Raw genomic sequence first — 267,108 nt, forward strand, 5'->3', positions numbered from 1 at the left:
AGAAAAATAAATCACAGATAGTATCACAAAATTCATTCTCATTTATTCAATTTCGTAGCCATGTTGGTGAAGAAAATCATAATGTTCTACAGTTTATACACTGGAAAAAAAAGTGGGGCAGGGGTTGAATCATTTGTAAGTACTTCTCAAATCCTACTTGTTATAAACGTTCGGACTTACTAAAATTAACTTTGCACAAGAGGACATGCTGATTTTCTACATATGACATACTCTATTAATTCAACCTGACTATATCCTCTTCTCATAGATGTGTAGCAAATATTCAGACACAATGTCAGTGACCAGGGACATCTGCTGATCACCATCTACCTCCACGCAAGGGTTTCAAGTGCAATGGGGCTAACAGCCTCATCAGGCTCTGGGCATGATGGGTGGGGGTTCCGTCATGCACTCCTGGAAGGAGCAGGAACTCTGGAGGAAGTGGTGGGGCTGAGGGTAAACATCCTTCAGCACCATCCAGATTGAGGTATGGGCCCATCCAACCAGTCCTCAGCACAGCCCAGAGCATGCTGTGTAACGCTCCAGCAGCAATTTAAGAATACATGGAGCTCCAGATGCTTTCGCTGCTGCGGTAGCAGCGACTGGGAGCTCCAGTCCGCACCCCCCCACCCCGCCCTTCTCCTGCACCAATCAGCAGGCCTGCCTAGAGGGACCCTTTGGGATTGTTTATTCCACACTCAGGCAACACAATAAAGGGAGAATCAGAGACTTCTGCGTCAGGAGACCCCAAAAACATTTGGGTTAATTTGAGAGTTGTTGCTTATGTAACGAGTGGCCTCTGGGAAGCCATTCTGTGGTTCTACTGCCTCCTTGCACAGAAATCACATTCTATCACAGTTCTGCAACCAGTAACTAAAGTCAGATGGGCAGACTCTGGTCCTTTCTTTCCAAGTGCTTTACACCACTTTAGCCATGCAAAAACAGTTGTACAGCTCTCTGTGGCTTCTGGACCCCCACCTTCCTGTTGTACTTAAAAGAATGATGCAGGCATCTTTTGCAGGGGGATTAGGCAAAATACCACATTTATTGGTAATACGTATATCAATCAACATGGTATTATATACAGGTGATATATTACACTCATGCACGCGCGCGCACACACACACACACACACACACACACACTCCATTCTGTTACCACCAGCTAGTTGCCCCCCTTAACTTCACTGGCCAGGTGAGTTAGATGGGAGGAGGGGGAAGCGCTAGGCTTCTGCCAATGCAGACTGATGCTCTGATGTTGACGAGGCATCCCCTGCAAGGCCCCTTAGATTTATAGTAGCTTCCTTCTTATGTAACTATTAGTCATCCTATGCAAATCCACACGCTTTTGCTGTGTCAGTCATTTGTTGTGCGGCCTTCTGGGTGTTGTCCTCAGTGCTGCCACATTCATCTGCAAAGAGGGTTTGAGTTCACTTCTGAAGATGCCAGCGATCCCTGAAAGCCAAAAGGTGGCTGGGTGGGCATAAGCGGAAGATCTGCCCCATGGCTTCTCTCATTCATGCCAACAACCAGCCTCTTCCTGGCCAGCACCACCATGAGCAAGAGAGAAAAAGTGAACTTTATAGCTCGTGTTGCCAGCTCATCCCTTATGAGCAAATCCAGCCCAGTGACTATTTATTTCTTCTAAATCAATGGGTTTATTTGGTCCAGCAGCTATTTGTTCTGCAATTTATTTTTCATCTGTTTTGTCACATTGAATTGCATAGACACATTACTTATCCGTTTATATATAGCAATACATAGATCAGTAATTATAGCATTATGCTGCATTCAGTTATATGCTAGGACATCTATAATGCATGAAAACAGTTGAGATGGTCTCAGCATATCTCCTGGTGAATGGAGTCTCAACTTCAACCACTCAGCAGGAAAACAAATGAAAATACCAAGAACAAAATAGGGAAGTGTCATGTGATGCACTTGGCACCAATGGCAACTATGACTCATCACAGCACTTCAGCTCAGTTGTATTGTGTTTGTTTTGAGGTCAGATAGAAAAGCATCATGCAATAACAGTTTGGGTCAGTGTCTCTCTACATTTTTCAATAAAGTACCCCCTTTTTGAAAAAATAAAGTTAAAAGTACCCCAGTACCTACTGCTTTCAGACATACAATTTTTTCTACCATTGCAACACATTTGTTTAAACAACTTAATCGTAGCTGCGTAGGTGATGAAATTTTGGGGTATAAAAAAAGTACAAAAATAATAAAGCACTGCAAAACTTACAACAAAAATTCAGTGTTCTCCCGATTTTACTTTTGTTGACGTACCCGCCCCCCCCCGGCCAGATTTCCCTCAAGTACCCTTAAGGGTACTCATAGTACTGGTTGAGAAATAAAGGTTTGGGTCATGCCAGGATCTGACTCGATCCAACACATGGGAGCTCGGAGGCAAAATGCCATCTTTATAATAATTTTCTGGCCAGAGACAACTAATGTGGGGATTCCGGGGGCAGGGAGAGAGAGGTACTAACACATTCTTCTGTCCCACCTGTGCTCTACCCACTCCAAAATGCTGATGGGGGGGCAATGCTGGAGGGGTTCATGTGACACTCCCCCACCTTGTTGCATCTCCATGAGCCACCTCTGCTTCAGCAAAGGTTAATCAGCTCAGGAGCTTTTCAGAGATGGGGCCTGGGTTCACAGCCAGAAAGAACAGCACTCTGGCATTCTCCTCTAAAATCTACAGACGTACATCTGCAACTGAGTAAACAAACCCAACCCTTGTACAATTTTGCACAGGACCTTGGCAAATTGGCTGTACCTTTTTTTCCAGGAGTGGATTAGCAGTAGTGTTACAAGTAGGAGACAGATGCAGTGTCAGAAATACATGGGAAACTAGAAAACTGCTTAGCTGAACTTTAGGCCTCCCATCTAAAGCCTTTAAAGGCAACAAGCTTTCGTGGGCAAAGACCCACTTCGTCAGATGTATGAGTCATGGGTACTGTCCTCAATGCATGCATCTTACGAAGCGGGTCTTTTCCCACGAAAGCTTATGCTCCAAAACATCTGTTCATCTATAAGGTGCCACAGGATTTCTCATTGTTTTAGAAAATACAGACTAACTCAGCTACCCCTCTGATCTAAAGTCTGAGAGACAGAGCCAAGCTTACGAGGGTGCGGGGCAACCTCCCCACGGCAGGCCCCGACCCTGCCCCATCCTGACCCTCTGGCTCCTCTTCCCCAAGTCCCACCCCATCTTGACCCTCCTCCACCCCCTCTCCATGCCCCATCCCATTCCACCCCTTCTCAGCCCTGCTCCACCCCCTTGCCCGAAGCCTCCACTCCTTCACAACACAAGCAGGAGAATTACCTGGGGAGTAGGGGCAGGATGAGTCTGGCACAAGGCTGCAGCAGGAGTTAGTCCCACCTCCCACGCTCACCACGGCAGCAGGAGATGGAGCAACCTACCAGACAACCTCCCAGACTGCTCCACTCCACTGCCCTCTCCCAGCCCACTGAGCTCCACTTCACCACAGCAGGTCACTCACCGCCCCCCCACCTCCTGCGACCCCAGGCCAGGCACACCCCCAGGTAATCCCTCAGGGGGTCCAGCAATACGATGGTTGAGGCAGGGCCCCCCCAAAGCATGTGAGAATTGAGGTGGACATGACAAACTGTCCTATGAACAGGGTGGCTCTGCTGAGAGGAATAAATGAATACAAGGGGAAAGTAGTATCTCTGGGAGCAATAAAGGCAGCTGAGTTTACACATTACACCTCTGTTTTGGCAGATCTCTGTGGATCTGTCTTTGGGCAGGATTTCTAGATCGGTCAACAATGGTTCGTGTTCCTCCTACATCTGTGCCCCCACACATCTACATTTATGCATTGCTCGCTACCACCCATCCAAAGTCAATTTTCTTCTGCGCCAAATACCAAATTAGTACTATGGCTAAAATCGTAGTCCCACTGGCATCAGAAACAAAACTCCCATTGACTCCATTAAGACTGGGACGTGTGTGTGAAAAATACAGAATCTTTGAGGCGAGTGGCAGACTCCAGCTGTTACAAAGATGTCACCTATATGGGCAGAAAATTCCCAGAGCTGGCCTCTCCCTTTTTCATATTCTATTGGGCTCTGCTCATATACATGGCAATTAGGAGTGCAGGCAGCACTCCCAGGCTCCGGACCTAGTGTCTGAGACCCCCAGGTGCTACCCTACATGCCAGGGTCTCAGCTGCTGGCCCCATGGGTTGGGTGTTCTGGCTTGAGTCCCCCATGCTGGGGCTTTGATCCCACCCTCTGCTAGGGATGGTGGTGATCAGGGGAAAGTGGGATTGGCATCCCCACTTTTAAAAATGTTCCTGCACCATTGGCATTGCTGCAGTCCCAATACATGGTATAATATTGTGCTACGCACACTTGAATATAATAAGCACTACCATTTGGCAGGCAGGGCTGCAGCATTCTGTTGTACGTGGCACACCTCCCTGATGAAGTTAAAGGCGTTTCAGCAGCTGGGTGGTTTTGGCTGTCATGCATCACATCAACTAGCAGGCCTCACTGGACAAACCAGAGTGATGGGTTTTTCGATTCATTGAGCGCCAGGTCACATCACAAAATACAGACATCCCTTTTTGTATTTCTATAAGAGATTTCCAGTGTGTGCCCTTTTACATAGAGGGGTCAGATTTTCATCTGATACCAGCTGACTTCATGGGACCCATTAGCCTTTATACCAGTTGAAGATCTGTCCCTATCCATCATTTTATACTGACCTAATGCCCAATTGGCAGCATAAGACTTAACTGCACCATTTAGAACACTGTATTATTAGTCACCCAAAGTCTGAGTGGCTCCATTTCTGGGGATTACTGATAATTCCAGAAAGAAGCCCAGGGAACTTTAGTTAAATGGCTTCTATCATACATGTAAGCAGAACCCAATTCGCATAAGCAAGCGTTTCCAAGTAGATTTCACTAGGACTGTCTCAAGTGAATAGCATGCGCTAAAAGTCTAAAGCAGAGGGCTTCCCTGGCTTCATTATTTCACTTATTATGAATTATTCCACTTCCCTGACTGGGGAGCAGCATGGGGAGATAGAAAAGGCAAACCCCAAAATGGACTTATCTGTCTGTACTAAAGAATTCCGAGTATACATTAGAAGCTGGAATCTTCCAAGCATCTAAGTCATTTCACTGAAAATACAATTAAGCTCCCAGCCCTCCACTTTGTAACGTTCTTCCACTCCCATTTTTGCATCTTCTGTGCTTCTTCCCCTTGTACTTAGAATCCCCTTACTCTCCCATCATTCAAATTCTCTTGTAAGAAACACTTCTTCCGTGCAGATGTCCCCAGATGTCCTTCCCATGTGAATATGTATGGCATTATCTGAGTGGGCATCCCAGCCACAGGCTGACTGTGGCTGAACTGCAGTTCACCCCACACAGTGGAGGGCTTATTCAAAGCCCCACACATGAGCACACCCATGCTGGGTCAGGCAAATAATTCATCTAGTTCAGCATTTTGTTTTCCAACAGTGACCAGTGCCAGATGCTTCAGAAGGAATGTACAGAACAGATAATCATTAAATGATCCATCCCTGTCATCCATGCACATTATAAGTACTGTGTTAGGCCTTACATAGATAGCATGCTGGGTCTTGCACAGGTTGTTTGCTGCACAGAGGTAAGTTTCATTCCTAGGTGAATAAGTTGTCCCAACGCACCTCCCATAAACAACAGGAGTTGCACAACTGACTTTCTGGGCATTGCACAAAAATTATGTCCATAATGTATTCAGAATATAAAATGAATACCATTAGCTGTAACCACTCAGCATAGTTCACTTCACCCAATCAGCTTCTTTGTTAGGCTACAAACTGGGAAACAAGATAAGACTCAGAGTCGATGGTTTATTTCCATTGGACTACATTTTGGAATGTGTAGTTATAAAAAAGATATGTCTGTTCTGTACATTAACGTGTTTATGCCACATTAAACATTTTTCAAATGTATGGTGTGGGTCAGAAAAAACGTAAGAGATGGCAAGGGGGATCTGTTTATAATGAAAATCTAAAACAAAATAAGCTGCATCCAAATAAAAGCAAGTATTCCTTTGTTGTTCATCAGCTGCTAAAGTGATTTGCATGTTATTTCAGGTGTGATCTTTCCACTGTACGTACCCAAAGAATAACTCTGTAAATAGTCTCATCCTCCTGTTGCTATGGCAACAGGGGCATATATGAAGTGGAGCAAAATAAGAGGTTTATAAGAGAAACAACAATTGAACTAATATTGGCACGCAGGGAAAAAAGTATCAATCAAAATAATAGTCCAAGAGAGCATAAACTAGCTCTTGCTAGCTAAATTTACAGCCAACATTTCACATTATAATGGAAACAGGAGACCTGCTCCCATGAAAGTCAACAGGATCGTTACAAGCTCATTCTTGTAGTAGCAGCAGTGTCTAACACCTGCGTTTTTACAGATGGAAAATGAGAAAGGTGAAAGGCCACATGAAGCACACTCCTCATTGCACTAAAGGCCATAGGAGTTTTGCCTTTGAATTCATGAGGAAGAAAGTCAGACCTGTAATTTGTAGATGGTACAGGTTGAACCTCTCCAGTCTGGCACACTCTCGTCCGGCAACATCTGTAATCCGGCATGATTTTAATTAACCGGATGACCACTGATCATGGGAGTGGCCAAGTTTCCTGTGGTCCCATAAAGTCTTTTTCCAGCCAGTAGTCCTGGCTCTCATTGTTCTGTGCTGGTTAGCTGTAATTTACCCCTAAATGTCTTTGAAGAGCCCAGTAAGCAGTGGAACTGTTGGTAATGTTGCTAGACTATACTGGATTCCCATCATCTGGCAAATTCTCTCATTCAGCACTGGTCAGGTCCTGAGTGTGTGTCAGACTAAAGAGGTTCAACCTGTAGATAAGTTTACAGGCTTGATTTCCAAGTTTTGCTCACCTTATACATGTAAAACACCCATTGACTTTAATGAGGATATGACATGAGTACAGAGGACAAGATTTGGCTGTTGGTGTTTTATTTGATCCTCATTGTGATTGACCAATGGTGATTTGACATTAGATTTGCATTGTAACAGGCCTGTAGCATTTATTTCCCCCAGCCAGCACACACTGCCTTCACATGCTCACTTCATGTGAAATCACACAGATTTCTACTTTGCACAAATAGCTTTAGGAGCTTATTGCAGCACTCAGCTCATGGGCGCAAGGCTGGAGGGCTGGAAGTGACTTGAAAGTGGGTAGGGCGACCATCCATCCCACTCTTGGTGGGACAGCCCCGTATTTAGGGCACCAGAAAGGCATCCCGACTTATTTTAACAAAGGGGCTAATTGCCTGGTATTTGGATCCCCTGCTGGTGCACAGGCTCAGCTGGTGGCCAGTGAGCACATACTCATGTGCTCTCTGGCCGCACCAGAGGGAGCCAGTATGGGGGCCTGCAGAGTGGTAGCTGCTTCCTCCTTCCTGGCTCCCTGAGGGGCAGGGAAGCTGGGAGCCCACTTACTTGGCTCTGGCAGGAGAGGCAGAAGGGCCCAGGCACTGCACAGCACTGGCCTGCAGGGACAGGGCACCCTGGCCCCTTTCTGTGGCTCTGCACTGCCCAGCAGCCCTGCAAACTGCTCAGGGATTGGAAAAACCAGTGCCCAGCCCACTGTTGAGCAAGGGCCACATGCTGCCTGAGGGTCCCTGAAACCATGGCCCGGGGCCCCTCACATGCACCCTGCTGGGACAAGGCCTTTCCCGCAGGGCAGCTGCGACGTGCCCAGCTCATCCAGCCCAACATGTGGGCAGCCCCCAGCCCTGCCCTGGGCTCAGTGCCTCACGAGCTGCCAGGCTCCTGGAGGCCGGCGGGGGTGCCTGGACCCCCAAAGCCCACAGAGACTGTGCAGTAGGTGGCACAGGCAGAAGCACCAGAGCTCCAGGCAGGATCAAGGGGGCTGAGGTGGAGCACAGGGCTCTCCTCCGGGCTCTGTCGGGCCTGCAGAGGTACCGACACCACCCCCTCCTCGAGGCACCCCACCATGGGAACGCTCCTCCCGGGCAGAGCGGTGCTGCCGTGAGCTTCCCGGGAGCAGTGACACCCCTCCACCCTGCCAGGCACCCTGCGGGATCCAGCGCCTGGAGCATGCAGCGAGCACCCCTCACCTGGCTGAAGTTCCTTGCCTTCTCCCAGCCCCCCCCAGGAGCAGCTGCCCACAGCCCCGCACCCCCTGCTGCTTTCAGGCCACCCTGCACAGCAAACCCCAAGCTGCCCACCCACCTGCCCTCCCCACCCCTGCCGCATATCTGCATGTCCATGGCTCAGGCTGGTGGAACAGAAGGGGAGCCACCACCCCCATATCCCTCTGCCCCATCTGGGATCGGGAGATATGGTCAGCCTAAAAGTGGGAGACTCACAGATGCTCAAAAAGAGGGCGCTATCTGTCCATGCAATGCCACCTCGTGCTTCCTCATCCTCCTGAGGCCCTGCCCTTGCATTGTCCCTTCCGCCGAGGCCTTGCTCGTTACTCCCCCTCTCCCACTCACTCAACCTTACAGCCTATAAAAAGGGGCAGGGGGAGGAGTCATGGTGAGCTTAGAGCGCTGTTCCCATTCTATCACTCCTGGTTAGTGGTTATTAGCTCCCTTGTTGTCTAACTCCCCCTCTGCCTGGGCTAGGGACTAGTTATTTGGTGCCAGTGGTTATGGCACATTTCAGTCCCAGAAATGGGATGCAGCTGGAAGATAGTTACTTGTGGAACGGAGGTTGGCATGTTATCAGATCTTTCAAGGCACAATGCTTCACATCAAAGGGTACAAAAATAAGACCAACAAGAAAAAAAAAAATCAATAAATAATAAACTGGCACGATGCTCGGTAGCTTGTGTAAGGTTTTCCATTAGCACAGTGACAGTTATACTGTAATCCAACCACAGAGTTCTCCACAAACAAGAGCAGACTGACTTTAATGGCACAGCCTGCAGCATGGGTGGTGTGGAAACCTTATGGTGAAAGCAGCACAATGCTCCCCAGCTCCTGGAGAAGGGCAGACACCATACAGTCTTCCATGTGCTCTCCCACATCACCTCCCCATACACAGTGGCTCAGCAGAATGGACCCCAAGAGTCTAACTTTAGCCACTGCTTTGAACTTTCATTGTCCTTGTACTCAGAGGGCTTCTGTGCTAAGAGCTGTAACTGCGCCTGGCTCCTCCACAGGAACTCAGAAGAGCAGCTCCCAGAACCCCCACATGGTGGATGAGGAGTGTGTGGCTTCTACAGCTGACATAGGTGTCATTTCCAAAAGCACCCAGGACAGGCTTAGTTCCTTCCATTGAAGTCAATGGCAAAATTTACTGCATGGATGGCAGCAGAGTCAAGCCAATGAGGTCACAGGGAGGGTGTCAATGGATGATGTTTACCAGTTTCCATTAGGGCCAAATTTCTTTTATCACTTTTTGCTTTAATGTGTTTGCACAGTTTATTGGGTTAAGAATCAGCTCTTCATTGTGAATACAACTTGGTTGTGCAGGCAGGCAACTTACCTGCTAGGATTTAGACAGCATGCTAACGCCTTCTGTAACCCAGGCCAAAGCTGCTGTTATCCTTTCACTTTGCTCACTCTGCAGTATTTTCTGGACTGAGAAGGGGGGTTGACTGAAGATTTAGCTGGAATGCAGGGTTTCCACCTCTGGTAATTCTACAAATAGTAATGGTGGCCTTCACTGGAAACAGAGGAGGAGGAGGAGTAGTAGTGGTGTGACTTGTTCCCTCTTCCCTGTTGGGCTGTATGTAAACTATTTCTGACCAGGGTGGTCCAGCATTGTTTTAAAGTGCAGTCCTCCTCTGTAAATCTCTCATACAGTTTCGTTTTTATTGTGCCTCTGTGATGTCATATCAAGCACAAGCAGTTTGCGATTAAAGAGCACTTTTCCTCCCACCACAGAGGCCCAGGGTCTGGTCTATGTCCCAGCCTGGGAATGACCGCTTCATGTGTTGAGCTCCAAGGACTTGCAGGGTTCGGCAGAGGCAAGCCGATGGGCTCAGAGGCTCTGAGACCAGGCCTTGGGCTCCAGCAAACCCTCTCTCACCCCCATGGCTCCCTGCAGAGAATCCACCCGAGACAGACACCTGCAGGAGGCTTGTACTGTAGACCTCCTTGATCTCAATGAGGACATGCAGTGACATAGGCAGGGTGACCACCCGTCCCATATTAGGCAGAATGGTCCTGTATCTGGGATGCCAAAAAGGTGTCTACTTATTTTTAAAAAGGGACTAATTGTCTTGTATTTGGACCCTCCCCCCACTGACCTGTTCCATCAGCAGCTGCACAGGCACAGCTGCTGACGGGAGTCACTTCCCCAAGCATCAGGGAAGCTGGGGGGGGGGGCGGGGGGAACATGGGCGGATGCTGCGTCACTGGCGCTTCCGGGAGCGCCGGCGGCTGCCACTTCCTCAGGGACTGCTGGGAGCTGCTGCTTCCCCAGGGCTCAGGGAAGGCCAGCAGCAGCTGCCGGCCCTCTCCACAAGGGAGATATAAGATATGGGACAGGGAGATATGGTCACCCTAGACAGCGGCAGCCTTTGCAAAACCAGTTAACCTTTTATTGGCCACCTGATGCCCAAAATCTGAAAACCCTGTGCTTTGCAGACACAGGCAGAAGTTAAGCCATAGTCTATCCTGGCCGAGCCAGTGCCCGGACGTGCCAACCAAGCTGTGACGGACTCCACCTGCAGCCCTCTTCCCTATCCCACTTTTGTCTCCCTAAATCCAGATTCATCTGCCCTTCCAAAAAGGCAACTCTTCCCCCATTCGTTTGACACATCTTCTCCAGCTCAGCTCCCGTCCACTGGGGTCTCCTGCTCTTAGATGTTGATTCTGCAGTAGCTGGGGAGTCCATTGGTCTTTCTGGACCCTGTTGATCAAGATCAGTTTGGGCCAATTCTTTAATAACTCCAGTCATTCCACACAGGCCACAAAGTCACACACATTCCTTAAACTGCAGCAGAGGCTCCTGCCATGTTCCAGGAGCAGCATTACCCTTTTGCACCCCCTGGATAGCAGTGCAACATACAGAGGAAAACTGAAGCACATCTGGGAAATTCAAAATTCCCACCTCCCCATCCAACAGATCTGAGGTTAGGATTAGAGATTCAGAAGAGGTTAATTGATGCCAGTGCAGTCCCCATAGGGATGTTCGTGGGAGGAATAGCTCAGTGGTTTGAGCATGGGCTTGCTAAACCCAGAGTTGTGAGCTCAGCCCTAGAGGGTGCCATTTAGGGATCTTGGGCAAATACATTCAAGAAAAAAAATTGTCAAGGATGTTGATAGGTCCTGCTGTGAGTTCAGGGGACTGGGCTTCATGACCTCTGAAGGTCCCTTGCAGTTCTAGGAGAAAGGTAAATCTCCACATGATCACCAACCCATACTGAGAATAATTCCAAAGCCAACAGCAATACACCACTGCAAGACTAGTTTTGTTTACAGGAGAATAGAGCCTCATGATTGCAAGTTATGTCCTCCAGGACACTTGCACAGGTGAAATGGATGTGGATTAGAACCTAGTAAGCAACTATTGGGGTGATTCACAGGAAGGAACAGAAGGCATCTGTCTCTTGTCTGTGTTGACACAGTAAGAAAACAACATACTTGGCACAATGCTGGGACTCTGAATAGACACAGGAAGCTGATCTCTGGGGTAGGAATAGGACATTTTAGAACAGTAATTCTGCAGATTTGTGCTCCATTTAAATATACACTCAATGTTGATAGCAATTCAGTCTGTTCTAATATTCAGCTGCTAGACCACAACAATTGCATCTCCCCCGCCACAACATGCCTCACCCTGGAGATCAGATACCAAGCTGTGTTATGTATGCTGATGTGGAAGGAGCAGGAGGGGTAAAAGACCATTACCAGACACAAAATGGTTCTAGCAGAAAGATGCACACCAGCCATACCCCCACTATTTATGTAACATGTATTGCTGCCATATGCGATTGGTTATTATTCCTAATCTCAGTAATCTCCTCTAAATGGGTTATTAAAGTGTCATTGCAGAGTCTATTTACAGTTAACAACCCTTTTGTAATGATTGCTATTTAACTAACATCTGTTTTTGGAGCGGAGGTGGCGGGTGGGGTGGGGTGGGGTGGGGGGGGTGTACATTATTATATACCTAGCAAATGTGGCTTAATTTTCTTTCCTTATGGTTCAGATACTTGCCTTGGAAATAATCTGCAGAACAAACATGGGCATAAAAATCTGCTGAAACTGTGGCTTCAAGTATTCTCATCTGTTCAGTCCTTAACCAGAAATTTAAGTCCAAATAAATTCTCTGATAAACTGACCTGTTTCCTTGTAAACATAAGCCACTTCTTATCGGAGCCCAAAGGGAAAATAAAGCCGGATTCCCAACCCTGGCTCTGCCCATGCCCCGACTGCTCCTTGATTCTGGGCAAGTCATTTAGTATCTGTCTGCACCTCCATTTTCCCACTTGTAAAAACATGAGGGAAGGGCGCTTTTGGGAAATGCTTGGAAAAGCTTAGATGGGGGGAAAAAAATTGTTTAAGTGCTCAGTTGTATAATGTTGCTGGTTTTTTTCCTTCCTTTCTTCCATCTGTTCCTTGTAATAAAATCCAGAAATAATCTCAAAGATATTTGACTGAAAAGTTCACTTAGTGCATCAATTAAAGCTGGTGCTGGCTTCCTGCCATTTTAGTCCATGTGATCCGATTAATAATCTACTGGTTACAACATGGAAATTGGAGCATGAATTCTCTACTGACTTTGCTCCTGACCTACTGTTGTTTTTTTTTAAATGTAAATAATAGCACTCTGGCCTTAATATGACGACAATGCCTATAAAATATTACGCCCATCTGGTAGATCTGAGATAAGGATATTTTGGTCGGACACCTTTTGGGTATCTTTAAAATGGAACAAGTAAGTGGAAAAGAAAAAAATTTACTCAGTCCCACAAGGTGCTGGGAGTTGCATATGGATATTGAAGTCAGTGGGATGGAGGTCGCTCGGCATGTCGTGGGATCAGGCCCTTCTTTTGAAAGGAAGGTTACCTCACGAGAAAATAATTACTTCCTAAGTAGAGATGAATGACGTCTCCCTCACAGGTCTACATTAAGCAAAATAGCAATTCAACCATTAGACAGAATCTACCTGTAGATAAGGTTCCATAGCCTTTGTTCGTTACTATTCTGATTCACCAAGTCCTTATTAACTGTATTTGTCAAATGTATTTGTCTTCCCAAGCTGTTTCTTAACTGTTACAGTTAGACTATGCTTAATGCCCTTTTACAGAAGCATCCTGGCTCACCAAGCAACTTTCCCCTCACAGTCTCGTACAAGGAAGCCAAATAGCAATGGCCTGGTGGTAATTTGGAGCATCAGTTAACTGACAGGGTTTGTTCTGCTTTGTTTTTAAATTAAGTATTTCTCTTTCTTACTTCAGGCTGTAGCTAAACCCAACTTCCAAACCAATGTTCTTCTGATAGATTTCATGTGAGTGACCTGAGGCTAGAGGTTAATTTGTCCAGCTGTCAGCTGGACAGTTGACTCAGGTTTAGCACGCTACAGCAGCTCTGAACATATGCTGCTTTTGTCTTAAGCTACACTTCTAATGCTAAAGCTTGGAAATCACATTAAATTAACAAAGAAAAAATTTGGGGAACTAAATTGTCTATGAATGTCTTTTGTAGAAATCCCCAAATGAGCGTCGCTTGCTTTAACATCTTGGATTGGATTCGTTTTATATATTTGTGCCATTGCCTCATGCTGCTCTTTAGGGTCACAAGTAATTAAATAAGTGAGATTTAGAAGCGGCATTGGGTGCCTTCATAATTCTCTTTTCAGTCAGTTGAACACCACCACCATTGCTGATCTGCTTCACAGCTAACACACTAGCTAATGATACAGATATACTTACAAAGATAAACACAAAGGCTTGTGTAAGAACAACCAAGTTCCAAAACTTACCTATTCCAAAAGAAGAAAATAGGCCTGATCTGTTGTACAAATGTTTAAGAGTAAGTTAAACATCCCTCAGCTTTGTAGGATCTACTAAATCTATTAAACATTATTCCTCCTGTGATCCAACAATATCAAGAAATCTAATCATTAGTTTCCATATTCTATGTCATTTGTTACAGCCTTCTAGTTTCGTTTACCAAAGAGACATCACAGCTACTGTAATTATAAATTATAAGAGCCATTCCACCCAAAGCCTTAAAGCTCACCGCCTTTTCTCTATCATTCTTATTTTGGGCCGACAAGCAGATTTCACCTAAAGTGGGTATTTCTTTTTTCTAAGTTTCAAAATATTTGAGTCACTTTGAAAGTGGTGAAGCCAGAACCTTTTATAGATCGCATAAAGAGTTTATTATATTCAGCCAGTTCAAAATGACTGGCTTTTACATTTCAAACTTGCGTTGAATTTATATCATCATCAACATGCTTAAGAAACTAATGAATTTACCAAGTCAGTAATACACAGAATTTACATCCAAATCTTAGTTTCCAGAAGTTCAGGGCCATTCTGATATCAAGATTTTAGTTTTGTCTACCCCAGAAAATGGGAAATAAAACTGTCAAGGGGCCATACAGTTACTCATGAGGAAAAGAAAGTGGTAGAATGTCACCAAAGGGGTCAGCCTGCTAGTCTGTAGCTTCACAAAAAGCAAGCAGTCCTGTAGCACCTTAAAAAGACTAACAAATTTACTAGGTAATGAGCTTTTATGGATAAGACCTATGCTACAGGACTGCTTGTTTTTAGAATGATAGAAAACAGAAATGGTTCTAGCTGTGGAATTCTCACAAGAGCTCACATCCCCCCGTCTGACCTGACTTGTTTTTCCCTCTTTTGATAAGTGCTGTTGATACTGGACCATTTCCACCTTGCTGAATAGACCTTGTCAGCTCTGGCCCTCCCTCTTCCTGGAACCCTACTCTTTAAATACCCCTCTGAAACCACGCCCCCCCCACCCCCCACTCATGCATCTGATGAAGCAGGTCTTTGCCCACGAAAGCTTATGCTCCAAAATATGTTAGTCCATAAGGTGCCACAAGACTTTTTGTCATTCAGTACCTGTACTTTGCCCTGCCAAGCCCAGCCTTTGAAGAAATTGTGAGGACCCTTTACCCACACAGAAAGCTAAGAGTGTCACATCTAAACTAGCCAACAAATATTTGACAAGTTGCAGTAACCCACCCACATGGTGTGACTTTGAAGTATTCATTCTCCGAGTCAGGGAAATGGTAGTGATGCTATCCAAAGCGAAGAGGTTTGGGGGCATGGTTTGTTTGTTTGCTTTTAAATCAATGTTATTCTGTGGCTTGTTCTATGGAGGCATTGCCTGTGGCATTTTAAAAAGATTCATTTCCCAGGATTTTGCACAGCACTCTGAGGAATACCATTTACATGGTATTTTACAGGGAGGTTGTATTAGTCTGGTTTTAATTTGGCCTTTTTATTGGTCCTTCCACAACTGATTTCACAGCCCTGCCTTTGTTGCCCTTGTCAGGATGAGGGAAAAGGCCTGTTTCTAAATATAACAGCTCAGCAATGCTGGTGATAAGATAAGAGTCATTGAGGCATAGCGGGAAAGTCATTCATTCAGGAGACTCTCTCCCAGGACCACCCATGATGAGAGCCCCCATAGTTTCAAAGCCATGTCTTGTTTCACTCTGCCTAAGCTCCATTCACTATAGAGCAAAAGTCATCAGCAAGAGGGGAGAGGTTCTTCTCTGAAGAAGAGAAGGATGGCATCTTAACATGAAAACAGCCAGGAGCAACACTGACTCTACTCCTCCATTGTACTCTACAGCCTCTACCACAGGGGATGCTCAGCGGGGTTTAAAATAAGTATCATTTTCACAGTTTTGTGGAGGAAGTAAAGGTTCCTCCTTCACTGTTCACAAGCTGCCCGATAGGGCATCAGCCCTGTGCAGTTATCGCTATTAACTTGCTAGTAAGAAATTTTGCAAAGGTGCAAGCATTGCAAAAAAATATTTCCAGTTTTCTATGCAAAGATTGCAGTATGTTTCTAATACTTCTAAATAAATAATTGGCTCTGGCCATGTACAGTACTTCCTACAGCATTGTGAGATCACTTCTCATGCTATCACAAATGATAACGTCAGGCATTAAGGCACTGAGAAAACTACTGTTCTTAGAGAAGTAGATACAATGTCATGTAGCTATTCAATGCAACAAGACAGACTGAGTTTACTACCATAGAACTGTTCACATGTCCGTAAGTGTTACAAACAGAATATTGATGTGGTGGACATGGGCTATAAAGTAGCTAATATAATTGGATGCTTTTTCCCCCAAGGGTTGAGCTACTTAAATGATTTAATGGTCAAAACACATGCTTCTTTCTGGCCAAGAAATGAGAGTAGCAAAAGCTATGTAGCATATGTTATTATATAAAGTTGTCTCGTATTGTGCATATTTATTTCGTAAAAATTAGCAGACATCAACGTCTATCAGCCCACTAACCCTTTTACAGGATTAAGGAGTAAGATGATCCAGTGGTTAGGACATTGATCTAGGACATTAGAACACCACATTCAGGTCTCCGTTTCCTATGTGAGTTGCTCTGATACTACAGGGATGGGTGCCACATGAGTAGAAGAAAGAGAGTTATAGATAAATGTGAATCAGGATTTTGTTCTCTACGTATTTGAGATGAAAAAACTCCCCAGCAAGCTTCGACACTCCCCTACAGCCTCTGCTGCCAACTTCCTCCCAGTTTGGGCACCATTTAAAGACCTAATGATTCCATACCTTTTACTCATGCTGAGTAATGCTTGCTCATACAAGTCTCGGGCCAGACCGTGGCCCACAACAGACATGATAGGCTGGAGATGTAGTGCCCGTCCTCCCCTATGCCTATGACCCTTACCATGGATCACTGCACAGGGGGGTGAGCAGTCTCCACAGGACTACAGCTTTCCCCACTAAACATGTGGGTGGGAATGGGAAGAAAATGGGCACAGAATGGCCTGGGCACCTGCCACAATCTTCTTCCCAGGCTGCTCATCAGCAGCACAATCATGAGTCCATCAGCAGCACTCAAAATAACATTACAGAATCAGGGCCTGCACTGCACCCCTCTAGCCTTGCCAAACTCCAAAAGTGAGATTCACCTTGTGCCAAAGACCCCCAAATGTACACACACAAATAATCATGCAGGAAAGTTACAATGATTTGCAGTTCACTCGTTTAGTATAAAGAGCAACTCTGCTTCCTTATCATAGCAAGACCCAGCAAAGACAGGAGCCTCTGTTCTGGTAGAGTCTGTGCAAACACATACTGAGAACACTTTGACTTAAAAAGTTTATATGATTTTTATTTGAGGTAAATGTTCAGAAGTAAAAGTGTGGGGCTTTCAGACAAACAAACAGCAGAGCTGAAAATGGGCTGTTCTTACCATAGGTAGGCCCCCCAAGTATTGGTAGCATTACTTTGAGGTGTGCAGCCATCTAATCCAGGCTTTCAATATACGTACATCTGAATGAAGAAGTTTCATTACAGTGATAATGAGAAATTACCACCATTACTGAAATGCTCGCCATAAGCCAGTTATAAAACCAAAGGAGGCTACCTTAGAAAGACTAAAGCAATAATGCAATTCTTCAGGGTTCGGCAACATTCTGCCTTAATCTGCAGCACAGTTCATGAAGCTATTCAGTCAGTTCTGTTCTTGTTAAGGAGCGGTTCCCATTGAGGAAATAGTACTATAAGTAATACAGGCAGAATTTTGAGACCCTCTTTTTAAAATTGTTTTACTGAGAACAAATGGACGCCAATTTTTTTTTAATGAAAATACCAATAGCTGCTAAAAATTAGTAGTGTTGACAAGCTAACCGTGATTTCTTAGCAGTAGGGGTTCCATCACTCTACACTGTATCTATAAGAAGCACATGTTTGCATTAGGATTTTGTTTTTAGGCCATACAGCTCCATATGGTGTTATAATCTGGCCAGTAGTCATCCCAACAACCGTCACTACATTTTAGTTTAGTATTCCTTTTTTTGCTACAGGGCCAGACGCTGCAAACGCTGCATGGTTCATACTGCAGGAATCAGGAGAAGTTACAAAGATCACTAAGAGATGCCATGTCCAGTACGTTCCATGGAGCAATCAGCTGCTGTCTGCAGACCCATGGTGTGAAAGGTTTAGTGCTGGTGTGAGCTCAAGGTACAGCATCAACAGCATGCCCCCAAAAGGGTCTGCAAACCAGTGCTTAATTTTTGCCAGGATGTCCCATGGCTGAGCCCTAGCACGTTTAGGTTTGGCAGTTCATTGCCCCAGCACCTCTGGGCTTGCTTCATCCATTATTAATATTAACACAAAAAGTTTTTTTGCTTGGGCTCCAAACACCTAATTATTTGAACCCCAGCACCTCTCATTACAAATTGAGCACTTCTGCAAATTGCACAGATCCATCGGTTAAAGCCCTTCGTTAAACATGGCCATTAGCACAATTCATCGGTTGAAGTAGTGGGAGGCCCACCAACTGGGGAATGGAGGGGGAGCACAGGGGAATGCTGACCCCAGGCCCAGTGTTTCAAAGGGGTCTGGAGCTCCAGACCCCTTTGAAGTGCCACAGCAGTGCTGCTCCAGCTGTATGCAGTCCTGAGGGAGTTGATGGGGGTGGGGAGCCACTGCCACAGCTGGGGTGTTGCTGAGACCTGACTGTCTTTGGCCCAGCCTCTACTGCTCTTGGTCCCATGCCTTCTGGCCTGTGGAGCTGGGCTCCCTCCTGCTTGCCCTGGGGCCTGTAGAAGCTGTCTGCACTGCTGAGTAGTGGTCATGAAGCAACCAGACAGTTGTTCAAAGTCCTGCCTCCTTGGAGGCAGCCCACCAAAACTCAAAGTTAAAATAATCTTTGCAAATTCTCTCCTGTTTAATCATAAGCTGATTTCAGTTTTAAAAAGTTAAATGGAAAAGTGATATTTCAGCCTAAAAATGCCTTGGACAGCTGCTGTTCCAGGTGGCATGTGGTGAACTTCCCCAGCAGGCCTCAGAACTAATTAATATTTAAAAGTCTTATATTTCACTAACTTCAGATAAGTGCACAGAGCTTCCTAGCGTGAGTCTGAAGGAAGGGGGAGCCCTAGAAATTACAGAGAACAAACTGGAGAAAGGCTTTGATTTGGTTAGAGACAGTTCTCTTTATCCATTTCTTAATCTCTCATTCACAGGCTGCTCCTAGGGATGCAGTGCTAGCCAGCCTTTCAAAGCCAGCTCCTGTTCTTAGGCAGCTGAGACATAACATGTCAAGCTATCACAAACTTTTGCCAGAATTGTGATTTGTCCGGACCTTGGTCACTCAAATATGTTGACTGCTAAACACCACGAGAAATGTGCAACAAATGAAGTGTCTAAGATACTTCATTTCTGTCTCTAGGGACTCAGCCCATGTTCGGCCAGACTGTCAGATTTTAATGTTTGCCTTCATTCTCTCAGATTTGATATCTCCATCAACACCACACTTATCTCTATCAGAATGTTGGGTTTTACATTCATCAGCAACTCCTTCAGCTTGAGTGCAAGACTTTCAGAATCCATTCCTTTCCTACACACGGCGTTTTAAATATGAAAATTGCCTCGACTCCATTAAGTTAATGTGAGTGCAACCATTAAGCCAAGGATTAACCTCTTAAAATGAAAAATATCAGACTTATCAAAAATCTGATGAAGTCCTCAATTTAAAATGGACCCTGAATATTCTCAGATCGTTCAATGTTCCATTACTAACTGTGCAATTAAACAGAACCTCAATCCTTCCTCAAAGCTCTCATTCAAAAGTACCCTTAATCTCAATATTTGAACTCTTCTATAGTCAAGAATAATCAGAAACGCAAAATCCAAGCCTGTGTCTCTTTCTATTTTATTTATGTATTTGGGGTGGGAGTGGGGGCAGGGAGAGAAGACACATCCTGGTCACAATTTTTATTCTTTGGCACACTTATCTGCTACAGTCATGAATCCCAATGTGAGAACCTAGCGAGAGATAGTTTTAATTGTTTCCATTTGATCTAATCTAATACAACTGAGAATAAAGAGCTAATACAAATAGATGTCCTCATTTTACAAGAAAAGCAATATCTTGGCTACAACAGAGCCAAATTAAGAAATAAGTGATTTTTCCCATGATCTAGTTTAACAGAAAAATTAGCTTCCAAAGTTCCAGCCTCTGCTCTTTAATTGACTTACTACGTGGCCTTTGGCAAATCATTTCTTCACCCTGCTCCCAATACAGTAGCTGCGGAGCAGTTTTTATGATGGAGGTGCTGAAAGACATTGAACAAAGCTGTGTAAGCCCTATATATGATGGAAGCCAATTAAGCCAGGGGGTGCTGTCACACTACCACCAAGCTTAATTCCAGCACCCCAAGCTTATTTCCAGTCTGCAAAATGGAGCTTTTATTAGTTTCTCTCTCAAGAATGAAGACAGCTCAATATTAGGGGCTTATTCTTTCATAGGCACCTATTACATTCCCTCCACCCTCAAGTTCTCTGTCCCTAGAAACAGAAAGCATTGTGATTTTTCACATCTGTTATCTGGTCATCCTATCCAAGGATGTGGCAAAACAAACAGAAAAAATGTTTTGTAAACACTATTACCATTCCAAATTAATATTACCAAGCTACCAAGGGGTCAGAAATTTTGCTGTGGAAAAACAGTTCCATTAAAAATGTTATTTTGATAGGGGGGGGGGAAAAAAAAAAATCGAATGTGTGTTGTGGGAACATGTTGATTTCAATTAAAATTTGATAGAAAAATATTCAAAGTTATTAAAAGTGAAATGGACTATTCTGTTGAGATTCTCTCATTTTGTTTCAGCTTTTCTATTGCATGTGCTAATATAAACTATGTAACATTTATCACAAAATACGAAAGCTTTGACATTAAAACTAAATTTTTCAATAAGGTTGCTTTAGTGTTTTTAAAATCAAAAACATTTCAGAATTTTTGTTTCACTGAAAATTCAGTTTTCATCTGAAGACAAAAAACAAGATTTGTAATATCAGAATTTCCTGTGGGATGCAAATTCTATTTTCTGACCAGCTATAATTGTATATATTGGTGTTCATATCATCCACTCCCACAGTGTGAGAAATCGGGAGATACAAAAACCTGTTACAATATTAGGGTGTGGTATGGAATAAGAAATAATTGGAATAAATTTGGAGTGACAGAGTTCCTAGCAAGTGATGACATTGCTAATCAGCTCTGAAGTGAGTCCCAAACAAAACTACACAATGTCTGACTCATGCAAGTATTTGCCACATTTTACAGTAAAGCTATTTTAAAGAAGGTTTGTAGAATGGTTTGGTACGATTTCTTATATGCTTTCACTGATAATGCCTCTATTGAGAATTGCCATCTCTTGTAATGTTTAAGTAAAGTATCTCAATATTTGGTGTTTTTCTAAAAACCCTAGCTTCCGGAGTCATGCAAGTCTCATTTTCTATACATACAGGGAGATATATGTATCTTGTAGAACTGGAAGTAACCTTGAGAGGTGATCACATCCAGTCCCCTACCCCCACAGCAGAACCAACCACCATCATGGACAGATTTTTTTTTTTTTTTTTAATCTAGTTGTATCAATTCTGAGGGGGACAGTTCAGGATTTATGTAATGCCTGGGACTGGCAATACTGGTACTGAACTTAGTAGAGGAGAGGAGGAAAAAACAAACAGACACACATACATTTAAAAATGCCACTGAAATGGCCTAAAATAGCTTTTCTATACAGAAAAACGCCATGAAATTAAAAACCGATCTTTCAAGACCTGAGAGAGCTACATCAAGTGTGGTTTCAAGTGCTACGCCTTTCCACTTCTATGCAGCGCCTGTGTCTGGCTCACAAGACCTGACAAATAGACTGTTTTACATCCTGTACCTCAGTGTAATTTAGTAACTGGATGAAATGAAGAAACGCCTTTGTGGGAAGCCAATTTTTAAAAATGTAACAGATACTGGAAGCTGCTCAGAGGTCTGGACCATGAGTTAAGCCAGAGAAGACGTGCACGTCAATGGGTCATAAGTATAGGACAAAATACAGTTATCACTTAACTCTGCAATTTATCACATGGCTATTATCAGCACAGTGTGCAATAGACTCAATAATGCAGCTTGTGATGTATTGAGGATATTTTGGAATCGCAAAGTCTCACTTTCAGGGCTGAGAAGAGCTTCCCTTCATCATGCTTGCTGACTAAGGCTTGGTCTACACAAGACCTTACAGTCAACTGCAGATACACAATTCTAGCTATGCAATTGGTATACAATGGGGTCAACTGAGGACATCAGAGAAACCAGACATACCCCAAGGGACCCTGTAGCAAAGTATGCAAACCTGAGTCAGACAGCAAGAGTAAGATGAGGCGAGCTGCAATTCTGGGATTTTAAAAAATAAACAAGAGAGCGTAAAGATAAAATGGCTACATATGGCAATGTTCTCCCCTGCCCTCTTCTTCTCTCAACCCCTTCTCTTCAGGGTCTACTCTTCTTTTCCCTTTTCTTTCCATTTAGTTAGGAATGGAGAAGCTAATGTCCCCTATATCACATTGTTGATAATGTGTGTGTGTTAACCCTCTTCCCCCAGCCTGTGTCTGTCTAGTCTATTTCAATTGTAAACTCTCCAGGAGCAAGACCCTCTACTAATCTGTCATTGTACAGTGCCTTGCACAATGCAGCTCCAGTCTTGGTTGGCCTTTATGAACTACTGCAGTAAACATGGTTTAAAATAGTAAACCCCTTTCTAATTATATGCAATACAAGGGATAGAGTCACCCGTATGCTCAAACTGTTTTATAATTACACCATTTTAAAAGAGAGGTAGCGAGCTGATGTACACACACAAAATACACACCTGGCATATCAGATTTCTATTGGATTGATCTTACCTCCATGCCACGTAAAAAAAAGAAATGAAACTAAGAATAAAGGGGAAAGTATGGATCTATATTATCTTATGAAAATATGCTGGTTCTGCAGTCTGAGCAGACCTACCTCATCAGGAGAGGCAACTACTAATATCCAAAAATTAAATAAGAACTTTCCCAGCATACAGGTATTTTGTCAATAAATCCTCCTGCCCCATCCACCCAATTGTGGTGACTCTACTCATTGGGGCTGCTAACCCAACTCCTATAAGGAATATTTTCAATGACTTCTATGGGACTTGAAGGGAACCCACAACCTACAGAGATTTTATGAGCAGTCTTTACATGTTATAGGGTGATCAGAACATTACATTCCAAATTGAATACAAAATGCATGAAAAGCCTTTTAATTATTTCTATCTTTATAGCCTAATGTTGCCATTGGCATAGTAACACAATCAGATCTAAGTTAGCTTTTAAAAAAATGCTAGGAGGGTCGCCAACTCTCCAAAATTGTTCTAAAGTCTTGGGAAATTAAATATTAATCTTTAATTACAGATTATGTCATGTGATGCAACCTCGAGGAAGCCATCCAACTGAAATTGGCAATGTCACATATGAAATGCAAATACCCACAAGTCAATATGAATGTCACTAATGTTTCTGGTACTCTACACAGCTCCAAACCAAACAAAAGAGGGAGTTAAAAAATGGAGTTATGGTGATACAGCTAGCCACCAAATTCTACTCCATCCTTTGGATGAGATGGTTGTATGACATGCGATTCATAACTTGAGTTAAATATTTTTATGACAGAGGAGCAATGTTGCCTCTAATTTTTTCCCATCCAGGGGTGGAATAATTGTGTTATGTGCACTTAAGCATGTGTTATCTTTACCAGCAGAAACACAGGCTGCCCACTATGGGTGACTGACAGAGCTCTGTTAATCAGCTACGTGACGTCTAACTCTCTCCTACGTGGCCACCCAAGTACTCAGCTTACAGGGAACACTGTTCAGGAAGAAGCTAATTATGAAATGCCTCTCCAAAGCCAAAACACTTATCAGAAGTAGTTAAGATCAGAAATTAATTTGGCCTTCCACTTCTAATAAGTAGAGCAGTACTTATATGCCAGAATGTTTTGTATATCTTTCTTCAGTTTCCTTACCATAAATATTTCCCAGTTTCTTCTCTTTGATTCTTGAAAATGATCCTCCCTTTCCAACTTTATCAGCAACAAAGATTGGAAGTTAACCCCTCTTAAACACAGGCTACAAAAGCCTGAGTGCTTTTGTTTACAGGAGATCATGTTTATCAACAACATTTTCAGTCTGAGCATAGGACACGTAGCGGGTGCGGAGGAGGTTACATGCGCCCCCCAGCATCCTCCTCCCCCTCGCCCACACACACACGATCATCAGTGCCACTTCTGATGAGAGCAGGGGAGGTCCTGCCCCTCCCATGGGGTGGCCTGGCCTGAGAGCAGCAAGAGCTTCCTAGTTCACACTAATGTCGGGCCATGCCACCCCAGGGAACATGGGAGACTGCTCTGCTCTGGCTGGAATCAGCACTTGCTTCCACAGAAGAGGTGTGCAGGGGCTGAGGAAGGGCTCACAACTGGTGCTCCCCTGAAATCCCCACACTGGTCTTCACTGAGTCTGAGCAGGCTTCCAACCACCCCTCCAGTCTGGGCTTGAGATTGCAACAAAACCTAAATCACAGCAAAACTTAGATCTGACAGTTGCGTTTCCCCTGGTTTGGCACTGGCATTACAAGAAGTGTTTGACTATGTGCGGTTTCACCTAGACAAAGGCCTACCCAACCCCTTGGATCAGGCTGAAATGTGGGCACGTTCCGATCCCAGGGATGCCAGCCAGCAGAGGTGGGAGGGGAGGTGTGCAAAGAGGGCAGCTGCCCCAGGCATGGGGATTTAAAAGGGAAAAGGGCTCCCAGCCACTGCCATGGCAGCTGCATTGGCCAGAAGCTCAGGCTCCTTAAATTGCCATTGGAGACCCCAGTAATATGTACCCTGCCAGCACTCCTTCAGGCCCAGCGAAGTCTCTCATCAGCCCTGTCTGATCCATACCTCAACTTTCACTGTTCCATCACTCGCTAAACTGACTGATCCAACCCCTGTATCTCAAACACTCCCTGAACTCAAGGTTAGCACCGACCAACTTTGGTCAATACCAGATTCAAACTCGGGGCCCAGCTCTAGTAGACCAGAACCCTAAGGCAGCCCTGGTTGTGTTAGCAATGATTTGGCCATACAGCTCTACCTTTATGAGCAAACAAATGGTGTTACTTGCTCTTAGAGCATACCTGTTACTGCCAGAGCTTAGTCAGAGCATAAATTACATGCAGTGATGGTCATGTGCAAGGAAACCATATATAAAAGACACAAAGTTTAGGAATAGACATGCTGGTGAAAAGTTAGCCTACATACCAGGTATTAGACAAAAACTTGACATTGCAATGGTCACACTCTAGAACCTATCCTTCCTGTTCCTTCTCCATTTTTTTGGAACAGCTTTTCAAAATATATTTAGATCTAGATTCAAATTATAACAAGAAGAACTTATCTACTCCCTACACATAATAAAACTTTACAGTAGTGTCGGCCTGGAATCCATAGAGTCAGGTGGCCTTCAAGGGAACCAATTTAAGCCTAATGACTAATCTAAGTATTTATACCATGCTCTTCACCATTGTATGCAAGAGCTCTTTCAAAGAATAGAGAAAGGTCCATGTACCAGAGTCTAGCTTGGGTCAATTAGTTTACATATAAATGCATCTACCCTCCCCCCGATGTTTATCATCTTAATTATGTGAAAACTCAGCTTGGGAGCCTCCCCTGAATTTTCACTCAGGATACATAAAAATAGATTCATACATTTGTGAAAAGTGTCAACAACTTTGCCCTCAGCAAGCACCAGGATAAGTAAATATTTAAGGTTGCATTCTATATAGCATTTCAAACAAATTAGAGAAATTGCACCAGCCTGTGATTTCCACATGGGCCTTTTCCATAAACAAGTTTTTCAGACAACCAACTGCCTCCTGTCATTTGCCTAAAGGAGGTATTCCAGACCAATATGCTGCTGTTTTTGGCAGCTCCCATCTAGAGACAGGCTGACCCTCTGTTGCTTGTGTCTGATCTGTGCACAGTGAGTGGAAACATGCCAACCACTAGGCTTCCATTTGTGCCAGAGTGTGTCAGCCAGAAGGCGTCTTTGCAAGCTAAGTGGTTTTTCTCAGCTGGAAATAGTTTTATTTATAACATACAGATTTAAAAATAAATATATGCAGCAATAAATGGGGCTCAGACTAAATCACTGGTACCAAGAGATGTGCGAGCTGACAAGTGGTGTCACAGCTCACTTTATATGGATGAATCCAGCTAGACCACAGTTCAGCTCAGTCTCAGAGTTAAGAAGCAGTGTGATCCATCTAGTCACATCTTCATATATTCGCTGAAAAACAGCACATCAGAGAAATCCCAGTGAAATCGCTCTTTTCTCTGAGGCAGGTATACTTTCGGTGCACGTTGCACTTCTCAAATCCAGTACATTCATCTGGAAACATCAGCAGCCCAGCAGGACCATGGATGTCCCAGGATGAAGGAGGACAGGGGTGATGCAGGAGCCTCAGTGGGGCTGGGAATGAAGTCCCCACCTGCCCTGTGGCAGTGAGGGCTGGAGCCAGAACCTTCTCTGCCTTGTGGCAACATGGGGGCCAGACCCCCTGGCAGCTAGGTGGCAGCCCTTGGGAACCTCAGACTGGGACCAGAGTCCCAGGGGAGGGAGGGGGGCTGGGGCTACAGCACCCCCAACCACAGGGCAATCCAGGGCTCCACTCCCAGCCCCATTGGGACTCCTGCACCAGCCTGTGTTCTATCATCCTGGAACTTCCGTGGTTCTCCTGGACCTCCTCTCATCCAGCAAATCCTCTTGTTCAGGACCTGTCAGGTCCCAAGTATGCCTGATAAGGGAGGTAAAACCTGTATTCCTAGAGAACGCACATTAAGTGGCTACTACTGGCTCGCTCTGAGAGGCAAATTTGCTTTGTGCTGAATTGATTTCTCCCAGTTCCCAATGAGGGCACTAATTTAGACAAACTAATGCTGGGCACATTACTTGAAACTGATACTTTACAAATGAGAACTGGTTTGTTTCCAAAGCAAAAAACAAAACAGAAAAGATGGCAGTAAGAGATGGGTGAAAATAAGACGCTTTTGCCATTATACATGTTGCCAGTAACATTGTAAAAAGATAAAAAAACAAACAGAAGCAGCACCATAGTTCCCTCTTAATTATGATATTTCTTTATTGAAAATTATAGGTTTTATTTTGAAACACACACGTACATGTGCGCGCGCACACAGAAAATCAAAACAAAAAGCAGTCAAGTAGCACTTTAAAGACTAACAAAATAATTTATTAGGTGAGCTTTAGGCGAGCTTTATTTTGTTAGTCTTTAAAGTGCCACTTGACTGCTTTTTTGTTTTGATAGTATATAGACTAGCACAGCTTTCTCTCTGTTACTATACACAGAAAATGGTTTGCTTTGGGTGCAGGCTCCTCCCCCCCTCTGGGAAGTGTGATGTATTGCCACTGTCTCACTGTTTACCTGTTTTATTCCAGCCTTGTTTATAGAACCCTACATTGCTGAGCCAAAGGAGCTCTGCAGCTTGCCAACATCTGCTGTTATTAGTACTAACACCTATGGCAGAAAGGCAAAATAAGTTACCTGGAAGAGTCAGATTTATGGTGCAGTTTAGTTAATGTTCTTCTTGATGCTAGGTTAACACATTAGCAAGTGGGAGGGGAAAGAAAACTAATTGCAGCACAACTGGTAAAGTGCTACATGAGTTTGCAGTGGGGGTTGTTTACTTGTAAATGAACTGCCAGCATGATGCAGAGGTGCTAAACTTCAGAGGACACATATTAACACACCATGATTTATGTTGGCCTTAATGAATAGTCCTGATGATTTAAACATTGGTTGGAAACAACTTCTTAAGGATAGTAACAGAGAGGGAGCCGTGCTAGTCTAGATCCTATCAAAAACAAAAAAGCAGTCAAGTAGCACTTTAAAGACTAGCAAAAATTATTTATTTATATAAAGTGCTACTTGACTGCTTCTTTTTCCCCCCTTAAGGACAGTAACAGAGAGGTAGCCCTGTTAGTCTGTATTCCAACAAAACAAAGCAGCAGAAATGTAGCACTTTAAAGACTAGCAAAATGATTTATTCGGTGATGAGCTTTCGTTGGACAGACCCACTTCATCCCACAAAAGCTCATCACCAAATAAATCATTTTGCTATTCTTGAAAGTGCTACATTTCCGCTGCTTTGTTTTCTTAAGGATGGGTGTGCCAAAATTCAGACCCTTCTTTACACTGGAATTCCAGGTCTCTCAACTCACCGTGGCAAGAGGTGGATTTCAGCGATCTCAAAATTACGATTCACTTCTGAAAGAAGACTATACAAATTACATTTTGGGGTCTTGTGTTTGTTACCTTTTAATTACTTCCCATTGCATTAATATAAATTCCTCCGCTAGCACACCTCCATTGGATCAACATGATTCTTGTTGTTAACATGCAAGCATGAGACCACACAGCTTGACTGTCAGATCCAAGGCTGAACCTGAAGCACAGCTCAAAAGCTAAGGTGGCCATCTGTCCCATATGGGGCAGGACAGTCCCGTTTTTGAGATGCCAAAAGAGCATCCATACTTTTTACTTTTAAAAAAAAAAAGGGGATTCATTGTCCTGTATTTTCCCTTTCCCCAGCCTCAGGGAAGCATGGGGACCGTGGGCAGCTGCTGCTTCCCTGGGGCTCCCGGGGAACGCCAGTGGCTGCTGCCTCCTTCCAGGCTCTCCAGGGCTTGGAGGAGCCGCCTCTCCCCCACGTATCTCCCTGTCCCAAATGGACAGGGAGGTAACGGTCACCCTACCACAATCGAGTCATTCAACTTCTACATTATGCAAATTTGAGATGGACGTCAGAAAGACAGAAAAACATGGAGCCTCACAGCAACATTTTTACAGCTTCTCAGCGGCACGTGCACTTTAAACTGCAGCATACACAGAAAGTAGCCTGATCATCCTAGCCTAGTCCCCATTAATGCATAGCCCACAACCACCAGACTACTTATGACTCTTGGCAAGCTTGAATGACCGCATAGAGTTTTATACCCATTTAAGAATTAATTTAGTTCAACCAGTGACATTTTGGTTATAGGTAAGGCCTCAGAGGAAGGTGCTGTCAAAAACAGGACTAAAGGTTGAACTTCTCTAACCCAGCACCCTCCGGACCTGACTGGTGCCAAATGAGAGAATTTACTGGACCACAGGAGGTCAATATTGTCTAGCACATTACCAACACCTCCACTGCTCACTGGGCTCTTAGAAGACATTTAGAGGTAAATTACAGCTAAATAACTGCACAGAATACCGAGAGCCAGGACAGGTGGGTGTCAAACTTTATGGGATCATGGGAAACCTGGTCACACCCATGATAAATAACTAAAATCATGCCAGATTATGGATGTTGCCAAATGAGAGTATGCCAGGTTACACAGGTTCATCCCGAAGAACTCAAGATCCCTTGTTTCCAACTCCTGCATCTTAAAAATCCCATGGCCACACTTCCTCTCAATGAGGCTTCTATTAGGCAAGGACAGGTATCCCTAAGTGACTGACATATCTGCTAGAGGATGTAATTTAATGCACTGAGCTAAGTGACAATTTGCAGATTGCAGCTCTGCATCAAGGGAGTACATTGCACTTTGGCAGCCTGTCTTGAAACGCCTTAAAAGGAGGCACCTTCTGAGAATCCGATCCCCTTTAAAGGCGTCTCAAGTTGGGCACACCCAAAAAAAAAAAAAAAAAAAAAAAAGAGAAACCAAAAAATCACTGGTCCCTTTTAAAACTGTGGGATTCTTTATGCCAGCACTTGACACAAAAGCACATTACCTCAAAGATTAGCAAATGTATTTAAGATGCTACAGAACTGCATGTTATTTGTGATCTAGAAGTGTTAATGCTTGTCAACAAGGCCCATGCAATTATTCTGTGGCAGGATAGTGCAGATTAGAGTCACACTACAGTTTGCTGAGATCTAGCTGTTCAGGGCAATTAGACTTGGACAACCAAAGGGAGTTAAGATTTTTTTTTTTTTTATTGGCAGGGTGGGGATGAACAGCAAGGGTCTAATTCTCCATGTATTCTTTTGCAGCCTGGTTTCTAAACCTACTACTTTATTATGTTTCTTGGGTCTTTTTAGTTTTTTCTGGGCTTGAGTCTGAGAACTGTGTTATAGTCTTTATTACATCAGTGAAACCCCTCAGAGGTTGTAATGGAGTAAAAGTGCAGAACTGATACCCCCCGCCCCAAGATAATGTTGACACACAGAACTGTGTTTGGAGATTAAGCTAATCTACCATTAATTCATAAATATTTAGAGAAACACAAAATGAAATTCTGCAACAAGTGTTAAATAAAAGTTAGACACTATAAACATATTTTTTCCAAATTTTCTAAAAAATTAAATTGGAGTATCTTAATTATATGGTCTGGTTATTTGTTCTGTCTGATATTTGTGAATAAATCTATAAGATATTTATTAAAAAAAGAAGAAACTTTAGCAGGTTGTTACCCATTCCTCAAGATAATGAAATCCATCTTCCTAAAGCACTTCCCACTAACTTATCAGATCACTATTGACTGAACACTTGTAAGTCAGATTTTGCAAAGCGAGGCCCTAGGGCAGTAGAGTATAGCGTTTCAGAGAATGACTAGCATCAGCCTGAGTGGAGAGAAAACGTTGTAACACTTAACAAAATCAGATTCATTCTGTTCTTTTCTTCTCTGGTTTCACTAGTGGCAGAGATGAAAAATATATTAGGTGCCCAAAAGGGGAACACCACAGCGTTTTGTGCCTGTGCACTAAGAGTTATGACTGTTTGTTAGCCCCTTATTTTTATATTTCACACCAATAATTATGCTAGAGCACAGGAATAAAATTAGTGTGCCCTATTTATCCCTCGGTAACTGCACTGGTGTTAATACAGCTAAACCAGGAATGAATCTGCACTAACATACTTAAAATTAAAACAAAAAAAGCAGTCCAGTAGTACTTTAAAGACTAACAAAATAATTTATTTGGTGATGAGCTTTTGTGGGACAGACCCACTTCTTCAGATCCACGAAAGCTCATCACCTAATAAATTATTTTGTTAGTCTTTAAAGTGCTCCTGGACTGCTTTTTTGTTTTGATAGTATATGGACTAGCACGGCTCTCTCTCTGTTACTATTCAATACTTAAAATTAATTTCATATGCATTCTGTAAATTCCTGCTTAGTCAGAACTAGCCTGCGTATATCTCCTCAAGGTTAATAATTACATCTCTTGTTCCAAGTCCAGACAAACCCCGAGCCCTGGTCTACAGTACGAATGTGTGTCAGTATAAGTATGTTGCTCTACACCCCACAGGCAATGAATGCAGTTATAGCAGCAAAACTCCCAGTGCAGACAGCAACATGTTGACTGGAGAGTTTTTCCCATCAACGTAGCTACCACTGCTCAAGGAGGCAGTGTATGTGTTTAACCAGGGCAGCTCTTTCACCAGCGTAAGCGTCTTCACTGCCTACAGACAATCCCTTAATTTCTGGGCTTCAGTCCCCCACCTGCAAAATGGAGCTGATGCTTTTTATTTATTTTTTTTGCCCATTCACAGTCTGTTTTATCTGTTTGGATTGTATTCTCTCTGCCCCAGCACTCATAGAATGACTAGTACAAAGAGTTTCTGATCTTGGTTTGGGTCTCTACTGCATGTAACAAACTACCACCATGTTACAGCATGGGTACACTCCATGTTCTCTACAACACCAAAACAATATGTTGCATTTTCCAGACGTGTTTTATTTCCTGTCTTAATCACATAGTCCAAAACATCTCATCTCAGAACTGCATGATCAGTAAGCACAGAGGTGATAGGCAGCAACAACAGATGTAGCACAGCATGCTTATTTCTGCCACCGCAGCTCTTGGATGTGTTAAGTAAATGAATTCAAGTCCACTGAGTCTTAAGGAAAGGTCAGAGCAGATCACAGTGGAAGGTATTGTGGTCACTAAAACTCTACATCTGCAGAGTCAATTAAAACTACTGAATTAAACATCCCTTGACCTTCCATCTTTTTGTCAATTTGCTTGCCATTTAAACACTGGTCTTCATCTAAAATATGCATTTATTAGTCTTTAAAGTGCTACAGCACAGCTTGGGTTTTGTTCTGATCTAGAAGTGTTAATGCAAGGCCCGCACAATTATTCTGTGGAAAGATCGTGCAAATTAGAGTCACACTACAGCTTGCTGAGATCTAATCGTTCAGGTAGACTAGACCTTGAACATCCAAAGGGAGTTTTGAGAGGGCAATAATCTATTTTATGGAGATATAGTTAAAAGCCCCATGCCATGGATTTATAGGCACAACCCAAAGACAAACAAAAATAAAGTTTTCACTGTCATGTTAGATTATTTATCGGACATTCTAACAGGACAACGCCATACGCATTGCACAGGGAAAGGACAGCATGCAGGTCACTACAGAAGAGCAGTCCTCCTGGCAACAAACACCATGGCAACTGGAACAGTCACCCCTTAAATCAGCGGCCTGGGAGAGGGCTGGAAGAAACGGATCAGTGTGATTATCCACCCCTCCCCACTGATTATGGCCCTCGTACGTAGAGAGCGCCAAAAAGCCCCACATGCAGTGGTAACTGGTAACTTGGCTTCCAGGGGGAACCGAGGCCATGTGTCCTCCCTGGCCATACCCCTCCATCTTCCCATGCTTCACCCCAGCCCACCTCTCTGTCCACTGCTTTCTGGATGCACCACTCTGGTGGAATAGTTGAACCACCCCCACACTCACCAGAAGTGGTGCAGCACTGGTGATGACTGTGGAGGGTGGAGGCACACAATCTACTGTGCATCTCCTGTGCATCGCCCCTGCCTCTGTATATTTCCAAGAACTGTCTGGTCCAGGCCGGAAAGAACAGTAGAAGGAGGTTTCTTCCTTGACAACTCCCCAGCATCTGATCTGCACCAAGGACCAGTTTGGAGGTGAAGTGTCCTTAGTGGAGAAGCGGGACTGAGGTAAATTGTTCTTCGTGTAGAGGTGAAAGTAAGGCAGTGGGCTCTGGCAAGAACCAGCTGGGGCACTCTGTGTCAGGTAGAGGCACAGGGTACCACTTGCAGGGCATTCTCCCACTGGCTTTGGGGCTCCTCTGTTACAGGCTGGCACTCTTGGCCCCACACCCCATGGCAGCCAGAAGAAGCAGGCAGCTGTGAAAGGGGTCAGCAGAGGACCAGCTATAAGGGAGGCATGTGCACTCTCAGCCAGGCTCCTGGCGCATCTATGCCTGTCCTGCTGCCCCTCTCTTATTGGACGTGGGGCAGCACACATGCAGTCCCTGGCATGGGCCACTGCTGGTGTCCCCTGGGAAGAAGCTTGGGAAAGGGACCAGCAGGCCTGGTCCATTGCTGCCACCACTCCTTTGCCTGTAGCAAGAACCTAATCAGTTGGCTCACAGCTCCCTTGGCAGCGAACAGAAGCAGTGGGGCAGGGAACCATCCACCAGCATCTAAGGTAACCCAGCCCCAGCTCCCACACATAGTACCCTGCTCTGACCCCTACATCCCCCACAGTCCCAGCCCTCAGGCCCCACACACCTCCCCAGTCATCTGCCCTGACCCACCCCTCATGTCCCATCCCCCTGCCCTGAGCCTCCTCACACATACCCCAGCCCCCTGCCCTGACTACTGCACCCTACACACCCTGCAGCCCCCTGCCCCATGGCCATCTGGGCTAGGTCGACACAACAGCCTAAACTCAAAAACTTATTTCAAGTCAATTTTGAAATCAGCTATTTCCGCACGTGGCTCTGTCTAAACGGCACCAGCCCAATTTGGAGGCATCCCTTAACTCCTCCTGCAATGAGAGCCACAGGGATGCTGACCTAGCACACCCATTATTTCAGAAAAAATGACAGGCACCTTGCATAGCCATGGAGAAGCCATTTCAGGATGCAACAGTATCCCAAAAAAGCTCCTGTCCTGTAGACATAGTGCCCCCCCCCCCAGCCCAAAGCCTCCCCCTCACACTAAAAATTTCTTACAGGTACTTTTGTATCAGAACCCCCAACACACACACACACACACACACACCGTACCCTGAACTCCCACACAAAGAGGAGTTGCAATATGACAGTGCCTGTAAGAAATTTGTGTTACTTCCACTCCTGGTAGCAACCCAAAGGTGACCCACCTCCAGTTTTTGCCTCAGATCAGGAGCAAATCATGGCATGTAGCCTATTCCAAGTGCCATATAAGCTTCAGAAAAGTACAAGTGATTTTGTGAATCAAATACCTCTAACTATTCAAAGACACAGTGGGACCATCTTGCTCCTTCTGAATTCAGGGACAGTGGCTTTAAAGACAAGCCATGGAACATGATTTTCCAATCTGATGCTCCAGTACACAGGGCCAATGCAATCCTTATGTATAAGCAGGGGAGTAGCAAGTAAGAGTAAGGAGGAGATTTTACCTTTGTGCCCAAAACAGGAGAGATGGTACTGGAACACCGCAGCCAGTTCTGGTGTCCATGCACTTAATACAGATGTTGAAAAATTGGAGAGGTGCCACGAGAATCACAAAAATGGTTTGAGAAGTAAAGGGTGCGGAAAGAAAAAAAAAAGAGGAATGGTTGAAAGATGATTTGATTACACATGTAAGGACCTTCAAAAGGAGAAGATACAGGAACGTACTCTTTAGAACAAGATATAACACAAACCAATAGGTGGAAGCTGAAGCCAGAAAATTCAGATTAGAAGTCAAGCGCAGGTTTTAAGGCTTTATCTACAATGCTGAGTTTAAAGCACTGAGTGCGCTGTCCCAGCGGCAGTGCTGTTTTTGTGCCAGTCCTTGCTGGTACTGAGTACTGGTACTTGGCGGCCCCAGGTGCAGGATTGGCTTGAATAGGAGAGTGGTGGGGAGCCAGCTGAGTATGCTCCTCCGCCCCCTGGTTTTTTTGTTTTTAAACAAAAAGCAGCACTGCCCAGTGCTGTAGGTAAACAATTTCCACAAGGGAAGTAGTTAACAGCAGGGTTCTCAGCGCTAGGAGCCCGTTGGCACTGGCACTTTACAGGTCTGTAATTTGCTGGGTTGGCGGGGGGGGCGGGGAGAGGATTCTCATTGTGCAAAAGGAGCTCCAAGAGTGAGAGGAATTAACAATCGCAACAAACTACAACAGGAGATGGTGAATTCTCCAGCTGCTGCTGTCTTCAGGTCAAGCCTGGATGCCTGTTCTGGAGATATGCTTTAGTCACACACAAATTACTAGGCTTCAGATGGGGGTAACTGGGTGAAATGTAATGGCCTGTGGTATAAAGGAGGTCAGACTCGATGATGTAATGTTCTTTTCTGGACTGAAAGTCCAGGACTCAATGAATCCCATTGACCAAAGCAGAAGCAGGATCAGGTCCAATAAGTACATTAACTTAATGAAAACAGATCTAATGAATGAACAGCTCCACAGACGCCCTGCACAATAGTTTCTATTTGAATGTGCCGATGCTCCTGACTCCAGCTGCTTGTCACATGGCCAAAACCCTTTTCTCCTATGGAGAACCCCCTTCTTTTGTTCTGATGGAGAACTCTTCAAGAGCCTTGAGAGGGGGAGAGAGTTTTCAGCTCAAAACAAAGGGAATGATGCTTCTGCCAGCAGGAGACTAACAAGTAAATGCCAATTTCCATCCCCCATGGCTGGAGAACAATCACTCCAGGCAGTGTCAAGACCTAGGTCAGTCCAGTGCCCTGCCGAACTTCCACACAATAGATCAGGATGTCTGCCTTCCAAGAACAAAAGCCTCCTGAAGGGAGTCATCTCACCCAGCTCCAAGGCGGAACATTCAATAGCAAGGGCTATTCAGCCAGGCTGACCCCTTAAAGCCACTGAAAGTGACTAATGGCCTAAATGACTGGGAATTACCACCATGTTGAAATGGCCAAGTACTGATAATCCTCCTATCAGGACATTACAGCATGCCCTTGAGAAAAGCATTTATCATTTAGTGGTATATATTAATAGCCATTACTCTAACACACACACAAACTTGGGATTTGTTCCAGGTTTTTTAAAATGTGGCTTGAAGTTTTGTGCCATATTGTGGGCCCACGGGAGGTTGCAGAATTTGGCTTTCTGCACTCAGCCAGGTGATTTAGCATCATAAATTGAGCCAAGCTACAGAGTAATCTTTCTTGCTGTAGCTCAAACAGACAGAGAGGCAAAAAATCACATTTCCACAAGCCAGGTCTGTTGAATCAGTACAGTAGAGCTTTGCAACATCTCACCCTGGGATTCCCACTTAAATTTTAGAGAAGCATGGAGATAATTCTGCCTAAAGCTGGATGACATCATCAGAACCAAAGGGTTATCTCAGCAAGAGCCTTTCCATGTCCAGTGGACAAGCAGCAGAGGCTAGTGTATTAGGAGAAAACCTGGACAAAATTTGACTCAAAACTTATCAAGACCTTTTCACAGTAACAGAGAGCGACCATGCTGTACGTGATTCAGTGTCCATAACACCAGGCCACATTCTTCCCAAGAAGCAGTCCCCTGGATCTGGACTTTCCAGTTTCTATTGCTGCTAATACTCATTTTGTTTTTGGTTTGGTTTTTTTTTTTGGGAGGGGGGTAGTGTTTTTTTGTTTTTTTTTTTTTTAAATGATTGTTGCCTAGAATCATTTCAACTCCCAGGAAACCTGAGTTGCAATGAAAGCCAATAGCTCTGGAGTGTATCCATTTGCCTCCTATTAAACCACATTATCTAGTATGGGGTGGTTCTGTGAATGCTTCCTGGGTTTATGGAGCAAATTCATCCCCAGTATAACTCAGCTGACATCAAGAGAGGTCTCAATGTAGCCAAATTTATATCCTTGTGAACTTTTAGCTCCCATTAACCCCAACAAAGGCTACATGCTTTCATCCCAGCTCCTCAGAAGAGGTGAAACTTCCCTGAGTCATCAAAACACTCTCCAATTACCCTGATGTTGCATCAGAAGGAAACAGCCTGTAAGCATGCCAATAAATCTACTTTTTATTTCTAAATAGTCTTTTAAAGGACTCCTCTGCAATCAATCAGTTTCTTTGATATGAACATCTTCCCTTGGCCTCAGTGGGGAAATAAAAAAAGATCTCACAAACCAGGCACCAGGCTAAGAGCAGCCAGAAAGCCAAGTGGTTTTTTGGTTTTTTTTGTTTTTTTTTTTAAATGGATCTGGCACTTTAATGAGTAAAAACTCAAAAAAATCATTTATTGCACATGATCTTTTGCCAGCAACCCTTGTGCAAGTCACCAGTTTCAAAAGCTTTATATATTCCCTTTTCAGACGTGCTTTGTACTGTTTCCCCACGCATTAGAAGATGGAAGTGCTATTGTCAATAGCTCTTCCAACATCAATATTAAATGAAGAAAGGAACATCAAAAAACAGGGTACGGTCGGAGGTAAACTGCAGTGGGTCTGTCCCACGATAGCTCACCTAATAAACTATTTTGCTAGTCTTTAAAGTGCTAGTTGACTGCTTTTTGTTTTGAGACAAGCCAAGAAATTCAAAAAAAAAGTTAGAACTGCCACTCTATCACTTGCCCAATACCTTTAGCTATGCAGACTGCAAACCTTTCCGCCATCTCTGGAAAGACTATAACATTATAATTAAAGATTCTGACAAAGAAGTTGCTGTAGTCCTCATTAATACATCAGATTACGAACTGGAGGCTGCCAGATAGCCCTCCAACACCACATTCTACAGGGCGCTATCCTCTCATCCCACTGGAAAGTGCCAAAAGAAAATACACCCTCCACTCAGGAAGCTACCTGAAAACAGCACAAGAGCAAAACTGAGGTCGTTTAATCTGGAAATCCTGAATGGCCCATCAACTCAGACACTCTCACTTCAATAGCAGGACTGCATGGCGATACAGTCTCTCGCCTCTGGCCCTATGCCAGGAGAACCTTTTTCCGGTCAGGGTCACTCACCCATACGCCAATCAGCCGGGGTCCACACAATCAAGAAGCAAAAAACCTTAAATCAGAATGCATTGCTGCTTTCCTCTTCCTTTTACACCAGCACAACTGCGCCAGTGTCCTAAAATCAGGGCTAATCCCCAGCGTACCTAACACTTCAGTCGTGCAACAGACCACTGTAGAAGAGGACATGTTGGGCACAGAGCAAGTAGTTCCCTACTTACTTTAAATTAAGAAGAAAGGCATGGAGCAGTTACAGCACTGCCAGGAAAAGTGCGTTTACCTCTCAGCTCATTCAGGGGCAGCTATTGGACCCTGAGAGCTTTGATCAGTTGCTCTCCAGGGCAGCCCTGGGGGAAAAACTCTCCCCAGACCCTAGAACATGACTGTCTTACCCCCAAACACTGTCACAAACATAACTTATTTCTCTCAACGGTCAGCTCCTTTCTACAAAAGAGGCATGTTATTCCACCCCACTGGATACATCTATGGCAGGGGCGTCCAACAGGCAGCCCACAGGCCAGAATCCAGCCTTTTTTATCCAGCCCACAGGGCTGACTGTCTCAGAGCCCTGGCAACTGGGGAGTGGAGCTTCCACTGATTCTGGGGGCAGAGACCTGGCTGGGGCACAGGGCCTGCAGCAAAGCCCCAGCAGCTGGAGCACCAAGCCACCACCAGCCCCAAGGGCAGAGACCCGGCTGGACACAGTGTGGGCAGCAGAGCAGTTTGGAGCTGTGCGGGTGGGTTAAGCCTGGGGGTGGGCAAGGGACAGTTTGAGGCTGAAGGGGATTCAAGGCTGGGGGGTGGTTTGGGGCTGCAGGGGGCACCGTTTGGCACTGCAAGGGCTTTAAGACTGGGAGGCTGGTTTGGGGCTAATTTTGTTTGCCCCCCACCACAAAAGAAAAAAAAAAACAAACCCACACACACACAAAAAGTTACCACATGGCCCCCAACAAAGAAAAATTGGACACCCCTGGTCCAAGGGTACAGGGTTTTTCCCTAAGGCAGTTTTTAAACACTTTTAGAAACCATCTAGACAGAGGGATCTTTGTAGCTTTCCTGTGATAATCCTGGGGCCAGTCCCTGTCCCTACTTCAATAGCTGCACAGGAACCTAGCCAAGTGGAACCAATGGAGTTTCACACTCAAGAGCTTCACGATTTGTGGTAAGGCTGGCTCATACTGAAAGTACACACGGAAGCAGGAGCACAGAAGGAAGGATGAGAGGCACATTTGTTTTTGTCCCAAGTAAGAATGTGGTTTTCCCACAAAATGAAAAGCAATTTGTTTGGAAATATTGAAACATCTGGTTTTGTTGAACCAAAATGAAGTGATTTGTTTCAGGTCAGATTGACATTAATCTTCATCAGAGTTATAGTTCAGATACCCCATGGCTTCATTTTCTTGCACAGGATGGGCCCCTGGACCAGACTTCATATTCCATGATGCACTGTGGCCATGTGACTCCCACAACGGTTGGCAGCGAAGGCTGCCGAGTACCATAGGAAATGTAGTCCAGATAGGTCGCCTTCACTGAAATGCTTAGGTTTCATTCAGTTACACAATCCAGACTTGAAACAAAAAACTCTCATTTCAAATTTCTTCAGGAAGATAAAACCCCAAAGACTTTTAGCAAAATAGCAAGTTAACATCTGGAGCACAGACCTCCTATCATGCAGTGCTTCCCTGGTCCCAGAGTTCAGTGCAGTTCTTGCCTTGGAACCTCTTCTCCATTCTGTATGCTAAAATGAGACAAAGGCTGTCGCCACACTTGGCCAACGTTTCAAAATGGCCACATAATGGCCAAATGAGAAGATACTAATGAGGCACTGAAATAAATATTCGGCACCTCATTAGCATGCTGCTGGCCACAGCAGTTTGAAAGTGTCGCTTTCAATCACGCGCAGCTTGGCTACACGGGGATCCTTTTGAAAGGGGCCCCCATAGACTTCAAAATCTCCTTATTCCTATTAGCCGCAGCCGGCAGCATGCTAATGAGGCACTGAATAGTCATTTCATTGCCTCATTAGTATCCTCCGATTTGGCCATTAGCACGGCTATTTTGAAATTTTGGCCAAGTGTGGCCACAGCCTTAGTCTTAGCCACAGCCTAAGAGTTTCCTTAAGCCTGCCACCTTAGGTGGAAGGGTTTAGGTGTGCCTTCCCCACCCTTTGGTAAGTCTTTCATCTGATGGGCTGTGGTTCAAGCAGAGAGTGAGTGGACAGGCTGGATGCTGAATCCTGCTTCCCCAAACACACAAAGCTGGTGGGTAACAAGCTCTGAACCAAGAGGGTAGCAGACTGTCCTTTGCTTCACAAATTGGCCATAAGTGAGAGGTAAAATTATTTCAGCCAAGGGCAGCGATGCAAAGACCTTTTCTAGCAAAAGATAACATAGGATATTTAGTAGACATACTCAGCTGACGGGATTTTGGTTTCTAAGGCATTATCCACACACGTTGCACTAAATTTAATTAAAAGTTTAAAATGAGTTAAACTAGTGCAAAGAAGTCTAATTTCAATATAAAGAGAAAAGGGGGTGGTGTTTTTTCCCATTTTGAGGGAAAAGGAGCTGTTTATCCTAACTTTCTTCCCAATTAACTTAAAGGCCGTGTCTACACGTGCCTCAAACTTCGAAATGGCCACGCAAATGGCCATTTCGAAGTTTACTAATGAAGCACTGAAATGCATATTCAGCGCTTCATTAGCATGCGGGTGGCAGCGGCGCTTCAAAATTGACGCGGATTGCCACCGCGCAGTGCGTCCAGACGGGGCTCCTTTTCGAAAGGACGCCGCCTACTTCGAAGTCCCCTTATTCCCATGGCTCCTTTCGAAAAGGAGCCCCGTCTGGATGCGCTGCGCGGCGGCAAGGAGCGTCAATTTCGAAGCGCCGCTGCCGCTCGCATGCTAATGAAGCACTGAATATGCATTTCAGCGCTTAATTAGTAAACTTTGAAATGGCCATTTGCATGGCCATTTCGAAGTTTGGGGTACGTATAGACGTAGCCAAAATGAGTTAAACTGAAATAAATGTTCACACAGGCTTTTGCACTGGTTTAACTAAATCACTTTAAAAATATTATTTAATTAAAAGAGCAATTTTTATTAAGACAAGCCCTAAGCGCTCATCCAAAAAGTTTCACTATTAGTTAAACTGTATGGTATTTATCTACTTCTAGAGGATGAGGAAAGTGCGGAGAAGTCAACTGTGCTGGGAAGTCGGTTTTGTTATTCCCCAGCCTTGAGTATAGAATTGGGGGTTAAATTGTTTGTATCCATTCCTACTTAAAATGATCACATCTTGTAAACAGCATAAAAAATAAATACAAGATCATTTAAACTCATTTTATTCTGAAAGTGAAATTATTTAGACTGATGGTGCTATCTGCACCATTTACAACAGAAAACACACTTCTTGTTTACTCAAGGCCAGCAAGCAGTTTGGTGCTTCAAAACCAGAGGTCGCTGCACGAAGAGACTTACAGTTTAATGTAGCATCCAAAACATACAACAACATCCAATCAAAACAAAAAAGCAGTCATGTAGCACTTTTTTTGTTTTGATAGAATACAGACCAACACGGCCATCTCTCTGTTACTATACAACATCCAAGTTAACCAGTACAGGATTATTTAATGTATATTTCTTAACTTGTCAAGATGCCATTGGAAGGACTCAAGTCAATATTCACAGAGAGGTAGCCATGTTAGTCTGTATCTTCACAAAACAAAAAAGCAGTCCTGTAAGCACTTGAAAGACTAACAAAATAATTTAAGTAATGAGCTTTTGTGGTTCGAAGTTCGAAATTTTCCAGATATGAGGTGATGTGCTTTTGTGGGACAGACCTATTGCCTCAGAAATTATTTTGTTAGTCTTTAAAGTGCTACAGGACTGCTTTTTCGCTTGGTCAAATCAATTTAGTCGCACATGTACCCAGTGCTCAAGACCAAAAAAAAATATCAAGGTGAAAAATCCAACCAAACACAAAATCAAATATGGCTTGGTTTTATTTTAAAATTGCCTTAAAAATTCCCAACACAATGAAGTTCCCGTGTACTAAGTTTTAGCACGGAGCAAATTGGTTCAGCGGAGTTAGGAACCCCTGAAAATTAAGCTTTAAAATGGAAGCTGCTGATACAGCAAATAGCTGTCCCATATAGCAAAGTGACTTTGGAACAGCCTGTTCACCAGATCATTTGAGAAGAGGCGTTTTCCCTTTGTAAGCTTGTCTTTTGTATTGCTCACACTCCTACATGCTACTTTGCACCAAACTATTTGCTATTCTATGGAGGCTTCTGCAGTTTCCTTCATCAGATGGAATTTACCTTCATGTAATTATTTGTTCTGGAAACCCTTTGATCTCTACTTCCCTTGTAACTGCCGAGTAGGTCTGCTTTGAACTACAAAAAGGTACCAATTTAAGGCTCTTACAAACATCATCATGGTTAATCCTAACAACAAGGTGTTAATTGGTCTCCTGGAAATTTAAGCTACAGCCACAATAGGCTCTTATTTCTATTTACAGCTGTTATTGTGGTGAGGAAGAAATGTAAGAGAATATTGGGTCAGATAATCCAGTTATGAAGAATTCTAGTTTTTCAATTGTTACTGTTTGGCCTGAAAAATAGACAAACATAATAGATCTGTCTCAATTAGGAAAAACTAAACTCATAGTGAATGATTTGAGGCTGTGTATTTATGGATCAGAACAGGTGAAAAATTCAGCTCACACCAAAACTCCTTCTGGGCACAAGAATCCACCGTTAAATGAAAGCTATTTCTTAGCATGACAGATTCATCCAATCCTTTGGCCCTGGCAAATATATTACCCAGAAATATTCATGATAGGCTTTTTTTAAAACAAAAAAAAAATTTCAGGAAAGTCAAGCTTTAAATATTCACTGAACATGTTAAAATGAAAAGCATGCAACAGGCAAGGCTCCAGTGTGTATTTGACAGGAAGAACATTTTCTGCTCCTACTGGAATGCAAGGCTTACCCTACACACCCTTTCTTGAAAGAATCACGCCTTCTTTTGTCATCGGTATTCCAACTCCTGGACCCCCATGACTGTAGGGGTGTTAACAAGCCACATCAATTTGAATGGGCCCTTGAAATATGCATTAACTACAATCTTTTCTACCTTGTATTTTGCTGACACTGTGCACGTTTCCCAGAGTTCTGTGAAAAGCTTGAAAGCTTGTCTGTCTCACCAACAGAAACTGGCACAATAAGCAGTATTACCTCACCCATCTTCTCCCTCTCTAATCTCCTGGGAGGCAGTTTGCTGTGGCACTTGGCATTACAGTCATATGTTAGGGTGTATCTTTAAATCTTGCAATACAGCCAGAACACAAGGAAATGGGCTAAACACACACACACACACACACACACACACACACACACAAAATTGTAGCCAGCATGGTTGCTGGCAGTATCAGCCAGCTGTTGTGTAGACAAAGAATGAACGCCATCCTTCCCACAGCTGAACCTGGGGGCGGGTGGGGGGGTTGCAAAACTGCAGCTATGTCATCCTTGCTCTTTGATGAAACACAAACACTACAATATCTTTCACAAGACTTTTTAAAGTCAAGCTCAGCCAGTGTTTGAGTGAACACAGCTCGTGCAACTGGACAGTAAACAGGGTCAGAACTGCACCTACAACATGATCATTTCAGGCCCAGGAGTTTCTGGGAGGGGGTGGGTGGGGTTTGGGGTAAATATGGACCACCTCTATCTACAGCAGGCCCTGTCCTTCTTCCCCCCACCCCTAGCTCTTCAGTTGGCCCTGGCCCCCACCCCTCCCTTCAGCCACTCCCAGTTTGGTCCCCCAGCCCCACCCCTGGAGCAGTCCCCTCACCACCCACACTAGGCCCCAAGAGCTCCCATCTCCCTCTTGGCCCAAGGACCCCACCCCACCCCTGCTCAGACTGAATCCCCACTCCCGCTAAGGTTCCCACACCCCATCCCTGCCCAACCTTAAAAACCCCTTGCTCGGCCTGACCCACCCCCTCTCCCCCTGCCCCACACACACACTCCACCTCATTCCAAAGATTCCCCATCTCCTGCTCAGCCTGGGAGGGAGAGGATTACCGGGGCAGGGGCCAGATGGCAGCAACAAGGGATTGCCTCTCCATGGCCTCTCCCCACCACATGAAGCTGCTCCCCACTTCTCTGTGGATGTCTGGGAGGCCTCCAGACACCTAGTGGGGCTCAGCAGGGCCTGAGGATGCAGCAGAACATTGCAGGATGAGGGCGGGAGAGTGAGGAAGGCTGTGGGGAGGTGATCAGCGGCCACAGGGGATCACCTCCCCATGGCCTTGCTGCCGCCACCCTCCTGTCCCGGTAATCCCTGGCCAGGTTGGTCGAGAAAGGAGTCAGAGTGCGGGCGCACCCCCGTGTATAGGCCTGCACTTTCAAGGAACATCTGACAGGAGCTGGAGCCATTGTCTGGGAGAAGAAGAGACATGAGCTAAACTGCCTTCTCCCAAACTTTTGGATCGAGTGATCCCCTTCCAGACTTCCTTGTCTTCATGCACAGCAGTACTCCAGTGTGGTTGTGCCACTCTTGCACTTCAGACACTTCTCTGCCAAAAGGAGAATGCAGTTGATCCACACTCCTGAGACCTATGTTGATGGGATCACTGCTCCCCACGACAGCACAGTCTACATGGGGGTTAGATGTATAACTGCATAATTCCGGGGGGCGGGGGGGCGTGATTTCCCACCCAGAGCAGCACAGTTCTACCAGGACAGGGCAGGTTTACATTATAGACCTAAGAAATCTTTCCCCACTGCCTCCACCAAAATACATCTATCCAACTGCAGGCAAAATCCTGTAACTTTAAGCACAGCAGAAACCTCCTCGTGAATTATGACGTTTCAAAAAGTGAATGTTAGTTATAAAAGAGGGGCCCACAGACCAGACTCCTGTGTCTTGCTGGCTTGATGCAAGACCCATAGGGGAATAGGGAAGAAATGTGGCTCTAAGCCACGCTCCTTTCCCCCTGCTCCCGCTCCCAGGCTAGAGTGGATTGAGGCCTAAACCAGCTTGTACTGTAAATCCAGGCAGAGGTAGGTTCTATTTTATTAGCAGATGTCATAGCATCCTGTTGCACATGCATTCACATACCCCCTGAATTTGTCTACAAGTTATTATTCTAGGGTTGTAAAGGGAGAACCCTTTACAGGGGCCTATGGTGCAGTTTTTTGGCATGTTCTCCCTCACCCTGGACTTGTGCACCCCACAGTCTGCGAAACCCTGATACACATCCATTCAGTGTATCACAATGCTTGTTGTGAATGAAGGGATGGGCTAAGAGTTCCGCTCAGTTCTCCCAAGCGTTGGTAAGGTCTATAGGTCAGGAAGCTCTCATCTCGAGAAGCTAGAAGTCACACTGAAAACTTTTAGTTCTCACCATAAAAATCTTGAACTAGACCCTTTTTTTTTTTGGCCCTACACCCTGTCTTGTACTCTGATTTCTTCCCTTTTTGCTCTACTGCCAATAGATAAGTAAACACTGAGTGGGATCAACCGTTATTTAAGCGTTTCTGTTTTAATTCTCTGTGAAAAAAAGAAAGCTGTTCAAACAAACAATTCATCCCTCCCCATGGCAAATACAGCCACGCCTTCCCAGGAGAACAATAGGTTTTATAAGTGCAACATAATACAATAAATCTAAAAGTACTTTATCACCCTAAATCGTGCTTAAATACCATGCTTCAGGACTGTGATGTTTTGCAGTACGGTATCAAACAAGGAGCAGAAAGAATTGACATGACAGAAGACTGCAGCTGTTTGAACTTCTTCTGGGTTTTCAATTAAGAAGTTCATCTCTTACTCTGCAGAATGGTGCCCCCTCCCCCGTCACTATGTATTCATCTCACACAACAAGTTCCTACGATGGAACAGCCAAAGAATTTATGTTTCTCCATTTTAGCTTTTAAAGATTAAATAATTGCAGCGCACCACTGATATTCAAAGTTGATCAGGCAGGCAGGACACTGAAACAGCTACCTGAACAGAATGAAGAAGACAGAGATAAATCTTTTGCAAGTATAATGCTACTGAAATTATGCCAGCAAATTATTTGGTCCAACAAGTATACACCCCCACATCCATAATCACTGCAGAATTATCTCTGGAGATTGCAGATGCTGAAGAGCTGGAAATCTGGTAGTGTTGTAACCTCGATTTGGGAAAGCCCAGTTTTCATATGTAAGTCGTCCAAGAGACTGATATTTCCTGTTTTACAGAAAGCTTCCTTTACATGTAGCCTCATAATCTCCGAGGTACTCACCCTCACATCACACCTGTGACATTTGGAGGTATGGTTATCCTCATTTTGCAGATGGGAAATTGAGATAAATGCTAAGCAACTTGTCCAGAGAAACATAGGAAGCCTATGAAAGAGCAAGGAGTTGAACCAAGGTCTTCCCCACTGTTAAGCTAGCACCCCCCAGCCCTTACTCCTTCATTTCTTCCTTCAGCCTAGGTCTATCCACCATAACAGTACTGAAGTTTCTTCCTAGAAAAGCCTTCCCGCCCCAATCCTGCTTGGGGTCACTGATGCTAAATGAGTGCACTTGGGAAGCCATAACTCTGTATCTAGTGTTTCTGGGTGTAAACAGCAGTAAAATAGGAGTACAACCCACATGGAGGCAGAGTTACCTTGTTAGAGGTTTAAAATGAACACTAATTTAATATTATTTAGATCATGATGCTCTGATGATGGTACTTGCAGTTACCTAGCAGTGGTGGAATTTGATCTGTTTTATCCTGAAGTGGAAAAAAATTAAGTATTTCCTTGTGCATTATCCTCTCTCACAGAAGCACATGAATAAAATCTACTAAGCCACTCAAAATACTATGGCATCTGTGTGCTTCAGGTTGTCATTGCTAGTCTCAATATCAGCATAGGGGTGGGAAGAACCGATCTGTATGTGCCTTTGTTAAGCCATAGGAAGTCTTGAGAGAGCAGGTACTCAAGGGCTTTTGGCCCCCACTTGGATTGGCTAGACTCAAACCAGACTCCTCTGTGATAACCTGGCTCTCCTGTTTCCAACTCTAGCTGAGACAAGAGAGAATTAAAGATGTGACAATGGAGGGAATTATTTGCCCCCCCCCCTTTTTTTTTTGGGCGAAGCTCAGAAAAGCTTTGTTTTGAATATTGAATGAAAATTCCAGTTGGTTCTTTCTCCTGTGGTAAGTATGAAGGTTTTGCTGTACCTGCCGAGCTGTGTAGTCTATGGGGTCTTGCTTCAAACAGTCAAAAGGGCTTCTATTCTACTGCAAAGGCAGCTGCCATTGTGTGTTCAGCTATACCCTCATATGGAAGATATGCAAACGCACGCTCTGTCACGTGGACATCAGGAATCCCTCCGAAGCAGCTGGCATTGACCACTTTCAGGTGACAGGATATGGGATAGAGGGACCTTTGATACGAACAAGTATGGCCATTCTTATGTGTGCATTGTCCTCCCAGCTGACACCAGTGCAGCTCCATTGATTACCATAGAGTTACTTTTCATTTACACTGAAGTAACAAGAGGACAAAGTCTCCATTCTGTACTATGTTTTGTCACCCAATATAAACAACATGAAGTCCTGTGGTACCTTATAGACCAGATATTTTGGAGCATAAGCTTTCGTGGGCAAAGACCAAAGTCTTCAAAGAGGGTCTTTGCCCATGAAAGCTTATGCTCCAAAATATTTGTCAGTCTATAAGGTGCCACAGGACGTCTTGTTGCTTTCGAAGTTACAGACTAACATAGCTACCTCTCCAATATACAGTAAAAGTCACTACGTGAAAGCACAGTGATGCTCTTTGTGAATGGAAAGTTACAATCATTCCTTTCTCTTGTCCTCCTCAAACTCAGTTATTTCATAACACTGCAGTTGCCTGGACTCTACAGACTTGAGCTGGCTCCTGCTTCTCTTAGTAGAAGTTCTACCCTCCCTTGAGTGGGAACAGGATCCCACCCTAGCAATATACAAAAAGCTTTGGAGGTCACCTGGCAAGTAACGAGTTCTCTTGGGCGTGCTTGCAAACCAGAATAGGAAGTATGTCCCCTTCACACCCTCCACCTTTAACCTGCAGCAGATTTCAGATTGGTTATTGTAACAAAATCAGAGACACTTTTGCTGACAGACAAAAACAGAGGGTCAGAATTCAGCACTGAAACACATAAGTTTTGAGCTGAGGTTTAGCTAAAGACCCACAATTTACACTGAAAGTAAAAAACAAGCCCTCACCATCCTGGAGGCAAGCATGTGCTGGAGCAGCCAAAGTGAGATAGGAAGTTTTAGAAGAGTTAGGACTGTTCTGTACATTTGTAAATCCATTTCTGGGGCAAAGCAGTGTGTACAGGCACATTCCAAAGAGGATAGTGTATATTTTAGTGACAGCTCAATCCTAGTGAACTGGTTTCCATGGTCACTATCTATAAAGTCTTCTGCTTGTGTTTGGGGGTGGACAAAGAGTGCCTCTTTCCTATAAACCCCTGCTGAGAACAAGATAGGGAAACAAACCCTGTTTTCCAGTGAGCTTCATAAATAGTTTTGCTTTCCTGGAACAGGGAACAACAAATACATACACTTCAGATGAGCATTCCTGACTCATTAATGGGCCTCTAGAAATGTGCCAGCTAGATCTAAAAATAGGTCAGGTACCCATGAGAAAATTTTACCTGCCAGACTATGAGCAAACAGAGAGGCTATTGCCCAATACACCCGAAAGCAAGTGAGCCTCAAGCATTCCCTGATGAGTACTCAGAAGCTACCTGATCTGGGCCTGGTTTCTCACTGTGCTCTTCAGGGCAGCAATTCTCTCTTTGTTCATGTTGGTACAGCAGCGTGCACAAGGGGGACCTAGTCTATATTTACCAAAGGGGCCTCACTCCACCAGTAATCCAGGCCTCAGCATACTCTTTTTCATTTCCTTTTTCCACGCCAGCGAGGTTCTGCTACCACTTCATCGCCACAGTATCGGACCACTTTCCAGGAGGGCTTATGACTAACATCTGTCACGTGGTCCAGAAGAGAACCACTTGTGCTGGAACATTTGTTTTGGGGAATAGATTTGTGTAAATATCTACATGGACATTGCCGTGTGTTCATTCGAGGAGGTCAGGGCAAAGAAATGCACCTTTCACTTGGAATAGGAGGTGGTGAGGTTTGTCATGGCCCTTTGTTCCTCAGAGATTCCCCTTCAGAAGCATGAACCAGCTCCCATCTCCAAGTCTTTGTCCTTAGCCTCACTTTTTGCATGGAAATGCACCACTAGCCTCAGGACAGTAGGTCCCTATACTTTCTCCTTCACCAGACTTCTTCTCAAGACTCAGTTTTTCCATGAAGCCAATAAATACTAATCCAGGCTAGTCAAATAAGTAATTATTCCATGCTCTTCATCAAGCTCTCTATTTTTTTTTTTTAAATTCACCACTGCATTATGCTTCCCCTCCCCTACGGCTAGCTTGTAAAGTGCCAGCAAGATCTATATGTCTGTGCCTTGTACAGAATGAGACACATTAATACCTACCTCAGAACTGGCGTATGAGCCAGCAGAATTACACAAACTTGTAATTGAAAGAGATAAGAGATACAGTTGTGTGCGCAATTACTAATTTCATCTGAGGCCACTACACCTTGTATCATCCATTGGGACCACTGGTTCCCCACCAGAACTACAGCTGCCTCCAAACTACCATTGTCAGGCCCGAGAGCTCTAATAATCTGCTGTGTCTGACACTGGCACAGTAAGGGCTCCCTGTGCTACCTCTCTGAGCCCTGATCTGTGTAAAAAAGTTGCAGCAATTTGATTAAGCCAGTTTTTAAAAATCAGCTCAGCCACGGACATCCTGTGCTTAATTTAAGAGTGGTTAAGACAGGCCTGTCCTTAAGCATATGCAGCACCTGGCGTTCCTAAATTTGGTGGTGCCCTATGCTACATATACCTAGGGAAGGAACTGCAGGCACCACAGGCTTCAGCGGTCCCTGTCTGCATCCCCTTGCCTCTCCTCCTCCCCCCATGGGCTCAGCTCTGGCTCCAGCAGCCCCCAGCTCCCCTCATGCTGCTGGCTGGGCCCAGCCCCTGCTCACCAGGTGTTGGCAAGGAGCATGGTCCAGAGGACTCAGATGGACCATGCAGCAGCCACACAGGTAGTGGATGGAGAGAAGTAGCGGGTTTCCCTTCAAAGCACTGGTTTTCAGCCAGTTTCCTGCAGCATGACCATGCATCTCTCCTCCAGCCCATGTTTGCACCACTCACCTGCTCCCATGAGGTCGCAAGTGGGCCTCCCTCTCCTGCTCCAGAGTTGCCAACACTCCCACATTGGATGACACTGCAATAAATGGTGTCCAGTCCATACGGTCTAAACACATAGGCAACCGCCTTCTCCCCAGCTTCTGTCCCCTGCAGGTCTCCCCTTCAGAGTGGCAGCTCCCCCAGGGCGGGATGGCTGTGCCAGCGATCAGTACTAATAGTGACAGCCCTGAGCTAAGCATGATCTATTATCAACGTAGAAGCGAAATCGATTTTCAACCCTCCTGTGGACACTTACACTGGCACAACACCCTTATGCAACTATATCAGTTTGCCTATCCCAATCACAGAGCTTTTCAGCTGTCTCCATGTTGAGTGTTTTTCTGGGATCATCTAAAAGTGAAATATCCCTGTTTGACTAGTGGGGAAACCAGCACACAAGAACACAACCACTAGTAGCTACAGATCAGCCATACATCATAACTGCATTTAGGGGAAAGCAAAACAAAACAGATAACAGAGTTGCCATATGAAAAAGAGGACACCCCTCCGAGGCAGTGCATCTGTGTCAGTATGTACCAACTCACATTGAATTCATATATTGTAGTGTAGCTAGTACACTAATACATAATAAGCTGGCAAATACTGAGACGCTCCCTCTCAAGGGTGTCCTTTTTTTGAACGTTCAAATATGATAACCCTACAACAGAATGAACACACAAATATCCCCAGTTGCTAATTTAGCTTTGCCACCACTGTTAAATACAATAAACATGATTAAAATACATTGGGTGAAATCTTGGCACTGCTGGATACCATGCTTTAATTTCCATCCATTTCAGTGAAGCCAAGATTGGACCCATTATTTAAAATCCTGCCCAGTTTAGGTATCACCAGGCTCTGATTTGGGCTAAAGCTATGTGTCACTGTGGGCAAAGAGCCAGGCCAAAGATGGGAAATTATTTCATTTCAGGAGCTCAGAGTAATACATGCACATGACTGGGCCTTCCTATAGTTTAAAAAAAATCCCATTGACACAGAGGTAGAGGACATTCCTCTATCAAATCTTTGAAGTTGGAAGGGGCTCAGATAGCATAGTGCTGAGTGTAGTATTAATGCCAGAGGAGAATGGATAGAATGAACACAAATTAAAAAAAATATTATGGATTGATACATGAATTGTGATATCTGTTTGCCTCAGATACAGCATCACAGGAAGGAAGAAAAAACAACAGGATAGGGTTTCATGATAGCAATAGATGTTCACCAGATCATCCCGAGAGAGAAAGGCACTGGTGTTTTTAATCATGTTTCCTGGAATTTGGTTGACAATCTAGATAGTCTGAGTCTTCCCAGGCAAGTTTCAGGAAAGCAATCAGTAGGGAGGAGAGGGGGTGTAAAGCAAACATTAGAAAAAGCAACCTCCCAGCCTATGGACAGAGGTGATAAAGCCAAAGGAGAATCAAAAAAGTGTGGAGAATCCATGCTTTTAGCTAGTCCGTGCTCAGAAAGGAGGACAATATTACTGCCAAGAGACCTTAAAGTAACCAAGTATTGCACTAAAAAATAAATATCAGCGTAATACTTAACAAAAGAGAAGCCTGGTTACAGCAGATAGTTGTCAGGAAAAATTTTAAAACCTCCGGATCACAGACAACAGTTTTTGAGTGTTTCCATGAAACAAGAATTCTTAATATGCCATAGAAAGATAAGGCACGGGGGCAAAAATGTCAGGTTCTTGATCCTCCTCCTCTTTCAGCCATTCAGGATGGTTTAAAGTAACATCAGAGACAAATGCTAACAAAAGTAAAAACCATGAGGATTCCTGGGGCCCCTTAAATGCTAACCAATTTATCTGGGCCTAAGATTTTACTGCCTGGAGCCCACTATGTCAGGTTCATGCATCTGATAAAGTGGGCTACGGCGTGTGAACGTTTATGCCCAATTGACATCATGGGACATCTCATTGTTTTTGCTGCAACAGATTAACATGGCTACCCCTCTGAAACAAGTAAAGATCAGTAATACAAATATGATAAATAAGTCACCAAAATGAGGGCTATGCTGTAAAATTATATCAACCTAACTTACTTACATCAGCATAAAGTCATGACAGTTATTAAATGACTTGTGTGCACACCAGGCTCCTTGTGTTTGCAGTGTGCACGTATCCTCACCAGGAGCACTGTGTTGATTGTATCATGAGTTGGGAGCATTGTGGGATGGCTCCAGAAAGACAGCAAACAGCGGACATAAGCAAACACTGACAGTGCATCAGCCTAATTACATCGACCATGAATCTCCACCACTTGGGAAGGTGGGATTTCTAAAATTGACCCAAGCGCATTTATGTCAGTGAGAGCCAAATTCAAAACCCTCCCACAGCTAGGTCATCACAAAGCAGCTTAGGTCAACCTAGCCCTGGAGTATAGGCCAGGAACAAGTCTTCAGTGTTTTTTCTCAGCTTGTAAAAAGGCTTGTGAACCCATTTGTCAGCAACTCCCGACAACTGGATTACAAACCACTAAGTGAAGGACGCCAAGTGCATTCCGACTGGAGAAGACCAGAGAGCAGACCTCAAGCAGGGGTCCTGCACTTTCACGAGCTCCTTCATCAGTCTGTTCCACCGTCACTCCCTTGGGCTGCTTGCTGTAACATTGGCTCTAGACAGGAAGAAAGCCGTCTCTCCCGTGTCCTTCCTTGGCATTGTTGTATGTCTATTAGCAACGCCAGATGTTCCTCCCTCTCCCAACGCAGCTGAGAAAGGAGAGACTAGCCAGTCATGGGGCTTCCTTTACAGCCTTGCTGAGAAGGAAGGGAGCTCAGCCTGGATCATAAGGGACTACAAGACAAACAGAGCAATCTGTGTGGATCCTGGCCCGTCATAGGAATAAGCAGGTAAACTGCACTGAGTAAAGTGTCCACCTTCCCCTTGTTAATATGCCCCATTTAGACCTCCTGCCATTCCCTGCAGCTGCCTATTGCTCCCTCCCACTCCTCCATTAGGTTTTGCTCCCCTTCCCATAGGTACCAGGAACAAACCAGCAGTCATGTAGCACTTTAAAGACTAACAAAATGATTTAGTCAGTGATGAGCTTTCCTGGGATCCGAAGAAGTGGGTCTGTCCCACAAAAGCTCATCACCGAATAAATCATTGTGTTAGTCTTCAAAGTACTATGTGACTGCTGGTTTGTTTTGTTAGAATACAGACTAACACAGCTACTCTCCATTACTATTCAACATACTTAGGGGCAATACACTCTGTACACAGAGATCCCTCTGTCCATTTCAAAATGGAAAGTTGGATAGGGTCTAAGTGCAATCAGTGCCTTAACTTTTTATTTTGGACTCTCTCTCAGGAGATAAGGATTTTTCCCTTACAAGCTGCCAGTCTGGATTCTCCAAAATGACTGATTTATTGCTGCTACAAAGTAGCCCTCTAACAAGAAAGAAGGAGATAGATATGAAGCTTCTTAGAAAAGGGAGCACTGCCAAATATGAATTTGTGTTTTTGCTTTCAAGGGAGCAAGTTCAAAAGAGAGAGACCGACCATCTGGTAATCTGCAGGACAAATTCCTCCAAACACCACTTCATCGTTCTCTGAGCTGGAAGGTTGTTTTCAATACAGTGACTTGATTCCTTAAAAAAATGTATGTCACAGATTTCACAGCAACAGACCATGTCAGTTGTAGATCAAAAAGAAAAAACAAAACAGTTTCACCAGGAAAACCAGTTTATCGCCATTTAAGAGCATCCTGTGTGTTTTGTTTTGTTGATCATTATGACAAGGTGGGTTATTTTATCCCATGTTTGGTTCATGTGTCTGACTGAAAAATGTGCTTTGTACTTGTTATGTTCTTAGGCCTTTAGTGAAGAGATGTGGGATGATAGGTATGCTGGTGGTGGGGAAAGTCATATTACAACTTAAAACATAACAGATTTCACTTGGTACTATTCAGTGGGAAATTGAAATCAAATACAGTGGCAGAGCAATCTGTCAAGAAAACTTGTTCCATTGTGCAGCAGAACCCACTTAAAAACACATAAGTCACCAGTGTAAGAAACAAATGACATTTTCATTTCTGTCATTCATCGTGTCTTACAGATACGGTATTGAATGTACAAAATCCCCAATTATAAGTCAGAAAAACTCTGAGACAAAGTCTTTAAGGCTTTTCTATGCATTGAGCATCATTCCTTTCCATCTTTCCTTCCTTCCCTCCAGGCTTATCACTCAACTACATCTAGCTTAGTAAGAATGACATAATGGGAAATTAGAAAGCCGTGCTAGTTACTAGTCTCTCTGTTACTATTCAGCATGCAAGGCACTACATTTAGCCATAATGGGAAATAGTTACTGGTTTGAACAATTTGCACTGGAAGCACTGACTGAATGATTAAGCCTTGTGCTTCCTGCGTTTCATAACTAGTGAAAAAACATGACCTGTACAATAGAAAATAAATTCATTATTAATTCATAGGGGGAAGGAGTGCCAAGAGAATTTTGTGGGGTGTTTGTTTTGGGGGGGTAGTTGTGCAAAAGTGTATATATCAAAATACATTTCAATATTTTTGGTGATCTTATTGTCTACAGTAGGAAGACTGCTATAGCAGCAAAAGTACTTTATAATAAACACCTGTTTTCAGGCACTCTATTTTCCTTTTTTCAGCAGAAATTTGTCACTCTTAATTTTTCAGAGCAATTCAGCTAGGTAAAAGTGAATAGCTTATTCATAAAAATCCACTGGGCTGGTTTTGAGATGACAAAACCTGCAAGAAAGGGAAAATGTTCACCAGTTGAGGTTGTCAGGAAGTTTTTGACCAAAATCTTTGTCAAAAAGATGCTGTTCAGTTGAACTAAAAAACCGTTCTATAGAAACACACTAGCTTCTTTTTACAAGCCTTCGTCAGGAACATTTCTCGTGTTCCAAATGGAATTCTGGCCAAAACACAAGAGACACACGCAGATACCAACCGGCATAGCCTTCACAGTTAGGGTCAAGCAAGAGGGACTTGAACCTTCTCCATTGACGTCCCGAATGAATCCACAGCCACTGGGCTATAAGCTGTTCTAAGATGGGGTGCGTCTCTCTCACCGTCTCTCTGAGGAATTCCGAAAGGTCTTGTGAACAAAACCCAATTCCTTGACTTTTTTCAAAATGGAATTGCCTAGTTTATTTAGAAAACTGGAAGTTTTAGTCACCAAATAAACCAGTGTGTGGCTAACTTTCTCTCCTTCCCTACTCCCACTCATTTATATACAAGATCCCTCATAAGAGATATGGAGGAGCTGTCTTCCTAAGGCTGCGTGTCTCAGGGGGTTTTCTATTTTGAGTTGATATTTCCCTAGGACACCAAGCTGGTCATGTTTTAGTTGCACCTGTGAATTCGGTTTCTGAAGCTAGAGCAAAATCTCTGGCATAGAAAGCAATATTTGATACGTAAGGAAGGCTGAGGGAGAGCTGAGCAGGTAATATAATATGGACATCTGGTTCTCAACAGGTAACATTTATCTTTTGTATTATCAAGAATTTTATCAGAAAAAATGCATTTGGAAACTATAAATCATTAACTAAATGCAAGTCCACTGCTAACATATGGCGAGATGCCATTGTAAAGGCAACTCCAATTTAAAGACATAGCTCCTTAAATCAAATCACCCTACAGGATTAGGAAACCATCAATTTTCAGTTTTGCCCATCAAACAATTGATTTTTGTTGAATATGGCTGACTCTGTTGCAAGTTAGCAAAACAAATAGTAGAACAGCTCTTCAGGGGAAGAGAGGATAATGGTTTTCTTGAAATCTTATAAACATCCTTCAAAGTATATAAAATGTATCACAAGACACGCTAGCATTGGACATGCACAAGCAGATTTTATGATTGCAATGTTATAATGAAGTGACAACCCCATTACTTAACGTAGTTCCTTACATTTCTAACTGGAACTTTTTTGGAATGATTTCCTGTCAGATTTTTTTTTTTGTTTGTTTTTGTTTTTTTAAACACACTACAGGTTGAGCCTCTCTAATCCGCAACTCTTTCGTCCAGCAACATCCGTAATCCAACCTGATTTTAGTTAGATGGAAGGTGAGCAAAGTGGGGAACAGGGGCATGAAGTGTCATAAAGGGGGTGCAGCACAATTGGCAGCTGGATCTCAGGCTCATCCATCTCATTACACTTTTCAAATAGGTTACTGGTTTCTTCTGTGTATTCACTTTTATATACCCAATAATGAAGTTTTTATATTCTACATTCTTGTTTACTTACACAGCCCAAAAGGGTCTTTTTCCCCCCATGAACATAAACAAAATTTCCATTGTTTGAATTACATTAGACAGGTGTGGGGGTTGGGGTCAGCTAATTGCAGGGATGAAAAGCGGGGCCCGATGTAAAAAGTTTGCTCATCCCTGAGCTGGGCAACCATTTATCATGGGTACAGCCAAGTTCTCAGTAACCCCATAGTTTGTTCAGAGCCACCAATCCCGGCTCTCAGTGTTCTGTGCGGTTGTTTAGCTGTAGTGTACCCCTAAATGTCTGAGCCCAGTAAGCAGTGGAAGTGTTGGTAATGAGTTAGACAATATTGACCTCCGGTAGTCCAGCAAATTCTCTTGTTCAGCACTGGTCAGGTCCTGAGAGTGCCGGACAAGAGAGATTCAATCTGTACCTGAAGAAAATGTCTGCTAATGTCTGTTGATCTATATTACAGTGTGAGCTGTTAAACTCCTTATTCTTCCATTTTCTTATATGCACAAAGCTGGCGGAGGCTCAGACCAAGACAAAATGGAGGGCCAGTCATCCAGAACCACTGGAGGACACTCCGCATAGACCCTGGAATAGGACCCAGAACTTGAGTCTCAGTATTCCTTAGCTATCAGCAAATAGATGCAACATCCACTAGCACAGCATGCGTTACACAGAATAAAAATACGGGGCTGGGAGAGACCTCGAGAAGTCATCAAGTCCAGCCTCCTACGCTGAGGTAGGATCAAATAAAGCTAACCATCTCTGATGGGTGGATGGTCCAACCTATTCCTAATCTTCAGTTATGGCAGTTGCACAGCAGTGTGTAATTACAAGGGGCTCTCAACACTCAAACTACTGAAAGGGATATTGGAGAGAGTTTAAAAGACATGTCATAGGAGGTTTCCACACACAAAAATCTGTTACTCTTTGGTGCTGCATCAGTGTTGGTTCACACACACCACTGCCACATTGCAGCACATCCTATTGCCCCAAAGGAGAGGATGCTCTGCTTTGTACTACCAGCACCAATGTGGGATGAGGACAACTGAGCCTGATGCAGGGAGGAAAACAGAAGAGAAATGGCCTCATAGGTCAGAAATGGATACATCTGACAAAATGGGCACAGGATATCATCGAGTGTGAGACTCTTCCCAACAGGGCAGACACTCCAAGAGATCCCTGAATGCTCAGCTTTAGCAATGCACTTTTATTGCTAGTCATGCCAATTTCACACTTACAAAATGGCAAGTGACTCCCTATGATGGAGCACTGCAGAAAGGGGTCACACAAGATGAGTGAGAGTCAGTGTGACGCTGTTGTAAAAAAGACACACGACTTTGGGACGCATTATCAAAAGCATTGTGAGCAAGACGCAAGAAGTAATTTCTCTGTTCTACGCTGATGAGGTCTCAGTTGGAATGCTGTATCCAGTTTTGGGCACCACATTTTAGAAAAGATGTGGGGAAGTTTAAGAGGGTCCAGAGAAGAGCAACTAAAATGATTAAAGTTCTAGAACATATGACCTATGAGAGAAGATTGAAAGAATTGGGTTTGTTCGGTTTAGAAAAAGAGAAAGCTGCTATCATGTCCCCTTTCAGCCTTCAAGTACCTAAAAGGGTGTTACAAGGAGGGGGGAGGAAAAATTATTCTCCTTAACTTCTGATGATAGGACAAGAAGCGAAGGGCTTAAACTGCAGCAAGGGAGGGTTGGGTTGGTACAGTGACTGGATAATATAGTAGATTGGTGCAGAGCTAGTCTACAGAAACTAAGCCACTCTGCAATGGACAGGGAAAGATGGAAGGAAATAGTGAGAGAGGCATCAGACACCAAACAGGCACTGAGCCCATGGCTGCTGCTGCTGATGATGATGATGGAGGGAGGTTTAGGCTGGGTATCACGAAAAATTTCCTGTCAGGGTGGTTAACTACTGGAGCACACTGTCTAAGGTGGTTGTGGAATCTCCATCATTGGATATATTTAATAACAGGCTGGATAAATATCTAACAAGAATGATATAGATCGTGCTTGATCCTGTTGTGAAGGCAGCGGACTAGACTTGATGACCTCTTGAGGTCCCTTCCAGTTCTAGTATTCTATGATTCTATAAAATCTCAGTGAATTGAGTGGTGCAAGTTCCCAAGGTTAAAACCAGGGTCTTGTACACAGCAACAGAATGTTCTACGAGCCTGATCTCTGGAAAGATTTCAAATTATTCCAGTGGACTTGGCTTAAGCTATAGCTAGACTCATTGGACCAGGTCAGAAGAAATACACCTCTCTTACGAGCTATATAAATATATCTAATGAGACTAAAATGAGCTTGTAAGTAGTACAGACAGCTTCCCCCCCCACACACACACCCCACCCCAATGGTCAGGTTTTGATACCTGTGTAGATCCACAGCCCATGGGCTTGCTTTAACATTTGCTCCCAGAGTAATCTAACCCTCAGTATACACTAAACAAAACAGATTCAAACCTCAGTGGGCCATAACAGTGCTCAGTGTGCCTGAAGAGGAGGCAAAAGTGGCTTTATGCTACTTTTCCACACATACTCCATGATCACCATCCAAGCCTGGGGACCATTATCCCAGTTAGGGATTGCCAGAGTCCAGCACATTCCATCTTGAAAAAGAGAACATTCTATATCTCCTAAGAAATTAAAGCAGGGAAACTATTTTTGAATACATAAACCTGATTAGAGTCTCTAATTTCCCTGTGAGTTATTAGGGATGGAGGGAAAAATCATTGCTCCTGGAACCACTAAGCAAACAATAAAGGCCAAAACTTGAGAGGTATTATTTGAACGTTCAGAAGTGATAGAAAGATTAACTAACTTTAATTTTAGGGAAAAACCTATCAACAGCAGACTGCTTGGCCTGCTCACGTATGGAAAAAAAGGAACAATGACTTTCTAACCCAGGAAGGAAGGCTTTAGTTATAGAACTATTTGTTTACCTTTCGTACTCCATTAGGAACCAGAACCAGCTATATATAAGTGTGACCTACCATTTCAGTATGTTTTCATGATGTGGTTATTCTGATCCATTGTTGGCCAAGTTGTAGGAGTTTGCAGCAGAATAAAACCAAGTAAGGACATCCATTTATCCCCATTATGCGTAACAAAATCTATTCTCCCACTAGAGCTACTATTATTTACAATTTACATTGATGGTGAAAGAAGAACACAAGAGCAAGATCTATCATGCATCTGAAGAAGGGGGTTTTACCCACAAAAGCTCATGACCTAGTAACTGTTAGTTTTAAGGCACTCCAGGACTGATTCGTATTTATTAAATCTTCTGTCATGCCATTCTTTATATATACATGTAGATGACAGAGAAATCTCATTACACCCAACTTGGGCCATCAGCCTTCTAATGTAGCAAATGCTAGCTAAATTCAGTTCTTTAGGTAGGAGTCTTTTTAAGACACCTTTAAAAATCATGAAGCTGTCTTTTTCCCAAGACGCTTTTCTTAAGAATAGTGATTTGCCTTAGTGTTCTTGGTCAAAACATTCCAGCCCATCTTGTTGAAAAGATACGATCTTGCTTCCCTTGAAACCAGTATGAGTTTGGTGATTGGCTTCAAAAAGAGAACAAGAACTGCCCCATAAAGGTTATGAAGTACTTTGGGATTCTGCAGAATGGAAAGACAGAAAAATGAGAAATCATACTTACAACAAAATTGTACTAAAAACAGGCCATTAGACTGTATCTTTAGGGGAAAGTGGTCGGGGGTGAGAGGAGAGAACAAGAGCAGGTAGTGGGTTATATTATGGAGAACAGGACAAACTAGAGGATGGAAGAAAGCACCCCTGTGTAAGATGGACTCTTTGGACTGTTGGATTGACCAGATGAGGCAAATGATAATCCAGGTCATAACTATCTTTGCTGCTTTTCAAGGAGAATCAGCTGAGGAGTGGGGCAGACACTCCTGTGCTAAGGAAGATGCATTTATTCAGTCACTTCACTGTAGTGTCATACACTACTAGTTGCACTATGCTTGCTATCCCAAAGCTACCTTGTCCTATATATGACAGAATTGTTGTTGAATATGGAAGAGCAAAGACTCTCAGAGAGAATTAGATTCAGGAAGCTTGGTGCTTCCCAGGAATCTGAAAGAGGTGGCATTCAGGTCTTCATGGCCCACTAGAGCCAGTTAAATAGGTCAGAAATAAAAAGGTTATTGACCTGTAGATTTTCTTGAGGCATTGAGGTCACCCTGACTTCAGCCCCAGGGTTCTCCTCACAACACAGGGATCATAAAGGAGTTTGTGCAGGTCACTGACCTCAAAGCATATGAAATCAAGAAGACAACTGGTAAACTTACTCTGCATTTAATTAGATTTTAATTTACATTTAAAATAAGTTACAAGGCAATGATCACATGTAGTGACCACTTACATTACAGGGATTTAAAAATATCTATTTCCTTCCCATGCAGGAATGTCTGGGTAACATTCTATGGTCTTTAACTGATCAAAATAGTAACAGAGAGGTAGTCGTGTTAGAATACAGACTAACAAAACAAACCAGCAGCCATGTAGCACTTTAAAGACCAACAAATAATTTATTAGGTGATGAGCAGACCCCACGAAAGCTCATCACCTAAAATTATTTTGTCAGTCCTTGAAGTGCTACATGACTGCTGGTTTCTTTGGTCAAAATAGAATGACTGCATGATCCTGTCTACAGACCTGTGTTGTTTTATTTCCCAATTGAAATGCTGGAATAGGCACTCAATCTGCAGCTTTTGTTTGCCTTGTATTTTTCTATCACATCATGAAAGCATGCTCCTGAGATCTGCTCAGTCACCCCTTCCTTGCAAAAAAGGCAGTGCAGCAAGGTGAATTATCTATTTCCCTCATGACATGGTTGATTTTTGATGTGGTGCCCAGAAGTCTTGGGAACACAAGACTCTCTATCACTTTGATCGCAGAAGACAAGTGGCTTTAGTTATCTGAAATTGTATTTGACAGGATGGAAACAAGACAGGAAGTGAAACATTAAACTGACTTTTAAAAAGTGTTTTAATTAATATTTGAGCAAGATAGAAAAGTGGGTTTTCAGAAGGCAAAAACAAATACAAAAAGGGGCTGGCATCCCTTTAAAAGACCAGCTATGATGGAAGTACGCTTTTAATAATTTTGATATTCAAAGTATCTTCAGTAATCCTAGAAAAATAGCATGTGGTCATAGCAGACTGCTAGCATTTAGAAATACTAATCACCATCAAAACACTGCCATGGTCATATTAAACACATTTTAAACCAGATTCCTCACTCAGTGGTTTAACCACTTGTAAGTGAGTAGAATTACTCTTGATTTATGCAGAAGAAAGGTGAGTAGAATTCAGGGCTTTTATGCCTTATCTGAATCATCTGTGTACTGAATTGTCTTCTGCTAACAAAATAGGTAGATCCTGTGTCTGGAGAAGTAACTACCACTTTCATCAGGAATTTGAATATTTCACACACAAATTAAAGCCTTGGAGCAATGACACCAGAAGTGCATATTTGTTTTAGTTGTAGCTTTTTTGACATTACTGTAGAGCTAAGTTTTGCTTCAGGCCACAAGCCTATTATGCAGGATGAAAGACTAATAGCTTATGCAGCCAGTTTGCTGACTGTTGGGAGCTAAGCAGGACCAAGTTACTTAAATGCAGATAATATAATTAACGTTTATATCTTCTGTATACATAAAAGCTTGAAAAACTGCTTTGTGCTTTTCTCCTTGGCCCCTCACAGAACCATGGTTCCATTACTGCTGAGTGAGTACATTACACAGTAGTTTCCTTTTACTCCAGCCTGATAGGCTGCAGAGATAGCATTAGTTGCCCACCCTTCACACAAATGAAAAAAAGGAAAGTACAAACCATGGGGTGTTGTGTGCCTGGCTGCTTTGAAGGCCCAAATTTCACAGGGCTGGCAGCCCTGACAGCAGAGTCACATTCTGTGGCTATTGTTACAAAGTCTGCTTGGAAGCTATTGGCAGCCAACATGTTAATCAGACAAAAACAGCAACAACCACCTTGCTTTTCATATAAGCTGAGTGTTCACAGCACTGAAGATAGACAGCCCCTCTGTATCTAAGCACACTTGAGACATTGGCAACTTTTAGAGTCAGAAGGCAAAGCAGCCTCCCCAGCCTTAACTCCACACCTTTCTGTGGAGAGGAAGAATTATTGCCAAGGGGTTGCTATATTCTGGAACATGGACACTATCAGTCCATTAAGAATAGGACTAAGACCAGCATCTTTTAAGCCAGTTCACACAAAGAAACAGCTTGCAGTCAGCAAGGGATCTATACGCTTTACCATGAGCCATCCAGTTCCCCACAACTGATCTACACGAGAAAACCAGCGGCTTTACTGAGCAGTAAGTTAGACAGACAGACAATCTCACTTCCCTCTTCCTCCAAGGAGAGCTTAGCCCTGCTTCACTGGAAGTGGCAGAGTTTATACTGACAAATGAAGTACCAGGCCTGCAGTGAAATACTAAGATGTGGAGAACTACAGTAGAGGTCTCTGAAACCAAGTCTGTGATATGTGCCATTTTGTAGTACTTCTAAAAGTCAGAGGCTTGGTTATACAGTATTCATTCTTTGTCTTCCCCTCAGCCCCATTCTGAGCAGAGCCTGAAGAAGGTACAGGAGCATACCATCATGCCCTCCAAAGAGCAAAATAGATCTGTAGTGTAGATCAGAGGGGTAGCCATGTTAGTATGCATCTTTAAAACCAACAAGCAGTCATATGGCACCTTAGACATTATGAATATTTAATACCCAGTACAGTTTTATCAAGGTAACCCTTTCACATACAAAAGATCATAATCTAATAAATAATATTGTTGGTCTTTAAGGTGCTATGGGAAAAAAATAATATGGCTACCAAGATAACCATATGATTGCTCTGCCAACAATAGCTTATCTAGTCACCTATTCTGTATGTGGTTTCAGAGGAGGGTTCAATAAATCGTGTTAAGAACAATTATCCCTGCCAATAAAGGGATATTGGCAAGAATTAGAGCTAGGCAAATACAGAAGGGAACAGAGAAAATTAACTCTGTAGCATTTTAGTCATCACAAATTAACACAATAGCATGCTACAACATAGCTTTTTACTAGTGTTCCCGTTAGATACATATTTACACTTTCCATGGATCTTGGCTCCTCTCTATTCACCGGTATTTATCCTCTATCACTCCACATGATGTAGCTACGCTGGATGTAAAGCCTTCCCCTCAGCTCCTCCACTCACTAATTGTTTCCAAACATAACTTTGGCTAACAACATACCAGTCTAGCAGCTGCTTTCACCAGCTAAGTACTCTGAAAGAACAGTTCCTTGTCCACAGAAAGAGCCATATGATATATACGTTCCACCCTCTCCATACCTAATTCAATAAAGCTATTTTCCTGGTCAGAGCCAACCTCAGGCAGTCAATACTTATCATGAGCCTCAGTTGTGTTGGATCAACCTGTTTATTAGGAGCATTTTGGTTGTGATTGGGGCTCTGGGCATTTTGATATTGACCTTTTTAATAATTCTTTGAATAATAATAGTAGTAAAACCTACTCTAACACCAACTTCAGTCTCACACTTGGAAAAGTAACAGAGAGGAAGCCGTGCTAGTCTATACACTATCAAAACAAAAAGCAGCCAAGTAGCACTTTAAAGACTAGCAAAACAGTTTATTAGGTGAGCTTTCATGGGACAGACCCACTTCTTCAGACCATAGCCAGACCAGAACAGACTCAATATTTAAGGCACAGAGAACCAAAAACAGTAAGCAAGGAGGACAAATCAGAAAAAGATAATCAAGGTGAGCAAATCAGAGAGTGGAGGGGTGGGGGAGGTCAAGAATTAAATTAAAACAAGTATGCAGATGAGCCCCTTGACAGCTTTGTCCACGTACCTTCTCTGGAAATACCATCACTGGACCTAACCAGGTTACTCACAGAATCACGGGCACTTTCTCATGCTCCTCTACTAACATCATATATGCCATCATGTGCCAACAATGCCCAGATGCTTTGTATATTGGACAGACTTCTAACTCCCTTAGACAAAGGGTTAATGGGCACAAAACAGACATCAAAACACTCCAGATCCACAAACCAGTTAGTCAACATTTTAATGGAATGAGGCATTCTATTAATGACCTAAAGGCATGTGTGTTACTGAAAAAGAACTTTTGCACCGTTCTTCAAAGAGAAACAGCTGAGCTGGCTTTTATATTCAAATTTGGCACATTAACACATGGTTTAAACCGGGAGGGGAACTTTCTGAGTCACTATAGTGGCTCGTCTGCATACTTGGCTTAATATAATGCTTGACCTCCCGCCTCCACCCCTCCACTCTCTGATTTGCTCACCTTGATTATCTTTTTCTGGATTTGTCCTCCTTGCTACTTGACTGCTTTTTGTTTTGACACTTGGAAAAGATCAACTTTAACAAAGTTTGGAGTGGAAGTCCATCACTTAACAAAGTTAAGTGATACCAAACAAAGAGCTCAAGCTAATGTGTAAAATGGAGATATTTTACACTGGTTTTGAGTTCTTCCAGACTACTGAGGACTGGATTTACCCACATGCTGAAAGCCAGGCAAAAATCTTACAGTAATCCCCTCAACAAAACAGCACTGCTTTAGTTTACATCAAAGTTTTATCTAATTTGCACTTCCAACAGGAACACATTCCCACTAGGAAGTTCAACACCAACTGCTAATGAGTTGTGAATTCTTTATGTGCTCAGGCAAAAAGACTTGGTGTGCATCAAGCCGGTAAACAGAATTTAAAACAGATTTCGCAGGAGGGATGTTGTGTATATTGAATGATGACCAACACACAAGAGGAAATAACAACGCAGTGACAGAAATGTAGAGTTACTGGTCAGTGGCTGGTGGGCGGGGAGTGAATGGGGGAGAAACAGAACTGGTCATGATGTCTTTACCCTATTTTAATATCAAAAAATTTTTGAAACTGTTTATAAATCATACATATGGGAGCGTCCACTTAACAGGACAGTTGTACCGATTAGCTTCCAGAAAGTATGGTTGAATTGAGAGACTAATTGACAGGACAGGACAGGACCCTCAAAGGTATTGAAAGGCATCAGCTGTGATTTTTTTTTTTTAATTACACAAGACCTTACACTAGGTAAATCCCTTTTCATCTGACTTCCCCATTCAAGCAAGTGAAATAAATAAATAAATATGCAGATTTCAGAATGATTTCTTCTCCAAGCTCCACAAAGCCAGCTTCCAGTGGAACTGGGAGCTGATGGAAATTAAAGCTCTTCACAGTATTTAAACAGCACCTCTCCATCTTTAATTAGGGTCTAATTTAAAAGGGTGTTAACTGGTATTTTCAATTAAATCTGGTTCCACTAATTAGAAGGATTTTCCAATCTCATCCTTTGTATTAGGATGCTCATTTTAGTGGTTGAAGTCTGTTTCCTAAGCCTTTCTTATGCAGGAAAATTCTAAACAGAAAAGATTAGGAAGTACCACCAAAAGTATACCACAGAGCCTGAAATTATGTCAGACTCTAATTAAAAACAACAGCCTCACTTTATTGGGCATGGCTCACGCATGCATTTTGAAAAGCTCTTTCCCTTTTGTGCAGTTGAGTCAGTCTGCATATTTCACAGCTGCTTCACAAACATAACTGGGCTTACAAGTGATCCACATGCCGCAGTATGTGTGGATTTACAGCAAATGCACAAGTGTCCTCATTCGCTTCTGCTCAGAGGGTGGGGATAGTGTACAGTACAGTAGCTGGGCACAGGAAGAAAGGACATTCCTTTAGTAACCCCGTAGGAAAGTCTTATCAGATTCAGAATGTTTAGGAACACACTGTGCAGAGAGGACTGATTAGCATATGGCAGGCAGAGAGCATATTGTATGAGGGGGGGAAGAGAGAACTAATCGCTGCTACAGCATATTAGCATAGCTTCATGACTGTCAAACAGAAAGCATTCACACATCCAGTCAGATAATCAGAGTATTTCAACACAAGGCCATGAGTGCATAATGAATTACTAACATGCTTAATTTTAATCCCCAAGAAAAGTCTCATCAATGTTCCACACAGGATGGACTGCCTAGTGGTTAGTGTACTAGAGTAGCACTAAGGCTGTGGTTTCTTCTCTACTGTAGTCTATCTGAATGACCCTGAACAAGTCACTATGGCCTTTTCTACACCCAGGAAACATACTGGTATAAGGGAAGGTTAAACACTATATAGCTGCCTGTTTGGATTCATTTATACACCTGGCACTTGGAGCAGGAGATAGGGATGTTTGTGGAGGTTCTTAGTTCCTGCCAGAATTCATTGCACAGTCTCACTCTGGACTACTGAAGTCAGTGACTTGGATCAGCTCCTAAAATGTTTTTTCTAACTAGTCTATAGCTTCCAGGGACATTCTTTCTCTCCACTCCCCTCCCACTACTATGTTCCTCCAACCAACCTAAACACTACTGGCGTAAGTTTTCTCCTCTGCAGCTCCTGCCATGTAGAACAGCACCTCCATATGTTCCCTCTTGGTCCAGGCTTCTGCTGTTCCCATTTCTCATCTAAAGACATCTTTCCTCCCTTGCCTGTGCCTCTTAACCACTGTCTCCCTCAGGCTGCTTTCTATTTTCACTTAGCTGGGAAAAATATTTTGGGGCACACTTTGTAAAAAAACACCAATGCTCTACAATAGGAGGGGGAAAACCTTCTTCAGTTGGGAGCCACTGACTCTCAGAAAAATCAGTTGGGGGCCATACACAAATGAGGAGCGAAACAGAAAAAGAAAAACCCATCTCACTGACAGGGTGCCCAAGTGAGAAGCAAAACAAACAGAACACCACCTCACTGGTCCGGCCTTCAGAAAACCTTACTGGGCTGTCCTCCCCTCTGCCTAGCCAAAAGACACAGAGACCTCACTCATGGGGCATCTGGTCTCCACAGCTTTGCAGGGTGGGAGGTGTCACCAAGGTTCTGGGCTTCCCCCAGCAGCCAGTCGAGCCAGCACTAGTGCTCCAGCTCCCAAGTGTGGGAAAGACACTGAGGCTCAGCGCCTTGATGTGGGGCTGGAGTCTGAGGGCCAGCTCACCTTGCAGTGAGTGGAAGTCTCAAGTCTCTCTGTGGACTTGATCGAAGCAAGCCGGGGGCTGTGTCCAGCCTTGCAGGCTGTAAGTTCCTCACCCGGCCCTATAAAATAAAGAGATTGCACCACACTATAGCCTTCACTGGTTCTACTCCTCACCAGGTTTTAAAAAGCCCTTTTGGCACGTTCCACCTTGTTGCTGACGAGAAGGGGCAAAAGAGGGGGAAACTGCCCAGGGCCCAGTGATTCAAAAGAGCCCAGGGCTCCTAGCCCCTGCTGCTGCTATTGTGGCAGCAGTGACCTCTAGAGTCCTGGGGCCTTTAAATCACTAGCGGAGCACCAGCCATCACTCTACACATGGCACTAAGGACTGGCTGTGCAGGGCTAGGAGCAGTCTGGTCCCACCCCTGCCTCTTCCACCTGAGGTCCTGCCCCTTCTGGAAGCATGGAGCCAGTTCCCATGCTGCCTTGTCCAGGGGTCCAGCATTTGTTACCCCCTTGGGTCACGCGTCTCTGCTGGCTCACTCCAGTAACACCTGTGCTTCTTTTTCACTTGGGAAATCCAGTCTCCGTTCAGACTTTCCTTCTTCTATGGGGATGCTCAAAAATTCTGAAGCCACCAAGGGTGATTATTTTGGAAGCTGTTCATCTGCTTAGTGTTTGAGCTAGTTTAATATTAAAAACAGCCAGATAATTGATTGCACAGTAAAAAGGCACACACCATATACTCAGAGCTAAAAGCTGCACACTTATTCCATGTTTGGTTGTGCCTTGTGAGAATAGCAACATCAAGAATTGGGTTTGCTCAGAAGCCAAAAAAACTGTAATATGAATAGCAAAGTATAAGTTAGAAAGTGTGGGCAGCACTAGAAGTGGACTTGAAAGTTACAATACTATGTACATTAATGCAAAAAAGTAGATCTTTTGTAGCAAACAGGATAATGATAAATATATCAAAACATGCCTAGAGTTCTCATTTTATCTGTCACATTATCCATTGAAGAACTTTTCTTACAGAAAATATCTGGTCCTTTCACTAATTGGAAGCCCATTATCTAGCTAAAAAGTCCACTTCAGTCAAGTGGTGGTCAGCTGACACCATAACAAGTCATGGAATAGTTATTCTGCATAATTCACTTGACTGCGGTATGGCATAAGTATAGGAGACAGTGAGCAAATACTATTTGAGAAGTGTGTTTGATTTCATTATCTCAATACTTTATTTCAAGGAAAGCAGACAGCATTTCCTCTCCCCTCACCCATTCTTTCCACTTTTCTTTTTTAAAAAAAGTTTGCAATTTTCTGTCTATTCATTTTCATAAAATCCTGAATCCTCTTTCCCTTATGTTGACCCACAAGGGCAACATTATTATACGCCCCCCCCACCCACACACTATGTGACAAAGCAGAGATCCTTCTTATTTTGTAGATGAGCCTTACTGAATGAGTGAATAATGTGTGTGCCTCAGTTTTCCTGTACCTTGCACCAAATTCTAGGTGGTGGGACTAAGGATATGTGACTTTTCCAGGGGCTTCTCCAGCTGCCTGCATGTATGCTATAGCCAGCCCATCCCTGAGCCCCAGGAGAGGGCTGTGACCAGGTCACTCATCACAGAAGTGAGACAAAGGCTGGAAGAGGAGCAATGGGTGTGGCATGACCAAGCAGCTGGAAGTGGATCAATCTCAGCTGTCTGGGAGTGCAGAGGGGAGGGAGAGCACCATGGCTTTGGGCTCCTGCCTCTTCCTCCAGGCCCCCTGCCCAAGATGGTCTTGATTGAATTCTCCTGCTTTCTATGCTAACAAGGTCTGTCCAATGCTGTGTCCCTGTCAATTAATAAACCTTCTATTTTACACACTGGTCACAAGTCACTGCTGACTGTGGAGTTGGGGAGCAGGGCCTTCTGACTCCCCCAGAAATCCTACCCGGGCGGATTCATTGTGCAAAATGTACGGTGTGCACAGGAACGATGAATGGTCTGAGGCCTGACTTAGGAAGGTCAAAGTTGTGTGAGCTTCTTGCCCTGGCAACTGTGTGTTCAGAGTGAGATGGCACACAGCATGGAGACCTGACTAGCTTCATACCAGAGCATCACTCACAACTCTGTGACACCCCCAAGTTCCACTGTTCACAGCTAGTAAATGAATGGCCTACACAGTATCCCCAAGGAATGCCGTTCAACCACTACCTCTAATCTCACCCACCACAATGGGATGTTGTCTCTTGAGTAGACTGGATCTACATTTCAGGCTTCTAATACAAAAAATAAATAAGACCTTGAATATAATTTGCAAGCCACCCATTAGCCAAAGCAAGTCAGAGCCTGGGTGTATGTAACAGACTTCTAGGCAACACCTTCCACATTGCTAGTGAGGGTATGATTCCCCTGCTCATGTGCATGCACATGGACTACCTCTCCTGGAGCTAGTTCTCATAAAAAGCAGTGTAGTCATAGTAGCACAGGCAGTGTCAGGAGAGGCAAGGAAACTGGGGCATGTGTACTTATCACACCTGAGTCTTGTCTCTGCTGCTGCTACCTGTGCTATGGTGGCTGGCCTGCTACAATATCCTTGTGCTACATTGATGACAGCTAGCAAGAGTACATGCACACAAACAGGAGAAGCACACCTTTACTTCAGAGTGTAAATTTAGCCTCCTAGTGTATCGATATTTCTGTATATTCTTTGGGATAACATGCTTATGGTAAAACAATGCTGAGATTGTCAACTCAGGAGTTATAACTGTGCATCCTTAGTCAAATCAGTAAGACAAAAACTGCCTTTAATGAAGGCTAAATTCAACTACAGTGGAACCAGAAAGGGCCCAGGGCCCTATTACTAGCAGGGAGGACCCACTCCTGGAGTTCCCCTCAACAGGATGTCAGAACAGAATATATTCTACCAGAAATGCCCTGCAGAATCATTCACCAGAACAAGCTTTCATTGGCTGTTCATGATCAAACAACCTAGCAAGTTCTCAGAGCTGATTAACCTTTCTGTAGGCATTCCCTTCACCTCTGTGATCACTTTAACAAAGGAAAAGCTGAGCCCCTGAGATAATGCCCCTGTATCTCGGGTCTGTTTTAACTGGCTGTTATAGTGGTCTGACAGAACATTTGTGGAAAGTAAACATGACTGAAAAATGCAACTTTTATTTCATGTTAAGGAGTTCTTGCTGGTACCGCACTCAGTTTGGGTCAATGATTTAGCCCAAACCTAAAACACCACATACATAGCGCTTGGTCTTTTCACAGCATTATACAAACATTCAGTATAAATTAGCTCCTGTTTAACAGTCTTCAAAGTCCTAACACTTTTGTTACAAAGTACAGCAATTCTTTCAGGTGAAGGCCCTTATGCAGCCATGTTGGTTTGCTTCGGAGCACTGCAGTTACAACCTACTGTACCTGTGCTTTTGAAAGGTAAATCCTTATCCTTACATAGGAGGGTTCATCCACCCCACAGGCTGGAAATCCCAATAGCAAGGGCTATGTCCCAAGATATTATATTATTATGGCAATGAGGAGCCATTAAGGCCATGATGACTTTGCTCAGTGTGATTTGTATTTAATCTTTATCGTGGGCATCAAGGCAGGGGAAGACAATGCCTTTCCAAACTGCCTACCTGGCCCTGCCCACACTCTGTCCCCGGATCACCCCCAATTCAGCTTAGTTCCCCCAGGTTTCAGCCCTCTGCTGTCAGCCTCCCTGTGCTCCAGGACGAGGGATGCTGGGGGGGGGGGGGGGGGGGCAGGCTACCCACCTGACCTGCTTCCCTGTGCTCTGGGATGGGAGGGGCTGTGCACCATCCGCCTCCTGGTGTTTGGAGGAGAGGTCAGGGAAAGGCTGTGGCTGTGGGACACATATGCTCGAGCAGGGACCTAGGCCACCTGTGCTTGGACAGGGAGAGCCATGGGCTGCTGTGCTGAGAGCGCTCTGCCCCTACAGTGGGGGGTGGGAGAGCCTGGCTCCCTTGACAGCCATGGGTAGCAAGGGCACAGTCTCAGGCAGAAGGGCTGGAGGCAGAGGTGGAAAGAGTACCCAAAAAGTTACTTGAGTAACAGCGCAGTGGCTTTCATTTCTGGATACTTGGATAGAATCTAGATGTGATGTGTGTGTGTGTGTGTGTGTGTGTGTGTGTGTGTGTGTGTGTGTGTGTGTGTGTGTGTGTGTGTGCGTGCGCGCGCACACGCGCATGTTCATAATATTTTTCTCAAGCAGTTTTCCAGAGGGAAACCTGTAACTTGTACTTAACTACATCCTTCCCATCCCAAAGCAGCTGCACTTTTACTCAAGTAACTTTTTGGGTACTTCTCCCACCTCTGGCCGAGGGCTAGCCTCACCCACCACCCAGGATCTTTATGCATGTGCAGATAAACAAGATGCCATCTGTATGCCACAAGAAGGATGCAATCCTGTTTACATACCTGCTGTTTGTACTGCATCCTGTAGAACATGAATTGTCCTTAAGGTCTTTACAGAGCCTTTCATGTCATCATTATATAACCTATAGCAACCAGCAAATATCTCCCTGTAAGATACCAGAGCCCTGGTAACAGATTGGCATAGTTTACTTTATATACACAGTAGGCCCAATCATGTAGTAAGTTCACACCTCAGACTTCTGTGAATTTTTTTTGGAGACTTGCCTGGCACACTGACTAAGTTCCATGTTGTTTTCTTGTAGGTCTGTCTAAATCCAGCTTTTGTCTCATGGCTTGTATGTAAGTTAGGGCTATGCTACAGAGCTCACAAGCTAAGCTGTTGTCAAAGAGCTCTCCTGTCCACTCACTACTCCAGCCTACCTTGGCGGGAGGAACTTTCCAAACTAGTGCTTAAGTCAGTGTAACTTACGGCCCTCAGAGTGGCTACAGCTCCCCCACCCCCAATCCAAATGACATAACTTACATGGACCCACACTGTAATGTGTACATAGCCATAGATTATAGGCTCTTTTCTTGTGATGGAATACAACTGCTAACGCCTAATGATGAGACTTTTTTGGCTTCAAAACTACTATAATTTACTTGGCGTACCAATAAAAAAATAATCATATCTACCTTGCTCATAAAATATATAGTCCACCCATAAGACAGAGTTCTAAGTTCCTTCCCTATTGCAAAAGGAGTAATCCTGATTTTTTATTACATTCTGAAAGGCAGGGTAGTGGCTTATGTCTAAGCAGCCTTTTAAAATAGTTGAAACATTTAGGATCCCCTCTCTCAGGTGGCACAAGTTATGGTCAGAGCCCCTAGCCAGTGATGAAAACATATGGAACTCTCAAAATTAATACTGCCCATTCCACAAGGGAGTGGAAACGGAAGAGGCTATTTTAAAATATATAGTGCTATTTGAATCCTTTGAAATAAACTGGATATGGTTTCCACATATGGTGTTATAGTAGAACTGTCATAAAGGTAGAAAAGTTGTCGTAGTAATTTGAAGTTAACTCCTCTCTGCTGTAATGACATTCCAGTAAACTGTGTAAATACTTATCGTGTACATGGAGAGGTTACATAAACTCTTTTCATGCCCAGTATTTTCAAAATTGATCTGAGTAGATTGCTAAGAAGAGGATATCTGTAGTGCTATTTACATAGAAGTATTGGACATCCACTCATTCTCAGCTGATCTTCTTTCCTGGGAGAACTCTACTGTTGCAGCAATGAAATAATTCAGTAAAGGATTGCAGATGTGTGTGTATACCAGGAAAATCCAAAATGTTTATCCTAAATAGTAAGAAAATTAAAATGAGTTTTGGAAGGGAAAATTTCAGACAAGCTTTAACTGTTGGGAGTTAGGGGAGGAAATGGTCTCGGGAGACAGGTTATCCTCACCTATTTTGGGTTTCTTGCACCTATCCAGAAGCATTTAGTACTGGCCACTGTCAGTAGGCGGCCACTGAACTAGATGGGCTAATATAACAGTTTCTAGGATCCTAATCTATGGACCTGACCCTAGGGTGGCCAAATAGCCAGGTTTTATAGGGACATTCCCAGTATTCAGAGGTTTTTCTTATAGAAGCTCCTATAGTAAACTGTCCCAGGTTTACACACTTGCCATTTGGTCATGCTACCCTATCCTGAGAGGTATGCACTGAAATCAAATGTTTTTGTCAGCAATGTTACCTCTAATATTTTCCATCAGTAAGCAGAATAAATTTTGTTAAGTGCCCCAAGGCATGTGCTGATGTGCACCACCAGTAAACACACATGCTGGTGGCTGTGGGGACTCTGTTAATCAGCTGGGCAGCACCTGACTGTCCCCCAGATGACTGCCCACATGTCGTTTTAGACAAAACATTGTATGCCATCAAATGACTGCAGTTTTATAGTGTATTACTCAGGGCTACAACTGAACAAGGACAAAATTCTTCTCTGGAATCTACACAGCCACAGTCAGCTCTGGCAACCTGATCTCGCTGTATGTGTGAAGGTCCCAGAGATGTCAGTGGGGGCTTTGCACATGTAGGGAATGTATAGTACTCAAGTTAAGTGCTACCACATGGCTTTAAATAGAATTTTGTGGTCAGTGGTTTGAGGTTGATTAAGAGACTCTACCAGGTACAGACACTATTAACATTTACACAAAACACTAGAAATTTGATATATACCATTAGACAAATCCTCTCCTTGCATAAATTGGCACAACTTCACTGAAGTGATTTAAACTTATTGAGCTTTGAGTTCCACTACAAGCAAGGATGGTGTGACAATTTACACTAGAGGAAACTTGACAACATATTACCAAACAGGTGTCTTCAGCAAGGGCTGTGATTTCTGCTATAGAGGAGGAAACTGCATGATTAGAGTTGGCAGTAGGAGACCATTCTGTGACAGCTGTGGATTTAGCCAGGCAGAATAATTTGCTCAAGATTAAAGAAAACATGACTGAGAACAAAGATGGAGGAGAAGTGGTGAATTGCAGGCCTCTCAGAACCAGGCAGAAAACCCTAAGTTGGCTGTCTTTCTATTTCTGATACTGCAGAAGTGTCCAGCCTGCTCTCAGCTTGCACTAGTATGAATTTCCTTAACCCAAAGTCCTAAGAACATCAGAAGAAATTAACTTTGAAGCTTTTTCTACTTCACTTTTCATGTAGTCCAAGGCCAGAAGAGGGAGTTGCAAACATGTAGTCTGATGCTGTAAACCATAGCCCATACACCTTCCCCAGAATAATCCTCAACTATATCTTTAGGAAAACATCTAAACTTGATTTAACATTGTCAGTGAGGGAGAAGCCACCAGAAGCTCTTTTAAATTTCTCCAACGGAAAAATTACAGTCACTGTTTACAGTGTACACTTTATTTCTACCCTGAATTTGTCTAGTTTGCATTTCCCGCCTTTGGATCACGTTATACCTCTCTTTGCTAGCTAGAGGAGCTTCTTGTTAATTATTTTTTCCTGACACCAGTATTCCTACAAGCAGGCACCCCACAGATCCTGGGCTAGGCCCCAGCACTCATCCCAGACTCTGCTCCGAACTTTCCGTGTACAATAAAGTCTCAACGTTCATGAGTTTAACATTCGCAACTTTAATTATTGGCAAGCAGGGAGGTTGCCTGACCCACCGCAGTAGCAGTGGCTGGAGCTGAGGGCTCCCTTCTGTCCCTGTTAACAGGAGGATTGCCAAAATGACATGGTAGCAGCAGCAGCTGAAGGCTCTCTTCCCTTCCCCTTGACAGATGGGGAAGGGAGCCCTCAGCTCCAGCCACTGTCACAGTGGTGCAGGCAATCCCCATCAAGTTCCCTGTCTCCATAAGGGAGTAAAATGCTATTTGCAAAGTAAGAGAGGGAGCCGTGCTCGTCTATATCCTATCAAAACAAAAAAAGCAGTCAAGTAGCACTTTAAAGACTAACAAAATAATGTATTAGGTGATGAGCTTTTGTGGGACAGACCCACTTCTTCAGACCATAGCCATAGCAGAACAGACTCAATATTTAAGGCATAGAGAACCAAAAACAATTTTTTTCTGATTTAGCACCTTTGATTATTGCTTTTGGTTCTCTATGCCTTAAATATTGAGTCTGTTCTGGTCTGGCTATGGTCTGAAGAAGTGGGTCTGCCCCATGAAAGCTCACCTAATAAACTATTTTGTTAGTCTTTAAAGTGCTACTGGACAGCTTTTTTGTTTTGCTATTTGCAAAAAAGCAAGATTCCCGGAGGTTCTGAACACTGAACCCTCACAAATGTCAAGTCTCTATGTCAATCTGGTCGTAAGAGGCTCCGACCTCCAACCGAGCCCCAGAGCACCCACCCCTTTCAAGGTTTGCTATTAAACACACTGAAGTAATCACACATGAAAATTACCACAGGTAGAATAAGAAATAAGAGTTCTTGTTCCTCAGAGAACTTCTGTCCAGTAGTGTGCACAAGCAGACTCACAGGCTAGTATCAAAGGATAGACCTGCAGGTCTGGAGCTCTCTGCTTGGGCTGTCGTCACACTGTATACAGAATACTATGGCTGTGGAGAGAATAAATCCAGCAACCAAAGGCTGTGAGGAGACAGCTGTTCTTCAACTCAAAAATTAAATATTGGGGGATGTATGTGAGGGAGTGTTTTAATACTGCCACTTGCTCATTACAGCCCTTTCTTTATTTTCTGTAGTAAATTGGAATGAAGCAGGGATTGCCTCCTCATTCACCACAGCTGCAGGCACCGGGGTGGCCCAGTAGCCTGCTCTGCTCCACCCCCACCACCCTGCCCTCTCCCAGTCTGCCATGCTTGGCTTCCCCACAGCAGCAGGAAGCAGATATTTTGCTTCCTGCTGCTGCAGTAAATCCAAGCACAAGGGGCTGGAAGAGGGCGGTGGGGTAGAGCAGAGCAGAGCAGAGCAGGTTGCTGGGCCACTCCACCTCCTGCCGGCATAATGAGTGGGGAAGGATAACCCCTTCCCCACATCCTGTGCCAGGTGTCTCACCCCCAGGTAATCCTCTGGCTTAGGTTGCCTGAGGGAGGAGACTGCAACTAGGCAGGGGGGCAGGAGTAGGATGGGGCATGGTGAGGGCAAGGGGTGGGTGATAGTGGAGCAGAAGCAGGGTAGGAGCTGGGCCTGTAGTGGGGAGATTGCCATGGGCCCCCATGCCTAGGGCAGTACAGGGGGTTTGCCTCAGGCCCTGCCTCCCATTGACAGCCCTGGGTGTAGCATAGACTTCGCCTAACTTTTATACACAGAGGTCTTGCAGATTTGGATCATTGCATGGGGTAGGTGTTTCCCTCCAGTTCATTTTGAAAGATTAATTACCTCCTTGGCTGTTTAAATTAATGCATCCATTGCAGAGCCAATTCGTTATGATTTCAGTTGCATGACCCACAGCTATTGCAGGTAAGCACATCTTTTAGGCAGCCTTAGTCCATGTCTACACTAGCCTGGAAGGTTGACCCACTCAGGATCAATCTGGTAGGAACACACAAAATCAACCTCTTTGGAGTCGCAGTCAACACCCATACTCCTCAAGTCTTCTGTAAGGACAGCCAAGTGAGCCAAACACATGTCAATTCTAGCTACACAGTTACTGGAGCTAGAATTGCATCTCTCCAGTTGACTTACTTAGCCTAGTGTAGATATAGCCTCAGAGGTGCTTAGTCTATGGGATTCAGTAGCTGGAGTAAATTCCAGTGTCTGCTTAGTTGTTTTGCTGCACTGCATGTTTTATCACTACTTTTATGAACCTACTCTTTAGTGTGGTTTGGAAACCTAAAATATGATCTAATTCTAACATTGTGAAAATATTAACTAAAAAAATCCTCTGAAGTATTTATAATCTCACAGTAGCAGATGTTATGCAATTTCTGATGTAGTTAATCACAGCCATTCAAATAATACTGTTTCTTTGCTTTTCTCAAAAGTGTTGTCAAACTTTAAAAAAATAAAATTAAATAGCTTGCAGGTCCCTTGACTGAATTAAAAACAGTGTTCTGAAACAATACACTGGCAAAAAAGGCTAAAGAGTCCCAGAATTTCCCAATCTAAGCTCCACTTTTCCAAAGACATGCATGTTTAACTTTATGGACTGTAAGTAATCCTATCAAATTCAATAGGATTACTCCCTCTGCGTAAAGTTAAGGTCATACATAAATCTGTATAGGATTAGGGATTTATTAGAGATTGTAATAGGGCAAAAAAAGTTTTATTTTATTGGCCAGATCCTCAGCTGGTGTAAATTAGCATAGGTCCATGGATGTCAGAAAACTCACTTTGTCACAGTAGAGACCAACACTAAAGAATTCATTGTTCTCTCACATGAGTTAAAAAGCAGCTCCTATAGTTTTTATTTAAACGTGCTTGCTGCTACGAGTATGACTATGTAAATGGCCAATAATCCAGTATCATTCACCAAAGCACTTAAAAAGTTTATATAGGAAAGATTCCTACTGTTGGCTTTTTAAAATATAAGTGCTACCTTTTCCTTCTTAAGGTTTTGAAATGGACAGACAAGGGGAATGGGCTGAGGCACTCCATCAGACAACAGAACAAGCTGCAAAGAGTTCATGAGCAGCCTTATTTGTGTTGTCTACAGTTGACCACAGGTCTAGAGAGTCAGGATCCAGAGCCACCTATAGATTGTCTGGGGTTGTAATTGGAACTTGACTTCTGTAATCAGGAGAGCCTTGTTTGGAGAGGAAAGAGTTCCGTGAAACCAGACCTTTTGTAACCTGTGGGAAGGCCTGAATGAAAGGCCTTGTTAGAGAAAGGATTAGACTCCAGCAGGCTGAACCATTTCTGAGGGTATTTGCAAGGCATTGGACTGTCTTCCACTGAGACTACAGGCAGTCTGGAGAACTCCTTTCAGCTTTATTGGAACACACAGGCAGACTGAAATTCTCCTCAGGTACTGGGAAGAGACATTAGAGCAAACACGGCTGGACCCATCTGTCCATAACTGCTGTCTAATTACATGACCTGCTTCTTGCCATAGTCAAGATCTTACATTCCGTCTCTGGCAAATGACATTGACTGACAGTTAACATAATTATGCAAAGAATATCTGCAAAAATGTGATTTGGGAAAGACATGCATGAATGAAGAACAGGACTGGTGTGGGTTAAACAACAGGTGGGCAGAACAATGATTTGACTTCATTTAATTTCAGTCATAGGAAATCTAGCTTATTTTATTACTACAATATCTGAGCTTCCCTCTGCTTTCAATTATTGTCTGAAATTACTAAAAAAAATACACACTTCTGGACAATATACTGCATAACTACTTTAAGAATGATGTAAGGCATGCTTAAAAATTGGAGTGCCCAACAATCCTAGTTATAGAAAAACTTTTCATAAAAATATGCATTAAGTTTACTGTTCCAAAACCTTTTATTTCAAATTAAAAGAATTTCACATCAAATGAAGAGAACCTACATCAATTATGATAGCCTTTTAGAGTTAACCTCATGTTATCTAACACAACACCTCTTACTTAATGACTGTGGTATTTTCAGGGAACTGCAAATTTAACCAGCAGCCACTAGATATTGTGATGTGCCAGAGATACTGCTTAAGCTGCAAACCATTTGGCAAGGAGTGATAAAGCTGTTTAGGTAGCATGGGTCTCATTCTGGGACTGTCACATGATAGGATTCAGCTACAGGATCAAATTCAGAGGTGACGTGTAAGTTAGACTCCTTTCCACTCAAGCCTACCATCAGGGAGGGGCAAAGAGGCAGTTGCCCCCAGGTCCAGCATTTCAGAGGGGCCCAGAGCTCCAGATGCTGCTGCCAAAGAGCAGTGGTAGGAGTTCTGGGCCCCTTTGAAACACCATGGAGCACTGTGCTGCCATCCACACATGGCTTTGAGTGATCATGGGGAGGCCCTGGGCCCCCGCCCCCGCCCCACTGCCTTTAGCCCCACCCTTTCTGGGGGGCAGGGAACCAAGCCCTCCTCCCATTTTGCCCCTGGGCCAGCAGTGGGGCACCACTATTCACACTCAAAAAGCTTAATTCAATCTGGGCCTCCACAACACCTGGCACAGAGGAGCTGAGGGGACATCTTCTGCCTGCCGTATGCTGGGGCTGCCAGTATAGGCATTACAGTAATAGCTAGGTCAGAGAAATTCTCTGGCTACACCTTTCTATTCCCCCAATTTGCCCCCTCCAGAAGGCTGTGCAGAGCCAACAGAGCAAGGAGGAGGCCTTACAGCCGCTGCTATGCAACCTCTTTGTACCAGCATAGCCAGCTCAAATGACAGACCACGGGTGAATTGGACCCAGACTTCTTTAGACCTACTTATAGCCACTTAGTCATGGAAAGCATACAGGAATCTAAGCTAGAGTAATTTGCTCACAACAGAGCTGTAAGGAGGGGTGGTAATGTCAAGTGTGGCTTGATCCACTTGAATTCCCTCCCTCCCGATTTTTGCTAGTCTTGCTGCTCTACTTTTCTGGCCCCAGGATATGCACAATACAGCCATATAGAGGGTTTTGTGTCTAACAGACTCTAAGGGGAGGAGTCTGTGTAGCTGCATGTAACTGGTTCCCCCTAGCAGCAGGATGGCCTATTGGTCAAGTCACTGCACTACCTACAAACCTAAGGTGTAAGTCTTCAGCCCCACTTACCATAGTCTATACCTTTAGTTGAGGGCATGGCTCCAAGAGTCCAGTTTCTCTCATCAGGAGTGGGTTCCTCTGTGGTTCTTCCCCTGGAGGGAGGGTTTGGAGGCTGTATCCTCCTGTGGCCAACCTAGCAGAGAGCTCTAGCTCAGGTCCTGCAGACAACAGGACCAACTCCTGCCTCCTTCCTGGTCAACCCTAAACTAGACTAGCTTCCTTCCTTTTATCCTCCCTCCAGGCCTAGCACTGACTGCAGGTGAAACAGGGCAGGGCTAATTGGGTAAACAGGCCTTGTTTAACTCCTGCCCTGCCAGGCCTTCCCTTCACTCTTCCTCGCTGCGAGACATACACATGGGGAGCAGGTTGGAGGGGGGAGCTGGGTCAGAGATGAAATGTAAATTCCACAAGATGCTCTAGAGTCACCTCTGAATTTAGCCCTACTCTTTCATTTTAAAATGAGGTAATTCTATTCTTGTGACTGGGAGTAAACGTATCTCTTTGGGATGAACACTGAGGATTGTATCTTCATTTTCTGTTGCAGAGGGACACCTCTGCACTGAGATCTAAAGCTTTTAGTGTCACAAGACATCCTGCAGCTCTTGATAACTTTTCTCACATGCAAATACTGTGCTATCAGCAAGTCCCTAAATCTGTCTGTTTCCTATCAGCTGTCCTTAACTAGCTAAAGTGTAACCATCTTCCTGAAAGAGCCATTGTTCCTTTCAGGAGTCTATTAAGCAAAGTGCCAGCCAGTCTGTTTACCTTGTGGCATTTTTCTACAGGTCTGCTTCAGTCTGGGAGACATCAGTTCTGTGCACATTTTCGCTAATTCCCATGCCCATGAATGAATGAACAAAAATATAGGTTATCTCAGCCAATCGTATTGAGAAGCCCCAATTTCAGATGATATCCGTTAGGAAGAAGGAACTGTATGAATAATAGCCTTGTGGTTAAGTTAAGAAAAAAAATAAGGCCTGATCCACACTATCTGGTTAGGTCAACATAAGTTTGTCTTCCACCTATGTAAGTGCCTCTCTATGTGAACCTACTAACACCACTTCCCCAAGCAGCGCAGAGTCATGATCCCTGTGGTTAGATCACCATAGAGGTAGTATAGGTACTGTATTGCTTGTGCCCACTGTACCGGCTTTCAGGAGCTGTCACCCAATGCCCAGACAGACACTACAATCAATACAGACACTGCAGAGGTGGGGAGAACACAAGGAGCAGTGTAATATTCCAGAGAATATTACTATTTAAATATACAGTTTTATTAATATGCGCAGGGTTGTGGTAGCTGTGTCAGTCCCAGGATATTAGAAAGACAAAATGAGTGAGGTAATATCTTTTATTGGCAAGAGAGAGAAGTTTTTAAGTCTACACAGAGTTCTCCTTCAGGTCTGGGAAACTCAATCCACCATCTAAATACAGGGTGGAACAGCCTATTTAGCATAAGTAGTTTAACATATATTTCAAGGGGCCATTCAAGGTGCAGTAAACTTTGCAAAAGACATCATACAAATCATGACTGGGACCAAAACACAGCCCTTCTTGACTGGGAATGGTTCAACTGGCTCACTGTGCTCCATAACATGAGCAAACATGCTATCATGGAATTAGCCAACTATTGTGACTCTAGATTGTCCCAAGAGGGTAAACACTTGTCATCACCTATAGCCCTCAACTTAACCCCTCTTGTGCATTATTAGCAATCTACAACCTATACTCGAACATGATGCCTCACTCACACAGGCCCTAGGTGACAGGGCTGTTCTTCCTCAGACAGCCACCCAACCTCAAGAAAATACTCACTAGCAGCCACACACCATACCACAGAAATACTAACCCAGGAACCTATCCCCACAACAAACCTCATTGACAGCTCTGTCCACATATCTATATTAGAGACACCATCATTGGACTTAACCCCCTCAGCGGCTTGTACACCTGCACATCCATCATGTGCTAGCAATGCCCTACTACCATGTACAATGGACAAAGTGGACAGTCCCTATGCTAAAGGATGAATGGACACAAAGCAGACATCAGGAATCAGAATACACATAAACCTGTACGTGAATGCTTGAAATTTGCAGGATGTACTATAATGAACCTTAAGGTAACAGGATTATTACAAAGAGATTTTTAACACCAGATTGCAAAGAGAGACGTCTGGATTGGAATTCATTTACAAGTTTGACACATTTAACTTCCCTCTCAACAGGGATCTCAATTACCTTACACTTTACCAGGACAATTTCCCCATCTTTGATATTCGTAGGAATGGCATCCATCATCTCACTTTATTTTCTCTTCCCAGGGGTCCTCTTAATGATAGGTGACTTCCTCTTTCCCTTTTTTTCTTTCTCGCCCTCCTTCTTCTTCTTTCTTCCCCTGTCCCTGCTTTATATTTACTTCCAATTGCTCATTTCTATTTCAGAATCTGAAGAAATGGAATGTAAAACCAAAGTGTTAGTGTTTAAGGTGCTACAGGACTGCTTGGGGTTTGTTTGTTTGTTTGCTTGTTGTGATAGTTCCCGAAGGCTGTTTGAGGAAATGGATGAGGATAAGATGGTAAGAAAAAGTTCCAGATACTGAGGTTCTCACGTGCACAGGCATTCCAAGCATCCATACTCTGTGGATGAATTCACAGAGGAGATGGACAGGCCATGTCACCAGAATGTCAGATGAAAGACTGGCAAAGAAGATCTTTTATGCTGAGCTAAAGGAGAAAAGTGCTCAAAAGGAAGCTAGAATAATGTTTCAAAGACTCCTTCAAGTTATCATTGAGCTGTTTCAACCCTGACCTGGAGCTTTGGGAAGATCTTACATATGGTCATCCTGCTTGGTGAAGATTCCTTCGTATTGGAGTCAGTTTATGAGGGCAGGAGCACTGCGGAGGCAGAGCAGAAGCTCCAACAGCATAAATCCCACAACAGCAGCATCTCCACTGTTAGTCATAGTAGCTACTTTTGTCCAATGGGCCAGAAACAGCTTAAAGCTCAAATTGGCCTGGTCAGCCAAACCAATCTGTGATGTCATGGTCAAACATGCAGGACAAACAACACCAAAGCGAAGGGGACAGTTAACACCTCTCTGGTCATACAGAGGAGGGGGAAGGAGTTGGCTAGGGAGGAGAAGCAGCTGAGAGGTTGTTACTGTCAACACCAGCCACTAAACACTTTTCAAAATGCCTATCACAACATGTGGTGTGTGACATCCAGAGCGCTGAATGCCCCAATAGCAACCCTGTAAGTGGAATGAAACAATCACCATGCTGTCAAATGGGCTCACTCGGGAAAACAACAAAAATACCCCCAAATGGTGATATCATCTGTGGGTGAACACTTTGCACAATGCCATCATTTTGTATCTGACCTATCAGTCCTCGTCCCCAAAAGGAACCTGCACAACACTTCCAAAAGATAAACCTGACAGAATAAATTCATAACTTTGCTGATTACCAGAAACCCTGGACTGAATAGACACAGGATTTAAAATTTATTACAACAATGTATAACCTGGGTGACCATGTTGCTGCTTGCCTGACCCTTGCCTGTTCCCTGCACGAGACTGTCGCTGCTCACCCAAGCTCTGCCTGCCACCCATGAGGACCCTGCTCTTCACGTGGAGCCGGCATTGCCACTTGCCCCATCCCCTTGTGCATGTTCCTCTGCATTCCACTTTTTGACAAATGCCCACTTTGTTGGGACAGCTGGGAAAGGGCTTAAAAAAGAGACTGTCCTGGCCAGAACAGGACATGTGGTCTCCCCATACCCTATACGCCACAAACAACCTCTTGCTGCCCCCAGCTGCTTTCCCGTCACCCCCTTCTCTTCCTAACTAAGATCAGAGAGGTGCTCAAGGTCCACTTTCCTTTGAATGGTTCCTTGAAATCCATGTTAAACTACAGGTGCTAAATAATCTGCTCCACCTTGTACTCTGTGATACTCCCATTACTTTCCCAGACCTGAAGAAGAGCTCAGTGTAAGCTTGAAAACTTAAGTCTCTCACCAACAGAAGTTGGGCCAATAAAATGTTAACAGAGAGGTAGTTGTGTTAGTCTGTACTCCAACAAAACAAAACAGCAGAAATGTAGCCCTTTAAAGACTAACAAAATGATTTATTCAGTGATGAGCTTTCGTAGGACAGACACACTTCATCAGATCAATCTAATTTCAAATGCAGACTGACATTTACAAGTACAGAGAACCAAAAAAAAAATTGCAGTAAAAACTATTACCTAACCCACCATTTCTCTCTAGTTTTATAAAAATTAAATGCAGTCAGCCATAGACTTTAGCTTTGAATCAAGGGATCTGCATATAAAAGGTGCCTTAGAATTTACAAAAAAACAAACACACACCCCAGCACCATCTAGTATGCAAGTGTGAAATAACTGAACAGCAAAAATCTGATAACATAAGAAGAGGATTAGCAGGGGGTTTAGCTGAAATTCCAACAGCTTTCTCGCCTCTGCAGCTCCCCATCTCTTCAGAGATAAAGATTATGGTTGCTAGGGCAACTGGACCAAAAAAAAGGAAAAGAGGAAAACTTTGTCTAATTTGGTTTCCTGAGGTTCTCAAAACACTGCTGGGCCAGAAGCACAGCCTAAACATGATTGCGAGAGATTTGTAATTTACTTCAGTACCCTCATTTTAATTCATAGCCATGCCTTATGTATTGAGGTGGATTCTTACTCTTGGCTGTACCATCTCTAACAAATAATGGTGCTTTAAAATTGATGGACCACCACGAAAGTCACATACTGGACAGAGGGTCTTATCTATGTGCATGTTTTAGACACTGAGGGAACTTCTACCTTAAATATTTACAGCAACAAAGCCTATCAATACAATGTAAATCTGTATATGCACAGCACATTTACGTGTACATAGCCACACATAATAGGCCAGATTCTCATTTCTGCTCCAGCCCCTTTGCACCATCTGGCAAGGAAGAAGAGTTAGTAATGACAAGCCTGATGAAGAGCATGGTGACACTGGACTACATCATGTCAATCCTCCACTGGTATAAGAGCAAACAGAAACCTTATGGCAGTAGCCTAAGCTAGAGAAAACTGTACTAACTCATATTGGAGACAGGGTCAATCAACAGCAGAGCTGTCTCTAGGATACAGCCAATTGGGGCAACCACCTCTGGCAGCCTCCCTATCAAAATCTTTCCCTTGCTCCCCTGCCTCCCGCCTGTCTGTCAGCACTGCCTCCTTTCTCCCAATGCCTGCTACGAATCAGATGTTTTATGGCATGAGGAGGCCTTAATGATCAGGCAAAAAGTCCATTTAGCTGAGTATCTTGTCTTATGATTGTGGCTGATGCCAAGTGCCCCAGAGGGAAGGAACAGACCAGTGATCCATTGCTTGTTGCCATTGCCCAGTTTCTGGCAAACAGAGGCTAGGAACACCATCCCTGCCCAGCTGGGCTAATAGCCAGTGTTGGACCTATCCTCCATGAACATACCTTCTTCTCTTCTGAGCCCAGTTATAACCTTGGTCTCACCATTTATTAGCATTGGTAGGGTTCCTGGCACTGAAGTCAGATATACATGGCTGCTCTGTCCTCCCCTAAGGCTTGAAATGCTCCACAATCATCTAGGGACCGATCATGTTGCCAAGAGAGTATTTCAAGCCCTAAGTGAGGACAGAGCAGCCATGTATATCTGACTTCAGTGCCAGGAACCCTACCAATGCTAATAAATGGTGTCCCTGCAACTATTAAAGTGTTTACTATTCACTCTTATTGTGCCTACCACATTGATTCTTGACATTTGGTAATTCATATCCTCTATGTCAATCACCCAGCACTGTAATCCCTTCACCTTTCCTAGACTGAGCGGGTCAGGTCAGGCTGAGCCAGAGTTTGGATGGAAATCTACCAAGGAATGACTGCAGGAAATGATGATGGTGGCACTCAGGTCTGAGTCATCACAGCTATGCACAGTGCTGCTCATCAGATTATTGTAAATCCTGGATTCAGAATAGTGCTGAGCAAATAAGTGGTGCAGGGAATAATTTACTTCATTTTTTTTTTTGTCTCAGAAGATTGTGATTTTCTCCATTGTGTTCATTATTCAAAATTACTCCACCGACTAATTTGTTTTTATCCCTTTAGGGACTGTGAACAACTGAGCATTGGATATTCAAGCTATGTTGTTTAGTTCTGCCTAGTCCAATGTGTTGCTGAGTAGAACAGCAGAAGTCTATGAATAGACAGAGTGCTTGAGAAAGAACCATTGAATCTCTTGGGCTATGTCTACACAGCAGCATTATTCCCAAAAAAGCTAGTCTGGAAGAGATATTCTAGTTTATTCCAAAATAACACAGTGACACAGAAAATGCATTTCAAAATAGCGCTTAGCTATTTTGAAATATGGGGCCTACAGAATAGAGCCATTGGATGCTATTTTGAAATAACTTTGCTGTGTAGACATACCATCACAGAACAGCAGCAGACTTTAATGAGCGATAACACAATTAGAGGGATTTAGGAAAGGCTTTCTTTCTGATCTTGCCCAAAACACTGCCCTCTAAAGTACAACAGGTTATTCCTGGTTTCAGTATCAGTTGGGGATGGATTTTAAATGTAATTGGCCGTGTCTACACTAGCCCAAAACTTCGAAATGGCCATTTACATAAAATTACATATTCAGCGCTTCATTAGCATGTGGGCGGCCGCGGCACTTCGAAATTGACGCGGCTCGCTGCCGCGCAGCTCGTCCAGACGGGGCTCCTTTTCAAAAGGACCCTGCCTACTTCAAAGTCCCCTTATTTATGAGCAGATGGGAATAAGGGGACTTCGAAGTAGGCTGGGTCGTTTTTTTGCAGGGTCCTTTTTTTTAGACAAAAGATATCATACTTCCCCTATATAAAACTATGGTACACCCACATCTTGGGTACTGCATGCAGATGTGGTCTCCTCACCTCAAAAAAGATATATTAGCATTAGAAAAGGTTCAGAAAAGGGCGACTAATATGATTAGGGGTTTGGAACGGGTCCCATATGGGGAGAGGCTAGAGAGACTGGGACTTTTCAGTCTGGAAAAGAGGCAATTGAGGGGCGATATGATAGAGGTATATAAAATCATGAATGGTGTGGAGAAAGTGAATATAGAAAAATTATTTACCTTTTCCCATAATACATGAACTAGGGGACACCAAATGAAATTGATGGGTAGTAGGTTCAAAACTAATAAAAGGAAATATTTCTTCACACAGCGCATAGTCAACCTGTGGAACTCCTTGCCGGAGGAGGCTGTGAAGGCCAGGACTCTATTAGGGTTTAAAAAAGAGCTCGATAAATTTTTGCAGGTTAGGTCCATAAATGGCTATTAGCCCGGGGTAAAGTATGGTGCCCTAGCCTTCAGTATAAGGGCAGGAGATGGATGGCAGGAGATAAATCACTTGATCATTGTCTTCTGTTCTCCTTCTCTTGGGCACCTGGCATTGGCCACTGCCGGCAGACGGGATACTGGGCTGGATGGACCTTTGGTCTGACCCAGTATGGCCATTCTTATGTTCTTATGAATATGTATTTCAGAGCTTCATTAGTAAACTTCAAAATGGCCATTTGCATGACCATTGTGAAGTTTTGGGCTAGTGTAGACACAGCCATTATGTCATTATAGTCACACAAGTTATTGGACACAACCAACGCTTCCAAAGATGAAGCCATCTACCTACATCATGCCTGATCAAAAAGTCCCATGAAGTCAATGGAAAGAGTCCATTAACTTCAGTGGGCTTTGAATCGGTCTTTCTCCTTATGGATCAAGTTTTTTAAACAGGTCCACTTCAGAGAGATGACATGACTTGCCACCCTAAGTCACCCAGCAGACCAGAAGCAGAACCCACAGCCCCATGTTCTATCCACTAAGTCACACTGCTGTTCCTTGTTAGCATGCAAGCTAGAGGGTATTTCTGGGGACAATCCTGGTAGGGAAAGCTACAGCAGGTATACCATCTGGAGACTAGTGGGAGCCAGTGAAGCCAGGCAGCAGTCATAGGCTACATGTTGTGTCCTTGAACAGCGGAACGCTCAGTCTTTTTGTCCCTGGGTTGACACGCATAGAATTCTCTCCCCTAAAAATGGCACCCCTGGGCCCCAAACCTTGAGAGATCTGTGCATGCAGATCCCTGGGGTATGTATACAGGGGACTCACTGGGGGACTGGTGCCTAAGCTTGTAAAGTGTCTAGGAATCCTTGGTGTTATACAAGAATAAAACAGCATTAGAAATCTTATACACCATCAACATCTAAGCAAGCTTGGAAATCCATATGCTGTGGTGGTATAAATAAGACAACCGTAGCTCTGTGTGTATGTCTTCTCTAAAACATTTTAATATGTATAGACACAAACTAACAACTTTGCTCCTCAGAAATTATTCTGGAGGGATCTGCCTTGCCTAATTTTGTTCCCTTCATATTAAACCCTATACTGTATTTCAAAAAACAAAACAAATCATGAAGGCTTGCATTTCCTCATCTTAGTTTTAAAGCTCTGTTGTACTTTGAGATCTAGGTCATAGCAAAGTGGCCCAAAAGAACCAAGGGACTAGTCCATGTGTAAATGAAGCAGTTTAAAAGAAACCAGTAAATTACATGTCAAGGATGTCTATTTATGAAAAAGACACATTACAAGGATTAAAAAAATTGCCGGCAAAAAAAAAAAAATCAAAACACCATAGAACCCCAACCCTCAAAGGAACTTCACTGACGAGACAAACTAATAATTTATTGACCTTCAGTTTCACATTGTGAACAAAAATGCAGCTTTACAAAACCTTAAAATATAGTAGCAAACAGAAAAAGAACATAGCCATTTTCCTTCTGTACTTGTAGTTTTAATACATGAACTACATCTTCAAAAACCAGAGAAGGGGCATTATTCAACTCTAATCACTCTTATTAGACAGGTGTCAGGCTGAGAGAGAAGGGTCTACACAATTATACCAGAAGTGGAAGGCTGCCCTTTGTTATAAGTTTCTACAGCAACCAGCCCACAAAATGAGAGGAACCTTCCTGTCCTATGCCAAGGTTTTTGTGTGCACTCTGCTGTGAATTGCATTTGCTTCAAAGTGTGGGATGTTTTGCATGACTGGAATGGTCAAGTAGTAAGCCAGAATTCCCACATCAATTCAAAGAGTAGAAGCCCAATATTCCCTGCAGCACCCGAGACCCACCCAGACTTCAGTTTCCTTCAGCCCACACACAGAAATTAATCAAACACTTGAAAGCACACCACAACGTTGAAAACAGCTGCAGCAAATTCACCCCCCTTTCGGAAGCTACATGGTATTAGAAAACAGATTTTGGCCATAAGCTGAATGGCAATGTATGGTGCAGCTTTAAGACCAAAGCTCATCCCTTCATTCAATGAAGAAAACAGAGGGTTTGATTAGCTATCTTTAGTCAAATGAGAAATTCCATTGGACTCAACGCTTCACTTCCTTGTAACTTGTGTAGCCATGGGCATTGGTGCAACGATTTGGACTTGGGAGCATTTCACACCCACAATGCACAGGTGTGAATGACTATCCAACATATAAAAGGCAGTGGAGAATCCAGCCCATTTACTTTATGGAGGCAACTTGGCATGGTCTACTTGAAAAGCATGTCTATTATTTAAAGTCATATGGAAAAGGGGTATTGATTTTTAAATTTCTGTGTTGTTTCAATAGCTCAACCTAACCTAGTAGAACTACAACAGTAACTCATGTTGTGGAGTCCTGTTCTTGTCAAACCACAGGTCAAAAATTCTTCTCCTTGTGAGAAAAATGTAAGGGTGATCGTTGTAAGTGGTTAAAGCTTACCACCCGAAACCAGAGTACAGTGATTTCACCACCATATAGAGAAATGCAAACATCAACATTATAACTTTTGTTTTTGCATGCAGGCAACCAAGAATCTTTTGCTTATACCGCAGGAGAATACTACTACTATGTTGTTGACCACATTATAAAGCTGGGCTCAGACTTATGAAATACACAACACGCACATCACAATGAAACCTAGCAAAGAAAGCACCTATGAAACAGAAGTAAAGAAATTAAAAGACGGGGTTCCTATCAGACTCAAAATTAGAATTCTTTTTAACCCTTTGGGTGACCATGATCATATTTGACATTTCTCAATGCCCAAGTGTCCAAAGACTCAGTTGGCTGTGTGAAAATAGATGCACTAGAACTTGAGGATTATTTTTAAATTCTCATTTTGCAATTTTTTTATGCTTCACCAGTGTAACAATTGTGCCACACCTGGCCCTCATTTATCCCAGTTCTGTGCATAGAGAGGAGCCAACCCCATCAGTGAAAGCTACTGGGTTTTTTAAATTATCCACTCAGTCTATTTTATTGTTGTGAGTCATCCAGATTGCACTCAATCAGGTAAATGTGGTTATGGTAATGTCCCATCATCTAAACCCATAAATAAATAAATAAATAAGTCTTGGCCAATGCCTTTCTTTGGGCTGTGTACAGAAACTATCCCACACCACCTTCTAGGTAATTGAGAGGCAGCCCAAAGAGAAAACTAAATGGTTTTGGCTAGGTCCAGATTAGAAATTCAAAGGCATGATCAGGCCAATGAAACGTAGCTGGGACACTATCTACAGGGTACACCACTTCTAACCTGGAGAGTTGGTGGCCTGAGAAAGTGACCTCCATGGCTTCTTCCTTTAGTATGTGTGTAATTTAATATCTTTCCATTTCTGACCAAGGAAGCCATCCTCTCTCTCCCTCCCTCCCTCCCCCCTCCAACTATTACTCGACTGTTTTTTTATGCAGCAGAGCAAGTCAGAGACCACAAAATGTGCAAAACGTACAACAATTCACACAAAACCTTACAACATGAAGACAACAGCAGGCATTGTTTCAGCATGCAAGCACTGAATAATAAATAGCTACATCTACAAGGAACAAACAGGAAGGGGACAGTTTAAGTGATTTATAAATACAGGGGAGAAAGGGAAATCAAACATTTGGGGGAAAAAAAGAGTTCTTTTTAGTTCCCCACTACTGCAAAAACTTCATTATGTATTTTTAATTGTGTTGTTCCTTGTCAAATAAAAGGTCACGCTGCAGACAGAGCAACACAAAGATGGTACTCTCATGGCTTTGTCAAACACTGCCTATAAAACAAGTTCATGCCTATAGAAAGTACTCTGCAGTTATGCAGCTGAATCTTCATTCACAGCAACACCTCAGTTTCATCTCACTGGCCTGCTTTCCTGGCAGCTGGAGCTGACACTTCAAACTGTCACAGTGAGGAGGTGACAACCATTTCAAATTTCACGCACACAAGTCGACTCCATGAAAGTTGTAGGTTGCACAACTATGGAAAATTCTGTGCTCTGTTTTTCATTTTCCTTGCCCCCTCCTGTTGAAGGTCTGGTTAATGCTGACATTCATCCACAATTACCAGCACAAGAGTCAGATCCTAGGTTCATTCTTTCATATTTAAACCATGTGCCAATGCATCAAAGACAGTTTTTTCCTCTCATGCCTTCATATTCAGGTTAGGTAGTTTACAAGGTGCAGATTTTTTCTTCAAACTCAAAAGACTCAATAATTCTTCTTCATTAAAACCATTCTTCCATAGCTGAAATTCCAAGTTTCTTCTCTAAATAATGGAATGAACTGGGGGGAAAAAAAGAGGAGTGGAGAAGGAAAGAATTAGAGGAGTACTGTGAGACAACATACAATAAGGATTTCATGAGATGCAAAACAGTCTCTTTGTAATAACTAATCACCGATAGTAAATAAACCAATCACAACGTTTAGAGTCACATTCTACCTCCTTCAATTGACTGGTTTTACTTTGCAGGCAGCCTCTAGTCCAATAGAGACTACCTCCTGAGTAGAGATTTACGTCAATGTGAAAAGTAAAAAGTTAAATAGCATTTGGTTGATGCTGCTATTGTTGCTGGATTTTGCAAACCGCTTTTCCCATTCTCCAAAAAGTGTGATGGGGATACACTTCAAAAAAACCCAACATGCCTCATGCAACTTCTTTCTTTCAGAAAAACCTCGAAAATTGGCAAACGGTTTATTCTACTTATGGGCAAAGTCAAACTAGATCAGCGTGATGTAGAAGAAAGAGCTGGGAGGGTGCAAGTGGAGAAAGGGAATGTCCTCTCTTCACCATGGAGAGCTTTAAATAGAATTTATTCACCATAGAAAAACTGGACATATTAACCCCCTTATTTAAAACTTCTCTGCTGTTCATTATGGCAGAAATCTGTCTCACTTCTTTTCATATGACAATGCACCATGCTTGAACAGCTCCACACTGGAGTCCTTTCCAGGAGTTGATTATTCAGTGAAAAATACAGCTCTTGGATGCCTTTCACATTTCATAATGCAACCTACATTTAGTGCAAACTTCCCAAGCCAGACATCAGTCTCATTATTACAGTCGCTTTAGATGGCACCGCCAGAACTTACAAGACAGCTTCTGCTGTCATTTGCCAAGGTGAACATGAAGAGTAACGCTCCTGAACTCAATGCAGTTAATCTGAACAAACACATATGTGCAGGAGAGCAGAATGTAGCCTTATATCCTCAGTGCCATAATGCATAAGAACGGCAGGCTATGCTTACAGCTTTAGCCTCAAATCTCTTTGCCTTTGTGGGTTTGACACAGACTCTTTTCATTATTTCCAATGTAACTTTTTTCAGTTTCTCACTGCTGATTAGCATTGCCTAGACATTCCACAGACTAGCATGTCAATTTTTCCCTTCTTGAAAGGTATATCTCAACACGGAAGCCAAAATAATGTTTCCTGTCATGGGATGATTAACAACAAAAAGAGTAAGACACTTGCAAGGAGAATATGAAACTTAACATACTGAAAAGAGCCAGGTTTGAAGGAAGAAACAAAGCAGACTAAGATCTTCCTAAGCAGGCAGGCTGAGGCCACACAACACCATGAAAACAGAGGGTAATCAGAAGTAATTTCCTTTTCGTCCCTCCCACCCACTGACAGAGCAGCGGGAGTCAGTAAAAATCTACTCACTGGATGAGCATGCTTTCAGTTTATGGCTGCATTAATGTAGTTATCTTACCAGCTAGTGAGGCTAAAGTAATGGCCTTTAACAGGACATAGTAAAACAAAGGAAAGCCTTTAGGTGCCATCATACCTAGACTACTATTTTCCGGGGGTGGGTGCGGGGGTAGCCACCTCTCAGTTTTATGTGCTGTAAATTTTAGAACAGCAAAGTCAAGCTTAGGCAAATAAAAGTCAATATTTTTCTTGGCACAGATCCCAAGCCCAGGCATTCATTTCTACTGTTCTGATAACACTGAGCCCTGCTGAAATGCGTATTAATAGAAACTGGATGAAGAGTATGGATTTAAAGATGTGTTCCTAGCTTTCCAGCTAGCAAGGAAGTAGTCTGAAAGAAACATAGGGTTCTGTTTGCTCAGTTTTTGAGTTATCGGAAGTGTGTGATTAAGTTTCCGACACCCAGGTTATGATCAGCCTCCAGTGCTTGCAAATACTGTATGGAAGTCAAGGCTCTGTTTTTCTAAGACTAAGTTGTGGGGGAGATGGAAAAGTTACAGGTGGTTATTCATCTTAAAGACCAAAGTGTCATTGAAAACATGGCCTTGATACATCCATCCCCTACTAGATTTCAGCTTTTCAATTGCTACACAGCAGTGGCTTCTAAATGTGCTTCTTAATTAGATAAAATTCTCATTCAGCTCACTGGGAAACTAAGTTTCAAAGGGAAACACCTCAGCACATTATTGGATGGTAACTCTCCATAGTGATCCCCAAATGATCAGATTTACCCTGTCACAAGGACAATCAGGTGTCCTGGTATTTATGGGGAAAGCCAGCTAGCCATCTCCCTGTAGTCCAGTAATCAATAAAATCCTGTCAACATGAGCCTTCTGAAGAGCAAGAGTACAAGAAGTCCATAAAAGCAGACTGTTACGATCTGCCTATTTTGCTCTGGAGTTTGTACGTTACTGTACAAGTTAATGTAGAGCAGATTGAATTAATTTTAAACTGTTTTTCCTTCAATATTTTTTGCAACCTGGCTGGTTTTCTGGTTGCAGTATGCAGTATTCAAATACCTTAAGAAATTATTACTAACAGAGCATGGCAAGATGAGGGTTAAATATGCCATCAGAATGTGGCTGTAGCCATGATGCTGCATCGCAGTCTGTCAGGGAAATAATGAGCAACACATGCGAATGAGTTATTTTGCATTAAAACTTACATGTAAGAATTCTAGAAAACATCAGATGTTGAAGTAATACAAGTCAGGAAAAGATGTGGGGGAGGGGAGAGAGAATGAAAAAAAAAATCAGGTTTAGTTTGAGATAACACCTAGCAAGTTAAGTTGACTTTATGTTGTGGTGCTGATATAAACAGACGTTAATACTTCTGGCTGCTCAGATACTTTAGTGCTTTTTCAAATAAAGAAAAAAAGTAGGAAAAAAAAAAATCAATCTTCAAGAGAGCCACATAACCAGGAAAACCAGCCAAGCTGAATTTCGAGTTGCCTGTAAGAAGATACAACACTGCAGCTGCGTATGGTGTGAGTTTGGCCCTTTTATTTAACTCTACATGAGTTTGCATTTGTTTTGGAACACTACCAAATAATTATTTGAACCACAGCATTACTGGTATATCTGAGAATTTATATATAATAAGACATGTAAACACAGCTTTCCCTTGAAAAACAAGCATTTAAAAAGTATATGTAATGGGCCTAATTCAATCTTAGCATCAGCAGGTTCATATACATTGACTTCAACTGTGTTGCAAGAAGGCAGACCTTACAGATCCACTGCTAGCAATGTTGAGCTCTAGAAAAGCTGTCCACACAAAACAGAGAGCTGTCCTCTTGGACTTGTCACCACCCTGCCTCAGATCATGGTTAGAGTAGTAACAAAAGTCCTGAGGTCCTCATATTGTCTAGTTCCATGTAGTTAAGGAATCATCACTTACCCTTAGTAGATTAATGGTTTAATGGAATCTGTAATAATTAAACTTTATTTTCCCCATCCATGTCACACCTAATGGAAATAACATTCAACATCTAAACCTTGAGGCAGTGATCAATCCAATAACAAGATCATGATACTAGGAGCCAAGCAAACTGGGTTCCATTCCTGGCTCTGTCACTAATTTGATGCATGAGCTTGGACAAGTCACTTCACAACTGCATGCCTCAGTCTTCCTTACTGCAAAAACGCAAACTTTACTTACCTCCTTTGAGATCTATGGGTGAAAAGCACTGTGAGCGCAAAGCACTATTATATTTGTGTTCAGCAGTATAGCTTCTTACCTGACTAGCTGCCATGGCAACACACAGTTATGAGGGGAGGTGTTTCCACGTGCTGACAAAAGCTGTAGGAATGAGTGAATAGGGCACTGTGGTTATGCTGTTCCATACATCTAATGTGGGGTCATAGCAGTCCAATGTTTTGCATCTTTGAATGCCAAAATAACCTCCCACTACATACAGTTTGTTACCAGATGCTACTGCATGGCAGCTCATTCGCTTAGCTGTTACATCTCCCACCTTAGTCCATTGGTATGTTTCACTGTTGAATTTATAAGCTGAGCATGCAGAGAATTCAGTATCTCCACCCATAATAAAAATCTGGTTACCCAAAACAGCTGCAGCTGTGTAGCGCCAGGGCTGGGGGCAGGTGGCTGGCACTGTCCATCTGTTTTCACATTGATCATAACATTGAACTTTGGGCAGCTTGTCATGGCTAACACTGGTGCCACCAAAAGCAAACAGCTTAAGCTTTGCACTAACTACAGCTGCATTGCTTACTCCTTCTCGAAGTGGGGCAACCATTGTCCATTTGTTGGTCACAGGGTCATACTGTTCTACTTGCTTTAAGGATACCGAAGGCGAAGCTGGAAGGCAACCAGTTGCTGCAGTGTGCCCGCCTACTACATACAAACAGTGTTTGAGTTCAGCGGAACCATGCCCAAATCTAGCTACCAGCATGGGGGCAGCCTTTGACCACTCCTCATGAAGAGTGTCATACACCCAAACATCTTTGGAGACTCCGTTTTCTGATCCCCGGCCTCCAGTGATATATACTTTGCAGCCGATAGCACAAGCACTGAATTCTTTTCGTGGACTTGGGATGTCAGCCTTTGGAATGATCTCCTTTGCCTTTTGGTCCACCAGATACAGCTTGTCACACATGAAAGTTTGCCCCCCCAGAAGAAACAGTGCATGGCCAGTTTTGCGAGGCCTGGCACACAAACTGGTAACCACACCATCATTCTGTAAGATCTTTAGCTTACATCTTATTGCTTCTTCTACTATATCTTTGCTCTTTCTTTGCTTAGTGATAAGTTCTTCCATCGCAACATTCTCCATAAGGTAGATGGCTGGCAAGAGGGCCAGTCTCACAGTCTGCAATAGTTCAGGCAGATAACAGTGGCGCTTATTCAGATCATAGTTAACCCAGTTAACAGCTGACTCATATACTAATCGTTCATCTTCCGTTTCCAGTTCTTCACTGGAAAGGAGCTGCACAACCATGTCTTTTGGCAGCTGGAGAAAATCTTCACTTTTACTGATGGTTTGGAAGTTGCTAAGACACATCCTCCAAGAGAGTTCATAAAGTTTGGTGCACTGGTGAGCATCTGACAGCAGTAGCATGCCAAGGCAGTTGGTGGGATGAAGGTTCTTCTCCAGAAATTCTGCGCAAGCATCTCTGATATCCTGGAATTCTAACATGTCACCAGCCTCTAGCAGGGACTCTGCATTCTCTTCATTGATGATAACTCTAGAGGAGTATGCATAGTCCAGCAGAAGTTCTAAAACTTCTGGATGAATAGAATTATGGAAATTGACTTCACTGGCCTGACTCTCTTTAAGTCCTCCACTGAACATTGCTTCAAAGTAGCGACTACATGCAGCTAGAACAGCTCTGTGGCAAGGAAATGATCTGTTCCCAGCATGGAGAAGCACATCTGTAAAAAGCCGTTGTTGGCGTAGAAGGTTCAGGTGAGTAAGGACGCTATCAGCATAGGAGGATTTGTGGAATAAATATATGTTTATAGAGCCAGTGCTGGCTCTAGATTTGCGATTCTCATGCATGCTGACTGACATTTTCTGCCACACCTACAAATAAACAAAAATTAAATAAGATTAAGGGCTCTCATGACAAATGTTTATGACATACTTCTTTTAACAAAAAAATCATATGCATCCCTGATAATCACTGTTAGCAGAAGACTGTTCTGAGTCTATTACAGACATGAGAAGACACAGAATTATGTATGTTTCAGCGCATGGCTATTTCTCCCCCCACAATGAGTTTCTTAAATGCCTTGCCTCATTATTATTGCCCAAGAGCAAGTTTATCTCTGGCAACCTGATCTCTAATGTTCATATCAATAGTAAACAAGGAAGACAGAGGAAAAATAAAGACTGAGAGCTGATTTTCTCACCCATCCCCAGAGCAGCACAGCTGATTCATCACATAAACACATTCAAACATACTTGAAATATTCTTCCGATTTGAATCACCTAGGAAGAGCTACCACACAGAATACTTTATGGAATGCAAACAAATGCACAAGAGAACAAGAATGTACTAACCCACTTTGATGCTTTCCTTTGATATTATCTTTCCATATCCAACAGCAGGAAGTTGTAAAGGAGAAACAGATAACATTGCAAGGATATTGTTCCATGAGCAAAGTTGTATCACAATACTGTGGCTACATATCACAAAGATCTACTTCTTGTATATCTCCAATAGTAGCTTCTACTGGGTGACAGGAGATGTACTTACAGTCTTGGCAGGGTAACAGGACTGTACCATCTGCTGAAATTAATACAGAGCTGATATTCTGCAATTCCCGAGTCAGGTTCTCAGAGCCCAAGCAGTCTGCAGTTGTGGATTGGTGGAGCAAGGGGAAGCAACAGTCTACATTGCTACTCTTGCATTTTCAAAGCCATCACTGTCTTGGCTTCCATTTTTAGGCCAAGTTATTAATGACCTTGGAAAGATTCAACTGCCCTCCATGGTCCCTTCCAATGACCTGCAAGTTTATGTATTTTGTATGAGCCAATCTTCCGGATTAAGTTAAGGCAAGTGGTTGGCCCTGAATTAAGAAAAAATGAGCGAGAGGGACACGTAAGAGGAATGGGCTCTGGATTCAGGGGTACTGGAACAATTTGCATACGAGACTGCTGAGGGACACTGAACTAAACTGTAAACCTGGTATATAATGGAACCCACTTCAAGATGGGGGCAGGGGGCTGCAACACCACTCACCCCTGTAGTTCCAGCCCCTATGTCTGGATTTGCATCTATAGAGACACCACTACCTGTTTAGACGTATTTTGGTCAGTGTGAGGATTACAGGGCATCCACAGAGGTAATGGCAGACCAGGAGGCTGGAGCAGCAACTACCTTGGAACAGTTTCACAGGTGCTCTACAACATGGGTTGAGGGTTGTGGAGAAGAGGTTTGTGGAAGGAGGCTAGCTGCTGATTGTCATGAAATTCCCCTCCCCACTCCTTAACACATACAGGTTGAGCTTCTCTCATCCAGATCCCTCCGGACCTGACCAGTGGCAAAAGAGAGAGTTTGCCAGTTCACGGGAGATCAATATTGTCTACCACATTACCAATACTTCCATTGCTTTCTGGGCTCTTAGAAAACATTTGGGGTGAATTATAGCTAAATAACAGCACAGAACTCTGAGAGCCAGGACTGATGGCTGTAAGCAAATTTTACGGGACCACAGGAAATGTGGCCATGCCCACGATAATTTTGTTATCTAACTAAAAACATGCCAGGTTACGGATGTTGCCAGACAAGAAAGTGCTGGATTAGAGAGGTTCAACCTATATTAATTAGCAGCATAGTAATATACAGTTCTCTTTCCACACAGTTCATGGTTTTTTAGAGGAAGTTTTTCTCACTGCCTGCAGACCAGCACTCTGATAAAGAGAATGCAGGAGAATCTGAATAGCCTCAGAAGTCCATAGGTCAATCAAAAATTAAATTAAATAAACTTTCTGGAATATACAGTATTTCTTTCATTTAGAAATCACAGCCTAGAACTCACAACAGAATAAAATCCTGATTTTTCCAGCATTTAAAAATGTTACCTCAATGTCTGTGAAATTATAGACTTCTCTTCTCATACACCTGCTTATGGACTGCTACATACAACATTAACCTGTGCTATGTTCCAAGCAAGCAGCAGTATTGCATTGTTCTGCACAAAGGGGTTATCACAGACAACAGGAAGTTTGTGACTTGCCTTTCACTTCATGGTCATGCTCAAATATGCACCATAATGCTGCGGCCTCTTTTTCTTTTGAGTTGGAACTTCATTTCCTAATGATTGCCATCAGGACTTTAAAGAAGGAACAACATGGCAAGTACACAGTATTTGTCTTATCAGGCCTGATCCAAAGCCCACTAAAATTTATAGGTGTCTTTTCAGTTACTTCAGAAAGGTCTAGCTCAAGCCATTTTCACCGGATTCTCAGCGTGACTGAAAAACATGAACTGCACAATGCACTTTGGACCAACAGTTTAGGTTGACTGTAGTAACTATAAGCACAGCTCAGTAGAAGTCGCCAGCTATGCTATTAAAATACATGCAACTACTTTCACATGGTAAGGGCAATTGCATTACCCATTAAATATAATCTCATTACCTGACAATGAATCAGCATTCAGAGGACATTCAAGGGTCACAAAGACTAATCCAGGGCTAAATTTACCTATTTAACCTATTGCCCAAAAGGTTATACTGAATGTACCTCAATTTCAGGTATGTTGTAGCTACAGAATTACAGAAAGGTTCATGGGTTTGGGTACTGCTGCAACCAGTGTTTAGAAGCAAAAAGGGGGAAGATCAGCCTTCATCTGGCAAACATTGTGGAGCCAGATTTTATGATCTTTACAGAGATTTTATAATTTCATAAATTGTTATGATCTGCTATACAACATTCTGTCTTTTTCTGCATTGGTCTGTCTCACATTTAGGACCCAATTCTGCAAGAGACTGAGTGCCTCTTGTGGGGGTGTGGCACAAACTCAGCTCCCGGACTCTGAAGTCAATGGGAGTTGCAGACACCCAACATCCCCAGGCAGGATTAGGCCATTAGGTGCCCATCCTAACACAAGGTTTACATTGACAGATGCCTGTACTTATGTGCTTCCTCCACTGGGGGGGATGGAGGGGGCATGCAGACACATGAACCACCACCCCCACCCCCACCCCGCTCAGTGCATGATGGAGTCTTTGCAGGTTCTTTTGTTTCTGGGACCATGGATCCCTCTGTACAATAAGCACATGGACAGTATGGCATACTAACTACATATAATAAAAAAATCATAACAGAATTGATAAAGATAAGTTGAAACATTGCAAATAGGAGTGTGTGCTGATCCCCTTGGTGCTGTGAGTTCTCATGAGTTATGGCTGCACAGAACCAATACAGGATCAGGCCCTGAACACATCAGAATGAAAAAAAGAGACAAGGAACTAACATTAGCCCTATACTCAACAGGGGAGACGTATAGACCATATGCAGAGGGAGGACAGCACAGAAGCAGGAAAGTGCAGATCACTATGAGTTGCCCAAGCCCACTGCCAGCCCTAGCAAGAAATACTGTTCTCAGCCACAAAATAAATAAATAAATAAAAACCACTGTGAGACTGACAAGTAGGAAGTTCAGGGTTTCACCTCATTCCTGTTTTCCACACAGCAATATTCTAAAATTACAAGATCTGGTTTTTCAGAGACCAAAACCATTTGTGTTAATTACTTGCACCATTCATATATGTAACAAAAGTATAGCATGTGCCTGTGTCATAATAAAGTCGTCTCTTCAGAAGAATTAAGCTAACCATACTTCCTCAAACAGAAAAAAAGCTATGTATGTATACATCTTCCCCCTAACTCCAACCACCCAGGCTTCTGAGTTGTTCTACTAGTCAAGACAGAGGCAAAACACCATTTTAAAATAAGACTCCTTATAATTTATGTCTGGTTTGCAATTGATGACAATGCAATTTGTTCTGAAATGTTAACAAGTATATTTCAAAGCTATAAAAATATTCAAACAAGCATCTCTGATTTCTCCATTTTTGCTGCAAGTTATGCAAGCCTCAAATATTTCAGCAGAGATCATTCACATAGTCACTGAGCAATTCTTGAATAAACATGAGTGGTCCACCTGCCGGCAATATTTTCCTTAGAAACAGTAACATTTGATTGTAAAGAACAAATGGACAGTACATTAAAATATATATTTATTGGGAATCATTTATGAAATAAATACTGAACCAAGAGATTGAATAATTATGTATTTCAACCAGTTACTTGCCACAACAAGCTAAAATCTGGTAGTAAATTATATTCAACAACCCTCTGCCCTACTTCTTAACGGCTTTATATTTTGCAGTTCTCAGCTCAGTCAAATCAAAAATAAAAAGTGTTATCAGTTATTTACACATTTATTGTGTACAAAATACAATTTACTCTTCAACGCTATAATATCACCCTTTCTCCTGTGAGATACTTGGAAAGAAAACCCCTGTTGCTAAACTAGCCATTGCTTGAACTGACCCTTCTTTAAGTTACTAAGCCTGCAGTGATGCCATGAATATTTACAACAAACCCATTTCTAACACTCCTATATAAACCTACTGACTGCGTAGAAGTTACATAAAGCATAAATTAGGACATCACTTATTATGCATTTTTGTATTGTTCCTGGGTCCCCCCCACCATCATAACTGACTATGTGATAGTACATACCTATACACCCAGGTGCCTATATGCTCCTCTTCAGTGAAAACCTCCCGGGGAACTTCAATATAGCAACAGTGTCTTTGTTACTTCCCAACCTGCACAAGAAAGAAGGTAATCAGTTTGTACAGATTTCTGGTTTGAGCTCTGTGAAAATGAGTGCCCTATTGATGGCATGAGAAAAAGTCCAAAAAAAAACCAGGGGGGGAGTTTGCATTTGATTCTGAAAGCTAAGTCCACGGTCATTCTAATTCCAGTTACTCGGACTTAAGAAGTCAACTGACATTTCTTAGGTGTATTTGCCAAATTACTCATTTGAGAAATCTGAGACGGAAACTACAAGAAGTCAATATTTAAGCTTAGTGTCTACCACTGAGAGAAGCAACTGTTTCTATTTGCCAAAGACAGATCAAATGCCAGAACTGCCTAACCGTTACTGCAACTATCTATCCCCTGGTGGGTATTTTCCTTCAAAAGGCTGCAATGGGCACGCGGTGCACAAAGAGCAGGACCTGCTTTCGGGAGTGAACAGACTGCGTCTTAATACAGAGCATGTCTGTTGAGTGGGCTCACGCTCCCATCAAGCCCACGCAGCGGTTCAGTACTGGATTCAGACACCAAGACACAGACCCAGTCCGAAAGCTCTGCGTCTCGCACACAGCACCTGAAAGCGGGCCCCGACACTGCGGGGAACGCGTCTCCCCTCTGAACGGCCTGAGCGCAGGGGCGCTTCACGTGCGGGGCTCTGACACCCCGACCGCGGCACATGGAAGCGACGCGCCAGCTGACCTCGTCTGGAGCCAGCCGGCCCCGGGGGTTCACCGCTCCCGGCCCAGGCTCCTTCCAGCCGCCCGCTCCCACGTGCCTCCCCACTCCCGGGCGGCCCGTGGCCAGGGATCGGTCCCCGGGAGAGCCTGGGAACGGTCCCTGCGGGAGGCTGGGGCAGCCCCCTCCTCCCCGCCTTCCTCTGCCGGCGCTGGGGAAAGCAAACGCGTGTCCTGCCATGGCACCGGCAGCAGGGAGTGACCAGCCGCTCCCCGCTTGCCCAAGCCCCCGCCCGGCCAGCCCGCAACAGGACCGCGCGCGGGAACTTACCGCCCCGGCGCCGGGCTGCCCCACGGCCGCCGCGCTCCAGGCAGGCTAGAGGCTGCGGGAGCCTGTCCCACCCCTTCCCCGGCGGCCGGCTCGCTCCTCCCTCCCTGCTGCTGGCCGGCCGGGAGATGAGGCAGCAGAGCCGCGCTGGAGCCGGGCGGGCGCTTGCGCGGAGCAGAGGCTCTGCTGCTGCCGCCGCTGCTGCTGCCGCGGCTGGGCCTGTGGAGGTGCGGGGCCGCGGGTATATGGGCGGCCGGCGGGGCGGGGGGCACATATGCAAAGCGGCGGAGTGACACTTGGGGCGGGCCGGGGGCGGGGAGGATGCGGGTGAACAGACGGAGCCGCGGAGAGGCTGCGAGAAAAGCGGTCACATGGGCGGATGCCAGCCGCGGGGGAGGGGCACAGAGGGACAAGCCGCCGCGGGGTGATGGGGGGGGGGGGGTCTGCAGGTCCACGTGTGCCCCGTGCCCCAGCGAAGCAGGCCGGCTCCAGGCCCCATCGCCTCCCTCCGCACATCCCCTCCCGGGTACTTGGCAGGGGCCCGCAGCTGCCCTCTCCCTGGGACTGGCCTCCCTCGGACACGGGCTCCGGAGGTGGCTCCTCCAGCCTCTCGGACCGCGCTCTGCCCTGGCAGAGGGGCAGGGCCGCTCCACCGCCCGCCCCCCCCAGAGCGCGCGTCTGCGCCGCTGCGGGATGAAGTGGGGTCAGTCCTAGCGCAAAAGGCGACAGCCCCGCTTTGCAAGCGGCGAGGCGCCCGCCAGCCCTGCTGGGGGTGTAGCTGAAGAGACCAGCTCGGTGAGAGGGACTCCCAGGCACAGGAAGACACAACGCTGAGACAAAGCCGCCGCAGCCCCTGCCGCCCCCTAGCAGGCTTAAGCGCTGAGGCGCAGAAATGCCCCAGTGCTCAGAGCAATGCGCGGGGACGGGTGACTCGCGCACACGTGGGAAGCCGGGCACTAGGCGGCGAGGGAGGGCAGCAGGGGCTCTCCATGAGTGGCAGTGCAAAGATAACACTAATACACCGAGCCGGGAGCGGAACAAAGCGCCTGTTGGCAACTCCATCTGCACCCTGCCAGGAGCCTCCCCGCTCGGAGGAAAAGCGGCTCTGTCCTACCAGCAACTGCAGCGAACCGGCACAGTTGCCACTACCACGATGATGCTACCCGGCCGGGGACAAAAGCGAGGGGGAGCGGCCAGTTTCTGCGAGCCAGGCGCCTCCCTCCACGTGTTTCCCAACCAATCGCCGGCAGCGCAGGATTCAAAGCGAGCTGCAGTACTCATGGAAACTGCACTCGGGGGTTCCTCCCATCTGCTGAGCTGTAACTCGGCCGTGATAGCGTTTTCATTGAACTTTTCTTCGTGTTATCGCTTAACGCTTATACAGTAAAGTAATCCAGCAGCGCAAACTTCGACCTGACGTTTATTATTCCCGTTACCAAAGCGGAAAAAATAATCGGCAAGAAGGATTTAAAAAAAAAAACATGTAGGCACACAATGTTGTATAATGACACGGAGCATCTCACTACATTTTAGTGGATAAGAAATCTGACGCTACCAAGAGATGTAGATAGAGGTTTGGAGGGGTGTGTGGTTCAGGGATTTGATTGTTTGTTTTGGGTGCTTTTTAGTCTATAAGGGCTACAGGATGAAAAGGGAAATGATTTTAAGCTCCCTGGATAGAACAGTTTGAGACCTTCGCTCTTCTTTCACAATGAAAGAAATGTCATTTAAAGTTACTATGATGTAAACAAGCCAATGGCCTTAAAACCTTTTTCCCTTTTCATTTATATATCTGGATTCAAAATACTCCATAGAATACATGTAGGTGCACAATCAATTTGTAGCAGGAGCTTCCCATAAAGAATTGTAGGGAGCCGCTGGGCACATAGAGGGAAACAAAATGTTACAGTGGTGAGCAAATGAAAGGATAATTTGTTGTTCATTTTTGTTCTGGTTTTTATTTACAAAATTATATTATGAAATTGGGTACCAGAGATACAGAGATTTTAAGATATTTTATTACACACAGATGTGTAATATGTTTAAAGCCTGTTTGGGTATGTAAAATTCTCAGAACTCAGAGCAGAGTGAGCAGCATCTTATAAAAGATGCTGTAGGTTAGAAACCAAGAGCCCTAATCAGTGGCAACTGAAGTTATTAGAAAGTCTCCCCTTGTCTTTAAGAGGCTGTGGATTTTGGGGGTTAGCCACACTGTCTTAGTCTACCCTCAACTCAGGCCTGATGCACTTGCAGAAGGTGCACCATTGACTTAACAAAACACTTTTAGTGTAAATACAGTTATACTGGTTTAAAAAAAAGTTATTTTGCTAGCATAGCTTATTTCTGCCAAGCCAATGGTATAAACTACACCAGAAATTGTGTATTTTTTGCCAATATGAAGCACATCCACATTAGCAAGGTCTGCTGATAAAGCTGTACCAACAAACCTTTGAAAGTGCAAAACAGGCTTATGTGTCTGCTGCACAGACTCCACTCTCATATTTAATGCTATTAACAGCTGTGTCCTGGTCTGGTGCCTTGGTAGATTCTTAACATCATTATTTTGTTAGACTGCTAAATAAACAGCATGAGGTTAAATGTATTAGCAGCCTTCAAAGGTAATTCTTCTTCATTCCTTCCTAATTTACACTTTGACTGAATTAATTAGAATTATCTAATTAGCACTGTACAACCGCCCTACCACTGTCAGACACATCTCAGGAGGATATGGCCAGGCACACCTCTCAATGGTCCACACCTGTTTTTCTTATCAATTTATTTTTATGGGTTTCTCCATTCTGTCTCTTACATGTAATTCCCGATTGACCTAGCTTGATTTAGTACAGTATTTTCTTGTTTAAGGCCAAAGATATTTTAAGACTTTGGAAAGATGGCTTAAAATATAGTGATTCTCAGTGACAGCTGTCACCGATTGCCCATTTTATGGGTATCAGAGGGGTAGTCATGTTAGTCTGTACCTGCAAAAACAACAAGAAGTCCTGCAGCACCTTATAGGCTAACAGCTGTATTTGAGCATAAACTTCTGTGGGCAGAGACTCACTGTCTTTTATGGGAAAAAGACAAAAGGGGAAAAAAAATCAGCTTTGAAGAGGAAGGGGAAAAAGTATTTTAGATTTTCTCTCAGGAATTGTAATCTATGGCCATTAGCCCTAGATGCCCTCACTGCATGGCTTTGAAATGCAGAGCAAAATAAAGCCTGTTTCAGGCTGAAATTTGGTAGCCCTGTGGGCCAAATTCTGCTCATATACTTCGAGGCCAGAAGGGACCATCATGATCATCTGAATCTCATGCATGTTGCAGGCTACAGAATCTCAGCTACTCCTGTCATATACACCTAACCTGTGGCTGAATTACTGAAGTCCTCAAATCAGTGTAAAGATTTCAAGTTACAAAGAATCCACCATTTACATTAGTTTAATCCAGCACTTGACTCATATCCCATGCTGCAGAAGAAGACAAAAACTCTCAGGATCTCTGCCAATCCAACCTGGAGGAAAGGTCCTTCCCAATCCCAAATATAAACTAGACCCTAAGCATGTCAACAACACCCAGCAAACATCCAGGAAAGACTTCTCTGTAGTAATTTCAAGCATTCACCATCTCCAACCCTTGAGATTTTTGCAACTATCTCATCATATCAGCCTCCTCGCCATAAATGTACCCCACTTCGTCTTGAAACCACATTATGTTTTTTTTGCCCCCTCAGAAGCAGAATTTTCAAACTTTACTCTTCTGATGGTTAAAAAACCTTTGTCTAATTTCAAACCTAAATCTGTTGACAGCCAGTTTATATCCATTTGTTCTTGTTTCAACATTGGAACATTGACTGGTAATTGCTGCAAGGAAGGAGATAAAATAGCAGCCACTCTGCCATTACAGCTACAGTCAACTTCTTGGTGACTGCCAAGTGCCAAGGCAGCCTCCAGCAACACCCTCCCTCTCCTCAAGGCCAAACCCCAATCACAGCACAATGGGGAAATGGGGGGAGGCTCTGGGGGCCAAGGCAACAAAATACAAGACTACACACCCTTAATCAGCCCTGCCAGGGCTGGGCTTAAGAAAATGGTATCCAGGGGGGCAAATTTGTATGTTGGTGCTTGGTCCTGCTGCCTCCCCGAGCCCATAATCAGTTGGTCCTGGCCCCTAGTGTCTCCTCTGGACTTCCAGTCCTCCCCATTGCACCTGATCTCCCCCTCCCCCCGACCCCATTCATTGCTCCTCTGCCCCCCTTCCCCTCCCCAGGCTCTCCTCATCACTCTGGCCCGGCTACCTGCCCCAACCCTCACCCATCGCCCCAACCAGCACTGCTGACCCCATTCCCCTGCATACCCATCCCCCTGCTGCCTCCCCCAACCCACCAATGCCCCCATTCTCCCATCTCCCCATCTCTGTCTTTCCTACCCCCATGCATCCACCTGTTGCCTGCCCCAAGCACTATGCCAATCACCCCTGACTCCCACTGCCTCCCCCAGCACCATGCCCAGCCGTCTCATGGCCCTGCTGGCTGCTGCCTCCCCAGATGCCCACTGCCTCCCTTAGTATCCCCACTATCCCCTCATCCCTGCTGGCCCCTACTGCTGCCTTTCCCCACCTCCCCCCACCCATGTGCCCCCCACAACTGCCTTCTTCAATCACCCTCCCCGGCTCTTGCTGCAACATTCAGATGGCCCCTGCTGCCCCCAAACATCCACCTTTCCACCAGCTGCCACTGCCTCCTCTAGCTCCCCACCTATCCATCTCATGGCCCCGAGCCCAATGTGAACCCCTGCCGCCCACTCATCCTCACTGCCCCAGCCGCCTCCCCCAGCTCCTTTCTCCGTGGGTCCTGGTACCTCTCCCGACCCCCCTCCGACTCCCCAAGCCCCCTCGCTCACCCCAGTCAGTGGCACTCAGGCAGGCTAGCCCGGACATGTACCTGAGCAGGTAACCGCGGCTGCCAGCCAGGAAAGGGCAGAACTGCTTCCCTACACCCCTCCCGGCGCAGAGCTGGGCGGCCAGCCCCAGCTTGGCTCCCTAGCTCTAGGCGCCACCTAATGGAAATCAGTGGGATCGCCAGCTGCTGGCGCCTTTCCCAAGCAAGTCCCCGCAATACAGCTGCGCTTCCGGCTCCCAGCCTGGCAAAAATCGCGGGGACAGGACCCCTCTCCTCCCTCCCTGCCCACTTCCCCTATCCCTAGTTTTTATCCTCTGGTTTATTTATACAGCACAGTCCTAATCTCCTCCCCACATTCATTTGCTTAGACTAAACAAGCTAAGCTCCTTGAGTAACCTCTGGTGAGGTCGGTGTCCCTTCCTCTGAATATCCTAGTAACCCTTCTCTCTATGTGGTCCGGTTTGAATTCATCTTTGCAGGGGAACAGAGCTGCAGTAAGAAAGGGGCATTAAGGGCTGCAGCCCAGGGCCCTGGGCTAAAGGCAGTCGCGCAAAAAAAGATCTTCAAGCTACAAAAAATGCTGATCTTTCTCGTGGGGGGGCACCCCTGAGCCCTGCAAACAGTGTTCCCTCTATTTTTCCCATCCATGGGTGGAATACATTTTGTTAGGTGCACCAAGGCATGTGCTGATGTGCACCACCAGTAAAAACACATGCCCCTAGTTGTGGACGGCTGTGGGTGCTCTGCTAGTGAGCTGGAGAGCATGTGCTGCCATCCCCCTATAACCTCTAAGCTGGGCTGGAGCGCCAAGTGCCAGGAAGTTCCCTCCATGAGCTTCCCTTGCCCACAGGCTCTGTCCCCTCAGCTCCAACATCCTAGAAATCATGGCCACTGGGAGCTGAGGGAGGTGGAGCATTACAAATCTGACCAAGTGGGCCTTTGCCCACAAAAGCTTATGCTCCAATATATGTGTTAATCTACAAAGTGCCACAGGACTTCTTGTTTTCATGGATACAGACTAACACAGCTATCCTGTAGAACTTGGGGCTCTAATATCTAAAAAAATTAGCCTTTTGTATCTGTTCCAATCTTTAAGTTTTCAGACTTTATTTATTACACTATCTTCAACCTTTGTCCCCAACTCTTTCACTTTGTGTCTGCTCAGACAGATTAAGCCCTGATCCTGCACCCATGAAAGTCAATGGCCCAGCTCCCACTTATTTTAAGCCTTACATACTATCCCCACATACTGTGTAGCACCTTTAGAACAGTAGGTGATGCATATAAGCTGAAATGCCCTCAGCATGATGTATGTGCTCAGAACAGGGTTTCATATTTGTTTCAGGCTGGTAAGGAGGGAAGATAAATTATTTCTGTGTATGGTATAAGCAGCCAGATTGTGTGGTGGTGATATGGAGCATGAAATTATTGAGAGACAGTCTGACAGAGAATTCCATGGACTCAGGACGGACACAGAGCGTTATTTCAAAGCAGATGTGTGTGACTATATCTTTGTCCACTTTACTGCTGAGCTTTTTACCAGTTACAACTGGGGGGAAAACAAACAATTGCCATGGAGGCCATCTGAACTCTACACATCCTCTTGTGAGTTCTGGACGCATTTTGAAAGCTCCTGCCAGACTAGGAAGGTGTTACATTGGTGTCTCAATTCTCTGCTCTTTCTCTGTGAAGTTGGAGAATTACACTGGCTCTGTTCCCCTGATTCCATAGTATTTTCACAGAAATGAAATGGGTCATGTGGATACCATGTTTCTGTAGTTTAGCTCTAACTTTTGAACTTCTTGGCTAGACCAGAGCATCAGCAAGTACAGAGGTTGTTTCCTGGCAGTTCTCAGTGTGGTATCCTCTGTTGCCTATTCCTCCGCTTTCAGCTTAACTAGATTGATTTAGGGGATACTTAAGTTTTTTTGTTTTAAATAAGGTTACTTACTTCCTCATAGCTTTTATTTGAACCTTTACTCTTTATGTGCATAAAGGAAACAAGTGATTTGGATGTTTGCCATGTAGTTTGTGCATTATATACAAGGGTACAGGCTCTTTGTGAGAGTTAATCCTTCATTGATACCAGTAGCATTTTTTCAAAAAATAAGTGTAATTCTGCTACAGTCAGTATTGTTATGTATAATAAAACCTTTTCAAGGAAGAGCAGGTTGCATATGAAGAAATTCTATATAATTACAGGATAAATTAGTCTGAAACCATGAAATAGTCCCACTCAGGGAAAAATAACTAAAGCTTGTACATTAGCTTGGTTCCAAGGTTATCTTTCCTCTTTACATATATATTCATTTATCTAAATTAGTTGGGGCTAAGCCTCTGTCTGCCTTACACCTCTTCATGTTTCAGCATAGTCCTTAAGCACAGTAAAACATGTAAGGCAAGCAGGGCTTTAACTATGCTCAGTAATATCATTAGTAAGACATTTATTCCCATTGTTACTTTCTACCTGTAAAGTTCTTTTTGCTTTTAGGTTAAAATTAAATTGGAGACCTGACCACTACTGAAAGTGGTAAAAAAGAAAGACCTTCACTATTTTATTGGGGCTGTATCTTTTCTGGCCATTTTCTAAGCTTCCCGAGCATATCTGAGCACGTCCTACTTCAAGAGGGAACCATTGCAATGTGAAAACCTATGTATATTCTAGTTTAGTAAAAGGACTCTCAGTCGTCTGGAAATACAGGCAATATTTTCTCCCCATAGTAATCACCTGTGGCCCAGAATATAGGGGAGGTGAGGCTAATATTAAATTAGAAAGAATTTGAAATATACACTGGAAAAGATAGTAATACCAGTGTACTGATGACTTAGACTGCATTTATATAAGGAAATTTACCTACTACTTTTCTTCACAAAGTCTTTTCAGAATCTTCTCTTTAACTCTACCCACTAGACACTAAGGGTCACTCAGATAGAACCAAAAGGCAGGTGATTCATTTCGTTTGAATATATGGCTGAGGAAATACTAGATTTTCATAATGGAATAAGGCAGACAATGAAAGAAAGCAATAATCTAAGGGCTTGTCTACACTTACCCAAAGGTTGATGTGCTGGCGGTCAATCTGTCAGAGTTCAATTTTGCATCTGGTGAAGATGCAGCAAACTTGACCTCTCTGGGCTTGGCCATCAACCCCTGTACTGTATGCTATTGCGTGGAATAAGGGATGTTTATGCCAGACCATAGAGGTCTTTACTAGGGAAGAAAGTCAGTTCCAATATGTTGATTCTAGCTATGCAAATGCCATAGCTAGAACTGTGTATCTGAAATCAACTTATTTCCCAAGGATATAAACTTACCCAAATTCTGCTCAATGACCAGAGGGAGTTCTCCGGTGTGTTCTTCTGTAAATATAGACACATCTTTAACTTATGTTGTTAATGGCCAGAAAATACACAAGTCTCTTCACCTCATAAGTCTGAATGGAAACATTGTTTCGTGTCATTAAAATTAGCATACTGTATTTTAAAAATCTGCCTTCTGAATTTCTTGCCTGAAAAATACCATCTGATTAAATGGCTTTTAGCTGGGAAGTTCTGTAGTGCAGCCACCTGCTTGCAAATGTAGCCAGGCTGGCATCTTTAAGGGCTAATTAATACACATTGAAGCACCAAAATGCCCTTATGCTACACAAAGGAACATCCGGAAATTCACATAAACACGTTTGTTGCATTTTCTTCTAATTTGTACGGATGGCATTTGAAATACACAGATGAGATGTGGAAAAACCACCAAGCATACATATTGTATGTCAACCTTCCAGCCATGCTCTCAACAATTATGCATGCCAATTTAGTGTGTCCACATTTCACATGAACCATATGTGGGGTGCAAAAACGGCACAGTTGCACATCTAACAGCCAGACTTGCATGCAAATGGCAGCCTTCTGCATGTACAAAACAGATACACTTGACCTTCTTTGACAGGTACACTCTGGACAGCTCTTCTGTTTGTCTTTTGTCTAAATATATTTATGTATTTTGCTTTCTGTTTGGAATCAGTTAATGAGGGTCCAGTATTAACATACAAGTTGTACCTCCCTGCGTGGTCCCAAATGAGGGTATTGCTGGACTGGGGGAGGTCAGGCCTCTGGGATCGCCTGGGGAGCTGACTTTCCTGACCACCACTAGCTCCTTGCCCCTTGGCTACCTGGGGGGTTTCACCTGCCAGTGGAGGCTCCTGCCTGATCCAGGCTCCCAGTAGAGCTCCACTGCCCTGGCCCAGCTCCCACAGTGGGGCTGGCTGTGGAGCTCCCCGACCAGGGCTGGGGTCCCCCCACCTCCAGGTCTCCCCACCACCAGGGTCTGCTGCCAAGGCCCATGAAGTGGGACTGCTGGAGGGGCTTCCTGGCACTAGCAGGAGGAGCCTGCCATTCAGACTGGCTCTGGGCAGCTGGGGCTTTCTGGTGCAGCAACACTGGGACTAGAGAGTGCCAGACAAGAGAGTTTCAACCTGTATTACCAATCTGATACTGAGAAATAATTATTGCACAATAGTTACAATACTTTTGACTGCTGTGGAGCAGGGATTCAAAATGCTGTCCAGATATCAATCAGTTATGCTTCATGAAGCCCCAGTGAAGTAGATAAGTAGTAAACCTATTTTACAGATGTGGAAAATGAGGAACAAAAAAAAAATCACACAAACTCCTTAGGATCATGCAAGAAATCTGTAGCAGAGCTCAACAAAATGTAGGGTCCCTTGGCTTCTTATTCTAGATCTTAATAACTATTTCCTTACGTATTCTAGCCTACTAATAGGCAACAGTAATAAGGTGTAATCTGATGAAATATCTGATAAGATCACAAGAAGGGCTTGATTCCTCTCAGATTGATTTTACTAGCCACAACAGCAGACCAAAATAAAAGCAAAGCAAAGAAAAACTTGTCTGTAAACCATATACCACTCTCCTCTATTGTTAAGGCAGTATCTTCTATAACAAGACTGATAAAGTTGACAAAGAAAAGTTTGAAAAACTAAGTGATCTCACAATATAACTTTGAGTAAGTCTAATAGAGAGTAGTCTAGAGGGTTAGTAAGAACTGTATTGCCTGCATCAGATTTAAGCAATCTGGTGTACTGCTGAAGTCACCATTTCCTGTTTTTTTACTAAATGATGTCATTGTATGTAATTCTAAGCAAATAAAAATTTAAAAACGCAGTCCATAAATGATTCAATGTTTGTACCTGTCACCTCTATGTGTACTTTGTAGAGCATGAAAATTAAAAAACAAGAAACAAAACAAAAAAACACAATAAAGCTAAACCAAAGCAAGCAACTATATGGACTTTTATCACTAACATTCTAGAATAAATTTAAATGAGTGTTGTGAAAATTCCTCTTCAGTTAAGACAAACTTTTAAGTCATTAACAGAATGGCCCAGTCCACTAAAATGCTGGCTGACCAGTTTGTGCATTTTTGTATATTTGGATGAAACAAGAGCGCCCTCTTATGGCTTCAGGTTAAGGAATAATGTACATAAAAGCATACGCATACAAACATGCATCAGACATACACAAAGAACCAAGCCAAAATTTCCAAATAAGATAGAATATTACCAAGAGTATGATACTTGATCATAAATGGATTGTTGGGACAATTTCTGAACAGCAGTAAGAAGAAACAAAGTTATTAAAAAGAAACTGTAATCTTGGCTCCATTGAAATAAATGGGAGATTTGCAATCAAACAATACTAATTCCTAAGACACCCACGACTGTCACTGTTTTCCTACATCTTTCTTGCCCTGTGTTTTTCCATCCTTGTCTGTCTTTGTCTCTCTACCTCCAAGTATAGTCATTTTGGATATGCCATTTCTCTGAATAGCTCCTCCTCATTTTACAGTATCAGGTCTATAAAGATGAGAGAGGCTGCAGTTACTGACACTTAGGCTATATCTAAACTGGAGACCATACAGTGGCATAGCTGTACTGATGCAGCTGTGCTCCGTAATATCTTCTATGTAGCCTCTCTCTGCTGATGGGAGTCAGCACTCCTGTTGACACAATTACACCATTAAACCACCAGCAATGAGCAGCAGTAGCTACGTAGTGTTGTCCACACTGACACATTCATCAGTAAACAGAGAAGTAGCCGTGTTAGTCTGTATCCTAACAAAACAACCCAGCAGTCATGTAGCACTTTAAAGACTAGCAAAGTAATTTATTAGGTGATGAGCTTTCATGGAGCAGACCCACTTCTTCTTCAGATCTGAAGGAGAAGTGGGTCTGCCCCACCAAAGCGCAAAGGTTAATAGTGTGGAGAGGCATTCTTTTAAGTTGATTATTCATAAATGAAGCATGTGACAAGCCAGAGCTAATCACATTAAGCAACCTCTTCAGCACTTGGCACAGCTCCATTCCAGGCTGCTCCAGCACACCCCTTTGCAGCCAGGTGATGTGCTGCAGATGGTTCCTTGTTCCCTTCACCCACCATCTCAACAAGTGCAAACAGATGAGTAGGTGCTAAAAATAGTACCCCTTGGTGGGGATCTCATTTATTAACAGAAAAGCCAAAACAGAACTTTCACCCAACAGCTTAGCTGAGTAGCTACATCCTTCCTAGTCCATTTACCCACACCTGAGTCTAGGGCTCACCTCTGCCCGTGCTCTTTCCCCAAGGATTCTTTCAGTTCATCTCTGCCCCTGATTTTAGATCTCTTGCCCCTACTGGAGTCAGGGATTCAGTGATCACAAGCATCTGAAATCACTACCAGGAGTGGACAACAAAGGAGGAAGTTCTTACAATTTAGTGACATCTGTTTTTATTGCTGACATGATATTTTCACTATGTTGATCATTAGAACCACTGTCTGACACCTTCTACTAGTTCCAGTAAAACTAGCTTTATGCAAAACATCCCAAGTAATGGCAGAAGCTGGGCTGATCAAAAGACATGTGAAGTAATACAGGTTGAACCTCTGTCATCCAGCACTCTCAGGACCTGGACCAGTGCCTGATGAGAGAATTTGCAGGACCATGGAAGGTCACTATTGTCTAGCACATAACCAACACTTCCATTGCTTACTGAGCTCTTAGAAGACATTTAGGAGTAAATTACAGCTCAATAACAGCACAGAACACTGAGAGCCAGGTCTGGTGACTGTTAAACTTTATGGGACCAAGGAAAACTTGGCCACACCCATGATAAGTGGTTGTCCAGCTAACTAAAATCATAACAGATTATGAATGTTGCCAGATGAAAGAGTTCTGGATTAGAGAGGTTCGACCTGTACATTACATGGCTTTCCTTTGCTGCACGTATGGGACACAATCTTTAGACCCCAGAGAACAAAAGAGATTGTTTATAAACTTCCAGGATGGAAAGGAACATTTGTTAATGGCGTTTATTACAAAGAAAACAACAGTACCATTCAGACGCAATCAAAATCCCCATCAGCTCATGGCAATAAGGCGACTTCGAAATGGCCACGCAAATGGCCATTTCAAAGTTTACTAATGAAGTGCTGAAATGCATATTCAGCGCTTCATTAGCATGCGGGCGGCTGCGGCACTTCGAAATTGACGCGCCTTGCCGCCGCACGGATCATCCCCACGGGGTTCCTTTTCGAAAGGACCCCGCCTACTTCGAAGTCCCCTTATTGCCATGAGCTGATGGGAATAAGGGGACTTTGAGGTAGGTGGGGTCCTTTCGAAAAGGAGCCCCGTGGGGATGAGACGTGCAGCGGCAAGGCGTGTCAATTTCGAAGTGCCGCGGCTGCCTGCATGCTAATGAAGCTCTGAATATGCATTTCAGCACTTCATTAGTAAACTTCGAAATGGCCATTTGCGTGGCCATTTCGAAGTTTGGGGCTCGTGTAGATGTAGCCAAGGATAGATGTGCTATGAATACTGGAATATTGTTTTGTATGCTTACAACTCACACAAGTTCAGCCTTCTCTCACTTCATGCACTTTCCCCAGAGTCATCTATAAATCAACCACTTTGAACTTCACATGCAGTGTATTTGGTATTTGTTCTTGAGGCTGTATTGGTTTTAATCAATTACCATGTAATAAAATAGGTTCAAAAGAGAACAGACCAAAGGGATTTAGCAAACAATGAATTTGCCAAAAAATGCATTTTGCCAAGCTATGAAACTATTCACATGTATGGACAGAAAAAAAGCGAAAGCCAGTATTTTAGAAATGTCATTTTGTCAACGTTGAAACTAGCCATTTTGATATTTTGTTTAGACCAACACTTCAAATTGAGATTACATTTCAAAAAGACACCTCAAATTGGTGTTTGAAAGTTTCATTCAGCACAAGTGAAATTTTGTTGTTTCATTTTGGCAAGACAAACGGAAAACATTCAGGTTTAGTTCAAAATTAAATCCACTTTTTTGGGACGTGTAGTTTGGCTAGTGAAACCAAAAGTTCATTACTCAGCTCTAATTAGAAATTAAGATCTCAACTGAGGAATCTGAAAATTAAATAAGGGACATAGAACAAAAGAGATTTCCACAAAGAAGGAAGATAATAATAGGGATGTGTTGTATAGCTGATAGAGCAGAGTCTACGAGTTACAGAGCTGGGCACAGTCCTTATCAAAGTAATTATGAGTAGGGTTGACAATAGCAGAGATCTTAGAAGGTGAAGAGAGGCAAAGACGACTAGAAAATAAGAGTATTAAAACTATTTACTTTGAAATTCAGCTCAGGAAATATCAGCCATAAAAATAAGGTGGATGGAGTAACTGTTGTATCACACACGTTAAATTCATCCCACTGAGCCCCCAAGCAGGACTATAAAAACAGAAATTGTGCAGGTGGCTTACATGCAAAGTTATTATCTTAATGAGAAAATGTGAAAGGCTGGAGAATAAACATAAAGGAATAATTATTTCATAGAGCCATAAATTTAACAGAATACAGGCCTAGTAGGGACATAAACAACTGCAAGATCAAAGGATTTATGGATCCCATTCATTGGAATAGTTAAAGAAAATTTATTAAAAGAGGTCTCTTTTTTAAAAAGCCATCTCACAATAAGTGCATAGTTTAATGTCATCTTAAATTATATCTGCAGTTTTCTGACAGATTCACTTGCTTTTTCAGGTTTATACCTGACACATTGACAGTTTCTAATCAATGGGATACAACTCCCTTTGAGAGTTATTAAAATATACCTTGCATTTAAATGCAATAAAAAGCATGACTGAACATGCCTCTGTTCTTCATAACACATAAATACCACATCTGGTCCATAAAAAAAACCCATGCCTTATACAGCAGTTGTGTGGATGCCAGATCTGTATTATTACATAGGACTGTTTTATCCATTTAGCCTACTTTTCCATATGTTTTATTACTTGTAGACAAGACTGCTGTCAAAACTGTGGCTGAAGTTCACTTATTTCAAGGAGTAAGAGAGAGAGGGTTATGCTACATGAAATATTTCTGTGAGCCACTGACATGGGGTGGGGAAGTCTTCTTCACCCATTACACTGAAAGGGATACATTTATGTACTGCTAACTGATTACACTTCAAAGGCTGCACTTTTAGAGATGCACTTAGTATTGCCCATGTGAGCACACACATCTCCTAGAGCTGGAAGGGACCTCAGGAGGTCATCTATTCCAGTCCCCTGTCCTCTTGGCAGGACCAAGCACCATCCCTGACATCTATTTGCCCCAATCCCTAAATGGCTCCCTCAAGGAGGGAACTCACAACCCTGGGTTTAGCAGGCCAATACTCAAACTGCTGAGCTATCCCTCCTCCCACACAGGCACCAATAATGGGTGGCATTGTCTACTAAGAGCAGACCAAAGAACTAATTTAATTGAAAGTGAAAATATTAACGCACACAGTATTGCCAACCTCAAATGTTCAAAAATGCAGGAGTAAGGCCTCAGAAAGTCAAGACTCTGGCCAAAAAGTTATCACTTTTTTTTTGAACTAGTAAATATCAGCTGCTGCTTAGGCTACATCTACACTATGAGATACATTTGCATTTATTAAAACTGATTTTGTAATGCTGGGTTTTATAAATTTAAATTTGATTATCCTCGCCTCCCCAAAGTTGACATTGCTGCCACACAAGCACCAAACACTGACTGCTGCAGCAGTGCATTACGGGAACTTATCCTATATCACCCCAGTGCCATAGCATTCTGGGTATTTTCACTGGTGCAGCATGGGAAAAAATGCCCCACAAGTGGTTTTGGGTATGTAATGTCCTCCTTATTCCCCTCATGTGCAAAGCAAACCACCATTTTTCTAGGAGGAAAGAAGGAAAAGTAGGGCATCAATAAAGATTGCCAAATTACCTGAAATCTGTTGCTTCTACAAATAAATTGCTTTTCGTAACTGAATTATCAAAGATTTTACAAAAAGCAGCAGGTGTCAGCGTCTTCTCAAGTGGCTCTCCAGCCACTGTCCCCACTCCCTTGATTACATATGATCCCCCACCCCCCAAAAAAAAAAAAGACAGGAACAATGCAAAGCTTGAAGAAAGAGTAGGATAGTAAAGCTTGGAAAAAAGAGATTTTGTGAGGCAGTGTTTTGGACGTCGCAGTCCATTACACAGCTTCTGTGCCCTGGGATCACCCAGCATTCTGTGTCTTCTCAACTGGCCTTCTACCCACTCTTCCCTGTGTTAAGGGGGTTAGGAAAAAGATTTTGGGCTTTCAAAGTGGGATGGGGCTGAACTTGTTTACTTTGATAACTCGGATAAAGTTTTTTTTAAAAAGCAGCAGGTGTCTGTAAAGGGCTCACAGCACAGCAAAGTGTCTGTGTCTGTGTCTTCACTGGCTCTCCATGCACTTTTCCCTGTGTTAAGGGGACCAAAGTGTGAAGAAAGAGGACAGAAAAGGTTAGGAAAAAGATTTTTGGCTTCCAACTACACTACCTAGAGTTGTCCAACACCAGGGAAGGGGCTCACCAAATTTCAAGAAGTGGTGGTGCTCAGGTGGGGGGACCAGCACCGACTTACTGCCATGGTGCTGGACCCTCTCATCCCATTGGATGGGTTGGCTGCATTGGAGGATGATGAGCCTGTTGAAATCATTCCCTGAAAATCTTCTTTGTGATGGAGTGCAGAGACCATGTCTGCTGAGCCAGTTGAAATGGTCCCCACGGCGGCTGCAAGCCCCCAGAAATATTTGACAATATGGGTCTGTGGCTGCAGAGCCAGTTGAAATGCTCCCCACCCCAGTGGCAGCAAGCCTCCAAAAGTATTTGTGCTGGGGTGGGGGGGGGGTCAGTTAAAGCAGTCCCACCCCCCAGGCAGTAGCAAGCCCTCCAACCCCCCAGAATCTTAGCTGCCAAGGGACACCTTCCCCCAGTGGCAGCAAGCCCCCCAAAATCTTTCCCACCCTTGAAGCCTTCACTGCGTGCAAGGCAGGACATGGTGCTGCCTGGCAGAATGGTCTGCACCGAACAGCAGGTACGTCCTTTTATTGAGTATGAAGCTAGCCACATGATGAGGTTGGGTGTGGGAAAGACCCCGACTGCATGGTGTCTGTAGGAGAGGGAGGGGGGTCCTGCACAAATGTAAACCACAGAAAAGAAGTATCTCAGCCTCTCTTTCATGCAGAACCCCCCTGTCCCCCTCCAACAGCCTAGCTGCCATGTGGTGTGGTGGGGCAGGGGCTAGCACCAGCACTAAAAAAAAAAAAAAAAAAAAAAAAACCAAAAAAAACCACCCAAGTGATCAACTTGCAGAAGTAGAGACAGAACCATGAACTCCATATTGGGGCTATTTTGAATAGGTAGATGCATTCACAGTGCTGATACTAAAGGAAGAATACAAGTATAACCCCACAGCCATGGGCTTCCTGGTGCTGAATTCAAATTTGCGGGCGCACACCAGGTGAGCAGCAGAGATGGAAGTGGCCAGAGCAGAGCACTGTGGGGCACTGGGGGATACATATGGGACACCCCAGAGGCTAATGAAATTGATTTTAAAACATGGCACTTCCACACTGGCCTTTAAAATGTGAATTTGATGCTACACCCACCTGGTTTTGACAATGTTATGACACTGATATTAGCGCTCCCTAAATCAAGCTAATGGTAATTACAGTGAAGACACGCTCTCGGTACAATTGAGCTAACTGCCTTAAATTCAATGTATCTCGTAGTGTAGGTGTAGCCCTATTTTGCTTTTGAACCTGTAGGTTTGCTTTCAAGCTTTCCTCCACAACAGTGAGGGCTGGGACTTCTTTTTTCTTCCCCGTTTGTTTGTTTGTTTGTTTAGTTTTTGTTTTTGAAAAAAAGCAGAGGTTTTTATGGAATCATGCGACTTCTGATGTCGGAGCTTTAGGACACACGCCAGATATTGTAAGATCTGTAATAAATTAGTGAGATCTGGCACTATTGTCAAGTTAATGTATAGTACAATGAAATATTGGATGAAATACTGTGAGCTATACTATGTGGTGAGATGAGGGAAGGGAGGAGGTCAGACTAGAGGACCACAACGGTCCCTTCTGACATTAATATCTATTGAGGAAGAAACACTTGCAAAGCAGGGATTTAAGGAAAAAATCCTATTAAAGTCCATGAACCTCTGTTGAATAACTTTAGAATATTCATGGAGTTGCATCACATCAAACCACACCTAGTATCCCTATCTGCACAAACCCTCACAAGGGACTAGGACTCCACTTCAGACACTTTGCAGTAGTATATATATCATGTGTTATTTCAGGCACACAACCCACTTAATTTATGTCTTCCATGATCCTATTAGTGACAGGTGGCACCCTGCCTTTTTTCCTCCTCTCCTTCCTTCCCCCACCAGCTATATTATCCCTGGATTCTAATTGTTTCTCTCTCACCCAGCAGATGTTCCTCACATCTGTCATAATGGTGGCAAGCAAGTTCCTACCTGTTCTGAGCATGCACCTCGGCTAGGTAGGAAGGCTGTTGGCCTTCTCTAGTGTTGGACTGTGTGATCAGTAGGGAGATGATGTGGTCAGTTCTCCCCAAACCAATGGGCTGTCACGGAGGAAGGGGATAGTGGGGTGATAAGGATGAAGGTCTCACCAGGTCAGTGGAGTGGTGAGCCTATCCTGACTGGGAGGTAGGAAAAAGAAAAGTCTGTAGGGTCCCTTATACTGCCAGTGCCAACTGCTCAGACCAACAGCTGTTTTGTACCTCCTCCCATAAACTATACCCAATGTCTCTCCAAATGTATCAGCTCACTATGCTTAGCAAGATAATTCTTTGGCATATACCCTACATTTCACAAGTCACGGACGCATTTTACATAAGACTTGTTGGGGAGAAGGTCTCTACATCACCCCATATGCCTACTTTAGCAATGGAGCCCAGCCACGTATTTCTTAATCCATTTTTTTCCAAGGGTTCCCCAAGGCAAAAGGCTAGAAACTTAAGATAAATGCCTAGATTCTTCTGCACAAGATCCAGAGGACAGCTCTGTCAGCAAAAGGATCAGACAAGCTTGGACTTGATTTAATTGGTTTAACAGCAGCAGGAGTAATCCCACCATTAAACCAATTAAAGAGAGTCCTACTCTTTCAGTGTGGCAGGGTGCTGGGAGCTGCCACTGCCGTGCTGTACATGGGGGGAGCGGGAGGGCTGGGGGAAGCCACGCAGCTTTGATGAAGAGGAGATGGCAGATGGCAAAGGAGCAGTGGGGGGAGGCAGCACATGGCGCTCCTGGGTAAGGAAGTGAATCTTGAGCTAAGCCTGGAGGCGGTTTGAGACTGCAGGGGATTAAGCCTGGGGGTGGGGGCAGTTTGAGATCCGTTGGGGGTTCTGGCACCTTTTTTTTTTCCCTGAAAAGAAAGCAGTGCTGCAGGGCCCATAGCAGTGCTGCTGATCTGGAGGTAGAAATTGTCCCCAGATTGGAAATGGTTGTGGGTGAGGACAATGCACACAGCTCAGCCACCAGATGTGCTGGGGCAACATCTGGGATGGTGTTCCTGATGGCTTGTAGTCCATGTTCATGTGGAATATTGGTGTAAATCATGGCAAGGATGGTATTTTGGGGAAGATTTTCGATGTTCTGTAATTTTCTCAGGAAGTCATTGGTATCTCAGAGATAGTTAGGAGTGCTGGTAGCATAGGGTTTGAGGAGAGAGTCAACACAGCAGAATAGTCCACTAGTCAGGGTGCCAATACCTGAAATGATAGGGTGTCTGGGCTTTCCAGGCTTATGAATTTTGGATAACAGAATAATCCTGGCTGGGGCTCCAAAGGCACGTCTGTGTGAATTTGGTTCCGAGTAGAGGCAGGGAGTTCCTTAAGCAGATGATATAGTTTCTTTTGGTATCTGTCAGCTTAGAGGAAAGAGGTCTGTAAAATACAGTGGTGGTTGTCTAACTGCCTCCTGTTCATAGTCTGACCTGCCCACTTTGTCAGCTGGTTTGATAATGTCAAAGTTAATTTTGAGGCTTTATTTCTGAGCACAGCAATCTCTCCTCCCATTCCCTGAAACGAAAGTCTTCCTGCCACCGTTTTCACCCTGCAGAGTAGAACAGGAGAATTCCACCTTAATGATGACCTTTGTTCCCCAAATGGAGCAGCTAGCTCAGCTGTCAGATACTTCCAAAGTTATGACAGGGGAGGGGAGAATACCTTCAGACTAGCAGAGATCCAAACAGTGAGCAGAGCTGTCACAGCAGGCATTGTAGGATACTGGTGGAAGTCAGTTCTGTTGACAAAACAAACAGCAGCATTTACACTGATGCTTTGTTGCTTTAACTTTGCTGCAAAAGTTTTTTGCCTCTTATTGAGGTGGTTTTATATTGTCAGCAAAACAGCAGAGTTTTGGTGTCAAAAGCAGCTTTGTAGCATGTACACCGCTCATGTTTTATTGGCACAAGCTAACTTTTGCCAACAAAACCTTGAAATGTAGACAAGGCCTAATAGTACACCTACACTTAAAAAATACACACAGACACTCCCCAAGCTATGCAGTATACACTCTACAGACTCAGGCTTGCAGGCATTGTGCTCAAACACTAAAAATAGCCAGGAAGATATTCTAACTGAGCTCTGGAACCCACTCCCCACTCTGGGCTTCAGAGCCTGAGTTACAGCCAAGTGGGAATGTCTACATGGTTATTTTTAGCACTATAGTGTGAGCCCCAGGAGCCCAAGTCTGTAGACTTAAAGTCTGAGACTTGCTGCCACAGGACACTGTTTTCTGCCATGTAGACATACCATAAGAGACACAGCACAAAGCTTGTACCCCTGGGGATGGAACAGTTGTGGAGGTGGCTTTATGCTACATTTGTAGTCCAGGTGGTTGTGAAAGCCAAAATGGCTCCTGGTCTAACTTACAGTATCTCCCTGGACACCATATGGCTTAGTAGCACAAAGCTGGAATGGCCCGTAGAGGAAGATTACTTTAGCAGAAGCATTTGCTAGCAACAGCAGCACAGAAGCGTGGTAATGTCACCGCAGCAGAGGCTGCAGCTGGATTCACCATTCAAACCTTGCTGCAGCTCAGCCCATGTGTCCTTTTTAAAAAACTAAAACACTCTTAGTGGTGACTTGGGATTTCATAGTCTATTTGGCACACTATGACATATTCCTGCTCCATGAGCAGGGAGGGTCCCAGAGCCAAGTCCAAAGTCTACACTTCAACTGTATAACGCGGCAGGCAGAGCCCCACGAGCCCAACTCAGCTGACATGGGTCACCTTGGGGATGTTACGTTGTGGTGAAGACAGACCCAATAAGATGAAAAAGTGCTCAGCTTTGGAACTGAGGGTGCCTCGCAGCTGCTAACTAGCTGTCCTTCCCCCCATTTCTTTGGAGAAAAAGCAAAGGATTTCTCACCTTCCAGTCCTGCCTTCTTCACAGTTACTCCTCCTACTCCGGTCCTCTACTACGTTTTCCTCTGCCCCTTCCCCACCCCCCAACATCCCTCCTTTCCTCCAAGTTACTAACCCCTACAGGATTCTTCACAAAGCAAAGTTAAACAAACTCAAGAAGTTCCCACAAACCAGAACTTCTCTAAGAAGCAGAGGTTAGAATCCAATCACACAAGTCCTTCAAAATAAGGAAGTTACAAGTTCAGCAAACCTTTGATGTCCTTCCTGGGGTATTATTTGAGAAAAATGCAGGTGAGGATGGGGGCAAGTTGTGTCAGGGTATAGAACATTATGTGTTTATATTATATCCTGCAAAGTCAGAGGGGGAGAGTAGCAAAAAGTGATGCATATAAATTTATGAAATGTCATACACAACTGCCCCCTTTATCCCATAGTAAATGACACCCTGGATGTCTCACCACCCACACATCCCATTATCCACTCCCACCAACAGGCTACGCTTCCCCAAATTGGTATAAAGGGAGCGAACACATTTCTCAGCTACAATACATGCCACTAGCATGCACTACAGCACAAAACCTGAACTTCGACCTTTCCCTCAGTACACGTACATGTCACATGTGCTGGCAAAGTTGGTGGTTTCTAATACTCTGAAGGGAGTTCAGAGGATAGAATTCTCTGTTTTGAATTACTTGTGTGGGTGAGTTTTTCGTACTCATCCTTATCTAGTTTTAATGAAGCTTGCTTTGTAGGAGCTGCATTTCACAGAAGAGTCAATACAATAAAGGCAGCTGACCGTATATGTGGAATTGCCTCATAGGTCTAACTGGCCAGTTATTTATACCACACTCATCACAGTTTGACTCCTTTGAAAAGCGTTATTAAAGGAAGGCAACTTTCAACAATATGGATTTCGGATCCTTTAGAATTGTCTTGTTCTGTGTCCTCTCTCCTGACCAAGACAGGACCCTTGCAGCAAAGTCTGCCCAAAGTACACAACGCCTCACCTGCCTGCAATTTTTTATCTTCACATTCCTTTGAGCAGCCCTAGTCTGCTTTAACAACAGCTTTCTTAATGTTTAATTTAGCAGTGATATGCTCCATCATGGATCGCTGCTGAGAAGTTGACCATAAGGGATCTTGGGACCTTTTTGTTTTTTTAGTGAGTTAAATTGCTACCTTCTCATCCAATTACTTGTGTGCAGTGCTTGAAATGCCTAATGCCCCAAACCTAATTTGTTGTACAGGCAGACTGCCGTGTTGCCTGGAACTCTCACCAATATCAGTGGGTATCCAGGAGCGTCCAGCTGTCAGACCATGTGCAATATATTGTACAATGGAGGCCAAATCCATTAAGTACTCCTGAATTTCACAGTCTTCTATTTAACCTTACATGTCCTCTGTCTTAAAACCACAGCCAGCAGATGGAATATGGGATCTAGTTACATTGCAAAATTGCAAACACAAAACAGTGTGGAAAAAAAAATCCATGGAAGTCCTGACTATCTGAGGCTATTAGATATACCAACACACTTTTAGAAAGCAAGGGTGTTAATGAGGGCCTGATCATCAGCCGGAAGTAAAATCCACAGAAGACTCCTATCTACATTCCTAACCAGGATTCAGGTACAGTTGGAGACTGCCACAAAATATACTACAACCTCCAGTTTTATACTGAACTCAGTGCATTCTGGACAAGAACTTTGGGACTTTATTGAATACTTGGTACATGCCCTGCAGCTTGATGTGCTCCATACAATGGCAAGTATTTATTTTAATGATGACTCTGAGGACATGAGTCTCATGTTCTTAAGGAGTTCAGTGATCTTAAACACTACATCATTAGTTTTAATCAAGTTGACAAGTCTGTACATCAGCAATATTGGGAACTGCATTGAAACTTACCTTAGAGGCTTCAGTGCTAGCCAATTATGACCCTCTGTCAAACCTGTGCACACTCCATCAAATTGAAGCCAGCATTCCAGACCTTGCACAATCTGGATTAGGTGAGGAACTGAGCATGCTTTAGTGACAACTGATGGATGATCTCCAGCCAATAGATGCAGGGCAGACAGCTGTTCTTGTACTTCTGGGCCTTTCTTCATTGTTTGACACTGTTGATCATGAGATACTAGGATCCTGCCTGAATGGAATGGCAGGAGCTCAGGGTAACACACTAAGGGACTGTACATAAATCCTGTAGCATATATTTTGATGGCTTTCAATACCTTTGTAACACCAAAACAAGCATTCAAAATGAAGGATCCTTCCAATGCATTACAATATTTGTGGACAGCCCCAAAACAGATTGCGTCATTCTTGGACAGACACACCCACCGGGTAGTGATGGGATACTGCCCATCCAACACTAGACCTCTCACTTTCAATCCTTGTCAGTCTTCATTTCTTTTTTTTGGGTCCCTTTCAGCATCAAGCAATTAATAGGTGAACTGGTCAGATGACATGGACTCAAGTGCCAGCAACATGCAGAAGACAAACAATCCTACCTAACCTTCACTACATACAACCAAACTCCTCCAGTAAGATAGCCCAGTGCATGGGTGAAATCAGCTCATGGAGGAAGAAATGGTGGCTGAAGTTGAACTTGAGCATGGAAGGGATGTGGGTGGTGGGCAGAGGAAAGTATCCTGAGCAGTCAGCAGCTATGGTGCAGTCTCCTCTGATAGAAAGTTCACTCCAAAATTGATAAATGCATTGTCTAGAAGCACTCTTGGATTCCTTGATGAAACTGAGTTCTTATATCACAGAAGCTGCAAGAAATGCTTTCTATGACCTCCAGGTGGCTGGGATGCTGACAGATCCTGATAAGAGTAAAGGATGTTTGTCATCAGACTTCACCAGGGCCTGGGAAAGTGAGAGGCTCAGCTCTTTCCCCACCTGAAAGGATGGGACCTCAAGCCGAAGCGATTAGACTGGTGTGGCAGGCTGTTCAATCCATCTTCCTGCTAGCCCAGCTGCGCATGGCTTCTCTGCAGCAGTAGGAAGCTGAGCACCCCACCTGTTGTTGCTCTTCATCCTGCTGCCACGGAAAAGCAAGGCAGTATGGGTCAGGAGGACTGCATGGTAGGGTACAGCAAAAGAGGCTGCTATGCCATGCTGGCTCCCGCTGCCCGTGTAGTGAGCAGGGAGGGGAAGAAACCCCCACCGCTGCTGTACCAAGCTCCATAATCCCCTGGGCCATGTTGATTGGGGGAGGGGATAAAGGGGCTGGGGGTGTTGCCTGAGGCCCTGCACTTGAACTGGAGGGGGCTGCTCCAGGTTCCATACCCGCGTCAGGATGGCTCTGTTTTCATGGCTGGTAGGAGGTGGGCATGAAACATGCCGCAGAAGAAATTAGGAATTGCTGTATGGAAGGAGATGCAGAAAAGAACAGAGGAGATTTACAGAAAGAGTCAAGAGGAAGAGAAGCAGAGAAGAGGCTAGAGAAAGAAGATAAACAAATGACAGAAACAGTTGTGGGCCTAACAGAACTTATTTTTTTCCCCTGAGTGATGAAAGCAACTATTAAACGTTGAACAAAACAATTAATCTCCTTGATATCTGTGTGAATTTTCTGCTGTCACTGTGAACATTCCACTTTACATTATCTGGTATGTATGGTCCTGAATATACAATGGAATACAGAATTCCTGCCTCTTCTCCAAATGGGTTAGACACCCCTACCTTATATGGCAAGACACTGTGTAAATTCACATGCTGCAATAAACAGTTACTAGATTAAATCATACACATATGTGAAGAGCTGGGATGAGAACCCCACTCTACCAACTACACAAATGTTGGTCTCCATCTCCCCCTAGCAGCAAGTGTTGGTCTTAACACTTTTTGTGAGCCAGTCACAAACATCACACCAGATCTACCTAACTTGAGTTGAGATTCAGGCTTTTCAGAAATATGTCAAGTCCTCAGGACAGCCTCTGAAAAACTTAGGATTGTTAATAGCAGGCACCTGTGATGCAGGGACCTCTTCATGACAACTGGCAGAGGTCACAGGAACTGCACCAGATTATGAGATTCCCTCAATCAGACATAGGCAAGTGATCTCTCTTATGAGAATCAGTATATGTAATAAGATGTAAGTGCAGATAAATTATTTCCAATATAGATAAATAAACCCCATAAATATTTTCAAAGGCTTGAAGTTAAGGCAAATAAATACTAGATGTTTATCTTCTTGTCCAGTAATTGTGCATTGTCTGCTTCACAATGTAAATCTTTTCTAAACCACAGCCTAAACAAGAGTGCAAAAACCAGTAACATTGTGAAATTTCCAAGACAGGGAAAAGAGCAGTGCAATGCCCTTTTTCAAGGGAAAGGAAGGCACACAGAGGGAGTAATGAGAGGAGTTCTATCACCAGAGCACAGAACAAAAGTAACTCCAAACCAAGCAAGATCAGATGGTAGACACCAGTGCTGGAAAGGGGTTGTGATGGAGTAGGGGGAGTGCATGTGTGAGACAAGCAAAGCAGCTCCCAGCGGGTACAGATGACCCTGAGGCTATAACCTAGGCTGGCAGGTAACACCTCTGCCCTGAACAAAGAGGAGGCTGAAGCCGAGCTGGTTTTGAATCAGAGGTGGCAGTTAGAGGCTGGAGGGAGAGGGAGCTGGAAGGCAGCCAGCTTGAGGAGGGGGGAAGCTACACCCCACAGGGGCACCCCTCAGGCTCCTCTCCCCAGGACGGGTTGGAATGACTGTCTGACTGCTGTACTGACACTTTTGTGAGAAACTGGGCATCTGTTGCCTAATAAACCTCCTGTTGTACCTGCTGAGTGAGAGCAACAAAGGGTCCTGTGGCACCTTATAGACTAACAGAAAAGTTTTGAGCATGAGCTTTCGTGAGCAGACTCACTTCATCAGATGCTGTGCTCACAAAAGCTCATGCTCAAAACTTTTCTGTTTGTCTATAAGGTGCCACAGGACCCTTCGTTGCAGTTACAGATCCAGACTAACACGGCTACCCCTCCGATACTCGACTGCTGAGTGAGAGTCACTCCTGCCAGTGGATGGGGACCCCTGAACCCCATCACAGGGGTAACCAGCTCCACCAACTTCTGCATTCACTTGGGCCAGAGGATGTGGTTTTACTGAAGTTTACTGGAGCGGAGGGGTTTTTTAGCCTTTAAAGGGCAAAGAAACTGAAGAAAGCAGGAAGTCGCCATGCATTAGTCTGTACCCTCACAAAACAAAACACAGCCCTGCAGCACCTTAAAGCCTACCAATATTACTCGTTAGGTGATAAGCTTTGGTGGAACACACCCATTTCTTTAGCATTCTCCAGATCTGAGGAAGTGGGGCTGCCCACGAGAGCTCGACGCCTAACTAATAGTATTGCTACGCCTTAAAGGTGCTGCAGCACTGCTTTTGTTTTACTGGAGGTAAGGAGATCCCGGCCCCTGGAGGTCGGGCACGTCCGCGCCCAGGTGGCCCCACAGCAGCCCCGCCAGTGGGCGGCTACCAAACCCCTCACAGCGCCCAGGCTGGCGGCGGACCCCGCGGCTTAGCGCTGCGTCTGCGCAACTGGACTGGGAAGGACCCGAGCGGGCAGCGCGGCCTGGAGCTCGGCTGGCGGGGCGGGGACAGGGCGCAGGCGGCTGCAGCAGCAGCTTCACCGGGAGGCCACGCCCGCACCAGGCCGGAGCTGGACAAGGAACCAACCCCCTGGCCTGGGCCCCGGGGCGGAGCCGCCAGCGCGGCTCGCAGCCAATGCGGAGGGAGCGCGGCTCGCTCGTGACGGGTCGGAGGCGGAGCCCGAGGATGGTTTGACCCGAACGCTCCAGAGGCGGCGCAGAGCTATGGGTAGAGCGCGGCTGTTCCTGGCGCTCCTGTGCGCCTCCGCGGTGCTGGCCGCCTCCAGCCTGCACCAGCGCCCCCCGCTGCCCGAGGAGGAGGAGGAGGAGCAGCTGGAACTGGGCGAATCCCCCGCTGGCTCCCTGTGGCCTCTGCCCCGCTCGCTCCGCATTCTCCCGCGCCAGCTCCACCTGGCCCCCAGCCGCTTCCAGGTGGTGCACGGCCCAGGCTCCACGGCCGGCCCCAGCTGCGCCCTCCTGCAGGACGCCTTCCTCCGGTGAGCTGCCCGGCCGACACCCCGCGTCGCAGCTGGGGTGGCGAGGCTGGCTCTGGGCCCAGCCCGGATGTAGGGAGGGCGGTGTCTTTCCTGCACCGGGGTGAAAAAAGCAGGGCCACAGTCCTGCCGCCGACTTCCCCTTTCAGCTAGCCACAGCCTCAAGCACCAGCCCTTGGAGCCGCTCCGGACTGGTTTTATAGCGTAGCTGCGCACTGGTGGGTGGGGGCAGTGGCGGATTAACAGAAGGTTAAAGGGGCAGTTGCCCCAGGGCCCCCAGGCTTCAGTGCGTTTGGACAATTCGCTTTAATAGAAGAAATGTCATTCTCGTTTTAAATTTGCATCATTTATGCCTCATGAGTAATGAGCAGCATGAATGGATTTTAAAGCATAAATAATATTACATTTGTATTTTAATATATGGAGGGGAAGGACTTGTGACTCTTGTCCCAGGGCCCCACCTGTTCTTAATCCACCCTTGCATGGGGGTGAGCATGACAATTCGGTGCCATCGGTCCTCAAACAGAATTTTTCCATCTCCGTTTTACTGGCTGTGGTGATGAAGGGGGAGGGAAGTCATCACTACTCACTTCAGAGCTTCCCTCCCTGGCTTTGCTTCTTTGTGCAGATATTACAACTACATCTTTGGCTATTCAGAATGGCAAAATGAGCACCAAAGGCCGCTTCCTGCTGAAGCAGAGTTAGTGCAGCTTCAAGTCATAATTAGTTCCAAAGACGCTGAGTGTGACAGTTATCCCAGCATCGCCTCCAGTGAGGCCTGTGAGTATCTGACATGGTATGAATTGTGGCTAGTTGGGGAATGAAGAAAAAGTCCATTGGAATCGTGTGCTCCAGCTTGCTGGAGCTCAGCTTTTTAACATCTATAGCTCTAAGTCTAAGAGCCAGTCACAGTTTCTTCACTAGCACTAGTTTTCCAAGCACACGCGCGTTAGTGGAATGTAATAGTTAGCATTTCATTTCAAGGTTTGTTGCAAATGCTGCAGAGTAACAATAGGCTCAGCCAAGCTGTAAAAAGACCTTGAAAACCTCTCTACTTGCTGCTTTTATAGCTCTGATGAGTTTTTGACTTGTGTTATCAGATAAGTTGGTCAGTGACTTCTTCAGTTTACATTTCAGGTAAATAGGTTTCATGGTAGAACTCTATGTCTAAGCTTGACCATGATTGTGGGAGTGCATAGGTACAAATATCTGTAGGCCAGAGTGAAAGGCAAGTTGTGTGTATGGTCACTGTGAAATCCCTGATGGTAGGAGGCAGCGGGGATAAGCTCTGACAGCTGGATTCTTTTCCCAAGGCCTCTTCCTACCTGAGCTTTTTAATCACTTCTTCTGCCTTTCCCTGTGGCAGCAAAAAGGTCCCGTAGCATGGAGGCAGCAGGATGCTAGAAATAGCAGCCATAGACGGGGGGAGATAGTGCTTTGGTTCACAGAGAGCAGTGCAGAGTATATACCCTAGGGCTCAGGTGTATAGGGAACACTACTTAGCTAAGCAGTGCCTCACTGTCTACACTGCTGTTTATACCTTTGCCAGCTAGGTGTCCAGTGTATGTATTTACCGCTTAAGTGCAGACCTACCCCTAATAAGAATTCTTATAGATCCTGTAGTAACTGGTACTTCCCCATATCTAATGCTGCAGTACTAGATTTAGAAATATTTTTCAGTACTTAAATTCAAATACCAGAAGGTGTGGGGTGGGGGAAATTGTTTCTCAGTCTTATTTCCAGACCTACTTCCTTCTTGAAATCACAACATATGCAGTTGATCATAGCATAAAGACTGTAGTGTTTCAATCTCAAATACAGGAAGTATTTATTGGAACAGTTTTCCTGTTCCAACCTTATACATCTATTTTCTTCCCTTCCATTGAATGATCCTTTTCAGTAGCCTAACAAATTAAAATTTTCATTACTAATAAATATGCTAGTGCATATGCAAAAGGACAAACAAATGTAAGTAATGGTACACCATCATTGCTTTTATGCAATGGAAGTCAGAGTTAAAAGCTTTACAAGGAAAAGTTTTGTGGATATGTAGAGTCCTGTTCTCGTACTATGTCAAAGTCATTATAGTCTCTCATTTGATGTTAACTAGTCCATATTTTGTTGAGTCAATAACTTGTATTTTGTTAATTTCCGTCAAAGATCAGTTACTTGTAACAGAACCCGTGGCAGTACTGAAGGCAGAAAAGGTCTGGGGTGCATTGAGGGGTAAGTGGACATTTGATATGCTGCTCTCTAAATCTATGTGTACACAAAGGCTGTGTCTACACTAGCCCGACTTCGAAATGGCCACGCAAATGGCCATTTCGAAGTTTACTAATGATGCGCTGAAATGCATATTCAGCGCTTCATTAGCATGCGGGCGGCTGCGGCACTTCGAAATTGACGCGCCTCGCTGCCGCACGTCTCGTCCCGATGGGGCTCCTTTTCGAAAGGACCCTGCCTACTTCGAAGTCCCCTTATGAAGTAGGCGGGGTCCTTTCGAAAAGGAGCCCCGTTGGGACGAGACGTGCAGCGGCGAGGCGCGTCAATTTCGAAGTGCCGCGGCCGCCCGCATGCTAATTTCAGCGCGTCATTAGTAAACTTCGAAATGGCCATTTGCGTGGCCATTTTGAAGTTTGGGGCTAGTGTAGACGTAGCCAAAATATCCTGAAATAGCTATAGCGCATCTTTGAAAGGTGCCTGTTATTTGGAAATAGTTTTTGAAATGATGCATGCTATTTTGGCATCCCTGTACTCCTCATTGCAGAAGTAATAAGGGATGCTTTGAAATAACATATTTTTGATATTTAGTACTGTTTAGACAGTGCCAAATGCCAAAACAGCCTATTTTGAAATAAACTTGAAATAAGATCTAAAGTTTAGGGTGCCATGTAGACATAGCCTAAAGGTTTCAATATCTTAGAGGGAAGTATTTTGTTCTCGATTGTATAATTACCCCAAACTCCTAGAAGCATACTCTGAATTGTTTCTGGTGTCTTAGTGACAACTGCTATCAACATTTTATCATATTGTTTAAGGTTTGGTTGTCCTACAGCTTGTGGAGAAAGGATGTTGCCCATTCCTTCTTAAATAGAAACTGACATTGAGGGTTGACATTGAATCTGGAATGTCTCCCATTCCATAACTTTGCTCATATTTTAAAATAGAATTGGGCTTGTTAGTGTCTTTTAATTTCTTGGCTCCTAATAAGTTTCGTGAGATCCTCTGGAGGGCTGAGGGTTTCCATTCCTTTACAACATTAAATGCATTAAGACTGTGTCATTGCACCAAATTAAAGTTAATATACATGGAATAGTGGAGAGAAGTTAACTTTGTCTTCAAAATTGACAGTTTCTGCTTCCCAATTAGTATAATTCAAGTTGAGTCTTGAAGGGAACAGAGATGGAGTGTATGGTGGCAGGGAGAACATACCTCAAAGGATGCCTGAAACATGATTTTTAACTATGTAAACTAGTCTGACTGGTGATGGTCCTATGCTTGACTGTGTTTTAGTGACGGGAGTATTTCCTTGTGCTCCACAGACCTCAATCTCTTTGATTCTTTTAGGTTTGGAAACCTTCAGCCAGATGGTTTATGAAAATGAGTATGGGACTGTGAGTATAGCTATTAACTAAAAACGTGTTCTTTGTAGCAGTAGACCCACATGCTGCTTTGTTGAAGAGACATTACTACAGATCTTCTAGACTAGAGGCTGCACAGATGTCCCTCCCCATGATGCCTCTGAAGCTGGTTACAGTAGACTTCTCACTTGATGTTTGGTTAACATAAAACCTTAGAGTTATTTTCTGTTTGAGCTGCATTTCTGTATGCTGCACAGAACTTAATGGTAAATTTTGACAGTCTACTCTAAAGTAACATCTTTTTATTTCTTCAAATTCTGTTTTTAATAGTTCCTTCTCAATGAATCAGAAATCACTGACTACCCAAGATTTGCCCACAGAGGAATCTTACTTGATACATCAAGACACTTTTTACCAGTCAAAAGTATTCTGAGAAACCTGGTATGTTGACATTTTGTAATAACTAGTGGGTTTTCCTCAAAAGTCTGCCCCATTTTTGCTGCACACCTTACCTTGACAAATTTCACTAAATCTGTCCTTAGAATATAACTTCATAAAAAATCGTAGGTGATGGTTTATTAGGAAAGCAATCTAGTGTTAACATTTATTTCTAGGCAACGTAGAATTGCCACACTTGTCCCCCTTTGTAAAGCTATCTTGGTTCAATTTTCTTTTTGTCTGAACACAAAGCCTACTTTAACTTGTACATTTCAGTCTTAAAAAGAAAGCGATGCACTGGATTAACAGGTGGAAATGTAAATTTTGAGCAAAGTGATTATCAGCTGGCACAAATACATTTCATAACTTTATTTAAATGCAAGTGGCTACACTAAAGGACTAAACGGAAATGTGATTGGACGCTATAACTTGTCCAATTTCTATATGCGTACAAAGGTAAAGGCACTTTCAAAACCAGCTATTTAAAACACGAGCAGAAAATGTTCTCTTACCACATAATAGTTGTCAAACAAGTTGAATTTATCAAGTAGTAGATGATAATGTATGGCCTTCACTTATGTAAGGGGGTGGTCAAAGAGTGCTTATGAAATTTTTAATTTAAGGCTTCACTTTAGTTCTGTGGGAATAGAGCTTATATAGTGGTTTGGTGGCCCATATAAGAGGACTTGGAACAGAGAAATTTGGGTTATTATATCCTGATGTAGTGTAAGAGCCTGAACAAATCAAAATCTTTCTTCTTCCACTTCAGAGTGAAAGGGGAAATACATGCCCCACTTTGTAAAGCCATCCTGAGGTTTAGTGTGTTTCTTCTGTCAGATCTTTCCTGCTATGCTGCTCCCATCCTGGTTGTCTCCCTTATCCCTATACAGAGAAGACATTTGCCTCAGGAAGTCCTAGCCTCAGGTGTGGAGGAGTTGATTGATCACCCTTACTTTTTTGAGGAGTTGATTGGTGGTCCTTATTTCCTAATGAAACCATTAAGTGACCTCTACATGTACATTATGATCCTATAGAGAGGAAATTGGCCACGAGTTGAGGCAGGGGAAGAGATGAAAATGAAATACTTGTAATAAATTTTATAAAATATCTGAACTGGCTCACAAATGAAACAAAATTGAGGAGTAGAACCAATTTAAGTGATTTTTTTTTTTTTTTGGGTACATCTACACCTACCAGGAGGTCAGCTTGATCAGGGTAGATCTTTCATGGTTCAAATTCGCACTTCTAGCAGGAATGCACAAAAATCACACTATCAGGCATTAACAGTTGACCCCATACTCCTCATTCTCATGAGGAGTAAGAGAGGTAGATGTGAGAGTTTCTATTGTCAAGCTCCCTCAGTGAGGGCAGCAAGATAATTCGATCCCAGCTATGAAGTTGTCATAGCTGTAATTGTGTACAGTAATCCCTTCAGAGAGACACATTCAAAATGTTCATATCTCACGTTTACATGAGAGCGGGGTGGAGGAGATAGTGCTGTGGGGTGGGCTGGGGGTCCCCTGCTGTCCCATGGCTGAAAGCCGGCTGGAGCCAGCTGCGGGGTTCCCTGCAGCTGGAAGCTGGCTGGGCTCCCAGCAGCAGCTCCAGATAAGGCTGCTGCTGGGTGCCCCTCTCCTTGCTGCTTGCAGGACCCAGGAAATTGCCCACCTATGAGCCAGTCAGTTTCTTGGGTCCTGCAAGTGGCAAGGAGACAGGAACCAAGCCTCAGCCTGTTTCACACCTCCCCACCACTTGGAAGCCCAGGGGTCCCTGCAGCCTGGTTCCCCTCAATTTGCACGAAAATTTGTATTACGCAGAGAATGCAACCCCTGCATAATTCAAGGGTTTACTGTATCTAGGATAGACTTTAAGATATAGAGTAGGCCTGCCCTTCACTGCTGTCTTAAATAATGGTGACTAGTAGTGTCCCATTTGATTGTATTTTACAAAATGAAGCTTACTTCAGTGTAATTTGTTTTAACATTCAAATGGGTTTTTGTTAAAAGTTAATCTTCATACACTAATCTTTTGGATCTTTCAGGAGATCTTGTAATCTGTTTGCCAAAAACATGTTCACAGTATTCTGAGCGCACATGGTTTTTGGCCTCTTTAAGAAGGCTTTTGTTCCGTCAAGCTGTCTCTTCTGTGAGCTGTGCAACTGAGAAATGACGTGGATGCTCTTGACAACCTACCCTTCCCAAATTGGGTGGTGTGTGTCTCTTTCCAGCCTATTAAATAGAGTCTGTGAAGTTCAGACTAATGGATACAAACTGCAGCATATACTAGCCTGCTGCATTGTAATTCACTTATGTAGATGCTGTGGACAAAATTTAAAAGGTGCCTAGTTTGCATATCTTTTCAGTTTGCCCTCAGTGTCTAACAGTGGAGTTATAGCATTTTAATGCTTACTGTAGTTCACACTCCCACAGTCCAAATGGTGAAACCATGTAGATAAACTTTACTAGGTCCCCCACCACCACCACCCTGACCTAATCCAAGGTTGAGTCCACTCTAAGGGTAATTCATCTGAAGGAACAGCAGTGATGTTAGACCTGTCTATCTCAAACGTTTCAGGATCATGTCTTCAAACTGATCAGTATTATAGTGGAGAGGAGTATACACCTCCCTTTGCCCCCACTGCAACAATTTATTTGTAAGAGGAAATACATGCCTGGGAATCACGTATAGAAACCTTTGAATGCGAGACTAAAAAGCTCACTTTTTCCTGCTGTTTTAAGACTAAATTGTGTGCTTAATTCTGGAGCATGGATGGAGTAAATTTTAAAATAGGGGATCGGTAAAGTTAGGGCAAAATCTCTTTCACTGTTTACTGCAGTTTCTGTAATAACTCAGATTTATGAGCTTTCTCTGTGTACAGAGTAAGACAAATTTATCTGGGGTGTTGGTCTATTCGAGGCTGTGTTCCTGTGTGTGCTCAATGGCCTTAGAGCTAAGCCCTCCCAGAACTGAGCTGGTTCATTATTTGTGGTGTTCTGCTGGCAGCTGTTACCTAAATTCTGTGCCTTGTCTGCGGGAAGACCAGAGCCCTGGCCCAGCAGAACAGAGTCATGGGGCACCCCAGAGGGTAGATAGACCCAGTGACGTGACCCGCACACTAGGTGACTATCGCAAGGGGAACCTTGTAATGGAATCAGTCATGCAGACATAAAAAGCATGTACAATATGTATTTAGGGTCCAAGAATGTGTGGTAGGGTAGGTAGTACAGACACTTTGCAGTGCTGTGTAGGGCACTGGAGGATATTGCAGGACCAGTAGTATCATCTTTCAAAGCAGTGAAGTGCTTAACTAAAATGTTAGTCTTGCATTTTTCATTACAGGATGCCATGGCTTTTAACAAGTTTAATGTTCTCCACTGGCACATTGTAGATGACCATTCATTCCCTTACCAGAGCACCACTTTCCCTGAGTTGAGTGATAAGGTGAGTCAAACATATCAGTGGACTATTTGAATTCTTTGGCATAGAATCCTCTCTAATGTAATGTTTAGGCGCCTGTCACAGGGGCACCATTCAAGATTAAAGGGGCAATGCCAGGTGAGAGATCAGGCTGCTGGAGCACCTGAAAATTTTAAAGTTTGTTGTTGTTTTTTTTTTTCCTTCACTTAGTAGGTTAATGTTCCTGTCACCTACCTTCTATCTAAATCCTATATACAAAAATGAAAATTAAGTATTAGATCTACTCAGCTCTAATACTGTCAGTGGTTTGCCTTAAAATTTTAAAGTATATTTGTAATCTTGAATACAACAGTTTGGCATTCTAGAACAATCCAGATTACTCGCTGTCATTTAGACTACTTATTTGTTGAAGTTCACCAAGTTCAGAATAGATAATTTAACTTCTGGAAACATCCTACTAGGGCAAGAGCCCAAGAGTTTGTACTGCCCCTGCCTGGGGCTTTAGGGTACCACCCCACTACAAAAAATAGACCAGAAACTGACTTTAAACAGGAGTTTAAACAGGACTTTAAACAGTAACCTCCAAGTTACTTTCACAGCATTGCCAACCCCAAATGTTCAAAACCCATGAGATTGGCTCAAAAATCATGATATTATGTAAAAATAATTGGCTTGTTTTAGTTGCCTTCTGCTTTTGAGCCTGTAGGGTGCATTGGGATCCCATTCTGAAGTTTTCTTCACAGCCATAAAGGCTAGAAACTTTGTTTTTCTGAATGCTTCAGCAAGTAGAGACCATGAAAGTGATTACTTCAGCCTTCATTCTTAAAGAAAAATAATCATGAGACTAATGATAAAAATCAGCTGTATTGGCAACATGGCTTTCACTTCTGTCTAAAGCTAGTTACTTTCATGAAGACTTACTCAATCACTATAGTATTCTTGCAGTTCTTGTGGAAGAATGTTTAAAACCAAACACCAAGAAGATTCCACATTTTAAAGTTGAGGAGAAAGAAATTAGTCTTCTGAGGCATGTCAGGGCACTGAAAGCAGGAAAGGAACAAACAGGTACAGGTGGTCTGGGCAGCAGTTCCTCTCTCTCAAAAAAATTGGAGGGTGAAATCTTTCAGTCCTTAAGCAAGTGAAGCATCTCTTGCCATCAGCACCTCCAGGTCATAGCTATTAACATGTATTCAGTATTTATGCATTTCATACTCAGATATTTGAGCCATCTTATCCTAAGCTACACATTTGACATGCATTGGCTCAGGAAGTATGTTTTCCAGCATATTCTCAGCACACTGATGATGCCAGTGAATAAGAGTGATCAGCCTGGGCCAGACCAGTGGGCCATCTAATCCACTATTTTGGCTTCCAGCAGCGGCCAATGCCACGTGCTTCAGAGGGAATGAACAGAACAGGCAATGACCAAGTGATTCATCCCCTGTCATCCATTGCCAGCTTTTAGCAAATAGAGGCTAGGAATCCAATAATATAGTACAATGACTAATATAAACCATGATAATTATCACTGACTTTATGCACTCTGTGGATGCGATTTCTGTTCTGTGTTCTGGAATTAGCCTGAATACAGCTGAAACCCCTAAGAATTTGAGGAATAAACCCACCCAATACTCATACAAAATTTTCATTCCTTTTTTCAAACTCAGAACAAAAAAATGTCAATTAAAATATAAAATTTCACAGCAGCCTTGGCTCTGCACCCCTCATGGGTGAGAACCTGGCACCCTTTGGGGGTTAAATGATTTCTCTCTTGCTCTTTCACCTCCTTCCTGGCCTCTGTGCCATTTTCATGCTGTCAGCTAGGCCAGCCTTCCCAGCTGCCTAGTTCCATGTGCTGGATTCCCAGAGAACTGGCCTTCTTGAATTTGCTCCTATCTAGCAGAGCCCCTTCCCGCCCCTGCTTCCAGCTTGCCACAGAGAGGCTGCCTAGTAGATAGGGAACAAGTCCTCAGAGACCTGGTTTCTACTCCCCCTCCCCCCGACCACATCCTTATTTTGACCACTGCAGCTTAGCCATGAGAAATGTCTCAAGCCCTAGGACTATCAGCCAGCAAAGGCTTCAGCCTGGGGCTTAGGATTGTGCTCAGGCCTTCATAGGTCCACACCCTGGTTCTGGGCAGGGCAATAAAGAAATGATAGTCCAGTGTAGAGCCCTCAGACCCAGGCCCTGGTTCAGGGCAGGGCAACAAGCAAACAGTTCAGGGTACAGTCCTTGCAAGGCAGACCCAAGCAGGTGCCCATAATGGCAAGAGCCACAGGTTAGGGGTGGCAAGAGGGCCACAGGCCCACCCTCTCCATGGTGCCTCAGCCCAGGGCCCTGTTAGCAGCAGCACATTCTGCTGCTGGAGTCAGGAGGATCCACACCACAACATGCTGACCTTGCTGTTTCTGGGCCGCTTCCAAAACTGCCCCTCTGATCATACCTTGTGGGTCAAATTCCTCTGGGTTTGGGTAGAACTGCATCTCTGGCTGGCTGGTAGCTCCTCCTTGGTGAGATCTAGCAGTGAGCCCAGCTAATCCAGGCCAGTCATATAGGTCTTGCAGGACTGGAATGGCCACCCATCTTAGGAGCTCAGGATCAGCTGCTGGCTCCTCTGGTGGCAGGGCCCCATCTCGGCTCCTAGAAGGGGCTTTTATATAGGTAGTCTCCCCCCCCCACCCTCCCCTTTCTGGTCAGGTGGGGAGGGGCAGGGCTAGGCTAGGCTAGGCTAGGCTAGGCTCTGCCCACGAGGGTTCAGGGAAGGGATCTTCCCCAGTACTCAAACAGTGCTCAATGAGCCACGACCCCTGCTCATTACAGCCCGTTTGTTAACAACACACTGACTGCCTATCCGGGGGCACAAGCTAGAAGTAGCACATCTCCTCTCATGAGCTCATGTTTCACACTTAGGTTGTATGGTAGTTAAGAGCTGCCCCCCCCCGTGCTAAATGGTGCCACAATCCCTCACAGTTTGAGGTCCAACCCAGTCAGAGGTCGTATCTCTGGTTGACCTAGAGCCCTGTGTGCCTTAAAATGCTCTGCTGCTGTAGCTCCCTGTCCGGGCTCTTTCAGCAGCCATACAAGCATGCCCTCAGTGTTAAGCAGTCTTGGCTGAGCAACTCTGACTCCAGCAGTTGCTTATTACACCACAGCTACATTCTGGGTTCCACCAGCCTTAGTTATTACTAGCCACACCCACCTTTCCCCCCAAACCATCTGCCCTGAGATGCCCAGTCCCCTTATGGACCCTTCAGAGTAGTAATAAGGTCTGTTGCTCCTTTACAAAAACAAAAGCCCAGCAGCTTATTGTTTTTACTGCAATTAACAGTCACTAAATTCAATTGAAGCCCCAGGGTTGGATTGGATTGAACAAGGTTATTAACAGAGAGAGAGGGCTTCAGTGAGCTCAGGCATAAGGGAGAAAGTCAGAAACGGTTACAAACAAATAAGAGAGTAAATGTGCATCTTAAAGGCTGGATCTTAATCTAGCAAGATACAGTCTGTTCAAGATGGTTTTTGCTCATTCAGAGTTGTCTTCCCAGTTATTTTGCTGGGCCTGGCCAAGACTCATCATGGAGATCAAATCATTTGGTTTCTGTGTTTGAAAGTGAAAGATAGCTTAGGGGTTCATCCAGACCGTGGATGTTGATGGACCAGAGAGTGGGGGCCAGGGAGCTGCAGGTGGGAGCGGTGGGCTGGCAGCAGTGAGGGAGTCGCTGGGACTGGGGAGTGGCAGCCTGGCATTGGCCAGGCAGGCTCCGCTGGGGACAGGGAGCAGCCGAGGAGTCGTGCAGCTGGGGAGCAGTGGCTTGGCTCCCAGCCCTTCATGGGAGCCACAGCAGGGCTGAGAGCTGGGGACACTACAGCCACGGGTCGGCTGGGGCAGGGCAGAGCAGCTCAGCAGGGGCTGGAACTACTGAGGGGCCAACAGTAGGGGACCACCCCTAGTCCAGCAAATTCCCTCATTCTGGACTGGTGTGGGTCCAGGGAGGTGAAACCTGTATAAGCCTTGCCAGTTGTAACACGCATGTGAGTGGCTTCTCTGCAGTCTTCCACGATCCAACAAGTAGCACCCCAAGAGTGGGCAGAGTCTTGTACTAATAGATAAATATTACAAAATGTACTGCAGACTATTCATGGCACACTGTGAAAGTCTTAAACAACACTTGTTAATGTATATTATTAGGCCGACTAGTCACTCACTGACTGACCTTGGGTCAGTCACCAGTAGTGAGGGTCTGCTCTGCGCCTCACAACACACAAATCTGGCCAAATTCTAATGATGTTGGATTACTCTGTTACTGGAATTTCATCTTGTTGAGCCTAACAACAATTATTCATGCTTTTCTATTGAAAGTTGTTCAAAAGCTGCTGAACCACTCATCAAAAATCCAAGGGGAGTGCTTAGGGCAGAAAAAAACTGGTTAAAATCAAGGTGGGAATTCCATATGGTGCAACTGAGTCAAATTTGCTGTTGCTGGCTGTCATCTGTCCTGCCTCTTCCCAACTTGCAGGCTCTGGGAGGGGGAGCATCTTGCCTGAATGATGAGTTGCATTTTTTTCAGTGTAAGTTTCTACAGCTGAGACACTCTTTGACTAGAACCCCAAAGATCCCTTTTGATAAGCCACGAAGGGTCATGTTGTTATTGTTCACTGTCAATCACAAAGTGAATTCTCATGTGCTACACCAAGTCAATAACTAGGAGAGCCATCTGTCACTTTCAAGCTACAGCAGGGAGAGGGGACAGTGCTCACATTCAGCACCATAAGATGGACAGTGGTTCAAAATCAGGCAGCCGTCGGAAGCTGGCAAGCAGAGAGGTAGTAACTTCAAACAGACTCCACCTCTCAAATCAGCATTTTCCATTAATTTGGGCTTTCCATGTGGCCAGCAAAAGGGCCCATGAAAAGTTTCAGAACCAGCAGTGCTGGTCTGGCCTGATGGGGGTGCGGAGAAGTCTACCAAAACAATTACTTTGTTAAACCCATGATTCTCTCAGCGACTACCTTGTTCAATCTGTAACCGGAATGAGTGACCGATTTCTTTTGGTTAAGCATCATCTAGATCACACTAAATCTCTTCAAAAGCACACCATTCATTCTTGATGGATTCAGATTGCATTTCTCAGTGGGCTGGGCTGCCAGACCTATTGAGCTGTAATTATCGCTGGTGTAACTGTACATTTTATGTGTTTGTCCATCTCAACCAAAGGAATACAGTAATCCCTTGATTTTTACAGATCCCGATTTAGCAGATTTTGGGAACAACAGACATTCCCCCCATTACTCCCAAAGTCTGCTGGGGTCTGTAAAATCATCCCCTCCCTCAAAAAAAAAATAGTTAAAGGATGTACTGCTGGTGCAACCTGGAGGAGCCACCACCTCCTCTGCCGGAGCAGCCATGAGTATGTGGGGGCTTCAGCAGCAGCTCCTCTGGGCCGTGCGGTGGCCTCTCCAGCTGCACAACAGCTCCTCCAATGAGTGGCAGGGTGTTTTTCATTTTTTTGTGGTGGGGGGAGAAGGCTGGGGGAGTCTGGCAGCGGTGGGTGGGCGGGCAGGTAAACCCTTGCATGTAACAGACTTTCAGTAATAGCGGACAACTTCCCCCTCATTAGACCGTTATATCGAGGGTTTACTGTACAAAACTTCAGTACTGTTTTTGCATGTTCCTTGTATGCTTTATAAACATTCTCTTTAAATGTGAACGTTTCCCAGGGCTCTTATTCCTTTAACCATGTCTACACTCCAACTGATGTTCGTATGGTGATTGACTATGCTCGGTTAAGAGGCATTAGGGTTATCCCAGAATTTGATTCCCCAGGACATACGCAATCTTGGGGGAAAGGTAAGATCCATATCTCTCTAGTAAAGTTACAAAGACTGATGCTTTCAATGAAATGAGGCACAAAGTAATGTGACTATATGAATTACTAACCCTGCTCGAAGCACATTACGAAGCTGTTGAAAGACTTTTCAGGGAGAGGTAGAAGCCTTGAGAAGGCTTCAGTGAAGACCATCATGACCTTAATTTGACAAACAAAAGTAATAGTGCAAGCAGTTGAAATCTTACGCTAGCTACACACTGAGTTTTCATTTCCTTGCATAGTGGATATGCACCAGTGCGGGCATAAGAAATGCAGCTGTATTTATTTCATTATCTGAGGGTTTGTCTATGCTACCACCTTCCTTCGAAAGAAGGACGGTAATTAGGGTATTGGGAGTTTACTAATTAAGTTCTGTCTTGCATAGGCAGCACTTCATTTAGCAAATTCCCCCCTGCGGCAACTCCAAAGTTTTAAGCTTCTAAGTACCGGCACGCATCTAGCTGCGGCTCACCCGCCAGCACTTGGAAGTGCCAGGGCAACTTCGAAGTCCCCTTACTCCTCAAAATTTTGTAAAGTTCGAAGCTGCCGCGGCACTTCCAAGTATGGGCGGGTGCGCCACGGCTAGACACATGCCGGTACTTCGGAGTTGCTGGGGGGGTGCGGAATTTGCTAAATGAAGTGCTGCCATGCAGTAAACACCCAACACCCTAATTACCATCCTTCCTTCGTAGGAAGGTGGTAGTGTAGACAAGCCCTGAGTGAGTTAGAATTTTCAGGCCTCTTCCTGACATGTTTTGGTCCAGTTGCTGATAGAATGGTGGAGGTAGGAACCTGATTCAGCTTGTGGGATAATGCCCTTTCAGTGAGTGGAATCTCACTTCATTCTTTGTTTGAACTTCTTAAGGCAGAGTTACAATAAAATATTACTTATTAGGGATTAGGCTAATAATCAAAGAACATGACTAGAGATTCTGGTTTACTTTCTGGAGAGTCCCCCTTCTCTGACCCCATTACAAAGGGGACCATGCGTGTAACTACCTGTCCTCTTTTTGCCCCTTGTGTATGTATTTGGTGTCAAAGCTTTTCCTTTACAAGGACAGTCTTGCTTTAGATGACACTACAGTTTGAGGGGACTAACAGAAGGCCATAACCAAAATGTAGGTAACAGCGATTTGAAGATTAGTGGAAGCCTGGACAAAAATAAAAAGGTTGGTATAAAATCCTATAGATGGGGAGAAGAAATAGGGAGCGTACAAGATGGATATAATGAACTAGCCCTTGCTTTTTACCTGGCTGTCTTGATACAGAACTGACACTTCCCACATAACTTTGCATTGGTTTCTGCAAAGAAGTTGTTCTTAAGATGAATAGATTCCAAAGACTCTTGTCCGAAGTTAATGTACACTTGTAATTTTCACAACCCATATGCTAGTTTAGTGCATATACGTTGACCCTTCCTTATTTGGTAACTAAGGAGCAGAGGTGGAATGGGGGAGGAGGGAGGGAATGTGGGGTCACATTGTCACACCTCCTCCACCATTTGCTGCATGGTTTGTACTGAACAGAGTAACATTGCTGAAGCCAGCAGCCTTCACTGGGCCCTCCTTTCCCCTCAAGCAGGGGTCACCCGGGCTCAGGACACGGCTCTCCTGCAAAACTTTCTCCTTTTCTGTGGCATTCGTAGTTGCTTAGCAGGGGTGTCTTCCTGTGCTTAGTACTGGGATTGTATAGCAAAATGAATTACTTTGCGGGTGGGACAGGGGGAGCTTTTTTTTTCCCCTCTTCTGAATTTTTTAGAGCTGCGGAATAAAAGGTGGGGAGGAATCTGCAATCTGAATTGAATTTTCTGAAGATGTCATCTTGAAAACCTAGCAGTGGCTTTGCAGCCCTCCTAGACTCCCTGTGCCACTTCCATTGCAGGATGCTTATTTAGCCACTGAACTGGATGTCAGGCAGTCCTGAGTTCTAATATTGATTCAAACTCTTTGTGGCCTTGGGCAAATCATTCAACTCCCTGTTTTTTCTGATTACATAGAATAGGAAGAGCATTTGAACCAGTGTTAGAAAAGCATTTTCCTACTAAAGAACTACATGTGCTGCATATCCTCTTAATTGCTTTTTTGTTAGGTCAAAAAGACCTTCTCACACCATGTTACAATGGAGAGCACCAGAGTGGTTCTTATGGGCCTGTAAACCCTATTGTGAATACAACTTATCATTTCATGACTGACCTCTTCAAAGAAGTTAGCAGTGTATTTCCTGATGCCTACATCCACTTGGGAGGAGATGAAGTGGACTTCACTTGTTGGTATGATGTGACAGGTCAAAGCATAAATGGCTGGGCCATATAAAGTTTATGTACAGCCAGCAATTATGGCATTCATTTCATTGACACAGAAGTAATTTAGCTTTTCGTACTAAACAAAAGGGCATGGTCTTATGACCTAAGTTTCTTCTAATCATAGCTACATTACAACATTCATTATAGGGAACAGTTGGTTTGCAACTTCCAGGAAGGGACGGGACTAGAATGGGGCTAATTCTGTCTAGCCTGGGTGTCTGACAGTTTTTAAATGTTTTAATCAATATAATAAAGTAGCATTAAAATAGAAGATGCCATTATGAAGCTAATGTAGCAAAAGGGAACTACCGTATTGCAGATAAGTGGTATATGAAATAACTCTCACCTTAATAAAAAAAAAATTGGAAGTTTAAAGCATGATAAAAACTAAAATGCAGTCTCTTCTTAATTTTTTTTTTTCCTTTAAAAACCTGGCTTTCTTCCACCTGCCTCACTGGGTTTAAAAAGCCCATACTATAGATAGTGCAAACTAGTAGCATGCATCTATTTAAATCATTTTGACTACGTCTACACGGCATCCTACACTCAATAAGTATGCAATTTGCACTACGTAAATCGCATATCTTATTTGGAGTTTATTTTGAAATAGGCTACTGCAACATTTGTTGCCGTCTAAACAGTGCCAAATGTTGAAATAATGCACTATTTCGAGGTATCCCTTCCTGCAACAAGGAATACAGGGATGCCGAAATAGCATGCCCATTATTTTAAAATAACAGGCGCCTTTCAAAGACACAGAGTAGCAATTTCAGGATACTGAGGTATCCTGAAAAGCTCTGCCATGTAGACATAGCCTTTAAGTGGTGGTGAGCGCTGAATATTTCAAGGAGTCTGTTTGCAAGTAGAAGGATACAGAAATTAGGCTCTGAAACATGCCTGCAGGCATGGTTCTTATGGACCTAAGTTGAAATCAGACAGTGTCTGAAATGTTTCAAGTTTTGACATGTTGGCAAATTCTGATCAATGTTCCATTGAATGTTTTTCAACCAGCTCTACTAGAGTCTTCCTAGAATTAAGAAAATGGAGCAGGAAAAGTTTTGAAAATAAATGTTAGTTCTCCACAAGTGGACTAGTATTTTAACACTTCCTACATATTTTAAAATATCAACATGATCTACTTAGGCCTGGTCCAGAAAGGATTTAAATTTCTCTGCCTGCCTGCTGCTCCACCCTGTCCCTTGGCAGCACACCAGGCAGGCTGCCTTGGAGAAGGGGACCCCAGGGCTTCTGGACAGCCTACCAAATGAACTGCCAGAGCTGGGAATCCATCCGCTTTAGTTTTGTTTTGTTCCAGATCAGAACTCTAAGTTTTGAATTATCAAAATTCTCTGTGAAAGGGAATTGCTCATCTTTGCCTGTGCCTCTACTCTATGTTGTGACATTTAAGTCTTGCCTCATCCCAAGCATCTACAAAGAGACATCAGTAGCAGTAACACATAGCTAGCTGTCATGTGCTCAGTAAATTTTACATTACTGAAAACTGGGTTCGGGAATCTTTGTAAAGAATCAGGCTAACACTTCAAATATTTCCCCTCTTAAGGAAATCTAACCCTGATGTGAGAGAGTTTATGAAGCAGCAAAGATTTGGCACTGACTTTGCTAAACTGGAATCTTACTATATTCAGAAGTAAGTCACATTTTTCACTTTCACCAGAATATTTAGTCAAACTAATTTTTTTCTTCCCTCGTCTTTGCCCCCTCTTCAGAAAGTTGCTAGCCCTAAAAGCCACCTCACTTGTTAGAGTGTATGTGATGATATGGAGACGTACTGAATTATAACACAATTATTTTTTCTGTTCACTTCAGATGTGGAGCATGAAACTTGCAACTTTTTGTTGTGTTGCAGCCTTAACATTTAAATGCTTGGATGGTAGCTATAAGCATTCTTTAAATATGTACATAAGTGTCTGGTCATTAAATGCCTTAAAGAAGAGTTGATTGTGATGATTTAATATTTTGGTAAAAGGACCCTGACTTAACCTTTGTCTGCATCATCTTGTGGGGTTGGTTTGTTTTTAAGTAAAGCAGCACCCCCTGTTTAGCAATGAATCTCTGGCTAGAGTCACCAGTTTGTTAATGGTTGTGAATTTCCTGGCAGTATGGCCACTTCCCTTTCACAAGATTCTTAGAGATGTTGTCTTGTGTAAAGTGGATGGGTGAAGGACAAGAAATACAAAGATTTGTCTGAGGCCTTACACAACACTGCACACTGGGCTGGGAGCCTATTACGGAATAAAGGCTCAGTATTTCTACAGGTGATCTAAGAGCAGACGCTGTTGTTCTTAACTGTAATCCTATTTTATTTTAAAATTCTAGACTCTTGGGTATTGTTTCTTCCATTAATAAAGGATACATAGTCTGGCAGGAGGTGTTTGATAAAGGCGTGAAGGTAAGATGACAAATGGACAAATCACTTAACAGCACAGTGCTGCAGTATATTTGTGAAATGCCTTCATGAAGCAAGTCTCTGATCTTAAAGGTTTAGGCACATAACTAATTCACTGATACCAGTGGGACTATATAGGTGCTGAAAGGGTCCAAGTCTGTAACCTAACATGATCCATAGACTTTAAGGTCTAACGGGATCATCATGCTGATTTAGTCTGAGCTTCTGCAGATTACAGGCCAAATGAACTTTGCCCACGCACCCCAAACTCTGAGTTTCTGAAGTCCTCAAATCATGGTTTAAAGAATTCAGGTTAGAGAAGCTACTATTTACACATGTTGGCAAGACCCTTGGATTCTCTGTGTCCCCTCACCAGCCATTGGAGGGAGCTGCTGCTACCATTGTAAGCGGTGTCAGACCATCCCCTCCATACATTTATAAAGCTCAGTCAGGACTTGTGCTCCCCAAAGTAAGATTGCTAGAACAAAACTTTACCAGCACTTGATTTGGTCTAAGGATATCAGAACTTCTGGGTAGGTGTGGGAAAGTGCATAGAACAATGGATTTGTCCTGAGCTCTGTGATCTGTAATTTTGTACTCTGTAACTGCATTGGAATATGACTGATACTGAAGTTACTTATTTCATTATTTAATTCAGAGCAACTCTACAGCATTTACTTTCAAATATATGTTGTAGACTTAACTTTGTTACAACCTCTTTTTAAAAAAAAAAAATCACATTGATACACCAAATCCAACCTCTTAATTTTAGGGAATGGTCTCATTTCTTTAGATGAAAGCAAGGAATGTAAATCTGCCACTTCTTTGAAATATTGATCTCACTAAAACAAACCAAAAGACAAACCCTTTGAAACTAGACTCGGGTTTTCAATAACTGATCACAAGATCGTGCATAGCCATTTACTTAGGTCTTTTTTTTTTTCCCTAGATAAAACCTGACACAATAGTTGAAGTGTGGATTAGAAATCTGTATACTGAAGAACTACAAAATGTAACAAGAGCTGGGTTTACCACGATCCTGGCAGCTCCCTGGTACCTGGACTATATTAGTTATGGACAGGATTGGAAGAGATACTACAGCGTTGAGCCACTAAAATTCAGTGGTCTGTCACACTGATTTTAAATTACTCTTTTCTATTTGGGTAACTACTTCTAAGTGACTTTTCTGTATCCATGAAAAGCTTTCCCTTGGCTATATCAGGTACGTCTACATAGCATTTTGGAGCCTGAAGGTGCAAGCCTACCTGCCTACGGCAGTAGAGGTGGGCTACCAGGGCTGATGCCACCACTCCAAAAATAGCTGTACCAGACAGAACTCTGAAGTTGTCTCGGTCTGTAGCTTGGGCTCTGATGTTTGGGAAGCAATGGAGCAGGTGGGGACAGATGGTTCTCTGGGTTCCTAATACCGTGTAAAAATAGTTATTTGCATTATCTGCTTAAGATGTTCCCCAAATACATTTGTTTAAAATCGGCAACTGCTTTTCAGAGTTGGTGCAGTTTTCACCAAAGGTTGTACCCTTCTTATGTCATCATATTTATTGGTAGTTGAGTGCTCTTCTTGATACCTCGCATCTGAAGCCCTATTAAATCATTAACACGGAAGGTTTTATTTCGTTCATACTAAGCTTGTGATCCTTCTTCAGATGACTGTGTTAGCATCTAATGGCTTTGACATGCTTAAAACATGCATGTTAGGGGCTTTTTTTTGGCGGGGGTGGGAGGGACGACTTACATTCAGCTATCAAAGGTGAAGTTTATGGCAGCTGCCTGTCAATTGCTGGTGGAGTAAGCAGTTAATTTCTGTACAATTTTTGTGCTTTGAACACAGGGTCTGAAAAGCAGAAGAAGCTGGTGATAGGTGGAGAAGCCTGCCTTTGGGGAGAATTTGTGGATGCAACTAACCTCACACCAAGATTATGGTATGGAACTTCTTGATCACATTCAGATTTAACCAGAGTGGGATTGAATTAATCCCACAACACTTAAATTTTAATCCAGAAGGGAGCACTAGCTTCTGAAGTCTGACATATCACAGGCCATTAAACTTCACCGTTGTCCAGACTGAGCCTAGTCATTTGAGCTCAACACAGCATTTGTCCTCAGACTAAATTGTTGTCTGTCACCAGCAGAGTTGAAGAGACTGGGATTCCATTAATCCCTGGGGCTGGATTAGGTGAGATGCCCATAAAAATCTAGGCAGCAGAGTTGGTGAAAATGCTCAAGTCCCTGCCACTCTGACCTGGGAGAAAACTGGTTCTTGACTCAGAAGTGACAATTTGGGCAAGGCTCACCAGCTGTGGGTCAGAGAGAACTCACTGTACAAGCACAAGCTCTCTCTACCAGATGTCTTGGCTCCAGCTGTGGCCAGTCCCTGATACTTGAGAAGAAGGCTAAAAAAACCCAGCCTCCATCTAGCCTATTGTGCATTACAGGACAAATTGCATTGTGCTTGCTCTATGTGCAATAACTGAAACATGAGATTTGATTAACCATCATCAGAGCAGAACTGTGAGTGTTAAGAATATGTTGCAGGTACTGTAGCATTTTTTAGGGCTGTTGGCTGCTAATATAGGTTAGTGGCAAAACCTTTCTTGGGGGCTCAAGCTCCTTTATTATGTTTGTTCTGGGAAACAGAATACATTTTTAGACTGAATTGAATGTCTCTGTACAGGCCTCGAGCAAGTGCCGTCGGGGAGAGGTTGTGGAGCAGTGAAAATGTGACTAACATAAAGGATGCTTATAATAGACTAGCAAGGCATCGTTGTCGCATGGTCAGGTAAGAGAGCAGGAGTTAGAATAACCCTCAAGCTCCATGAACTGAATTTCAAACCATTCTTCCAAATTATTCTAAATTGCTTGGAAACAATCTTATTTTTTCCTGAATGTATCTTCTTGTCTTCAATTCTAAAATTTGCATGGAACAATTACTTACATAACTGTAACTCTCTCTAGTTCATGGTACCTCTGCATAGTCACACTTGCCAAAGGCACTGAGTTTCAGCTTTCTAGAAAAGCCATGTGTACTAGCTACTCCTTCATGCTCAGCCAAGGTTCCAAGCATGGAGGCCATGGTCTAAGGAGGAATGTCCCTCTTTGGAGCATTCCTGTTAGCAAAATGGTCAGAAACTTTCCTCTGGAAGAAATGCTGTAGTCCTTCACTGCTCCTCTTTCAGCAGCTCTATTGTAAACTTTATACAAACACTAAAGCTTTCTGTGATCAATTAAGACTTTGTCACCTGTCCAGGGCCAGCTAAACAGCCATTACCTGTTTCTTATGCGGCTGTCACAGCCAGCGCCTAGTATAAAGCTGCTGCAGAGCATCTAAATGGCAAGACTTGGAAATAACTGACTCCACTACAAAAGCACCGGTCCTTTCAGCAGGCCAGTCTTATTGCTGAAAGGATGCCACTGCTTGAGAAGGTGAAGTGCCCCAAACCAGTCTCTCTGAGGATGGTGATGATAAAAGCTACAGAAAGATGAGGCCCAGCCTAAGTGCACTGGTTTAACCCAAAATCAATTTATAAATGGTCAGCTTTTAGTTAAACAAGTAACTCCGTAAGCCTTTTATGAATTGTGCTTGTAGCTCAGAGCCAAGAGGTGCATCCCCGAGGTGGGATCATGCAGAGGTTACTCAGAACTCTTTCCCTATGTAAATGAGCTAAACAAACTTCAAGTCTACAACTAACAGTCCTGCTGGGATGGCATACTGCTGGAGGAAGGAGGACTTGGCATTTTCCATGAGTAAAGTTACCACTGTAAAAGCTCTTAACCAAAAAGGATTTACTTCTTAGCTACTCCTGTAGTTTGGGGGTGGAGGGAAGAGGTGCAACAGTTTGACTTTTCAGTTAAACAGCTCTAGTCCTCCTTATGCAACATGTGAGTACATGTAATGCTGAAGCCAGAACAAGCCACTATCTTGAAGGGCAGCCTGTGCCTAACCCTCTGCAACAAACACCAGAAGACTCTACCCTGGGGCCTTAGTGACTGCTGTTGCAGTGGTTACTGTTCAGAGCCACAGCTGTAACTCCCAGTGCTGGACAACAGAACCCCAGCTGCTACTGCTGCAGTCAACAGGCCTGTAGGATGGGCAGCAGACTAGCTGGAGCCCCATTCCACATGGAGTTTGGAGGCAAGAGCCAGGCCTGTTCTCTAGCATCTCTCGATGCAGAATCCATTAAACCTGCTGTCGGGGTGCTGTATTAGCTACCCCTTCCTTTCAGAGCAGCTTTGTAGCTAAACTTAGATGTCAGCATTAAATATTGCACTGTTGATCATTTTAGCAGAGATAGTCAGTACTACCACAACCCATCCTCAAACTGTCTTCAACCGCCTACTGCACATCTTATTTGCACAAGATTAATCCCCAGCTTGTACATAAAGCATTATGTTGCAGTCAAGGATCTACTGCAACATCAAGTCTGATTTCTAAGACTTCAGTCTCCCCTACAGACTGCTCCCCAAAAACCAGAATAGCCTTAAAGAATGAAGAGAAACTGAGCAGGAATGGGGTGAATCTGAAGTATTAATGCTGTACCGGGACAGGAGTCTTGTCCCCCAGGCTATTTAAACTGCACTGTAAAAACTGGCCAAAGTGAAATAAATTAAAGCTGCACAGAAAAACAAAATGTGATCTATTTGTTACCTATGCTTCTTGTTTTCAAATGGCAGGAAGGCTGTGCTAATGGTCCCACAACAGTATGGGGCATCCTGTGCTCAAGAAAGAGAAGTTATTCACCTGTGTAGTAATGATGGTTCTTCGAGATGTGTCCCCGTGGGTGCTCCACAGTAGGTGTCGGGCTTGCCCCGGCGCCAAGCTCGGAAATTCTTCAGCAGTCTCCGTGGGGTCGCGCATGCGCCGATGCGCGTCAGCTCTTCGCGCTTACGGTCCCGTGCGCGATCCGGTCCCCGCCAGTTCTTGATCAACCGCTCCGGACGTCTCTGAAAAACACACAAACAGAGCTCCGAAGTGGGGAGGAACGGGTGGGTAGTGGAGCACCCATGGGGACACATCTCGAAGAACCATCGTTACTACACAGGTGAGTAACTTCTTTCTTCTTCGAGTGGTCCCCATGGGTGCTCCACAGTAGGTGACTACCCAGCAGTAACCGCCCCCCCGCCCCCGAAAAAGGAGGTGGGTACCTGATTTATGCGTGGCTTGCCCGTGAAAGGACTGCTGTCTACACACATGTATCCTTATCAAGCATCCTGTGCATGGCGTAGTGCTTGGCGAAGGTGTCATAGGAAGACCACGTCGCCGCTCTGCAGGTATCTCTCAGCGCGATTCCTTTGAAGAAGGCCGTTGACGCCGCCATCGCCCTAGTGGAGTGGGCCCTTGGCGGAACTGGCAGAGGAGTCTTGCGAAGCTCGTAACATAGTCTTATGCATGACACGATGTGATTTGAAATCCTCTGCGAAGATAGCGCTTCCCCTTTTGACCTGGATGCAATGGACACCAGGAGTCTGTCCGTTTTCCGGAAAAGTTTAGTTCTATCGATGTAGAAGGCCAGTGCCCTTCTTACGTCCAGTAAGTGCAACCATGCCTCTTCGCTCGAGTTGTGAGGCTTAGGATAGAACGAGGGCAACACTATTGGTTCGTTAATATGAAAATCTGAAGAGACCTTTGGAACGAAGGCTGGGTGCAAACGTAAGACCACGGCCTCTTTTGAGAATATCGTGCAGGGTGGTGTGGACATTATGGCCGCGAGCTCGCTCACTCTGCAAGCTGACGTGATTGCCAGGAGGAAAACTGTTTTAATGGTAAGTAGTCGAAGGGGGACCGTAGCCAATGGTTCAAAGAGCGGTGCCGAGAGGGTGTGTAAAACTAAGTCTAAACTCCATGACGGTGGTATTGGTTTCCAAGGGGGGTACAGATTTACCAACCACTTTAGGAAACGCGAGACAACAGGATGGGCAAATATGGTTGATCCATCCTCTTCATGTCAAAACACTGATACAGCCACCAGATGAACCTTTATAGAGGATAGAAAGAGTTCCTTTTATTTGAGTTGTAGCAGATAGTCCAGAATCATAGGTATGGTGCCATCCCGGGGTGTCAGCTGCCTGGAAGAGCACCAATTGGAAAAACGCAACCATTTGTGTTGATAAGTCTTTCTGGTGGAAGTCCTCCGACTACATTCAAGGACTTGTTGTACTCCCTCTGAGCATGTAGTCTCTAGGGCGCCAAGCCATGGCTTAACCATGCTTGTAGCTGGAGTCTTTGCGGGTGCAGTATTGACCCCCGAGCCTGTGTGAGAATGTCGGATACTGTTGGTAGGGGAAATGGCCGATGCTGTGCCATGCGTAGAAGCAATGGGAACCATTGTTGCCGGTCCCAGGTTGGGACTATGAGTATTATGCGTGCTCTCTCCCTTTTGGCCTTCTCCAAGACCTTGTGTATGAGTGTCGTGGGAGGGAACGCATAAAGTAGAGGGCCCTTCCATGGAATCATGAAGGCGTCCCCCAAAGACCCCTGTCCCATGCCCGCTCTGGAGCAGTATCGGGGACATTTCTTGTTGTCGCGAGTGGCGAACAAGTCGATTTGGGGAAAACCTCATCTGCGGAACACTTGGTGAAGCAGGTCTGAATGGATCTGCCACTCGTGTGTGGGCGCAAAGTGTCTGCTGAGCTGGTCCGCCTTGACGTTGTGGACACCCGGTAAGTATGAAGCCTTTATGGTTATATTGTTGGCAATGCACCAGTTCCACAGTCGGACCGCCTCCGCACAGAGTGTATGAGACCTGGCTCCCCCCTGCCGGTTTATATAAAACGTGGTGGTGTTGTCAGTATTTACGCCGACTATTTTTCCGCGCAGATAATTCTGAAAATGCCTGCACGCATTGAACACTGCTCTGAGCTCTTATATGTTTATGTGCAGTGTCTTCTCTGCGGGGGACCATAAACCTTGAGTGGTTTTGTTGTCCATGTGTGCCCCCCATCCCATATGGGAGGCATCTGTTGTAATGAACACAGTAACTTGTGGTTGGTGGAAGGGCACCCCTGTTAGTAGATTCTTGGGGTCTACCCACCATGTTAGTGACCTTCATGCCTTTGTTGTAAGTGACACCATCTTGTGAACGGTATGGATTGATGGTTTGTATATGGTTGCCAACCAATGCTGCAGTCCTCACATGTGCAGCCTGGCATTTTGCACCACAAACGTGGTGGTCGCCATATGCCCCGGTAGTTGTAAGCACGTTAGGACTGAGACAGTGGGACTGTATACGAGAGACTCGATGGTGCAAAAACGGGCATCGGGTAAATATACCCTTGACATGACAGAGTCTATCCGAGCCCCTATAAACTCTATAGTTTGCGTGGGGTTGGTCTTTGACTTTGAGAAGTTGATGATGAGGCCCAGTGACGTAAATGTGTTTGTGGTGATGTGTATCATCCGTAATACTTCTGCCTGGGAAGCTCTCTTTAGCAGGCAATCGTCCAGGTACGGGAAGATGAAAATGCCCTGTCTGTGTAGGTATGCTAACACAACCGCTAAGGTCTTGGTGAAGACTCTGGGCGCTGAAGAGAGGCCGAATGGAAGGACTCTGTACTGAAAATGATCTGTGCCAACAATAAACCGGAGGAAGCGCCTGTGCGCAGGATGAATTGCGATATGAAAATACGCATCCTGTAAGTCGAGGGCTGCAAACCAATCTCTGTCGTCTAGTGCCGTAATTATTGAAGCCATTGTAGTCATCTTGAAGCGCTGTTTGCGTAGATATTGGTTGAGTGCCCATAGATCCAAAATGGGCCTCCACCCTCCTGTCTTCTTCTCTGTTAGGAAGTACCTGGAGTAGAAACCTTTGCTTTGAAATTGCTCTGGTACTCTCTCCACCGCCCCTATGAATAGGAGGTGGTCCACCTCCTGCCTTAATTCCGGTAGGTGAGAGGGGTCTCTGAGAAGGGGTGCGGTGGGAGGATTTGGTGGAGGTAATGATTGGAAGGGGATCGTGTATCCCGTGTTTACAATCTCCAATACCCACTTGTCCGAAGTGATGCTTTTCCATTGTGGGTAAAACGGCTTGAGTCGGTGATGGAACATGTACTGAGATTGGCACTGAGATACGGTCTTGGTTTCGTGACCCTCGACATACCCGTCAAACCTGCTGTCTTGTATTTTGCCCTGAGGAGGCGTTGCCTTGTTGAGGTCGATGTCTAGGGCCCTTGTCATGTGGTTGTTGGTGACGTCCCTGATCATACCCCCGTTGAAAATGGGTACGTTGCGGTTGGTAACCCTAACAACGTTGTTGAGGATAAAAAATGTTCCTTCTGTATGGTGGGGTGTATATCCCCAAAGTCCGAAGTGTCGCTCTGGAGTCTTTGCTCGAGTGTAAGACTGAGTCAGTTGATTCGGCAAATAATTTTATTTTGTCAAAGGGAAGGTCTGCAATTTTCACTTGTAGCTCCTTGGGAATGTCGGAGGTGTGAAGCCATGACTCCCTGCGCATTACAACTGCAGTGGCTACGGCGCGGGCCGCTGTGTCCGCTACATCTAGTGCGATCTGGACGCCTGCTCGAGAAGCCGCATAGCCTTCTTGTACAATTGCCTTAAGGATCGGTTTCTTATCCTCCGGGAGGAAGTCCATGAGGGCGGTAAGTTTGGACTAGTTGTCGAAATTGTGGTTTGACAAATGGGCAGCATAGTTAGCCATGTGAAGCAACAGGGTAGATGATCCAGCTTCTTTATCCTTGTCCAGTCCCCCGGATTTATACTGGGACGTTTTGGATCTATGTTGAGAGGATTCGTCTACTAGCGAATTTGGCTGTGGATGACTAAACAGGAATTCCATACCTTTAGCAGGAACGAAGTACTTTTTGTCTGCCCTTTTGTTGGTAGGAGGAGCGGAGGCTGGAGTTTGCCATATATTAGTGGCTGCCTCCATGATTGCATCATCTAATGGTGTAGCTATTTTAGAAGAGGACGGGGGCCTGAGGTTTTTAAGAAGCTTGTGGTGCTTCTCCTGCACTTCCGCCACCTGAATGTCCTGAGATTGAGCTACCCTTTTGAACAGCTCCTGGAATTGTTTCAGGTCATCTGGGGGGGAAATGTCCCCAGGAACCACCGCTTCGTCTGGAGAGGATGAGGAGGCACCACTGTGGTATCTCTCCTCCATTTCCTCGGGATCCTGGCTGTATTGATATGGTTGCCCTTTGGAAGCTTCGAGGTGAGGCTCAAAATCTTTCAATCCAGCCTCTGATTGGGAAACTTGCAGTGTTCCCCCAAGTGGAAGCTGTGCACTGTGGCGTTGAGAAGGAGTTGACAGAGATCTATGGTGAGATGCTGACCTCCTATGTTGATGCCCCGTATAATGGTGGCGGTCATAGCAACAAGACAGGGGCCCAGTGATGGGGACCTGGACCATGACCCAAAGATGTAAGGGTGATGCAGAGAATGCCGTGACCGTCGAGATGACACCGACGTATGGGGAGAGCCTCTGTGAGAATACTCATAGGGGTCTCCGCTAGATGATGGAGAGAAGCGTGCAACTCCATGAGATGGACTCTGAAGAAAAGGAGATGGACGTCTGTGGCAGGCTGAAAGTGTTGCTGCTCGTCAAATCTCTGGTGGTGATTGCGGCGATAATGGCAGCGCAATTACCTCAGGGGAGGGACTGCGGTGCCTGGTCTTTGCTTTAGCTTTTGCTCTTTCAGGCATCACTGGTTCTTATCGGTGCCGGCGGGCTCGGCACCGTAGCAGGTGCCGTGCTAGTTTCCGCTGCTCCCGGTGCCGTTGTCCTCGGTGCCGCTGGGAGTGCTTCGCTCGGTGCCACAGTAGCCGGTGCCGGTCTGTCCAGTGCCTGCACGGCTCTCGGTGCTGTCTCCTTAGGAACTGTAGGCCCCTGGGTGGCTACACGCGCCGCGGCTTTCCCAGCAGAAGAAGCCAGCATGCCCGGGCCCTTTGTTTCACTCGTCCCGCTCCCAGAGGTAACGGGCAGGGATCGAGCAGGAGAAGCTCTTCTCTTCTTCTGCACAGAGGAGGTCAAAGAGGCAGCCTTCCTCTTGTGCAATCCTGAAGAGCCCTCCTTATGGGGCTTCTCTGATGAGGCAGGTTGAAGTGCTTTGTCAAAGAGCAGCATTTTCAACCTCATCTCTATCTTTTCTAGCCCTATTCGTCAGTTTGGAACAATGGGAGCACTTCTGGGGAACGTGTGTCTCCCCTAGGCACCGGATGCATCTGCTGTGGCCATCTGAAGCGGGCATGGCCTCCCGGCAAGATTCACACTTCTTAAAGCCGGGGGACGACATTGTTAAATTTTAACTCTGAGTCCTTTGGTGCTAACAGCACACTTAACAGTCTATTTGCTAAACAATAGCAACCGTTGGCCTTTGGAGGCTTGACAAAACTAGCGGGCCCACCCGGAGGCAGCCACTGCAATCCTTAAAACAGTCTTTAGTTCTAAAACAAACTATAACAGGGTAAACTAAAACTATAATAACTATATAACTGCTAACTATTAATATTATAACTTAACACGAGTAAAATAGGATTTATCTGTCTCGGGCATTGGAGCCGTTGGCGGTTGAGAAGGAACTGGCAGGGACCAGATCATGCACGTGACCGTAAGCGCGCGAAGAGCCGATGCGCATCGGTGCATGCGCAACCCGACGGAGACTGCTGAAGAATTTCCGAGCTGCGGCGCCGGGGCGAGCCCAACACCTACTGTGGAGCACCCACGGGGACCATTCAAAGAAGAATTTTTATTCATTGTAATTTAAGCATTTAAGACCATTTTCTAAATATGCCAGCATTTCAAATTAGACCACACAGAGTAGCATCCTTCATAAGCAAAGTGTGACATTTAAAACTCAGAGTGGAGCCATCCTGTCATCCTCTCATTCAGTCACCCAATTTTATTGCCTTCTCAGTCAAGTTTAATTTGCTCTATAGGAAAGCACTAGCTCTGCTTATCTTATCTTACCTTACTATTTGCACTACTAGTTCCTTATCTATAAATGTGTACGATAAGGCAATTTTCTTTTTCAGACGTGGAATAGCAGCTGAGCCCCTGTTTGTTGGGTATTGCGATCATGAAATTAGAAACCTGTAACTGCTGCAGCAAGATTTTACTGAGCCACATGAAGTGCCTTTGTGGGAAGTGAATCTGCATATTCAGCACCTGAGATTTGCACTGAAAACCAAATCCTGAAATGCTGGAAGTTATGTATATTTCTGGCAGAAGCCAAATGTTTTCAAACTACAAAAATTGATATTAATGCAATAATAAATCACAATGTGTACAAAACATCAACTCATCTGCTGAAACCTCTGTAGTTACACTGGGTACATAGCAGGTTTCATTCCTACTGAATATGTATAATTCCAAATAGCAGCTCCCACCAGATACCGACCTAGATACGGCCATCACTAGGAATTCTTCGCCCTACAATCCTTGAGCATGGACAATAAGATAACTGTCAGTCAGTAGAGAACATCAGAACATGGTGCGTCAAGCCTCAGCGCTTATATAAACTTGTAACAAGAAGGAAGGGATTTGAACAGCACATTTGGTAAATCGGTCTGTTACAGCTGTATAAGCATTATATTTGCAATATAAGCTTCCTTAAAATCTACTCTGGATAGACAGGAGGGAAAGAGGAGAGTAGTTTATTATCTGTGTCTACTGAATTCTCAGTTTACTACCTCAAATAGCCTATACATTGCAAAGAGCTGGAATGAGACTAAATGTCTTCAGGCAGACATACGCTGATACAGGTTATACGATATACATTACCCTAAATCATTCATTTACTCCAGAGGATCATAGATTCATAGTGCCTGTACCCAGTCCTAGCAGTTGGAAGAATTCTTTCCTTGAGTAAGCTCACTATTACTAGGCCCAGGTCTTTTTGTAGAAAGATTCTGCACTTTGCCAATATTTTTCACTTTCCAGAAAAGGAGTGTGTCTTACGCAACATTCTTCATTCTACTTATCTAAATTGGTTCCAGTGGTTAGCCCATGATGCTGGAACTACTGTTTGCTAGAGCCATGTTGGTGCCAGGATATTAGAAGCACAAAGTAGGCAAGGCAGAACTAATTATTGGACCAACTTCTGGTGGTGAAAGACACAAACTTTCAAACTTATGCAGGCTCACTCACCTTGCATCTCTGAGCTACCCTGTTTCATTAACTAAAATTAAGGCAAATAATTCTTGTTTGCATAGTTGAAAACCCTTAAATGACAGTAGGCACTGACTAGCAGAGTGGCCATTAGTTAAATTTACTGTTTGAAATATTAACATTTTAAAAACTAGTTTTACATACTGAATCATGTCAGAAGTGTGTCACTTAGTAAGTTGCATGTGGTGTTCACTTTCACAGAAAGCTGCATCATTTCTTGTGGAGATGTGTTGACTTCCAGGAAGGTATCGGCGCTGACTGGTTGGCAGGGGGAGTGCAGCAGGGGAAGGACAGTACAGTACATAGAATATGGTGGATATTAAAACAGTCAGTTCCAGGTATCTCCCATTTTAACTCCCTTCATGCAAACAAGGAAATTCCAGGATCTCACATCACTTTTATCTTTGCCACATGCCCTGGACAGTCAAAGCAAGGCAGCTCTTACCACGCTCTACCCCACCCCTTTGGTGGGAAGAGGCTACTTAGCAAATAGTTCCCCATGTATTGTCTAGCGAGACTAAAGCAGAATCTGTTGTTCTCACATGGAATAAAGTGATCACACCAACCTACTCTTCTGAAGCAATGCATTTTGATCCTGAATAGTCATGGCTTGGTAACTGGCTAGTTCCAATGTAAAAGTTGCTGAACCTGATGTTGAAGAACGCAGAACTGTTGAGTAGCCCTAGACAAAAGAAAAGAAAATTAAATATAATTACTATAATCAGTATATGGTTGGGTGGAGATGAAGGCGCCTTTCTACCCTGGTTTAATTTACTACAGTGTGATTCAGCTGGGGAAAAAGACTATCAAGAATAACACAAAGTATATAGTTAAACTTTTTAATGTATACTTTTTTCCCCCACATTGTGTCTAAAATGAAATACCGATATTCCCAATATTAAAACAGAAACGAGTGTTGGTTCAGCATGTTTATGAGGGAGACATTTTTTCATAGCTATATGAACCACACTTCATCTTCGGGGATCTGAATCCAGACCTGCAGCAAAATTAAAAATTCCACTTCTTGGCTTCATCATGTGAAAACTACTATAAATATCAGCAAGAATCAGAAGAGAGCAGAGTACTCTTTTTTAACTTTGCTTTCACCATTAATGTGGCCACATACCATCATTTCTGCCAGTGGAACAGCTGCAATCACTACTTTGTTATCTTGACGACTTTGGATTTCCTGAATGCTGCCTCTCCTCTGTGCAAGATCACCAAGCACTGCACTGAGATGATCTTCGCTCACTGTAATTTCCAGATTCATTAAGGGTTCCAGCAGTTGTTTACTGGCTTTCTTCAAAGCCTTAAGAAATAAAAATAAAAAGTTACCCTTACTCCCTTTTATAAAATAAAATTCTTCTATGATATGGACTATATAATGTAACTAACCTCTATTTGTACTCCCTACATTCCAGGATGTACGCCCCAATGAAAAGTATTAGAGGAAAAGGGAACCTATGCCATCCCAGTAAGCGCACATGCATACACACCCTTCCTTTCTCTACAAATGAGCTAGAGATGACAGCAATTTGTTCTAAGAGGCCAGCCATGACCTCCCAAAGTTAAGAATTTCTTGATTCAAAGAGAACAGAACATGGTGACATGAAATCATGGCAATTGCAATTTCATATGTTAAAGGATATAACCAAAATGGAAGGCTTTAAAGGTTAAAAAAGCAAGATGCAAATTAGTAGTTCAGTATCTCACTTTGGAATAAAATCAGATTGACACAGAGCCTGCGACCAAGAGGGACAAAAACATTTTGATAAGGAAAAAATACAAGAGACGGGAGCTTAGTTAAGTCAGGAATGCAACTGACTTCACTGTATACAACAACCCATATATATTATATAGAAACTCCAACTCTTAAATAATTCAACACAGGTATCAGAGGGGTGGCGGTGTTAGTCTGTATCAACAAAATGAGAAGTCCTAGGGTACTTTTTAGACCAACAGATCTTTGGAGCATAAGCTTTTGTGAGCAAAGACCCACTTTGTCAGGTGCATGCATGCATCTGACGAAGTGCATCTTTGCTCACGAAAGCTTATGCTCCAAAGATCTGCTGGTCTATGAAGTGCCACAGGGCTTCTCATAGTTAATTCAACACAGAAAATACTACTTGAAAGAACCTAAGCCACAAAGGTGAGTGTATATTTGCACAGTGCAATTCACAGTAATCTAGGGGCCCCAGAAAAGGTGTTCAATTCCAAACAATTTACACTATTTTATTTTATACAGTACCTATATGCTATGTATCTAAAATAGTCTGCCCCATGCCCCAAAAAAATCCTATTACTGCTGTGACTGGAGGCAAACGTGTAGTACCCTCTAATACTCACTCAGTTTTAAGCACTAGAGCCAATTTCACCAAGAATAAATTGCAAAGCCCATAAACAAAAACTCATTTTTCAGCTGGCAGTAACTATCTAATCACTATATACAAAGCTGGGAAGTGGTACATGTCACTGTTGACAGCAAAGACGTGCACAAAACTAGTACAACATACAGAATCGATTTTTAATGTTAATAAGAAAAATTCTAATAAATGTTTAAATTAGTAATGTGCAGAGAAAGCAGAAGCTGCAGGGAATCCACTCCAGAAATCTGATGGAGAATAAAGACAAATAGCATGACACTACATACAAAGAGAGCATACATCTTAAATCTTTGCAAAATGTAATACAGAAGTATCACAAAAACTGCCAACAGAACATGTTGATAACACACTAATATTCCTGAGATAAACAAGAAAATAATGTTCTAAACTGAACAACTGAAGACCTATCCTGTACACCTTGACAAGTTTAAATATTTTGCTGGAAACTACCTGACTAGGTTGACAATCAAAATTCTGAAGGACATCAAACAAGGAACAAAGGAAGATGCAAGACATTCCTTATGTTCTGAGAGTGGTATATGTTTCTGTACAAGCTTTGTACACACCCCTGCCAAACTCATATGGACTGGATTTTTGTCTAATTCACCAACGATCATATTGTCCCATGGAGCTGCATTGTAGTTGCATTGTACCTTTTGCATACAACGAGAAACACAAGCAGAAATCATAGCCAGGGAAGTTTCAGAGTGCACAGTCATTGAATACACCGTCACTGCTACATCCTGGAGCGGGAATCCCAGGAGTGGTCCTAGACAGAGAACAATTTGTTAGCATTATATTTCATTTTGTTTTTTGCATTAAGTTATGGAAAATGTATTTTGGATTTAACTCAAAGGGTCTGTCATCTTCTCTGGCCTACTTCATAGTAGGGCAAGTCTTATTCCATGCTCCAAGAATGATCATATCACTGTCCAACTTTGCCAAAATGGGGCAGACAGACAAACCATAATGTAGAATTGTGTTTTATTATCTATTAGTCAACATTACAAGCAATGTGTGTTAGAATTAGGTCTCTGATATTCCTGGAGTGTATTAGTCCACTTTGTTTCTACACATTAATCTTACAAAATAAAATTAAAAATCATTTTCAGAATAGACTTGACTGCTAAGTGTCTTCATAGAAAGATAACATTTAATTATGATCAAAGATATAATGAATTCTTGTTAATCCAAACTAGAGGTACCACCATAGAACTTTTTTCCATAAATTGTTATAACAGCAAAGGGAAGACGGTGACTTCCTGATCCAATTGTATGTTCCAACCCTCTTTGAGTGAGGTCAGCTGCTCCCATGGCACCACTTTCTCCCCTTCTCAAATCCTGAAAAGCTTTCTTAGCAGAACAGCGACTTGTGTGGGACAGTAGGCAGGCATCCATAATAGGTGAGCATGTGGCTTGAAAAACTCCTCATCCTATTCTACCTCGCCCTAACCCCCCTACCCCCAAGACACACACACACACACACACACACACACACACACACACACACACACACACACACACACACACACACACACACACACACACACACACACTCCTCCTCCCCCCCCAGAAGAGGTATACCCAGGTCACCTTTTCATCAACTCCATTTGAGGGGACATATGCATGAGGCTGTCAGGGATCAGAACTAACATGTTACTAATATGGGTGGAGTGAGGAGTGAATCCTGTCCTCCTGACAGTATCAGAATATTATGGGGAAACCACAATGTTTTCCATCCAGGAGTTTCTCTCCCCTTACATTTTAGTACAGCAACTACTACTAATACAACCCATGGCTTTTACTACAGCAATGAGCAGTCTGGCCATGTTTTTAACTTAGACAGTAATAGCTTGTTGTTTGGTGATGTCAAGAGATAGTTAGTAACAAAACAAAACACTAATAATCAAGCTGTACAGTATGTCTGACTAGTCTGAGGCCTTATCCATATTTGGATTTCTGATGAATATCATTTGCAGGAACTCAGTTGATTGCCATCTGGGCAGTGGACTGGATTTCACTCAGTGACTCAGCCTTCATTAACCCTCTCTCACATTCTCTCCATTTGTGCTCTGCTCTCTTTCGCATTATGACTGCTGTACTCAATATCCCATTATTTCTTATTTCCCCCTCTACCTCATGCTGCTCTTTCACTCCGTTTCCTGCTTTGCATTTTCCCTGTGCTGAACCAAGTATTTTAGCAGCATAGAGAAAATGATTGGAACCTCAAAGCTTTGATGTGCTGGCCAAGGAGGTTTCTAGAGACTTGGCTTTCTGTTAACTTCAGAGAGAGAGTGAAACACCAGCCAACACCACAACCACAGAATGAAGTTATGCATCAGTTTAATACTTTTTTAAAAAAAATCTGTATTGTGCAGTTAGACAAAGCTTTTTTATACCTTTATATTTTAAAACCTAGAAAACAAGTCGCATAACACATTTTCTTGATTGCTTCCCATTGCACAGCATTCTCTGTCACACTATGAAAAATATCCATGACAAAATCTTAGCCTTTACTAATAGCACTCACACTATGTACTTTCTTTTGTGAAATTTTATTCAAATTCATACAAAAGCGTCAAGCAGTCCTGCAGCATCTTAAATGCTAACATTTATTAAGTAATAACAGAGTGATAGCCATGCTAGTCTATATACTATCAAAACAAAAAAGCAGTCCAGTAGCACTTTAAAGACTAACAAAATAATTTAGTAGGTGATGAACTTTCGTGGGACAGATCCACTTCTTCAGATCAGTAATGAGCTTTCAGATACCTACAGACTAACATGGCTACCCCCGATACAAAAAATATGGCTATCATGGTGGTGCCTTTACCTTGAAGATATGAATTATTAATTCCATTTTCTATAGCTTCCTGAATGTCTTTTTGAAGTGGTTCAATGAAATTGTTGGCATATTCAATGAGTGGTGTTACTGATGGTCTCTCTCCTACCCAGGGTCTTACGCCCAGCTCTGCGGTCACCATGTGCCGTTTATCCCCTATTGTTCTGTCCAATGTATCTGTAGTAAGATGAAGCACATACCTCAGAAACAGTTTATATGCCCCACGTGTCATTTAAAAGTTAATGTTAAATTAGTGACATCACGAGAAGACCATTTAATAATGAGTAAGTAAACAAGTTGCAAGGACAGAAAACTAATATTCCCTGTATTCCCTTTTTATTTTTTTTACCTGTAGCTTCGGCTGAGTTTAGGATGGTTTCTCTATATGCTATCTGAAGAGGTCCTAGATAGGTCTCAATGCCATATTCCCGTTTGATTCGGTCATGAATAATCTCAATGTGGAGCTCTCCCATGCCACAGAGAATAGTCTAGTTAAAGAAGTGAGAGAAAAAAAAGTGAACACTCACCCTCATACTTGTTGCAGACACAGATAGGAGCTTTTGAGGTGCACTATTTACATTAGCAACTGGCTTGTAAGTACTGTGTTGTTCACATTTTAAAAAATTAAAATTCCATAAACAGACCAGATACTACACGTGACCAAGAAAACTTTAGGTATTGGGTGATCTGGCATAAAAACAACTTAAGTGATAACTGTTGCTGATGCTATTTCAAAAAACAGGCCACCCTACGTTAGTCTTCCAATTTAAAAACTATTTGACCTGACTTTTGGGGGGAGTGGGAGGGGGGAACTGATAAGAAATAAGCTATTTACAGAGCACAAGCAAGGAAGATGAGACAATCTCACTCCCTTCGTAAATAGTGGGACCATATCTCCCCATCTCAAATACAGGGCAGGGAGATATATGAGGGGAGGGGCAGCTCCTCCAAGACCCAGGGAGCCAGGAAAGAGGTGGCAACTGCCGGCACTCCCGGGGAGCCCTAGGGAAGTGGCAGGTGCCAATGCTCCCTCAGCCAGGGGGAAGTGTGGGGGGGCGGGGGGAACAACAACTGTGAAGGTCCAAATATAGGACAATTCGTCCCTTTTAAAAATTCAGTCAGGATGCCTTTTTGGCATCCCAAGTACAGTACGGATGGTCACTCTATTCACAAGTCGTTGACAGGGTTTCATTTTTGTCTGATCTGATACACAGTATTTTTAATGTGAACAAAATGTATCCTGCTTTTCACCAAAGCAGCTCAGAGTGCTACAATAACTGGCTATAACTATAGGAATTAGAGAATTAAGGCTTCAGTAAACAATGCATTAGCAAATCTTACTTGTCCAGTGTCAGGATCTAGCTTCACTTTCAAACTTGGATCTTCACGCTGAAGGCAGTTCAAGGCATTTTCCAAGTCTGTGTACAAAATATCAAATTTTTCTCTATGTGAAAAAGATATTAGTAACTTGTGACTAGCTAGGAGTAGTGATGTGAAATGTTCACCCACAGGGTCAGGTCTGTCCTCAGTCCAAATCGGTGCTATTGTAGGGTCTTACAAAAAAAATGATTTTGGCCATAAAATCCAGACACTAGAAATCAACTCTAGCCTGAGAGAATTAGGGCCCCACCAGATTCATGGTGCATTTTGGTCACAGGATTTTAAATATAATAAATTTCATGATTTCAGTTGTTTACATCTGAAATTTTTATGGTGATGTAACTGTGGGGCTTCTGATTCAAATAGAAGTTGAGGGGCAGTCACAAAAGTTATGGTTGGGGGTTTGCAGTACAGCTACCCTTGCTTCAGTGATACTGCTGGCTGTGGCACTGCCTTCAGAGATGGGCAGTTGGCTGGGATCCCGGCTCTGAAGGCAAAGCCCCTGCCAGCAGCAGTGTAAAAGTAAAGTTGGTACAGTAGTGACAACCTTACTTCTATGTTGCTGCTGGCAGGGCTCTGCATTCAGAGCTGTGCACCCAGCTAATAGCCATTGCTCTCCAGGCACCCAGTTCTGAAGGCAAGCAAGGGTAGCAATATCACAGTCCTCCTAAAATAATCCTGCAGTGATTCTGCAACTCCCTTTTGGGCCAGGATCCCCAATTTGAGAAATGCTGGTCTCCCCCAAACAGTCTGTATTCCAGGGTAAAAAAGCACGCAAGATCAGATTTCATGATTGGGGGCGGGAAGGGATACCAGATTTCAATGTCCGTGACATGCTTTTCATGGCCATGAATTTGTTAGGGCTCTCAAGATAACTCTCAATCTCAGATTCTCTCCAGTTATTGGAGGCATTTAACACTAGATTAAGTGCTTTGGTAACTAAACAAGTTGTTTTTTTCACTTGACACACAAAGCCTAACCATATTGAGGCTGCCTTTACAAGAAAAGTATAGAACTGTAGCTTGCCTCCTTTCAAAATAATGGGTTCTTGAGCTACTCAAGGGGTAATGAAGTAACTGATGTTTGACAAAAGGCATTTTTAGACCTTTTTAAAAGAAATATTTTGCACTTCTCAGAGAATCCGAAAGCACTTTAACATAAAGGGGAAATATCCCCAATTCACAGATGGGGAACTGAAAGAATGATTTGCCTCTGGTTTCAATGAGAGTCAGCTGTGGAGTTCAATATACAAACTAGGTATGTCTCCTGACTCCCCATCCTCTGTTCTGACCACTAGAACACTGCAACTCCAAAAATAAAGTAATAAATAGTTTTGGCTTGTCGAGAGGCCATTGAGTCCAGCCCCCTGCCCCAATGGGTCTATGCACTTTACAATCTTTGGAAAAATCCTACAATCAAAGGATCACTATCCAGACAATTCACAATCCTGCATCCTTTCCCTCCAACTCCAGAAGAATCCAGACCAGCTGAATATGCTGCAAGTCCTGACAGTAAAGAAATCTAGGCTCCACTGGGCTAAGGAGAGAGAAAAGAGGGTTTTCAGAAGTACAGACCCAAAGCTGCCCATCAGGTTCTCTGAATGATGTCTATGAAAGTAAAAAGACCAGTGCAATGTTCTGTGGATGAATAGTGGTAAATGACGTCCAGACGAAGACCACAAGGAAGCAGAGCTTACTGGAGAAAGTACCCAGAGTTGGAAATGTATTTTAAATTCAAACACATCTCATGTACTACAATTCTCAGCAAGAGGCAGGATACCACAAAGATAACTGTGCAAGTGGGACTGGACAACAGAATACAGAAACGCCGCCCCTCCCCTCCATAAATGAGCTAAGAAACAGTCATCTAATTCAGTGTTTCTCAAAGTGGAGTCTGTGGAATCCTGGGGGTCCCTGATAGTATTCTAGGGGGTTCTTAAGCCCCCAGTGGAAAAACTCCTCCCCATCCCTTCCAGTGCTCCTTCACGCCAAGGAACTGCCAGCATGAAACAGGCCCTGGAAGGGACAGGGAGGAGCGGGAACCAGAAGTGGATGGCAATGTCTCTGTGGCCACTGGGGAGGGGGAGATGGGAGGAAGAGGGCATGCCAAAGAGATCTCAGCATGCCACCTCCCGCAGCTTCCATTAGCTGGGGACTGGAGCCAAATGTGAGCTGCATACAGAGCATGTGCAGAGATCCCCAGACCTCCCAGCATAGAAGCTGCTGCCAGAGGGATGAGCCAGCAAAGAGCCAAATGAGTGACGTGCTGCTCACTCCTCCAGCCCAGAACCTGCACCCAAACTGTCTCAGATCCCACACCTCCACCTGCTCCCCAACCTTTGCCCCAGCCCACAGCCCATACTGAGCAACCATTCCCACACCCAAACTCTCTCCCAAAGCCTGCAGTCTCCCACACCCTAAACTCCCTGTCCCAGCCTTGTGAAAGTGAGTAAGGGTGGAGAAGAGTGCAAAGAGGACTGACTGGGGACGGGGCGTCAGAGAAGAGGTGGAGGGCAGAGACGTAGCCTCAGGGGAGCGGACAGGGCAGAACGGGAAGACTTGGGGATCCATGTAAATTTTAAAATCAAAATGGAGGTCTCTAGTTTGCTAAAGTTTGAGAACTGCCGATCTAATGTTTAGAAGTGGCCAAAAAAATTGCAGAAGAGTCAGTAGCAAAGTACACTCACGTTATAGAACTTAGCACTCACCAAAAATTAAGCGCCTTAACATGTTACTGATTCATATGTGCAATTCAATTACGTTAACTGTTTGCTTGTGCACAGATGAAGAGGCTGGCCTAGCAGAACTCTAAAACTGTAGCTGTGTAGAATCTGTGTAGTACCTGGTTGTTTGGCCACCGAAGGTGGTTCTATTGTACAAAAGAAGACAGGCTCAGGGATCTCTACACCAGCCAACAAAAGGCCGTCTACTTCACTGAAACTGCCAGGCTTTCTGCCAACCTCTCTTCCAGCTCGATGGGCTGCAGTCACAGCACAGGCTTTGGATGAAACAATGGTGTCTCCAGTGGCACTCTAAAGTACACCAAACATCAAACACCACATCAGGTTGTCTGCAAATAAATGTTTTTAATGCTCTTCATAACATACATTATTATAAAACTGCTTTGCATAATTATGTATGCACACAGTTCAGAAGGCTATGAGTCTGTTCAACTGCAGATCAATGTTAATACTTTTGCTATGCCAAAGAAATTGCATTGTTATAAGACCTATCATACAGAAAACTGAGACAAGAGACCAACTACGTTTATTCAAAATAACTGAAATGAAATGAATATTTTATAATAATCACAATTAAAGAAATATTTGAAACTAAAAGAAAACAAGACAAACAAACTCATACTTGTGTGGAACTAGCTTTTCATACAACTCTCTTGAGCAGTGTTCCCAAATGGTGTTCCACAGAACCCTGGGATTCCGGGAAGTGCAAATAAGGGTTTCATAAAAAAGTTCCATTACAATAGATGACGCCTCTGTGGCTCCCTGCCTTGCCACCGAGAGACTTAAACTAATTGTAATTGGTTTAATGGCAGCAGGGATCCACTCATTAAACCAACTGAATTTAGTTCCATTATTTCAGTGGCAGCAGGGAGACACACAGCACCCCCTCACTCGCCCCACTACCCAAGGAGCCACACCACTCAGGTGGGTGTTGCTCAGATCACTCCCACCAGCGGAACTACTCCATACCAGCCTTCCTTCTGCTGGGCGTGCGTGGCTGCCCGGCATAGGCTCCCCAGCCAGCGCCACGAATGGTTTAGTCATGGGGGCTGATTTAGGGCTGAGGCAGGTTAATCCTGGGGCTCGGGAGCAGGTTTGTGGGATGGGGGCAGGTAAAGCCTGGGAATGGGGTTCTACAAAATTCGAGTTTAAAAGGGTACTATGGCCAAATAAAATTGGGACACATGGCTCTTGAAAATTAAATGTCTTCCCTTACCTGTTTTAGCCCAACAGTTAGTGCAATATTGCCAGCCATTAGAGACGGTATTTCTATTTGCTGGTCAGCAAAAGGAAGCAGAAGGCGACTCATTCTCTCTCTGAAAATGAATTACTCATGTTGTTATCTACTACTCAAATACAAATGACAATGCTTCAGTGAACATAGCTCTCAGCTCACTCCTACTCACGTGCAATTTTTGTTGATGTTATATACAGCTGATTGAGGTTTCACTGTGCCTGAGTAAATGCGTATAAAAACTAGTGGCCCACGTTGTTTATCATGAAGAACTTTAAATGCCAGGGCGCACAAGTCATCTTTGTACCATGGCCTGCAAAAGAGAAGCAACAAATCAGAAGAGCATACAAACCATACAACTCATTAAACAAAACACCAAAAAAAAAGACATCTTAGGTCCAGGGTTAGCTATATTTCCCCTCATTTAAGATACTGGATATTTGGTATTTGTAAATATTAACTTAGAGAGTCAGGTGGCTTATTTTAAACAGTGCATACATTTACACAATTGGGATTACTCAAGTAATCCCAACAGTAAAAATAGTTGTGCTGAAATATGATGTAAATCTCCCTATTGGGCTTTGCAGATGTATGGTGAACATCAGATAATTTCACCTCAGGAAAGTAAGAACAGAAGAGGGCTCATACAAGGCCTCTGTGCTGTGCAGGGAATTGTTTTTGAGTACTGTGGGCTACTTCATGATAGAAGCAATCTCTAGCTAGGCAACATTGAGAAGAAGAATTCCCCAATTCAAAAGCATCAAACACAGAAGACCATGAAATAATAATTCACATGTATGGGTTTTAAATGCACTTAGCTTTGAGAATATCCAATAATTCATTCTGACAAACACAGTTCAGGGGATGGGTTGCCTATAAAACTCCCCACCCCAACCAACATTTAAAAAAAAAAAATCAACTAGAGAAATACACAGGTAAAAGACTTTGACTTGATTTTCAGCTTCATTACAGGTTGAACCTCTCTAGTCTGGCACCCTTGGGACCTAATGGTGCCAAATGAGAGAATATGCCTGACAATGGAAGGTCAATATCATATAGGAGCTTGCCAACAATTCCACTGCTTACAGAGCTGTTAGAAGAGGTTTGGGGTAAGATGAAACTAAACAACAGCGCATAACACTGAGAGCCAGGACTGGTGGCTTACTTTACAGGACCACGTGAAACTTGACCACGCTCAGGATACATGGTCATCCAGCTAACTAAAATCATGCTGGATTACAGATGTTGCTGGATGAGAGTGTGCCGGACTAGAGAGACTCAAATACGCTGAATAAACTGGCAAGACATCTAACCTCTTGGTGTCTCAATTTCCAAACCTAAATAAATGGAGAATATTTACCCACCTTTGCAAAATACCTGGATCCACAAATGAAAGTTAGTTTACTACTGTAGATTATGATTAAAGAGGTTTTGCAGACAAAAATATACACAGATTGTTTGGATAGCACTAACCAAAGTAGCCTCAATAGATGGATACATGGATAAAAGCCTTTAGTAAGCACTTTTAAAAATGTATCCTGATTTTGGAAAATATATCAAACAATTCTACAGTTTCTCTTTGTCATTTCATAAACTCATTTCCCCGAACAGTTAAGTTATTTGATCTTTTTATTACACTTACAGAAAATCATAGGAACGCTCATCAGGTGCAGGTAAGTACATAGTGATGGCATCCAGTAAAGGCTGTACCCCTTTATTCTTCAATGAGCTTCCACAGAACACAGGTACTGCTTTCTGAGCCAGTGTTATTCTACGGACAGCAGACTGTAACTGCAGATAGTAGAGAAGATGTGTGTGAATATGATCAATTCACATATTTATGATTTAGTCTTTAAAAAAATTAACACAGGAGAGCAGTGAGAAAAATTAAGACAATTCCAGAAATCCTCCATATGTAGGACTTCCACTGATGGGAAGCTGTGGCAGTGTTGGTAATGTGGTAGACAATATTGACCTCCTGTGGTTCAGCAAATTCTTTCATTTGGTACCGTTCAGATCCCAAGGGTGCCGGACTAGAGATGTTCAACCTGTACTGCAGTCTTCATATAAAAGCGTTTGATAAATTCACAGCACTTTAATAACAATCTAAACTGGCATTTTGTTTTGGTACCAAAACAAAAGGAAGCTATGTGGGGAAGCAAATCTTATGAGGACGTGTGACTTACAGACAGTTATGATCGCTTACATCTGAAATATGAACGTTTTTTAGCACTGGGCAATAGAGAATGCACACGTGCTGCATCACATAAACCATATGCACAACAGAAAAAATACAATCTGAATGAGATCAAGTGAAAGCATACAGTCCTAGTAACTGTTCAAAAATGAGAAGTCCTGTGGCACCTTATAGACCAACATATTTTGGAGCATAAGCTTTCATGGGGAAAGACCTACTTCATCAGATGCATCAGGTACCACAGGACTTCTCGTTGTTTTTGCAGATCCAGCTAACAGGGCTACCCCTCTAATACCAGTAACTGTACAGTAAAGACGTACCTTATCAGCTGGTACTAAGTCAAAATTTTCACTAAAATCTCCTAGGACCAGCTCAGCAAATTCATCATCCAGATCTGCTACCTGCAAGAGAAAATACGTCTATGTTATCTGTGACTGGACTATCGCATTGCTGGCTCATCAATATCAGCTATCTGGACCAGAAAACTGATGGAGAAACAAGCTTTTGCAAATATGGGAAATTAGGGATTCAAAGTCTACCAAATGTAATTTGGTACCTTTGGTAAACAACAAGAGCTGACAAAATTAGCTAACGCTGATGAAATCAGAGCTATTGAGAAGCTGATTTGGAATAAAAGGGATTTTACTTCAGAAAATAAGTTCAGCTTTAGATACATTGTTGAAAACAATGTTTCCTTACATTACAGAAAATGTTAATTTATAACAAAAAGATACTTTAGCATGTTACCAAATTAAAAGACTAAAGAAACCTGCTTCTTTATGAAGTAAAAACATTGAATAATAAATGTACATTAAATGCTAGAGTGTCCAGGTTGCCAATCTGCATGCTCCACCAAAACACAACCACTAGGTAGTACCAACTTTTTCAGACCCTTTTAGGTACTTATAAGGATTTCAGAGGATTATCTTGGGAATGAACCCACAATGGGGGGAAAAAAGGAGAGTTACAGGGGAAAACAGGTCTTCAAGAAGGGAAAACTGCAAGTTTACCTAAAGTTGCTGGACAAACATGTTAGAGCCACAGACAATGCACATTCCGTGATCTCTCAGCCTGAAAAATTCCAGCCAAACCGTAACACCTGTGAAGGGATCAATTAGAATACATGCTTCACAGATGCAAAGGATTATACTCCCTCTACTGGCTAACAGGCTCCCTGCCTCCCACCTATCCTATGGCTGGGGCTGTCCAGGTGCAGGATGAAAAAAAAACCCAACAAAAGTATCAAAACATTTTAAAAATGCAAAGTTATCCAATCAAACAATATTACTGATCCACTAATTCTTACTCATGAACGAGCTTGGCCAAGTTATTTAATCTTTCTGTACTGCAGTTTTGTCACCCCCTACATTGTACTCCCTTTTGTTACACAGGATACTAAAGTGATCACTTCTGCTTATGCTCAAGTCAGCAGCAGTTTTGTCACTGTCTTTGGTCAGAGTAGGATTGGGACATAATTCCTGAAGTGCTTTGAAATCATCTGAGAGAAGTAAAGCAGTGTAAATATATAGAGTATTTTAAAAGCTAATATTGTTGAGTACATTACATATTTACTTTAGAAACTTTACTTGTTCTATTAAGGCATTTCTGGCATCTCTGGCTTCCTTTAACAATTCCTGATCATCGGTTTCCGTCAAAGGTTTTTGCTCAAAAACTCTTCCATCATCCAGACTAGATGTGGGGTTCCAAATAATTTGCTCCTTGGTTACTAGATCAATTACTCCTTTAAACGTCTTGGCCTCACCAATTGGCAACTGTAAAGAGAAAGGAAAATTACTCAGTTACAAAACATTAATATGAAGATAAATCTTGCCACATGCAGATTTGATTAACAATAAAATTTGTTAACGCTGTCAATAATGAGTACTGAATTGTTATTTATATGCTACTTCCATTCTATGTATGTATTTATAACAGTTTGTTGTGCTTGTTTATATAAAAACAATAAAAATAAAGTCATAAACATACTTCTTAGTTTACCTGTAGAAGCAAAGGTTTGGTCCTCAACTTTTGCTTGATGCTCTCAACAGCATAAGTAAAACTATATAAAAAGTTGTTAAAATGAAAGTTACCCAATTTTAATGATATTCATCCATTTGCTCATGGGTTTAATATTTCTTATTTACTGCAAAACTAGCTCCACAGATAAATATATGTATATATATTGAATAGGATTTAGCATTATAATGTTTTACTGGCCATCCCCACTCCAGTATTTTCAACTCTACTTCATAAAATGTACTGCTTCATTATAACTAGAAATAGCCTCCCAAGCCAGTCCCATCAAGTACTTATCCTTTCTAAATAAATACATACATACAATTAAAATGTTTTCTGTACCTTGCCCCATTTTTGTCCATCTTATTTAAATAACAAATTCGCGGTATATAATGCCTGTCTGCTTGTCTCCATACCGTTAGTGTCTGTGCCTAAAGCAAAACAACAAAAAACATCAAAATGCTTGTCCTCGTGGCTACATGGCAATACACTCAAGTTCGAAACCTTGAAACCCAGATGCATTTCTCCTTTCAAAATCTTGCTGCCATGCCACAAAGACAGTGAGTTGAGCATATGCAGGGGCTGCACTGAACTGCATGACCACTACTCCTTGATGGGGTCTAGAATGAGCTCTCTCCCATCCAGTTTTCTCAAAGCTGGAAGGAATGATGGTGCCCCAGACTGAGGCCTATAGGATGACAGAGATAATATGAGGAAGGAATGGCAGCAATCTAAGGCTATGTCTAGATTGCAAGCTTCTGTTGGGAGCCCCAAGGTCTCCCAACAGAAGTCTGACGCTCTGGGAGTCTTTTGCCAAACCTCCCAGTCATCCTCGAGGAGGAAGGGATGTGTCAGGCAGAGGGGGTTTTCCTGACATTCGGATCCATGTGGATGGGCCACATGTTGGGAAAGCCTCTCCCAACAGAGCTGTCAACAGGAGATACGCAAATACATTGCACTATTTGCATATCTTTTGCCGACAATTCTCAGAAATTTAGACAAAGCCTCAGTGATGTGAAGGATTTCTTGAAGGATAAAACCTACTAAGTATACACACTATAAACATTATTGCTAAAATGTAAACGGCACATAAATTAAACAACTGTATAGCTTCGGATAAGCCACCGATTTTTACTGCAAGTGGACGAGCGTAACGGAAGCAATCAATACAACTTGCACGTTCCAGGACATTTCTAATAGCTATTTTTTATAAAATGAAATTAAATCTGGTATATTAGAAATAGTTGAGATACAGACATCTAATCTCTTACTACATGGAGGTAGTTAAACACCAGTGTCCCACGTATTAGTATATTAACAGAACTCTTAGCTCTATTTCTCTTCTAAAAATCAAAGTGTCCCTCCAACATGGCAACACATAAGCGATGTCTACACTAGAGTTTTGTCCACAAAATGCTGGTTTTGTGGACAAAACTCAAGCATCCACCTTAGAAACGTGTTCAGTTGATAGTAAATTGACATAACGCGGCACTTTTGTTGACAGCCTTCTGCCTCTCCCACATGAGGCAGAACGCCTTTCTCTACAGAATCTGTCAACCAAAAGACTGCAAAGATGCTCCACGGGGCCCTCTGTTGACAGGCAGGGCTTCCAGGTCATCAGGCAGCCTTGTCTGCCTTGCTTCTGGTTGACCATTCTGTTGAGAGAGTGGCTGGGCAGTCCAGCCACTTTGTTGACAGAGTGGATCATTTTTTTGATCCGCTTTGCTGTCTGGCCACCATTTGTTGAAAGATATCTTCTGACAGTAACTTCTATCTACAAATCGCTGTAGTGTAGACATAGAGGGTGCCACACAGGAAACTCAAATTCAGATGTGTCCCCCAAACTTTTGGGTTCTGATCTGATGGTCAAACTAGACACTCTAGGAGGGACCTGGAGAACCTCCAAGGAGAAATAGCATTCTGGCTGAGCACTAAACAAATTCTTGCAGATACATTTTGAGAGAATTAACAGCTACTTATTTCTTCCCACATATGAAACCAGCAAAACACTCTTAATAATCTCAATCTTTATATTTGTTATGAAGTCGACTCCGCTGGCTTGGCCACATCCACAGGATGAACGATGGAAGGATTCCAAAAGACATCCTGTATGGTGAGCTAGCCTCTGGCAAAAGACCTCCCGGACGCCCCCAGTTGTGTTACAAAGATGTCTGCAAGAGAGATCTCAGAGAGGTAGACGTCGAGCTGGACAACTGGGAAGAACTAGCAGACGACCGCAGCAGATGGAGGCAGGGGTTACACAAGGGCCTTCAGAAGGGCGAGCTGAAGATCAGACAACTAGCAGAGGAGAAACGAGCGCACAGAAAGCACAATAAGGACTTGCCAGACACCCACTACATCTGCAAGAGATGCAGCAAGGACTGTCACTCTTGTGTGGGTCTTTATAGTCACAATAGACGCTGTAAATGAAGTCCTCAATTGAAACTTTAAAGGGCGCGATCCATAGTCTGCGCAGACTGAAGGATGCCTACTACTACCACTGGGTGAAAACATTTATTTTTGCTGTCATCAGGAGCAAGAAACCTCTCAATAACACAGAAAATTATAATTCCTAGATGAAATCAGATCCCAAATTTAAGCAGTCAGCTACCTGAAATCAAATTTTGATTGCCTGAAATCAACGGAGCATAAACACAGGAACACAGAACAGGACCTCACAGGAAACTACCTCAGCCAATTTTAAGTCATTACATGTGGCACAATCTTCAACTGGATTAATTTTTACCTCCACGCCTGCTGAAGCATCAAACACAGCCACTGCACTATCCAGCACTCTCAGAGAACGTTCAACTTCCACCGTAAAGTCCACATGACCTAGATAATTTTTATAATAGAGAAAGACATAATTCAAACAAGTAAAAAGTATGTTAGATATAACATTTTTCCACCATTTTACAATGGCAACACTAAGATTATAAAAATGCTCACACCCAGAGCTATGGGCTCAAAAATACTAGTTACAGAAACATAGATATAAAGGTTCCTGAGAGCTCATTGAGTTTGGTCCCCATGCTGAGGTAGAACCAAGCATATACTTACGCCCTCCAGACAGGTGCTGTTCCAAACTGGTCTTAAAAACCTCCAGTGACAGAGAATGCACAACCTCCCTTGATAATCTGCTTCAGTATTTACCTATCTTTATAGGTATTTTTTCCACTTTATACCTAACCTACATCTCCCTTTCTGCACTTCTAAGCATATTACTTAATGTCCCACCTTCATGGAAAACAACTGATCACCATCTTACTTGTAACAGTCCTTTACATGCCTGAAGAAAGTTTTCATTCCTCCCCTTCCCCCAGTCGTCTTTTCTCCATTCAACTCATGCCCAGTATTTACCACCTTTCCTTTTTAAATCAAGTTTTCTGACCCTTTTATGGGTTTTGTATCTTTCTCCTGAGCAATCTCCAATTTACTCACATCTTTTTTAAAGAGTGGCCACGAGAGCAGGACATTGTTTTTCCAACTAAAGCCTCACCAGTTAGAAGCAGACAAGAGAACTGCCTCCAGCCTTACATATGACATTCCTGTTCCTTACACATTGCATTAATTCACCCCAGAACAATAGCCACTTTTGCAACAACACCCTGTTGGCTTATATTCAATTTCTAATCCACTTAGGTCCTTTATAGCACTATTATTGCTTTGCAAGTTGTCTCCATTTTTGTTATACATTTGAGTTTTTCCCCTTCCAAAGTGTAGTACTTTGTATGCCTTAGTTGAATTGTAGCTTTTGAAGGATAGGTTCAGAATTATCTAGACAAACTGGAAAAATGGTCTGAGGTAAACAGCATGAAGTTGAATAAGGATAAATGCAAAGTACTCCACTTAGGAAGAAACCATCAGCTACATACATACATACAGAATGGGAAGCAACTGTCTAGGAAGGAGTACTGTGGAAAGGGACTTAGGGGTCATAGTGGACAACAAACTAAATATATGAGTCAACAGCGTGATGCTGTTGCCAAAAAAAGCAAACATGATTCTAGGGTGTATTAACAGAAGTGTCGTAAGCAAGACACAAGAAGTCATTCTTCCGCTCTACTCAGCACTCATTAGGCCTCAACTGGAGTATTGTGTCCAGTTCTGGGCACCACATTTCAACAAAAATGTGGAGAAACTGGAAAAGGTCCAAAGAAGAGCAACAAGAATGATTAAAGGTCTAGACAACATGAGCTATGAGGGAAGACTGAAAGAACTGGACTTAGTTTAGAAAAGAGAAGATTTAGAGGGGACATGATAGCAGTTTTCAAGTACCTCAAAGAAGGTTACATGGAAGAGGGAGAAAAATTGTTCTCCTTGGCCTCTGAGGATACGACAAGGAACAATGGGCTTAAATTGCAGCAAGGGAGGTTTAGATTAAACATTAAGAAAAACTTCCTAGAGGTCAGGGTGGTTAAACACTGGAATAAGTTACCTAGGGAGGTTGTGGACTCTCCAGCACTGGAGATATTTAAGACCAGGTTAGACGGACAACTATCGGGGATGATTTAGATGGTGTTTGGTCCTGCCAAGAGGGCAGGGAACTGGATTCAATGACCTCGAGGTCCCTTTCATTTCTAGTGTTCTATGATTCTACCTTGCCGATTTAAGATGAATTGTTCAGATCGTCAAGGTTGTTTTGAACTCTAATCCTGTCCTCTACTGTGCTTGCAATCCCTCCCAGCTTGGTATCATCCTCACATTTTATAAGAGCATTCCTGATTCCATTATTCTAGTCATTAATGAAAATACTAAACAATACCTTTTCTGATATCAAAGTTAGGCTGTCTGGTCTACAATCTCTCAAGTCATCTTTGTTTCCCATTTTAAACATAATTATACTTGTTCTTCTCCAGTCCTGTAAGAACTCCCCAATCATCCTTGTGTGTTACTGAAAAAAAAGCTTTCGCACCACTCTTCAAAGAGAAACAACCGAGCTGGTTTTATATTCAAATGCGGCACATTAACACATGGTTTAAATCGTGATGGGAACTTTCTGAGTCACTATAGGGGCTCATCTGCATACTTGGCTCAATCTAATTCTTGACCTTTCCCCGCCACCCCTCCACTCTCTGATTTGCTCACCTTGATTATCTTTTTTCTTATTTGTCCTCCGTGCTTACTGTTTTTGGTTCTCTGTGCCTTACATATTGAGTCTGTTCTGGTCTGGCTATGGTTTGAAGAAGTGGGTCTGTCCCACGAAAGCTCACCTAATAAATCATTTTGCTAGTCTTTAAAGTGCTACTTGACTGCTTTTTGTTTTGATAGTGCATAGACTAGCACGGCTCCCTCTCTGTTACCAATCATCATTGAGTTTGAGAAGAAAATTGTTAATGGTTCCAAAATTGCTTCAGCCGATTCCATCAGTATCCTTGAATGTATTTCATCAGCCTTTGTCGACAGGAATACATCTAAACAGTCTTTAACCTGATCTTTGTAAAACCATAGCTACAGTGGGGTCCAGCAGCCAATCAAGTGAGACCTCTGAGACTGCACAAAACTTTAAAACCAAGATTGACTTTCTAAGCTACCTCAGCCAAACTACTTCTTCCTACCACTAGCAACAGAAAGCCTTACAAAACTTGCAAAAGACAGTACCTGGTGTGTCAATAAGGTTGATTCTATAGCCCTTCCAATCAAAAGTAACAGCAGCAGACTGAATGGTAATACCACGTTCCCGCTCTTGTACCATGAAATCCGTCACTGTGTCCCCGTCATCAACATCTAATCAGTATTAACACATGCACAATTTCAGGTTGGTACATAACTTCACATTTTGAATTATCTTGCATGGACCAAAGTAAAAAGGGTTATTTCTCCTAGTCCTTATCTGTTCTGTACTTCCAAGCCATGAACATTGCTTCTGATTCAGCAAATAGAATGATAAGGCTATTGGTAATGTCCACTAATTTCCAAAGAGGAGGAATTTCATTAACAATAAAAGACTCTACTAAACCTCCCACTCTTCACTCATGACTGGCTCCCCAGCTGTGGTAGAAGACTACTGACTGCAGCCAAGAAGCGGTAAAGGAGAAAGGGGCAGCAAAGGTACATTTGTGTCACCTTTTTGTTCACTCTCCACAGTGTTGTGGATTGATATGGGCTGGTTTGTGCTCTCCCAACTCTTATACAACATTAAAACAGTCTCAGAGCTACTTTACATTGTGTTGGCAGATAGCCCATAACAGGGTCCAGCAGCTGGAACTCACCAAAGCACAGCGGTACTCCTGCTGCACACCTTTCCCATAAAATACTGTCAAGGCCACACAAGGCACCTGTGTGGAACCAGCTACATCAGGTTCTCACTACATGGGGAATCCCAGGTCTGGGATGATCATCCAATTCTATTTATTCAGTCTTTCTTGCTTCTATTTGCTTCTTTAATATACTATTATAAAATACTCCCAGAAGAAGTCAAAACACTGACACACATCTTTATTCCCTTTTCTAAATATTAATTTCCTTTATACTGAGTTCCTCGCCTCAAATGCCTCCTAGTTTATAATTAGAATGCTGACCTCTCTCATAATGAGAATTTCAGACATCACCCTACATAAACATAGGAAAGAGAATTCAGCTTTCTAATTTAAAAATTCCAGTAGTGTTTTGGTAGCATACCTGATAAATTCTCAACCCCTTCAGAGCTGCCAACAACATGGCTTTTGCTACTGAAGAGTCACTGTGCAAAATTTAAATAGCAAGACAGAACTGAACCGTGAACGGAACACACTATTACAAAAAGGAATATCACTTGGGGTATTTATTATATGCAATCTGATCACTATTTATTTTAATGTTTTAAAATAAATATTAAAAGGCGTTTTTGGTAAATACTGCAAAAGGGGCAGCACTTCTTTCCAAAACAAGTGTGTCAGAACATTCAGCCACTCCAGAGATCCCAGTTACTGAACATTCATGAATGCTTCATTTTTATAGCATCCATGGATGGGGTTCTGTGACACGCCTGTTAACATGCGCAGTACAGAACTCATAAACATGGGGGATTGGAGCGTGAAGTAAGCTACATGTGCATCACCCCACTCTTGAGCTTTTCCAAAACTGAACTAATCCAAGAGCGAGGCAATGCCTTGGGAGCCTGTCTAAACAGCTTCTCTGGGCTGCCCTAAGGGCAACATGTGCTGCCCAGAAATTGTACTGCAGTCTGGCCTCCATCATGCCCCTTAGTTCCAGGCTTACAAATAAAGCAGCCTCTGTTTCAGTTCCTGTGCAAGGAAAATCCTTTCCTGGGCAGATACTGGGCTTTTAGGGACTTTTTATACCCCTCTGTCCCTGTTATGTAGCATGCTGGAGCAGAATGGAGGCTCTCACTAGCACTTCCATCTGGGTTAGGCTAGAATATTCTGTGAACAATGCAATACATAAAGCAGGGAGGTCCTGAAATCTGAAGTTAGCCTAAATGAAAGCTGTTTAAGAATTAAAAAATGAGAACCTGCTAACATTTGTTATATGCAGATATTGACATTGAAGGATCCTATTGCAAATAAATGTCTGCTATATTGATATTGAAGAATCCTAGAAATCCACAGACCAAACAAATAAAACCCCACATTATACATTATCGTACATAGTAGAATATACATTGTACTCTTCTTGTATTTCAGTATAATGTGTGACAAATTATATTTTGTACAACATATTCTACAGGACAACCTCTCATTTTATATTAGTTTTTAAAGCGACTAAAATAACAGCAGCAATTCTGACCTCCCAGTGCTCTTGTGTACCCAGAATAATATAACATTCTCTCTGTTGTTGTAGTTTTCCCCGCATCAATGTGAGCCATGATGCCAATGTTACGGATTCTGCATAAAACAAGGAGATATTTAATGTAACTGTTTCTTCACTCAGCAGTACTGTGATTCTGATCACATACATGACTTCACGATCAACACTCACAGCTACCTTTTTCCCCATTCACTGTACGAATGAGGTAGTTAGTGCACAACTACAACAGCTATACACATAACATTTTGATGTAAAAATACATTAGAAATACAGCCCTGGGTTTTCTTCCACATCGGCATTAATCAACCATTTTCAAAACAGATAGGCACAATACTGAGATTTAAAAACCAGAGAACACTTATTTATACCAAAGTTTATATAACGATGATATGTACTGGAATCAGAGACAATAGAAAGGAAGAGTGCATGCCGTTAGATTCTCACTAGGAAACATGACTTCCAATGTGTTCTGATTTGGTAGCAATTCGGTATAAACATTGACCTTTCTACGATGGCTTCAGTCCAGGGCCCACCAAAGTCAATGGAAAAACTCCCATTCTGAAAACCCCTCCACAATTGGTTTCTGCCTCCTTAGATTTAGTGATGGAATACATCCCCAATTCCCCATTAAAAAAGTGCAATTTAGAGCACAAGCAGAATGAAGCAGTAATCCCGTGAAAGCCATTGCTCACATACAGAAAATAAACCGGCCGCACTTACTTAGATATAGGAGGAGTAATGATGGAACGCAAAGACTTGACATCTCCTATCGTCAAAAAAAAAAAGTCAAAACTTAAATTCCCAACATATGAATGAAACCTGGGTCTCATAACTGCCACCTAGCACACAACAATCAATACTTTGTCTTGTATCTGACACCCCTTTAACACACCCCACAGCGTACTGCTTTTCTCCCAACTCCATTGTGCTGTTAGCTTATATTCAGTCTGAGACCCACTACACTCTTCAGATCCTTTTGGCAATATTGCCTAGTCAGTTATTTCCCAAAATTTGATTCTTCATTTCTAAGAGCAGTACCTTACACTTGCCTTTGTCAAATTTCATTCTGCTGATTTCCAACCAATACTTCAACGTCAAGGTAATTTTGAATTCTGATCCTTTATTCTAAAAGGCTTGTAACACACCTCAATTTGGAGTCATCTTTTAAGTTTTATAAGCATACTCTCTACTCCATTACCCAAATCCTTAATGAAAATATTGAATAACACTGGACCGCAATAGATGTGTCCTCCCCATCTAACAACACATTTAAATGACTTTTTCTTTTTACAGAAAATTTAGATCAGCCCCCTTTAACAAAGATTCAATACTGAAAACTGTCCTTCAGAGAGTTAAGACTCTCTCTGAGTAGGGATCCCTATCTCTCTTCACATGCTACAAACACAAAGCAAATTCTGATATTACTAGCCATTCTATCTTTACTGGGTATTTCAAAAGGCCTGGACTCTAAAACACTTAAACCATAGTTTGATTCTATTTTGTTTTTTGCTAAGGAATTTACATTTTCCTTTTCTGACTTCTATTATGCAGTGCCTCACTGCTGTGCCCTGAGCCTCTTCTCTATTCTTTTTCTGCTTGATATATCAAATGTTGGCCATGTCTACACTAGCCCCAAACTTCGAAATGGCCATGTAAAGTTTACTAATGAAGTTTACTAAGTTTACTAATGAAGCGCAGAAATACATATTCAGCGCTTCATTAGCATGCGGGCGGCCACGGCACTTTGAAATTGATGCGGATCGCCGCCGCACGGCTCATCCAGATGGGTCTCCTTTTCAAAAGGACCCCAGCTACTTCGAAGTCCCCTTATTCCCACCTGCTCACAAGAATAAGGGGACTTCAAAGTAGGCGGGGTCCTTTCGAAAAGGAGCCCTGTCTGAACGAGCCGCGCGGCAGCGAGCCACGTCAATCTCAAAGTGTCGCGGCCATCCGCATGCTAATGAGGCGCTGACTATGTATTTCTGCGCTTCATTAGTAAACTTCGAAATGGCCATTTACATGGCCATTTCGAAGTTTGGGGCTAGTGTAGACATAGCCATTACAATCTTATTGTTCTATAATTATTGTACATAATTGAGTATAATTTAGGTTTTCTTTTTTAATTTTATTTCCACTACGTATAAATGAAATGCACTTTTGGAAAAATTCTAAATATTTTAAAGTATTACCTGGTGGAAAGTTGTAATTTCTTTGACCACACTCTTGTGATTTTAGTCTTTTTATAATGATTGTTCTTGGCCACCTACAGTACATACACTTTAAGAAAAAAAGTAGTTAATCTCTAGAAATACTTTTTTGGAAACTGTGGCAACTTCTTACACTATCTTTTCCCTAAAACAAATATTAATTATATCTGGAGCAATAGATGTGTAAATAAATTTCAATACACTATCACATAAGTTATTCTAAATAATGATAGTTGAATACTTGCAGACATCTCAGTATTACCTGCTAGGGTCAAAAAGACCAAAAAAAAAAATCCAAACTCAACAGAATTTGTAAAACGTAATGACAACACACGGCAAAGTCAAAGACTAAACTGAAATCAACAAAAATAGTCAGTAATAGTATTTAAACAGATACTAACAATGAGATAAAATGGTATGCTGGACCTCCCCGGAATTACACTGATAAACCAAAACATTTACAGAAAATACGCATACAAAAACCCATCTACCTATTTCTGAGCTTTCCCACAGACTATAACAACCTGTTTTGATATTTAAAACAAAATGCAAATTAAACTTCATTCCAGACATTAAAATACTGATAGATGTTCAGATTGGCCCAAATATCCCATTTTGCTTCAAAAGAAAATACTAAGCAACTGCTCACCAGAAAATAAAAATCCGAGGGGGAGGAGAACCCAAAAGAAAACAAACCCTTACCTGACTGCAGAAAGTTGATGTTTTCAGGACAGTCACTGATAATTTCCTTGGAACTCTCAACATTATTGCTCTGATGTCGACAGCTGCACCCTGCCAATATAAGCAAAAAAAGATCAGGATCCAAATTAAATACCTGAACTGTTTCAAGTCAATGGAAAAACTCTCACTAGCCTAAATGGGAAATTGCACGGGGCCACATTTTAACAGGAACATAGAGCAGAACCTCAAAAGTTACAAACATCGCAGCTCGAACTGACTAGTCAAATCGCGTACCTCATTTGGAACCAGAAGTCCCCGATCAGGGAGCAGCAGAGAGGAAAAGCCATACTACACTGAACATAGATTACTTAACAAAATAAAACACAACAGCAACTTTATTCTGCATGGTAAAGTTCAAAGCTGCATTAAGCCAATGTTCAGTTCTAAACAGCCATAACGCTTTGTTGAGAGGTATGAGCCCTTCAGCGACACAGACAACCCCCATTCCTGAGGTGCTGGTTGCGGAGGTTCCAGTGCAGAGTAGTGCCAATGGATGCACACGCAAGAAGGAAAACATGCCCGTGCTTACTCTGTAATCACTGCTGTAGTCAGTTCAAAAGCGCGGGCCAGATGCTGGCCCGATTGGCCCTTGAATCTCCCGGACTGTTCTCTGAGTACGTCCGAGGGCAATATGGGTTGACAGCAACAACGAAACGCCAGTTCAAGTTTTCAGTAGCAGAAAAGGATCCTCGCCCCCCACGTCCGGCGTCCCCATTTCGACCTCCGGGAAGCTCTTACCCAACTTCCAGACCCCGGCAACAGCTTCCTTCCGGTTCCCGTTACTCTCCGCCGCGCCACCTCCAAAACACCCCCACGCCAGGCCCGAGAACACCTGTGACAAGAAAGCGCCTTCCCAGATTGCGCAGCGCCGCCGCAGCCTCCCTCACTCCGGCCAGCCCCGCTCACCCCTGTCCCCGAGTTCCGGGACCCCGCGTGAAGGTTCCAGCGGGCCTTGCCGGCGACTCAGCTGCCCCGTCACGATTCAGGCCTTTTTTTGGACACATCGATGCGGGCAGAAAGGTGACGAGTAACGATTTCCTACAGGAAGAACGAGAATGCCGGGGGCGGAAGTGGTTCCACCCGGAGCCGTTTCCCAGCTGCACCAGTCTTTTCCTCTCGTGCGGCTGCCGCACAGGACCGTCGGCGGTTGAGAGCGGAGCGTGAGCTGCTGACTGCCGCACGCCGCCGCCATGGTGAGGGGCGGGGGTTTGGTTCTCGGGAAGAGTGGCCGTGCCGGTGGGAGGGGCGGCTGCTGGGACTGGAGCTCCCTTCTCACTCACTGCGGCGAGTCCGGAAGCAGCCCCCATTCCCGCGGGCTCGGGAGGGTTAAAAGACGCGCTTCTGTGACCAGAGCAGCCTCGCTCGGCCACGGTTGTTAGACGGCTAAAGCCGCGAGTCAGCGCCGAGAGAGCAGCGGGCTGGGTCCGGCTTCCCGGTGCCCTCTTCTTTACCTCCCCTTTGTTGTCCTGCTCTGGCGGAGCCCCGGCTGGGCGCTCTCCCCTTCGGAGCGCGCCCCACAGTTCAGATCCCTGCTCTGGAGGCAGGTGGCCTGATTCTCCAGCCCCCGCGGCGGCACTTCAGCTGGTGCCTCCCTGTGCACACAGACAACTCCGGGGTACTGCGCTACCCCGTCGCGGTGAAGGGGAGCCCAGTCATCGTACTAATCACAAACCTGCCAACAAAACCCAGTAAACTAACTCGGCTGTTGCGCCTCCAAGGCCTAATGGAAGAAGAGAATGTTTTACATCTGTTTTTGTAACAATTGCGAGATGGTCTGATCCTGTGATTTTTGGAGACCCAGTTAGTTGTAGCTAGATGGCTGTTTAAGCATTGGGCAATTAAACTAACTTACTGTTTTCTAAATCTAAACTGTAATTTCACTGCTTGCTATCACTTTCACGCAAGCTACCATTGCATTCTTGTGTGGTGAAACTCAGGCAGGAGGAAAGGGCTGTTGGGTGATGACAGAATACAGTATAATAATCCTTTGCTAATATGTACAGGCTTCCACCACCCTGTATAGGGATAAGTGGCATTTGGGTCATCCTGAAGGTGGGAGCATGGACTATGATAGTAGATCCAGCTCATTAATTGCAAATAGGTGTTGACATATGTGTTCAATTGTACATAGGATATCTGTTATCATAGTATGAGTATCATACAGCCTTAACTATTTATCCTCACAACACTCATATGAGACCTGGAAAGATTATTCTGCCCACTTCTCATAATGGAATTAAAACACAAATGCAGACATCATGCAGGAAGCATGTTGTGAAGTAAACCTGGGGATGTCTGCTTTATCTGCCTGGGAGAGGGGCTGTAGGGAAACTCTAGGAACAGATAAGCAACAGAAGGCTGCTTAAAGTGAGTAATGAGCTCTGATTTTATTTGTGTTAACACTAACCTACTTCAGTACCAGGAGTCTGTGGACAACAGAACCCATGTGTGCACATTCTATCCTGAACACTGCAAGGAACTGCCCCCTTTCAAACTTCTGATACTAACAGTTTTTGCTTATGCAAGGACTGTAACAGCATAGCGCTGTTATCAGTCCATTGTTAATTGATCATGTTGTACATGATGTATCCAACAGTTTTGAACTCAACTATCTGCAAGAAGTATTGTCATAATGTCAGATCTCTGGCATATAGTGTGTAGATCTGGGGAAATTGAGTATAGTGTGCACAAAGATTCTTGCCACATTTTACTAACTCTAAACAAAATATTCCTTGCACATACAGCCACAGAATGATTACATAGAGCTACACCGAAAGCGATATGGTTATCGCTTGGATCACCATGAAAAGAAGCGGAAGAAGGAGGGCCGTGAGGCTCATGAACGGTCAAAGAAGGCCAAGAAATTGATTGGGTTGAAGGCCAAACTCTACCATAAGCAGCGCCATGCTGAGAAGATACAAATGAAAAAGACGTGCGTATCTGCTTTTTCCTTCACATTGTTGATAGCTACATTGATGCCTAGTCACAACCTTAAACTATGAAATATTAAGCTACTGTCCATAGGAGGCCTGTTTAAATTATGCACTAAAACTTGAAACATGTATGGTTTACAGAAACAAATAATTTTGTGCCATACAGTACTCTTCCTTGCTTTCCCCCTCTATTCAGTGCTGTTAGTGGACCTATCATCCAGCACTAGAAGCATTACCAGTTATGAACATTAAACACTGGAACTGTTTCTGGCTTCTAACTGATGTACCAGTTGAAGGAATGGGGTGGGGTTTAATGTAACAATATAAAGTAATGTGTTAGGGCTTTCTATGACTTTGTAGTCATTCAGATACTTCTCTGTTGCCCTATAATGTTAACATCTTGAGAGGAAATTTTTCTCTTTACTTTAAGATTAGTATGGTAATTAAACTTATGTCAAGTTAAAATCACTTTTCCGTTTGACACTTGCACCTACTCTTATTGGAGATAACACTCAGATTATGAGTGAATTAATTAGAAAAAGTGTCTAACTCAGATGTTCTCAAACTGGAAGTTGTGAAGAAGTTATCCTCACAACTGCTGTCAGCCTCCATCTCAAATCTTACTTCACCTCCAGCATTTATAATAGTGTTAAATATTAAGTATTCTTAATCGATAAGGCATGGATGCGTTCAAAGTTTTGCTGTGTGAAAGGTGTCACCAATACCCCTGTGAGAACCATTGATTTAGCTGGTCTCTTGGACAGCATTTTGTGCATATTAAGTTTTAGTCAAACCCTGGGGTTGGAAAGAAGTTAAATCTGAGAGACCCTCTGAGCAGACATGAGGTAACATGGAAAGAGGCCAGTGTGATAATGGCTTATATTGTTAAGCTTCTCACTTCAGTTGTGGGTTTGTTTTTTTTTTTGGTACATCCTAAGGCTGTTTTTCTGAATACTTTTGGTTTTCTTTCTAGCATTAAGATGCACGAAAAGAGAAATACCAAGCAAAAGAATGATGAGAGAACCCCAGAAGGAGCTGTACCAGCATACCTGTTAGATAGAGAGGGGCAGTCAAGGGCAAAAGTTCTCTCCAACATGATCAAACAGAAACGAAAAGAAAAAGCTGTAAGTAACAACAGAAAAATTCAGATAATTACGGTTGCTAGGGTTTGTTTAATGATCAGGGTATTCATGCTGATTTCACTTGTAATCAAGAGGCAGAATCGAATATTGCAGGTTTGATTGGCATTAGGGATGTTAACTAAAAAGCATGAGGCTTACTGATATGTTAACTGACTAACAGGCTCTTTCCAGGGTTAACTCTGGCAGCAACCATCTGTGTCATGGTGGAACTCCACAGCTGTGGTGTGGCTTGATAGTGGGACCGGAGTTAAAATGGTTAATCCATTAAGTGCTCTGGATTAACTTTTAACATCCCTGATTAGCATATTAAGCACTTTTTTGCAGTACATAAACTCAGCATAATCATACCTGCAAACATTTCTAATGGCAGAACTACTGAGTCAGAAAAATAAATAGCAAACATATACAGTAACTTACTTCTTATGAAATTTAGCAACAGTGTTAAATCATAGGGCTGGAAGGGACCTCAGGAGATCATCTAGTCCAGCCCCCTGCTTCAAGCAGGATCAACCCACGCTAAGTCATCCCAGCTCGTACCTTGTCAAGCCAGGACTTAAAATTGTCGAGAGATGGCGAGTACACCATAGACTTCAATAAAATGTGGGGAGGAAGAACAATGAGTAATGTTTCTTGATTTAAAAAATTACAAGAAAACTAACTACTAAAATCATATTGTCTAACAGAGATAAAGAATTCAGATGTTTTGAGACAAGTGTGTCCTTATGCTAATTGTCCCACCATGTCAGACTGACAAATCTTTTATAAATGTTTAATACAATATATAAGAATTGCTATACTTAGTTATATAAAAGGAGGAACTATAACTTTCCTATAGTAAAATTGTTTTTTATTCTTTAATAAATTCCCTTCCATTTACCAACACTTTAATATTGCTACTGGTCCTTCTTTGTAGGGGAAATGGGAAGTTCCTGTGCCAAAAGTCCGGGCACAAGGAGAAACAGAAGTTTTAAAGGTGATCCGTACAGGAAAGAGAAAAAAGAAGGCCTGGAAGAGGATGGTTACCAAAGTCTGTTTTGTTGGGGATGGCTTTACTCGAAAACCTCCTAAATATGAACGATTTATTCGACCAATGGTAAATTACTTGTATAAAACCATGATTTAAAACAGGAGCAGGCAAAATATGACCTGCAGGCTGGATGTGGCGTGCCAAGACACCGGATCCAGCTGGTTAAAAAAAAAACCATAGCATTTCAATCATTTTGCATTGTAATTCCTTAAAATACAGGAATTATGTTGTAGTTAGTTGTTTTTTTTTAGTAATGGTGTTAATGATTTTATGTTTACACAATAGGGCTTGCGTTTCAAGAAGGCTCACGTAACGCATCCTGAACTTAAAGCTACATTTTGTTTACCAATCCTTGGTGTAAAGAAGAATCCCTCTTCCCCTCTATACACAACATTGGGGGTAATTACCAAAGGTACCGTCATTGAGGTGAACGTGAGCGAGCTTGGGCTTGTAACTCAAGGGGGCAAAGTTATCTGGGGTAAGTGTCCAACAAGAAGTTATCAGCTGTATTCCATAGCTAGTCTAGAATATTATCAATAAGCAAACATTTGAGTCTAGTTTATTTTATAAGCTTTGTTAGTCTTAAATCCTTTGATATTTACAAAATGGATTAAAGTCTAAGGGTCCAAAATTAGCAATAAAATTCCAAAAAAATTGAAAATTACATTTTTAGTTTATTTGTGTTCAAGATTCTTATTTGCTCTTCTGTTTTATTAAGCCGTAGCCTTAATCCTGCAAAGACTTAAGCAAATATGTAACTTCATGAATTATGAGTAGTTAGTTTCAAGTATCTGCAAAACTGTTCGTAGGATCTGGATTAATGTTTCTAGAAGTTGTATAGTTAAAGTGGACAAATTCCTGAACTCAGAATTTAGCAGGTTAGCATTAGAGGCTTCTTTTTTCCCTTGTAGTTAAATGTAGTTGTTTTGGGGTTTGAAGTTGCATCATCATGCATTCAGAAATCTGAAGGGTGCTTCCATAAATAAACTAAGAAGTTAAGGTGAAGTCTCATTTTTCTTAAAGAATGATTACATTAATAAACACATTTTTAATACTGCATTTAGTTTTGTAATCGGAATCTAACTAGACTATACAGGATAGCATTGATGCAGGGGACTTTAAGGTGAATAAACTTACATTTCTTCTCATAACACAGGAACTAAGGACCACCCCTTGAAATTAATAAGTTGCAGGTTCAAAACAAAAGGAAGTATTTTTTTACCCCACACAATGCAGTCAACCTGTGGAATTCTGTCAGAGGATGTTGAAGGCCAAGATGCTAACAGTAATCAGAAAAAGAAATAGAATTTCATGAAGGATATGTTGATCAGTGGTTGTGAGCCAGGATGGGCAATGATGGGCGTCCATAGCCTCTGTTTGCAAGAAGCTGGGACTGGGCAACAGAGAATCAGTCATTTAAGGAGCTATCATTTTTTCAAAAAAAAAAAAAAGCAAGGGGAAAGTGGTAGATACAGTATTCCCAGACTTTAGTAAAGCATTTGATGTAGTCTCACATAACCTTATACACAAACTAGGGAAATACAACATTGATGGAGCTACTATAAGGTGGGGACAACTGCTCGGATTATTGTTCTCATAGGCATTGTCTACACTACAAAAATAACTTCAAAATTGCTTACTTCGAAGTAAGCAGCTTCGAAGTAGAGCATCTGCACACTCCCTACTTCAAAGTTAAACTTGGAAGTAGGGCACTAGTCCATTCCCAGGAGTGGAGTAAGGAGTTCAAAGTAGGGAGCCTAACTTCAAAGTTCACTTCAAAGTAAGGGAAAATGTGTGTGGACTCTTTGCTGGCTACTTCAATGTAGTGCCTACCTTTGAAGTTAATTCCTAGTGTAGATGCACCCATAGAATAGTTATGGTTCAGTCATGCTGCAAGGGCATAACAGATGGGGTTCCGCAGGGATCAGCAGTAAGACCAGTTCAGTTCTGTATCTTCATCAGGGTTTAGATAATGGCATAGGGAGTACACTTGTGAAGTTTGTGGATGATACCAAGCTAGGAGGGATTGGCAAGTGCTCTGAAAGATAGGGTTATAATTCAAAATGATCCAGACAAACTGAGAAAATGGCCTGAGAGAAACAGGAATAAGTTTGATAAAGACAAATGCAAAGTATTGCATTTAGAGAGGCGCAGTCAGTTTCTCACACACGAAATGGGAAATGACTGTCTGGGAAGAAGTACTGCAGAGAGGGATCTAGGAGTCATAGTAGACCATAAGCTAAATATGAGTCAGCGTGACACACAAAAGTCCAAACATGATTCTGAGCAGCACGGAGAGTGTCATAAGCAAGAAGTAATAATTTTCTATTATCCGCTGATTAGGCCTCATTTGGAGTACTATGTCCAGTTCAGGACCCCGTATTTCATGAAGGATGTGGAGAAATTGGAGACATTCTTGAGAAAAGCAACAGAAATGATCTAAGGTCTAGAAAACATGAGGGAGGGATGACTGAAAGAATTGGGTTTGTTTAGTTTGGAAGAGAGAAGAAAGAAGAGCTATAACAACTTTCAAGTATCTAAAAGCGTGTTACAAGGAGGAAGGAGATAAAATTATTCTCCTTAACCTCTGATAGGATAAGCAGCAATAAGTTTAAATTGTAACAAGGCAGGTTTAGGTTGGATGTTAGGGGTGCATCTACAGTAGGAACTCACTTTTAAGTTAGGCACCACTTTGAAGTAGCCACCAGACAGTCTACATACATTTTCCCTTAGTTCAAAGTTACCTCCAAAGCCCAACTTCAAAGTCCTCACTCCATTCCTGGGAATGGAGTAGTGCCCTACTTCGAAGTAAGGAGTGTGTGGATGCTCATCTTTGAAGTTGCTTACTTCAAAGTACAAACTTCAAAGTTGCTTATTTGGAAGTTGTACTTTGAAGTAAGCAACTCCAAAGTTATTTTTGTAGTGTAGCCACAGCCTAGGAAAAGCTTCCTGTCAGAGTGGTTAAATACCAGAATAAATTGCCTAGGGAGGCTGTGGAATCTCCATCATGGGAGATATTTAAGAGCAAGTTAGACAAACATCTGTCAGGGATGATCTGGATGGTGCTTGGTCCTGTGCAGGGGCCTGGAGTCAATCTCATGAAGTCCCTTCCAATTCTAGTATTCTGGGATTACCTGGGGCTTCAGAGGGAAAGAACACACCTGCCACTGTCAGAAGAGACAATATTGGGCTATAGGGACCTTTACTCTGAGTCAATCTGGCCATTATGTACATTTAATTGTATTTCAGGACAAAGTTTATTTTCTGTAGTAGTAGAAGCTGTTGGAAGGTGATACTTTGTCTGCAGGCCCCTGAGTAAGGTGTGTATGTGGGGAATCCAGCTCTGCACTCCTGGAAGGGATGGGGTCACGGATAGCCAGCTCTCAGCACTATCCAGAGCACACGACACTGGTTGTCTTCCACCAGTCCTTAATGCTGCTCAGAGTGTGTGGCATGGTCTGTCCACCACCCTACCTTTGAATTGCTGCGGCCTTGGGCAAATGCTGTCACATCTGCAGGCCTGAACTTTGTTCCTAAATTCTTTTTTTTTTTTTTTCCTTTAGGAAAATATGCACAGGTAACAAATAATCCAGAAAATGATGGATGCATTAATGCAGTTTTGCTTGTTTGAAGGGGGTCTTACTAAATACTGTACATGGACTCTTACAAAATCAAGACAAGTAAATCAATGAGTTTGGAAGCTAATGGTTCCCAAACACCAAGCATCAAATTTGAACGCAAGGGAGGAAGACTGAAGAACCTAACACTCAAGTTCCTGAAATTTTTACAAGTACTGTTTGTTTCATTGAACATTAACAGAATAAAGTCAGTCAGCTTTCCAATTGTGTGTTTTTTTTTGTTGGGACTAAGTTATTTTTTTCTAAATTTTTTACTGTTGTTCTTAACTGAAGGTGATGGTTGCTCTTCTGCAATTTGTAATGCAGGAAATCACTTCAAATGTCTACTTGTAAAAGAAAATGCAAGTGAGGCTCTTGAGTGGGAAACAGAGGGCAGAGTCCTGTATACAAACTGCCCCCTGGAGCCTATATTAAGCTGGGGTCCTAAAGGTAGATGAAGGCCAGCAGAAACCCCAGACACAGAGGAGAAAAACTGAGTTGATTATGTTCCAGTGAGGGCCAAGCAACTGCAGCAATGAGTGCTGATTGTGAGAACTGCACAGCCCATAGGGCATGTTTAGCCATATTTCCAGTTGCCTTAAATTTACGTGGTGGTGGGAAAACCCCATAGAGCGGAGATGTACACCTATCTTCTCAAATTCACATGTTCATCTATGAGCTAATGGAGAGAACATGGAGGAAGCAGTGCAGCTGGGAGAAGGGAAGGAGAGAGGCCTAGCTTCATAGTGATATCTGAGCACAAGTAATAGTACTCATATTTTAGTACTTGCCACTAGATATTCTCTAAGTCAGAACTGCAGTTTGAAGGGAAAAGAATCTGACTTGCGGTCATCAGCCACCTGAAAGCATGTGCAGTTTGAACAGATCTTTCCCAGATGCAGGGATTGCCAGAAGTGTCCATCTTTATCCTATGCAGGAACCTATTATCTTCATCATCATCCCGCCCACTCCCAAATCTCAGCTGCATCAGAAGATGCACAGTAAGATCATGGCTCTGTGCTTCCAGGCAAGGAGGTATAGAAGCTGACTTGGCTTGAAGCAAGAGTAGATGGAGTAACTAGAGACCTCAGCGCTTTTACACATCAACTAATATAAACAAGGAAATAATTTTTAACAGGTTCTTTGATGCATTACAAGAGCCCTATGCTGCATGATCACATTTCTAGCTCCTTACGTGTATGCTTATAAACATAGGCTTTTCAAATAATAGGCAAAATACAAAATAGAATATAAATTAAGGTCCCAAACCTGCACACATTTGTACACGTCAGTCTATAATCCCCCCTCTTAAGCAAGCTTTGTATTAAAAACATTGTTGCACGATCATGGCATATTTTATTTCTTAAAGCCCCAGCTCCAGGAGTCAGATAATTTTATTTAAGTAAAAACTGATGCTTATGTAAAGCTCCAGCTGTCATAGTTGTAGACAAAAGGGCTCAGAGCTCCAATGGTATTTAGACTTGCGACTTACATTGATGTCAAGATCTTTGATGTTCTAGCCAAGATGCCTAAAATCCCCTTAACAGTGATTTTTCTGGACCTGAGTCATTTGAATGCTTGGGATTGATGACACTACATATATCAAAGGGTTGCTGACAGGCATAAAATGCAGCATATGCCCAGTACAAGTGGTTGGAAAACTGGGACCTAAGTCTGTAAGAAACTACCATTAAATGGATCAAGCTAAATGCAATTTAACTGCAGAAAGTTTCCATCTAAAGTTGTGTTCATGCACTGACTGGCTTAACTGCATTTTTTTAAAGCTAGAATTTGAGTCTATTTTAGGCAAATCTTGGCAGTATTGTATTTCCCATGACTACACCTTCTAATTCGTTAATTGCAGTTTTCAGACATTCATACAACGAACAAGCAAAAAAGCATGACTGCTTTGAATTTAATGAGGATCACAAGCAAATACAGTGTGTGCTAATATTTGCTTCAGGTGAGGAAGACTTTGTTGTTAAATCTTCACACACAGTAAGTTACAGACAGTTAAAGGAATGTTTTCATGTACCTGTGGTCCCCATTTATGATATCAAAATTTCAAATGCATGTTTTCGCTTCAGTCATTTTCAAGCTGTAAGCACAATCCACTGTTAGTGGCACAATACAGTTCCTTCCAGGAAGGACAACAATTGCAGCAATATCTCCCAGGCACCATACAGAGCCACAGTAGCCTCACTGCAGGGTTTGCATGTATTCACCTGCAGGATCAGGACCCACATGTGACGTCTATCTCCTCTCAACTTACATTTTTATTACTCCAATCTGTAGAGGATTGTGTTGCAATTTATATTTTGTTACTATTTTAAAGTTAAGGTTAAAAAAATTTTAACTAGCTTGACTGGATATATTATTTGTTGTATCTTATACCTCTAGTGGCTTAGTCTGAAGTTATTTATTAAAACAAATGCAGACATGAAACTATAAAATAGGAAGCAAGGGGGAAAATCAGTTTTGTCTTGCAGTTCACATTTTAGACTTTAATCCTAGGTCTTATTGAATAGTATTTTTCATTAGGTGAAAAGTTTGATTTTGTTAAATTATTCTATTTATTCCGTACTCTGGTTATTAGTGAGCATTCACAGGTCTGTGGTAGTATTTAAATTATACGTTAAAATTAATAGTTAAATACTGATATTTGGAGAATTAAAAATTGTACCTTAGTGAGCTAGTGGGAAGGAAAACGTTTGCATCCCCTGTGCTAAACAGCAAATACTGAAACCAAGAAAGAAAATTCACAAAATATAAGTTTAATTACTACTTTGAAACATCTCAAAAGCCATCAAGACAATACCAAAGGAAAAACTAAAAATACTATAACAAGACTTAATACAGTAATCCAGAATAGCAGAACATCTTCCATAAGAGATTTGTAAACACAGTACCACGTGTTTAGAAAACACCTAACAGCACATTTATGAAAATAAACTTAAAATGTATCTCCTTGAAAATATGGTTTGAGAATGGTGTATCATTTCAGAGTGGAGCACATAAGCTGACATCTTGTATATGTATAACTGGTGTTGATGTATTTGTAAATTAGATTTAATTACTGAAGTCCATGACTATTGTGAGTGTGCGGGGGACAGCAAACAATAAGGGACAAAACAGGCATCAAGCTAAAAGTAAAATTCTATTTCTGAAAGAAGACATAAGTTTAATGTGATGAGTTCTGGGAAACAGGATGAGGACACTATTTCTGCATGAAATGAACACAGCTTTTACATAGAAAAGAATATGAATTTGTAGGAAACAGAACAAATCTTCATGAAAATTAGTGAGCAACACAAGAAGACATGAACAAATGATAGATGGTTTTGTATTTCAACCTAAGGGTAAGGCTGCGAGATCACAAGTTAGTGTTGTTTAAGTTCTGGTCATAGTGTAAGTAAGGCTCAATAATAATGCTGTTTTCTTTAGTGGTCCATATACTTTTCCACATCATGTTTTAGTGAAATTTGGTACAAACTGTATAAAAAATCAAACACTGTTCTAATTAGGATTGCTGGTGTAGTAAGACTTTAAAAAGTTCTCACAGTTCATAAGTAATCAAACAAGAAAGGCAGTATTTTATTTGTTAAGCCAAAAACTGGATAATTATTTCCCAAAGTTAAACACTTAATTGACAAGCTTAGTTGTAAATGGGGATGTTCTCTTTGCAATAGTATAGCAGAAGGTATATTTGAGATTATGCTATATTGCAACTATACTTTCAGCATTTTAAGAAAATGAATTCTTTTGTGTGAGTAGCTTGATTTCACCAGCTCATAATTAATCATGAGATAGCAGATAGCAAACAAGACACTTAGCTCAAATGACTGATGTGGTGTTCTCTACTCATGGGATCTCCATAGTAGCAGCAAAATGGCCATAATAAGTCTTAATTATGAACTTGTTCTCCATATTCACATTTTCCTAATTATCAAGGGCCTGATTCTGATCTGTTCTGTTGATTTTACACAAGTATCTCCTTTGGACATCAGTTAGTAACTTGGTTTATGCCAGTTTCAGTGAGTCCTCTTTCAACCTCAGACTCTGTTCTTGCAGCTAATGAAAACAAGTGAAGTTTTACTGTTGAAATACTGATTGGTGTTGATTAGGTAACTGCAAATGTTCAATGAACAGGAAATATTTGATACTGGATATGTTAGTATACGATACTTCTGGGTTATCCAGATGAGGGAGAAAAACACTCAAGTCAACTAACTTTAAATGCAGCAGGGTAGTGTGCATGGTCTTAAAAATCCTGTTATTTAACAACTGAAAATAAAAGTGAGTTTTAATTAAAAGTAGATATTTTTAAGTATCTACTGAAGTACATGAGTTTTACTCTTTCCAGCTAACAGCCTAACATTCATATCTGCCACTTTTTAAAATGTTCTGTACATTTAAAAAAAACCAACATCTTTTTACGTTAACCATCTGCCCCTAAGAAGTTTAACTCTTTAACAAACAAAAGAAAAAAAGTGTTTTTGAATTGTCTATTTCACAAAAAAATCTTAGCACTAAAGGAGAAGCCACAACATACATAACGAAGTTCTTCTTGTGTGCTTTATAGAAAACGTTTAATTGGTTTTAGAAAGGCTGCAGGTTCACTTGAATATTTATAAACAATTAAGAAAATTTCTACTTATACGTCTCATCCACAATGGTCATATACAACAAATGTACATTTACAGGAAAAGTTGCAATACTTTTAGGAAATACAGATATAACTCAGTGATTTTATGAACCCCAATTCCACAGCATATGTAATACAAGCCTCTAAAAAACCTGCACCCTCATTTTAAAGTGAGTGAAGAGTTTAAAAGAACAAGGGTGTTTCACCAGTTAAGTAAGAGTAACTTTTTCACCTAAAAAGTTAAACTGTACATCCATAAAATGAAAGCAGATTCTTATACTTGCTTCATAGAGGATAAAAATTAAAAGATCATTGATGTTATTCAAGTGAACCTTTTATTTAAAAACCCTAAAGAGAAATAAGTAGGTATCACCAATTTTGAGACATTTAGGAGCCAACTTTTGCTCATCAATCTTACAAAATGTCAAGAGTACAAATTAGTCAAATTTCTTCCTTTCTGTGCCTGCACCACTGTTCTGACTTATTCCTGAGTTTTCACCCATTATTGCAGGAGCTTCATTATTGAACAGAAATAAATGATTATTTAAAAACATGTACCTGATGTGTGATGTTGCAGTTTGAGTCAAATATGTTCAGAGGTATCTCTGAAGATGGGGTGAAGAGGATTATTCAGAAACACACAGGGTATTTTCCCCCCCTTACTGTGCCCGTCTTAATGCTTCAAGCTTTGGTGTTACTATCCAAGTAGTACCAAACTTGAAAGCTGTTATCCCAGGAATTACACCAGAATCAGGGCTACTTCGCTTTTTCATCTAAGTGCAACAATTTCCTAGTAGTTACACAGAGACAATAATTTGGCATATAAGGATGTTTGCTGAAACCCTGATTAATATTTACTTTACACTAATGAAATATCATGGTGTACCTGGAATTTTGGGGGCCTACAGGAGTCAAGCACCTGATAGACATCATGTTTAATGGCTGCTGAATGGACCAGTTAAGTATTTGGAAGATAGCAGGTAGCACTCCCTGTTTAGCCCATTTCCAGCAGGAAAGGTATTTTCTGCAATAAGACACAAAGGTAAATGATCAAGAACTAAATCAGCACAAGTCCCTAGTTAGGGGACTAGTTAGGGTGGCACATGGAACAGTTCTATAAATGTATTGGCAGCTCAGTGCACAAGTAAAAGTAGATGTTGTACAACTTACGCTTAATGCTGAATTTTGAAGCTATAAAATGTATAACTTACCATCATTCATGCTCCACTAAAAAGCTTCATTATTGTATTGTACAATGCTAGACATTGTTTTGATAGTGCTTCAGGACTGGGGCCCAGCTATTCTCATTTCAAATGAATAGCAAGCGGGATATGGATGGAGGAGTGGAAAAAAATCAGTTCACCTAAAACTTAATACTGGAGAAAATACAGCTAACAATGTTCATGTTATTTTGGCCCATTAAGTTGTAACATTAGTTCTTGTGTATGCTCCCTTATCTTGTGATCAATCTTTACGTCATACATTCTTTTCCTCTTTTCTCTGATAATCTGGGGTTCCTCCTCCTCCGTCCTGTTTCTGTCTCAAACAAAGAACACAAATTTGTTAATATCTGTATGAAATCCTGCCCTCACTGAAGTCAATGGGTTTAGGATTTCACAGATGGTGTTTTCTTCTAACAATTTTAATCTTTATTGTAAATTCTTTTGCATCACTAGCTTAACTTCCATTTATTCAGCATTAATCCTTTATAAAAGGAGAAGACTGGTCATTTACTTCCATACCCTGATGAAGCTCATTGTATAGTGGTTAAAAATTCAAGAAAAGTTGAGGAAAGGTGGTGAGTTCCAACGGGAAGTCCAACCCAAACTTCTAAATGTGTGTGTGCTTGGTGTCCTGTGCAGTTAAATAATTCCCTAATTTAAACAAAGTAATAATTTACAGACAGCTGGATTAGCAACTGACTTCATTGTTAAACTGGCTTTCCTTTCTTCTTGGGTGGTCCTTTGTATCCTTTGGCCTTCCTTCGTAAGTTCCTCCGATCTACTATTGGTACCTCAATTTCTGCTTCTTCTGAGCTACTGTCAGCAGCTCTTTCTGCTGCTGTCTGGGTGTACGGATCCATCTGCTCAGAAGATTCTTCAGACTGCTCTTCTGATTGGTTCTTTTGTCCTTCTGAATTTTGTTGGAATGACACATCCTCAAGTTCAACCACTATCAAAGAACTCTGGCCAAGGACAACAGGGGTTTCTTGTGAGTCATGTCCTGCTTCCTCACTTTGCTCTTCCATGGAAGAAGGTGCATTAGGTGACACATTTTCAGAAGCTGATTCTTCTAATGCTTCAGTTACCACAGAGTCTGAAAGGCCATTATCAGATGGTTCTTCCTTTTGCATCGAAGTTATAGTATCTGCACTTTCATCACATGATTTCTTCCTCTGGGCTGCTTCCTGCTCCTCTTCAGTGCCCTCTTTTTCCATACGTTCCTCAGTCAGTATTTCTGGAACAGTTGTGTTCATAACCTGGAGGAAAGAACAATAGTCAAAACAATCACGGGGACAATTCACATGTTCTTGAGCTGGAACGCACACACTGGTTCTTCCTCTGCAAGGTGCTAAATAGTGGGAGTTGACGTAATCCGCAATTTAAAGTACTGAGTGCGCTATAAGCAATCTTCTCCTTCCCCTCCTACAAACCAACTTCCAGATTTTGCCTAAAACATTTGAAATACAAAAATTCAGAGGACCACTTACATGCACTGGGGCACACTTCAAGATTAGTGCAAAGGAAGCAAATGGACACTGGATTTTCTGTACCTGTTCCAATAGGAAGCATTCCATTTGACACCTATAGTTGTCAGTGCCTTTAGATCATAAATTCTTTGGGATGTGGATGTCCCACTCTATTATACCTAATATAAGCTATCTGTCTTCATGGTCAAGGCCCTACAAATCTGATCATCTCTCAGGCTATGTCTACACGACAGCATAAAGGCAGTTAGCTCAATTTTACAATGCGACTGTCTTCAATGTGAATACAATTAGGTCAAATTTAAGAAGTGCTAAGGCTGACATTCTTGCATCGACCATCTGATGCAGCACAATGCCAAAGGTCGAATTAAGGCTAGCGTGGAAACAGCGTTTCTTTAAATCGATTTCATTAGCCTCCAGAGGTATTATCATATGTCTAGAATATGTACGTTTTGTCCATTTTCACCACCTCTGCTCTCCAGGTGTGCAGAAAGTAGGAAAGAGAAAGGTCGGCAATTGGAATTAATTTCTTTTGATTACTTCTAGCCATGAAAGAGAGCCCCAGCATGAAGCCATGAGGAGAGTCAGGATCTCATTTCAGCTGAGGGGCTAGCTCCCACCCCTCCACACCACATGGCGGCTTGGCTGTTGGGACCAGACAGCAGCACGTCCTGCCATGCGTGGGGTGAAGGCTTCTTCCCCGCACAGGAAGTGGCAGGAGAGGCCAAGAAACTTCTTTTCTGTGCTTCACATTTGTATGGGACAGCCCCCCTGCCCGACAGGCACTAGCTTCCGCCCCACCACACCATGTGCCAGCTGTGCAGTGCCGACCATGCTTCCAGACAGCAGTATGTCCTGGCCTGCATGGGGTGAAGGCTTCTGTGCTTCTCATTTTCCAGGGACTCACCAAGTGCCCTGGGGCTGTCTCCCCCAGCAGCAAATATTTTTGGGGGCTGGCTGGCCCGAGAGGCAACACACACCAGGGTAATGGTTCCGTGTGTGGGAAACATTTTGCGGGGCTGGCTGGCCCCTAAGAGGCAATACACTTGGGGGGTATGGCTCCCCCGGTGGCATTTATTTTCAGGGCTGCCCCCCACCACCCACCCTCTGCCTAAGAAACCTGCTGACCACACCATGTCAACTGGTCCCTCAGATTGCTTCTGGCAGATGATGTTTTGTTAGGGGACTGGCACCCAGCAGCATCTATTTTCAGGGCTGGTCCCCCTGTCTAGGCACACAACTGATAGTAAAATGTGAAACAGGTTACAGAGGGGCTGGCCTGAATTTTCTGGGCTGCCCCCCTCTTTACCCCTGCCTAGGTAACCCCCTGACTGAACCACTGACTGGCCCCTGCCAGCTGACTTTTGTTGTGGGGGCCAGCCCCCAGGCCCTACTCCAGTACTCTTCCTTCCCAAACCATGTGGCTCGAGGGAGCCACAGTCTCTGCAGTGACATACTTGCTGTATCTTCACCAGGGAAAAGTAGTTGTGACCTGTTGACATGGCACACTTAACTAGGTACTCCCTTATTTTTCGAAGTCACTGTTTTCCTTTCCCCTGGGATTCCCTACTTTTCCTTCCTTCCTGCTTTGCTTGAGAATTATATGAAGTCTCTCCCAAGTGGCATACACATCATGGGTACATGGCACAGTCGACCTTAGGGAGTGCCTAGCTATTTTTAAAAGTCACTCTTTTTCTTTTCCCTGAGATTAGTTGATTGACCTGTTGTGATGGCACAGTCAGCTGGGTGCTCCCAGAGCACATTTGCAAAGGGTACTTCAGCTTCTGAAACCCACCACCTGTTTGGCTTTCTTTCCCTTGGGATTCCCTACTTTCCTTCTTTGTGAATAATATTAAGTTTTTCCCTATTCACATGGATACAGATTCTTCTACTGTTTGGTGTTCTTTTACCCGGGGAAAATTAGCTGAGCAACCTGAAGGCATGGTTCAGTCGGCTGGGTGCTCTCAGGACACATTTGGTTAAAAGGTCCATAATGCAGTCAACTCAAACAATTTCTCTCATCGCAGGAAGAGACTTCTGAAAAATGACCATTTGTTTTCAGTTGGAAGGGAATAAGAGCAATACAGTGTGGGAAGATGACATCACACAACCACTTCCGGGTCATTTTTTCCCCATAATGCCCCAGCAAAAAAAAAAAACCCAGAATGCTTCAGCATGAGGGAATTGCAGGCTAGGTCCCCACAATGCACTGCTGCAACAGTTGAACTTTGGTGACTTAGTGGAGAGGTGTGGAAACTCAACTTCGACTTTGTAAAACCCAGTATTACAAAGTCAAATTTAATAAATTTGACTGTTTCAGAGTGTAGACATAGCCTCAGTATCAGCGTTAACTCCCATCTCGGATCAGCCCATGATGCCACCTACCATCATTGTTCAATTTTCAAACCAGTATACGTCAATTCTAGCTACACAATTGCTGTAACTGAAATCAACTTTCAGGTCTAGTGTAGACCTGGCCTTAGACTGTAAAGTTCTTTGGGACAGGGACCATCTTTTTCTTCTGTGTACACAACAACACACAACAATATCCTGGTCCAGGACTCAAGCTCTTAAGTATTACTGTATTACCAAAAAAACAAAAAAAAGTTTCTTCTCCCTTACCAACAATGAATCTGTCCAATACATTTTATTTTTGCCAATTCATTTTATCAAATTTAAGCATTGAGAGAAATGACTAGTAACAATGAAGGGCTGGCTTTTGGAACCAGACTATTTTTCCCCAAGATACTTGAAGTGTGTATGAGTATTGCTAAGTGAGATTGGGCCAGAGCATTGTTTTCCTGAATTTTAAGAAGCACAGGCCTGTTGCTAATGCATATTACTAAACCAGCCATCTCATTTTATTTATGATTTTGCTATACATTCTGGTAACTGCATGGTTTATGCCTATTAAATAAGTGTAATAGTTGCACTGCAGAAAAAAGACAAGTATTATTTTGTTGCACTTTCCTCACCTTATCTGATGCTTCAGAAGATTTTGCTGAAGAGTCCAGGATTAGTGGAACAAACAGAGTTAAGGATTCTTCTTCTGGATTGTCAGACTGTAATTTTGATTCACCATCTAGTATTTCACTAGGCGTTTCCTCTTCAGACATGAGTGATGTTTTGATAGTCTCTTCTGTTAGCTCACCATTGAGTGGCTCTGATTCAGTTTCCTAAAATGCCAATCATAAATCAAACTATGCACAATCATTGTTCCAAAGACCAGCATAATAAACTGAGGCAGAACTTTTGCACAGAGGCAATGATCAGAAAAATGGGGATATCCCAGGACACCAGTGTTACTTCTAGCTTTAACTTCTGTTACAGTTGTGGAAACAGTTGTATTTATGTATTTTTATTTTTTGTTTTTTGTTAAAGCATAAAAATTAAAGCAAGCATTTTCAAAATTTACAAAAATCACTGATCCACAGCAAGCCATTTTACTTCCTTGAGGATAATCTAATTTTCTTTAAAGATTTTAGACCAGTTTCCACCCTCTGCTCCATCTACTTTGTACTGCCAAAGTTAATAAATTGAGAATTCATCTTATAGAAGCTCTTGTGGACTCTATGGTTACAATACTATGCTGGAAGTTTCCATGACCCTAATTCTGTACTGCTTCATCTTCCAAATGGATTTAAGGTATAGTCCCACGAAGTGCACTGCAATCATTTCATACACAGTTGTCAAGTATCAGAGGGGTAGCCATGTTAGTTTGTATCTGCAAAAACAAGAAGTCCTGTGGCACCTCATAGACTAACAGATATTCTGGAGTATCAGCTTTCATGTCAAATGCGTGTAATGGAAATACCAGAGGCAGGTCTAATTATACAGGTTCATGAAAAAGGAAAGCCAGAATTGATGAGGTCAATTCAATCAGGGAGGATGCGGGCCCACTTTCAGCAGCTGATGTGGAAGTGTGAACACCAGGAGAGGAGAAACTGCTTTTGTAGTTGGCCAGCCATTCCCAGTCTCTGTTCAATCCTGGATTCATGGGCCGTGTCTACACTAGCCCCAAACTTTGAAACTGCCATGCAAATGGCCATTTCAAAGTTTACTAATGAAGCGCTGAAATACATATTCAGCGCTTCATTAGCATGCGGGCGGCTGCGGCACTTCGAAATTGATGTGCCTCGCCGTTGCGCGGCTCGTCCTGACGGGGCTCCTTTTCAAAAGGACCCCGCCTACTTCGAAGTCCCCTTCTGCAGAATTCTGCTCATGGGAATAAGGGGACTTCGAAGTAGGCGGGGTCCTTTCGAAAAGGAGCCCCATCGGGACGAGCCGCGCGACGGCGAGGCGCATCAATTTCGAAGTGCCGCAGCCGCCCGCATGCTAATGAAGCGCTGAATATGTATTTCAGCGCTTCATTAGTAAACTTCGAAATGGCCATTTGCGTGGCAATTTCAAAGTTTGGGGCTAGCATAGACACGGCCATGGTGTCACTGCAGCTCTGCAGGTTCTCTTTGGAGTCTGTTTTTGAATATTTTTTGTTGCAGGATGGCTACTTTTAAATCTGTTACTGAGTGTTAAGGGAGACTGAAGTGTTCTCCTACTGGTTTGTGTATGTTACCATTCCTGATATCTGATTGGTGTGCATTTATTCTTTTATGTAGAGACTGTCCAGTATGGCCAATGTATATGACAGAGGGGCACTGCTGGCACATATTACATTAGTAGATGTGCAGGTAAATGAGCCCCTGATAGTGCGCTTAGGTCATGTGATGGTGTTACGGGTGTAGATATGTGAGGAGGGTTGGCACTGAGACTTGTTGCAGGAATTGGTTCCCAGTTTAGAGTTATTGCTGCATGGTCTATAGTTGCTAGTGAGAATTAGTTTCAGGTTGGCAGGCTGTCTGTAGGTGAGGAATGGCCTGCTTCCCAAGATCTGTGAGAGTGAAGGATCGTTGTCCAGGATGGATTGTAGATCACTGATGATGCACTGGAGAGGTTTTAAGTGGGCGCTGCATGTGATGGCCAGTGGTGTTGTGTTATTTTCCTTGTTGGTCCTGTCTTGTAGCAGGTGGCTTCTGGGTACACAGCTGGCTCTGCCAATCTGTTTCTTCACATCCTTAGGTGGGTATTCTAGTTTTAGGAAAGTTTGGTAAAGATCTTGTAGGTGTCTGTCTCTGTCTAAGGGATTGGAGCAAATGCAGTTGTACCTCAGTGTTTGGCTGTACACAACTGATCACACTGTGTGCCCTGGATGGAAGCTGGAGGCATGTACGTAAGCACAGAGGTTCATGGGTTTCCAGTACAGGGTGGTGTTTATGTGACCATCACTTACTTGCACTGTAACATACAGGAAGTGGAACTCTTGTGTGGACTGGTCCAGGCTGAGATTGATGAAGGGGCGGAAACTGTTGAAATAACAGAGGAACTCTTCAAGAGCCTCCTTCCCATGGGTCCAGATGATGAAGATGTCACAACTAGAGGAGGGGTGCTCAGGGACAAGAGCTGAGGAAGCATTCTAGGTCAGTCATAAAAATGTTGGCACACTGTAGGGCCATGCAGGTGCCCATAGCCCATTCCCATCAGCTCATGGGAATAAGGGGACTTCGAAGTAGGCGGGGGCCTTTTGAAAAGGAGCCCCGTCTGGACGAGACGTGCGGCGGTGAGCCGCGTCAATTTCGAAGCGCCGCAGCCGCCCGCGTGCTAATGAAGCGCTGAATATGCATTTCAGCGCTTCATTAGTAAACTTCGAAATGCCCATTTGCATGGCCATTTCGAAGTTTGGGGCTCGTGTAGACGTAGCCCATGTGGCATATTGGTGTAAAAGAGCTCTACCTCTATGGTGGTCAGGATGGTGTTTTCAGGAAGGTCACCTATATACTGTAGTTTCCTTAGGAAGTTGATGGCGTCTCAAAGAAAGCTGGGAGTGCTGGCAATGTAGGGCCTGAGTAGAGAGTCCACATATCCAGATAATCCTGTAGTGAGAGTGCCAATGCCTGAGATGATGGGGTGTTTGGGATTTCCAGGTGCGTCCGGGTAGATTTGTTCCCATGCTTTTGTAGGGAGGGTCTTCAGCAGATGGTATAGTTTCTTTGTATACTCCTTAGTGGGACCAGAGGACAGTGGCTTGTGGAATGTCATACTGGAGAGTTGCCTGGCCATCTGCTTTTGTTAGTCTGTCCTATTGAGGATGACAACTGCATCCTTGTCAAAGCTACCTATGATTGTCAAAGGGTACCTATATTTGACACACAAGATTATAATTATCTGCTCTGATATGGATGGAAAGCTCCCTCAAACCTATCACTGTCACCAGGGCCTTGTTTGGACTGAATCTCCACAGTCTGAGATCCTACCTCTTTCTCATCTTGTTTGTCAGGTGGCGATGCACATAACTCTTGTGTTTCCAATATGGATTGGTCGTCATTTTCAGCTACTGTTTCCTCTTCATTTTCATCTACATTTTCTTCAGTGTCTTCTCCTAACTCTTCTGAGCTTTCAGATGTATGTACTACAGGTTCCAGTCTGCAAGAGAAAGTAGAATACTTTCTTATTTTATTTTTTAAGATGAACAATCTCAGTGACACCATTTAATAAATGAAAAGTTTCTCTCACAGTAAGTTAATAAATAAATAACATTCAATACTGAAAATGGCCAACTCCTAACTTGATAGCTCTTCAACTAGACTGTTACTGAAGCAGTACATAATGAAGCCTCTTATCTTGCTTCCACCTGAATTCAAAACTACAAATCAGGAACATTTTCATGAAGGTTGCAAGCTTTTGATGTTATAAAACGCAAATAATCCCTTACTGTAAAAAAAGTCTGGATCCTGTGAAAAGAAACACAACTTCTCCCAACATAAGTATTTCAGCATCAGCTTTATGCAACTTTATTTTTGGAGTAACATGAATAGCAATTGTTTGAGACACGAAGTCTTATGAACTGGGTCAGGTTTCAGCAAGGAAACTAGTCCCCCCACACAGAAAGTAATGAAAACCAATGTCAGGTGGACATGCTGCAGGAATGCACATATTTTACACGAATTACATTCCAATTAGTATGATGAAGTGGCTTGGCCACTTATTTTTCTTGACTCCACTAGAGATACTGTTTTAACAAAAGCGATCCCTTGATAATTACCTGTTCTGTTCACTACTTCTGGGACATCTGGCACAGGCCACTATTGGAAGATAGGGCTAGTGGGCCCTTTCGTCTGCCCAGTATGGCCATTCTTATTTTATGTTCTAAAATACAACCAACTCTGTACTTTGCATCAGTCCAAGCAAGTTTTGGAGCCTAACTAGAACGTAAAATTCTCTTCCTTTCAGGGGAGAGGTTTTAGTACTTTTTTTAATACTAATCGTCTCACTGGGAGCTTGTGCAATCAATATTTCAGGGTCTCAGTAGCCTTGCAGGAGTTTTTGTACCATACAGGATAGAAGTCAGAATCCAAAAATTAAGCCATGTTCCCATGTTACAAATACCACATATGCCCACACCTGACAACATTCTCAGTTACGTGTATTCCATTGCTTTGGTGTGATCAATTTTGAGTTGGCAGCTTACTTTGTCCCCTTGGCTGTTTCTACACAGGCCACTTACTTCGAAAGTGGCATGGTAATACACGTTCCGAAATATGCTAATAAGGCATGGATGCAAATTCACTGTGGCTCATTAGCATAATGTCATGTGATTTGGAGTCTGGAAAACCATTCTTCCAGACTCCAAAACGCTGTTTAGAAACGTGGCCCCCAGGGGGAGTCTTTGGGAAGTAAGTCCTTCTTCCAGAGGCCCCCTTCTTCCCAAAAAATCACATGACGTTATGCTAATGAGGCACAGGGAATTTGCATGTGGCCTGTGTAGAAACGCCCTTGAGTTTTGTTTTTTAAAGTAATCAGCAAATCAGAATCAAACAGGAGAAGGGAGGGTATATCAATTTTGCTTTCAAATGAGACAGGAAATAGCTTGTACCAGATGACTAGGCACCTCACAGCTAACATCACTGAAACAGCAAAATGGAAAATTGACACATTACCTGCTCTCTGATATCCAAATAAGGTTTTCATCCTCTCCCGAAGGAGTTTCAGTTTCAGATGATTCCTGGGTCCTCTTTCCTATCCTGGGGCGTTTTAAATGACTGCTTCGTGTTCGAGTGGAAACGGGCTTAACATCTGGTTCTTAAAGTTATAGCAAAATGTAAATGAAACAGAGCACATATCTAATGGATCAGCACATTGTAAAACCATATCTTCAGTCTTTCATAATAAGTAAGCATAATTGAAAAAAACATATCAGTATGAGATTTTTTTTTGAACAGCTTAAAATAAATTTATAATACTGGCATTCATTCAATGATCTTGCTTTACAAACATTGTTTAGGTTACACAACACTTCCAAAAGAGTAACTAATGTTTTACTCATTTTGCAGACAACTAAATCAAGACACAGAGAAATTAAAGATAATGATGACAATGGGACATTACCCTACTAGAATTTAAGAATCATAAAATTGATATTCAATATCATCTTTACCTTCAGAAGTGCTTGCATGGGCATCTAAGATTTCTTTGCCTTTTTCAGAATCAACCTAAAGCAGAAAAACATACTGTACTTAAAAGTCTGAACCACTGGAAATTCTAGGCTCCTGACTGAAATGTCTTCATCTTCCAACCTCGCTGTTACATTTTGGAGTATTAATTCAGTCACTCTTTCAGAGAATGAGTATATTCAGAACAAGGAATAAATGGGAAAGAAATAAGGTATCATCTCAACAAAGAGATGGACTCCCTACATGTATTTAAAATACTCTCTACTCTCTTAAGTAACTAATACATATTCCTAATATCCTAAAGCATCTGACCTGGGATTAGCAAAAGAAAAATCAACCAAATGGATCTTTACGACTGGTGAAGATGTGGCAGCTGTGTAAAACAGAGCTTCAGCCTTAGATTCTAGATAGTCTGTAGGGCTAGCAGATAGAGGCGTTATCTTTTTATTCACGACCAAACTAGATCTACAATCATGGAGAGACAAGCATCCACTCCTATAAATGTATTACAATAATTTCTCAGAGTATAAGTATCTTGTTTTCAAAACAGAGCTATAATTGACCCAAATTAGCTACTTTAGGTAAACTAGCACTAAAAAAGAGTCTATGTTCACTTGCTCTGCTGCAATTCCAACCTAACCCCAAAGACCTCTGTTGCAAGACCCAGTGGGTTGCAATAAATTGTGTAATACATTGATATCTGCGATAACGTCAAGTAAATTTAAACAGGGGTTGGTTCAACTATACATTAGCATTACAATCACTTTGGTCATTCCCTGTGTTTTTCTACAGATATTAAATGTTTTTTTTCCATATTAATATTTTACACAACTCCAAAAGTCTTCAGTGTGCTGTAGAATTTTTGTACTGATAATGTAGTCCCTAGGGAGAAGGCCAATTATCGTACAGGTTGAATCTCTCTTCTCCAGGACCCTCTGGATGTTGCTGGACCAGGAAGCCGCAGCCACAGAGATTGCTAGTAGCTGGGAGCTCAACCAGTCTGGAAGGCAGCCCCACTGGCTGGTAGCAGAGCCAGTGCCGGCCCTCGGAAGAGAGCCCCAGCAGGGAGGGGTGGGGAGTCTCAGCAGCCAGAAGTGGGAAGCCCTGGTGGGCTGGGACTGCAGAACTGCTGCTGGTCCCCATGAGGAGCTGCTCGGGACAAGGAACCCCAGTGGCTGGAGCAGGTGGCCCAGAACGGCCTAACCTTGCCTGGTCCAGTAAACTCCCTCATACAGGAAGTGCCAGATCAGGTCCCAAGAGTGCCAGATCAGGAAGGTCCAACCTGTAATTTGGAAAGGGCTGGTATAATTTTGGATTCTGGCCTGCAGAAAGCGTTGGAGGCTTCTGACAGTGGATTCATTTAATTTTTCCTTCCAACATTTGGGCAGGGCCAGAGGCTACTTGACTTCTTTGGTAGAGCTTAAATTCCTAATTTACTACCCCAGCAAGTCTTAACAGAAACTAAATGCTCCACTGCTCCTTTCTTCATAATACATGACTGCATCCAACAACCTTATATAAATGCATTAGTCAGATGTTTCTGCTAAAATGATGAGCAGTGAAGTCATCACTTACATCATGGGTGTCCAACCTTTTGGCTTGCCTGGGCCGCACTGAGTGAAGAGGAATTGTCTTGGGCCGCATATAAAATATAGTTAATGTATATAAATCACAATAATGTTAAAAATTTACGATCTTGTGGGGCCGCATTACTAGCTGTCCAGGGCTGCATGAGGCCCGCAGGCTGGACACGCCTGACTTAAATCATCATAATCAAGTTTCAAAGTTAGAAACTTACAACTATATTATGAATAAATCTTTATTACTGATGAAGATGTGACAGCTGTGTAAAACAGAGCTTCAGCCTTAGCTTCTAGGGATAGTCTATAGAGCTAGCAGATAGAGGAGTTATCTTTTACACATGACCAAATTAGATCTGCGATCATGGAGAGACAATCATCCACCCCTATAAATATATTATTGCAATCAGTTATTACTCTCTGTTATTGTTTCAAGCTGTTTACGAACTCAAGAAGAAAACACTGCATCTGTTTGTTCATTTTTGGGAGGTAAACTTCTCATCATGCCAGAAACTCACATTTTACTTTGCATAATTAATGGGAGCTTTGCCACTGGCTTCAATGACAGATGGATCCAGCCCTAATTCTATAGGCATACACTGAGGACACAGAACCAGGGTAACATACAGAATGGATCTTACTGTATTAGGAATTTAATGTTAACTGTGCTTATTCCCAAGTGCATTTTGACTGGCTTGCACAGCACAAATTAATACTTCATTAACATTAATCAGTAATCGCTGTATGAAAGCAGATTTGTCTTGTAATTTTCCTTCTCTTAATGGCTGCATAATAGTCAACAGACAAATACACAAAAAATGCAACCTCATATCCATATGTGAGTGAAATTTGGCTGAGGTTTCAAATGTGCAAAAAGACTCATATTCCTTTTGTAGGGGAACTGGATAAATTTGAATACAGACTGTACACTTCACATCACATTCACCTATAAAGTGATTATGTAATTTCAAAGACACCAACTTAGAGCCATACACTCGATGTTTCTATATGATGCCAGAGAAATGCTGCTTTTGTGCTGTTCACACATCCCAAGACTGCAGGATGAAGGACAAAATCAACTGAACTACCTGCCTCCCACAGACCTATAACAATCTACCAGTGCAAGTTACTAGACACTACTAAGGCAATTTCATACCCTATAGCACAAGAAGCGAGAATAAACGGGGAAAAGATTGTACACAATGCACCTTAATGCTAGGTGAATCTACAATATGTAAGCAACAAGCTGGTGCTGCTTCACTGTAAAACTAACATTAGCCTGAGTGTAATAAAATACAGCTGTCTTTCATAAGTCCTGACACCCATGTCAGTTTAGTTCAACTAAAACAAAAGTCCATATGTATGTTTCTCAATTTGTCATTAAAGCTGTAACTATGTCTTTAAGGGTTAGCTGATAAAAGAAAAACAATAAAAAACTTGAGTTTGTCTGACTGGATGGCTCAAAAGAAATGCTGAAGTCCAAGCTCATAGTTCACAGAGCGCTGAAGCGATACTGGATGTCCAAGTGAGGTTCCTGAAAGGACTTACTGAAGGAGAGAAGCATAGGAAAGTGGGGGATGAAGCACGAGTATTGAACAAGGCAGACACACACTTTTATTAAATTAATGGATCTTATAATTAATTTGTTATGAGTCATCTGTATTTTTTCTGAAAAAATTACCCAGTATCACTCCTCTCTAACTAGATGTTTATATTATTAAAAATAACGGATTATTTTAAAAATATACCACTATCTTATATTGAGATCCATCCCTCTCTATTTTCAGTAAAAGATTTTACAGAACAAATAATTAAGGAAACCAGAAAACATGAAGATAAAAATTATGTAAGTCTACACCTTGTTAGGTGTGTGAACCTACCCTTGGCTGCATTTCAATCTCTGTGCTCTGTTCACTTCCCGTTTCAGATTCCAGGGCAGATTGCACAAAACACTCTTCAGTTTGGGAACGGTTGTTTTCTTTTTGAGAAGCTCCTGCTCTTAGAAAAATTCAGCACAAAAAAATGCAGACACATTTTAAATAACCTATTTTCCACTTTGAATATAAACTCAAATAGGGCCCAATCCAGCTACCAACTAAGTCAGTTGCAGTCTTCCCAATGACTTCAGTGGGGATTGTTCAGAACGGAGACAATCTACAATTTTAGTCTATAATAAAAATTACTGTAGGCTAATCACTGTACGATAAAACTTTAATTTTTCACTTTCCTGGCTCTGTTTTCGAAGTATCTTACCTGTAGTTTCAAGAGCTTCTCTCTGCAATACACTAGTAACAAGTGTTCTCTGGAACCAGTATCCTGCTCCTTCAACCTCCCACAGAAGATCATGATCCCCTGGGTACTTTTCAAAATATTGCTTACAAGCTAAAGAAACAAAACAAAATCACACCACACAGTATGCAAAACTGTAACTCAGAAGAAATTATTTAAACACTATCCTATTGACTCAATTACAATATGACCTTCTACTTTATCATATTGGTAATGCACTACAAACAAAAAGGAATTAAGCCACCAAGACGTGCATGTCTAACCTGAATAACGAAGTAGTAATATTTTTGAAATCCTCATCCTCCTAGATTCCTATTTATTCCTCCTAGCACTTTCTATCATTGCACTATGTCTTAAATTTAGATTGTAAGTAGGTCTGTCAATCAGTTTCTTCACACAATTATCTTAAAAATTAATAGCAATTAAACAATATTTAAATAATTACTAAATAACAGAATACCGTTTATTTAAATACTTTGCATGTTTTCTACATTTTCAAATGATTTCAATTACAACACAGAATAGTCCTCACTTTATTTTTTATATATTTGTACTATAAAACAACATATTTTTAAATGCCCCCATTAAAAGTACTGTAGTGCAATCTCTTTATCATGAATGTTGAACTTACAAATGCAGAATTATGTTTAAAAATGCTTTTAAAATAGAACAATGTAAACTTTAAAGTATACAAGTCCACTCAGACAAACAAGTTTGCTTATATTTATAGGACATAATGCTGCCCATTTCTTATGTCACTTGAAAGTCAGAATAAATGTTGCCATTTTTACATAACAGATATGCTAAACTTTCATATAACTCCTCATTCTTTGGCTAGCATTCCAGAGGACAAGTTTCCATGCTGATGACAGATTGTGATTGTTAATTACCTAAAGCAGTGAGAATCAATGCATGTTCATTTTCATCGTCTCAATCACATGCCCTAATTGTAAGCTTAAAGGGGCAGGGACTGTGGACTTTTTTTCTTTCCTGTGTTTTAGTTTGTGACTACAAGTTGCAAGGAAAAATTTCTTCCTCAATAAAAAATATCCTTGAATCCCAGCTTTCAAAAATGAATCCAAATTTACAATATTACCTGTCACTTTACATGCCAGTTAACAGGCTATTTGTTTCTAGAGTTATCAACAGAACAAGGATTAGAAGTTGTCTACATATTGGAGATTTGCCAACTGCACACCTGTAATGTACTTTGAGGGAATTCAAAGCAGTTGGCTTTGACACTGTTTATTATAACACACTCACCATTATCCTTTGGTACTTCCCGCTTCCCTTAAAATCCTATTGGTGAATATTTCATTTGACTCAAACTAGACAACTCAACCCTTGCACACACTGGGAGAGAAGTACACCACAAGCGATATCAACCACGTCTACAGAAAGACGATGCTAATAAATACCCATTTACATGACCTCATTACTCTCACTTAGAGCCTTTACTGATATTAACCTAAACTTGAGAAGCAGCTGCTACCAGTAATATTTGGCAGGGAGAGGGCCACACTAGCACCATGTTACTCTTCCTATTAGCACTTATTCTCCTAAGCTACGGTTACACTGGCGAGTTTTACCCAGCAAAACCCTGGGTCTGTCAACAAAATTCAGCTCTTTCCCAGGCAGTGTTCTCCCTCTCAGCCATGAGGCATAACGCTGCTTTCGACAGATTCTGTCGACAAAACAGCGGTGTGGACGCTCTTGGTGTGGGAAGGGGAGGACTTCTCCCGACAGGGAGGGCATCCAGAACAATGGACAGCCCCATCTGCTGAGCTTGAGTGCCTGTTTTGTTGAGAGAGTAGCCAGGCAGTCCAGCCACTCTGTCAACAGAGTAGAGTGCTCTTCTGATTGGTTTGTGTGTGACCACACTTCTGTCTGCAGATCACTGTACTGTAACCATAGCCCTAGTGTTCAGCTACTATTTCTGGGGCAGGCCCTCTCTTAAAGGCTCACCTCTGCAAGTAGGGGAGAGGGTAGGAGACAGTGTGTGTGTGTTCTCGATCTTCCACTATCATTTCCAGAAATTACTCTAGCAGTAGAGAGTAGACAGGAACCCTAGAGCACTCTTGAACCCAACATGCTTTGTTGTGGGAATGAAGCAAAAGCCCCCACATTTTATTAAGCTGTTCACGTATTTTGACTTCGGGACATAAACACAGTCTCAGTAACCACTGACCCTCTCCCCCACTGCGCAGACATTCTGGGGTAACATTAGGCCTCACAGCTTGTCTATGTTTTTGTCTCATATACGAACACTTCAGTGATTTCACTATTTTGGATTCTTGTTCACCTCTGTGGCAAGACCTCAACAAGCCAGCACCTGAAAGGCAACACATACATCCCCACTTATTTAATACTAACTAATGTTACAATTAAAATAAACAAATCTATGTTACTTTTAAATTTAAAGTAACAAAAGCACTATGGACTTCATTTGGGCACAGCACTTTTAGGCAAGTATATCTGCAATTCCAAAAACAGCAGAGTCAAAGAGAACAGGATTTTGCTGGAGCCCACAGATAGGCACAGCTAGAAAATTTGTTCTCTCCTCCTCTCATCAGTGACTCTCTAAAACTCAGATCTCATTTTGACTAGAAGCCAGAGCAAATCAAAGCAGGAGGTGGCAAATCACATGGGTGCAATCTGTTTACATTCACAGAGTACAAGAGCATAAGTGTATCAACAGCCAATAAACATTACCCCACAGAAATTCAAGGATTACAAGAAAATGAAGCAGCATGAAGCATCTCCATCTGATTTATTAAGGTTCACTGACTAGCAGCATATTTTATATTTATTTTATATTTATTTAAATTTAAAGCTTGCCAGGAACTTTAAGAAATTTAATCTCTTCCTTCCATGTTCAACGGAGATGGATGTGCTTATCTGGAAGTTTAAGGAAAGACAGAATGGAGAAGACAGGAAAAGAATTACAGAGTTTACCTGTATACATGAAAGATGACAGTGGGTAGCGAAGACCAAGTGTGTCTTCAGTAAAGGAATCCACAAAATCTTCCAACATCATTAACCCAAAATCTTTCCCACGATGTTTTTTCCTCACAAACATTGTGTCCAGCACCGGAAGCTGATAGCTTTGGGTAAGATAGGAGCTACAGGTGCTTCCTGAAATCATGGGAAAAGCCATATATTCATATTTCATCAACAACAGAGTAGCTTGGCTTTTACTGTAACCTGATGAAGACAGAGGTACTGAACTGTAGACAATGATTTTAGTACATTATCCACTTATTGTGTGATGTTATGAATAATAAATGTTACATTGCATGTATGCATTGTACGCTAGTTAGAATTAACTGCATTATAAAAGCATAAGCTTGATCGCTATTTAGTAGAACCAAATATTGGACTTGAGTAAGACAATCTGAACTAATAAAACCTGTAGGATGAGGCCTGCAAAGACTCACAACCTCAATAACAGTGGAACTACACTAGTAACTTGTATACAGGTCTGCACGGTATTTCTGTAGATACAAACCTTGCCTCAGTCTGGGTTTCTCTGTTGCAATAGAAGTAGCATTGATGATTATGGATGACTGAGGAGGAGTGTGTGCAGGAAGCAGAATATTTGAAACCTGCAGTCCTGGGCATAGTCTAGTACCCATAATGGCAACTGAAAAGACTATGGGCGTTTTGTTTTGTTTTTAAAAGTCTGAGTGATTTAGGAGCCTAAAACCACTTTTGGAAATACTACCTAGAAGCTGGTCTGCTCTAAGGATTAAACAATAAGATGCATGTATCAATCACACCCATTAGTACAGCTTAAAAGTTCTGATACAGGAGTTTAGTTTTCCATTATTTTATTTAAAAAACACTTAAATGTTTTTACCTGCAGGTTTAACTGAATAGAAACCAATAGCCTCTCCTTTTTTCCACAAAATTTTAGCATAGTCATTGCTACTGTGACAGAGGAAGGGGATCTCATTTCGCTCTATTTCTTGTTTGCGATAGATAATTCTATTGAGAACATACAGAACAACCCTCTCTCCAAGAGTCTTCACCTATGGAAACACAAAAGTACATTTAAATGTGCAAGATTTAAAAATACACCAGTTTAGTTGAACCATGGATGTTACAGGGGCTTATTTTCAGAGGTGCTGACTATTCACAACTCCAGGCAACATCAGCAGGAGCTGTGAATGATCAGCACTTCTTAAAGATCAATCCTTAAGTTTCTTGATGGGTGAGAAGTAGCTCACATACCATGAAGTCCTACGTCACCTTATAGTCTAACAGATATTTTGGAGCATAAGCTTTCTGACGAAGCGGATCTTTACCCACAAAACCTTATGCTCCAAAATATCTGTTAGTCGATACGGTGCCACAGGACTTCTTGTTCTCAAAGACACAGACAAACATGGTTACATCTCTGATACTTGTCAAATACCATGGTGTATAAAATCAGAGATTAGATTAAATGAATTCCACACTTTATGATTAAAAAGGCGTGCAGCTGATTTAAAGGCTTTATGGCTTTTTTTAAAATTTCAATGAACATGGCATTTTTTTGGATATTAAGAAACATTTACTAAATACAACAATGCTGTGTCAATTGGTCTGAGTTTTCCTAGGTTAGCAGGAGTTTGGAGTGCTACAAACAATGTGTGCTTAGATGGTCTGGGAGGGACCACATAACATACTTCTCTATCATTGCTGGATGTAAACATTTACACAGATATTTCACAGTTAACTTTTCCCCATTAAGGGTGGAAAGCCTGCTGAAGAGGTCAAAGGGGATAGCTCTGGTTGCAGCAGAAAAGTTGTGTATGCTGTAGAAGGACTAAACAGAAATGGGTCTTCTGCAATCTATTTTGGATTTTTTTTTTAATTTTTTTAAACTTTGTTAAAACTCCAGTTTTGGAATGCTCACTAGTATGGGAGTGGCACACAACAAGCACAGAGAGAAGAAATAGGACACAATGATTTGATCTCTTTGAGGGATGAACCTACCCGAAGCTGCTGTAGATTATCCAGGAAAAGCTGCCAAGGAAAATTTAACTGTTTGCAAGAATTTTGGCTGAGAAAAAGCTAAAGGACTTCCACAAGCAGGTAGACAGACTTTACACCAGCCAAAGGATGAGCACTGCAGAGAAGTCTGAGCATTTCTGGAACAAGATACAGTGAAAATACAGCAAAACCCCCATTTTGCTTAAGGTGACCATACATCCCATTTTGGCCAGGATAGTTCCTTTTTCAGCCCTGTCCCGATTGTCCCAACCTTTTCTGGCATAAGTGGGCATTTGTCCCATCTGCTATTGCCAATGGGATTAGTTTACAAGAGCAAATGGAAATGCCCAGTTTTGTCAGAAAAATGGGGTGTAGAGGAATGTACAGGAGGACAAGCAGAGATACTAGGCTGGGTCAGGAGGACAGGCAGTGCTTGGGAGAGTGGAAACACCAATCCCAGCCTTGCAAATGGGGCAGATAGGGCTTGCACAAGCTTCAACAATGCCCCACATGGCGGGGGCCGGCAGGAAATTGACTCGGACCTGCCCTGTGCAGGGAGACAGGAGAGCACAGGCTAGCCCCATAAGGTGTCCCATTTTCAATTTAGCAGTATGGCCATCCTAACTTTGCTTTAATCATACATTTAAGAAGATACTTAAATGGATAAGAAGAGTTGAAAGATCAAGTCAAGGACTGTACAGACTGCTGGGATTAAAAGCTAAGCTTTTCTGTCTCATTGCTATAGCAAAGGCGCAAAGGAGAACTACAGCGTGCTGAAAAATGATGGTTGCTCAAAGTACAGTTTCAGGTATGTGTGAAAAATTAAAAGCCAAATTACTATGGAAAATCTGTCACCCACAACTCAAAAAAACAGAACAAATTTTAAAGAAAGACTTTAAAACAACTCAACAGGGTGGAAAGGCTAACCAAAACAGCAGGTTAATCCTAACTAGTCTGACAAACAGCAAGCAATCCTGTAGCACCTTAAAGACAAAGGGTCCTACCCACGAAAGCTCATGACCTTTCATGGGTAAGACTCGTTAGATGTACCTAATTGCTAGGAACCCAGACAGCATGAGTCTCAGAAGGGAGCCCTTAAAACATTAGCAGCAAAGTATCTTTCAGATGAGATGGTTTCACATGAGCAACACTGATTTTGAAGAACTCAGTGAAAATGAAAACTAAGATGTGGTAAGAGGACAAGATCTTGAATTTCTGTTCATCCTCCCATTAAGCAAGATTAGATTCATTTCCAAATCAAATCAAAATCCGCAACACACTTCAGAGTATGAGCTACGCCTGTTACATTTTATACAAAGTCATCCTTGCAAAATAAAAGCAATTAAGAAATAAATGCTGGAGCTCTTTACCTGCTGAAGCCCTTCTCTAGAAGGGACAGATGTTCTCACAATATCATTGATGCCCCACCATTGGTCAGCCAGATACAAGGCTACAGCTTGAACGGAAAAAAATGGATATAAAAAATTAGTGTTGACGTTTTGAAACATAAGATATTCATTAAAGTTACAATGGACATCTTTTAAGCATAGTAAGAAGCATATTAAAGCACTTATTGTTTCCTTTAGCACAAACATCGTGCTCAGTGCTCTACAGTCACAAAAAGATACTCCCAGGTCTGTAGAGATGTTGATTTAAAAGGACAGTAAGTGAAGAGATGGAATATGCTTGGAACCCAGAAAAACAACAATATTGGCTTTTGTTTTGCTTTGTTTTTTTAACTGGTTCAATTGTGGGTGTCACAGAAACAATGAAGGTGATGGAAGGGGAGAGGGTGATAGGAGGGTGATCAGCATGAAGGAAGCATTCTGTACCTGAGGGTGGCATGGCAAATTCAGAGACAGAACTGGGAGGAGGAGACAAGCATAGCATTAAGGCTGGCACAGTGGAGGGCTAGAACTTAAATGCAATATGAGACACTGGTTGCAGCCAAGCTACGTATATGGGGTCTTGATGGCAAAGACAATGAGTCTGACGATGTGGCAGACTAAAGGGGGCTTGAAATGGAAGATCTGTGGATGGATTCAATTCCTGCTCGACATAAGAGGAGGACAAATTTAGTAGCCTCATTTTGAATGAGCCCAGGGAGGATGGCTGGGTATCAAAGGAGAAAATTCAAGACAAAGTACATGTTGCATTTAATTAACATCCACATTAAATCAGAAAGGCACTCTCTTTCATTTTACTACACATCTTCCAAATTTAATCTAGTTGGTTCCACCCTAACTGGTACAATAATTTCACGCTTTTTAAAAATGTGAATACAAATCTATCACAGAAAATTAACAATAATATGGAAGTGGAAGTAACGGACACTGTATTCAAACTGCAAAAGGTAACTGGCATTGCAAGCAAGCATGGAATGAGTAAAGGATTGGTTACATGTATTTGCCAAAAAAGCAAAATGCTATAACATTTAGATTAGAATTTTAAAATGAAACCTGTGAGCGAGTCCTCAGGTGCAAATAAAGCAAGAACTTTGTGTATCTGATCTCCACCGTAAAGAGGAACGAAGCCTACAGTTGACAGGCTAATAGGAATCTGAAACAAGAGTTTAGAATGGTTCAACGGACTCTTGCTAATATAGCATTAGTAAAATAGACAGAGCTTGCTGAAGACAAGCAAAACCGACTTAAAAGCTTGGGTGCTTAAAAGGGACCTACAAAACCAAACAAAACACAAAAGCAAAAACAAACCAACCACCAATGAAGTTTGCCCCTTTTTTGCTTCTTTATAATACAGATAGTCTTTACACAGATGACCTTTAGAGTACACACAAGTTGGAGGAGGTTTTAAAAAGGGTTAAAAAAATATCTAAGGAATTCCCATTTTGTCTATCATCTATCCCATTTTTCCTGGATGATTCTATTAATAACTGAAGAGCTATTAGGTTTATGCCATGAGACACAGTGGGCCACATCCTCAATTTCAATAAGGCAGCCTTAAATTGGTACATTGATACTGCAAAAAAACAACCTGCCAACTAAAGGTATCAGAGGGGTAGCTGTGTTAGTCTGGATCTGCAAAAGCAATGAGGGGTCCTGTAGCACCTTACAGACTAACAGAAATGTATAAGCATAAGCTTTCGTGGAAAGACCCACTCTGTCAGATGCAGGTAGTGGAAATTTGCAGAGGCAGGTATAAATGGGCAGGCCAGAGCAAGGCTGGAGATAATGAGGTTAACTCAGTCAGGGAGGGTGAGGTCTAGTCTGAGAGCTCAGGTCTATGGCACTGAAAACAGCAGTGTGGATGCTGCCATTCAGGCTGGATATTAGGTATTAGATATTAGGCTGGAACCTGGGGAAGGCAGGTGGCTTTCACAGCCACCAGATATTTATCTGCTTGTTTATTTTACAAAACAGACATATCCTAAGCTGGGGAATCCACTGGTTAAAACCCTCGCAGCCTTCGGTCAGGGGCCATGTGTGTGATCTCTGGCTGCTCTAACTTGTGCCAAGGAATGGTGGAATACAAAGCTGCCATATATAGCCCATGCTCCTCTCCTGTCCCTACCATTGGGACCTGCACTGAACAAAGCTCCCCCTAACATTATGATCTGACCCTAAGCAAGTCAATCTCTGCAGAGGGGAAAGCAAATTTTTATGCATGCTCATGCCATTTGCTCAAAAGCTATGTGAACAACTGGAAGACAAACAGTCCTTCTTCAAGATTCAGCATCTCATCCATCATTAAGAACTAGAAAAGCCTGAAATAACTTGTAGAATCTTCTAATATCCTTCCAGGAAACAAAAAAAGACTTTATATGCCTGATACACAAACCCAAACTGTCTTACCTGGCAAGCAAGGTCACCTTTAAAACAATACTTCCCATGTTTTGTTTCTAAAACAGGCACTTCACCATCCAAGTGCTCAACTGAGCACCAAAATATGGCATTAATGGGACAACGTATAAAGCTGGGACCTCTTAGTTTTAGAAAGAGTTCAGTATCTTCATCAAAGGATTCTGACGTTTCATACATTCAAGTATCTCTAATATTAAATGAAACTATTTGAGAAAATACATACTCTGTGTGTGTGTGTGTGTGTGTGTGTGTGTGTGTAATGCCATGTTTGCATGGTGAACAAGTGAGTAGGCAGTCAGACTATGAGAAAGATTAGCTGGCTTATAAAACATTTTAAAACTTATGGTATGCCATGCCCAGAAGTTTTGTTTTTACACACAGCATCTGTATTTACCATGATTAGAGAAAAGTGCCTGACACCCTGCTCTTGCAAAGGGATTTGCAAGCGAGGATCTGTGCTCCCCGTAACCTGAGCACTTAGGCAGACACCCAGGAGAGATTCAGATGCTGCCAAGCTTATTAGCAGATTGTCCATAGCCACACTCTGTGGACAGCATGTGTTTCTATCAGCAGTGCACATCTGCACATGCCTTGGTGCATATAACAAAATTTTTGTGCCCATGGATAGATGGAAAAAATAGAGGGAACACTGGTGAGGATCCCTACTCCCACTGGCCTCACTTACTTTAGCCTCTTCAGTTAAAATTTCTCATTGTTGTTATTATAGATAAGAGCAAGTGGGAAGACCTGCACAGGCAGACCCAGTTTTGAACACTACATTACAAAGATAGGCTAAGTGCTAAGGGGTGAGAGTGCTGCGGGGGACGGATCATAAAACTCAAGCATCTGATCTCTTATTAGTGCCTCCACCAGTACAGCTGCTTTGATGGCAACAAGGTAAGTTTTAAGACAAATACACTTATCCCTCGCTATATGAGCACAATTGGTTCCCAACTTTCTGCTCGTAGGCGAAAACGCATAAGAGGGACACTAAATTCCTATTAAAATACAGGTAAAAGTCTCTACTTGGTTCCTAGGGCTCCTGACGTGGAGACGGAGTGGCAGCATGTGGCACTGCTTTTGAAGGGTAAGTGAACCTTGGGTTGGGGAGGGTTAAAGGCTGGGGGCAGTTTGGGGCCATGACCAGGAGGGAGAATTAAATTCTGGTGGGGGGTTCAGGCAGCAGGAGGTACGGGGGGGGCGTGGTCTGGCTGCTGCAGTTTGGGGCCGGAGGGGAGAGATCAGCCTGCGGGGCCAGCACGGGGTCTGGCCGTGGTGCACAGCCGCGGGGCCGGCAGGTGGGTCTGGCCGCAGTGCACGGTTGTGGGGCCGGCAGGTGGGGCTGGCCGTGGGGCTGGCAGGGGGGGTCTGGCCAAGGTACACGGCTGCAGGGCCGGCAGGGGGGTCTGGCTGAGGTACACGGCTGCGGGGCCAGCCGGGGGGGGTCCGGATGCGGGGCCACAGGGGCCATTACGCTGCCACAGTACGGGGCTGCAGGGCCAGCTGGGGTTCAGGCTGCAGGGCTGGCCGGGGGCGGGGGGGGTTGGGATTAGACTATGGAGCTACGGGGAGAGGGTAAGTCTCGTATAAGCGGTGGGAGTTCACTCGCTGAGTGAACTAGGGGAGGTATGTGTGTCCCTCACTTAAGCAAGTACTCGTAAATAAAGTACTCGTTTAACAAGGGATGAGTTTCAGAAGTCACCAGGACAGCCTACAGGAATAAAGGTCCACCCAGTTTCAGAAGTCAGCAGGACAGCCTATGGAAATAAAGGTCCACCCAAAGCAGTTCACTTTGCAAGAGAGAGGCATAAACAGCCAATTAGATGCAGTAACTGTTAGCATAAATTATGCCCGTGCGTTTCTGTGATTAATTCTAGCAAGCAGTTTGCCTGACCACCAGTTGAGATATAAAATTAAATAGTATTGTTCAATATATGCATCAACCAACAATCTGCACAGCTGACACAAAGATGTCAGCTGGCATAAAACATGTTTCTGGTGTTCCAAAATAAAATACAATTTAAAAAGAATAGAAACATACAGAAAATGTAAAGATAAGTATTACAATCACTAGACTAAGTGGATTTACCTTCCTTTTTTTCTCTACATTCAATTGCAAATAAAAAAAACATATGAACCAATTTAGTTTTTGGTTCTTACTTTGATGTTGCTGACAAGAGACAAGAATTCTGGATTCTCTGGATCCCCACATCGAAGATCAGCCATGTACTCTTCTGCAGAACTCTCCAGGTCTTCATGACTGTAGTTACCCAACACATCCACAGGGAATGCCATCCTCCTGAAAAACTAAACATGCATATGCTATTGTATGTGTACCATACAGCATCTGCCTGACGTTATCTTGTGCTACTAAACATAAAATCAGAATGAGTTTATTACCTAGCACTTCTTCCCTACACGGAAGCTGTTCATTTGTATTGGCAGCATGAATCAAGCCTGATGTTAGTTTCCCATGACCACCCCAACCAGTGTGTTTAATTTCCAAATATTATTTGGGCAGAAAAAGGTGGTATGTGTTCTAATTCAATTTGCGTTAATTTAATATGTGTTTTCTTTTTCTATACAATGTTTAAAGAGCTGCTGTTGCATAAAGTACAATGGATAAATACAGAGCCAAATCCTTCATAACTTTACCTATCCCGAATAAAAATTGTACAGAGGATGCTGCAAGGATATTGGTGAAAACAGAATCTTCTCCACACAACCTGTCTGTGGCTTCAGCCTTGTAACACAACATGGCCTATGTGTCTAAACAAGTTCTTAAACCATGTTCCACAGAACACTGAAACAACTCACAGGTGTGCCTAGAGTGTCTGACACTTTTTTGATATCGTACACTGATGGTATGTATTTTCTGTTATTAAAACCAGATGCAATGTTACTTCTTCATTGCTATTATACCTGATTAAGTTACTTTGTTTTGTTTTTGCTGTATATGTTGCTGTTTGTTTGTTTGTTTTTGGTCTGAACAGTTTTTTAAAGAAAATTTTCATAGATGTTCCGCATAAAATTATTATTAAATTGGTGTTCCCTGGTCTCAAAAAGTTTAAGAAACAATGACCTAAACAACTAAGATTCTGGTGTTCCTTTTATTTGCACAAACAAGCCTACCCAATAAACACTCAAATATCTGTACTACAAAGAGAGCTATAAGGAATTATGGAAGCTCTCTTCAAGTTACATGACAGTATGAGATATGTCCACCACAGGCTATTGTTAAAAGCCTCCAGGACATCATTCTTGGAATTTTTAGAATAAAAAAGTTAGAATCACAGCACAAAGTATGGAGCAACAGCTGCCTTACTGAATGAATTTTTTGACCGCTAAGCCATTGTGAAAACAAAAAACAGCAGTATATTTGTTTACATCTAAAAATGAACAAGGATAACTGGTTCATGTTTTAGGAACATATTAATAGAAAATTCCTTTCACGGCCTAGAGGAAAATTTCGTCTATTCAATAAGAATTGGCAATTTACTGAGCCCTGGTCCCTGCTGTTTCTCAGTTTTTTAACATGTACCACAGGCAATAGCAAGGAAAACAGAAATAAATTAATCTATGCAAAAAATTTTAAAAAACCCACTTTTCAATTTTATTCTCTCCCATGTTTCTCTTCAGTTAAACTAATGAATTTCTAACTCAGGAGTATTCCTACAGTATTTGTGTTAAGAAAACTGTCTGCTATAGTAGATTGGCAAACACAACAGCAGAAAGACGGCCCATCCATAAACCTTGACTATGCTACAGATTGCACATACTTTAACACAACAGTTCTCAAGCATGTTCATGGTGCCACTTTATCATATCTTTAGATTCTACCTTGTGAACTACCTCCCCCTCATTAAAAGCACAGTATTCCTGAGAAAAATCACAATAACTGCTTACATGGAGAAAAAATTAATGGATTCTTGATGTCTTTTAGGGCAATTCAGCAGCTGAACACAAGAAGATGGGCCAGTAACATGTCACTAGCCAGCAGCTCTCTGCAGACCAGCAAGTAGCCCCATGAACCAACCTTTAGCAATCTAGTTTAAAGGAGAGAGTAATCTGTTGGAGGTAATGCAATTCACCGATTCCACCAACAGGAAAATTCCATTCCCACTTACTAGGATGATTTGAAATTTCACATTTAAAGTGTTTTTTAGACTCTAGAAAGCAAAAACCAAAGAAGATGCTTGTATAGTCCATATTTGTGTGAATTACTGCTCAGGTTTTTTAGGCAAGAGAGCCTTGTATGCTACCACAGTTCTGGGTTTTGGACTTTTTTGAGGAGGGATTAAAGGAGCAAAGAGGCATCAGGAGCATAACAGAGCCTCATCATCCAGCCTATCAGTCCTCTTTTTTTGTTTCTTTAAGCTTCTGTGTGCTGCTGCATAAGTGTAAAGCTGTCACATCAAATCCTTGTCACGTCCTTTGGAATTGTGTTCCATTCGTGAGATAACCCTTCCATTGGCCAGGAAATATTCTAGCTGAATGAGCAACCTCGATGTAGCCTTAAGCAACCTAACTCATCTAGCGCATTCATGCAAAACGGATATTAAAGGGGAAAGAATGTCCTCATAATTTGTTTTTAATTAGGCAAATGATGCAATTCATTCTTTTACTAAAACAAAGCTGAATTTCACTTTCTCTCACTGTAACTGCTGCATCTTGCATACGGTATTAAAATTCACTGTACTGAGGTCATACTTCACCCTGCCTCTATAAATTAGTATTCTAAAAATGTCAAAACCTTTTTTAGAAACAGATGTGGTAGCAGAGAGTGACTCAGATCAATTCAAGGAGCTCCTGGAAATACCACACTCAATAAGATCAGTGTACCTGATGTTTTTGCATGACTTTCCACTACACAAAACCTTCGTTAATTTAAGTGTTAAGACTGAAGAAAAAAAAATCTCCCATTTATTTAACAATAATACAGACAAGGCTGAAAATCCATTTACGTTTTAAACCTGAATATTAACTGTGACATATTCTCAGTCTTATTTCTGGAAAAGCATCATAAACTTCATCATATACTCTTGTACACCAACATGTATGCATGTGCTCATAATATCACCACAAACATTCACACTGACAGACCAGACGATAATATTTGTTAGGTTTGCCTCTAACTTCCCCCTTCTAAATCAAAATTTCACTGGATTTTGGTAACCGCATTGGGACATGAGGTACTCTGCAATATAAGGAAAAAATCTTGGGGATAATTTCAGTTCATTCACAAAGGGGATGAAGGAGGGAGATCTCCACAGACAGGGGTCTGCAACCTGCAACTCCGGAGATACATGGAGCTCTTCAAGGACTTCTTTGTGGCTGCCAAAAATTAAAAAATTTAAAAAAAAACACCACAAAAACAAAAAAGCCACACCTCCTGATTATTTCAATAAAGGGTGAATGTTTAAAAGCCCAAAAATGAACAACTCATATGTAAATAGCAAATGATATGTGACCTCAAAATGTTGAATAACTCCCCCTAGTATCCTCCAGAAACAGAAAAGATTCAGGAGTAAAAGTAAGGATGATAGTGGTACGTGTACACACACACACACACACAAAGTATAAGGAAACAGAATATGTAAAAAGTTTGTGACCATCCTACAGTAAACATGTATCGCATTACAAATCATGTGTACGCTGTGGTTAAACTAGGGGTTACAAAAAGTATGGTTTGACATTATTTAAGGACCATCTCTTATTCACATGCACTGCAGCTCTTGAATTACTGATTTTTTTACCGAATTGGAAAAAATGCCTTCTCTTCCTATTTTGGTTGCCAACCCCGCCATAGGATAGTCAATGTTCACAGAATGAAAACCACAAGAATTTATTCATAGATAGAAATCAAGCTGTGCAGTGTTCTAATATATACAAACAGACCCTCAAGTGAGTAGGAAGGAAGTCATGCTGTGGGAAAGCAAGTTGTTAACCTATATATGTAGCCTAAGGTAGGTAATATTGTCAATCTTTTCTTGTAATAAACGGAAGAGACAGGGGATAGGGTTGAGAATATTCATAAACTGTAACTGATACTTTCCAAGACTTTTAACATTTGCTTTTTGTCTGTTACTACTACTTCTTGTTAAAACTTTTTATCCACTGGAATAGCCCATATCCTGATCCTGCAAATACACCCATGCCTAACCTTATTCAATATAAAGTGAACAACTAGTCGTGACTTGCCACCAGGTGCTCTAACTCAATAGTGGACAATATTTTATACTAAAAAGTAGCCTGTATATAGAGCAAGTTATGCACATGGAACTCCCACTGGAGTGAATGGGAATTTCGGGCCAATATGCTCAGAGCAAAATTAGGCCCTAAACACGAATTATATAAAGAAGCATCAAAAGCGCCCACTCTGAAGAGAAGAATCAGGTATGGACTGACCTGCTCATTTTTAAAACTATCAAATCAGCCAGACAAAGAAAAAAAAAACATGTCTGCAGGGAAGCCAAGTTATACTTCTACAAAAAAGGAATTTTCCCTACACCTAAGCTAATTTCTAAATTTTGGGGAAGCACAAAACAATCACACCTTGAAAGGGAAATATTTTGAGCCGTGAAAGTCATGTTATACTAGGCCATACTCTAAGCAAACTGTTCCAGAAGAGAATATAATTTCCTGGAGGACAATGTGGCTCAAAAGCCACATAAACCTATTCTGATTTTTACAAACATCCCCCAAAATCTGATGCTTAACTTGCACTCAGCAAATTCAGCTGTCATTCAGATGCAATATAAACCATAGAGTGCAGAGTCCTGAATAAAAAAAATTTAAAAATGGACAATTAATCTGAAACTAGAAAAGTTACAGTGTTACGTACTCTAAGGCTATGTGCCACAGCTTTATAGTGCTTAAAACTATTTTAGGGCACCCTGTTAGGGGCATGAGGGGAGGGACAGTCTAGTTGCCACAGTTCTCACATGAGACTAAGGAGACCCAGGTTAAGTTGTCTGATCTACCAAAGACTGACTGAGTGACTGTGGGAAAAATGCTTAGTTCCTCTGTGCCTCAGTTTCTTGTCTGTAAAATGGGAATAATCCTTATCTTGCAGAGGTGTTGTGGGTCTAAACTCATTAGATTGTGAGACTATGTGAGAACTGAAGTATTTAAATGTATCACTGGCTTGTAAAACTATAAAAGCCTACTGAAAAACTTTATTAGAACAAAATATAACTGGCACATTTATCATCGCATGGTCAAAATATATGTCATGTTGGGCATAGCAGTGAGGCTGCTCATCAGCACCTTAGCAAGTATTCTTCCACTCCTCCAGCAACCACACAGCAGAAAACCAATAGCTAGTTTGCAGTACAAAGCATTTTTGAGGACCCCAAACAAATGGAAACAACAAAGTTATGAGACCATTAATAAAACATTTGAACAAAATGAAAACAATAGATTCAAAAGAAACTGGTAAACACTTTTCATTTCTATAATGCTTCTAACAGAGACTCTCAAAACAATTTTATAGTATTAGTGAATTTAGGCCCTGAATGTAAATTTTACAAAGCAACATCCATCACATGCAGAAGTTCACTATGCCCATGACTTTACCCAGTACATTTCCCAAGACTACAAAAAAGGATTTGTGGCAAAGCCCAAAATAAAATTAGGCCTTCTGACTCCATGCCTTACATATATATTACCCATAATATACTAGGGATGCTTCTCTCTACTACTAAACTATTAAAAGACTACAAACAATGGAAGCACACAAGTTGCCTAAACCTGAATTTGGAGATTTAAAAAATAAAAGAAAGAAAAGTCTTAAAACAGGATATCAAACCACACAAGAATATATGCAATGAAACCTCCATCAAGGATCACCTGAAGTCTGAACTGAACAAGAAATTACTCAAGAGTATCCTTCAAGTTTTGTTAATTCTCAGTATAGGTAAAGGTCATCTCTACTAATAAACTGAAATGGAAGGGTTCTTTGACAGAGATTTCATTGTATTCCTCTTTTTAAAAATAAGATATCCTACCTTGATTACAGAATTTTTTTCATAATCCCTTCATGGTAACATTGGAAAATTAACTGAACCCTATATTCTATCATTCTTTTTACGGTAAGATTTCAAATGAAGACAAGTAACTTCTCTGGCTCTTAATACATCGAGCTTTATACTGATGAGAGAGAATGAAATCTCTTGCCTAGAAAACAATATCAACATCCACCAAGTGCCTCTGATTAATGCACCAACCACATTATCTGAAATCTGTTTCAAGCTGCTTACACTGCTCTTGGTTAGTACCAGAGACAAATCTGAGCTGTCAATTTGGGGGCAGAAAAAAAAAAGTCAGATACATGATACTTCTTTGTTTGTATTTGCCCTTGCCAAGTCTATTTTAATTTGATCATCACTAATGTTAACATTCTTGCATAAGACAGATATTGACTCCTTTTGTAGATAAAGGAAATCAACAATCCTCTCACAAGCATAACTTCAGTGGAGTTCAGAGAGGATTTTTCTTGCAGGAGGTCGACAGGATTGGGCTCAAAGAGTATCTTTTTAGTACAACTCTAATCAGTGGATTTTGCAAGAGAAAGTCATTAGCATGTAAAATACTAAATCACAGAAGTTTTTCATTCTAAATCACAACAGAAATATGAATATCTACATTAAACAACATTGTTCTGAAATAAGAGCTCTGAAGAAAGGATTCAAAGGTTAAAATGGAAGACCATCACTATTTAACAACCAAAGAAAATGCCTGCTTTTACCATGTGAGTATTATTAAAATGATATACAGTCACCATCACTAAATATTTTTAATGATAGTTGTTAGAACTGGATGTTAAACACACCTTATTGTTGTCAGGGTAACAGTTTATGTATTACTTCTTCTAACACAGTCAGGAATTTCTCCTATCCTAGAGTCCTGAGAAAAACCCAGACCCTGGTGACAAATACATTTATGCAAGAGCCTCACTTACACAGCTCTTTACATCCAATTGTTTAGTGTCCAATATTACTTCTATTAAAATCAACAGCAAAAAAAATCAATGACCCCAATGGGAGCATGATTGGGACCATATTTAATTATTATAAACACAGATGTGATAATTCAGTTAAGAGAAGCATGTCTGTAACTGCACTTTAAGGCCCCAATTAAACAAAGCATTTAAGCATGTGTGCCTAATTTTAAATATGTAACCCCACTGAGGTTACTCAAGTGATCAAAGACAGGCACATGATTAAACATCCTTCTGAACCAGAGACTAAATTTCCTTAGTAATGATTCAGATAGGCAATATTTATGTGCTCTCTTGAATTTACATGCTATGTCTCATGTACTCCTATCATAACAAGAAAAATAACTAAGACGATGTCTACATTACAAAATGAAGTTGAATTTATTGAAGATGACTTTTTACCACTAGATTTTATAAAGTCAAAGATGAATGTCCACAAATGTCCACAAAGTTGACATAGTGTGTCTCAGCTAGCTTCAACTGTGTCAACTTCAACTGTGTCAGCAATGGATTGTAAGTACCTATCCCATAAAGTCTGAAGCCCCATTGCATTGCGGGGTTTTCTGCCAGTGTATCACGGGAAAAAATGCGCTGCAAATGCTTGTGGGTGTCTGATATCATCCCAAAGTGCAACTGGAAAACAAAACAGAGTTTTTCGCCATTTTCCCAAAGCCTACCCCTGGATCACACTGCTGCACAGTGCTAGCATGGATCCTGAACAGCTTAGAGCTGTTGCACAGTATTATGGATACATCCCACAGTGTCATGCAGTATTTCATTAGACAAAGCCAGTGGGACGATGAGGTGGATGCAGATGATTCGGGTGATGTTGAAGGACTGTAGACCAGGAATGCCGAGCTGCTGGATGCATTGCACGCAGTGAAGCACCAGTTCTGGAGGCACGAAACCAGCACACACTGGTGGGATTGCTTTATTTTGGATGTCTGGGATGAACTTACACATGCACAAGGCTAGTTTCATGGAACTCTGTGATTTGCTGTCCCCCTTCCGTGAAGTGCTGTAATACCAAAATGAGACCTGCTTTGACAGTTCACATGCAAGTGGTAATTACTCTGTGGAAGGTTGCAACACCCGACAACTACTGGTCAATGGGAAATTAATTCGGAGTGGGCAGATCTACAGTGGGGGCTGCAGTAATCCAAGTAGCCAAGGCTATCAGTGCCTGTCTGCTGCAGAAAACCATGACTCTGGGAAATGTGCAGGACACAGTGGACGGCATGCCTTGGATCGTAGATGGCCCTTGGGCTGGGAGCTTGAGACCCCCAGTCTACAATGACTATAATGATAGTACTCCACCTTTACCTTCCTTGACCTTTCAGCTGCCTGACATGAGTGACTATGCTCTTCTTTAAATCTTATCCCTCCTCAGCTTCTGTGACTCCATCTTTTTCTACCTTACTGCTCCTTTACCATGTCTTTTGAAGGATCCTCCTCACCTCTCCTCCAACTGTCTGGGATTTCACAGGGCTCTGTCCTTGGTCCTCTCTTTTCTCGTTCACAAACACAAATTTAAGTATTATCTCTTATGCTAATAATTCACCCACCAAAAATCTCATCCAGGCTCTCATCTTGATTACTTCAACATCCTTTTCTCAGTCAATTTTGTCCAACTCATGTTGATTCAGAATGCTGCCACAAAGATTGTTTTCCTAGCCTGTGGTGCATCCTTGGAATATCATGGAAGGACAGAGTGACCAACACCGCTGTCCTCGAGCAAGCTGGAATCCCAACCATGCACACCCTCCTCAGGCAGCGTCGACTCCGCTGGCTTGGCCACGTCCACAGGATGAACGATGGAAGGATTCCAAAAGACATCCTGTATGGTGAGCTAGCCTCTGGCAAAAGACCTCCCAGACGCCCCCAGTTGCGTTACAAAGATGTCTGCAAGAGAGACCTCAGAGAGGTAGACATCAAGCTGGACAACTGGGAAGAACTGGCAGACGACCACAGCAGATGGAGGCAGGGGTTACACAAGGGTCTTCAGAAGGGCGAGTTGAAGATCAGACAGCTAGCAGAGGAGAAGTGAGCGCACAGAAAGCACAATAAGGACTTGCCAGACACCCACTACATCTGCAAGAGATGCAGCAAGGACTGTCACTCTCGCGTGGGTCTTTATAGTCACAACAGATGCTGTAAATGAAGTCCTCAATTGAAACTTTAAAGGGCGCGATCCATAGTCTATGCAGACTGAAGGATGCCTACTACTAGCTTAGCCATGTCACTGTCTCGCTCTGAGTCCCTTCTCTATCACATCAAACAAAAATCCACTAATCTTCACTTGTTTCATCCAGCCTGTATGCTATTTATATCCTGATGCCAGTGCCACAGAATTGCCAGGAGGTGGCTCAGTCAGCAGGACTCGGCTCTGGCCACTGGACTGGGAGGACTGCAGATGGAAGGGGGACTTTTCTCTGAGGGAGATTTTATCAAGAAATGTTTGGTTGACTCCACTGCAATACTTTGTCCAGGCAACAAAAAACAATTCAAAAACATTTCACTGTCAAGGCGAACTGTGGTGAGATGTATAGAAGCAAACACAGAGAACCTGGACTAATAGTTGAAAAACAAGGTCAATAATTTTTCATACTTCGCTCTGTCAGTCAATGAAAGTTGTGATGTCAAATACACAGCCCAGTTGTTGGTTTTCATTCAAGGCATTACCACAAATTTTGAGCTCACAGAACTGGCAACAAATGCAACTGGCATCAAATGCAATCAAAGAAAACTATCTACTGAAAAAGATCTACTGGAGGCAGCAAATAACAGCATCTCAAAAGTGGGACTGGAACAGACAAAATTGGTGAGTGTGACCACTTATGGAAGGCCTGATCTGACTGGCAAAAACAAGACCAAGAGACAGAAATATCCCAGAGCAAAAAATAATTTTTTTAAACTGCATTTTTCACTGTGAGGTCTTCTGCAAGTGTTCTGAAACTAAGCAATGTTGTGAATACAGTTACAAAACAGATCAACTTTATTTGAGCCAAGAGCATTAAACTACAGACAATTTGTCTCCCTGCTGAAGGAGTCTGAGACCACAGGGATATTCAGTGCCATACAAATGTTAGATAGCTTAGCCAGGGAAAGTCCTGAAAACACTGTGGGATCTGAGAGCAGAAATTGATTTGTTTTTGAAAATGAAAGGGAAAGATGTGGATTTCCCTCAGTTGAACAACGTGAACTGGCTCTCCAATTTTGCCTTTTCCATTGACATTACGGGGTAAAACTCCTGAAGTCCCAAATTCAAAACTTCAAGGTAAGGGGCTCCTCTTCTCCCCTCAGACTGGAAACAAGCAGTTGCGACACTTTCCCACTTTGCAATAGATTACAATACCTGGCCAGAAACTGGAGAGACACATGTCAATGCTGCAAAGCTTTGCACGCTGAAATTCTCTCACCACTTCATGGATTTTAGAATGATAGAAAATGACATGGCTTTGTTCTTCTCCCCTCTCACAGATGAGGGGGACAATGCTCCAAAATGACCACCAAATTGAGCTTACTGATTTGCAATGTGACATGGAGAAATTCAAATCAGCACCAGTTCTGGGGTTTTGCACATCTCTTAATGAACAGAACTTGCCAAAGACCACGACTCATGACCAAACGATACTTGTGAGTTGATCCAAACAGTTCATCCGTGAGCAGATGTTTTTCTGTGATGAAATTCAACAAATTAAAGAACAGCTCTTCTATCAATGAGGACCACTTTGCATCAGTGCTCCAAATTACAACAACAGAAATGACACTTGACTTCACATCCCTTGTTAATGCCCTGGGGACGTTACTGAGTTTTAAGATGAATGGGCAAAATGTTCTTACAACCACTGTCCTAAATTTGTACCAAATCTTGTGCCAAGAGAGCCAGGTGAGGAGTCTAATGAAAGCTGGTAATCCACTGACTCTGTTTATACTGCTCATGTTTGTATCATTATGTGGAGTTATAAATATTGACTCTGTGCTTGTATTTAACATTTTAATTTCTGGGAGAAGACAATAGGAGGCGTGGCAATCTATTGTAAAAGGGACCCTAATCAAGTGAAGCATTACTTGACAGAAAAAGGACCTTAACAGATTCCAATCCACCTCTGAAGAATCTGGCTGTAACACATAACCCAGCAGAGAGGCAATGGTAGATTGCCTAAAAAAAAAGACATGGACAGGTGGTCTGCCGAGGTGACAGTCTCCATCTGGGATGTGTTTCCACACAGGGAGGAACAATGGAATTCCCTACACATGAGCAAGGGTATAAAGAAGGTCCTGAGGTTCCTCCATCTTTGTCTTCATTCCAGCTCATCACTTCAGGAGCATCTCTGCTACGAACTGAGCCCAGAAGCACTGATGACCCATCTTAACAGAGGATTTAGTTTAATATAGCAGCTTATTCCACCAGTTCTGCAATCCTGCATCAAGAACTTCGTATACATTGACCTGGCAACATGGCTGGTCCTTTGGGACTAGAACCACCTGTTTGGATTTGGTGAGATTGGTTTTCATAACCTCTCATCGGTGTATGGAGGGTACTGGATGTGACACAAGAGAAGCTGGAGTGTCTGAGGAAATTACTTGTGTGAATTCTTGATAGGCATCTTAGCAACATAAGTGCTCTTTGTGACTGGTTTGGTACACCTTACAGTGGAAGACTCCCAGTCTGGGGCTGTAAACAGCCCTGTTTAAGCAATCTGCCCTGATTTGGCTCTCTGAGCAGTGCCTGGAAAAACCTCTACCATTACAGCCCTTCATAGACTTCCTTCTTCATAATGAGTTGCATTTTTAAACGCAACTTGAATAATGAACGTAAGTTGAATGTAAGTAAAAGTTTAGCGTTAGTGTTATGACAAATTTACAAGTGTTCACAAAATGGTTTGTAATATAAATTGCCTTGTAAAATAAGTTTTCAATAATGGTGTATTCAGTTAATTGTTATTAAATTTAATCACATTGTTGTGTAAAGAACATATTTTTTTAGAATAGATGGGGATATAATTTCATTATTAAGAAATGGTGCAGTCCCTGACTGCTTTCCAAAACTCATGGAGTGCCCCCGCCGTCCCGCAGCAAAAATTATTGCCCACCTCTTATATACTCCCCTTCCCAAGCCTGTGTCTTCTACCATTTCTTTAAGCTACCCCACAATGTCCTAAGTATTCAACCTCTCTTGGTCCCATTCCAGGGTGAAGAGGGGCTCTCAAGCTACAAACTATCAGACATCTAAAAATGACTGAATGGCTTAACTAAGAGCAGAGCTAAGATCCCTTCCCTGCAACGCTACAGCTGCTCATTTGTACTTTGGGGATAGTTTTAAGCAACTGTACAGTCAAATTAAACAAGCGTTAACTTCCCTCAAAGCATGCTGCATAAATCACTGTTCAAAATAAGATACTGGAATGTACAGACTACTAGTCTGTTCCAATATCAGTGTTGGCAACTCATGACTTTATCTTAAGTTTTGTGATTTTGGGGGTAGTTTTGTTAAAGCTGCAGCTGCTGGAATCAAATTTTTAAACCAGCAAATCTTTGCTTTCATTTGAAAAGTTTCCAGCCTTTAAGCCTTCAGAGAAGCTTGAAATCAAGAACCGTAAAATACGAATGCCAATTGTTGTATACTGGGCAGTGGTTATTCCAACACCACTGTACGCATCTGAAACCTGGACAACATACAAGCATCTTTTGAAGGCACTTGAACAATACCATCAATGCTGCCTCAGAAGAATCCTAAATATCTCTCAGGAGGATAGGCCCATTAACACTAGGCCTTGGAAGAGTTGAACATGACCAGCATTGAAGCCACTATCATTAACCAACTGCTTTGTTGGACTGGTCACGTGGCTCAGATGTCTGATCAGCGCCTCCCAAGACAGATTCTGTTTTTGGAGTTGAATGAAAAACGGAGGAGCACTGGGTGGTGGGGGGGGACACACGACATGGGACAGACGACGACACAGAGGAAGCGATATAAGGACATACTGAAGGCACACATGAAAAAGTGTAGCATTGGTGCTGACTCTTGGGACCCAGGATGGTTCCCAGAGGAGAACAGTAATCTGCAAGAGGGTGGCACAATTTGAGAGGTCCCGCCGCAGTGCAGAAGAGGAGAGGTGAAGAAGAAGAAAAGAATGGCAAAAACCACCCCGCACATCTCAAACAACTACCAACATCTGCTCCTTCTGTGATAAGACCTATGGCTCCAGAATCGGACAGGTCAGCCATCAGTGGACTCACAAATAAGAGGGTGCCATGACGACGTTCTACTCATTATCAAGTGACTGCCAAGAGAAGAGAAAATGCCAGCACCATAAGGTAAACTCTCCCTACCCACCCTTTTGGGGAATTTATTGATTTCTACGCCAATTTCAGAATCTTTGAGCCTTCCTTTGGGCTGACAAAGCTAAAATACAACAATAGTTATGTTGCTGCTGTGAGGAACACATAATACAGAGCTGCTGGCACAACACGTATAGTGGGGGTGCTGAGAGCCACTGAACCAAACTGTAAACCCTTTATAAAATGGAAACCACTTCAAGACAGGAAGTGTGGCAGCATCCCTAGTTCCAACATCTACAAATTAATATGCACTTGAGGATCTCTGATGAAGTCTTTTTATCAATTCAGAAATCACCCAAGCACCAATGAAAAAGTAAGTTTATTGGTTTATTTCCACCAAAGTTCCGAGACCTACCATTCACTGGAAAGCATTTACTCTCTAAGCTCCTCTACTGAATAAGTATAGCCAAACAAATTACTTGTCTTCTAGTAACATAGCGGAATGTACGAATAGAACTGTGTATAAAAGTATAACCTATAATTAGCACAGCATTCGATACCAATTAAAGTTCCTTGAAATAAATATATTACATGCCTAGAAATGGTCATTGCAGTCATAATGTTAAGTAATCACCTCTCTATGTTAAGTTTTCAAATAAGACACATTCTTCTAGTATTGCTCCAGGGGCTACTGCTTTGATGAAGACTCCACCCTTCTTGGTTATGTATTTTTCCCCCTCATTGACTGCACAGGATTAAATAACTTGGTAAAGTGTGTTAATGAAGCATACCTATCAACTTCATGTTAACTGACTTCATGAAAACTAGCAAATATCAACAGCAGCATCAAGTTCTGTTCATCCTGACCCAGAGCTAGCAATTGTAGCCAGGCAAGCACATGGGTTTGCCCACATGGCTGCACTGGAAGACCTGGTACCATGTTACAACATGAACCTCTTACACTTTGAAGACTAATGTAGGCCCCTCTATCTGCAGGAGCCTGTAGCTGTTGCTGTGTGGGGAAATCTGGCTCTAGAGACTACAATTCCCATGAGGCTTCGGGAAGGAGACAGGGGGCCTTTTTGGCAAGGCTGAAGAAAGAAGATGGTGGTCTCCTGTTGTTGGAGTGAGAATGCTGGTTGAACAGACTGTTTCAAGGCAAGTGTGAAGCTTTCTCCCAGCCAGAAACTGCGTTGGGGAGCTGCGGCCTGCTGCTGAGAGACCCTGCAGGAAGGAACTTGATCTGTGTGTGTTAAGAGTGGTGCAGAGGCCAGCTCCAGGTCAGAGGCCCAGCTCAGTTGGTTGCTTTGCCTGGACTGACATATATAGAATCCTGACCAAGCTGCCTGCAAGCCAGTGAGCAACAGATGCATCCCAGTGTAAGCAAGTAACTGGAACTCTGATAATTAAAGAGTTTACACTCTAGGGTGGGAGACTGAGAGCAGTGTAAATGCCAGTTATGTTTCATTTATTTCTGTGTGTATTGTTAATTGATTTAATTCATGTTTAGTTTGTAACCCTGTCTCCTTAGTTTTTAAGTAAAGGTGTGTGTTGATTCTTATGTGGTCTATTAGACATACTACTATTTATACTGCTTGGGAGTTAAATCCAGATTATAACTGAAATAAGTTTCCTGGAGGTTTCCAAAGGCACACCGTTAATTGTGTACAGGGGCCAGCCAGGTGGAGGCACTGCCATTTTACGGAGCTTTAGAAACCAGAGGTGGAAATGGGATTCCCAACTATACAATATCACCACTGGGACGCTCAAGATCTCCTTTGATATTGAATCTATCAGGTGCACCAACACACAACCAAGTACTGCCTCCTCCTGAGGAACCCCAGAAGGAGAGAAAAGGGATTACACTAACAAAAGTGCTACATTTCTGCTGTTTTATTGGAGTACAGACTAACACGGCTACCTCTCTGTTACCACTTGGTATTACAAGCAAAGATTTAGCATACTAAATGACAGCTAACTATAGAGTCCACTTGCTACACACAGATCAAGGGGTTCAACTTTTAGTTATAAAAAATAACCCCCACACCCCCTTTTTTCTTGTATTTTGAAAATAAATTAGTCTTGTCTGTTCTCACTCTCTCACTAATTCTGGACTACATTTAAGAAAGCTTTGAAAGTCCCTCACTTTTGAGAAGGCTGAAGAAACGCATTCCAGGGAGATATTTAAAACCTTTCACTGAAAATGACTCACAGTATGAGAGTTCTGAATACAACAAAATGTTAACTTTACTGTCTGTAGTCACAGAAGTAAGTGTGGGGTGTATTATGTCATTTTAAAAAAGAAGTCACTTTGTGCAAACAAAACAGCAGGGATGCCAGACAACAGTTATTCAGGCATAACTATGCTTTTGTGCCTTCCAGTTCAACAGTCTTTAAAAGGGTGCAACCAGGGAAAAGTTATCAAGTCCCTTTGTACTGAGAATGGCTTATACCCATAATGGCATTCCTCTGAGCAAAAGTTTGATTTTGTGTTCTTGATTTACAAACAACTATTTTCATATCAGCTTCACGTTCCAAAGTGAACGCACTAGAATAAATAAAAAGCGCCAGATTTGAGTATGCACCTCATATTTTTGAAAGTCTGCAAGTTATTATCTGCCCCAAATTCTACATTTCACAGACTACAACAAGATGACTAATACTTTTTGGAATGTACGGACTGATAAGATTTAATGACTATGTTACAACTTTGGGGGCAGGGAGAAGCACTTCCCTATGCCAAGGTGAAGGAATGAGGTGCACACAATCAAATTACCAAACTTTTCAAAATATTGATGTGCAAAAGAACATGAAATACAGAAAAGTGTAAATTTGTTTCACTTCAGATTGAAAATTATTAATACTGTAAAATAACTGCCACTATAGTCAGTAATACCAATGCACAATCACCAGTTTTGTCCAAAGCAGACACACTCCTATCACACGTAACCCTATTACATTTAACAGATTAAGTGTGGTTGTATTCTGAAGAATTACAAAGCAGGTCTTTGTCCACAAAAGCTTATGCTATAGTGCCACAGGACTTCTTCTTGTTCTACAAAAAAGCATCATCATACGATTCCAGATCAATTATAGTCTCTCTCTACGTCTGTGCAACTTTAAGCACCATCCTTGCGCACTTTAACTTATTTCCAATTTACATCTCAATAGTAATAAATATTCTGCAAGACAAATGCTGGCCTCAAAAAAACCTGTGAAAACTTCAGGTACCTTATACTGGCTTGCACGGATGAGATTGTTAGGATAATTAATTTCATTGACAGATAAGCAAGAATAGTCTCAAGCTTTATCTGAGTTGTATAGGTTTCAGAGTGTTAACATGAGTAAGAAGTGGTTAAAAATCCTATTTTAAAGATAGCATATATGACTTAATATACACCTGACACAGACTAATGGGTAAACTGCCATTTTAGATACTCACTTTTCAAATTAGAATATCTCTGTGTAGGCATCATTAACAAATGCTCTAATATCAACTTTTGAACCACATTTGCTATTTGTTGGAGAGACTGAGGAGGAGATTATTGGAGAAGGTACATTTTAAAAACTGCTTACTATTCTGCAAGATGCACATGGGCTGCCTGTGGAACTAACCAACTGGTACTTTTGTGTCCCTGAATTTAGGGTCACAATGTGCGTGGGGTTGGAGCCGGGGACTAAATATTAAACAGAAGTAATGCCCACAGACCCGGAGCATTGGGTGGTTTCTACAAAAACAATCATCAATAAAACTATTTTTGAAACAAATCACAACAAATCAAACAAAGCTTTAGAGTTAACACTATATGAGATTAACTGAAGAGTTCGAACCCCTTTCAGACTTATTTTTTCCCAACTAATTGAAATAACGGATAACTTCATGAACATGAATGTTCCTTTGTACCCATTACATTAACAAACAAGAAATTATTTTAACTGAATGCTCACACAGAAGCTGATGAAGTAACCCAACGAGCACTGGTACGGCCAAGGTTTGAAATAATAAACTGACAATATATTCAGTTTCTGTGTGAAAAGGTTGATGGAGGGAGAACACAGACTCTCCAGTAACCCTTTACCAATCATTCAGTGAAGTGGCACTGATTTTATTATGTTGATACTCCTGCCATGATAAAACTGGGATAGATACGCCACACTTTGGCAAACAGCAATGTGCAATATACCAAAGTGAATACTTGTGCTTACTGAATAGACAGATGATAGGTAAGAAAAGGGGGAGGGGGGAGTGGGACACAAAAAGAGAAAGAAGCAGCAGTTTTGACTAGCCAATACAACCTCCCACAGTTGACTAAGGGGGCACATGATTCAGGTAGGAAAGGAATCAAAGGTCAGTAGACTTCCATAATGGTAGTTTCCCATTTGGTGCCATTTTTAAAAACTGATTTTATTGAGCACTTTATTCTCCAGGTACAGTGATTAAAAACCAAGTAGAATGGAAATGACGCCAGGATTTCCTTCGAGGTTGATAAAAGCCATTGCTTTAAATCGGACTTCCACAGCCCTCCCACCTTTCTTCCCGTTGATTTGGCCCTCCACAAGCGCAGAGCAAGGCCAGCGCAGCGCTTGGCTGTGTCAGGTAAACTCCATGGGGCACGCAAAGCAGGACACCACAGCGAAGGTGGGAAGTGGCGCGGCCTCCCTCCTCAGCTCGCTTGGGAAACGTGCGGCTGGGGGAGGGGACTCCGCGGCAGCGTGGATTCCAGCCCTTTACACCACGCAGCATTTGTTCAGCGAGGCCTTTTTAGCCGCCCCGCTGTATTCCCACCCAGCCAGCGCTGATCTCCGCTCGGTTTCACTGCTACCTTTCGAAACCGCTGCCCTCGCCTAAGCCAGGCCTCCAGCCCCGCGGGGCTCCATGCGGCAGCGCTCCTGGCTCCAGCCCAGGCAGCCCCGGAGGAGCAGGCCCCAGAGCCGGGCCGAGAACCGGCCGGGGGCGGGAGGGGAGGGGAGGGGAGGGGAACGGACACCCCCCCCACACACACACCTGGAGCAATGGCCGACCGTGAGGGGAGATGGGGGGGTGGCGCGCGCAGCATCCCCCGCGCCCGGCCAGCGCCTCCCCGCGCACCTGCCCGGCGCAGCGCCCCGCGGACTAGCGGCCCCCCGCCCGGCGGAGGAGGGCGCCGGGCCCGGCGGGAAAAGGGTGGCCGGCGCGTTCCGCGCTCACTCACCTCGGCCGGCCCTGAGAGCGAATGGGGTTTGCAGCGCCGGGCTCCGCCAGCCGCCTTGCGTAGCTCGCACCTTCCCCGCCTCACCGCCGCGGCCCGGCGCCTGAGCTCATCCCTGCCGCGCTCCGCCTCCCCTCCCTCTGACGCACAGCTCCCGCATCGGCCCCCCGCGGCTCCCCGCCTGCCGCCGCCGCAGGCGCGCCTCGCCCCGGGGCAGCCCCCTAGCTCCGCCAGCCGGCGGGCCCCGGGGCCGCGCCTCCCGGCTTTGTGGGGCAGGGCCGCTGAACGGCAATAGCGGGTGACAGACGCGTGTAGGCAAAAGGAAGACACCGCACGCCCTGCGCTCCCCCGAGCACACGCGGGGTGACGGGGGCGAGCGCCTGCCTGGCTGCCGGTCAGGGAATAAAGAGCAACCCTAGAGAACAGCAGGCCAAAGCGTATTGGCAGGGTGGGACAGCCCTGCAGGCTGGATGCTTGGCACCAAGCTAGGCGGTTGTAGCAGGGTGCAAACCGTTGCATGGATATTGCAGAGGTACAGGGCAAGGTGCATTCTGAACTGGCATAGATGAGAGGTTGGATGGTAGACATAGAATTGGGGCCATCCCTTAAAATAAGCGGCAGGATGTGGAATGCGGTGATGGTTCATAAACATGCTTGTTATTGCAATAAGAGGAAGAGATGGGCAGGTACACAGCTTATCCTTTCATTTGATCAGTTTTAGTTCAAAAGTGCTGTACCTTTACAGAAATCTCTCAGATTACCAGAAGGTTTCTGCCAGGCAGAATTTAAAATTTTCCTGTAAAAAATAGAGGGATTGTTTGAAACGTATTCAGCTTTTGTCTAAATCATGTCCTTTGGAGCTTACAAGTACATTTAAATGGGTAGAATCTTGAACCCATACTTTGGAAACCCATTGGCTCTAGTGAGGCTCCTTGTGGATTCCAAGATCCATCCACCCAGCTCTACTTATAGGATCAGGACTTGATTTTGGCTTTCTTTTATCTTTGGTGTTGCTGATGTTTGCAGTCCTGTGTTGCGGTTACAGAGATCTAGGAAACACTGGCAAATATGCTGCTCTGTATAATAATACAAGGTAAAACTGTCATGTTAAGATATGTGGAATTACATCCACAAGTGAGAAAACTCACACGTTAATGTTCTCACATAAATATTAACTGGGCTACATTGTAGAGATGTGTGCACAATAATTGCATATATTCCGCACAAAAACTATGTTAAAAGAACCTTAATGTTACAAAGTCAGGCACTCAAGATGCCAAATTAAGAATGCTTGCACAACATACATTAAGTCCCCTTGTGTGTATACATTATTATATGATCTTTCAACTACCTAATCACATACTATTTTTACCACAGGACAAGTCCCCATCTGATTCAGTGCATGGGATCAACCTGTTCTTGTGATGATTCAGCTTTATGGGACGAAGGAAGCCATTTGTGAGATCCTGGCCTCATTTGTTGCACAAGTTGGAACGTATGTCTTGAGTAAGGCAGGACCTGCACAAAGAGAAAATAAAGTTTCATGGCACCCTGGAGAACTGCATTCTATCCCTGACTCCAGTGCAGAGTTCCTGTATGATGCTAGACAAGTCAATTAAGCCAAACTGTTCAGAGATGGTTGCTAGTTGTGTACCCTTATTTTCTGAGTGCCTGATTTGAGATTGTGATTTCGAGGACTGCTGAGCACGCAGGTTTGCAAATAGGTCAGGAGGTGTGCTTTGAATATGTAAATCACTCTGTACCATTCAGGATACTGAGCAAAATCAGGGCCTAGGCATCTCAAAATTTGACACCCCAAATTAATAAACATTTTTATCTAAATCTCTTTGCATGAGCTCCTCTCCTGTTAAAAAAAGGTGGTGGTGATGGTGGTGGGGAGGGGATAATATTACCCATTCCCCTTACAAAGGGGCGGATTTCTTTCCATTTTTTAACAGAACAGTTATCCAAAATATGAGGGCTTGTGGGTTGTTTTCATTAGAAGAATTTGGTGAAAGTCTAGCGTTTCTGTGGTGCAATTCTGTTTACTTATAAAGAGCTGTGTCCCTGAACACAATAGGTCTAAGGCAACAGTAAACTGTTTCTTTGTTCACTGTTTATGTTTCTTTCCAGCTAGCAGTCTGCCCAAATCTCTCTGTCTTCACCTTTTTCTCAGGATCACGTCACTCTGTATGTATTCACATTTTCCTTGCTGACTTTGCTATATGCTTCTATAGTTGTCTGCTCCTTCCCGCTTTCACACACGAAATCTATTTAATCCTTCACCCTTGCATTTATCAAACTCCCAGGAAACAACCTTGGACTGCATGGTTCAGCTACTGCCCAGGCTCACTTGTGGTTTTAGTCCTTAGCAAGAGGTTTCCCATTGTTTTCAGCTATCACTAAATAAAGGGTAGTTTTATTGTTTCTTAATTTAGGCTGGAGGAAGGCTGCTATCATGCCCAACAAATTCAAGAAAGGTAGTATGATTGCCCAGTTCCCAACATAAAAACAAATTAAAGTCTGTGAAGCACTATCCACAAGGAAGTTAGAACCCTGTCTTCAGAACAGGATTTGGAGGAGTGTGCAAGAAATAAGGTGGAGGGCCATACAGTGAAAATAAAATAAAATATTGAATAGCTACTCATTAAATGATCATCGTCTGCCCTGTGCAGCAAATGAGGCAAGAATATGATGAAGAAATGGTATGTGATTAGAGACTGCATAATAATGGTTATACACAAGAGGGTCTAACTTTTGACAAATAAGGTTGCAAATAAAAGTTATTTTAACATAGTTTGTATGCAATTCTCTACATTAAAAAAAATGGGAAAAAGGGTATTCATGATTCATCAGCCAGGTTAGACCTTTAGATCCACTGCACAGACCTCTGCCACTTCAGCACCTGATAGCAACAAACAGTACAGAAAGTTGTTATACAGTTTGATTGCATCTACACTACAGTTCTGTTTTGAAAGAATGTTTTTCGAAAGAGAACATTGAAAGATGCTCTTTCGAAACGGAGCATCCACACACATCAGTGGGGACTGAAAGTTCGGTCCATTCTTTCAGAAGGCCCCCAGCACAATTTCGAAAGCATGTCCACACACACCAGGGCGCTCTTTCAAAAGAGCAGGGACAGGAAGTGCCACGGGCAGGCTCGCATGGCGGACGAGCCCTTCCGGGGCCACCGCCCACCGTCCCCTTAAAGGGCCCCCCCATACCTCAGCCTGCACATGCCGAGGGCCAGCAACCCATTCGCAGGCAGCGCCAGAGAGAGCGAGAGCAAGAGGCATCGGAGGTGGCATCCCAGTCCCCCATGGACCCCGACCAGCACCCACCCCCCATCGCAGCCATGGCCAGAGCTCTGGCTGCCATGCTGCAGTGGCTCCAGGTGGCCACCACAGTAGCCACCCTCCTGGACGCCATCCTCAGAGTGCAATGTCTCCAGGTGGTCCCTCAGGTCATCTGCTTCCCCACAAACAGCGACTGGTGGGACCGGCTGGTGTTGGAGGACTGGGGCGATGACCAGTGGCTACAGAAGTTCAGGATGACCAAGGGGACATTCCTGGAGCTGTGCCACTGGCTCGCCCCAGTCCTTCAGCACCAGGACACACACCTGAGGCTGGCGCTCCCCCTGCACAAAAGGGTGGCCACCCCGGACAGTTACTGATCCGTCAGCCACCAGTTCAGGGTGGGCAAAACCATCATCGGGGCTGTCCTCATCGAGGTAAGCTGTGCCCAGCTCACACCCAGACTGCATGCGGGGGGGCGGACGGTAGCCTGGCACTGGGCACCGTCGGGAGAAGAGCGAGCACGGCAGGGCCAGGAGTGGGGATGGTGATGGGCATGGGCGGGTAAGCCGCACCCCACCCCACACTAACAAGCACACCCCCTATGCCCTGCAGGTTGTCCAGGCGATCAACAAGGTGCTCCTGAGGCAGCTGGTGCTCACTGGGGACCTGGACGACGCCATCCAGGGATTCCAGGAGCTGGGCTTCCCCAACTTCTTTGGGGCCCTGGATGGCACCCACATCCCTATCCAGGCCCTGGAGCACAGCTGCGGGGCCTACGTGAACTGCAAGGGCCACCACTCAGTGGTCCTGCAGGCCGTGGTTGATGCCAACGGCCAGTTCAAGGACGTCTGCGTGGGCTGGTCCGGCTGCACCCACGATGTGAGAGTCTTCTGGAACTCAGGGCTGGGACGTTGTATGGCCGAGGGGACCTTCATCCCCTGCTGGGAGCTCCCCATCGGGGACGTGACGATGCTGCCCTGCATCGTGGCAGACACGGCCTACCTCCTGCAGGCCTGGCTGATGCGGCCATACACCAGGCACACCCAGCCAAGCCAGGACCTTTTTAACAAGTGTCTGAACCGTGCCCGGAACACCGTCGAGCAGGCGTTTGGCCGCCTCAAGGGGTGTTTTAGTTGCCTCTACACCAGGCTGGAGGTGGGCCTCCCCAACATCCTGGTGGTGGTCAGGGCCTGCTGCACCCTCCATAACCTGGTGGAGGCGAAACGCGAGCCCTATATGCAGAGGTGGGCCACCGAGGCGGGGCGCGAGTACAAATAGCCCCCGGCCACCCCATGCCACCAGGCCAGCAGGACGGGGTGTATGTAAGGGAGGCCCTGCGCCAGGCCTTTGAGTGGGGACCACGGTAACCCCCCCTGCACACTGGTCCCCCCACCCGCACCCTGCACACACACTCCCCCCACCCGCACCCATGCATGGGGGGACACAGGGTAAACCATAAAAATTAACTGTTTATAAGGAAAAACTGTGCCCCTCATTATTCAGGGGGGACTATATACACATGTGGGGGGGAGGGTGAACAGGGAGAACTATATACGTGTGGGGGGGAACTATTTACATGGGAGGGGGGAAGGTGAATGGGGAGAACAATTTACATGGGAGAGGGGAGGGTGGGCGGGGGAGGCTCGAGTGGGGGGGCCTCACCCCCTCCAGGGGGCTTGATGGCCAGGCGCCCCATTGCCCATGCCTGCCCCTTCCTCCCTGGGGCCGGGGGACCCGCTGGGGCTGGTCCAGGACCGGTGGCACAGGGTGTAGGCATGTGGCTCAGGCGCGGTCCCCACACCTGTGCCAGGTTCGGCACCAGGGGGGGCGGGGCTCAGCCTCCACCTGGCCAGCCGGCTGTGGGCCAGGCGGATGAGGCTGGCCAGGGAGACGTGGGGAGAGAGCAGGGCCTCCAGGTCAGCCTCCTTGGGGGGGCAGTGTGGGGGGGCAGGGGGCTGTGGGATTGGGGCTGGGGGGGAAACCGCTGGGGGGGGTGCACGGGCGAGGGGGGCATGGAGGATGGTGGGGGGGCGACGCGGGGTGTGGGTGGGGGAGTGACCCGTGATGGAGCAGCGGCAGGGGCCAGGTGGCCGACCACAGCCTGGGTGAGGGCGTCCAAGTTGGACCCCACCCAGTCCCATGCCTGCCACTCCATGGCAAGCCACTCCCGCACGACACCCGTCAGCTCCCTGAGGGTGGCTGCGTGGGCCATGTCCCCTGCCTCCTCCTCTCCGGCCTGGTGGTGCTGGTGGAGGGACCGGCAGTGGCCCCGCACTGTCCCAGACCGAGGCCTGGGCCACTCCCCCTCATCCTCTGTGGTGGGGCTCCCCAGGCCTGTCACTGGGCTGGTCCGGCTGCTGGTTGCTGGAGCCATAGAGAAAAAAGGGGAGAGGAACAGGCCATTAGTCCTGGTGAGGGACCCCCTGAACCCACCCCCCCATCCCGCCCCAGCGGTCCTGCAGGGATCGCATCCGGGGTTCCTGGTCTGGGTTGTGGGAGCTCTGGCTCCCCTCAGGCTCCCTTGGTGCCTCCGCAGCCTGGTGGCCTGTGGTACGGTCCAGTGCCACATGTCAGCCCTGTGAGGCTGGGGTGGCAGGGCCACCTGGCCTGCCCGTGCCCTGTTGGTGATGTCCCTGCGGGTGTGCTGCAGCCACCCTGGGCAGGACTGCATGCCCCCTCCCCCTGCCCTGCGGCCACCAGCATGCATGGTACATAACTGCGGGTCCCTCCAGGAACTCGGGTGAGGCATGGTCGGAGGGGGCAGGGCTGGATGGGCCCAAGGGGACGTCGATGACAAGGGCCCCCTCACTCAAGCCCTCATCATTCCTGGTGTCCTGGATCCTTGGGGAGCACCTGCGGGTGGCTGGTGGTCTGGGCCGGTCCTTCCCCTCGGTCCCCATCCCTGCCTCCTCTGGCTCAGTGAGGGGGTCGGCGGTGTCCAGGTACACAGCCAGGGGTCCCACCTCCTTGGGCCCAAGGAGGCAGTCCAGTTCTCGATAACAGGGGCAGCTGGTGGCGCTGCCCCTGACCACCCAGCCATGTCCCAAGCCCGGCAGTACGCCTGCTGGAGCTCCTTGACCTTGAACCTCACTTGGTCTGGGGTCCATGTCAGGTGACCCTGGCCGGTGAGGCCCTTGGCCAGGCACTCAAAAGCAGGCGCATTTTGGTGCCAGACCCCCATCTGCTGCAGGACCTCCTCGTCTTCCCACAGGGCGAAGAGGTCCTGCAGCTCAGCCTCTGTCTAGGAGGGGGCCCAACATTTGGGGGACTGGCTCCTGTCCTGGGGGGACTTTCCCTGGTCCCTGGACGGCCCCTGGAGTGGGCGGGAGTCCCAGCTGTTGGCCATGGTGCTGGAGGTGCTGCAGCTTCCCCCAGGGCATTGTGGCTGGGAGCTGTGTGGTCAGCAACGTGGGCTCCCTGCTGCCTGCAGGCTCTCAGCTTCCTGCCTGAGGGCTTCTGGGAGCCTGCGTGCTAGGAGGCGGCGGGACGCTGGAGCCATAGAGCTCCGCTTGTGCTGTGAGCAGCACCGCTGCCTGCCAGCTGATCGCAGCCATGGAGGACCCTTTCTTTCGAGAGAGCAGGCTGCGGAGCATCTACACTTGCTCTCTTTCGAAATTGTCTTTTGAAGGAGGGTGCTTTTCCCATCCCGGGAGCGAAGGCCTAACAGGGGGCAGGGTTCTTTCGAAGTTAATTTCGAAAGAGCGCTGCGTCAGTGTAAACGCTCCATGGCTTCTTTCGCAAGAACTCGGTCTTCCGATCCTAGTTTTGAATGTAGTTGCTCGTGTAGACCCACCCTTTGCGGACCAGTGCTAGAGGGGGGATGACTCACAGCTTTCCAGTGGGTTTCACAGATATTTACTGCCAGCAAAAGCATGGTGAGGCTCAGGAATCCGGGGTTCTACTTCATGTCCCATCTGGGCTTCTGCTGTGGCGGGCACAGATCCTTTTGTCTTTTCTCTCCTAAGTCTGACCCTTTCCACTAATATATGTAGGCTAGCCTGTATCACATGAACATACATTATTAGCACCATATACACACTAGTATGCATTAGATATAAACAGCATTAAGGACAAATAGTAATTGGAGAACAGTTATGTTGTCTAAATTGACCTATGTGTTTTAGGTGACCCTGCTCCCTTGTGCTAAGTATCCCATAACCCTTTACATTCACTGAAGTTTTTGCTTGAGCAAATAGAAAAGCTGTCAAGATGAGGACAGCTGAATGCTTTACGAAAGGAAAAGAAAGTGAGTGACTATCACAGACCACCACATCCCTACCTCTGCCTATGCCCCACACTCCTCCTCTCTGCTCTGCCCCTCCTGTGCTCCGCCCCCACCAGCCTTCTCCTGCAAAAGTGCCGCACTACTTCCAGTGAGTGTGGGCTGGTCGCCTTTTCCCCCTAGAGTGGCGCAGCTTGAGAGCAGCTTGAGCTAGGAAGCTCATGCACCTATCAGGCCACACCACTACGGCACTGCCCCATGCTCCTTGGAAACTGTGCAACGCTGACAGTGAGTGCAGGATGCAGCAGACACTAGGGGCGGGGTGCACGAGCTGCACTGCACCTTTGACTTGTAATCAGAATGCCAGAAGCTCGTTAGAGGGCAGGGGAATGCTGGTGACCGAACCATGGCTCCACCGCTGCCCCTTCCTGCAAAGGCTCTCCCTAGAGACTCCCAGCCTCACTCTGCTTCTTGCCCACCACTGCTCACCCTTCTCTGTGTCCTCCCTCTCCCACCACCACTCACCCTTAATGCAGGTAAGAAGTGATGGAGCCACAGTCCCCTGCACCTCCTGCTCCAGCACTCCTGGCCACGACTGGAGAGCAGACATAACTCTGGGAACACAGGATAGAAAGGTTACTCACCGTAGTAACAGTGGTTCTTCGAGATGTGTCCCCGTGGGTGCTCCACATTAGGTGTCGGGCTCGCCCGGCGCCGCAGATCGGACCTTCCAAGCAGTTTCTGCCGGACCGCGCATGCGCCGGTGCGCGCCGCTCCCCCGCGCGCTCCCGGCCATGTGCGCGATCCGGTCCCCGCCAGTTCCTTGACCAACCGCCTCGGATGCTCCTGCAAAACACTAAACAGAGATCCAGAGCGGGGAGGATGGGCGGGTAGTGGAGCACCCACGGGGACACATCTCGAAGAACCACCGTTACTACGGTGAGTAACCTTTCTTTCTTCTTCGAGTGTCCCCGTGGGTGCTCCACATTAGGTGACTACCCAGCAGTAACCCAAGATAGGAGGTGGGTAATCGGATTATGTGCAGCTTGTCCCCGAGAGGACCGCTGCCAAGAGACGGGTATCCTCTTGGAATACCCTGTGAAGGGCGTAATGTTTGGCGAAGGTGTCACAGGATGACCAGGTCGCCACTCTGCAAATGTCTTTTAGCGCAACGCCCTTGAAAAAAGGCTGTTGATGCTGCCACCGCCCTAGTGGAATGAGCCCTGGGCGTGGCCAGTAAAGGAGTCTTTTTGAGTTTGTAGCACATTTTTATGCAAGATACGATGTGCTTAGAGATTCTCTGCGAAGAGAGACATTCTCCTTTTGATTTGGGAGCGATAGAGACTAGGAGCCTATCCGTTCTCCGGAAGGACTTGGTCCTGTCCATATAGAAAGCTAGCGCCTGCTCACGTCCAGGAGGTGTAGGCGCACCTCTTTGTTAGAGTTATGAGGCTTTGGATAAACAAGGGTAAACAATAGGTTCGTTAGTATGAAACTCAGAAAGAAACTTTAGGAACAAAGGCTGGATGCAGCCGTATGGTTACCGCCTCCTTGGAAAAACAGCGCAGGGCGGCGTTGCCATAACTGCCTCAAGCTCGCTCACCCTGCGAGCTGACGTGATTGCGAGAAGAAAGGTCGTCTTCATCATAAGGAGGCGGAGGGAAACCGTGGCCAAAGGCTCAAACGGTGGTCCCCTTTTCGCATTAAGCACCAGGTCCGAGTTCCACAGAGGTGGAAGCGGTTTCTGAGGGGGGTATAGGCTTACCAGCCCTTTGAAGAACCTGGTAACCATGGGATGGGCGAACACCGTGTGCCCTTCCTCTTCGTGTCTGAACACCAAAATGGCGGCCAGGTGGACCTGAAACGAGGATAGCGAGAGTCCTCCTCTCTTGAGGTCCAGTAAATACTCTAATATCACAGCCATAGGCACCGAAAGGGGGCTAGCTGTTTGGTAGAACACCATGCCGTAAAGCGAGTCCATTTCTGCTTGAAGGTCTTCCTGGTGGAAGTCCTCCTGCTACTTTCTAGGACTTGCTGCACTTCCTCCGTACATGTGCTCTCTAGGGAGCTGAGCCATGGATTAACCACGTTTGTAGTCGCAGGCTTTGGGGGTGCGGATGCACTATGGACCCCTGGGCTTGCGTGAGCAGATCCCGCGCCACCGGAGGGGACATCGGTGGCCGGTCCGACATGCGCAGGAATAGGAGGAACCATTGCTGTCGATCCCACGTTGGGACTATCGGGATCATTCACGTTCCTTCCCTCCTGGCTTTCTGCAACACTTTGTGGATGAGCACTGTGGGAGGGAAAGCGTAAAGCAGGGGGCCCCTCCATGAGATCGCGAAGGCATCCCTCAGGGACCCCCGTCCCAGTCCTGCCCTGGAGCAGAATCGTGGGCACTTCTTGTTGTGCTGAGTAGCAAACAGGGTCTATCTGGGGAAAAACCCCATGCGTGGAAAAATCGGTTGCAGCAGATCGGGACGGATCTGCCACTCGTGCGTGAGTGCGAAATGCCTGCTCAGCTGGTCTGCCTTCACATTGCGAGCGCCTGGTAAGTACGAGGCTTTCAAGGTTACATTGTTGGCGATGCAGCAGTTCCACAACCGGACTGCTTCTACACATAAGGCACTGGACCGAGCTCCTCCTTGCCGATTTATATAAAACATGGTGGAGGTATCGTCTGTACTGATCCCGACTACCTTGCCTTTCAGTTGGTCTCAAAAGTGTCTGCAGGCGTTGAACACTGCTTTGAGCTCCAGTATATTTGTGTGCAGTGACTGCTCCATAGAGGACCACAGCCCTTGCGTCACCTCTTCGCCCATGTGTGCTCCCCACCCTATGAGGGGGGCATCTGTAGTAAGAAAAACCAATACGTGTGGTTGGTGGAAGGGTACCCTTGTTAGCAGGTTCTCGGGGTTTACCCACCATTGCAGGGATTTGCGCACCTCCGTTGTGGGCGACGCCATCCTGTGAACAGTGTGTGCTGCCGGTTTGTATACGCTCGCCAGCCAGTGCTGCATGCTGCGCATGTGTAACCTGGCGTTCTGTTCTACGAAACGTTGCTGCTGCCATGTGGCCCAGCGGCTGTAAGCACGTCAGAACCGGCACCATAGGGCTGAAGGTGAAGCCTTGCGCGAGGGAGCCGATGGCCCGAAAGCGAGTCTCTGGTAGATACGCCCTCGCTGTAATAGAATTTATGCGTGCCCCTACGAACTCTATGTCCTGTGTGGGGTCTGTCTTTGATTTTGTCAGATTGATAAGCAGGCCGAGCGAAGAGAACGTGCCTGCTGTGACACATATTATGCGTAGTACCTCCTCCTTTGAGGCCCCTTTGAGTAGGCAGTCATTCAGATACTGGAATATAAATACCCCCTGTCTGTGCAGGTAGGCTGACACCACTGCCAAGGTCTTGGTGAAGACTCTGGGGGCTGAGGAGAGCCCAAACGGTAGGACCTTGTAAGTCGAGGGCTGCGAACCAATCTCCATCGTCTAGTGCCGTAAGGATGGAGGCGTTTGTGATCATCCGAAAACGTTGCTTGCGCAGGTACCGGTGAGGCCTCGAAAATCTAAGATGGACCTCCCCGTGAGGAAGTACCTCGAGTAGAACCCTCTCCCTTGCAGTTGCTCCGGCACTCTTTCCACTGCCCCTACGAGCATGAGATGGTCTACCTCCTGCTTGAGCCTCGCTACATGGGAGGTCTCCTGGAGGTGGGGCCCCGGGTGGAGGTCATGGCGGTGGGAGCAACTGGGAGGGGATGGCGTACCCCGTGGCTATGATCTCCAGCACCCATGTGTCTGTGGTGATCCTTTGCCACTGGTTATAAAATGGTCGGATGATGGCCTTGAGCACTGGTTTCGTGCCCTCTGGAAGCGAGTCCATGAGGGAGGTCAACCTAATGTGGTTGTTGAAATTATGGTTCGCTAGATGCGCTGCGTAATTTGCCATTGGCAACAGTAGCGTGGAAGAGGAGTAGACCTTTCTGCCCAACAGCTCTAGCTTTTGGCATGTTTGTTTATTCCCCCACGTTGCGACGACTCCACCACCAAAGAATTTGGTTGTGGGTGGCTGAACAGGAACTCCATGCCCTTCGTGGGCACGAAGTATTTTTTTTTTTTTTTTTTTTTTTTTCGCTCTTTTGTGGACAGGTGGAATAGTCGCAGGAGTCTGCCATATCATAGTGGCAGACTCCAAGATTGCGTCATCAGCAGTATTGCTATTTTGGAGGAGGCCGGAGGTCTCAGATTTTTGAGGAGCTTATGGTGTTGCTCTTGCACCTTTGCTGTCTGGAAGCCTTGCGTGAAGGCCACCCTCGTAAAACAGCTCTTGGAACTGTTTGAGATCGTCCGGAGGATGGACGCCCCCCGGGGCCGTAGCCTCATCCGGGGAGGAAAGCGAGGAACCGCTGGGGTACGTCTTTCTGGACCCTTCCGGTTCCTGCTGATGATGGTACACCCTCTCACTAGAGGTGTGCGAGGAAAAATCTCGGGGTTCCATAACCAGTCCCCCCTGAGATGCTTAAGTCTCTGTCCCCGGTCACAATTGCCCTCAGGGGTACGAGATCGTTCGTAGGGATCTTTCCCTAGTAGATTGCCGATGGTGTGTATGCCCTGCGTGGTAGGGGCGACCACGGCAGTATAAGCACTGGTCTTGGGAAGGTGACCTAGACCACTCCCTTGGTGCATACCCTTTGCGTCTGGGGGAGGGAGACCGTCGAGACCCTGGAGAGAGCGACTTTGCCTAATAGTCCAGCGGTTCAAATCCCAGGAAGGGTGGAGGTGGTCCCAGCCAGGGTGAGGCTGGTTGCAGAAATGGAGAAGGGGGCTCCGGGTAGGCCAAGGGGGCGGGGGACCCCTGCCTTCTAGTTGGAGTCTGCAACATAGCGGAGGGCTGTGAGAAAGCAACTACACAGCCCTGTGCGGAGAGGGGCTGCAATGCCTCCTCTTGTGTGCAGTCTTCCCCCTCCCTTGAGCAGGTAACTCCGCCCCTGACATACAGGGGATCCCGGCCCCGTCCGCACCGAGCTCGGCACACTCAAAGTCGGTGCCGCATGTGCGGTGTCCTTCGGTGCCGGCAGGCTGCGTGCCTGCGCGCTCTGCACCGCCGGTTTTCCGGGGGTCGGTGGTACCGGCGCTTGTTTAGCCGCCGCCCTGCCTGCGGTGCGGGGCGGCTGGCTGATTATGGAAGGGTGAGCCGCTTGCACGTGGCTCTCCGTGCCGCCGCCGATCAGCTGTTGCTGCGGCTGGGGGCTGCTCGCTCCTCCCGTCCCGCTCGTTGTTGCTGCCGGCAGGGATCGGGCTGGGGGGCATACAGGGCATTCCGGCGTCCGCACCGAGCTCGGCACGCTCAAGGGCGGTGCCGCACGTGTGGTGTCCTCCAGTGCCGGCAGGCTACGTGCCTGCGCGCTCTGCACCGCCGGTTCCCCAGGGGTCGGTGCCGCTGGTACCAGCGCTTGTTTAGCCGCCGCCCTGCCTGCGGTGCGGGGCGGCTGGCTGATTATCGGAGGCTGAGCTGCTTCCACGTGGCTCTCCGTGCCGCCGCCGATCAGCTGTTGCTGCGGCTGGGGGCTGCTCGCTCCTCCCGTCCCGCTCGCTGTTGCTGCCGGCGGGGATCGGGCTGGGGAGCATACAGGGGATTCCGGCCCCGTCCGCACCGAGCTCGGCACGCTCGAGGGCGATGCCGCATGTGCGGTGTCCTCCGGTGCCGGCAGGCTGCGTGCCTGCGCGCTCTGCACCGCCGGTTTCCCGGGGGTCGGTGCCGCTGCCTGCGGTGCCGCCGGTACCGGCGTTTGCTTAGCCGCCGCCCTGCCTGCGGTGCGGGGCGGCTGGCTGAGTATTGGAGGCTGAGCCGTTTCCACGTGGCTCTCCGTGCCGCCGCCGATCAGCTGTTGCTGCGGCTGGGGGCTGCTTGCTCCTCCCGTCCCGCTCGCTGTTGCTGCCGGCAGGGATCGGGCTGGAGATACTTTCCTCCGTTTCTGCGCTGATGGAGTGAGGGAGGCAGCTTTCCTTCTAAGGGCCCCGGAGGGTCCCTCCTGCTGCGGCTGCTCCGGCGCTTCTGGCTGGAGGGCCTTATCAAGAAGCAGCATTTTTTTTTTTTTTTTTTTTAACAAAATAACAACCGGCTAGCTTATAGTAGCCTAAGTGCCTGAAAAAAACTTTAAGAAAAACAGATAAAGTCGTTGAATACACTACTTGGCCTTAGCCTAGTTGGATTCCGTCTGCAGCCGACGGCGGTTAAGAGGAACTGGCGGGGACCGGATCGCGCACATGGCCGGGAGCGCGCGGGGGAGCGGCGCGCACCGGCGCATGCGCGGTCCGGCAGAAACTGCTTGGAAGATCCGATCTGCGGCGCCGGGCGAGCCCGACACCTAATGTGGAGCACCCACGGGGACACTCGAAGAAGAAAGACAGGTTCCCTGGTCAGTTTTGGTGCCCAGGCCAGTCCCTCCCAAGAGCAGGAATTATAGACAACATGCACTTTAGCCCTTGTTTTCCTGATCGGGAGCCTCCTTGGTCAGTGTGAAAATGGTGCACATGCAGCTGAGCAGCACTAAGGGCTCTGAGCACTGGGAGCCTACTCATTGAGGATGCAATCATCAGAGATTTTAGCTGCTAACACCTCTAAGAAATCTGAGCATGTGCAAATCTGAGCCTTTTGCAAAGGCTTCAACAGGCCTTCATAGAAAAAGGCACATTTCTTAAGCAGTGGCGTTCAGCCCCGACTTGACCTTTGGAAGTATTCCTACGGAGGGCACTCTCAAAGAAGAGGTTGCAACTTTAAAAAAAAAAAAAAAGTGGCAATGAGTGTATTTTTCCCTAGCCTCATTCTTGAAAATGGCTGAACAGTTTGTGCTGGAATTTTCAAAAAAATTCAGCTTGAGGCAGACACCTGACATGGTGATGGCAATCGTTCATGAGTCGTTGCCAAGTATGATCGTCGTCCATGATGGCTGTGGATCCTCAGGTGGCTGATAAGGCTTATCCTTGAGTCACAAGTTCTGTTACAATGAGGACAGATATGTCCAGGTACAGCAGGAGGCTGTTGACCACGACAGAAAACCAGTCTCTTCTTCCTCCTGTGCCTCTTGTTCTCCTCAGCTTGTTGCCGGTCAAGTTCAAATTGTGGGGACCATCGTGTAGGCCTCCTCTCCATTTTGAGTGATCCTGGGCAAGTGTTGCCCAAGTATCAATGTCAACATTGCACTTCTTTAAATTATCTTTCAGCAAGTCCTTATAATGCTTCCATTTTCCTCCGACATTAGGGTACCCTTCTTTCAGCTGAGGGAATAGGAGTTGGTCTGGGAATTGATGGGTTCGCATGCAGACAGTGTGACCGGTCCAGTGGCATTGCTGACAAATGATCATTGCCTCGATAGTGGTGGTCTTTGTCTCTTGCAGGACACAAATGTTGGTGCATCTGCCCTCCTCTCTGATCTTCAAGATCTTGCAGAGGCAGCGTTGGTGATGCCTCTCAGGGACTTTCAAGTGATGCCTGCAGGTTGTCCAGGTTTCATACCTATACAATAATGCTGGGACAATAATAGCTTGAAAAACAAAAAGTTTGGCATCTGTTTGAATATTGTGATTTTCCAAAAACCGTATGCCATAAATGAGCAAAGGCTGCACTGGCACAGCTCAGATGGTATTGGATTTCTGCATCAATATCTGCCTTGGATGAGAGACGACTTTCAAGCTAGAGGATATGGTTGACATTCTCCAGTACCTCTCCATTATTTTTAATAGACGGAGCGTGTGATACCTCATTTGGAGAGGGCTGATGGAGCACTTTGGTCTTCTTGACGTTGACTGCGAGACCAAGACGTGTAAGCATCAGCAAACATGTTCAGGATAGTCTGAAGTTTTTTTGGTTTGTTGTCATCCACATACTGAACTCCCATGATGTATGTAGTGGAATCTTACTCTTAGCTTTCAGCCTGCCAAGCCTGAACAGCTCTCCATCCATTCTATAAATGATTTCAACCCCAGCTGGGAGGTTCCCAGCAATTAGGCAAAGAAAGATGCAATAAAACCGGCAGACATAGTTAAGGCAATGATGCAGCCCGGTTTGTACTTTGAAAGCTTTACACTGGGACACAGTATTACTCAGAACAGTCACTTTCATTTTGTTATGAAGCAACTTTAGGACACTGATATAATTATCAGGACACCCAATTTTCAAAAGTACACTCCAGAGGGCATGGTTATTCACTGAACCAAAGGTTTTCATTAGATCAGTGAAAGCCATATATCAGGGATCACACTGGGTGATCCATGTGGCTCTGAGGGACAAATCAGGGGGCACACTGCCATCCTGGGCTACGTCTACACGTGAAGCCAACATCGAAATAGCTTATTTCGATGTAGCAACGTCTACACGTCCTCCAGGGCTGGCAACGTCGATGTTCAACTTCGACGTTGCGCGGCACCACATCGAAATAGGTGCTGCGAGGGTATGTCTACACGCCAAAGTAGCACACATCGAAATAAGGGTTCCAGGCACAGCTGCAGACAGGGTCACAGGGCAGACTCAACAGCAAGCCGCTCCCTTAAAGGGCCCCTCCCAGACACAGTTGCACTAAACAACACAAGATACACAGAGCTGACAACTGGTTGCAGACCCTGTGCCTGCAGCATGGATCCCCAGCTGCCGCAGCAGCAGCCAGAAGCCCTGGGCTAAGGGCTGCTGCCCACGGTGACCATAGAGCCCCGCAGGGGCTGGAGAGAGAGCATCTCTCAACCCCCCAGCTGATGGCCGCCATGGAGGACCCGGCAATTTCGACGTTGCAGGACGCGGATCGTCTACACGGTCCCTACTTCGACGTTGAACGTCGAAGTAGGGCGCTATTCCGATCCCCTCATGAGGTTAGCAACTTCGACGTCTCGCTGCCTAACGTCGAAGTTAACTTCGAAATAGCGCCCGACGCGTGTAGCCACGACGGGCGCTATTTCGAAGTTAGTGCCGCTACTTCGAAGTAGCGTGCACGTGTAGACACAGCTCTGGGGATGCTGAGGGATGGCTGCCCCTGGACCCACCCCTTCAGCCCAAACTCCCATCCCTTCTGGGGGTACAGAGCTAGACCACCCCTCACAACTTGCTCAGGGACTTGCAGTGGCTGTCAGACCCTCTGCCAGGGTAGAGGCAGCTAAGGGAAGTTAGGTGTGTGGAGGTGACTTAGCACAGGCAGGGGATAATTGAGGAAGCTGGGTGTGCAGATGACTAGGCAGGGGGTGGGGGATGTATCTGAGGGAGATACTGTGGGGTGGCTGGGGCAGAGCACAGCAGGGCCCAGCTTCCTGGTGAGACAGCTGCAGGGCAGCAGTCTGGCATAGCTTGAGGTGGTGCTCCTGAGGTAGCTGGTAGGAGCAACTGGACACATCGCGGCAGTATGAGGCTCTGTGGAGACTTGGTGGGTGCCCAGACTGATCTGGGGCTGCTGCCATCTGGCTAGCACAAGCCCCACTCCCCTGTTCCCACTTCCTCCACTTGCTGCTCCTCCAAGTCCCTCCTGCACCCTTAGCTTCCCCTGCTGTCTGCAGCACAATGAGGCAAGGGCTGCTTGCCTGCCTGTACAGCCAGAGCCACTGGTCATTTTCCTGAAGCCTGCATGCATTGGTGTCATCTACCAACCTCCCAAGAGACAAGAGTTTGATTCCGATTAGATGCTTCCGTGGAAACAGACTCGTGTCTTTCTGGAGAAGCCCTGCAGCAGTGCAGATTTGGTGGGTGTGCTCCAAGTTCAAACTATTGCCAGAGCGCTGGTAAATCTTCACATTCTGTAAATCTCTTTAGCCTTTTCCACACCTCAGCCTGAGTTGTTCACCTGCCAAACACACACAGTGAAGCAAGACTAACAGTTGTCAGTATGGAGATGAAGGGGTGGAACAGGACATGTGGCCGTATCCACTTTAAAGTGCCCTCAATGAATTTAAATTAAGGACACCTCTTCAGTTGAAGAGTTTTGATTTTAATTTCTAAAGTGTCTGGCCTAGTGTAATTTTGTAATAGATCCTTCCACCAGGAAAGAACCTGCTTATCTCATCATCTACCACTGGAGAATTTTCAAGCTCTGTGCAAGTGTTGTGTTATTAAGTGTTTGGAAGGATGTGGAACTTGGCTCATGTAGAGGGAATAAGTTAGTAAACTGCAGTAACATTGATACTTAAAATTAGAATAAAGGAGAGTACACACGTACAAATCTGGGGTCCTCATCCTGCTGTCCATATTCACATCAGGAAAAATAGACATGTTATCCCTTTCCCAGTCCTACAATGACCTGTACATTTGCTTCAATTCCCATGCTTTCTCCAACTAAGGTAATTTGTATTTTGCTTATATAATGACCTTATAACTATATTGCTTTAAGATTTATGTTATGTCTGACTAATAGTTATTTTTCCTTCAGTTAAGATTTATGTTATGTCTGACTAATAGTTATTTTTCCTTCAATTAGTGTGATTTAGACTAATGATTTTACTGTTACATTTTCTATCATCTGTTGATAACTCTGAAAGCTCTTTTGCATATCATTAATGTCTTTATTTAAAAAGTCAGACACGTCATTGACCTCAGCTTAGTACAGAATCTTCTCAACAGATGTACGTTCCTTATATTAATTATGCTACTCTTAAAGTATACTATAAGCGGGAGACCTGATTCTGCAATACAGTAGTGGTATTTCTGTATACAAGGTCTGTGTGCTACCTTTAGATTTTATTCCAGGTGACCCAATTTAAGTTCTTTCACAGTAACAGCTGAATATACTTCTGAAAAAGATTTTTCATTCCAGACTAGGAGTGACAAAGCACATAAGAGAAGAAGGAAATATAATATAATATAATATGTGTGCAGCTCCAAAATATACCTATATTTTAAAAAACACATTACAGAATAGTTGTTTAAGTGAAGCACAGTTCTGTAGACAGATGCCAGCAAGCAGAGTCAAAGTAAAAACACCCACCTCCACCCACCCTCATATTTCAGAGTAGAGATAGTTGAAAAAAATTCTGAAAGAACACGTTGTTCATTGGAAAACATAGTTTATTTGAAATTTAAATGGGAAAGTGTTACACTTTTTAGTGGAAAAATTTGAAATTCTTTAGATTGTTTCAATAACATTGGAATGTTTAATTCAGTAAGGTAAATTTTTTGGACCACACCATTTTGCTTATTTTTGACAAGTTTTATGAGCCCATTGATTTATAGATTACATTTAATATTTCTATAGTACGTATAAGATAAAAAATGTTTTGTTTTGAAACATAGTGATTTGACATCAGAACTAAATATTTAAATAATCCAAAATAATATTCCCTATTAAACAAAAAATTATGAGGGTTGGGCTTTTGGGTTTCAACTCAGAATGAAAAAGATTCTGAATGTCAATTTCCAGTGGAACAAAAATTCAGTTTTCTGACTAGCTGAGACAAATAAAGCCTAAATAACACAATCAGATTTGTGCAATTATTTATGCAGAATAACCATAGACTCAACTATATGCACAGAGCTACAGTGCAGTTATGGCATACGAACCATCACAGTTTCTCAGCACTTTGAAGAGATCCCAGAGTGATATGGAAGAATGTCCTCATTTTGCCCCAGGCAATTATACTGAAACTGAAAAGTTCTCCCAGTTTCAGTGTAATTAAGACACTGCTCATTAGTCCCATTTGCAGTCTTGTACCCTACAACATCCCACTGTATCCCTAAAATAAATCTGGAGAAAACCTGCTTTTGTTCCGTTCACCCTTCTGTTGAACTGTGTGTGCTGATGAACAGTAAGGTCCAGGTTACCCTATACCCATCAAACTCACACAGAAGTTTAAGACAGGAAGGCTGGGTCTACACATGCCCCCAGCTACGAAGGAGGCATGGTAATCAGGGCCATGGGAGATTACTTATGAAGTGCTGAGTATTCATCACAGCACTCCATTAGTAATCTCCTGTCACCCTGATTAACACGCCCCCTTCAAAGTTGGGGGCAAGTGTAGAGAAGCCCAAAGTGAAGAATCCCATAGCCATTTGCATTTGCAGAGAGAAGTTAGATAGGCAGCATGTAGTTATCCAAACTTGAAATCAGGTCTGGCTACTAAACTTGCAGTGTCCCATTTAGAAAGGGACATGCGAGCTATACAGGGACTTTTTAAAGAAAGATTGCCAGCAGTGTAATTCTAAAAGCAGAAACAGTCATTTTTATTTTCAAGAGAACTTGTTCAATAAATTTGTGCAGCAATACAGATATAAGGTCCAATGGTTAAAATTTTAGTTTGACCAAACATTTTTGTCAAGTGTTCATTAGAAATTCATGCTACTCAATCTAAAGACTCAAAACTTCCTCTCTATTGACTAATGTTATTAACCAATATAAAATTCAAAGGCAAAAGTACGTTATGGAAGTTAACACAAAAAGTTCCATGACAGAAAACAACTAGAACTGAATATCTGAAATTTAACTTGGGTTGCTCAATATTTCTCAAAACTAACAAGAACTTTAACAAATATAATACGTTCAGGGCTGCCAACAGAACTGTCGGGCCACAAGCCAGGCATAGGGGGCTGGCTCCAGGCAGTGGGTGGAAGGGGCAGAGCTGATGGGCTAGCCTCCCCTACCCAGCTCTTCTGTGCTGCTTAAGGCAGCTGCCTGTTTGCTCTTTCAGCAGCCCTCAGTGCACCACACTTCTGGCCTGATGTGGCATTGCAACATGAGACCACGGGCAGTGTCTGGACAGTGCAGGCTGGTGGCATGTAAAAGCCACCATTGCTAGAGCGATTTAGAAGCAGCAGCAGGATGTCCAGGCAACCCAAGGCTCCCGCTGCTGCACTGCAGCCGCGGTTTAAATTGCCATGATTTCAAAGTGATAGGGAGCTCCCAGACATCACTGCTCCTGCAGCGGCAGCTAAATGCCCCGAGCCCTTTTAAGCTGGTCTGGCCCCTGGGCAGTAGCCCCTTTTGCCTCCCACCCCAGTCTATCTATTTATTCATGCATGATTGTAAGCATTAACCGTGCTTAATTCTATTCCTCTGCCATGAGAAGAAATGTTTTTGTCAAAGCATGACTTTTTTTAGGGTAAGGCAAGTTTATCCCTATTACTATTCATGGACTGATGGTAACAATCAAAAATTATGTCTTGGATTCTGCAAATAATCTTATCTGTAAACAAAGTAGTTTTTGTTGATTCCAGTACCTCTCTTGACCAGTCACTTTTGGCAGGGCTTTTAAGAAATAGGCAGCAGAACTGTCAGTTCAAGATGTCAGAATGTACATCTTTTCTAATAACCCAGGTGGGCTTCTCTGTTCATGGACTGAAAGGATACATCTATGCTGCAATAACAGCCTGTGGTTGGTCCATGCCATCAGATTCACAGGTGGGTTCCAGAGTCCAAACAGCTGCACAGCAAATAAACAGCCCCATAGCCAGAGCCCCCTTTTTAAACTGTAATGTACATGCTGTTAGAAAGGCGGCTAAGAAGTTGAAGGTATGTGAATGCGCATATGTGAGTGTATTAACCCCTTCCCCAGAAAAAGCAGACCCATTCCTCCAATTCAGGGACTATCACTTGTGGGTTACCCCTCTCTCTTAGCCCAATAACAAGGAGTTGAAAGGATGCTTCAGAACAGAACTAAGTGTATTAAGGATTAACTTACAATACTAGGAGAGGGGAAAAGAGCATTAATAAACAGTAATCAATTAAATAAAACAGACATCTGCAGAAAAGTGACCTTCTCAATAGGCGTGAAGCCCAGACCCAGCACGGTTACCCTGCACAAGCAATGTGGTAAGTATGCCCGAATACAGAGCCCTGATCTCAGTAACGGATACGTGGCCAAAGGGACTAAGGCAATTCTTGCAAGGATAACTGGAGAACCATGAATAGAGCAGTGCTTTTTTTCCAGAGAAAAAGGTAGCAGAACTGAAGCCCCAACCACCACCTCCTGCCTCGAGGTCCAACCCCCTCCAGCAGCTTAATGCCCCCAGGTGGGGTCCACATCACTACCCCAGGGGCCCAAGCTGTCCCCCAGCAGCTTAACCATCCCCAGGGGCTCAAACTGCCCTGTGCAGGGCCCAAATTGCCCCCCAATGGCTTAATTGCCCCCCCGGGGGCCCAATCTACCCCCACTGCCTTTGCTGTCCTCCTGTCATGGGGCCCGAGCCACCCTGCATGGGGCCAAACCACGCCCCAGTGCAGTCCGAGGCACCCCGCACGGGGCCCAACCAGCCCCCGGCAGAGCCCGAGCCACCCCACACGGGGCCCTTCCAGCCCCCATGCTGGGCCTGAGCTGCACCACATGGTGCTCAAGCCACCTCCAGTGGGGCCCAAGTCCCCCCACATCAGGCTCTGAGCTGCTCTGCGGGGAACCCAACTGGTCCCCGGTGGGGCCTGATTCTCCTCACGTGGGGCCCTACCAGCCCTCCACATGCAGGGCCTGAGCTGCCCTTTTGCCCAGGCTTAACTCCCCACTTCCCCACATGGCCCCAAGCTGCACCCAGGCTTAGCACACACACCCCACGTGGCCCCAACTCTCCCCCTCCCAACCCCAGGACTCACTTACTGGCTCACACAGGAATTCCACTGCTGCTCTTTCGCTGCCAAACCCTCCAGCAGCACAGCAGGGACAGCTCCCAGTACCTTGCCAGGCTGAATAGCTAGCACTCAATGTAATTGGTTTAATGGTTAGATCCCTCGTGCTGGCCATTCAACCAATTAAATCAAATACTAGTCTTTCAGTGCTGCAGACACCCGGCTTCCAAAATGGTGGCGCTGTGACAAGAGGTCAGAATTCTGCTGTCTTCTGCCATAAAAAAAGCCCACAGTGTCATGAATGAATGCCTGTAATCCAGAAAGAGTGGGTTCTCTGATGGCAAGCAGCCAGGTGAGCCAATGGAAAGAGAGAGGGATCGTTTGAATTGAAGATGAGGGGGTCTGGAGCAAGGAGACAGAGATGTTTAATCCTGAGCAGGCTTAATAAATCCAGCAAATACTCAGACCACAGCATGACCTGGGCATACAGATATGTAAGTAGAAAGAAAATGTTTAGTTAGGTGCGATCAGGTTACCTTTTATTTTGGGTTTGGTGTGGGACTACTTAGGCTGGCTGATGTGCCTACCTCCCTCCCCACCCCATACATGGTAACTTCTAAACTTGAATCTTAGGGAAGTAGTTCTCTGTGCTTTTATCTATCTTTTTGAGGTTGCTCTAACACCTAGCAACTAAGTGTGCTTCATCACTTTCTTTGTATACTTTATCTTTTGTTTTGTTAATAAATCACTTTTTAAGGCAATGATTTGATTCCTGTGTCCTAGACCAGTGTGTTTCAGACTGCAGCTTAATTCCTTCATCCCAAGTTTGTCTTCCTGGGTTTTAAAGGACAATTGTCCCACTTGGATGGCAACAGCTGCCTGCCAGGGTCAGGGAATCTGTGACCTTGGGAAGCTTTTAAGCAAAAGCCAACAGAGGCAAGGCATTTTTAAGGTCTCTTGCAGGCCTCCACCTTCTGCACTGGGTGTGTCAGTGTGGGGATCAGCCTTGACAAGTCGTAAAGAGGTTATTTTACCTCTGCATGTGGCACTGGTGCAACCTCTGCTGGAATACTTTAAATAGTGTTTATGAAGGATGTTTATGAAGGTGTTGGGTGGGACTGGATGGCCCCCAGTCAGGAAAGAGGTGATGAGGAGAGAGACCAGGACAGGATCTCACAACTTCTGGAGCTATTGCCGACACTCTGGAAAGGAGATTTCCTTTCAATTCCACAAAGGAGAAACATTGCACAGCCCTCCCTCTCTCAGAACCCCCCCCCCTCCAGTTTACACAGCACTCCCCCCAATTTCTCTGCCCTTCCTTCTCCGACATTCTGGGGTTTACACTGCAATCCTCCATTGCACTGTGTTCTTCCCCCCACCTTTGGGGCTTGTATTCTACCCACTGTAGTGCAGCCCCCACTGCACCATCTCCTCAGCCCCTTGAGGCCTGCACTGCTCCCCAAAGTACTACCCGGCCCCACGAGGCTTGCACTGCACTCCCCTGTATGCTCTCCACATATTACTCTGCCTCATGCTCTTCAGATACTATTTGCTCCACCCCCGTGGCTCCCTACCTGCCACTGCCCCAGGCAGGCACCCGTCTCCACCTTGGCCACCATGGGCTTCACAGTTCCTCTCCTTAGACTGGCCACTCACCCTTCTCTGGCATGCTTGAGTGGCAGGGGGCAGGACAAACACCAGTCCTGGCTCCTTGGGCTGTCCATGTCTGGCGCATGTGTATTAACCCTCCCTTGGCTCCCTGGGGCTTTAACACACATGCTTTGGACACAGACAGCCAGAGGAGATGGGATTTGTGTTTGTCCTGTCCCCTGCCACTCATATGTGTGTGACCGGGCGGGCCACACTTGGATGTTTTATTAACATCTAGTCATGGGCCACAAAAGAAATTGGTCAGGCCGCATGTGGCCCGCCCCATGGCTGCTAGTTTG

The 267,108-nt window shown here is 43.8% G+C and overlaps 5 protein-coding genes and 1 long non-coding RNA gene across 8 annotated transcripts; 2 read left to right on the forward strand and 4 right to left on the reverse strand.

Moving 5' to 3' along the window:
* Nucleotides 1-88,870: 88,870 nt before the first annotated feature.
* Nucleotides 88,871-103,233, reverse strand: ENC1 (ectodermal-neural cortex 1). The gene is made up of 4 exons (XM_074995429.1): nt 103,029-103,233; nt 101,943-102,031; nt 95,460-97,268; nt 88,871-91,793 (listed from the first exon to the last, which is right to left on the reverse strand). Exon 3 carries the CDS (start codon nt 97,254-97,256, stop codon nt 95,487-95,489), a length of 1,770 nt encoding a protein of 589 aa, XP_074851530.1. The 5' UTR covers nt 97,257-97,268; nt 101,943-102,031; nt 103,029-103,233; the 3' UTR covers nt 88,871-91,793; nt 95,460-95,486.
* A 26,237-nt stretch (nt 103,234-129,470) lies between these two features.
* On the forward strand, nt 129,471-160,458 carry HEXB (hexosaminidase subunit beta). 2 transcript variants are annotated; one of them, XM_074995432.1, is made up of 14 exons: nt 129,476-129,774; nt 130,400-130,551; nt 131,932-131,997; nt 133,339-133,385; nt 133,683-133,793; nt 137,130-137,231; nt 142,924-143,053; nt 145,161-145,341; nt 146,936-147,022; nt 147,712-147,784; nt 148,731-148,905; nt 149,631-149,721; nt 150,474-150,578; nt 158,784-160,458. In XM_074995432.1, exons 1-14 carry the CDS (start codon nt 129,503-129,505, stop codon nt 158,845-158,847), a joined length of 1,656 nt encoding a protein of 551 aa, XP_074851533.1. In that variant the 5' UTR covers nt 129,476-129,502; the 3' UTR covers nt 158,848-160,458. The 2 variants fall into 2 exon arrangements, 1 of the variants encoding a protein (XP_074851533.1); XR_012645768.1 differs by lacking the exon at nt 158,784-160,458 and having other exon boundaries at nt 129,471-129,774; nt 148,731-148,944; nt 150,474-150,498.
* A 4-nt stretch (nt 160,459-160,462) lies between these two features.
* GFM2 (GTP dependent ribosome recycling factor mitochondrial 2) lies at nt 160,463-186,354 on the reverse strand. 2 transcript variants are annotated; one of them, XM_074995431.1, is made up of 21 exons: nt 186,147-186,354; nt 185,370-185,459; nt 184,650-184,737; nt 183,181-183,226; nt 182,440-182,537; nt 180,313-180,438; nt 177,458-177,546; nt 175,054-175,142; nt 174,694-174,754; nt 174,282-174,467; nt 173,016-173,096; nt 172,141-172,289; nt 170,671-170,811; nt 170,481-170,580; nt 169,366-169,555; nt 166,486-166,562; nt 165,494-165,632; nt 165,136-165,321; nt 162,956-163,071; nt 161,045-161,227; nt 160,463-160,600 (listed from the first exon to the last, which is right to left on the reverse strand). In XM_074995431.1, the coding sequence occupies exons 2-21, from the start codon at nt 185,430-185,432 to the stop codon at nt 160,475-160,477; spliced, it is 2,334 nt and encodes a 777-aa protein (XP_074851532.1). In that variant the 5' UTR covers nt 185,433-185,459; nt 186,147-186,354; the 3' UTR covers nt 160,463-160,474. The 2 variants fall into 2 exon arrangements, with proteins under 2 accessions (XP_074851532.1, XP_074851531.1); XM_074995430.1 differs by lacking the exon at nt 186,147-186,354 and adding an exon at nt 185,938-186,140.
* Nucleotides 186,355-186,492: 138 nt separating this feature from the next.
* NSA2 (NSA2 ribosome biogenesis factor) lies at nt 186,493-194,352 on the forward strand. The gene is made up of 6 exons (XM_074995433.1): nt 186,493-186,601; nt 188,153-188,340; nt 189,315-189,465; nt 190,397-190,576; nt 190,796-190,988; nt 194,074-194,352. Exons 1-6 carry the CDS (start codon nt 186,599-186,601, stop codon nt 194,139-194,141), a joined length of 783 nt encoding a protein of 260 aa, XP_074851534.1. The 5' UTR covers nt 186,493-186,598; the 3' UTR covers nt 194,142-194,352.
* Nucleotides 194,353-196,891: 2,539 nt separating this feature from the next.
* Nucleotides 196,892-243,234, reverse strand: FAM169A (family with sequence similarity 169 member A). Its single transcript, XM_074994235.1, has 13 exons — nt 243,129-243,234; nt 224,811-224,957; nt 221,289-221,388; nt 220,200-220,285; nt 217,712-217,883; nt 216,808-216,987; nt 213,817-213,945; nt 213,444-213,556; nt 209,968-210,022; nt 209,471-209,612; nt 207,788-207,956; nt 204,455-204,655; nt 196,892-201,251 (listed from the first exon to the last, which is right to left on the reverse strand). The coding sequence occupies exons 2-13, from the start codon at nt 224,943-224,945 to the stop codon at nt 200,703-200,705; spliced, it is 2,031 nt and encodes a 676-aa protein (XP_074850336.1). The 5' UTR covers nt 224,946-224,957; nt 243,129-243,234; the 3' UTR covers nt 196,892-200,702.
* Nucleotides 243,235-248,076: 4,842 nt separating this feature from the next.
* LOC142013153 (uncharacterized) lies at nt 248,077-251,277 on the reverse strand. Its single transcript, XR_012645563.1, has 3 exons — nt 251,169-251,277; nt 250,251-250,419; nt 248,077-248,785 (listed from the first exon to the last, which is right to left on the reverse strand). It is a non-coding gene; the product is annotated as an uncharacterized LOC142013153 (long non-coding RNA).
* Nucleotides 251,278-267,108: the final 15,831 nt, after the last annotated feature.

Source organism: Carettochelys insculpta, chromosome 5 (assembly GCF_033958435.1).
Source record: "Carettochelys insculpta isolate YL-2023 chromosome 5, ASM3395843v1, whole genome shotgun sequence".
Taxonomy (NCBI): domain Eukaryota; kingdom Metazoa; phylum Chordata; order Testudines; family Carettochelyidae; genus Carettochelys; species Carettochelys insculpta.

Coding starts and splice junctions, on each gene's coding strand:
- HEXB (XM_074995432.1), top strand. CDS start 129,503: ATGGGTAGAGCGCGGCTGTTCCTGGCGCTCCTGTGCGCCTCCGCGGTG. Junction 133,386..133,682: donor ATGAAAATGAGTATGGGACT/GTGAGTATAGCT, acceptor TGTTTTTAATAG/TTCCTTCTCAATGAATCAGA. Junction 143,054..145,160: donor TACGCAATCTTGGGGGAAAG/GTAAGATCCATA, acceptor CTTTTTTGTTAG/GTCAAAAAGACCTTCTCACA.
- NSA2 (XM_074995433.1), top strand. Junction 190,577..190,795: donor AACGATTTATTCGACCAATG/GTAAATTACTTG, acceptor TTTACACAATAG/GGCTTGCGTTTCAAGAAGGC. Junction 190,989..194,073: donor AGGGGGCAAAGTTATCTGGG/GTAAGTGTCCAA, acceptor TTTTTCCTTTAG/GAAAATATGCACAGGTAACA.
- FAM169A (XM_074994235.1), bottom strand. CDS start 224,945: ATGGCATTCCCTGTGGATGTGTTGGGTAACTACAGTCATGAAGACCTG. Junction 216,988..217,711: donor CTATTCAGTTAAACCTGCAG/GTAAAAACATTT, acceptor CCATGATTTCAG/GAAGCACCTGTAGCTCCTAT. Junction 204,656..207,787: donor ACAAACAAGATGAGAAAGAG/GTAGGATCTCAG, acceptor TTGGCATTTTAG/GAAACTGAATCAGAGCCACT.
- ENC1 (XM_074995429.1), bottom strand. CDS start 97,256: ATGTCAGTCAGCATGCATGAGAATCGCAAATCTAGAGCCAGCACTGGC.
- GFM2 (XM_074995431.1), bottom strand. CDS start 185,432: ATGTTGAGAGTTCCAAGGAAATTATCAGTGACTGTCCTGAAAACATCA. Junction 184,738..185,369: donor CATCAACTTTCTGCAGTCAG/GTAAGGGTTTGT, acceptor TTTTTCTTAAAG/TGTATGTACTGTAGGTGGCC. Junction 175,143..177,457: donor ATGCTTCAGCAGGCGTGGAG/GTAAAAATTAAT, acceptor GTTTTGCTTTAG/GCACAGACACTAACGGTATG.